This window comes from Tripterygium wilfordii, chromosome 22 (assembly GCF_013401445.1).
Source record: "Tripterygium wilfordii isolate XIE 37 chromosome 22, ASM1340144v1, whole genome shotgun sequence".
Taxonomy (NCBI): domain Eukaryota; kingdom Viridiplantae; phylum Streptophyta; class Magnoliopsida; order Celastrales; family Celastraceae; genus Tripterygium; species Tripterygium wilfordii.
This window is the reverse complement of record NC_052253.1, coordinates 3,090,629-3,334,421: the sequence shown is the minus strand read 5'-3', so window position 1 is coordinate 3,334,421 and position 243,793 is coordinate 3,090,629. Positions and strand designations below refer to the sequence as shown.

The 243,793-nt window shown below is 36.9% G+C and overlaps 35 protein-coding genes and 1 long non-coding RNA gene across 56 annotated transcripts in view; 18 read left to right on the top strand and 18 right to left on the bottom strand.

The window, feature by feature from the left end:
* Positions 1-527: 527 nt before the first annotated feature.
* LOC119991123 (YTH domain-containing protein ECT4) lies at positions 528-7,624 on the top strand. 4 transcript variants are annotated; one of them, XM_038837344.1, is made up of 8 exons: positions 528-680; positions 2,715-2,752; positions 2,838-3,018; positions 3,882-3,958; positions 4,047-4,565; positions 5,032-5,568; positions 6,343-6,555; positions 7,029-7,624. In XM_038837344.1, the coding sequence occupies exons 1-8, from the start codon at positions 641-643 to the stop codon at positions 7,362-7,364; spliced, it is 1,941 nt and encodes a 646-aa protein (XP_038693272.1). In that variant the 5' UTR covers positions 528-640; the 3' UTR covers positions 7,365-7,624. The 4 variants fall into 4 exon arrangements, with proteins under 4 accessions (XP_038693272.1, XP_038693273.1, XP_038693271.1 ...); XM_038837345.1 differs by having other exon boundaries at positions 530-680; positions 2,572-2,752; XM_038837343.1 differs by having other exon boundaries at positions 541-680; positions 2,676-2,752.
* Positions 7,625-13,234: 5,610 nt separating this feature from the next.
* Positions 13,235-18,842, top strand: LOC119991856 (beta-amyrin synthase). The gene is made up of 16 exons (XM_038838351.1): positions 13,235-13,445; positions 13,558-13,848; positions 14,824-15,009; positions 15,100-15,189; positions 15,447-15,644; positions 15,735-15,819; positions 16,282-16,448; positions 16,536-16,727; positions 16,825-16,938; positions 17,077-17,196; positions 17,288-17,410; positions 17,508-17,606; positions 17,698-17,754; positions 17,850-18,218; positions 18,306-18,386; positions 18,475-18,842. Exons 2-16 carry the CDS (start codon positions 13,642-13,644, stop codon positions 18,676-18,678), a joined length of 2,292 nt encoding a protein of 763 aa, XP_038694279.1. The 5' UTR covers positions 13,235-13,445; positions 13,558-13,641; the 3' UTR covers positions 18,679-18,842.
* A 604-nt stretch (positions 18,843-19,446) lies between these two features.
* On the bottom strand, positions 19,447-30,360 carry LOC119990993 (cycloartenol synthase-like). Of its 2 annotated transcripts, XM_038837156.1 has the most exons (18): positions 30,148-30,360; positions 29,223-29,408; positions 28,866-28,955; positions 28,234-28,428; positions 28,063-28,147; positions 27,497-27,663; positions 26,141-26,329; positions 25,795-25,908; positions 25,453-25,575; positions 25,214-25,336; positions 25,049-25,147; positions 24,827-24,883; positions 22,861-22,907; positions 22,625-22,768; positions 22,261-22,438; positions 20,776-20,856; positions 20,197-20,280; positions 19,447-19,815 (listed from the first exon to the last, which is right to left on the bottom strand). In XM_038837156.1, exons 1-18 carry the CDS (start codon positions 30,358-30,360, stop codon positions 19,702-19,704), a joined length of 2,289 nt encoding a protein of 762 aa, XP_038693084.1. In that variant the 3' UTR covers positions 19,447-19,701. The 2 variants fall into 2 exon arrangements, with proteins under 2 accessions (XP_038693084.1, XP_038693085.1); XM_038837157.1 differs by lacking the exon at positions 24,827-24,883.
* Positions 30,361-32,029: 1,669 nt separating this feature from the next.
* LOC119991383 (pollen receptor-like kinase 4) lies at positions 32,030-34,608 on the top strand. The gene is made up of 4 exons (XM_038837746.1): positions 32,030-32,074; positions 32,209-33,061; positions 33,160-33,759; positions 33,944-34,608. Exons 1-4 carry the CDS (start codon positions 32,030-32,032, stop codon positions 34,606-34,608), a joined length of 2,163 nt encoding a protein of 720 aa, XP_038693674.1.
* Positions 34,609-34,974: 366 nt separating this feature from the next.
* On the bottom strand, positions 34,975-35,551 carry LOC119990527. Its single transcript, XR_005466062.1, has 2 exons — positions 35,334-35,551; positions 34,975-35,218 (listed from the first exon to the last, which is right to left on the bottom strand). It is a non-coding gene; the product is annotated as an uncharacterized LOC119990527 (long non-coding RNA).
* LOC119990526 (putative pentatricopeptide repeat-containing protein At1g16830) lies at positions 35,548-39,393 on the bottom strand. Of its 2 annotated transcripts, XM_038836491.1 has the most exons (5): positions 36,474-39,393; positions 36,316-36,396; positions 35,949-36,086; positions 35,753-35,860; positions 35,548-35,636 (listed from the first exon to the last, which is right to left on the bottom strand). In XM_038836491.1, exon 1 carries the CDS (start codon positions 39,215-39,217, stop codon positions 37,382-37,384), a length of 1,836 nt encoding a protein of 611 aa, XP_038692419.1. In that variant the 5' UTR covers positions 39,218-39,393; the 3' UTR covers positions 35,548-35,636; positions 35,753-35,860; positions 35,949-36,086; positions 36,316-36,396; positions 36,474-37,381. The 2 variants fall into 2 exon arrangements, with proteins under 2 accessions (XP_038692419.1, XP_038692418.1); XM_038836490.1 differs by lacking the exon at positions 35,753-35,860 and having other exon boundaries at positions 35,556-35,636.
* Positions 39,394-40,091: 698 nt separating this feature from the next.
* LOC119990362 (V-type proton ATPase catalytic subunit A) lies at positions 40,092-48,456 on the bottom strand. Its single transcript, XM_038836236.1, has 21 exons — positions 48,336-48,456; positions 48,093-48,210; positions 46,746-46,872; positions 46,145-46,200; positions 46,005-46,061; positions 45,756-45,867; positions 45,617-45,654; positions 45,396-45,497; positions 45,117-45,173; positions 44,934-45,005; positions 44,669-44,770; positions 44,514-44,576; positions 44,301-44,433; positions 43,255-43,361; positions 42,860-43,054; positions 42,484-42,570; positions 41,898-42,002; positions 41,415-41,512; positions 41,220-41,298; positions 40,695-40,783; positions 40,092-40,560 (listed from the first exon to the last, which is right to left on the bottom strand). The coding sequence occupies exons 2-21, from the start codon at positions 48,168-48,170 to the stop codon at positions 40,446-40,448; spliced, it is 1,872 nt and encodes a 623-aa protein (XP_038692164.1). The 5' UTR covers positions 48,171-48,210; positions 48,336-48,456; the 3' UTR covers positions 40,092-40,445.
* A 692-nt stretch (positions 48,457-49,148) lies between these two features.
* Positions 49,149-51,838, bottom strand: LOC119990723 (ER membrane protein complex subunit 8/9 homolog). The gene is made up of 5 exons (XM_038836796.1): positions 51,493-51,838; positions 50,780-50,926; positions 50,619-50,678; positions 49,593-49,759; positions 49,149-49,490 (listed from the first exon to the last, which is right to left on the bottom strand). Exons 1-5 carry the CDS (start codon positions 51,697-51,699, stop codon positions 49,460-49,462), a joined length of 612 nt encoding a protein of 203 aa, XP_038692724.1. The 5' UTR covers positions 51,700-51,838; the 3' UTR covers positions 49,149-49,459.
* Positions 51,839-58,386: 6,548 nt separating this feature from the next.
* LOC119991075 (DNA-directed RNA polymerase I subunit 1) lies at positions 58,387-76,620 on the top strand. Its single transcript, XM_038837265.1, has 20 exons — positions 58,387-58,753; positions 58,917-59,076; positions 59,232-59,543; positions 60,764-61,039; positions 61,191-61,361; positions 62,606-62,762; positions 64,274-64,464; positions 65,921-66,184; positions 66,434-66,522; positions 66,646-66,793; positions 67,038-67,256; positions 67,438-67,848; positions 67,938-68,082; positions 69,437-69,645; positions 70,304-70,506; positions 71,876-72,074; positions 72,177-72,469; positions 73,442-73,582; positions 73,992-74,820; positions 75,733-76,620. Exons 1-20 carry the CDS (start codon positions 58,566-58,568, stop codon positions 76,327-76,329), a joined length of 5,202 nt encoding a protein of 1,733 aa, XP_038693193.1. The 5' UTR covers positions 58,387-58,565; the 3' UTR covers positions 76,330-76,620.
* Positions 76,621-77,667: 1,047 nt separating this feature from the next.
* Positions 77,668-78,483, top strand: LOC119991382 (transcription elongation factor TFIIS-like). Its single transcript, XM_038837745.1, has one exon. It carries the CDS (start codon positions 77,668-77,670, stop codon positions 78,481-78,483), a length of 816 nt encoding a protein of 271 aa, XP_038693673.1.
* Positions 78,484-78,981: 498 nt separating this feature from the next.
* LOC119991848 (60S ribosomal export protein NMD3-like) lies at positions 78,982-81,461 on the bottom strand. 4 transcript variants are annotated; one of them, XM_038838341.1, is made up of 2 exons: positions 81,346-81,461; positions 78,982-80,720 (listed from the first exon to the last, which is right to left on the bottom strand). In XM_038838341.1, the coding sequence occupies exon 2, from the start codon at positions 80,716-80,718 to the stop codon at positions 79,186-79,188; it is 1,533 nt and encodes a 510-aa protein (XP_038694269.1). In that variant the 5' UTR covers positions 80,719-80,720; positions 81,346-81,461; the 3' UTR covers positions 78,982-79,185. The 4 variants fall into 4 exon arrangements, with proteins under 4 accessions (XP_038694269.1, XP_038694270.1, XP_038694268.1 ...); XM_038838342.1 differs by having other exon boundaries at positions 78,982-80,723; positions 81,346-81,369; XM_038838340.1 differs by having other exon boundaries at positions 81,290-81,359.
* Positions 81,462-81,635: 174 nt separating this feature from the next.
* On the top strand, positions 81,636-92,602 carry LOC119991913 (pumilio homolog 5-like). Its single transcript, XM_038838451.1, has 11 exons — positions 81,636-81,823; positions 83,457-84,150; positions 84,592-84,736; positions 84,829-86,005; positions 86,114-86,255; positions 86,381-86,488; positions 87,308-87,520; positions 87,657-87,767; positions 88,882-89,076; positions 90,913-91,084; positions 92,237-92,602. Exons 2-11 carry the CDS (start codon positions 83,515-83,517, stop codon positions 92,260-92,262), a joined length of 2,925 nt encoding a protein of 974 aa, XP_038694379.1. The 5' UTR covers positions 81,636-81,823; positions 83,457-83,514; the 3' UTR covers positions 92,263-92,602.
* An 839-nt stretch (positions 92,603-93,441) lies between these two features.
* Positions 93,442-97,560, top strand: LOC119991915 (reticulon-like protein B22). Its single transcript, XM_038838456.1, has 4 exons — positions 93,442-93,704; positions 93,789-93,930; positions 96,297-96,366; positions 97,217-97,560. The coding sequence occupies exons 1-4, from the start codon at positions 93,475-93,477 to the stop codon at positions 97,330-97,332; spliced, it is 558 nt and encodes a 185-aa protein (XP_038694384.1). The 5' UTR covers positions 93,442-93,474; the 3' UTR covers positions 97,333-97,560.
* A 225-nt stretch (positions 97,561-97,785) lies between these two features.
* On the bottom strand, positions 97,786-102,179 carry LOC119991914 (probable mitochondrial adenine nucleotide transporter BTL1). Of its 3 annotated transcripts, none has more exons than XM_038838452.1 (6): positions 102,031-102,179; positions 101,695-101,826; positions 101,012-101,106; positions 99,506-99,839; positions 98,906-99,143; positions 97,786-98,535 (listed from the first exon to the last, which is right to left on the bottom strand). In XM_038838452.1, the coding sequence occupies exons 1-6, from the start codon at positions 102,052-102,054 to the stop codon at positions 98,285-98,287; spliced, it is 1,074 nt and encodes a 357-aa protein (XP_038694380.1). In that variant the 5' UTR covers positions 102,055-102,179; the 3' UTR covers positions 97,786-98,284. The 3 variants fall into 3 exon arrangements, with proteins under 3 accessions (XP_038694380.1, XP_038694382.1, XP_038694381.1); XM_038838454.1 differs by having other exon boundaries at positions 99,050-99,143; XM_038838453.1 differs by having other exon boundaries at positions 101,695-101,851; positions 102,031-102,168.
* A 3,360-nt stretch (positions 102,180-105,539) lies between these two features.
* On the top strand, positions 105,540-121,000 carry LOC119991046. 3 transcript variants are annotated; one of them, XM_038837229.1, is made up of 22 exons: positions 105,540-105,855; positions 107,308-107,692; positions 108,150-108,266; positions 108,355-108,434; positions 108,687-108,833; positions 108,912-109,060; positions 109,152-109,282; positions 109,389-109,511; positions 109,621-109,694; positions 110,271-110,861; positions 111,036-111,147; positions 111,957-112,094; positions 112,661-112,999; positions 113,479-113,752; positions 113,867-115,149; positions 115,669-116,071; positions 116,147-117,069; positions 117,190-117,255; positions 117,345-117,470; positions 118,506-118,750; positions 118,845-120,037; positions 120,560-121,000. In XM_038837229.1, exons 1-22 carry the CDS (start codon positions 105,737-105,739, stop codon positions 120,646-120,648), a joined length of 7,107 nt encoding a protein of 2,368 aa, XP_038693157.1. In that variant the 5' UTR covers positions 105,540-105,736; the 3' UTR covers positions 120,649-121,000. The 3 variants fall into 3 exon arrangements, with proteins under 3 accessions (XP_038693157.1, XP_038693159.1, XP_038693158.1); XM_038837230.1 differs by lacking the exons at positions 105,540-105,855; positions 107,308-107,692; positions 108,150-108,266; ... (2 more) ...; positions 108,912-109,060; positions 109,152-109,282 and having other exon boundaries at positions 109,403-109,511; positions 109,608-109,694; XM_038837231.1 differs by lacking the exons at positions 105,540-105,855; positions 107,308-107,692; positions 108,150-108,266; ... (3 more) ...; positions 109,152-109,282; positions 109,621-109,694 and having other exon boundaries at positions 109,390-109,511.
* Positions 121,001-121,894: 894 nt separating this feature from the next.
* Positions 121,895-126,477, bottom strand: LOC119990386 (mitochondrial outer membrane protein porin of 34 kDa-like). Its single transcript, XM_038836270.1, has 6 exons — positions 126,322-126,477; positions 126,135-126,202; positions 124,790-124,900; positions 123,685-123,771; positions 123,304-123,512; positions 121,895-122,482 (listed from the first exon to the last, which is right to left on the bottom strand). The coding sequence occupies exons 1-6, from the start codon at positions 126,368-126,370 to the stop codon at positions 122,176-122,178; spliced, it is 831 nt and encodes a 276-aa protein (XP_038692198.1). The 5' UTR covers positions 126,371-126,477; the 3' UTR covers positions 121,895-122,175.
* Positions 126,478-127,398: 921 nt separating this feature from the next.
* Positions 127,399-131,587, bottom strand: LOC119990385 (50S ribosomal protein L3-2, mitochondrial). The gene is made up of 6 exons (XM_038836269.1): positions 131,433-131,587; positions 130,812-131,104; positions 130,276-130,485; positions 129,764-129,868; positions 128,358-128,471; positions 127,399-127,928 (listed from the first exon to the last, which is right to left on the bottom strand). The coding sequence occupies exons 2-6, from the start codon at positions 131,100-131,102 to the stop codon at positions 127,755-127,757; spliced, it is 894 nt and encodes a 297-aa protein (XP_038692197.1). The 5' UTR covers positions 131,103-131,104; positions 131,433-131,587; the 3' UTR covers positions 127,399-127,754.
* A 712-nt stretch (positions 131,588-132,299) lies between these two features.
* Positions 132,300-136,904, bottom strand: LOC119990616 (uncharacterized membrane protein At1g16860-like). Of its 2 annotated transcripts, XM_038836616.1 has the most exons (6): positions 136,707-136,904; positions 136,433-136,477; positions 133,770-134,733; positions 133,521-133,676; positions 133,007-133,218; positions 132,300-132,827 (listed from the first exon to the last, which is right to left on the bottom strand). In XM_038836616.1, exons 3-6 carry the CDS (start codon positions 134,652-134,654, stop codon positions 132,635-132,637), a joined length of 1,446 nt encoding a protein of 481 aa, XP_038692544.1. In that variant the 5' UTR covers positions 134,655-134,733; positions 136,433-136,477; positions 136,707-136,904; the 3' UTR covers positions 132,300-132,634. The 2 variants fall into 2 exon arrangements, with proteins under 2 accessions (XP_038692544.1, XP_038692545.1); XM_038836617.1 differs by lacking the exon at positions 136,707-136,904 and having other exon boundaries at positions 136,433-136,636.
* Positions 136,905-137,790: 886 nt separating this feature from the next.
* LOC119992307 (uncharacterized membrane protein At1g16860-like) lies at positions 137,791-142,397 on the bottom strand. The gene is made up of 5 exons (XM_038839019.1): positions 142,208-142,397; positions 139,173-140,129; positions 138,917-139,072; positions 138,382-138,593; positions 137,791-138,218 (listed from the first exon to the last, which is right to left on the bottom strand). The coding sequence occupies exons 2-5, from the start codon at positions 140,055-140,057 to the stop codon at positions 138,026-138,028; spliced, it is 1,446 nt and encodes a 481-aa protein (XP_038694947.1). The 5' UTR covers positions 140,058-140,129; positions 142,208-142,397; the 3' UTR covers positions 137,791-138,025.
* A 1,407-nt stretch (positions 142,398-143,804) lies between these two features.
* Positions 143,805-147,369, bottom strand: LOC119991724 (dnaJ homolog subfamily C member 2-like). Its single transcript, XM_038838143.1, has 2 exons — positions 147,238-147,369; positions 143,805-146,284 (listed from the first exon to the last, which is right to left on the bottom strand). The coding sequence occupies exon 2, from the start codon at positions 146,177-146,179 to the stop codon at positions 144,233-144,235; it is 1,947 nt and encodes a 648-aa protein (XP_038694071.1). The 5' UTR covers positions 146,180-146,284; positions 147,238-147,369; the 3' UTR covers positions 143,805-144,232.
* A 1,560-nt stretch (positions 147,370-148,929) lies between these two features.
* Positions 148,930-152,286, top strand: LOC119992229. Its single transcript, XM_038838911.1, has 3 exons — positions 148,930-149,383; positions 151,327-151,435; positions 151,962-152,286. Exons 1-2 carry the CDS (start codon positions 149,011-149,013, stop codon positions 151,398-151,400), a joined length of 447 nt encoding a protein of 148 aa, XP_038694839.1. The 5' UTR covers positions 148,930-149,010; the 3' UTR covers positions 151,401-151,435; positions 151,962-152,286.
* A 791-nt stretch (positions 152,287-153,077) lies between these two features.
* Positions 153,078-159,339, top strand: LOC119991105 (protein NRT1/ PTR FAMILY 5.10-like). 2 transcript variants are annotated; one of them, XR_005466162.1, is made up of 5 exons: positions 153,078-153,489; positions 153,593-153,810; positions 155,776-156,311; positions 156,847-157,792; positions 158,869-159,339. XR_005466162.1 is itself a non-coding variant. In XM_038837315.1 (4 exons), the coding sequence occupies exons 1-4, from the start codon at positions 153,354-153,356 to the stop codon at positions 157,658-157,660; spliced, it is 1,704 nt and encodes a 567-aa protein (XP_038693243.1). In that variant the 5' UTR covers positions 153,078-153,353; the 3' UTR covers positions 157,661-158,176. The 2 variants fall into 2 exon arrangements, 1 of the variants encoding a protein (XP_038693243.1); XM_038837315.1 differs by lacking the exon at positions 158,869-159,339 and having other exon boundaries at positions 156,847-158,176.
* LOC119991107 (pectinesterase inhibitor 10-like) lies at positions 158,247-159,225 on the bottom strand. Its single transcript, XM_038837316.1, has 2 exons — positions 158,844-159,225; positions 158,247-158,385 (listed from the first exon to the last, which is right to left on the bottom strand). The coding sequence occupies exons 1-2, from the start codon at positions 159,188-159,190 to the stop codon at positions 158,289-158,291; spliced, it is 444 nt and encodes a 147-aa protein (XP_038693244.1). The 5' UTR covers positions 159,191-159,225; the 3' UTR covers positions 158,247-158,288.
* A 3,612-nt stretch (positions 159,340-162,951) lies between the features above and the next one.
* LOC119991929 (uncharacterized membrane protein At1g16860-like) lies at positions 162,952-168,994 on the top strand. 3 transcript variants are annotated; one of them, XM_038838474.1, is made up of 6 exons: positions 162,952-163,456; positions 164,640-164,836; positions 166,490-167,450; positions 167,560-167,715; positions 168,007-168,218; positions 168,416-168,994. In XM_038838474.1, the coding sequence occupies exons 3-6, from the start codon at positions 166,566-166,568 to the stop codon at positions 168,606-168,608; spliced, it is 1,446 nt and encodes a 481-aa protein (XP_038694402.1). In that variant the 5' UTR covers positions 162,952-163,456; positions 164,640-164,836; positions 166,490-166,565; the 3' UTR covers positions 168,609-168,994. The 3 variants fall into 3 exon arrangements, with proteins under 3 accessions (XP_038694402.1, XP_038694401.1, XP_038694400.1); XM_038838473.1 differs by lacking the exon at positions 164,640-164,836 and having other exon boundaries at positions 162,953-163,186; positions 163,323-163,456; XM_038838472.1 differs by lacking the exon at positions 164,640-164,836 and having other exon boundaries at positions 162,953-163,456.
* Positions 168,995-169,800: 806 nt separating this feature from the next.
* Positions 169,801-178,328, top strand: LOC119992109 (kelch repeat-containing protein At3g27220-like). Its single transcript, XM_038838739.1, has 7 exons — positions 169,801-170,537; positions 171,184-171,375; positions 172,189-172,418; positions 172,794-172,964; positions 175,235-175,340; positions 176,943-177,149; positions 177,908-178,328. The coding sequence occupies exons 1-7, from the start codon at positions 170,337-170,339 to the stop codon at positions 178,076-178,078; spliced, it is 1,278 nt and encodes a 425-aa protein (XP_038694667.1). The 5' UTR covers positions 169,801-170,336; the 3' UTR covers positions 178,079-178,328.
* Positions 178,329-178,546: 218 nt separating this feature from the next.
* LOC119992110 (angio-associated migratory cell protein-like) lies at positions 178,547-182,235 on the top strand. Its single transcript, XM_038838740.1, has 11 exons — positions 178,547-178,849; positions 179,262-179,309; positions 179,574-179,615; positions 179,792-179,911; positions 180,108-180,253; positions 180,352-180,499; positions 180,607-180,690; positions 180,827-180,942; positions 181,215-181,273; positions 181,529-181,619; positions 181,756-182,235. The coding sequence occupies exons 1-11, from the start codon at positions 178,756-178,758 to the stop codon at positions 181,981-181,983; spliced, it is 1,176 nt and encodes a 391-aa protein (XP_038694668.1). The 5' UTR covers positions 178,547-178,755; the 3' UTR covers positions 181,984-182,235.
* Positions 182,236-182,372: 137 nt separating this feature from the next.
* Positions 182,373-184,954, top strand: LOC119992113 (exocyst complex component EXO70I-like). Its single transcript, XM_038838745.1, has one exon. The coding sequence runs from the start codon at positions 182,873-182,875 to the stop codon at positions 184,928-184,930; it is 2,058 nt and encodes a 685-aa protein (XP_038694673.1). The 5' UTR covers positions 182,373-182,872; the 3' UTR covers positions 184,931-184,954.
* LOC119992111 (short-chain dehydrogenase TIC 32, chloroplastic-like) lies at positions 184,713-189,435 on the bottom strand. Of its 2 annotated transcripts, XM_038838742.1 has the most exons (9): positions 189,100-189,435; positions 188,008-188,239; positions 187,690-187,769; positions 187,157-187,310; positions 186,953-187,031; positions 186,032-186,116; positions 185,355-185,401; positions 185,019-185,217; positions 184,713-184,854 (listed from the first exon to the last, which is right to left on the bottom strand). In XM_038838742.1, exons 1-8 carry the CDS (start codon positions 189,203-189,205, stop codon positions 185,053-185,055), a joined length of 948 nt encoding a protein of 315 aa, XP_038694670.1. In that variant the 5' UTR covers positions 189,206-189,435; the 3' UTR covers positions 184,713-184,854; positions 185,019-185,052. The 2 variants fall into 2 exon arrangements, with proteins under 2 accessions (XP_038694670.1, XP_038694669.1); XM_038838741.1 differs by lacking the exon at positions 184,713-184,854 and having other exon boundaries at positions 184,867-185,217; positions 189,100-189,433.
* Positions 189,436-190,884: 1,449 nt separating this feature from the next.
* Positions 190,885-192,582, bottom strand: LOC119992112 (homeobox-leucine zipper protein ATHB-13-like). Of its 2 annotated transcripts, none has more exons than XM_038838744.1 (3): positions 192,429-192,582; positions 191,696-192,084; positions 190,885-191,418 (listed from the first exon to the last, which is right to left on the bottom strand). In XM_038838744.1, exons 2-3 carry the CDS (start codon positions 192,047-192,049, stop codon positions 191,041-191,043), a joined length of 732 nt encoding a protein of 243 aa, XP_038694672.1. In that variant the 5' UTR covers positions 192,050-192,084; positions 192,429-192,582; the 3' UTR covers positions 190,885-191,040. The 2 variants fall into 2 exon arrangements, with proteins under 2 accessions (XP_038694672.1, XP_038694671.1); XM_038838743.1 differs by having other exon boundaries at positions 192,170-192,557.
* Positions 192,583-199,236: 6,654 nt separating this feature from the next.
* Positions 199,237-200,033, top strand: LOC119992291 (transcription factor PRE6-like). The gene is made up of 2 exons (XM_038838997.1): positions 199,237-199,508; positions 199,760-200,033. The coding sequence occupies exons 1-2, from the start codon at positions 199,380-199,382 to the stop codon at positions 199,910-199,912; spliced, it is 282 nt and encodes a 93-aa protein (XP_038694925.1). The 5' UTR covers positions 199,237-199,379; the 3' UTR covers positions 199,913-200,033.
* Positions 200,034-201,299: 1,266 nt separating this feature from the next.
* On the bottom strand, positions 201,300-209,307 carry LOC119991381 (serine carboxypeptidase-like 20). Its single transcript, XM_038837744.1, has 15 exons — positions 209,189-209,307; positions 205,194-205,334; positions 204,663-204,802; positions 203,839-203,915; positions 203,643-203,765; positions 203,439-203,541; positions 203,331-203,368; positions 203,129-203,239; positions 202,958-203,029; positions 202,714-202,878; positions 202,361-202,426; positions 202,133-202,260; positions 201,728-201,841; positions 201,579-201,624; positions 201,300-201,383 (listed from the first exon to the last, which is right to left on the bottom strand). The coding sequence occupies exons 1-15, from the start codon at positions 209,305-209,307 to the stop codon at positions 201,300-201,302; spliced, it is 1,527 nt and encodes a 508-aa protein (XP_038693672.1).
* Positions 209,308-214,351: 5,044 nt separating this feature from the next.
* Positions 214,352-217,053, top strand: LOC119990372 (F-box/kelch-repeat protein SKIP11-like). 2 transcript variants are annotated; one of them, XM_038836247.1, is made up of 3 exons: positions 214,352-214,586; positions 214,698-214,805; positions 215,103-217,053. In XM_038836247.1, the coding sequence occupies exons 2-3, from the start codon at positions 214,725-214,727 to the stop codon at positions 216,510-216,512; spliced, it is 1,491 nt and encodes a 496-aa protein (XP_038692175.1). In that variant the 5' UTR covers positions 214,352-214,586; positions 214,698-214,724; the 3' UTR covers positions 216,513-217,053. The 2 variants fall into 2 exon arrangements, with proteins under 2 accessions (XP_038692175.1, XP_038692176.1); XM_038836248.1 differs by lacking the exon at positions 214,698-214,805.
* Positions 217,054-219,814: 2,761 nt separating this feature from the next.
* On the bottom strand, positions 219,815-224,387 carry LOC119990370 (probable methyltransferase PMT2). Its single transcript, XM_038836243.1, has 7 exons — positions 224,134-224,387; positions 222,967-223,621; positions 222,660-222,870; positions 222,182-222,476; positions 221,159-221,533; positions 220,741-220,818; positions 219,815-220,417 (listed from the first exon to the last, which is right to left on the bottom strand). The coding sequence occupies exons 2-7, from the start codon at positions 223,612-223,614 to the stop codon at positions 220,186-220,188; spliced, it is 1,839 nt and encodes a 612-aa protein (XP_038692171.1). The 5' UTR covers positions 223,615-223,621; positions 224,134-224,387; the 3' UTR covers positions 219,815-220,185.
* A 1,258-nt stretch (positions 224,388-225,645) lies between these two features.
* On the bottom strand, positions 225,646-231,580 carry LOC119990371 (O-fucosyltransferase 1). 2 transcript variants are annotated; one of them, XM_038836245.1, is made up of 10 exons: positions 231,386-231,580; positions 231,084-231,289; positions 230,855-230,999; positions 230,025-230,103; positions 229,836-229,906; positions 229,235-229,323; positions 227,680-227,803; positions 227,220-227,503; positions 226,887-227,016; positions 226,068-226,685 (listed from the first exon to the last, which is right to left on the bottom strand). In XM_038836245.1, exons 2-10 carry the CDS (start codon positions 231,089-231,091, stop codon positions 226,068-226,070), a joined length of 1,548 nt encoding a protein of 515 aa, XP_038692173.1. In that variant the 5' UTR covers positions 231,092-231,289; positions 231,386-231,580. The 2 variants fall into 2 exon arrangements, with proteins under 2 accessions (XP_038692172.1, XP_038692173.1); XM_038836244.1 differs by having other exon boundaries at positions 225,646-226,685; positions 231,084-231,579.
* A 194-nt stretch (positions 231,581-231,774) lies between these two features.
* Positions 231,775-234,366, top strand: LOC119990373. Its single transcript, XM_038836249.1, has 2 exons — positions 231,775-232,483; positions 234,142-234,366. Exon 1 carries the CDS (start codon positions 231,790-231,792, stop codon positions 232,447-232,449), a length of 660 nt encoding a protein of 219 aa, XP_038692177.1. The 5' UTR covers positions 231,775-231,789; the 3' UTR covers positions 232,450-232,483; positions 234,142-234,366.
* Positions 234,367-242,836: 8,470 nt separating this feature from the next.
* Positions 242,837-243,793, top strand: part of LOC119991255 (transcription factor MYB124) — a 6,008-nt gene continuing 5,051 nt past the window's right edge. Inside the window, exons 1-3 of the mRNA XM_038837555.1 lie at positions 242,837-243,372; positions 243,485-243,531; positions 243,675-243,731. Of these exons, the coding sequence (XP_038693483.1) occupies positions 243,286-243,372; positions 243,485-243,531; positions 243,675-243,731 (191 nt within the window). The 5' untranslated portion in view covers positions 242,837-243,285. The remainder of the gene's footprint in view (positions 243,373-243,484; positions 243,532-243,674; positions 243,732-243,793) is intronic.

The window sequence follows — 243,793 nt, the reverse complement described above, 5'->3', positions numbered from 1 at the left end:
AAAGCCCTTCATTGCTGATTTTTTAAGGCTCAAATCAAATGGGCTTTTGGATAGTCCACTCTATACTCTCTCTTTAAATTGGGTCTCACTCACATGTCACATACATACGCATTTTAACCATCTTCAAATTCTCTTAATAACCCTACTATAATCATTCTCCAAGTAATTTGCAAATGTGAATACTAACCTTAAATTAATAAATTAAATCAATTTACATTCCTCCCTTCTATCAATCCAATCCAATCACATCACGAGGGAGGAAAAAAAATTCTATATTTCTTTCTCTTCCGTATAATCAAAACACATTCTAAAAGAATAATAATAGAAATCCAAAAACCCAAATCAAGTTTGGGGTTTTCCATAATTCCATGTGTGAATTGTGATGATTCATATAATGTTCTTTTTCTTTCACTTTTTAATACTTTTTTCCTTTTGATCTTCCACAACAGGAGCCGTTGAAAGTTGTCGCAGATGTAGTCAATAATAAAAAACAAACAGTATTTTACAAGTAAGATAAGATTCATTCTTAAGTACGTGCTATGTACTTGTAGACAGTAGACGAAGGTAATACTCACTCCGTGGCAAGTGGCACTCGAGTTTAGTTTCTGTTGGCAGTTTCTGAGAGATCCTTCTCCGATTCATGGCGGCAACCCACTCGCACGCTCCAGATCCTGTTCCTGGTATCTCACCTACCCATGTCTCCCAATTCAATAAAGTATAAAAAAAATCTTCGAACTTTGATCTTGATTTTGCTTATCCATGGATCTTTTTTCATGTTTGGGCGTTTTGATCTGATGGGTATCAATCGTTTTGTCGAATCGAATTCTAAATATGTTGGGTTTTATCGTGTTATTCTGTGATGAAGCTCAAGTCCTCTTGTTGCGACTTTTTTATTTGTCTGCTTGGTCTTTTCTTTTTCGTCGCCTTTTGTGGATCGCCATTGTGTCTAATTCACTTCTGAAGGTGAATTGTTGAAAGCGGCGTTTTTCTTGTTGATCTGAACTAAGGGGAACCTTAATGGGGTGTCTTGTGTTGAGATCTATGATATTGGTGTTGTATGATTACTAGAATTATTGCATATATATTTGTTATAGCTGCAAGAGTACTATTTCAGTGATTTTTTTATGTACAGGAAAATTTCTCGGCCCTTGTGGCCACTGGCCAGAGCATAACTAGTTGCTGTCTGTAATGATCTACTGGACTATTAGAACGTTTTTTTTTTTTTTTATTGAATTCTGGCCATACCAAGACTTTTCATAATGGGTTCAAGATTAAATCTGCAGTTGACTGTAATTTTTTACTGATGTATTTTATGCTCATGAGTGTGTAGTTGTCACTCGAGATGGTTCGATAAGTAAATGTACTTGATAACATTCTTCGTGTCAATCACCAAATCTTAACCTTTTGACGTTAAATTAAATTCAGGATTAGATACCGTACCTCATCAATTTTGAAGTGAAAAGGAAATATTGTGTGTTAACAGATCCTACTAGGTGGTGTTTTTGACAACTATTCGTCATGTTGGCCTTTTCCCGTTTGTCTCTTTCATGAAGGGGGATATAAGGAGGATGATTTAAGTGAATTTGATGTGGCATTGTGGAAGAGGAGAATCAAAAGTGGCGTATTGTGTCATGGACCTCATAGTCTCTCTCTCTCTTTTTTTTACAGTATTCGATTTTAAGCACCTATATTTCTATAAACATAAATATGTTGTGCCATTATGGAATGGAGAATGAGGTAAACTTATTGGTTGCAAGAGTTATTAGCAATACAAGAGTTGGAAAAATGTTCTGCTAAGTTGCACCTGTAGCTTTTTTGCCTGGACTTGAAGGTGCTAAAAACAAACTTTTTAAGCCGTTTTCTCTTGAATTGGATGAATGAGGGACATTGCGGCCATGAGCAATATGAGGATTGCATGCCTGTAAATTTTTGTTTAGTATTTTATTTTCCGTTGTTCTGTTACAGCCATGTATACAGTTTATAAAATACTTCTTGAAATATTTATCGATTGTTTTGTTGTCATATTTCTTTTATGCTGTTAATAAGATTGTGGCTTTTGTCCAGTTGTCCTTCTCGGGGTCACCAAAGTCAATGGTTGAAGTGACGATAAAGAAGCTTTAATGATCTTTGAAAAAGAAAGAAAAGAATGAGGGGTTCATTAGATAAAAAGAAAGATGTCAATACTTCAGTAGTTAATGATGAAACTGATATCATTCTTAACTATTATTCATTTATGCTTGGCAATTCATTGACAAAATTGTGATTTGCTGCTGGTTATTTTGGTGGCTCAAACAGTTCCTTATGCCCAATTGAAATCCTTTTCGTACTTTTTAGCTAAAACTTGTTGATCGATCTTACTAATGCATTTTTGGGATCTTAGACTAGTCAAAACATGCATTCTGTATGGATTTTTACTAATACACTGTTATACTTTCAGTTTTCTTGTGGGATTCATTTCATATTTTGATTGAGTCTCAACCTATAAATAAATACTAAGCTTCTTTAACTAGAATAAATTTCTTTTTGTTTTAAAATATATTCATGTTTTTTCTATTTTGCATGCGTGCATAGGTGTGCATGTGTGGATTTGTGCACACATAATCATAGCTTCAAGTTTTCCTATCCCCAAATTTAGCTTTGGTTGGTCAATAATTTGTACTGCCTATGTTTCTGAGACTCTACTAAGTGTATGAGCATACTGATCATGGATGCAGAAGAGAAACCTGCTGAATCAGATAACATGATGGAGCAGGTAGTTGTTAAGACAGTTTGATTCCATTCCTTTTGACAAATATACAATGCTTTATTTTGTTTTCTCATAAGTTATCTCTTAACAGCCTATTTCAGCCCAAAATGAGAAGTTGGTTCCTCCTAAGTCTTCTCAGGATGCTGCTGCACCTGCAATAGCCCATCCAAGGGAGCCTGCCGGTCAATTAGGATCCATTGGTTCAGGCGGAGATCACAGGATCTTCCCATCCAATGTGTATGCCCCTCAGGCACAGTCCTTCTACTATAGAGGTTAGTGTCACATTCCATTGTGCCTGTTTTGAAGATGGCCCAACATTATGGTGTCCATTCGCAGAGTACATTTCCTTTTCCATTTAAACATATGGCTTTCTGGTCTTTTTGGGGTCAAAACTTGGCTACATTTTTAAGGGTATAAAAGATAAAAATAGTTGCCCTACAAGACCTAGGATTCATCTCTCGCGCAATTTTTATTAACAGTTGGTCTTTTGTATAGATTTATTTAAAGATGATTGTGTGTGATCTAGTAACTTGCTTTGGAATTTCTTTTTATTTTCTTTTTATTTTTGCCTCAACAAGTCATCTGAGAAATGAAAATGACCATAATTTCCATCAGCTTGAATTCTCGTATATTGTGTGATCTTGAGCCAAGCTTCTTCTTTTTCGTTTGCCTCAACTGTTATGTGAGATGCAAATTCCTATGATTTCCATTGGTTTGAATTTCTGAATCCTATAATAGCTTTTTATCTAGTAACCTTCAATGGAATTTCTTTTCTTTTTCCCCCCTTTCAATAAGCCATGTGAGACGTACAATTTACTAGTGTTTCCATAAGCTTGAATTCTTATAGTTTGAACATGTGTTGTTGATAAACTATTGTAATTTTTGTTACTGTTAAAAGAATATTTTTGAGGACTATCATAGTATGTCATAGTATGTCTTCTAGGGAAATGAAAGTTGGTATGTTGTTCATGAAAAGTGCTAGAGGTGCTCCAATAATCATCATAGGAGTTGGTGATTCAATCTCATTTTTAGCAGATTGTATTACTTTTTTTTTTTTTTTTTTTTATCTATACTTTTAATATTTACTAAACACAACCTTTTTTCTTTTATCAATAAATGTGTGATATAATGTTAGGTTATGAAAATGCTAATGGTGAATGGGATGAGTATCCCCCATATGCCAATGCTGAAGGTTTGGAAATGGGATCACCTGTGAGTGAATATTTTGACTGTCATCTCTTTATTTATGGTTTCGTATGCTGCAATTTTTATATTTGATTTAACTTTCAATTTTAACTAGGGTGTGTTCAATGAGAATCCTTCTCTCGTCTACCACCCTGGATATAGCTACAGTCCGCATCCGCAAATGCCTTATGGACCATATTCTCCAGTCACACCACCTTTGCCTTCTGTGGGTGGAGATGCACAGTTATACTCCCCACAGCAATTTCCAATCTCAGGACCACCTTTCTACCAGCAGCTGATGCATCCAAATATCCAATATTCACCAACACCTGCTTCGCAGCCTGAATTCTCCTCCTTAATGAGTGTTGATCAACAAGTTGATAATATGTTTCTTGGACCAAGGCCTGGTTATCCTCCTCAATTGGAATCTTTTGGCAGAGCCAGCTTTCCTGGAAATTCTGGTACTCTTGGTTTTCATGATCTGCAGCTAGGATTTGAAGGACCGAGATCTGGAGGAATATGGTCGGATTGGTCAAAGACCTCGGGCAGACAGAGGTCTTTAACTCCCTTATCACCAGCATTATCTCCACAGTCATTCAGCACAATTGGGTCATTTGGACAAAACGTTGGAATGGTTCGTCCACTTTCCTTTTACCTGTTTGTATCTTTAAATTTACAATTTGCAAAACATCAACCCCAACCTACCCTGAACTTACATTGTTTGACGTAGTTGTGGTGTTTTGGGCTTCTTTCTTCAAATTTTCTTCCTGTTACTGTTTTGGAAGGGATATCTTTAGTAGGAAACATACCTAAACCCTAAACCATATTCTTATTCTTATTATTCTTCTATAGTTTTTTTTCATGCCTGATAATTGTACATGGTTTTTGTTTTAGCAGAAAGGTAGTAGATGAAACATTAGATATGAACAAGAAAGATCAGTATAATAACAAAAATTGATGAGAGGACTCGGAATAAATTAATAAAACTTTTGGGTCATGACTGAAAAATGTTATATTATTATTTCATGTAAGCCATGTTCTTTTTAGTAATCGCTAAGAAAGATTCTTGGCCTTTTGTATTAATGCTCAACTTTCAACAGGCATCTCAACCACAAAGATCAATGTATGGCTTTGGATCTGGATCAAACACCAATGACAGGGCCTACATGAATGGTGGTTTCAATCAGAGCTCCAGCTTTGAAAGTGCACCGATTTCTAATTTTGGAACAAACAATCGGGCCTGGCTTTCTCTTGAAGCCAACAGGCGGCGTAGTAGGAGCAGTGGTTCTCTTTGTGGCTGCAATGCTCCTTTTGATATTCTTAATGAGCAAAATCGAGGACCTCGAGCATCGAAGCCTAAGAGTCAAATCTCTGCTGAACATAAGCCTGCTGTAGACAGTAAAAAGTACAGCAAATCTGACAGCAGGATACATGACGACTTGTACAACCGTCCAGATTTTGTCACGGACTGCAAAGATGCTAAATTCTTCGTCATCAAATCGTACAGTGAAGATAATGTTCACAAGAGTATCAAGTATGGTGTGTGGGCCAGCACGCCAAACGGGAACAAAAAATTAGATGCTGCTTATCATGAAGCTAAGAAGCGAGAGACATGTCCATTGTTTCTCTTGTTTTCGGTAAAGCCCTGCCTGATCTCAGGTCACCTAAGGACACTATCAACATGGAACTTTATGATGCAAATAGACTAATAGAGTACAATTACAACTGACAAAATATTGATTAAGCGGTGCTCTAACAAAGTAACAATGACTTGAGTTTGGGCCTTTTACATGAATTCTATATTCTTGGGATCTCAAGAAGAGTCATACTTGCAATGTGAAAGCGTAAACATGATTTTGACTTTTTGAAAGAATGAGCTGCCTTTTCTTTCTATGAATAGACTGTTTTTACGTGGATATCTGTCTGTCTCTATTCTCTTTATGATATGTGTTGTGCTAATAATTTTTCTTGAAAATTTGTAGTGCAAGTTAATGCTTAACCATTTGCCAATATTTTTTTGAATGGAACCATTTACTAATATCAGAAGTTGCAAGCTGTTGTGTCTGAATGTCCCTTTCCCCATAAAAGTGTTCCTGTAGGGTAAAATGGCTTCTGGATTGATGGGACTAGTCTTGGTCTTCAAACCAGATGAAGCTGCTTTAAGATAAAGTCTATGTTGAGGATGTTAGCTATTCTCTTGCATTTTCATTCAATTCCTTACACTATTCTTTCAGTAGAAGCCATTTATTCACTATTTTTCCTGACTTGGAGAAAATTGTAATTCTTTGTACCTTATTTTTAATTTTTTATATCACTATAGATTCTACCCTTTTTTTTCTTCTTCTTCTTCTTTGCCCTTTTCTGTCTCTATAACTCATCATGCTTATTTCATGTGTGCCAATCATCTGCAGGTGAATGCTAGTGCACAATTCTGTGGAGTGGCTGAAATGGTTGGACCTGTTGATTTTGACAAGAGTGTGGACTACTGGCAGCAAGATAAATGGAGTGGTCAGTTTCCTGTGAAGTGGCATATCATAAAAGATGTCCCTAACAGCCAGTTTCGTCACATAGTACTGGAAAATAATGACAACAAGCCTGTGACCAATAGCCGAGACACTCAGGAGGTAGAAACTTGCTGGAACTCGTGATACCCATGAAGGATTTTTTAGTCATCTAGAATTGCAAATTACTAACATGGAAAAAAAACTTTCATTAGTTTAAGATTTATGAATCACCAAGTCCCAGAACATTGCACTGGGGAATTAATATATTCCCAACCCAATTGCACAAAAACTGAAGATATTTTTCTGTGGTATGCTTAATCTGTCATAGTTGCTGATCTGTGTCAAACTTATCTACTTGTCCAGAGAATTCAGTCTGATTACTTCATAGAAATGAAATGATATGTCTAAGGTCTTGATAGAATTTTTCTTTGAAATTTGTCTATCTAGTTTACAAAAATTGATTTAAAAATTCGACATTTGTTTTCATGTTACTGTGTATCTAAACACCTGAGAAGTAAGAATCTTTATTTACTGGCTTAGTTGTGTACAATCATTATCCTGCTGTCCTTGAATATATTATTAAAATGTCGCAGGTGAAATTGGAGCAAGGCATTGAGATGTTGAACATTTTTAAGAATTATGAGACCGATACATCAATTGTAGATGATTTTGACTTCTATGAAGACCGACAGAGAACCATGCAAGAAAGAAAGAGGCAGCAAGCTAACTTGATGGCTGTAGGGGTTGTTGGGGATAACGATCATAGAAATCCTGTAGCATTATCCAGCGATCTCATCAAGCAGATGTCAAAAAGTTTTGCACAAGTTGTCCAATTGGACGAGGGAGGTAAAGAGGGCGCTGTTCCTGACAGAGCTAGCGCTCCGGCTGATACTATCACTGCAGGTGTCCCCACTGCACAGGGCAGCTAGAAAGACATATCAATACTTCCTGGCTTCCTGCTCTTGGAAGTTGGAAGTACTACTTCACTGTATGTGGCTTGAACTTGGCTTCTATTCCCTAGTTTCTTTATCATTTTGTGAAGAATCTTATTTATTGGGATTTGTTTGAGTGCTTAATAGATAGGAAGGATTTTTATAGGGCTCTTTGGCTTGGTGTATTATATCATATATGACATTCTGACTGCTGCTTTTTTTTTTTTTAAAAAAAATTGTCATTTGATTTTCTTTTCTGGGTGAGGATAGTAATGACAAGATATTGGCTGGTACCTTTGGCTGTAAAGTTCCAATCTTTGCTGGAAGTTTAATAATAAATTGAACTGATGAAAGAAGCTCGTCCATTTTCAATTTTTTGTCGCGGATCTTTTGTAGTTTATTCTCCCCGTTTGGGACGTTTTCAGTGATGTGAATTTCTGGGGAAAGCCAGAATGAATCTGCTTGGAACGGTATAATAAACGATATATATTTCTGAAGAACAAGCTTGTCCATCAATTTGATGGAGAAATTACAATCAATCTGCAAATGAACTTGTCAATGAGGTTGAGATTTGTCATTTTGTTGATGACCAAGCTTTTACCATGAATTGCAATATCAGTTCTCTATATATCAATGAAACTGTCATCATCACACGGAATTGTCAAACCACCCATTGGAGGATCAAATCCAAACTCTTCTTCAGCTTTACTTAGCAAATCTTGAAACAAAGGCTCATTCAAATAGGATACTGGAACCACAAATCTCTTCTCCTGGTCTCCAACCCAACATAAACTGCCAAGAACCCTTTAGGCACATCTAACTTTGTTGAAGACTGACGCAGAATTTGCTAAGCTAGAACACTTGGAAAGCGAATTCCCATGATTCTCTTGGTATAATATGTTTGCCAAAGTGAGATACGAGCAGGGGAAAACAGAGTTCTGATGCTCTGTTTTTTGAGAAAAACTTGTCAACAGAGAATGTTGTGAAGACTTGAATTGGTTGTGAGCCAAAGGATAAGGGTGTTAATATACATATATAGATGAATTTAATGGTGTATTATCTTCTTCAAAACGTTGATTGTTCTCTCACACTATTGACAGGTATCTCTGTCATGTATTGTGATTATAAAGCAGCTTTTATATAACTTGCTAGAATAATCGACAGCAAGTTAATTTTGAGAAACCAATCCAAGTATATGCTATTCATCCTCTTTCCTTGACTTATCAAAAGGTCCCAAAAACTCTGATTTTTGGAGGTATGCTTGGCCTTTAACAGATTCTTAGTGTTTTTTTTTTAAAATTTTGGGTCTATGCACAGGGGCTTTCAATTGTTCCAAACTCAGCCCAGCGTCAAACCTCAACTCTTTGAACACAAACGGGTGATCGATTCTCGGCTCTTTCAATCTGTGCTATGTCATTCTGAGCTCTCAAGCATTGATTAAAGGGTGTATAAGTTAGAGGGGGAGTATGGATGACTCTTGGGAGACTACTTAACAATGTAACAATGTGAACATGCTTAATTATACATGTAGAATCCTTGTATGGAGAAGAAGAATATCCATTAATATCCATTAATATTAATGAATATCTATTATAATAAAGAAGAAGAAGAAGATGTATATATACAAGAAGACCAAGAAAGTAATCTAAACTATTTTTTTCTTAGAATAGATGAAAGCTAAGCTACATTTGGCTGCATTGAGGAGACAAGTAATAAGTAATAGAAAAGGACAAGAATAATGACTCTGTCAACTGTGGCTTATTTATATAAATACTAGCAGCCGGCTAACATATGAAACCCTCTCCCTGCTAACTTCTAAAACTTGTCTCCTTCAACACGTCTTGATCTACTCAAATCGAACCACAAGCCGGCCTTCACTTCTCTTTTCTCTCCTATCCTCCATCTCTTTCTCTCTCTCTCTAATAATTCCTCTAGTACAACAGAATTAAACCCTTAATTTCTTGTGGGTTTTTTGTCTAGTATATTTATATAATTCAAATATGAGGAATTTGTTTTTGTTTTTCTAGTAAGGCAAGATGTCCATTATCATTAAAAGAGATACGAGAGAAATATATACATACACTGATGGATGCAGTTGCGAAGCCACGTTAGACCAAGGCCCTAAAAAAGAATACTAATTATATGTTAATTTCAATTTAGACCCCTCTTGTTGTAAAAAATCATGTTCATGGTTGAAATAATAAGATATGTGACAAATATTACTTATAATATTTTATAAAAATTTTATTTTTAGTGGTATTTTTTGTACTTTTGAATGTATAATTAATAGATAATCCTAAAAAAATTTCGAGGGCCTCTACCCCAAACCCCCGCTTAGCTTTGTCTACTATGACATAAAATCCTCTATCCATCACTGTGACACCTCTCATGTAAAGTCCTAGTTTCATCCCTGGATGGATGATTAATCCAAATCCAACCACTAACACATGTATTTTGAATAAACAACTCACAAGGAAATGCGACCCCTTTTACCAAACTCGCAGCGATTGGAAAACAAGAAGAAAAAAAGGATACACAAGCTATTTTTGGTCTAAGATTGAATATTATATCTAGTTGATGCGACATATATGTCCTAATCCAAAATTCAAAGGGAAAGCTTCAACCACACTCATTGCAAGTTTCTTCTTTTGTTTTTGTATGGAAATATATATATATATATATATATTGAGGCATTGCAAGTTACAAAAAGATAGCGTGTGAATTGAAATTCAAAAGTTTACTAGGTTGAATGTCATACAATGACGCAAACTTAGACTAGGAAATCACATCCAATAATAAGGATTAATAATAGTTAACATTAATTTGGTCCAAGTATGTTAGAATAGGAAAACACATCCAATTATAAGGATTAATAATAGTTAACATTAATTTGGTCCAAGTGTGTTAAAATCTCACATCCGTATATGTAAGGAGGATAATATCATTTATAAGAACAAGCTCACCCCTAACACAACAAGAAGCGCATTTTCCTAACCCAAGTGAGTTGGACTTTGACCCATGGGTTTTTATCCTTAGTACTTGGGTTAAGGAGAAACAAAGTCATGAGAACCCAATGTATTCTCGGGAACCGAAGAATCCAAAATGGACAATATTATTGGTGTGTGGATTTACAACAAAGTGTTGACACAAAGATATTAGATATGTAGGTAGAAAGCATGATAGTATAGTGCATGTAGTTAGGTATGGAGACTACTATAAAGCAAGGTAAAACAATTTAATTGTCAACCTATATGCCTATGTATATACATTGTTGGATGTGGACCAATACTTTGTTGAATTATGCATGGGCACAACATGTCCCTTGCATAGCCGGCTCTAAGGGGAGGCCAGACAGGTAGTCGTCTAGGGCCTCTCATGGGGGAGGGACCTCACTTTTCATTAAATTGTATATCTTTTTAGGTGTATATAGACAGTACAATATACTTGTCAATTGATATAAGAAAAAAATGGATTAGGAGGCTCCGCAATTAGTTTCAAATTGTAGAGTCTACAATTGGAATCCAATGGCTTGAGAGATGTGCCACATCACACTATATTTTTGTTTTTTCATTTTTAAAATTTGTATGTCTTTTTCTTCACCATTGAATATAAATTGTAGACTCTAAGGAATTGCGGAGCCCCCAAATCAGAAAAAAAAAATCCTAATATATTGTTATTTAAGAAAACAAGCCCATTAACCCAAACACAAAATGACACACCATCACATATATAAAAATTAAAAAGTGCAATTCATTGACCTATAACTTTGATTGTGGTAACAAATCAAATCCGAACTGTACAAGTGAGGCCCCTCCCCCATGAATTATTTGGTTTAGCGTTATTTGGTTTCATTTGATGTAATAAATTTATAAGTTTGAGTCGCTTAATTTATTGGATATTGGTGATAATTTATTTGTATTCAAGAACTAATTATATTGCATTTTGAATTTATTAGATATGCTGGATTTCATATTTATAAAAAAAAAAAATTATTTTAGGTAATGAGGGTCTCAGTTTCTTAACTTGTCTAGGGCCTCCAAAATGCTACAGACGGCCTTGGTCCCTTGATTGATGTGTAACAGGTTTTGTGGGTCTCTATACTTATATCAATTAATGGTCAAGGTTGATTACTGGAATAATTGGGATCCCTAACATTTTTGATAAATTAATCATATGTGAACGTCTAGCACTATTTTATTGACTTTGAAAAATCCTATGGAAGACAAACATTGTCAACTATATGAATCGATCGCATTCATAGAATTAAAAGCAAAGACTATTTTATTCTTGAAAATAACTAAAATAAATATTATTCCTACAATTAATTAAAGGTGGTAGAAATGAACACGTATGCTAAATAAAATTAATTCAAGCGGCATTCATTAATCAAGTCGCTTTCATAGTAGAAAATACTGAAATTGACACACAATTATTAAATGCTAAGCACTCCATGTTATATAAGTCTTTGTTGTCAATTACAGCTGTATGACTTTTTCAAACAAAACCAAAAATTAATCTTACCCCAATTACAGCTGCATGACACTCATATTTGTGGTATCTCATAAAGGTCTCAAGTTCGAGCCTCTCTTATACCCGTCCCCCTGTAATAAAAAAATACACTTTGACGGCTTACGTAGCGGTAAAACTAGTGGTATTCCCCTTGATAATCAGGGTTCAAATCTCATAAGTGTTAGAATTCCCCCACCCTCTTGACTTGTAACAACAAGACCTTATCTAAGGGGAAAAAAATATTCATTACAAGAATATTAACCAATGTAAGATTTTTCCATAATTTTTATGGAAAATAAATAAAATTAAAAAGAACAACAAAAATGATTTTATATTACGAAAGCATTACATGTTCATAATTGTTCATAATCTAGGTAACATGAGGAGAAGTGTGAGGGACCATTTTGTATTAAATGGTCCCCCACACTTCTCCTCATGTCACCTAGATTATGAACAATTATGGACACCAAAATTATAGACACACATCATTTTGGTTTATCTTATTGGCTAAGTTTATCTATATTTGAGGTAAATCTTCAAAACATTCCATACAAAAAACGAAAATCTTCAAAACATTGCTTGTACTTAGGGATGACAATTTGTGCTCGACCCAACCCGACCTGCACGGATTTTCCCCTATCCCAGGCTTGCACGGGGCGGGGACGGGCCAAAAAATCTCAACCCCCATGCAGGGTGGGGCGGGGGCGGGTTTGCCTCCCAACCCGACCCGCTATACATGTATATATATATATGTAGAAAATAATTATATATGTATATATACACACTCCACATACGTAAGATAGTTTTATTTTTAGATCTCATTTTAATAGTAATGGTTTTTTTAATACAATATATTGAATTATTATGTTTCTTCAATCAAAAAAACATTAAGTAGCTTAGTTGGTATGAGTACTAGTCATATATGTGAGAGCTGGATTTCATGTTCTATTCTTGATAAAGCAATTTTAAAAAATTCATAGGCAAAAAACATTTAAAGAAAAAATCATAGGCAAAAAACATTTTAAAAAATTCATAGGTAGAGATTTCCATAGGAATGGGGATCCGCGAGGATCCGTGGATTGTAAAGGGTTGGGGGAGGATCATGCCTACTTGTACTTTTTATTATTAAGTAGCATAAGTTAGGTTAAGTTGTACTTTTTATTATTAAGTATTATAAGTTAGGTTAAGTTACATATTGAGACATAGAGAGGTACACTTCCATTATATTCATATTATATATATAGAGAGAGAAAGAGAGAGAGAATGGTCAACTCAACTGGTGATAAATAAATCATAAATGGTAGTTGGAGCATCATAAAGTGTTTTTGTTTTCCTATAAAAGGATCTTCTTCTTTACTAATTACTATCAAAAAGCAATCTCAATACAACCATCTCTCTCTCTATCTCACACGCAACTCTAGCTTTCGTGACCTTAATTCACAAGAAGTGTGCAGGTACCCCAGCCTTTTCGTGCCAAAAACCATTACTTGCACCTACTAATTCTCCCGCAAACCTTTTCTCCTCTCCTTAATTCCATTCTCTCCTATCCTAAACAGCTAAAACTACCAGGTATATACATATACATATTCACACACACACACTCACACTCACACATACATACATATAGTTATATGATACGGCAGGCCAACTAAACTAGTATAATATATATCATCATTTTCAGGTCGACATCAACAACGTTATATATATATATATAGTTTGGTGTAAGTATATGTAATAGTGGCTGTTGTGAAAGAAAGAGAGAAGTATGTGGAGGCTAAAGATTGCAGAGGGAGGGAATGAGGCTGAGCCATACTTATACAGCACAAACAATTATGTTGGTAGACAAACATGGGAGTTTGATCCTAATTCTGGCACTCCTGAGGAGCGAGCTCTGGTCGAAAAAGCTCGCGACGATTTCTACCAGAATCGCTATCATGTCAAGCCTAGTAGCGATCTCCTCTGGCGAATGCAGGTATTTATAAAAATTTTCCCCCTAATACAACATTTCTATTCAGAAAGCAGACTCCTCATGTTTGGTCTTGTTACATAAACTGGTTTAGTTTATTAATTGAGACATTGTGTGTTATGCCAAAAACAAATTACAACGTGAAAATCGACAGTCAGTCAAATTAGCCAAATATACGACTTTTTTTATTTTTTGCATAGTGCATGTGTTAGGCAAATCATGGACTTTAAACATGTTGTGTATGCCAAATCTCAAAATTGACTGCCAAATATACTTTTGACGGAATCCGTTGTCACTACCTTTCGAGTGTGTAATTTCATGTACGAGTTTAGTAAGAATCAAGCCCACAATTCCTAAAGCGGGAAGACTAATTCCTAACTGATTAGGGTAGGAGTTGATTCCTCCAAATATACTTTGACTTTAATATTATTAGAAATTCACGCCTCAAACACATGCACGACTTTGTTCCTCCTTAGCTCATACAATTAATTACTACAGGCCGAAGCCTATGCGTCAAACCCTAACTCATTTTGGGTTAGGAAAAAGTCTTGTTACATGTTAAGAGTTAATTTTGCCTATATAAACCACTTGATTGACTTTGTCCCGTCCCTAACTGAAGTGGGACTTTTGAGTCATTAAAAACATCACGCTTAAAACGTGGAACCTTAAAACAATCATGTATTATTTTTGTTATTTTAACAATCCTATATACATGTACAATCTCCTCTTATAAGTGGTGTGTGATTACCGGGCCTCTCTAGACTTTTGGCCGGTGGTCCACCAAAACATGATTCTTGTTCTACAATTAATGAACTGGGCCAAGAGGGCCCATGACTTCCACCAGATTTTATAACAAGAAGGATCTGGGCGCGCGGTTAACAACCCACAGATACCACATGGACCATAATTTTTCATGGCCCACTGCTTTTATTACGAGGCTTTACTTTTATTTTTATTTTTATTTTCTTTATTTTTTTTCAGTTCCTGCAAGAAAAAAATTTCAAGCAAACAATACCAGCTGTCAAGGTAGAGGATGGTGAAGAAATCACACATGAAATAGCCACAACTGCCTTAAGAAGGGCTGTCCACTTCTTTGGGGCCTTGCAGGCCCACGATGGCCACTGGCCCGCTGAAAATGCCGGCCCATTGTTCTTCCTCCCTCCCCTGGTGAATTTTCCTTCCTTTTCTTTTTCTGATTTTTGTCTTTTTTTTTTTAGTACTTTAGTGTATATAACAGTTTTGTGAACCAAATTACAGGTGATGTGCATGTACATCACAGGACATCTTGATGCTGTATTTCCTGAAGAACATCGCACAGAAATCCTTCGTTACATATATAATCATCAGGTACCATGATAACAGTTGTGATGGGGATCCCAATAATTGATTTCTAAGTTATCTCAACTGTTGAGTTATATGCGAACAATTTCATGTGCATGATGTGAGATATGTGGAGCCCACGAATTCACTTGGATCATATGTGTCCAACTAAGTAATTGAGATATCAACTGTTGGGATCTTTATCATTTTCGAAATGATAATTCAATGAAATTAACCTTCAAATCATATATGATTGATTTCTGTTACAATCAAATTTTCTATAGAATGAAGATGGTGGATGGGGATTACACATAGAAGGTCACAGCACAATGTTCTGCACAGTTCTTAGCTATGTATGTATGCGTATTCTCGGCGAAGGACCGGACGGTGGCCGGAATAATGCCTGTGGTAGAGCAAGAAAATGGATTCATGACCATGGTGGTGTCACTTACATACCTTCTTGGGGGAAGACTTGGCTTTCAGTATGTACCTTAAACACATCTCATCTCTCCGATTAATTAATAATCTCATGATTAATTGTTTTTAATTGTATTTAATATTGGTTGGTTCAGATTATTGGGTTGTTTGATTGGTGTGGAACCAACCCAATGCCTCCAGAGTTTTGGATCCTCCCTTCATTTCTTCCTATGCATCCAGGTTGGTCAATTTTCCTGTTTCTCTAAAGCATTTATATTTAGGAAGTACTAATTAATTGCTTATAAACGATGCAAACCAAAGCTTAACTTGAAATATTGAATCTAGTTTTCCATAGAAAGGCATGCGAGGAGCTCTCAAAAGTTTAGGGTCCGATTGGTTTGTTTTCTGTTTTTTCTATTTCCCGTGTTTTATTTTTTATTTATTTTCAGAAAACATATATATATTTTTTTTCCATTTTCTGTTTTCACACTATTTTCCAATGAGTTTTTGTTTCCTGTATTTTCTAAAATGAACAATAAAACGTTCGTTTAGGGTTGTTTTCTATTTTCCGAATAATGCATGGAAAGCAAGCATACCAAACAAACCCTTAGACTCTCGACTTTGACACTTACTTGTTCAGTTCAAGTTTAGAGTCTGCTTAGGGTTTGACGTTTTAACTTCTTCATTTCCCTTTGAATGTAGCAAAAATGTGGTGTTATTGCCGGATGGTGTATATGCCAATGTCATATCTCTACGGCAAGAGATTTGTTGGTCCAATTACACCTCTCATCTTACAACTCAGAGATGAACTCCACACTCAACCCTACAACCAGATTAATTGGAAGAAAGTTCGCCATTTATGTGCTAAGGTACTACTGCATTCACTTAACTAGTTAAGCTTCCATTAATGTCATAACTTATGTTTCTCAATCAAACATCTGCACCACCAAATGCAGGAAGATCTGTACTATCCTCATCCTTTGATACAAGACTTGTTATGGGATAGTCTGTACATAGTTTCCGAGCCTCTTCTGACGCGCTGGCCGCTAAATAAGATGGTTAGAGAGCATGCTCTAAAAGTAACAATGGAGCACATCCATTATGAAGATGAGAACAGCAGATATATAACAATAGGATGTGTAGAGAAGGTAATGATTATTTCATTGTTAATCCAGTGTATTTTGAGCAATATATATGTATGTATCAGTACTAATTGATTATTGGTTTATGGTATGAAATGCACAGGTTCTATGTATGCTTGCTTGTTGGGTTGAAGACCCAAATGGGGATTATTTCAAAAAACATCTTGCTAGGATCCCAGATTACTTGTGGGTTGCTGAAGATGGAATGAAAATGCAAGTAAGTGTAATAATACAGATTACTCGTGGGTTCCAATTGCACACTTTTTTTTTGATATCCGAGAATTTTCCAGTCCAACATGTCCACCCGACAGCTGGGCCAACAAATTTCATATCACCGACCTTGATTTGTGTGCAGAGTTTTGGTAGCCAAGAGTGGGATGCTGGATTTGCCATTCAAGCTTTGCTTGCTTGCAATCTCGTAGATGAAATTGGAGATGTGCTTGCAAGAGGACATGACTTTATAAAGGCTTCTCAGGTTTAGTGTTTATTTCTTGAGAACTATATCTTGACTTGAATACTCAAATCATTATGTGAAATTTTATTTGGGTTCTTATCAATCAAATTAGATCAAAGACAATCCTTCTGGTGACTTCAAGAGCATGCACAGACATATTTCTAAGGGGTCTTGGACTTTCTCTGACCAAGACCATGGATGGCAAGTTTCAGATTGCACTGCTGAAGGTTTGAAGGTAACATATACATATACATATACATATATACTTCTGTTCATATGTAGTTTATTATATATTGTAGTGAGATCTCACCAAACTCTGTTTCTGTTTTCAGTGTTGTTTGCTTTTCTCAATGATGCCACCAGAAATTGTTGGTGAGAAAATGGAGCCTGAGAGATTATATGATGCTGTTAATATCTTGCTGTCTCTTCAAGTAAGGACTGAATCCCATTGTGAAAATGCATATAAAATCCATAAAATCTAAAACAAACCCTTAAAAAAATCTATATATTCTTGATTTCCAGAGTAAAAATGGAGGTTTAGCAGCTTGGGAACCTGCAGGGGCTCAAGAGTGGCTAGAAGTAAGTGTCCTTAACCTTTTTACTATACAGTTGGCTCTAACAAGTGTAATGTTGCCTAGAATTGGCATTCACTAGCCATCTTTTGCCCTAATTAGTTGCTGAATCCAACGGAGTTTTTCGCGGACATTGTTGTTGAACACGAATACGTTGAGTGCACCTCATCCGCCATTCAAGCTTTTGTATTGTTCAAGAAGTTGTACCCTGGATATAGGAAGAAAGAGATTGAAATCTCCATTGAAAATGCTGCAAAGTACCTTGAAAATGTGCAAATGCCTGATGGTTCATGGTATGGGAACTGGGGAGTTTGCTTCACATATGGGACCTGGTTTGCACTTGGAGGGCTGACAGCCACTGGTAGGACATACAACAACTGTGCTGCTACAAGAAAAGCTGTCGATTTTCTTATCAGAACACAGAGAGACGACGGGGGCTGGGGCGAGAGTTACCTTTCATGTCCAGAGAAGGTAAACTAAGGACTAATCATCTACATGATCATGTAAAACTATCTTAAATAGCACAAAACAGTAATGCCCTGTTTTCCGGTGATGCAGAGATACGTGCCCCTCGAAGGAGGCGGATCGAACCTGGTACATACAGCATGGGCTATGATGGGATTAATTCATGCTGACCAGGTTAGCTGTGAAGGTTTAATAATGTGCTATTATATGTGCAGCAACCCAGAATTGTGAACTCATCATCTACTTCTGTAATAATCTACAGGCAGAAAGAGACCCAATGCCTCTTCATCGTGCCGCAAAGTTGATAATCAATTCTCAACTGGAGAGTGGTGATTTCCCACAACAGGAAATCACAGGTGTTTTCATGAAGAACTGCATGTTACACTATGCAGCATACAGAAACATTTATCCACTGTGGGCATTAGCAGAGTATCGGAGGAGAGTAACATTATCTTCCAAAGTCTAGCAGAAACTACTAAATAAGTTCAGCTCAATCAACAAGATGTAATATAAAGCAATAAGTCAATCATTACTTTACATTATGTATATTGCAAGTATAATTTGATGTTGATTACTGTCCAGAAACGTTTCGATGAAATAAGTGTACAAGTTAATTCCTTCCTTGGGTAATCCTCTGCCTTCTTATGAACTGATTTGCGACGTCTACTTTCATATAATAGGGTATGAATGCTTCCAATTAGAATCGTCCAAGTACGCTAAATACACATTATGAAAGTACCTAATAATAGTTTACAGTTCGCTGTACCAAGCTTGTCAGCCTCCAACCGAGGCAAACTAAGCGGTGATAAAATTAGGATATATCTTACACTAAGGGCACTTGCAATGGTACACAATTATTGGGCCAACAAAGATGTTGTCTTTTGCTGATGTGGTTGTATTGTAAAACGTGTTTTACTCATGTGACTGTATTGAGAGAAGTGTTTTGTTGATGTGGATGTATTGATATTTGGTGTAGTTTTGTTGTGGATAATATGAAGAAATGAAATGTTGTTGGATTTGGTGGAAAGAGAAAGTGTGTGGAAAGAGAAAGTGTATAGAAATTTGTGTTCTGCTGATGTGATTATATTAGAATACGTGTTTGACTTAACTTTTTGTGTAATAGAGGTGAAACCCAACATTAATTTTGTTGGGGACATTTCCCCCTAAACCATTGCAACTACCCTAATCAGAAGCTTCTTTGGAAACCATTGTGACATCGTCACTTTCATGTATGTAAACTAGAAAGGCCAGAGCGGCTTACTGAGAATAACTTCAAATCCATGAACGAGCATTACACCATGGGATAAATCCATATGACAAATTTCAAATATTCTAACCTTTGAAAACCATAAATGAGAGATTTGAACAACTAAAACAAATTTTATAGGGGATTTATAATTACCGGTTTGGCACTATCAGCATCAATACATGATCGATATTTCATTATCCGGAGAGAAGTCTTGAAAGAAATAGTAACTCTTGACATAATTCAAAGAGATCGTAATACCCGGTGACGATATTCTCCAAGAGCCCATATGGGGAAAATGTTGCGATATGCAGAATAACTAATCATACAATTTTTGTTAAAGACACCCATGATCTCCTGTAAAGAAGAGGGAATCATCAGTGGACCACAAACTCTCTCTCTCATATATATATGAAAATTCTCAAGTGAGGGATCCCTCACCTTATTTAAAATGAGGGATTCATCTAACACCATTCATTATGTGTAAGTATGACCCCCACACGTGATGGAGTCCGCGCGAATGGTGTTAGATGGATCCCGCATTTTAAATAAAGCGTGGGATCCCGCACCTGAGAAGCCCTATATATATATAACCTTGATAAGCATAAACTTTTCTGCTTCATCAAGGCAATGGTTGAACAACAATGATACGATGGTAAACCCAACAAAAGTGGATATTCAAGACAACAAATGAACATCCAAACTGAAGAAAATATGAACTAAAATCCAATAACTCACCTCTTGAGGAAAATCTCCATTTTCCATCTGAGAATTCACTAATATCTTCGCTGCACGGTGCAAAGGTGTTGGATCTCTTTCGGCCTTTCATAAAATAAAAAATAAAATATTATCAAGGAAAAAACACAGCTAGTTCAGCTCTAGTTATATAATATAATTAAGAATGTACGTAATTTTTGAAGAGTTCAAGGGCTTTAGGTAAGACATTGTAACTTCGATCAAACAATAGCATCCTGACAGCAAGCTTTTTTCTCAGGAATCATTTTTAATACAGGCGTGCTCCAAGTGATAGGATGGTAAATGCCAACTGAGACCCCAGCTTTCTTTATTTAGCTTTCCTTTTTTTTCTTGAATTTACCTTACACAGATTGATATTTTTCCAAAGCAAGGGGAGAAGGGAACAAATAAAAGAAAAGATCTTTCCATTATTATCCTCTAGTATTTCCGGGTATTAAACAGAACTAGATGCATTTTTAATCACAATGTAGGTCAAACGTTTCAGGACTCTATCCCATGTTTACAAGTGTTTTTTTTTTCCCTGAAAAGAAAAAAAGAAAAAGAATTTATCCAAAATTTTACCTGCCCAGCTTCAATGAGGGCCAACATAGCCCACCCAGTATTGACAATATGTGGCTTGTCACCCTTCAGATTTGTATACACCTGTTTTAAAAGACATCGTCCTGTTATTAAAAGAAGAGAAAACATACAAATTGCCACAACTGAAAAATCCCATACCTAATTCAATTTCCTCTCACCGAGACACCGACTCATAAGACAGGCCTCATCGACGGAACTTTATATTGAAACCTTCTTCCAAAAGACTGTTTTGGAAGAATAATATGTGATAAATAAGTAATTTTTAGCTTCTGTTAGATGTTTGTTAAGTGCAAGCCCTTGCCCAGAGGTAAGGTAACTCATTAAAAGTTAAAACCAAGGCACAATGTGTCAAACCAAGGAGACAACCTCCCTGTAATAAATATACAAGGTTGCTTACATTTGCCCCAGTTAGATGAACACAAGCAGCCTTTTGCATTAAGTGCTACATTTGTTTCCCCTCTAGAAGTTTATTAGAGCATATGAACAAGATCTTTGATGGATAATGCTATAGATGTTCTTGAGTCCAAAAATCAATCACAGTATATGTTAGTGTTTGCAAAGCATGTGAGAGAACAACAATGAGTAGCCATTTGGCTATAATGTTGGGGCCAAGCATCCATCACAGTACATGTAAGATTTTACGTTTTCAAGGCATGTGATGGAACAATAATGAGACAACCCGTTCTAGTGATGAAGACAAGGCTTACGATTCTATTGAGAGTATCTAGCAATATAGAAAAGTCTTTAAGTAGGATGTCTCATTAAAAATTCAGTTTGCAGTGGAGCTATGACGCCATTTTCTTTTTACTCTCCTGTTGTGGGTTTTTGTGCATAATCATTTGAGGTCAGGTGTTGATTTCCTTACGTATTCTGCACATAAATTATTGTTGGACTTGGGCATATGGCATTAAGGGCATTCACATTATTGATGCCCCGTACAATCAACCTTTTTCTATTTAACCAAAACCTTCCATCACGACCAGCCAGATAATCTCTTCAGTTCATGATTCTCTAGGTGCATGTTATAACACTAATAGTTTAGTGAGGATAGAAAGACCATCTATATACAGATTTCCTTTATGGTCAAGGGGCTACAAGTTATAATCTTTAGCTTTTCGTATCAATTGATCAAGTCAAAACGGTAACACCTAGGAAAGTGAGCAAAAGTCAGTTCTCTTCCTTTGATATCCTCATGCATGCCTTAAGTGGGATTGACTTCATGCTCCAGAGTCGCAAGACTTTGTAATTTCAGAGGAATGTTCAAGAAGCATAAATTCCTTTATCTAACTTAGTGGTAATGTTTTCATGATTAGAATATTTTTATGTATTATTAAGTGATTGGGAACAAAGTGACCAAGTGATTTTCACCGAAATACATATCAAAACACGAAGTAAGCAAAGCATTCAACAAGACAGTTACAGATCGGAAGAAATGGAAGGGTGTTCAAAGTAGGAAGGATGACAGACCTTGTTTTGACATGATAGGTAACTCTCTCCCCAGCCACCTGTTCTAAGCTCTTTGGACAACAGATATGCACAAGCCTTACGAAGGCTGTGGCAATTAGTATAAGTCTTCCCAGCTGCTACAAGCCCCTTTATTCCAAACCAACCACCATAAGTGAAGCAGACTCCCCAGGATCCATACCTATTGAGAAGATCCACAATAATCAAGTGCAATGAATTTCATGATAACTGCTCCTAGTTCCTAAAGAGATAAAGTACCCAGGCTACGATGAGTCAATCTTACAAAATCAGGCTAGAAAAAGATGTGTGGAACAATTAATTGGAAGGAAGTGAAAAAATACATAGAAAAAATAATGCACAAACAAACCAAGAGCCGTTTTCTTCTTGGATCCTTTCAATGAATTCGCCAGCTTTAGCTATACAATTATCTACTTCTTCCCTCCTATGTGTAGGATAGAACCTTTTGAATGAGCTTAAAGCTTGAATTGCTGCCGAAGTACATTCAACATATCTATGCAGTCACTCAAGCAGGAAATCAGAACTTGTCATCAGTATAATAAAAACATGTTTTAACACATAATTTATAGCACACTGAGATCTTACGGGTAGTCAATCACAATGTCACCAAATGTTTCAGCGGGGTTGATAAACTGAAAAGATATGACAGAAACACCAATAGAGTGATTAAGTCATGGTAACATTAATATTAATATAAAATTGTCATGTCTGGGCTGATATCCAAATATAGTATACAAGATACTCAGTTAGAGACAGAAGATGCTGTAAAAGTTTACCATTACTATTGTTTCTAATGCGAAAAGGATTATCATTCTCATCAGAAAGAAGAACCCTACTGTAACGTTTGCCCAGTGAGGAAGAGGGGCACAATACCAAGAGTAACCCCTTGTCAAATCATATTCAAATACACTGATTTAATTATTCAAATACACTGATTCAACTACGAACAGTTTCTCACCAAATATTTTTATTGATGGGCACCTTTGAACAATTATATGGTACAATGTCCTATACGTTTCTCTCTCTTCCTAACCAATGGTTAAACATCCTCATTCCACAACATGTTTTCTCATCACTTTCATGATGCAAACCATTGTACACAGTGAATTTCTATCCTCATCGTCTAAGTCTCACCTACCTATCTTAATCTCCCTCGTAAACCTTTCAAGTTCCACCATTTATACTAGAATTTTTAAATAATTTGTTTCTTCTAGGAGGCCCACTTTAATATCAACTTCTACTACAATTAAGCTATATTATACAGCATGATTGAAGACTGTCACCCAGGATCTCTCTGCAGTACATGTAACATATCTGGTCTGTCTTTTGTATAATAGTAAAATCTGATCCGACTAGCACGAAGATCATTACATATCATCAAGTTTCAACCTGTCTTTCTGAACAAAGGTTAGTTGATCACAAATGACAAGACATACTAAACTGTAACATGGCTTCTCCTCTTACATTCTTATCTCCAAACCAAAACAAGACGCCTCACGCACACAACATGGACGCTCTTGCTTTGTTCGATCTATCCATGAAAGTGTGCCCTTTTGCAAATGTCTCCATATGGTTTCCTCTGCACATTTCGCTTTGGTATACGAAGAAAATTAACTTTTTTTTGATATTCGAGAACGACACTATACAAGCTTGCCCTTTGATATCCGATATGGGCCCAAACTCGGGCCATCAGGCATACGCCAAAGAAGTTTCCCACCTCAGGTCAGTTGGGCCAAAGCCCAATGTGTTGCCACAAGGGTATTGCTCCTAGTCCACCCTACAAACCGTAAGACCCTTTGAAGCATTCACATCCAATTCTATGCCTAAAGAAATCATTTCAGTCCATTGGAAATACCTTAAGACAAAAGACTGCTTCGCAGCAAAAGACAACACATTCAGATGAATAATATACTGCGTTTCTGCCCCACATGAATAATCCAAAGATAGAATGTGGGAAATTCACTTTCCAATAACCTTCTACAACCCTCTCTCCACCATCTACACCAACATTTTGCTTAAGACTTCCAGCCAAAAAGAATAAAACCAGGTGAAATGACAAAGACCCATGGAGATTGGCAAAAACTGACATAGTTTAGATATCATATCTCCAAAAAAAACTAGCACGGTCCATCTTATGAGCCTGGAAAAAAGGGCAAAAATGGGGGAAGGCATTATTACAGCAGAAATAAAGAAGACGCCAGCTTTCCCCATGATATGTATGAATCTTCCGCACAAGCACAAATTGCAAGAGGTTCAAGGACTTCAAAATTGATAAATTTATGTAATGCATCTAGAAAAGGGGATTATCAGAGATCTATATACATATTTAAAAGAACTCATCTTTCTGAATAGCACACATCACAGCAGATAAAAAGCAGAAATAACTATTGAGGTGAATGTTGCCAACATGTTAAGGTCCTCTTATCTTAGAAACTTAAAGATTCTTCTTAAATAGTGAAAAAGTGTAGATATTATTACAGGTATCTATAGGGAGACCTCCATGATAAAGGTATAGGGGTTTAAAGGTAAGAAAACGAATATTACTCTTTACCTCCAACCACTGGTAGGATCTTGTCAATTCATATGTTGCAAACCCACCATCAGCATTCTGCAGTGAACCCAAGAGAAAAAAAAAAAAAAGAAAAAGAACAGCAGACTTGGCTTGTTGACTTACTTAAAAATGAAATGCTTTGCCCCATTAATATATCTAATCTTTCAAGTTTTCTTTCACTAATCAAAATCTAGATGAAGTCCAAACTGACATCAATAGTACCTGTAATGACAGGATAACATTGACAGAGTCATATACCCGCTCCGCATCCAAAGGTTCCCCAACTATTTCTGATGGAAAAGTTGATAATAACAGAGCAGCCTGGAGAAAAATATACGTCACTTACATTGGTCAGATAAAACCTCCTAACATTCATTTACCATTTACCTTCAATCCTTCTGCTGTGCAATCAGAAATGGGCCATCCATGATCTGCAGTTGAGAATGGCCAGGCACCTTTAGAGATGTGACGATACCAGAAACTAAGGTCCCCAGGACAGTCTTCTAAAACCTTTGAGAAAGCACAAATGGTAAAGGAAACGAGCAAAATAACTGTACCCCGGTAGATGAGAACCTGGGAAACTTTAATGTACTTGTCAAGATGATTGTATTCCAGTAGATGAGAACCTGAGAATCTTTTAAGTACTTGTGTGCTCTTTTCAGACTAAGACCGTACTCTTCAACAAGGTCTGTTGAAATAATTGCTTGAACAGCAAATGCAGAATCCCATAATTGACTTCCATTATAACCCTTCAGGAAAATTACTATAACATTAGGTAAATATAAAAATTGTAACATGATTTTTTTTCGCCTCTCATGACATGCCATTAATATAATGGACTCCACAAGATATTACCATGTTTTCCTCAGAGGTGAGAAATAAGAGAGGAGGGAAGGATAGAAGGGGAGGTGAGAAATAAGAGAGGAGGGAAGGAGGGCAAATAAGACTCTCTAATGTTATATTTACACCTGCATTTTCATGCCATCCTCAGCAAGCCACAAATAATCATATATTCTTGGAATATGCAGTTTGAATGCCTCCGATTGTGGATCTTCCACCCAGCAACAGAGCATATTCAACACCTGCATAATTTAGTGAAAGGCAGTCAACTACTCTGAGTATGACAGGATTGGCAAAAGAGCTTAGTTTCAAAAGCGATATAAGTTCTGATTCCATGAGTAAAGCACACCATGTTTAAAATAATTATACAGTAGATTTCTAGTGACTGATTTAACTTTGTTTTCTGAAAAACTGCACTCTGCTGCTATACGCAAACAAAAATTGAGAGCACCATCAGAAATTTTCCATGTATACCTTGTTAACAGGGCCTATGCATATATAACGTGTATTCTCATCTTCATAGTGGATATGCTGCATTACAGTCCGCAGAGCTTTCTCTCTTAACCTTCTAGCAGGCCAACGCATAAATGTAGGCTCATATGCATAGTAAAGAGATGACCAGAGAACATCTTGAACCAGTGGATGTGGGTAGTACAGATCTTCCTAGCAAGATCAGTGGAATCACATATCAGTTTAAGACACTGAAGGATGATAACAGATACAACAATTATAAAAGAAAGGACAGAGAAAAGAAAGAATTTGTTGACAACAATTGTACAAAAAATGCAGCAACTATAATTACTGATGATTACATAGAAACTATAACAGTGAAGTGCATTCCTCTGAGCACTTCTTGACAACAATCTACCAGAGATTGCAAGGAAAATAATGAAAATAGAACAGAAAAGGCACACCTTCCGACTCCAAAAATGCTCATCATATACACAAAGCACATATTTTGCCAAACGCATGACATACTAGCACAGGCAATGAAATCATTATCATTTTATTTCAGAAAGAGACTTGTACCATAAAATTTTTTAATGACTTGTTCATAATGCTAGAGAGTCGTGACTTGTGACCCCACATATAAAAGATACAGTTTATGATAGATTCCAGTTCTTCATTTGATGAATTGCTTCAAACTGTGAAAGAGTGTCTAGTCCTGTTAAGATAGAATCTCTGGATTCTTAGCACAATCAGTAACATAAAAGCCAATACCAACAGCATACACTACACCAAGCCAACAAAATGATCAACAAGTCAAGTAAAACAATAATAATAGGTAAACAACTCTCGTGCACAAGGCTGCCGCAGTAGGTGGGCTCGGGGCCAGGCATGATGTACCTAGACCTTACCCCCCACATAATATGTGGAGAGACTGTTTTTCAAAAAATGAACCTGTGACCTATAGGTTGCACCGCTGCAACTCTACCACTGACCACATGTTCGTCCGTAAGTAAAACAATAATAATAATAAAGAAAAAATCCATTCCCCATAATATTATCAAAAAAATTATCATGTGTACACAATTTATGCTCTTCTTTTGTGGTGTATAGAGAAAACTGCAAGAAAACCTTGTCACGGAGCAAGACATGACAACAAAAAAAAAAAAAAAAAACCCTCTAAAATGCTGGTTTTAAAATCTTCAATTCAATTACATTTGTGATAATTTAAAACCTCTGGCCATGTGAAATGTAGTGACACTGCATCACCATTCACCAAGAAAATTTGGACCAAACAAAAATTATATTGTGCAATGCACATGATCATGCTAGAACAACAAAACAAAGTGAACAGCCAAAGAACATACTAAGTCTCTTACCAACCTTGGCACATGTACTGCGAGCTTTGTTCCAATCTACTTCATGGTAAGGAACTGTATAAAGCTCCTTTCTCAAAGATAGAACTGTGGGTGTGATCGGACCAACAAACCTCCTCCCATATAAATATGACATAGGCAGATACACCATTCGGCAATGACACCACATTCTTCCTATGTATAGAAAATTGCATAGTTGTTATAAAAGGAAAAAAAAATACAACCAAATGCAGATTTTGAAACAAGAGACAATTGTGGTTCACTCCAGCCCTTAAGGAACTGACTAACAATTCAATTATTGTTTAGTCTCCAGCACTTGCAGACAAGACTAAACTAGAAGCTCATAAAATGTGCCCACACTAACATAGTTGTACAGAGCAAAAAACTAGGAGATATGCAAAAACATATACAAATTAACACAACCCCTGCGCTTTTCTCATAGATTTTTTTTATCTTATGTAATGAGTGCAAAGATATGATGATTTCATATTACAAAAGAAAACATTCTTTTCCCCAATTTTGTTGACTAAACATGTAGAATTAACGAACAAAAATAGAGAATCAATTTGGGACCTGGATGCATAGGCAGAAGGTAAGGACATAGCCATACTTCTGGAGGCAGTGGATTATTCCCAGTCCATTCATACACTCCAAGTACCTGATGAATAAGAAAAAGGGATGTTACTGGTATTTTACTATAATTTCATTTCTCAAAAATGAATTGAACAAAGACATGACCCATACCGAAAGCCACATTTTCCCCCATGAAGTAATTGCAGTAGCACCACCATGGTCCAAGATCCATTTCCTTCCATTTTCTATTGCACCCTCTCCACCCTCAATTCCTTCACCAAGCAACCTCAAAGTGACATAGTTCAGGGCAGTACCAAACATGGTGCTTGGGCCCTCAATATGAAGACCCCATCCACCATCTCTATTCTGCAGCAAAATGAGGCACAAAACCAAAAATATAATTTTTTATCTTCATAAACAGTGCTGATGCTAGTGAAACTCAAGCAGCTTAAAAATTCCCCGCCGGGCCTACTTGTTTATCTCTCATCAATGATTATAACATGATTCCGGAGTTTGAAGATAGCTATTGAAGAGAGAATGCATTTTCCTTCAAAATAAGCCAAAACGTGTATGCTTATATGTCTGTAATACTGCCAATTTTTCATATCTTCAAGAAATGGATGCTGGAAATGCAAAAAGAAGAAACAGCAGAAGGGCAGAAATAGCATTTTCGTATTGAAAAGCCAAAATAAACATATTTACATGTATATAATACTAAAAAATTCATATCTACAAGACATTGACATAGAGCTGCAAAAGGCAGAACATATAGAAAGGCCACCATTACAGGAAAATATTCTTGCCTGGTGGTTGTAAAGATATCTGCACATCTCATGTTGATGTTCTCTTGATAAGACAGCATTGAGAGCTCCAGTAATATGCAGAGTTATAATCTGAAACAGATGAAAAAAAAGACTGAATTATGTTTCATCTAGCTCATTGTGAAAGAATGCTAATAACTATTGAGAATTTGAGACAATAAATCAGCAAAAAAGAAAAAGAAAAAAATTATTAACTTGACAGCTCCAGCGCCAAGAAGAAAAGGGCTTCTAAGGCATCTTGTAACACTTAATTCTTAAATTCCTTCCTCTTTTCTTATGAAAATATTTAACGGCCTTTTGTATAAAGAAAAAAAAAATGAATACAGGTTCAGTTCTTACCAAACCAGGAAGCAGAAACAAAGGACCCCCATAATCTCCTGGCCAATGTCCATCGTCTGCCTGGATTGTTGAGTAGAAATTAACAGCCCTTTGTAATGTGGTAGTCACTACCTCATCTGTCACATCTTCAGATGCTTTAACTTTAATTTGTGGTAGATTCACAGAATACAGGTTCTCTTTTGCAAACTACATTTTAGAATGATAAATATTAGTAAATAATGTACACACAGATAATTTCTAAATTACAGGACACGGTTAATGAAACACCCAAAACAACGAAAAACTTCCCATCTCTAGTAATGTTTTACTCAAACAGAAATCAATGAAATCCTCCCTCCCGCTAGAAAGCATTAGAACTACAAATTTATCCCACTGATTATATGAACAACGTAGAGGTACCTCTGAACAGAGTACAAGAAATGGTAAAAAGAACGCCCCACTGGTTACATGACCAAAAAATAAAAACAGTTGACTAGACCTCCCCAAATATTTGGAACGAAGACTCAGAAGATCATGATGAGAACGCAAACAACTTTCCCATTCACCACAGCTCACAGCATGAAATCAGCAGAAAATGAAGTAACATATGATACAAGTAATAAATCACACTGCATCATTTCTTCAAACTTGTTCCATGCCCGATAACTTGTTCCATATAAATTTAATATTATAACTTAAGCAAATATATTGAAAAAATGGGGGAAGTCAATCGAATCACTAAATACATACGTCAACAACCCAAAAAAAAATCCAAGAATTGCACAGATTCCAAAAGAAATAGACAATAATGAATAATCCCTTATAACAACACGAAATTGTATTGTTCATCAGTATTTAGTCAGAATGAAAAAAAAAAACAAAAAACAAAAGAAGCAAGCAAGATTAGCGGAAATGATGGAGACAGGTTTGACTGAGAAGTCCTCACCTGGATTCTCATCAAGCGATCTGCACTGTGCTTCTTCTCAAAGCGATGATTGGTGAACTCCCGACGAGCATTCTCCACCAGAGAGAGCTCTTCAGGTGACCCTAACTCCGGGCAGAACTCCCATACCTGGCGGCCGACGTGACCGTTCACGCTCCTCATCCATGCCCCATCGCCGTCCCCCACCGTCTCTGCTCCAATCTTGAGCCTCCACATTGTTAGAAATCTGAAAAACTAAAATCAAATCACTTCAAAATGATATATAACGTCCGGCTTCATTGCATTCACTGATTCACCCTATTCATTGAAACGTGACCTTTTCGAACACCAAAAAATAATACTAATAATAAAAATATTTTTTAAAAAAATGTCAACAATCTTTATTACAGTGGTGATAGGAATCTCATATCCCAGTCATCCCATTAATCAATTATATCCTTTGATTGATGTAAATCAAATTTCATGGACTCCTATTTTATATTAATTAATGATCAAAATTGATTACTGAGATTTCATTTACTTGGGATCTCTAATATTTTTGTCTTTATTATTCATCAATGAACTTAGTAGGAGTGAAAAATCACGAGTAATTTAGATTAGATGGTATTTATATGTGTGATATTTTATAAAAATATCGAGTTCGAGTTTTATACTCTCTATATATATAAAAAAAACCTATTAGGAATGGCTTCATTTTTAATGCACAAAAATTATTAATTTTTATTTTATAAACAACTACTCCGTAGATGGGATCTAGTAGGGGATTATTGATGGTCCACGTCATTGATAATGTTGACGTTCCTTTAATTCCTTTTCAACGAATAAAGACAATTTAGCGTGACTTTTGCTAGTAAAACTGCCGGCAAAGCCGCTTTGCAGTCCGCTCCACCAAGCGGGTGGTTTTTGCTCACGAAACCATTGGCATATTCTATTCTGGAGCTTCTGAAATTGTCGTGGAACCAACAAATCAATTTAATCGCTCTAACCAAATGGAACATTGTTAATTGGCTCCATCCTTTGCATATTGAATATTTAAGTATACATAATTAAAGATACGCACGAGTTTCAAAAAAAAAAAAATACACACGAGTTTAATATCTTAACATGTTAGATTTAGATGAAACCATATGTTTGATAGTCTATTCGGTGAATCTTTCTATAATCAAATCATATGGATTCGAAAAATCAAAAGTTTGATTTTCATTGGGAGAAATACTTTTATGATCATACGTTAAGCTTTAGTCTAACTTATCGTGTCGTCATATGATAAATTTATGTATGCGCGACCCTGACAACCGAGTTTAAGGTCATATCGAATATCTAAAGATAAAATTTTTTATGCTTATATGATAGACTATATTTCCTTGCTTCTAATATTGCATCAAATATTATATTATTTATGTGAAAGTGGGACCCATTGCTTATAATAGAACCCCACAGCATGTGACCCTTACGTGTGTTTTTGTCTGTATGATTCTATATATATATATATATATATCCAAATCACATTCATTAATTTAAAAAGATTTAACCAATTCCTCTTTGACATCTCATTACTGAGTTTCCCGTCAAACAAAATATCATTAACATCACAAGTTTTATCTCAAAAAAATTTGGAACCGTCTACATGAGTGTATGAGCAAATAATATGTTAGAAAAATTCATTTGGTGTTTGATTCAATCGATTGATTTGGTGCTTAGTCTGTGAATATTAGTGATTTTAGCACTACGTTTTAAGTGTTTAACTCTTTGACATGTGTACTATTTGAGTGGGGTTGAATATAGAGGTAAACGAGTTTATACCGAATGTTATTTTTTAAAAGAAAAAACAAAGTTAAAAAACAAAGATTATCAATCTAAGATCTCTATAATTGGAAATGTCAATATGACTTACCATATTTTTACAACCCAAAACCATCAAAATTCAAAGGCAATCCATACATATCTCTCCCCCTCCACCTAAACAACAAATGAACCAACCAACTTAGCCTGGCATACAACCCAAACTCTAACCCCAAAACCTTATTCTTAACCATCTTTCATCATCTCCCTTACTATTCTTAGCATTTGACTCCACCCCCTACCTTCCTCCTCCTCTTCCACCACATTCTCTCTCCCCCCATTTCTCAAAAGAAACACAGAAAGAAAAGTCACAAGAAAACTCATGCAAACAAAACCCTTAAAAATCCAATCTTTTTCTCGTCACTTGGGCACCATTTTTGTGTTGTTTCAATACTAATGGGAGCCCTTGTAGCCAAACTTTTGAGGAAAACATCCCATTCATCATTGGTTCTTGTTTTTGCATTATCTTTGGTGGTTGTTTGTTGTTTTGGTGTTTCAGAGTCTGACTTCTTATTGAAGTTCAAGGAGGGATTAACCAATTCGACGTCTCTTACCAATTGGAATCCCTCCTCAACAGGACCATGCGATTGGAATCGTGGGAATTGGATTGGTGTTCTTTGTTTGAATGGGAGTGTTTGGGGTTTGCAGCTTGAAAATATGGGATTAAAGGGTGTGATTGATGTGGAAACATTGTCGTCGTTGCCTAATTTTCGAACGATAAGCCTAATGAACAACAATTTTGAGGGTACATGGCCTGCTTTAGGGAGGATAAGTAAGCTAAGGTCGATTTATTTGTCGAATAATCAGTTTTCCGGTGAGATTCCTGATGATGCATTCCAAGGTATGGGGTCTTTGAAGAAGGTTTTGTTGTCTAACAATCAATTTACGGGGCAAATTCCTTCGTCGCTTGTTGATTTGCCTAAGCTTTTGGAGTTAAGGCTTGATGGCAACCATTTTCATGGCCAGATTCCTGGTTTTAAAGAACATAGTTTGAGGAGTCTAAACCTAGCCAACAACAATCTAGAGGGTGCAATCCCTACAAGCCTAAGCAAAATGGATGGCACCTCCTTTAAAGGTAGAAGCCATCACAAATTCATTTTCTGCATATATTTCCACATTTGAATTCTCACATTAATAATCATCTTCATAATCTGAATATGGGATTATTTCCAGGCAACAAAAATCTATGCGGACCGCCTCTACGGCCTTGCAATGCACCCAATGCAGCCAAGAGTGTGAATCTTCTTAAAATTGCAATTACTTTGCTGGTTATAGGGATTATACTTGCCATCATTGCTGCAACATGTATCATAATCCAATGCAAGAGACAAAATACAATACAACTCGGACGAGCCACGTCGAACGACTCAAACATGATTGCATCTTCGTTCCGAGGGGAGCATGAGAAACTGCCATTAAGAGGTGGTGGTCATCACATAAGGAGGCCTGACCAAGGGAAGTTGTCATTTGTTAGGGATGATATAGAGAGGTTTGATCTGCAGGACTTACTTCGGGCATCAGCCGAAGTATTGGGGAGCGGGATGTTTGGGTCCTCATACAAAGCTGTGATCATGAGTGGTCAAGCATTGGTTGCAAAGAGGTACAAACAGATGAATAATGTGGGGAGAGGAGAGTTCCATGAGCACATGAGAAGGTTAGGGAGGTTGCGACATCCGAACTTGCAGCCTCTCGCTGCATATTATTACAGGAAAGAAGAGAAGTTGTTGGTTTCAGAGTTTGTAGAGAATGGCAGCTTGGCTAGTCTTCTTCATGGTGAGTTTTTCCAAAACAAATTCATCAAAATATGCATGTATTTTCATCAAAACAGAGTGCTCTGTTTTTCTTTAATAAAAACAGGGTGCTCTGTTTTTGAATATATTTTTTTGATGCTGCTGTTTTGGTGGTAATGGTGATGCAAGAAGTGGGATTATGTCCATAATGATTCTGTTTTCTTCAGGCAACCGTCGTCTAGACAAGCCAGGGCTTGATTGGCAGACTCGATTGAAGATCGTTAAAGGCGTGGCGAGGGGTTTGGATTATCTCTACAAGGAGCTGCCCATAGTTGTACCTCATGGTCACCTAAAATCTTCAAATGTGCTTATAGATGATCTGTACGAGCCTCTCTTGACAGATTATGCATTAAGGCCAGTGATCAACCCCGAACACGCTCACACGATAATGATTGCTTATAAATCACCGGAGTATGCACGCGAAGGCCGTACGAGTGGTAAAACCGACATATGGAGTCTCGGAATACTGATCTTGGAAATCCTGACCGGAAAGTACCCGGAGAACTACCTGACACAGTTTTATGACAGCAATGCAGACTTAGCAACTTGGGTGAACACAATGGTTAAGGAAAAAAGAACGAGCGAGGTGTTCGATAAGGAAATGATAGGGACAAAGAATAGCAAAGCAGAGATGATCAATCTTTTGAAGATTGGATTGTGCTGTTGTGAAGAGGATGTTGATAGAAGATTGGGAATTAGACAAGCCGTGGAAAAGATAAACGAGATTAAAGTTGGTGGCGATGCTGATGAAGATCTTATCTCGAGTGTAAGTGAAGGATATGCATGGAGCTCAAGAGGGACTGAGGATGATTTCTCCTACTTGAATGGATAGAGGCAAAGATTAGGGAATTCTTGAACGTAAGATATGCCTCGGGCTTGTGTGCATTGATCTAAGATGAATGTGAAGATGGAGGAGGTTCTTGTATGGAGATTGGTTTTTGTAATTGATTTCCATGTGGAAGGAAATGCTGCACATGCATGTGTAAAGTAAATAGGCTATAGCTGAGAGAGTCCTGTGTTTGGTTTGGAGAAAATGTTAAAAGAGAGGAATTTCTTGCCTTTTCTTTTTCCATCAAACCCATATCTTTCCCGGAAAATGTAACATCCCATAATGCATAAAAGTTGACAACATAATAACCATGCTACGTAAAACTATTCGCTCTCATATTGGACAAATAAAGCTATGGCTGAAACCAATCAGTCTAAAACCTTTTGAAATGTTTCTCTGTACTTTGATCTTCCATGCAGGCTACTCTCAGGTTTCTGATGTCAGCTCAGCTGAATCACCACACAGGCAGCATCTAGAGAGGTTAACAAAGGATATATTCCTTACCTTCCGTTGCTCTTGTACTCGTAAAGATGTACGTACTCAATGTCTCTTCTTCCTTGACGCAGTGAAGATACGTACTCTGTCTTAGTGCGCTCCTGGGCGCGTTAAATGTCTGAAACAAATAAGAGGAAAAGAAAGAGATGCACAAGTAAATATAAGTTATGTACTTGTATGCTTTTTTTTGTTCTTTAATTATGTATTTGTATGTTTCTCCATTAATGTTTCACCTGATAAAATGTGAAGTACCGAGTACGCCTCCAAATTGCAGTTTTTCTTCCTCTGAAATCATTTTAGGGAAAAAGAAGCCTTCATTGTTGTTCATGAATCAACCTCATTTCCTTCTAATTCTTTCTAATGGCATAAGCATGCAAATTTCCCTATCAGGATTTATCGGGCTTTCCCCTCTCTGACTTCGCCTCCAAAAAACCAAATAAAATGACCTTTGAAGGATTCAAACTTCGAGGCCAATCCAACATATTCTGATTTTTCTTGATAACAAGCAGAGAAAAACCTCAAGTTCATATGAATCTCTGAACGGACAAAAAACATTGTCACAAACATGTGCATACATTTTAAAAGTAAAGGAAATGAAATAAGAAAAATAGTGCCAGTTTTCAATCCTAACATACAGTATAATAAAAAAAACCTGTTTTAGTATTTTTCAGCACAGAGATTCAAATTCCAACCCACTGAAATTATGAACAGATAAAAACGACAATTCATTTCTTGAGTGCAACTGCTCAGGATTCGAGATCTACAACATACGAAACAAACAGATTCCAAAATTGAAATTTTGCACATTAAAAACTTCATTAGCAATCAAATGAGACTGGTCTACTAACCATGATCTAAAGGAACCAAAACTTGAAGACCAATCTCCATGGAATACCACCCAATGGATCTGTGGTTCCCTGTGCCCTTTCCACCCAACTGATCAAAAGTCAGTTTGGGTCTTGAAAATTTAGAGCCCACTTCACTACCTGGATTATAAAACGAAAACAGGGGATCATAACTATTGGTTCTGGGGTGTTGGGTGGAGGGAACCAGTGGGGCATATATGCATAACAAAACCTGATATCACTTCTAAAGAAAAATAATGTTAAGAGTTACATCTTATTATCGTGATGTGCGCAAATTCTTTTTTGTACATTGTAATTTCCTGAACCAAATTCATTCAAGGAGACTGCACTCAAGAAGAAAATCAATTACCTCCATCGACCTGCTTCATTACTGGAAGGCCGGAATTCGAAGTCTGTTGCACCAAGAAACATCTATCACGTATTTCTAAATCTATAACGAGACAGAGTCACCAACAATCAGCCATCAATAAAGTTGGTCAAACTGAAATAAGACATGCCTAAACAGACCTTCAGTCACCTTCACATTGCTTCTGCACTTCATTCTCGCTTAATCATCTGCCCGAAGAAGTATTGATTTAAGCATGCAGTTTGGGAATGGGACAAATTAAGAACTATAACCAATTGAGATGAACGAAACATATATGCCTATAATTTATAAACATCTGAATAAAATGTAGCTAGAAAACCATGCAGACTAAGTTTATGAGGCTGATGATGCTCAAAATACTCAAGTGAAACTTAGAAGTAATTCCAAAATTGGCTAATTTCTTTTCATAGGATATTATTATAGCATGTATGATAAAAAAAATTGACCTCCACTTGGCTATAGAAAAAATGGTGCCCTAGACAGAAAAAAGAAACACTCGACAAATGTAATTTAGAACGAAGTGAAAAGGTGGCTCTAGCGTCTAGCATTGCTGAATTGACTGAGGCCATGATTAATACTCATTTTAACCCTTGTCTTGTATAAGACAAATGCAAGTCTAACTCCAAAAGCAGGTAGCAAGGGCCAAATATAGAATGAAAATTTTCACAACTTCATAATTGGAGATTCAATCACCAGAAGAAGCCATTGAAATACTAATCCAATAATTTTATGCACAAGCTCGCAGATGCAATTATATAGGCAAAATCAATCATACCTTTATAATACTAGAGTTCAAATGTGTTGTAGAGCTCCAGAAAATGAAATTGTTTCAGTCCAGGTACATGAGAATTTCTTCTGGAAGATTCATGTCAAGACATGGAAGCAGTCAAAGGTCACCAGAAAATCGGATGATTCCACAAAAGGATAATCTTCCAATTACCCTTTAAATATTGAATGGTTTGGATCACTTTGTTTTACAACATGGACAGATCCTCCAGACAACATAGTATCTACTGCTTGATCAGCCATCAGCCCGAAATTCCACATTTCAATCAGTTGAGGGCCGAAGAATTCGGAATTTTGGATGATATTTACATAAAAATTTAGAAACCCTGGCCAGTGTTTTGTTTTCTAGCTCAATACCTGCCTGAGTGATATCTTCCAACAACTGCTCAACCATTTGAGTATTCCTTTCCTCACAGAAAAATGACAACAGTACGCTATATGTATGTGCATTGGGATACATATCTAACTCCTTCATTTGGTTATAAAAACTAGAAGCTTCGCCACTTTTTTTACCCTTGATAAGTCCAATGATACCAACCATGTATGATACAGCATCCAGCGGGTAGTTCTCATCGATGGCTCTCCTAAAGAGTTTGATAGCTCTATGATACTTACCTTCTTTGATGAGCCCACCCATGATTACAGTATGAACATGGGGACCAAGATTGGAATGATTCTTGCCAATGTGAAGGTATACACTGACTGCTTCATCGATTCTTCTTGCTCCACATAGTCCATTAATGAATCCAACAAAGCTATATTCATCAAGTGTAAAACCTCTGTTGAGCATCTCAACACATAACTCCACAGCAAGAGAAGGGAATCCAGCCTTACAATAATAACTTAAAAGTGAATTCAAGACCATAATGTCAGCATTTCCCACAAACCTTGCAACTAACTTTGGAAGAAGAGTAAACCTCCTGGACAAGCATATTGCAGATAATAAAGAACAAAATGTGTATGAATCAGGTACCAACTTCTGTTCTGACAAGCTTATAAAAACATCAAGGGCATCATCATACCTCCCAGCCTTAGACAAGCAATATATTAATACATTGTAAAGGACCAAGTCAGGGGTTTTCCCTTCAGCTAGCATTTTAGATAAAATGTTAAACGCATCAGTAACCATTTGGGATTCTATGTATCCCTTTATTAAAACTGTATAAGTTACAACATTAGGAGAACAACCAGTATCAACCATCTTCCGCAATAAAGATCCTGCAGTGCCAAGTTGATGCAATTTACAGAACAAATTTATCACCATACTCCAAGCAGCCTCAGAGAAAGAAATTCCCAGAGTAATCATTACACCTAATACATGCTGCGCTTCAGGCAACCTATCCATCTTACAAAAGCACTTCAAAATCTTCTCAAAGGAAATAACATTAGGATAATAACCATGCTGCAGCATATCTCTAACAACCCACCTAATATTAAACAAATCGTTTAACATGCATAAATTACGCAAGGCAAGGTCAAAACTCAAGAAATTTGGGAACCGGGTCTCTTCCAAAACCGTCAAACCTGCATCCACAGAAACTCTTTTGAAACATGCGTCCATAAACATATTGCATGCTTTTGTGTTAGGCGGAAAATCAAAACTCTCCATTACAAAAAATACCTCAAAAACCATGTCGTACATTCCTCCACGCCAACAAATCTCCAAAAGTAGTAAAAAAGTTTGAGCCTTTATGACACAACAAACACTATACAGTTGCCCCAAAATCCCTTTCACAGATTTGTATCGACTTTTCAAGCGAGTAACAACTGGAACCATGTGTGCAAACCCTTGACTATCGTGAAAGTAATTTGGTCTTTTAGCACACCACAAGAAGAAGCTCAAAGCAATCAAGTCAGATGGGCAATTCAGCAAAGTAGAGTGCACAATCTCAGGAGTCAAAGTGAATTTAAATTCCTTGAGCAAATATGAATCTTGGCCAAGATACTCTGGAGGATGTTTGTGGGTTTTATGGGTTTTGTCAGATATAGGTGCAGGTATCATCGCTGGTGATGATGATGTGAAGCGAAGGGAGCAACTTCTGAAGATTTTCCGTATCTGTGTCGCATAAAACAAGCTCCGGTTGTGTTGCCATAGCATATTGAGCTTCCTGGAAGAATGGGCATCAGAGGCAACTATAACACGAAAGAGCTTCGATTCGATCTATATTGAAACCATTACTACTACCCCAGAAAACCAAAGTAGTCAAAAGCCAGGACAGACAGTCGTAGGGTTTTTCCAAAAACCCTGCTGGCTGCAGAAGAGCAAACTCTTCAGCGCCGAAGCAGTATAATACTATAATTAACTTTAACCTTTTAATTAAGGCCGATTTAAACTTGGTTGGCATTAGTATTTTTTTGGGTTAGACTAATCATGGGCCAAGAGGCCCGTGTCGGTGTAGCCCGGTCCGCCAGTCTGCTTTTCTTATTATGTTACGAGCCGAGTCGTAATTGAACAATTTATGTACGTATCACAGAAAGATACGCCATTTCTAAGCCAGAATTGGCTGAGTCTGTATGTTTATGTACAGAACACAACACATTGATTAACAAAAAAAAGTACCAAAATAATTGAAAAAATTAATATTTTAAGTTATAAATGTCGATTCTGAGGAGCTAATGTAAAATGATATCAAATTGTAGAACCGTAAAATGAAACGTAGAAGTCAAATCCATGGCTTGAGTTATATTTACTTAAGCATACGCTATCAATCATCTTTGTGGGAAGAAAGTCCATAACAGGAATAGTCTCAGTTGTCAAGTGCATGTTTATAACTACAAAAACATTCCTCTTTATTTCAAAGCTTTAAGAGATTTTGGTATCTGCCCTGTCATGACCCAATCGAGCCCAAGACTCCAAGAAGCTAGGATGATGGACCAATTTGCAACTGCAAGCAAATTTTCCCATTTGCAACTCTGCAAGCAATGTTGTAGCAGAGAGACCAAATGTCATTGCAACCAAACAAATGCGGCCATAGGATGTAAAACTTGATAAATTTATTGCACAACTAAAGGGCAAGAAAATCTTGTTTAAATAATGAATACAATCATACAAATGGGGACCAACCATTACATACTTTATTGCATAATAAATGCATAAATAGCAATGATCCAGTCTGTTGCCATGACAGTTGATGGGACTGAAGATATTATTGAAATATAGCCAACACACCTCAACTGATGTAAAGGCCCCAAGCAATGACCCATTCCGCGGCAAATCTACGGACAAATTCCAGTTTTTACATGCACTGAGATGGAAACCAAGTGCCACTACCCCATGGCTCAGTACTGCAAAAAAATTACTGTGAAAAAAGCATCACAACTTCAAATTATCGGGTCTCATCCTCCAGAGCACGGAAACCAGCAGTCAAGTCCTCATGCAACTTATTGAATTTTTCGACAAGAGCTTCTTCCCCTTCCGCTGGATCCTCAAATTTCTGAGACCTGCAATACCAGTGAAGCAGAAGATTTGTGACATTAATCATCAAATGCATGAGATTGGAGTGGACAAGTGCCCGTGTGTTGTATAATGCCGTTTGGCAAGTACACTATACGTTAAGACCATGATTTTTACTTACACCAAACGATAAAAGAGATCTCCAAGGCGATGCTTGATAAGGGTGTAAGTTATCTTCTGACCATCCATACCAGCTGCTCTCTCAGTTGCCTGCACATAACAGTACATAACTTGTTAAATCCACTATCCACGACCACAAAAGGCTCTTGCTTGTCAAATTCTATCTTACTGATAATGACAAGACATTCTTTTCAAGTCAACAAGCGTAAAGCTCTCTATGCCCCCATAAAACACTAGGAAGACAATGTCAGGTCTTAACAAAGATTACACACACACACGTACTCTGCTACAAAAATATTATTGAACTCTTATGATAAGTATTATCAAATCTCATAACTGATGATTAAATCATGGTCATGAAAACCCATAGTGATCCTGTTATCTGTTACCAGTGAATAATAAAACAGGCTCTTTTTCAGGCATGAATTCCAGGAGACAATGAGCACCTCTCCAAACTCATAAAAGAATGCACATCGTGAAAGATTGAAAAGAGTAAAGAATGAAGGGCGGGAAAGTTATGACCTACCTGGTTGGCCAAATTATAGAAATGGATTATGTTGCGCATCATCCACACAGACTTGTAGAAAGGGCAAAACTTGTCATATCTGAGCAGCCATGCAACCAAAACCAAGAGGAGATTATAACCCAAAAACCCATAAATTGATTGGCGATTTGCACAATGTTAACTTCTAAAGAGACTAAAACTGAAACTGGGACTCACGGGGTAAATGCATTCTGAGCAAGATAGTCCTCCCTTAAAAGTTTTGCTGTTTCCAGTGTGATCTTATCCTGTTCAGCTAAAGCGTCCTTTCCAACAAGCTGCAGTATCCAAACAGCAGATAAAATTAACCATTTAAATTAAAATTCCTCTTGATATTGTCAAAACAATATAAAAGCCCCTTTATACTAAATTACTAATTGCTGTGATTTTAGCATAAAATAGTAAAATGTAACAGCTTACTATTGTACACGTGAAATATATCAAAGTAAAGAAGATGAGAAATCAATAGTCAAGTATATTGCCTCACAAAAAAAAAGCTTTCTAACCCCTCCAACCCTGCTGCTTGTGTAAAATTCACTTTGACCCAAGTGATTGAAGCAGCAGAGCATTGAAGAAACAGTAACAGTTTTTTCATCTTTCTTACACATCTAACACAGGTATTGTCTATAAATATCGAACCAGTATGAGCAAAAGGCGCCATACTTGGACAATTTCATTCAGGTCATCCTCTCTCTGCAGCACCTCACGGGCCTTTGTCCTAATGTTGATAAAATCTGGATCAAATTGCTCATAGAAAGATTCCAAAGCCTGGAAACAGAAGAAAATCAAATATAAGACATTAAAAAAGGCACCATCCCTCCTCCCCTACCCATGGGGAGGGGGAGATTAGAGACAGGAGGGGCTCAAAGATTTAAACTTCGAACGAAGCACCTACAGCCGGCTCCCTACTAAGTCATACTGTTATATGAAATTTAAATCCAAATTGCCAGTGAAAACAGTGGAGGCATTGGCCCTCGTACAAGGGCATTTAGTTTGTGTGCAACATTTGTAACCGGAATTTGACAGTTTGATCTGTTTTCATTATTTTCACTCTGCTATGTGAGTTTGAACCTGAATGAATGAGTCATGTTTGGGCTAGCCTTTTCTTGTTCCATGATAACCAGGCTTGAGGCCTCGGGATCATGGTGTCAATGGCGGTACTTGGATAACTTTCTAATAATGTGGAATTATTTGTGGGTTATCAACTTATCATACACAGATGAGATGAATTAACAGACTAAGAGCATACCCCTGAGTACTTTGAGTAAGAGATAAGCCAGTTCACAGAAGGAAAATGTTTCCTCTGAGCAAGTTTCTTGTCCAGACCCCAGAAGACCTGCAATATTATCAACATAATATTCAATGCACAAGCATCTCTAAAGCATTAAAAAAAACATCCAGTAATTTGGTCGGTGAGCTTTGTTTCTATTTTTTCTATCAAGAGAAATATATCAGTGACCTAATCAAATTGTGGAACCTTGATTAGGGCAAACCACACAGGAAGGAAATGATAAACTAGATATGAAAGTGATCCATGCTGTGGCCCTAAAGCATTAGGGGAAAAATAAAAACCATCTGAGTTGCCTCAAAACAGAAATGATATATAAACAATAATTCATATTTACCTGAACAATGCTGAGGGTGGCAGATGTCACAGGATCGGAAAAATCTCCGCCAGGAGGAGAAACAGCACCAACAATTGTGACACTACCAGTACGTTCTGGTCCACCAAGACATTTTACTTTACCAGCACGTTCGTAAAATGAGGCTAAACGTGCTGCCAGATAAGCAGGGTATCCACTATCAGCAGGCATTTCTGCCTGCAAGAAATATTAAGAAAAATGGCCTCAGAGTCGTACAATCATACCTTTCAACTAAACTATTTAGATGAAATGTTGCTAGCAGGAAAAAAAATCATCTTCTAACTGAGTAACATATTTAGCATTTGAAACGCCATTTTGAATGTCAAAATAATTTTTTGGTGTTACAGTCACAAACTAAAACTAGAAGATATACTAACCAGCCGTCCCGAAATTTCACGCAGTGCTTCAGCCCAACGGGATGTTGAATCTGCCATCATGCTCACATTGTAGCCCATGTCTCTAAAGTATTCAGCAATAGTGATTCCTGAAAATAGACGTCACATCAATTGAAGAGCACGAGTACAAGTCCTTCACAATAACACAACTCACTTCACAGTTCATAATATGAGTGGAACATATATTAATTGGCCAAAAAAACATTAAATATGAAAATAGTTATTCCCAGGAAAAACATTAATGCACACTAAATATATAGATATGTGGCAAAGTTTCAAGAACTTCCAAAAGATAAATCATGAATGCCTAAAAAATAATTTCCACATTATGATCCTCATCCCCAAGCAACAAAAGCCAATTGAAGTTTCACAAGGATATAAGTACAAATGGGACATTAATTCCTTTCACATCCAGAAACCTAAATGAACTTCTGAGAAATGGCCTACTTCCATAAAACTCACTAAGTGTATATTTTTCTTTGCTTATGTAAAACACCATGTTCATATTATTATTGACTGTAGTTGATTATTGAAAATGAACTCTGCATAACAGCAGGAAACAAGAATAGTTGTCAACAAAAAACTCCTTTTCAACATTATATATAATGACAAGGTGTTAATATCAAATTATTGATAACGGAAGGAAAGAAGAATAATTGTCAACAAAAAACTCCTTTTCAACATTATAAATAATGGCAACGTGTTACTATCAAATTATAATTATTCCAAACTGAAATACTAAAGCTGTTATCCCTCATACACAAACAAGACCTTTATGGATATTAGCATAAGCCAGCCAAATTACCAACGAGAAAAATCAAGCTAAGGATACAATGAACTTCATTATAAAATTACTCATCAGCAAAATATTAACCTTCGTTATAAAAATTCTCGTCAGCCAAATATTAAACCTTCGTTATAAAAATTCTCGTCAGCCAAATATTAAACCTTCGTTATAAAATTACTCGTCAGCCAAATATTCAATAAATTAATAAACCACAAATCAAAAAGAGTGCTATATGATTCACCTGTATAAATTGATGCCTCACGAGCAGCCACAGGCATATTAGAGGTGTTTGCAACAAGTGTCGTTCGCTTCATGACAGATTCTTCACGGCCATCAGGTAGTGTCATTGTCAGTTGAGGAAAATCCATAAGCACCTGAATTGTTTATTACCAATAATGAGACTTTTGTATTAAATAAAAATTACAGGTAACAATGAACATAGAGAAATGCAAACCTCTGCCATTTCATTTCCTCGCTCCCCACAGCCAACATAAACAACAGTATCTGAATTAGAGTACTGCACAAGTAAAACATAACATAAATAATCGTAAGTCGTAACACAACCAGAAGAAACTAATTGAAGGAAACCCACAAGGAAGACAAATCCACCTTGGAAAGAGCTTGACTAATGACAGTTTTTCCACAACCAAACGCACCAGGTATGGCACAAGTCCCACCAAGAACAGAGGGAAAAAGAGCATCAAGGACACGCTGAGACCAAATGAAGATGTCAAAACTCACAATAAAGAAACTTCTAAATGTAATATATCAACAAGTGTCTCGACGGGACAGCTTCTTTCATGTGGAAAACTGTACTTTTGGTTTCACAAACTCTCTCCAGATACTCAAAAAAAAAAAGGCACAGCGAAATTACCTGCCCAGTAAGCAGTGGGGTATCAGCAGCAAGCTTGGCTGCGACGGGCCTAGGTGTACGGACAGGCCAAGTCTGCAAAAATAGAAACACATCGAAAAATTTAGTACCCGACAGTTCTAGCCACCAAGTACACGCTGAAATGCTCAAAATGATATGAATGCAAGAGAACGAAAAAAAACAAACCTGAAGCATCGTAAACTGTTTTTTGACGCCTTGAAACTCAAGCTCTAACACAGTATCCTGAAGTTATGAAAAACATGAATGCATGAGTTCCAACAAAATTCATACACAAATCAAAAGAAAAACAAATGTATTACGATGCTGGATCATCTCTAAGAGCTAATGCAATACCAACAACTCCAGTTTCAGAGATTAGTTTTTGCACTAATCATATTTGACATAACAAAGAGATATACATCTCAGGATCATCCAAATGGAATAAAGTTTGTTAGAAAGACACACCTTCAATGAATATTGACCAGCCGGAGCAATGTAAGTGATTTTTCCCATGGAATCAGGGGGGAGGGCAACATGGTGTTGCATTAGACTGTTCTCAAACACAGTCTGCATAGAAATTCATTCAAGAGCTTAGATAAGACCCAGAGTCACAGAATGAGCAGATTCAACCATACTACCATTTTCAATCAATCTTTAACCAAAATGACATCAGCTAACAAACTTACAGCATACAAATCTCCACCAGTCACTAGATCTCCTTCACCTGCAACCAAAATTAATCGACTTGGAATCAACATAAAAAATAAACAGAACAACCATTATAGATTATTGCCACACAATTGTCTCTAAATTTCCACAAATTACCTAATTTCTTAGGCTGAAACTCCCAGAGCATATCTTTGTCAAGGGCTGGAACTGAGACACCACGAGGGATGTAAACATCACCAGATCTTCTTGCAATAGTTTTCAAAGGCCTCTATTTTTTGGAAGTGCAAAAAAAAACAACAAAACATGGACAAGCATTAGATTTCAGTTCTAACATGCATCAAATCAAACAATATAAAGATTAAAGATATCAAAAGGGCAACATTTTTCTTGAAAGTTCAAGCAAACCTGTATGCCATCAAAAATATTCCCCAGTATTCCTGGTCCCAACTCCACTGATAAAGGCTGCATCAAGAGCACACAACTGTTTAGCAGCCACAGTAAACATGTCATTGTAGAAGCAAGAAATGTGAAAATAGTATTGTAACCTTGTGTGTCCGTAAAACGGGATCATTAACCATTAAACCAGCTGTTTCCTCATAAACTGAAACAAAAAAAAAAATTGATGTCAATTCCATGTTTTATTATTATTATTATTATTTTGAACGAAAAAGAGAGCGTATTAAAAGATCCAGGGGTGTGACCCATATACAATCATTTATAAGTTACATGGGATGAGTTCTATTGCAACAAACAGAGTGTTTTCTATTTTTGCTAGATTAACTATACCAAGAACAAAAAGATGTATATCCACCAATCCTTTAAAAAATTGCATTTCTAGGTTTTCAAGGTCCTTTTGTTCCGCTTTTTCCATCAATTTCACTGTAGTGGGTGCAATTGAAGTGGTTTATTATTCTAAAAACTCAATATCTTTCTTTCTAACTGGGGTAGACATTTCCTGTCAGGAGCCAGAATAACATAAAATGTGCCAATGGTCCTCCAGCTTTACAGCATCTTCTCCACCCAAAAATGATGAATGACGGAGACTGCCCGCAACTTCAAAGACAAAATAACTATGCAAGAAAGACAGGATCCAAGAACCTCAAAAAAGTATTGTGGAAGGCTAATAGTTAACATTAGTAATCTGACCTTGGATTGTGGCAGAATCTCCCTCCAGTCGAATAATTTCACCAATCAGGTTATCATGCCCAACTCGGACAAGTTCATACATTGCAGCACCAGCCATGCCATCTGCAACGACGACTGGTCCAGACACCTGGCAAAACACATCTCATAAGTGCATATATGGTTGATATGAAATAAATTTATTTAAGCTCCCATCTTTACCTTAATAAATAATACAGACGAGTTACCATAAAAGTTTCCAAGTTTCAAAATCAGTTTAAGTGATCAAATCTGATAATATGTTAGCTCAACGAACAACCTTTAAAGGAAACTGAACCAAACAAATGTTAACAGTCGAACTCACATTCACAATTTTTTACTCACGCTATAGCACACAGAAGTCATCCATGATAAAACAATGACATGAAAACCAAGTCTACATACTGACAGCAGCGTAAAATTGATGACCAATCAACTCCAGCTCACTATATGTTTTTCTTGGAGGAGGGGAGGGGTTGTTAAGAATATCAAAATCCAGAGTGGCGTAAGAACTATATGCCTTGGCAATATAGTAGTTCCAGAGTATAAACTACTAGTCGAAACGAAATATGTAATTCACCTCAGAGCTAACATCTAATCCGGGACAACTGAATCCCAAGTTTATGTTGCCAAACACGTCATGTCCTGAAAACAGTAACTTAGCTCCAACACCAAATCAAAAAATCTCACAAAATTGACGTGAATCTCTACCAGGAGCTTGGCTGCACCATTTTGCAAACCACAGTACCACAGACACTCGGTGACAATGAGATCACGGAAATACTAACAATTGACTGCTATATTCCAGTTAAAAACCTCACTTGAAAATGACAGTTCAAACGCAAAAACCACTAAACAAAGATTTCCAGACTCCCAAATCTCATAAACCTCGAGGAAGAACAATTATGTATCACCACCAATTTTAATCAAATCCATCAAATCACTTGCGATTCAGTATATAAAAAGAAACAAAGCTTCGGGCCGAAGCATGGTAAATCATTTAAAAATATCCACGAAAACATTTTCAACACTCTCAATAAAAAGTTCAATCCCTTTTCCCAAAAAATTAATCGATCACTTACTCCTAATTCAACTGTAATAGCACTCAAAATGGGAGGAAAAAAAGAAGAAGAAAAGGATCCATACCCCAAATTCAATCTGAACCAATTTCAAATAAAAAACTATACGATCCTGATCTGATCAGTCCAAATTTAACCATCAAAAATTTCAGACAAAGATCACTTCGCTCCAAAATGAACTTACGAAGCACAAAATTCATCTAAAGAGATCCACGAAACTTATCCAATTACTCAAATGTAACAATTAAAATACCTTGCGAACATAACCATACTCGCTCTCCTTCTCAGCATCCTCGAATGTGGTCAATCGAGCTCCATAGACTGACGGCATTTTCACCAGGCAGCGAACAATGCAGCCGAATATTCAAGATCTGATTGACAAACCAATGAGTGAAATATCAGTTGCAAGTCAATTTCGATTGATAAATATCGATTAAACCCTAGGGTTCCAATCGAAGGACACAATTCAAAGATCCAAGGAAGAACAAACACAGACCAGAGCGAGAGGTTTCAATGAAAACTGAGTTACTGGTGTAGGTGACAAGATCTTGTGAACGCCTCTGTATAATAGTACAATGGTCGCCTTCGATCAGATCTAGCCACGTATTTAATTGTGACTTCATTGGCCTTGGCAAATTGGTAGCACCGCTGATATTGAGGCGCAGTATAATGAATCATGGAAATGATTTCAGGCTAATTAATTAACACGTGGTGAGATTTGGGCGGATTTCTTTGGGCCCAGACTGTGTTTGCTGGCTGGGTATCCGACTATCCGTCCACGGTATACGAGGACGAATTGAACAACGGGCTACCATTCTTGGGCCTGGGCCTGGGCCTTGGCCTCCTGATTTCAATCTATCTTCTCTATGTAAAAAATCTCTCTCTATTATATTTATACAATTGAACTTTTTGAGTGTGTAAATAATTTTAAAAACAGTTTCATTATATTATTAACATGTTTCAATGTTTCATTCAATGAAATAAAAAATAGTTGATAAATATAACAAATTCGAAAATAACTAGAATCGTAATGTAACTAAAATAGAATTTTTTAATTTCTTGACACGTCCTATGAAATGCCAAAAGGTGTTAGATAGCTTAAGGGTATGTATATACCTTAATATAATATTTATACGGTTTAGTTGATGAAGGGATAAGAGAGAGGAGAGATATTCGCATAAAAGAGAGAGGAGAGAGACGATAACAAAAAAATAAGAGTGGTTACCTGAATGTAGGGAACGTAACCCATCCTGTTTTACCCCAGTGTTCCACAAGCATGTTTAGGTAATCGGATGTAGGATGTTCGGAAAAACGTAAATGCCTTATAATGTTTTTGCCAACACCTTGAATTCTCAGCTCAAATATTAACTTAATGAAATGAGTCCTTTGATTTCCCTACTTAAGGGAAGTCTATTACTTGAACAAAAAAGCAAGAAAATTTTTAAGTGGGAGATTCGGGCCCCAACATTCCCACTTGAGTTAGTTCATCACAAGCATTTCTCACAAGCTGCTAAGAAACCCACCGGCTATTCCATCGGTTGCCAGGACCAGTCATGCCCGTCATGCCCCGATATCAACCTCTACAGTCCTTGCAAAATTGCTAACAACCGATCTTCCAACTTATTTGAAGAGCTCTGGATTCAGCCAGTCCCTGTGATTAGAAGATAGCAAGGCCATTAATACAGGTGACATGTACAAAGACACACCTGCACATAGAAGAAGTAGGTAGAAGACATAATTTTTTAGTACTTACTTGCTAACGTCATCAAGGTGATCATCGAAATCTACAACTTCCAGCCACTTCTCAGATGAAATATGATCCAGTAAAAGTATATTTGCAGATGGCTCTTTGATTGTCAATCTGCTGTTTCCATCTGATCCAACTAGCTTCCAATTTTTGGATGCATCCCTCACATAGAACTAGTTAACCAAGAGAAAAAGGAGAAAATTTCTGAGGACTAAAAGATTGAAACTGTGAATAACAGAAAGAATAATGACAGGGAAGTGGCATCAAACACAGCAGCAATGTCCACATTCTTTAAAATTTACAAAACATTATCATAGAGATAGCAGTTGAAGGCTTATGGAAGAACTAGGCACAGACAGCCTAAAACACAAAAAAGATAATCACTCCACAATAAACCACCTAATAAATGCCTTTACTGGGGGTTTAAGCTTGAAGAACAGTAGCTATGACACTTCATCAGTCCAATCAACTAATAAAATACCCACAAATGAGACTATAACTTTGCTCGTTTGAATCTGACTAATAAACCCAACCCCAGGTCGCTTACCACGTACTTCGGGATGTACAACAACCCAAAGCAACCGAATGAGGTCCTCACTTTGGATGAAAATGCAAAACATAAAAGAGTTCCAAAAGAGTGACCCCAAAAACATTAAGAGAAGGAATCTACATGAATAACTTAACTTAGAAGAGGAAAGAATCATCATACTCTTTCATGCTAACTCAATTAAAAACTCTTCGTATGATCCACCCTGACTTTGGAGGTGTCATATCAGCCTCTTTCACTTCCATCAGCGAATAGAACCTTAAGCGTATTAATTCCACAAATTTCTTTGAAGGATAATCAATTTCAAGCTCCACAACTAAATAGACATTATTCACATCTCAACCACGTATTTATTGAATTCCAATTCTTATCGCTATAGTAGTGTAACTAATCAAGTTATAGCTGCCATACTCCATAGTAGTGTAAGTAATCAAGTTATAGCTGCCTTACTTTAGAAAAATAATAACAGGAATAATAACACTAACCTGCATGACAGGGCTCCGGTCTTTCGCTTTAGGTAAAGCTTCAAGTTTTTTGTTATCTAACTGAAGGGTAAGAAAAAATGGAAAAAAAATAAGGAAAATAGAAAACCCAGGAAAATCACAAGTACAATAAACAATGGAAACACTCAATTAGCTACACATACCAGGAGGATGGGAGATTGGGGAAAGTAGCGACAAATGTGATCTCCAATGTTCTTGGCCACATTGCCAAGCTCCAGATCATCAAACCTCTCATTCGCATGAAAATAACCCACTATACCCAGCCCTTGAGCAGCATAATGTTCCTCTATCTGAGAAAAAACCAATCAATAAGAACAACTAATACGACATACTCTCAAACCTAGTAGACAATAATTCCAAAACAAAAGAAACTAGTTTTACGCTCTGTTTGAGTGTTTGTTACATGAAGTGTATGTAGTTTTTAAAATCAACAATATAGACTTCCTTGAAAAATATCATAAGAACTGAACAGAAAACTTTCAACCTTCAGGCCAACAATCATGTAATGCAAAGTTGGAGGAAAAGCAAGGAAAAAGGCCTACTTTTCAATCCAGTTTTCTCTCAATAACGGGAAAAATTCGCAATCCACGTCAAAAACAATAGTTCCATGATGTATAGCTTTTCAATCAAATCTCAATTTCCTTGGGAAATCAAACAATAAATGAAGAGAAAGCACTCAATTTCCAAAATAATCAAGTACTTCACACAGAATGGGGAGAAAAGCAGCTAAAGAAAGCATAGCCAAACACAAAATCTCTTCAATTTTTACATTAAAAAAATGCAATTCCTGCTCAATTTACAAAAACCCTAAACCAAGAAACTGCCTCCAATTACCAAAAATTTGTCCGTAACGTACCATGATGAGGGCGATCTCGAGGTTAGGTAGAAGGGTAAGATGGGAGTGGAAGAGAGGGACGGAGTCGGAGATCTCAACAACGTCATCGTTTTGAGGGGAGACACGGCCCACGAGGACCCCGTTGACCGCCGCAATCTTATGCTTCAGAGCATGAAGAACCAGCTTCATGTACGCTTCTTGCGAGATCTCGTACTTCAACTCACCCATCTCTCTCGATTGGTGTCTCTCTGAGTTCAAAATTACCCGACTCTGCGCCTCGTCTAATGGACAAGACTCGATAAGATTGAGAACCACTCTGCTCGTACAAAGTAGAAGGAACCGAGTGGAGCGGAGCCGGACCGGTACCAAAACGATGTCGTTTTAGTGTTTTGGTTTGATGACTATAAAACGACATAGTTTTATTTTACCAACAAAATTGTGAGGGCATCTTGGGAATGCAATTTAAATTTTACATCCATGAATAGTTGTGCTTTGGGGTTGAAATTTTTTTTGATTGCAATGGAAAATTTTATAATGGTGGGAAAATTTAATTTATACACCACTAATATATTATCTCTACACCACTCTTTACACATGATACGTTTACACCATAAATTTATAAGTGTACACACAAATTTGTAGTGAAAATACCAAATTACCCTAGTTTAATACAATATTAGAAGTATTAGTGTTAAGTTTACACACATTCAAACTTAAAGTCTCTTACCGATTTCCCTATTTTGGGACTCTAGCTGCCACCGATTTCCCACACCTGAATCGACATTCAAAACCATCCGAGTAGACGATCAAAAATTTCTCATTATCAACATCAAAAGGCTTTAGAGGATAGGTAAGGTCTTGTGGTTCTCTCTTAAATATTTCTATATCTAATGAAATCTCTCAAATTGAACATGTGGGTTTGCCGATTTCTGTATATAGTATGAGTGAGTGTGTGTAGTTGTTAAACTTTGGGCGATTTCTGGTTAGAATATGACTTAAATAAAAATTGGCACATCAAGTCCATTTCTAGGGTTATAAAACGGTAACATCGTGTTGTTTATCTGTTAAAAAAATGACATCATCCGTCGTTTTTATTCGCAAAAAACGACAACTTCTGTCGATTTGTAATCTCTCCAGAAATTGATAGGGTCGTGTTGTTTTTATTCCAGAAAAAAAGACATGCCATTGTGTTTTTTTTTTCCTTTCAAAAATTTTGGTGTAAACTTAGTAGTCTCTAATTAAAAATGTAAAAATTATTTATTTTAAATTTTTAGTTTAAGGGTTAATATGTCATTGTATACAAGGATGTTTTTGTAAACTATAAAAATTTAAAAAATGATGTAAAGATAAGAGATTAGTGGTGTGTAGATAAAATTTCTCCTAACGGTGATGCAAATAAATATTTAAGACTAAAGCCCAAATTGAAGGCCAATTGTAATTTTGGCTTAAAATGATATGTGTCCATAATCTAGGTGGCATGAGGAGAAGTGTGGAGGACCATTATGATATCAAAATTATGGATATGTAGTGCTTATATGAATTGTCTAAAAAAATAATATCAAGAAATAGAAGACGATTAAACAGAGAAAACTTGAAATCCATATCGAAATCTACGCAAACAAACCTAGAATGGAAGCTTGACCATGGTGACGGCATATTTGTGTTGGGAGGAGAAGAGACGAAAATTTGTCGAAGACAACCCGCATTTTTTCCCATCCCAGGGCAAAGATGTGCAAATTTGGATTCTGAAGCCCAAGGCTTGCATGATGCAACCCTATTTAGCACCTGGGTTAGGGCCTTATGTTTTGGGTTTGGGTTTGTATAATGGCAGTTGGGCCTTTTACATACCCATTTGCAACCTAGGTTGGAGATGGTCTGAGGGCTAGTTGCACTCCACATTTTCTCATTATTGACAAATCATAGGCTAAACACCCCAAGGCGCCAATCTCTTCTCATTCCTTCCCTTTCTCCTTTTCTTTCCTCCCCTCTCTATTTCGTCTCTATCCCATTATCATTGACGAAGAGATCACTAACGAGGACATCCATCATTGACTCTGGTTGCTTCGCCTTCACCGACGTTTAGTTTTGGAAAGTGATAGCCACACAACCTTCTGGCAGCATCGTCGTAATCCATGGCAGCTTCTTCAGCAGTAGCAAAAAGAACCCAACCATAGCCTAGTTCTCTTCTTAGGCTCTTTGATCTCAGCAACGCATTTACCCCAAGTTCTTTGCCGAACGCCTCGATACTTGCACAAATTCTTCACATGCTCGGCATGAACAAAGGTGTTTGCAATAAAGGAACAAAACGCACGAATTCCTATACTTGTATCTGATAGGTATGATAATACCTATTGTTTTTGGTAGAAATATTCCCCTCTTAAGCTTTCTTTTGATAAATAATGAGTGTATTTATGTGTTGATTTGTATTTTGATAGGTTGATTGCGGTTTGGATGAAAAACGACGGAAAATGGGCTGAATTGAAGAAAATGTCTACCGACCTTCATGTGTTCAAATAGTCATAACTTTCTGTCACGTTATTGTAATCGAGCGCAACAAAAGGCATTGGAAACTAGACATCTCAAGCTTTCCGTAGAAGCTAAAATCATGCAAATCTGAGGTCATATGGAGAAGTTATGGTCATTTGAATCATGCACCTAGGGGTAACGCGCCTAGGCGTGGCGCGCCTAGGCGCACCATTTGTGCACGCCCAGAACCATTTCTGCACGCCCAGTCTAGAGAGAATTGAGTTGAAGTTGAGTGGTACCACGCCTAGGATTGCGCCTAGGCGTGGTACGCCTAGGCGTGAATTCAACACGCCTAGGCGCACAAAACAGCTTTTCTGGGATGTTTTAATTCGCGATTTGCCCGAGCTGCAGAGAACTTCAGAGAACTTTTAGACCTAGAACTGATTTTCTGGAGAGCGAAACCAGAGGGGGAAGGTGATTCTTGGAGCTAGGAGGAGAGATTCTTCAGCTCAACTTGGATCTACTCAACTAATTGGGTTTATTCATGATTTTCTCATCTCTCCTTTTGTGTTTTTCTCTCATTATGTGTAACTAAATCACTTGTGCCAAGGCTAGGATGAAGCCTTGGGTTTGATGACTTTGTTTATGACTTGATTTACATACATATGAGTTGATTTGGGTATAAATCTTGTGTTTCTATGTTTGATTGCAATTTCTTCATGCTTGTGGTGTTTGGCCAACACTTTAGGTTTTTGGATGAAATTGTTTGGAGAATTTGCTTAGACAATAATATGTCAAGTAGATTATGCTTCTTGAAACACTTGATTATGAATGTGTCTCCCTTTAATTAGGTGACAATTTGTATGAATTCTAATCTCCATAGAACTCCATGAATTCGTATGCATGTTTAAACCAATAAGATGGCTAGAATGTATTTAGGAATATCCGACCTAGACCAATAAGATGGCTAGTAATCGATTTTAGGGAGATTTGGCTTAAGTGCGCTAAAACCGACTTAGGTACGGATTCGTTATGCCCGAATTAGCAAATATGTGTGTGAATTTGTATCATTGCAAGTCATTTCCCAAGGGGGATTCCAAAGCCTTGGTGTTCATCTCATTCATCTCATTTGCATTAGTTGCATCTTTATTCTAAGAAAATACCAAAAACACTTTGCTATTTGCTTGTCTTAGTTTAATTACCCAACCAAACAATCTTGAGTTGAACTTTACTTTTGTTTGCATTGTCCATACGTACATACAAATATACATTTGGATTAGATATAACACCGTCCCTGTGGATTCGACCCTTGCTTATCATTGTGCTGTAGTCGCCGACTAGTACACTTGCTAGTAAGGTTAATTTAGACCCAACAGTATCCTCTGCATAACATATTTGTCTGATCCTCTGTTCACCTTTGTTTTCTTCTCTTCATCCACATCACAACATCTTTATCTGGCACAGTTGGTTCTCCATCTCAAAGCTTGTTGTTTCGTCTCTCTCAATTGTTGTTTCATTTTGTTGTTGTTGAAGATCAAAGAATGATTGATTAACTCAACCATTCTCCATCAAATCCCGTATACCCAACAATGGAGACTGGGCTTGTATAGCCATCCTGATCACGAAAACCAAATCTTTTTAGATGGGTTTTGCTTCAAATAAAAAATCTCACTCGGTTTTGTCTATGACAAATACAAAACAACCTCAGAGAATGATTTGATTTATATATAGGGGGAGAGAGAACATTAAGAAAGATAATAGAAAGGGTGTATTTGTTTTTTTTTTTTAAAAGCCATAGAAATTGGGTGTATTCAGAGAAACATGTAACTTTTAATGGATTTTTCTAGTAATTAGGTGTAAATGGAAAAATGTGTAGTGCAACTAGTCCTTATCTAGTAAGATTTGTAGACAAACAGAAACGACGTCGTTTTAGTATTTAGGTTTGATGGCGGTAAAACGACGTAGTTTTATATTACTATAAAGACTCAGAAACCGACGAACAAAACTCCTCTCAAATAGGGATGGCAACTGGCCGAGTTGAGTAGGGTTTTGAAGTCCCAACCCTGCTCGGGTCTCTTAAAATCCTACCCGAACCCGCCCCATAGACATGGGGCAGGTAGGGATATTTTGTCCCGTCCTTGTCCCGGACGGGTCACAGGTATACCCGTAGACCTAGTGAACTAGTAAGAAAATCAGCCAAATTAAATTATTATACCTTTGATAATTTAAAAGAAACACAAAAGTCCAACAAATTATCATTTTCGATTTAAAACAAACTCATTGAACTAGCAATAAAACAAACACAACAATGAAAACAAACAACCCTTTCAATTTGTCATTATAGTCACAACACAATCAATGTGTCATCTCCTCCTCCTCCACATCAGAATCATCATTAATAGTTGGAAGAATGTCAGAGTGAGTTTTAATCTTTTATTTTTTAAGTTATAACTTTATAACTTATTTTTTTTTGGAAGACAAACTTTAGGACTTATTAGTTATTACGTATTTGGGAATTACAGTATTACTTATAATTAATATATGTGTGTATATATATATATATATATATATCTAATTATATTTTAAAATATATATATACCCTGGGTTGGGGCGGGTTACCCTTGTCCCAACCCACCCCTAGATCCTGTCTATTTTTGACTGGATCCCGGATAGACCCGCCCTAATGATCCAATGGATAGGGTTTTTTTTAGATCTGATAGGGATGGGTCGACCGGGTTTCGCCTCACAACCCGGTTCGTTGCCATCCCTACTCTCAAATGTCCATTAAACCATTCCTATACCCTAAACTCAACCTCTCCCACCCTCACCGTCTCACTTTGATCATCTTAATCGTCGGTAGTAGTGTTCCCCAGTTTATCCAACTAAATTCTTTTCGCATCATCTTTCCAGTCAAATCTTTGACTTCTACTTTGATTTAGTCTCAGAGATCTTCTTGAAATGGCTCAAACCTCCGACGTAGTCAATGAAGCAATTGGTGGAGTTGTCTTCAGCTTCATGACCGATGAAGACATTCATAAGCATAACCTCGTGAGGATAACAAGTGATAGACTAGTTTTATTTTTTACCATCAATATGCAGAAACCAACGCAACGACGTCGTTTTAGTGTTTTGGTTTGATGGCAGTAAAACACAAGGTTTTGAAAACCATACCAGTTATCGAACCGAAAAATTTATTGGTTCAAGGTTCAATCAGGGTTTGAACCGGGTTCAAACCGGTTCAATATAATTAATTATAAAATATATATTTATTTAAATATAAATAATAATTACAAATTTTTCATACTATTAGAAATGTTTGAATAAATGTAATAATATAAATTTTGATACATAGAATTAATGTATTCCTTTAAACAAATAAAATATTGTAACGTAATTAGTTAAAACATTAGTGTTATGAATGAGAGTATATGAGTTTGAACCCCATCAATAAGAAGTTTTTTTAAAAAATTCACATTTAATCTAATGAGTAATGAGTTAATTAATGTATTTATTAAATATATCATATTTTTAATCAGACACAATGAATATATTATATTTTCCAATAAGATAAAGGTCATAATTCAATATATTATATTGAATTCACTTCGTTTCCTAAACAAAAAATGTGAAGTAGCCTAGTTGGTAAGAGATTTTAGATTTTCATAAAGGTTATGAGTTCTATTCTTACCAAAAACGTTATTTTTTCCATTTATTCAAGGTTAACCGGTTCATACAAACCGGTTGGCTCGATTGGTTTAACCAGAAACCGCCAATTCTTACCAAAAATGTTATTTTCTAAGGTTAATTGGTTCATGCAAACCGGCCGGCTCAATCGGTTTAACCGGAAACTGCCTATTCTTACCAAAAAAATACCGGGTGGTTCAATCCGTTTAACCGGAAACCGGCCGGTTTCCATGAAAAACCGCCTGTTTCAAAATTCACCGGTTTTACATGTGCTGACCGGACCGGATGCATGCCCGGTCACCGGTTGGACCGGCCATACCGGCCGATCCGATCCGTTTTCAAAACACTTATTTTTTCCATTTATTCAAGGTTAACCGGTTCATACAAACCGGTTGGCTCAATTGGTTTAACCAGAAACCGCCAATTCTTAACCAGAAACCGCCAATTCTTACCAAAAATGTTATTTTCTAAGGTTAATTGGTTCATGCAAACCGGCCGGCTCAATCGGTTTAACCGGAAACTGCCTATTCTTACCAAAAAAATACCGGGTGGTTCAATCCGTTTAACCGGAAACCGGCCGGTTTCCATGAAAAACCGCCTGTTTCAAAATTCACCGGTTTTACATGTGCTGACCGGACCGGATGCATGCCCGGTCACCGGTTGGACAGGCCATACCGGCCGATCCGATCCGTTTTCAAAACACTAAAACGACATAGTTTAATCTTACTATCAACACTAGGAAACCGACGAACAGAACTGCTTTTAGATGTCCATTAAACCATCCCTAAACCCTAATCTCACCCTCTCCCACCCTCACCGTCTCACTCTGATCATCTCAATCGGTAGTACTGTTCCCTAGTTTCCCCTCCTAAATTCTTTTCGCATCATCTTTTCGGTCAACTCTTCAACTTCTACTTTGATTTAGTCTCAGAGATATTCCTGCAATGGCTCAAACCTCCGATGTAGTCACTGAAGAAATTGGTGGAGTTGTCTTCAGCTTTATGACCGATGAAGACATTCAGAAGCATAGCCTCGTGAGGATAACAAGTGACAGGCTTGTTGATACTGTGAACCAACCTGTTCCTGGAGGACTTTATGATCCTGCGTTGGGGCCGCTTGATGAGAGAACTCCGTGAGTCGTCGTAGTTGATTTTGTATCTATGTTTTGGAATACAATACTGTTTGTTTGTTTGTGCTTGATATTGATATCCGTCTTCTCTTTGTGCTGCAATTTGTTTTGGAATTTTGACGTATGTGGTTTACTGATGTTAGCAGTATTTTTTTCGGTGATGCAGTTGTAAGTCATGTGGGCAGGGGGCGTTTAATTGTCCAGGACATTGTGGTCATATTGACCTTCTTGTTCCTGTTTATAATCCCTTGCTATTCCATACTCTTTATACTCTTCTGCGAGAGGTGTGCTTCTTTTGCCATCATTTTAAGGCCAACAGAAGCCAGGTAATTTCAATTTTCTGCTATGAGGTTAAAGTAGTGTCGTTGGCCTTGCAGTTATGGTATTTCTACTCTTTTATTGTTTCTGTTGGATTACGTTTGCTGATTTGTTTGTCTTGCTTCTTCTTTTTCCCGTTTGGTGAACTTTATGTGAATTTAAGGTCAAGAAGTGTGTTTCTCAATTGGAACTCATCATAAAAGGTGATATTATTGGAGCTAAAAGGTTGGACTCATCCTCACTGGATGAATATCCAGAGGACAGCAGTGGAAGCCACGAATCAAGTTCCACAGTTCACTCTGGTGCACAATGCACTGATGATGATGCTTTGAAGCAGCAGGAATGGACTTCTATGCAGTTTACTGAAGCGAAATTTGTTTTGAATACCTTTCTGAACCTGAAAATTAAAAAATGTGAGAACTGCAATGCTAAAAGCCCTACGATCAGCAAACCCTTCTTTGGGTGGTTTCAAAAGGTATGTCTTTTCTGCTTCTTTTCCTGTTGGGGTTTTTCCAAGAATTTTCTTAGCGAGTGTACTACTTACGGATTCCTATTGACAACCAAAATTTAATCTCATGTTGAGAGATTGCACTATATTAATTCGTATTTATCCTGTATGCTTATCATTTTGTCTGAGTGATGAGGTGCTGGGTTGTTGTGCTTGTGTGGATTTTTGAACTTTGCTTATGAGTAAAAATCTCTGGTGTTTAATTTCAAGAAGATAAAAGTGAAGTAATACTAGAAGCTTTTTCATATGTTTCTTTCGAATGCAAAAGGATTTTTATTCAGGGCCACCATGGAGGTGAAATCAAAAGAAGAAGGATACAACAAGAATTACAAAGCCTGGCAAAAGGAAATACATATACTTGAAAGACATTTGGAATCTTTAAGAAAGACCTTGATACTTTTGACCTAATCCTTCAGTCCTGAAATCTTTAAGAAAGGCCTTGATACTTTAACCACTACTAACCCTTCAGAGTGATGCCTCTTGTATTGTGTCTTTATCATCACGGCATCCGTATTATTTCTTTTTGAGTTATTGGACCTTAATTTACTTAACCAAGTATATGATCGTGATCCGTAATCCATGAGTCTCGAGTTCGATGGAATATTATATTTTTGAGGACATAATTTGTTTCAGTATTTTGCTTTTGCAACCCTGCCTTAACTTTCAGTCATTATTAATAAAACACTTTTGACATGTACAACATAGAAATAGTGGCACGGTAGATTGTAGGCTTGACCACATTCAAGTAGGAAACACTAAAAAGAGAAGTGGGTGACCGAAAGAGGGCATGGTTGGAAGTGATAAGAAAGGACATGGTTTCACAAGATTGAGTGCTTATGGTTTCACCATTTGCTCTTTTGGGTTCAATGCAAAGGTTAAGACATATGAGAGCATAAGAAAGACTGTCTTTAATCTAATGTAATCGTGTGCGTTTCTTGGCACCTCCTGGGTGCCGTCTTCTATAAACTATCATTTTTCCATTAAAAGGAAAGGACATGGACACGATTGAACTAGTGGTGAACATAGTTTTTGACAGGAATAAATGGCGGAGCAGAATCCATGTGATGGATTCCTACTAACGTCTCTTGTGGATTCATGTATTAGCTATGTACTGTAATGCCTTTCCTGTTGAAATTGCTTTTTTACCTGCCCGTCTCTCTTCTCCTGTCTAAATTGATTTGCTGCAGGGTGGTGTTTCAGATGCACTTGCTGCAGCAAATGTTCTTAGGGGGTTCAGTGTGAAAGGGGCAATCACTGGTGGAGATGGAGCAACAACTGAGCTGGATGACGGTACTGATGCTTCGGGAGTGTTCTCAGTAAACAGTGGTGATGAAGCTGAAACACATTCCTCTCATGGGACTCCAGATAGTGGTAAAGGAAAGCATAGACGAAAAGGGAGAGAAGTACTCACAGCGTTCATTGAACAGAAGAATTTCTTCAAGGGATCCTTGCTACCTTCAGAAGTATGTATTCTGTCAGATTTGAGTTGGTGATTGGTACTTGCTTGATGTTTGGAAGTCTTGTTATGGTCATGGATGTAAGCAATTTAATCTCCTTTGAAACAACAACAGTTGTGATAAATACGATTTCTGCTCTTTTTTCTTTCAATTGCAGGTTAAGAATATCTTAAAGCTGTTATGGGAAAATGAAGCTCAACTCTGCTCATTTATTGGTGATATTCAGCAGAAGGGATTCGGTAAGCAAGTGGGTCCCTCGATGTTCTTTTTGGAGAAAATTCTTGTTCCTCCAATCAAATTCCGCCCCCTTGCGAGAGCAGGTGATTCTGTAAGTACTCAATTAAATTACACCACCTGCTATGAGATGATTTTCAATTATTTCATCTTCAAAGTTGGACAACTAATAGCAATCTCAAGTCAAGAAGAGCAATGAAACTCTCCTCTTCTTGAAATTCTATCTTAGCGCTTAATATTAATGATTGCTACTGTGATGGACCAATTGCAAGTCACTAACTGAATGGACAAATAATTACATTCTAAGTCCAGAAGAGTAATAAAAACTGTCCTCTTCTTGAAATTCTGTCTTAGCGCTTAATATAGATGATTCTATACTTTGATGGACCAACTTACAATCGTTAATATGATGTGATTGTAAGATACTAACTGTTACAAATTTAATGTTCTTGATACATATCAATTTAAACTTCAATAATGAGAGTTGTCCAAAGTCTCGCTGGAATTTGCCTCATTAGGATATTGATCTTTTGCAGCAGGGGATTTCCCTGTAGTATTACTGAATCCCTAGATAGGGTAATATTACTTGATTTAAAGGTTCCTATTTGCTCTAAGGGGAAGCACTCTTTTACTTTTGTCCTCGTTTAGCATATGCTTCTTCCTGTTTTGTGCTTTGCCACCATCAATATGCTCTAATTAGTTTGTACCTTCCTAAATTTGTTTAGTAGCTTCTGTTGTACTTTCTCACTAAAATAAATGAAACAAAAAAAGAACAGCTTCCTAGTGCACTAAAGCATCCTGTATATGACATCTGCTCCTGTGGTTTCATGGTTCAGAGTAATTGTGCATACCATGATTGGGAATATAGACTACTATACTTTATGCATATATGATGCTGATGCATTATGTAATCTATTAGGAGAGAGATATTACTTATTAAGTAGAATGGTTTAAATTAAAGAGAATTAGGATTTATATTGACGGCAGAGTCGGCAGACGCAGATCATGGTCACAAATTGAGTCTGGTAGTATCTGAACTCTATTTGTTTCTGAATGTACTTTACTTCTGAAGTAGAAGTTGGATGAGGATTATGAATTTAGTTCTGTTGGTCTGCTGTCTTTTTTTCTTTATCCCGAAAGCAAAAGAAGAATTTTATGATGAGTACTAAGTAAGTGCATCCCAAGAGCATAACATGGGAAAGAAATTGGCCGAAAATGAAACAAAACAAGAAAAGATTCATAATCAAGCTATTTGTAGTCTGAAGATTTTGGCTATCCTAAAAGATTTTGCCCATCCTTTTGATAATAGCATTATGCTTTGCTGTTTGGTGTCTACAGGTGATGGAGCATCCACATACTAATTTATTAGTTAAGGTGCTGAAGTCCAATATATTATTGGGAAATGCCATTGCTAACAGCGTAGACAAGTCTATGGAACGAAGGTGGATGGAACTTCAGCAATCTGTTAATATCTTGTTCGACAGTAAAAAGGCGGGTAAGTACAATTGTGGTATTACATTTCCTTGTATATTTCCGTTTGTTTTGTGTATAAGTTTTGATTGTGATTGAGTGCAATTTTACACACTTTAATTTTGCCAACAAAATTATATCCGAGGTTACGTCTCTAAATTGAGTTTGATACCTATGTTTTACAGTTTTCGCATAATAGGATATGCTTTTTATTACTTCTAGAAGATGTAAAGAAGAATCAAAGTTAAATAGAAGTTTTGTATAAACAGTGCCTTAGTGAATGACTTTAATTCACAATCTGTACACATGATGTGGGAAAAAATTTGACGCAAGAACAAAAATATTGATCTGGAGAAAAATAAGCCAAGTTAAAGAAAAATTAAGCTAAGAGAACAAAGCAGAGGAGCAAAGAGGGAGGAAGAAACAACACCGTGCTCCCTAAGGATCTTTGCTTGGTAAAGCATAGGTAAACAAGCTTTTTGCTTACATAATCTGATTATGTAAATAATAGTTCTCTAGTCTATACCAGAAGAAAATGAAGAACAAATATGCTGTTGTTATTTGTTGATTTTCGTTCTTGGGCAATTTTAGTTGAGTGCCTCATGACCCATATTATGATCTCAGCGAATGGTGGGTCAAGCCTATGTTGTGTGACAACATGGCATATGAGGAGAAGAAGTTTTTGAGATGTGTTGAGACTGTAAGGGTGGTGTTGTTCTTTCTGATGTGATTTATGGTTGCGGCTTGAAGACGGGAGTGGATGACTTCGTAAGGTGTGATCGATGAATTACATTGGAGAGATTCATTTGGTAGAGGGATTGGTAAAACAAGGCTCTGCTTAGTGCTTACCACTAACCCCATTTGAGTTTGTCACTTGCTTTTTTCTTTTGGGAGCCTAGCCATTTCATAGACAGTCTGCTTGTCTCCCTCATTAGTGGTGGGATCTGAGAAGAATGCTTCACAGGTCCAACCCATGACAACCTGTGATGTGTGGGTTGCAATGAACAATGAGCAAATTTATGCTTTATCTGAAAGAGCCGGTGTGTGTGTGGAATTGATCGTTGAATCAGGTGTAGTTCAATCCATCCTCACACACATGCATGCAAAAGTTTTTCAAAAGCATTGGAAAATAGAAAAAATTAGTTGTCCAACAGTCAATGCAACGCGATTTTTCAAAGCCTAATTTAATTGATCTACAAAAACCTCTGATGATGTTTGCCTCTTTGCTGATTGACCCGAAGTTATGTTTGACTCCATGGAAAATTGTATGTTATGGCTTTTCAGCTGAAATAAATGCATTGAAAAATGAAAACTGGAGATAAAATCCTCGTGGATACTTGAGTGTCCATAGAAATCCATTGATATTTTTGTAAAGGATATATACATTTCACATTATGCGCAGGTGAATAGTATGATGCTATTTTCTGTTTTTTGTCATTTATGATCAATTTCTGTCTAAATGTTTTTGTCGACTACACACACTCTCATATATTATATATGGCAGTGTGCTAAATTATCATATTCTTGACATGGTAGGTCAAGGTCAAAGAGATGTGCCTTCTGGGATATGTCAGTTGCTGGAGAAGAAGGAGGGCATGTTCAGGCAGAAAATGATGGGAAAGAGGGTTAATTATGCATGCCGTTCTGTCATATCCCCAGATCCTTATTTAGCAGTTAATGAAATTGGAATTCCTCCATATTTTGCATTGAGGTTAACTTATCCTGAGGTGAGTATGGATGGAAACGCTTCCGGTATAGATAATATCTTTTGGTTTGATTTCTATATTTTGTTCTGTGATAGTTTCATGTGTTCTGAATATGAGTGAATGATGCTAGAGCCAAAGTAGGACTGTAGCGGCTGTTGCTGTATTCTTTTGGTTTAAATGATTTGGTACGGCAGAGGTTTTTTAGTTTGCTATCTTTTATTCTATTATTTAAGGCTAGGATTATTTTAAATTATGAAAGGAGACAGGAAGAGGTACAACTAAGCTTTTTCTGTATGAGAAGTTGCAATAAAATGCTGGAGGAAGAGGATTTTTTGTTGTCTTGCAGACTGATACTAAGCTGCTTAAATGTTGTTGAAGCTTGTCTCACCTAACCTTTATTACTTCAATTTGCATTGACATTCGATGCACCTTCCCTTGTTGCAAATGCTTGCTGGCTCTTACATAGGGGGTACTGTGGATGTCAAAACAATGGTCAATTATTGCCTCCCCTTCCTTCTCACCCTCTCTCCTTTTCTGGATCAGCCCATGCACAATGTTGAAGTACTGTTCTTATCAAGTGGTAGCTTGTAGGTACAAGCTGTTGTATTGGCGTGATATGTTGTGGAGCAAGATTATTGCAGTTTTGTTTTTTTGTTGAATGTTTACTACACAAATTTCATGAGTTGCGTGGTTGAATACTCAATTTCTTTTTAACTAGGGGCGGAATTGAGACTTTGAAAAGTATTCATTATCCTGTTTAACACATTATGTGTATCTTCTTAGCAATTCATGCATGGCATATATAATTAAAATATATGAGAGACTTATAGGGGGGCAGGCCAGATGAGGATGTCATTCACTAAGAAGGAAAGAGGGAATTTTCTGGGAAATGGTGGTGGAGATTTGCATGGAGACTGTTTGTGGCTAGTAGTTGCTTGGAAACTTTGGGGAGTGGGTGTACTTCTTGACACCTTAGAAGTTTAATTAGATTCCTACAATTAGGAGAGTTAGTTTTTTTTGGGAATCGAAAAGAAGATTATTCAAGCACCAAGGATGACAAATAATTGTGAATGGGCTGATTCCGAAAGCAGGTTGTGCATAAGAGTTGAAATGCTATTAGGATTTTTTGCCTCTTTTGTAGATAGACTTGGAGTACTTTCCAAGATTTTATTTTATGATAAATGATAATTGTATTTTCTACGACATCGTCTTTACTTCACAGTACTTATTTTTAAAGCTCTTGAATAGATTACCACTGCGGTGCCAAACTGGCCTCTCATAACTCTTATTTCTGGTTCCTTTTACGGGGTGGTGAATTTTTGACAGCCAAGAAAATTATACTTGTAACAATTATATTTATCTATCATACTCTTGATCATGTTTTGCTTATCTTTATGAAGAAAATTGTTAATAGTTGAATGCCTTGATCTGAATCTTTACGTTTTACATTTTGCCTTTTGATTTACAATCTTTGTAGAGAGTGACTCCCTGGAATGTTGGGAAGTTGAGGGACGCTGTAATCAATGGATCAGAAATTCATCCCGGAGCCACACATTATGTTGATAAATTGTCCACTGTGAAATTACCAGCAAGCCGTAAGATGCGTATTTCTATATCAAGGAAATTACCTTCTTCGAGAGGAGCAGTGTTGGAACCTGGAAATGGTTGTGATCATGAATTTGAAAGAAAACTTGTGTATCGCCACTTGCAAGATGGGGATGTTGTGCTTGTTAATCGACAGGTATGACCAGTTAAATCTATATAGCCTGAATGTTATAGAGGCTTGATGATAGACTCAAGTTCTTTTGCTATTTGTCCGTGCTTATCATAATTAGAGGAATATGTCGGATGAGAACTTTCACTGCTGCAAAATGGGTCACTTACAATACATTTTTCCTTTTGATTCATGTAACTTGAATAACTACTTATAATTGCAATCATTCGCCGCCTTTGTTTTTGCTTTGATTTGGCTCATATTTTTGCATGTCAGCCCACGCTTCACAAGCCCAGTATAATGGCACACGTGGTTCGTGTCTTGAAGGGAGAGAAGACAATTCGGATGCACTATGCCAACTGCAGGTGTTTAAGTTGTATACTTCTATCATTTCTGCGTGTATATATGTGTATTTTCTATATTCTTTTCGGATATTTTACTTGCAAGTGCATGGCCAATGATGATTTTGAATAACTTGTCTTTTCCAGCACGTACAATGCTGATTTTGATGGTGATGAAATGAATGTTCATTTCCCCCAAGATGAAGTCTCACGTGCAGAAGCTTATAACATTGTTAACGCCAACGATCAATATATCAGGCCATCCTCTGGTGATCCAATTAGATCCTTAATTCAGGTTTTATTCACAATTTAACAATATCCATCTTTGGTTTTCTTTACTGAAGGATATTATGGCAATGTATATCTTCTCATTATTTTCTTTTGTAGCATGGATTTTTCCAGTGTCATATTAATTTGTTCAGCCCTTTTTGGTTTATGGTTGACAAATATTTTATTCTCTACAGTTTTTATTTTGTGTTTTCCTTGTTCATCAGCAAAGTTATGTGTAATTATTTTCTTTTGCCTTCTAAATTCATCAGGATCACATCATAAGTGCTGTACTTCTCACGAAGAGGGATACCTTCTTAAGTCGTGATGAATTTAATCAGCTTCTTTATAGTTCTGGTGTGGGTACTGGTGGATCAGTTTCATTTGCTGGAAAACCTGGAAATAAAGTTCTGATCTCTAGTTTTGAGAATGAGATGGAGTCTCTTTTGCCTACTATATGGAAGCCGGAGCCATTATGGACTGGTAAACAGGTTAGAACCGCATTGAAATTGATTTTGAGATATGTAGATGACTTGTTGGTTTTAAAGTGTGAGAGATCTGTTTTCCAGTATTCCCCCACTAATCTGATCTCTGTAGTGCTTAGTTGAATGTAAACAGATGCATGTGAGATAAATCAGTTGGACTTTCTGTTGCTAATTAATATTTTTGTAGGTCATTTCTGCTGTGCTGAATCATATTACTCGTGGTAGACCTCCATTTACAGTTGAGAAAGGAGGGAAAATCTCTCATGACTTTTTTAAGAGTAGAAGTAATGAAGAGAAACTGAACACTGAAAAGGATGTTGACTTAAAGAAACTGAGTGGTAAGAAAGACAATGGTGAAGACTATTTAAGCAAAGAAAAAATAGTTGGTGGAGATAAAATGCACAAAGGGAAAAAGGATGATAAGGAGCCTGATGAAGATAAGTTGTTGATCTATAAAAATGAGTTGGTTCGTGGCGTGATTGACAAGGCGCAGTTTGCTGATTATGGTTTGGTTCATACAGTACATGAGCTATATGGCTCAAGTACTGCAGGCCTTTTGCTTTCTGCATTGAGTCGATTGTTTACTGTATTTTTGCAGGTCAGAATGCTTTGGGTCTATATTATTTGTTTTAAGCATTTTGATATCTTTTTTTATTGTAGTTTGATCAATTATTGTTTCTCGTCCAGATGCATGGTTTCACATGTGGAGTGAATGACCTTTTAATAATTAAAGCCAAAGATGAAGAAAGGAAGAGTCAACTTGAAAGTTGTGAAGAAATCGGTGAAAAAGTTCATCGTGAATTTATTAAGGTTCCCGAAAATGTTGTAATAGGTATGCTGATTTTTGAAGAGTTTTTTTCTCACTGAAAATGTTTGATACAGCATTAATGGTTAGTAATTTAGAATGATGCATTTATGTGGAAGTATTGAGGTTTTTCCTGTCTTTTTAAAAAATTTTAAGCTATGAATCTAACTTTTATTTTCCACTAAGCAGTATATACTATTCTACTGTGTCTGTGAATTGGTTTATTAATATTTGCAAATCCAGTAGACTTGATTTTTCAAGTTTGATTAGGGTTGATCTGGTAGATGAAGCTTATATGGGTCCATGAATTTTATATTGACCATATATTTAACTGAATTGATAAGACATGATTGTCTTCTGGTTAATCACAGAAACATACTGTTGAGGATTACTTTATATACTTTCTTCATCCTTTTTAAGAACTAATGTTAATAAGTAATCATATTGGAGCTTCTAATCACGTGGTTATTTCAACTAATATTTCTTACAAATTAAGGTCATTGCCCCAAGATGTTGGGGCATGATGCTTTGATGATGATGATGATGATGATAGCCAAGTAATATAAAGCTATTTAGGAACCAAGCAAATCTTTAAGGACATATAAGATGAGGTATCATCTAAAAATAGGGAAATATAATATCTTAGGACATATAAGAATGAACTACAGTCTACATAATATATTAGTATAATTTATTTATGTGTAATATAGTAGGGTACACGATTCCCATTCCATTCCCACTCCCTTTGTTGTACATACATTTTGCAGTGATCATTTCCATTCACCTCCTTGTTTCTACTACCAGACATGATTACTTCATCTACATACCCATACCATCCCCTTTCCTCTCCCATTACTATTCCTTTTCTTATTTCCCATGATACAAAATGTGATGTTAGATGGATCAGAGCAAGTACTAAGAAGGTTTAAATTAGAATAAGCCGGGTAAAGAACTAGAGAACTCCTCAGACTCTGTCTTTCATAAGATTTTTTTCTAACCTTCCAGCCAAAACCCTGCAAAATGCTAGGCACTGTAAGACAACACCCTAACATTCTCTTGAAACTCAGTTAGGCATCGCAAAGTGGTATGCCACTTGAAAGCATCTAGGTAGTTGCTAGCATACATAACTATTATTGAGGCGAAAAAGAAAATGACGTCTTCCTACTTGTTCAATGCTAACCACTAGTATGAAATAGAAGTGATGCCCTTGTCACCATAGTACATTTGATCAATCAATATCTCCTCTGGAATATTTCTTGTTGAGTGTGTAACTTGTATTTTGTTTAACTTTCTTGGTTTTTGGTTGTTCTTTGCTTTTTATTATTCAATGTAGCTGATGATGGTCATTGACTTATGATAGCTTGATTCATCTGACTTCCAGATCCACTAGACCTCCAGTTTGATATTGAGAAAACCATACGCAGAGATGGGGAGCCAGCCATGACCTTTTTGGACAGGAAGATGACTAGTGGTCTTAATGCAAAAACCAGCTCTGGGGCTTTAAGTGAGCTATTATCTGAGGGTTTGTTAAGACCATCTGGAAAGAACTGTATTTCTCTAATGACTACCTCTGGGGCGAAAGGTAGTAAGGTTGGTTTTTGCCCGTCTTTTCACACTCTCTTCAGCTTATTCACGTTATGTTGGTGTGTCGGTCATTGCGTACATGGCATCATAAAGAGATTGTGATATAGGGAAAACCCCGGCTAGAAAATTTTTTGATTGGAAAATTCTCTGTTTTTGTCTTAGAAACAAGATGGATATTAAATCTGGATTGATACTGAAGCATGATATAAAAAAGACTTTTCTTATCAAATTTATCAATTATTTGATAATTATTAGAGAGAGTCTTCTTTTTATTACCTTTTGTTCCGGGTCTCAAAGGGGCGTGGAAACACATAAGAACTCTTGAATGGAAATGGAAAGAAAACAGCTTCTAAATTCGCAGTAAAAAGAATCTTTTAATCAATTAGTTTTAGAAATACATGCATGCCCCCCGGTGCATGTCAGTGTCCCTGTTTTCATGTCAATGTTACCAAGGAGGTTTACTGACTGCAGAGTTTTTTGTTATCAAGGTCATTGATAAGTCTTGTATGTGCACAATGTGTTGGTGTATATGCCAAACGTGGCATAAACAACTCCATCGGAACTAGTTTCTTCCTGATACCATCAAATCTAGTTTGTTAATAAGATTCTTGTTTGGACATAAATAATTATTGTCTCTTTCGTTTGTTGTCATTTTCTTGAGTAGGTGAATTTCCAACAAATATCTTCCCATTTGGGTCAACAAGAATTAGAAGGCAAACGAGTCCCCCGTATGGTGTCTGGAAAGACATTACCGTGCTTTCATTCATGGGATTGGACTTCTCGAGCTGGAGGTTTTATAACTGATCGATTTCTTAGTGGACTTCGTCCTCAAGAGTACTACTTCCATTGCATGGCTGGTCGTGAAGGGTAAATCAAATTTCAGCCTTTAGATTCTGTCACGATACATTAAGAAATTGTACCTCCTTATTAAAGCTGTAAATTGTAGGATAGTTTAATGCAATAGATATGTTGTCATTTCAACGCTCTGTGAAGTCATTTCATCGCATTAGTTAGAGCTAATACCTGAAGTCATGCAGATGCATAGCATCATATCTCTTGTGCATTTTGCGAGGAAGTAGTTTTAGAATTGAGGTAGCTTGTAACTCTTATGTCACACTAGATGGGTGACATGCCCTTAATGTGTTGTTACTTTTAGATTGATTCCTTGTTTTGCGCGGGGTTAGTTGACTCATTTTTTAAAGAGGAATGGAATAGATCAATCCTTGACAACGCTCCAAGGGCAGCCCTGCCCTTTTAGCTCTTAGGTAAGTAAGCTCCTTGCTCTTTCTCCGGAAGCTAATCCACCCCAATACAACCTGTCTGGCCTTTCACAAATCTTGCCTTTCTACCTTCCCTATTTACTCCATGAATTAGTAGTGTCGACCTGTCTTTTCAGCGTAGAAACTTAAAGGTTCAGGAGCTGAATCATCATAGACAAAAAAAAAAAAAAGAAGAAGAAGAAGAAAGAAGAAATGCTCATTATTTGCATGGGAAGAATACCTTTATCAAAACTGGAAGGAAGGGGACCAGCTTTAGAGTCAGAGGTGAGGTGAGGTGACAGAGAAAAGCTTGGATGTCTGTGATCCCCCTTTCTAGGCAAGCAAAACTCCGTGAATTGGCAGAAAGGGTGTTCAAACCGGGTGTTATTATGTTGGGGGGTAAGGTCAGGAGGGTATGAGGATGACTGCAAATAAAATAGAGAAGATCAGATGCATTGTGTTTATTTATGTGTGTTCTTATTAACCCTGAGCTTGTAATTTTTCTCAATGTGGCTTCTTTTATTTTTTGAAATAGAGACTCCATGTATGCCAACAAGATAACATCTGGTAAATATGCTAGTCCAGCATTCACAACTATCTATTATTAATTTTGGAATGGCTGGTGCTGGATCTGTGTACTGGTTTTGCATTATGCAAGTATCTGTTTATTTATAGTTTGCGAATCTTCTTTATCATTGCTTATCTATTTCTTTTCTTTTCTTCTTTGTGCATCTCAAAGTTTTCGGTCGTTTTTTCAGGTTCATCAAAATATTGCAGAAGATGCTTTTTACAGTTACTCCATTATTGACTACTTTTTATTCTTTTTTGCTGTCTATAATATCGTTGTGGTTTTGAGTGCCATTAATGATTATAGATATAGAGTGTTTTAAATGATTTATGTACTCAAATGGCATAGTGTAGGCTTCCCATATTGGTTGTCATTTCCTTACTTACATTTATGTCTTTATATATCATAGGTTAGTAGATACGGCAGTCAAAACATCTCGCAGTGGATACCTCCAAAGATGCCTAATAAAAAATCTGGAGTGCTTGAAAGTCGGTTACGATCATACTGTCCGTGATGTTGATGGTTCCATTGTTCAATTTCAATATGGAGAAGATGGTGTGGATGTCCATCGAACAAGTTTTATTGGAAAATTTGAAGCACTGGCAGCAGTGAGATCTTGTTCTCATCTTTTTGAACGTGAATTGGAAATACTCATTGATTGTCAGTTTGTCACCATAACTCTCTTTTGTTTTTCCCCCCTATTTTTGCAGAATCAGGAATTGCTTTACAAAAAATGTGGACAACAAAAGGACAATGGAAGTTTGGATATTCAGCTTGATCCATCTAATAACTACATTACAAAGTTGCCTGTTGCACTTCAAGAAAAAGCTGAAAAATTCATGGGCGGTTTATCCTTGAATGAGCGGGTTTCTTCTAATTTAGTAAAACAAGATGACCTAATAAAGTTATTGAAGCTCAAATTCTTGCTAAGTCTCGCCCAGCCTGGGGAACCAGTAGGTGTGCTTGCTGCTCAGTCTGTAGGAGAACCATCAACACAGATGACGTGAGTTTTTCTTGACTTCATTAGTTCATCTCTGAATAAATGCTTCTGTTAATGATACATAGTTTGATGTTTGATATACGTTACTGGTTTCTAGTAGAGATGGATGTGTTGTTCTCAAAAACCAAATGCAACACATACATTCTCAAGAATGTTTCATGTAGACTCAGGCGTAACAACAAATATTTGACATTTGTCTGTTGAGCTTATTTATGAAAATCCCATTTTAATAGTAATATAATTACTCAGCCAAAATTTATCAACTGTCAACATGTTCCTGTATACTGTAGTTGTTTTGTAAAAGAAAGTTACATATTACACCTATATAAGGTAACAGCTTCCCTTGACATGCATATAGCTGTTTAAAAATGTGGGTATTCATATTCTAATGCCTAAGTACTTTATTGCTCGTGTATAGTGATGTACGCATTATTTCAAATACATCTTATTGTGTTTTATGCTTGTCCATAATTTTAACTCCTTATATTTCCTTATAGACACATCAATACTTGAATTGGCAGTAACAATTAACGCACCTTTTTTCCTATGATGATTTGCTCATTTTGTGGAGCAATATTTTTCCAAAAGCATGTTTTCTACATATATGAAAGTACCTATGACTGGCCTTCTTCCTTCAGGACTAATTGAAAATCATTGATTGGTATGCGGTACAAGGCCGTTGTCTTTTTATTGCTTGGATTCAGTTGTTTAGGTGCGAGATGATGATCTGATATGGAATACGATGATAAACAACAGCTTCACTTTAACCTTCTACTTTGCAATGATATAAAAAATGCTAGGAGATATAAGGGGATATGACTTATGAGTTATAACCCATTATAGAGACAGCATATCATCTGCTAATATAGAATAAATGCTCCCCATTTATCCAATATCCTATTTTATATATTTTGCTACTTCGGTCTTATTTTGTTTATCTACTGTATGTGATTATGTGGATATGATAACTTGCAGGTTGAATACTTTTCATCTGGCTGGCCGAGGTGAAATGAATGTGACTCTTGGAATTCCTCGTCTACAAGAAATATTTATGACTGCTTCAGCTCAAATTAAAACTCCAGTGATGACATGCCCCTTGCAAGAAGGGAAAACAGAGTGAGTTCTATAAAATTCATAATGGACTTTTGGTAAAGTACATTCATTCTTCCCCTTGTAGGAATCAGTATGTATGTCGTTGAAATCTTCCAAGAAAAAGGCTTTGTGCAAACAAGGAGATATTGGCTGATCTAGAAATTGAATGTCGACAATCTGGATATTTGGACTGTTTCTTCGTCGAAATATAACTAATTTATCAACAAAATATTTAGAAAAAGAAGTCAATAGATAAGGAAATTGTCTTATGGATCTGGCGCAATTGAAAGGATGCTTGATAGATGATATCACTGTTCCAAAATTATAAAAAATAAAAAGTAAAACCAGAAAGAAAAATAAAAACATGATGCTTCTTCCTTCCTCCTTTTTACTTATATTCTTCATTCAAAATTATGCTTATATTCATTTGCAGGAATGATGCTAACCGTCTTGCTGATAAATTGAAGAAGATAACTGTTGCAGATATAATAGAGAATATGGAAGTTTCCGTTCTGCCATCGGCTGTGGAGAACAATCAAATTTGTCGTATTTACAAGCTTAAGATGAAGCTTTACAAATCTGAGCACTATCCCAAAAACACTGATATTACGGTAGAAGATTGGGAGGAGACCCTAGAAGTTGTATTTGTAAGGGAATTGGAGGACGCGATAGAGAATCATCTTTCTTTGCTGTCCAAAATCAGTGGCATTAAAATTTTTGGGCAAGCAAAAGCTTCAGGTGCGAAAGATGAAGATGGGTCTGTCAATGAAGCGCGTCATGGGGAAAACGATGACAATGATGATGATGGCGATGAGGATGATGCTGGTGGTGAGGCTGAGGATCTTGGTTCCTATGCTCAAAGGCAAAAGTTGCAAGCAAGTGATGAAATGAATTATGATGATGGTTCTGAAGAGGAAGGTGAAACAGATCAGGATGATGTGGAGCTGTCATCCAGATCTGAAGGTGAAACTAATTGTGTTGAGAATGAGACTGAGATTAGCAAGGATAAAGAGATGAGCACACATGATGATGAAGGTGAGATGATTGAAAGTCAAATTCTTAGACGCTCCACTAAGCATGAATCGAAGCTCAAGAAGAAGCATGAGTCAAAGGACAAGACCAAATCAAGAACCAAAAGAAAGAAGTCCAGAGCAGCATTAGTCAAAAAGGAAACTGATCGAGCAATCTTTATTGAAGCTAGTGGATTTCATTTTGAGGTTCATTTTCAATTTACGAATGAACCTCATCTTTTGCTGGCGCAGGTACTTTGACTTCTGTATCCTCATATTTCCTCAAATTCCATATCATGCTCACATTTCTATTTTTTCCGCTTGTGCACAAAATTTCTGACTCCTGCTAATATCTGCATTTTTATCATCTGTTGTAATCTGTTTAATGCACTTTTGAGAGACAATGAATTGTGTTACTCGAGGAAGTAGACAAAGCTACTTTAAATATAAAATGTTTCTTAAGCTTTCAACAATCTTAAGGTAAATTATATGACTCATGAGAGGTACTTTTTATCCTGAGTAGCTGGGGCAATCCTGAGGAACAAGGACTTACCATATATGTGTGTCTAGTAAACAATACCTATGCACAAGGCTCCTGCAGTTGGGGGTGGGGGGTGGGGGATGGACAAGATGTATGCAAACCTTACCTCCTATATTATATATGTGTGTCTATGTGAATATATATATATATATATATATATATAGCCAGTTTACTTTCTTTATAATATTTAGGGAGAGCAACAGTAAATGGATGCACAACATCAATAGCTAGTGCTCCTCTTTTGGCTGAACTTTCAAGATTTTCTCTGTAGTGATGCTAGAGGTGTTATAAAGAAGGTGATAACACAATCCATGAAGCATGTGGCCTTTTAGATTGCATTATTTCTTGAAAATTCCAACACGTCTACATAAATATCATAGTGTATCTTCACTCCATAAAGTAAGCGACCTTTCAACTATCTTTTGGTCAGAAAGCGCAAATTTTGAATCAATTGAAACTTCAGAAAAATAGAAAGCTCATGGACTGCCTTTTATAAAGGATGAGTATAGTTTAGCATGACGATAATGTTGTTTTAACGCGTGGCATCTTTTCCATCTTCATTATTTTGTTTATCATATCTTATCGTCATCACTACATGTAGTCCCTTGTTTTGTATTTTGTAGATAGCTGAGCGGACAGCTGAAAGGGTTTACATTCAAAGATACGGAAAGATTGACAAGTGTAGAGTGACGAATTGCAAAGAAAATCAAGTGATTTACTATGGTAAAAATCCCAAGAGAAGGAATGATGTCTCATCTGAAGAGAAAGAGAAAATCCCTGCTCTGCATACGACTGGAGTGGATTTCAAGGCACTTTGGCAAATGCAGGATCACCTTGATGTCAGGTATCTGTATTCAAACAGTATTCATGCAATGCTAAATACTTATGGAGTGGAAGCTGCCAGGGAGACCATCATCAGGGAGGTAATGCATGTTTTTGGTTCGTATGGGATATCTGTCAATATCAGGCACCTAACACTTATTGCCGACTACATGACCCACTCTGGGGGGTATCGGCCAATGAATCGACATGGGGCCATAAAAGACTCTATATCTCCTTTTATTAAAATGTCTTTTGAGACAGCGTCCAAGTTCTTTGTTGAGGCCGCATATCTTGGGGAAAGGGACAATTTGGACACCCCATCTGCTAGGATCTGTCTTGGTTTACCGGTGAAATTGGGAACTGGATCTTTTGAATTGATGCAGAAAGTTGAAATTTGATATATGGTGAAATATATATTTGTTCCTTTGTCAATCTATTGCTCGAGTGTTATATATAATGATTAATGAATTAAGTTTTTCCTCATCGTTAATGAGTCAGCGTGCTCAGTTTTGTATTACGATGGGTGGTTTATGTTAAATTCAACCTATGTCATATGTCTACAAGGGAGAAAGAAGAGAGATGTAATGTTTTAGAACAATCAAAGTAGTATTGTGAGTGTACTGATGTATACCGTGTCCCTTGCACATATATAAGATTCAAATCCCCTATTATTTAATTTATTTTTCTATGACTATTGTAGCTGAAATTCATGCCCCTTCATTTTTTTTTCCCTTCTGCAATTATGTGTGTGTATATATATATTTGGAGTACTTTGTTCTCCATCCATCTGATTCCCTTGCCTCAATCAACACAATTATTGGAATATTCATGCGATTCAGGCTCTGCTGGACTCCGACGACTGAACGGGCGCGCTGTGTGATCTTGTTTATGTTTCTTCTGTTGGAAACTTAAGGGCACATTCAACTGGGAAATCACGAGTGATATTGTGGTCCAAAGACATCATATCGTCATCGACTAAACATTCGCTGAAGCACACATTGAGGTGGGGTTCTAACTTCTACGCATTTGCAACAACACTTGAAAATGCAAAAATCCAAACTGTCAGTTACCCCACAAATTTAGAAGAAAGTATCTGAACTGCTGAACAAACCCTTTACTGCTATCCCACATTGAAAAGATGGGACTCATTGAAGAAGTGTCACCATATAATATTGGACAATCCTAACATTAATAAACCGGTTTTTCAATTGTTATGGGCCTAACTAATCATTGGAAAACCGATTTATCAATGCTAGGATTGTCTAATATTATATAGTAACACTTCATTGAGCCTTTTTTTTTGATGTGGGATGTATGACAGGCTGCTACTACTCTCAGGCGCTCTAACCACACAAAAATTGGCGGGAAATACTGGATTCTGGCATCTGGGTTCGGCTGGGGAAATTAAATAGACACGAAATAGTGTCCGAGAAGGGGGCAAAAACATATCGAGTCGGGTCGGGTTACGACAACTCAGTACGGCGCGACTCTAAACGAACCAAAACTTGCCGCGTTAAATTAACGGCAACCAACACCGACTTGTGTTAGGAAACTGAAACTAGGATTCCTAAATCCAAAACCTAATCATGGAAGAATTAGTAATACAGATCAATATGTATATACACATATCGGCTTTTTCTACATTCATTGAATCCCTATCTTGCTCTCTGTTTTTCTGGCAATCTCTTGTTCTCTTCTTCATCATCTGGAGACACCATCACTGATTACTGCGATCAATGGAAAGGGAGTTGCTGCGTTTGATTGACGTCGCTAGGAGGACTGCCATGGCTGCTTCCGCAATCAACAATGTCTCCCATTGTGAAGCCGAAGTCTTTCGTTGTTTGGATGCCCTGAAAAGGCTCCAAGACTTCCCGATGACACCCAGTCTTATTGAGTCCACTCAAGGGGAACTCTTCCCTCTCACGAAGCATCCCATCGTCAAAATTCGAACTGCCACCGTCTCTTTGATTTCGAAATTGAAGAACACAGTCTCTGATGCCAAACAGGACAAGAAAATCATCGATGATACCAGAGAAACCAAGACTATCGTCAGAGGAAACCTGGTTATCCGTCTCAAGCTTCATCGAAAACCAACTGCACCAACCTGCGATTCCGCGACGATGTCTCCGACTCAAAAGAAAGCCTCGCCTACCAATCCAGGCAATATCGATATCTCACGAGACAAAGTGAGAGAAGTTGTTCAGGATTCTCTCTCTAAAGCTGTCGCTGAGAATGGCAGAGTGAGTGAAATCAACCCAAGTGTTTTGGCAACCAAGATTGAGTCGGTTATGTACAAGATGATGGGTTCCTTCAATGGCCCAAAAAAACTCAGGTACAGATCAATATTGTTCAATCTCAAGGATCCCAAAAACCCTGACTTGAGGAGGAAGGTTCTCCATGGGAAGGTTACACCAGAGGCTCTCGTAAGCATGACCACGGAGGAGATGGCTAGTCGTCAGAGGCGGAAGGAGTACAAGCAGATTAGGAAGAATGCTCTAGCTAAGAAACACATCGAAGCTAAAAATCCAGAACAACAAGAGATGGAGCTCTGACATGTTGTGAGTTCTTTCTGCTCAAAACTAATTGTCTTCTTTATGTATTCATTGAACTCTTTTAGAACTTTTTTGTAAATTGTTATTATTAATGATATATTCACAAATTGTTTATACGTCTACTGGTCTACAGTGCAATATGTTCATGAGTCTGTTTCTGGGTGTGTGGGTTTTACATCCCACAGCAATTTTGTCTGGTTTTTCAGTTGGATTTTTTCCCAGAAAACTGTAGACATTCTGAATATAATCGTTCAGGGGCTTTGATCTCAGCAACAATATGTACAAATGTACATATTCAATAAAAAAAAAAAAAAAGTGACTGTTCACTCCTATCCGCTTAACACGAGCTTTTGTTTGAAGCCAAATCTCCAAAATAAAAATGAAACTGTAATAAGCCTGGTATTCCACACAAACTAAAAGACAAGGTATCACCAAAACAACTAGAAAACAAGGTAACATAGTAAAACAACCTTGGTGGCTGCAGTTGCAACTATGAGGTACCCACAAAACAATGTGAAAGAAATGTAGTATGACCACATAGATCTTGTGACAGGAACAAAATTGTTTTCCAATCATATGGAAACATTTATTGCTTTTCGAATAACGAAAGTAAAAATCATAAAATAAGTAACAGTACAAATTAACTAATGTTATAAAGACAGAGCTCACAAAACGACACAGTTAAGCAGGCCAAAATTCTTGTCACTCTCTCATGCTCTCGTCTCCATCTTCCTCATCACTTATCTCGAGATCAGCAAGCAACTCTTCCAGAGGAACAGAAGGTAGATCTTCTCCATCAGTCATGGATGCAACCTCAGAGGGCTGATATTCTTTATTACGGTACAATGATATATTGAACCTCATCTCAGGGTTCTCCTCCAAATCTCTCAAGAACTGTTCATACTCAGAGCTCATTTTCTCTTGATCGGCTCTACTCTGGGATTCATCAACTTCCATGTTGAGAGACCTCAGTTTATATGGACGTGCCTTCCCACGCTTCCTATGGCGCTTCTCTTCATAGCTCTTCTTCATCAAGATTGCTTCAGGAATGTTGAGACGCTTGTGCTTGTCCAACTCAATATCATTACTATTAGCGCCATATAAGTCATAACCAAGAGCATAATCCCCAGGTCTCAATAGATAACCTAGGTGTGTTCTTATATTGAAAATTGTATCATTCTTCCCAAAATCTGACACACGAGCCACTTGGCAATCAGCTAGAACATACTTAGATCCACCAATATTAACTTCAGAAGAAATAGGCTCCAAGTCCAATATAATGTATTCCACAAGCTGCCTGCTAGTGAGTAGGGACTTAAAAGATACCCTCCAATACTGGTCCGCATCCAAGAAACAGTGCCTAAGAGTGAATGGATCTAGCAAAGCAATGGCGTTTGTCACTTTTGTGCAGATCACAAGAGGACCAATATTTCCTAAACTACTAGCAAGCTTTGGTGGAAGACAGATCAAATCCTCACGGCAGATTGGGGATATTTCAACAGAGAAAGTGTACTTGTAATTATAGTTATTGCTCTTAGAATCATGTGAGACGAGCTGTTTGTCATGGCGACTCCGAATGGGAGCAACTTTACCCACAAATTCCACAAATTTCACAGCATGACTGCGATTAGAGAAGAAAAAATCAATACCTTGATCCATCTGCTTGATTTTAATGGCACGAACAGCAGCATCATGCTTCAGAATCAGCTGCTCCAGATAAAAAAAAGTCCTTCTGTGAGACACATGTTGACGGAGTTGCACAGCAGCAACCCACTGATCAGGATTGGCCTGAACCCTTGTGCAAGATTCACACATGTTCTCCTGCTGAACATACTCGACAATGTATGCTTGTTCAAGTATCGCACCATTTAAAACCTCTTTCTGAACTCTCAGCCTAATTTTGATCCTCTTAGAGTGGGGTTCAGTCCAAACAAATTCTGCATGCACTAACCTGACCTTATTCAAATTCTTCAGCCTCTTAACACAAAAGGTCAACAGCTCTTTTGACTCTAACTGGGCTTTAATCCAAGTTCTCGGCGGCTGCAGGTAGTTATCACACTCAGGGCAATGCAGAATGATCACATTCTTCTGTAAACCTTCTGTGATATCAACTTCTGATCGTAAACATTTCACGCACATATTGGCAGCATTTGGCTCCATTGGGACACCACATTTGCAACACAAAACACTACCAATGGTTTGAGGAACCGTAAACATCCCCGCTTCTTCGGCCATGGCTGCTGATTGCAAAATCGAGAATAGTAAATTTCAAAGAAAACCGAACTAGAAAATAAAATCGGGTTAAGAAGAAAACAGCAAGCAAGCCACCCTTTACGTTTTTGCAATTAAAAGTTCAATTCATGAACTATACTCTGCTTCTCTCCCCATCCAAAATCTCAGAGCAATCAAAATACCCAAAACCTAGCATGTTAGACATTAAAGTGAAACCTTTGCAGCCACCATTCCTCAGACTATACTGTAATTAAGCAATAAACATAAAATGAATATACGGCATATTAAAAATATCAATAAGACTATTTAAAACCACACACACACACACATATATAATTTCCTACCCTCCTATGAAAGCCAAAACGGAATACAGAACATTCGGGAAACCCAAAAGAAGAGAAAAGCGAAGTGACACTCAGTGCATCAACCTCTGTTTTTTTTCTCATTGCATACCATTCAAAGATTGAATTTTTGCAGTCAAGAATCAAACACATCATTTCATTACAAAAAAAAAAAAACCACAAAATATAGACTACGATTAAGAAGAAGGAAAACAATATGTGTTTGTCACTACCAGATTGATATGCCGCAAGACAGAAAGTGAACATATAAATTGAAAGGAAAGCTTGCCTTCGTGATTTAGTTCGGGCGTGGGCGTGGGCGTGGGCGTGGGCGTGGGCGCGGAGGCTTCGTGGTCCTTCTATAATCGCAGACGGAAGGCGAGATTAGGGTTTTAGACTTCAATTGCGATTTTGCTTCAGCCTTCAGGCGTTAAATGTATTCATATTTTACTCCATTTTTCTTTTAAGCTACAATAATGGGCCGACAAATTGGCCCAGAGGGTAATGGGCCGACAAATTGGCCCAGTAGGTTACACACAAAAACCCCGTGAGTCATGTTCGGCCTCGTGTCTGGTTTTTTAATTAAAAAGAAGTGTTATTTCTTGGTCCCCTCCCCTGTTCGCGCTGAAGGGTTTCTCCAAAGCAAGAACACGCAAATTCTCTCTTTTGTCTCTCACTGACTTCTTAGTATTTGCAGACCCGTGGATTTTGTCTCTTTCAACAGACTCGTGGATTTTGTCTCAAACTCCGAGGATTTCCTTTGTCAGGTTAGAGTTTCAAGACTTCTTTTTTTTATACCGTTATACAAATAATACTTTTGTATGTATTTTAATACCGATGATCATATGCGGGTACGATTGTGATTGAGTTGATGTTGGAAATGTCTATTGGGATGGTGTAGTTTCTGTGGCTTTTTGGTTCAATGGATTACTTGGGTTTTCCAATATTTGGTGGCTTTTATGTGGGGGTTTATTACTTAGAAAAAACAGGGCTTAGCTGTTTGTGATGGGGTTTTGTAGTTTGTGCTAAAGATATTGGCTTTTTTTGGTTGGGAAGCAGGAAACATTTGCTGGTCTTATTTGTTTTCTTGTGTTTGAGAGATAAGGACAGTGAAATCTGATTACTCTAAATTGTCTCGATGTCGGAATTTTTTTGTTTCTGTATTTGCGGAATATGATTGTGTGATTTGTTTGAATTGATCCTATTGATAGTACAGAGAACAAGTCTGTCATCTTGATCGAGATGCTTTCCCTCTTCAGTTATTCATTCTAGTATCTGGAGCACGAAATATATGAAATAGATTAAGTCATCATCATGGGGACTTTTGCTTATGGAGCTATCTTTTTTATTAGAGATTACAATCCGGAGCAGAATGAGGATAATGTATTGGCAAACAATGGAGCAGTCACGAATGTAAATAGAATATGGGGTGTGGCCCAAGTGGTAAGGCAATGGGTTTTGGTCCCGCTATTCATAGGTCTGGAGTAGCCAATTTGAAATAATTTGAATGTTTCTTTGAGTATGCGCATTTGCTGGTTATTGAGTAGGCACTGTCTCCATGTGTTGTATCTGAGACCTTCAGTGAGACTGCTTTTATCAATTTTGACATAACCATAGGTACAGTGCTTGCATTCTCCATGTGTTTCAAACCTTCAGGTGCCATCAATGGAGGATTGAGTGGCTCATACCAAGAATGTGATGGGGGTCCTCCAAGTAATGGAATTTGCTGATGTGTATTAATGAAAGCTCACAATGCTATGAAACGTTTTAAAAATGTGAATCATTGTTTGATGTTTCTTTGTTTACATTTGTTTGATAGAGCTGCAAGTAAATATAAATGCACAATAGCATGGGATTTTTATGTTACCTAATACTTTGCTCTAGGTGCCATCTTGTTCTAGTAAAGGCATTTGCATCTCAGCAATTTCTAGATGGTTCTTCTCATTATAATGAAAGGAATTATCTGGTAGTTTCTCTAACAATATGCTTGCTAAGGTATGGTGTCTCATAATGTAATTTTTATTTGTTTATGCTATCCTTTATCTATCAATATGAAGTATCACTTAAATGCAATAATCACTGATCCATCGATGACATATTTTTTAGACTGCGAAGGTGATACATTCTTTTCAGTTCATCTCTTAATAGAATGTCACTATTCATACTCATTTTGGACAGAACTTGTGCAACAAATTTGGCTAAATATGATTGCTGGTTTATTATGATGCTATGTTCTAGGAGAGACAAAATTGGGGACACAAGCCTTATCTTGTGAATGGCTTCTAAGACGGTCAATTGGGGGCACAAGTCTTATCTTATGATGCTATATTATAGGTTTATTGACTTTAGGTTGGTTAATGTAGCTAGGAGCTACTAAGATCGCTTAGATCTGTTTTGCAGAAAATAATGTGAATTCCATCGTTCTCTGCAAAGAGTTGCTTATCTTTGGTTAACTGGCATGGCAACTGAGAGCCCTATGAGGATGGTGGAAAGTGGCAGATCTGGAAAGTGGTCCTCAAACAATGATGCTGCAATTTTTGGAGTACCGTTGAAAGATTCAGTAGCAAAGGATTTGGGATTGCTTTTGAAGGGGCATAGACTCCATGCAGATCGAATGTGCATGCTTCCTAATCGAAGTGGTAGTGCCCCACCAAGTATGGAGGGAGCATATGCTGCTATAGCGAACCTTTTAGCTCAGCAAAACACTGATATGAATTCTGGCTTGGCAAATATAACTAGTACTATCCAAAAGTATGATTCAGAGGAACAACTGCGCTCAGACCTGGCTTATCTTGCATATTACTCTTCCAATGTCAACTTAAACCCTAGGCTCCCTCAGCCTCTTATCCCACGGGAGAATAAGTTCCTAGTGCACCATGTAAGAAGTAATTGGAGGTCATGTGCTGTAGATGATAGTGGGAATGAATCCTTAAAACTGTCTAGGGTCGTCCTTTCAACTCATAAGGAGGAGCCTGAGGATGATCAATCCCCCAGACAAGCTTTGGACAGTTGCTCAGAGAACGGTCATGTTCTTATGCATGGACAGAACACAATTTTAGCGGATCTTCATAAAAGTTTGGTTGACCTCATACAGGTATGAATTTTCTTTCCTCTCCCCTTCCCTCTGTAAGGTAAAATATACCGTGTTAGTACAACACCAATGCGACAAAGTTCATTAGCTGGGTGATTGCAATCTTTTTGAAATGGGCAGTGAACTACTGAACTTTTAGGTTTGTATGTAGTTTTTGTCCCACATAATAGCTTTAAATTTTAGTTCTAGTCTGGGTTTCTGTGTGTGTTGGGGGGGGGGGGGCATAATTTTTCTTTAATTCCATTTATTGCTCGTGATAGTTTGTTGCAGTCTTATCTTAAATCGGTTGATTCAATCTCAGAAGGGTTGCATTACTCTCTGGCAAGGAGTTGAGTCTTGGTTTTCTTATTTCTGAGAGTTGATTAGTCCTTTTCGAATCACTTAGAGTTTTGAATATTATATGTTTCTTTGTCTTGTCATACTTTCTTTTCGTTCAATTTATAGGAAGACTTCCCTCGTACCCCTTCTCCTGTTTACAGTCAGTCACGTCCTTCAAGCCATGCAACAGAAGAAGTGATTGATCATGATCTCCAAGCAATTTCATTGAATGCTTCTTCTGACACATCAAGAGTTTCGGAGTCAAATTCAGGTTCAGATGATGCATCTATAGACTCTTATGATCTGGATTCACATGCTATTTAGTTGAGATTCAATAATGATCCTATTGGAACCTCTTTCCAGGCTCAACATGTATTAACGGGGCGTCAATGCCACAAGAGGATGATCCAAATACTACGGATGGTGGTTTGAAGGGCATTGCATCAAGTAGAGGGGGAGCTCAATCAGATTTGGTTACTAGAAATAAAGAACAAGAGCAGCAATCTCATGAGAGGAATATGTCGCCTTACCATCAGTCTCAACAACAGGGAAATTCTTATCAGGCCCAGGGAGTCCCAGCTGAATTGATTTCTCAAGAAATGAATTATTCACACAGTCAAGAGGAACAAAATCCCAATTCCAGTTCTCAATTTTCTCAAATTGAGGTACAACCATCATTACATTCTTCTGGATTCACTCCCCCTATGTATGAGTCACCAACACCCTATATGACGTTAGGAAGCCCAGTTTACCCAAATTTTCATCAGTCTGCCTTTTATGCTCCACAATACACAGTGGGCAGTTATGCTCTAAATTCTGCATACCTTCCCCCATTTATGGCTGGATACACTTCACATGGTGCAATTCCTACGTCATTTGATGCTAATTCTGGTCAAAATTTTAATGGTCAAATTGCTGGTATTTCAAGTGGAGAAAGTTTCCCACGTGTTGGTGATTTACAGCATCTAGGCAAGTTCTATGGACAGCAGGGATTTACACTACAGCCTTCTTTTGCCCACCCTTTGCATATGAATTGCTTTCAACGTCCATTTGGGGATGCGCATGGTGCTTCAATTCAGCGGGGTTGCCTGGCTTCAGGTGGTGTAACTGGATGTCTGATTGATCCTTTTTTCCTCCAGAACGAGTCAGCTGTTCCTCATATGAATGATCAGAAACTTCAGCCTCAAGCAAATGGAAGTCCGAGCATTTATAACTCAGGAAAAATGGGAACTACTGTTAGTAGTTATTATGGTAGTCCACCAAGCATGGGTGTCATGACACAGTTCCCAGCCTCGCCTATTTCTAGCCCTGTACTACCATCATCTCCTATTGGTGGAATAAATCATTTAGGTTGGCGAAATGAAATAAGGTTTCCTCGAGTTTCAGCCAGAACTTCTGGACCGTACCCAGGATATCATGTACAGAGAGGAGCAAACACTTTTCAAGACCCAAAAAGGCATTCTTTTCTTGAAGAACTGAAATCAAGCAGTGCTGGAAAATTTGAACTCTCTGACATAGCAGGGCGAATAGTTGAATTCAGGCAATGTTGTATTTGAGTTTTTTTCTATTGCATTTACGTGATGTGGTTACAATGCCTGCCCTTCACTAGCATGACTATTTATAACTTGAAGTATACATTTACCTGCAGTGTTGATCAACATGGAAGTAGATTTATTCAGCAGAAGTTGGAACACTGCAGTGTTGAAGAAGAGATTTCTGTTCTTAAAGAAGTTGTTCCACATGCTTCCAAATTAATTACAGATGTTTTTGGGAATTATGTTATTCAAAAGGTAAAATGCTTTTACGAGTTGTCTTCTTTAAATTATTTATTTTTGTGCTCAGTAGATTCTTTGTGCTAGATTTGTGAATTGCCTCATTGGGTTGTTACTGAGTGTGGTCGATGTTTTCGTTACAGTTGTTTGAACATGGAAGTCTTACCCAAAAAGAGGAGCTTGCCAATCAACTTACTGGACAGATGTTGCCTTTAAGTTTACAGATGTATGGTTGTCGTGTGATACAGAAGGTACAGTTTGAAACTTCATGGTAAATGCATTCATATAATTTCTTTTACGGAAGAGTTGAAGATTGTATTTACCAATTCTAGAAATGCATTTTGTGCGGTGAGGAGAGGAAGGATAGACTATTGTGCTTTATCTCAAAACTTTGGGATTGGTTACATGAGTTTGTGACAAATCAACAGGAATCCACTACGTGTATTCGTTTCCGCCATTCATTTCTATTTAGGATCATACTTTCATCAATTTTTGTTGAATCCATATTCTTTCTTACTACTTCAAGTCATGTTTTTTTTAGATCTTCCTCTTCGCTTCCTACTCTCTTCTATAAAAATTCTCTCGATTCTCCTCACCACTACACCGCTATCTCTATGTTGTACATGTTTATACCATGTTAAATGGTTTTCTCACAACCATTGTTGTTAAAGGCGTAAGGCGCACGACCTTTCAAACACCCGAGGCGCAAGGCGTTTATTTTTGTACATACTTGGTTGAGTCCTTGGAGAGGCTAGATTTTTCCACATGCATGCGCATGCATAATTATTTTTGTATAATTTTTACTTCCATGATTTTTGTATAATTTTTACTTCCATGATCGAGCACTTTTCATGAGCATGTGCATACATTCTTTTATTCACCCAGTTTACTGAACCAGGACGTTTCACGAGCATTTGAATGGTGACATTGTTATCAATAATCTACTTTGTTGGGTTTACTTTAAATTATTCTGGAAAAAGCTGCTGCATTTATTTAGTCCAGTTTCCCATATGAGTTGCCTATTTTCCACGCCTGTTTCTTCACCTTTTAACTTTCACTGCTTGTATTAGGCCCTTGAAGTTATTGAACTTGATCAGAAGATAAAACTTGTCCGTGAGCTTGATGGGCATATTGTGAGATGTGTGCGTGATCAGAATGGAAATCATGTTATACAAAAGTGCATAGAATGTGTACCTTCAGAAAATATTGGATTTATTATTTATGCTTTTAGAGGTCAAGTTGCAACACTTTCGAGTCATCCTTATGGCTGCCGCGTCATTCAGGTAAAAGACATGGTTTTCTTGGTGTACAGGGACCGACACTAATCTAGTGTTGTCGCCCAATTTCTTTGTTACATCAGAGCAACATTTGTATTGTTTATTATATTGCTGAAGCTATTATACCTTTGACTTCTCTTAGAGAATCTTGGAGCATTGTTCAGATAAACAACAAACTCAATGTATAATTGATGAGATTTTGGAATCTGCTTTACTTCTAGCTCAAGACCAGTATGGCAACTATGTCACACAGGTTGGTGTTTTTTGCTTTGTTCTGCTCAGTTATACCTATCACTAATCAACTTATACTCAGTATAGAATTTGTGTTTTGATTCTCGATGTTAGATTTATTGGCTTCTCCCTCTCCATACTCCTCTCTCTGTATGTTTTTACATGTGTTCTTTACATATGCCAATGGGGATAGTCCAGGTTGTCTAAAGTTATGACAACCATGTAATATGTTTCCAGTCAAAGCCATTCACTTCTGAACTTCAGTGATTCTTGTTGTAGTGAGGTTAGTCAGTAAAAAAGGTCAATTGTAGTGTTGGATCGGTAGAAACTTCCTTCTTAGACCATGCTTTGTATTTTACATGATCCTATGCCTCTTTAGATTGCCAGCACTTAGAAGTTTTGCAATGGGTGTATACAGCATGGTGATAAGCATGATGGAACTCCTGATTATATCTATTGAAATCAAGTGAAATATGCAAAAAAAAAATAGAGAAGTTGGGGGAATAAATCGTATAGGGAGGAAAAGCGATGGGCAGAATAATTAATGAGGTCTGCGAGACCTAATTCTGTGGTCAAAGTAATTAATGAGGTTTGCATCATGTGGTCAAAGTAAATTGAAAAAGGAAACGACATTCACTTTGCAGTGGTGGGGGTTTGAGAAGGGCAATATATGCAATTTTACCCTTCACATTGCGGACCTAATTCTGTAGTTGGACATGTTAAGCATAGGTCGCAATGAAGCAACTTCTTACTGGTTTTTGTGGCCAAACTATGGCATTGTAATTTATTATCAAATATAATTTACCTTTCAACAGGAGAACATATGGCCCATATCAGGAGCGTTGTACACGAGAGTTGTTTGCCTTTATATTACTCTCCCTAGAAATAACTTTAGTTGAGCTTTGCTTATGTATGTGTTTGCATTCTTTGTGAATTGTTGCTGGCCCAGGTCACTTGCTTTGCGTATTATCTACCATTTCTCCATCTGTTACATCCATTTTTATGGATGTTAGTGAAATATTGTAAAATTCCTAGTGCTATATCTTTTTGGGTGTTTTCTTGGTTTTCTTCTCACTTTATCCTTTCCCTTCTGTTTACTCCGACCTTCTTCTTAAGATTGTTTGTCCTTCCTACAGCATGTTTTGGAGAGAGGAAAGCCCCATGAAAGGAGATTAATTGTCAGAAAATTGACTGGAAAAGTTGTACAGATGAGTCAGCACAAATATGCATCAAACGTTGTTGAAAAATGTCTTGAGTACGGTGATGCAGCTGAACGTGAACTTTTGATCAAGGAGATAATTGGGCAGTCTGAGGAGAATGACAATTTATTGGTAAGTGAAACATGGCTGCTATCACCTTATGGTTAAGCCATGGTGTTTATGATATTTAGGTTAGCACAAGATTTTGCATTCAGATGCTTCTCAGGCTTGATTTGGTTACAAACGAATATGTGGCTCAGTGGTAGAGTTGCAGGGGTGCAACACTACAACCTAGTGGTGACAAGTTCAATTCCTAGCAACATCTTGCTTGTCCCAGACCCCGCCCATTGCAGGAGCCTTGTGCACAGGTGTTGGTTACCTTATGCTCTCGGGCTTGATTTGTTCGAGGTTAAGCCAAGTCAAATCTGTATATTTTTTGTCTAGTCTTGGTCTGGGTTAGATTTAGATTAAACTAGTTTGACATGCACCCGGTTGTCTATGCCATAGATATGGGCATTGTCCTCCTGCCTCCACCCCGATAAAAGAATCAACCAATGTGGCCTATAGCTATGTTACTGGCCAATACTTATTTTCACACCTGTCGATATACTTCAGTCCAAATATATTATTAGACCATTACTTTGTTTGCAATCCACTGAGGGAAAAAAATCAGTTTTGAGTAAACCACTTGCGTCTTTAATTAGGTCTTTTCCCCAGTTTTATCTCTCATGGACAATACCCCTCCCCCCACCCCATGAGCTAGTATTTTTAAATGCATTCGAGTACATAGCAATGCCATTAGGCTATTAAGCCTATGGCAGAAATTTTAAAAAAAATACATTTAAAAAGAGTTCATTCTACCAAGCCAATGACATGTAAAAGAAGTTTTGGAATTCAGATTATGAGTGGAACTGTTTTTTTTTTTTTTTCCTGTTGGTGCACGCTTTTGCCATCGAAAGGTTAAAGGACCTGGCTCATTAACCTCATAAAGGTTCTGGGAACGTTGGGCATAACTCGCCACTCATAGAGCCTCTCTCTTGCAACACGGAGGTGGGGTTGGTGAATGAGAATCTGGGGTTTTTTATATTTGCGAGTGTGGGATATAAAATGATCAAGCCGAATGAATGTATTGTGAAATCAAGGAAAGAATGGATGGTGACTGAAATCACATAGGATACAGGAACAATCTTTAAACCAGGAACTTTCTGACATAAATATTATGTTGTTCTAAGAGTCTTATCTCTGGAGTAACCTTTTTTCTTTTGACACCAAAATAAATTTACTGAAGGCCACCCAGTATGTGAACTGAAAAGAAGAGTACTAGAGTCTAGAGGTAAAGTTCTTATAGTGACATTTTGCCGAAGGTAAAGCACCCTTGCAAAAACCCATGTTTTCTGTCTCGTTTTATTTAATCATTGCACGAGGGTTGAGTTCTTTAAAATGGTATCCTTGATATGCGAAATTTAGTGATTAACTGGATGGATTTGATTTACATGCCTGAATGGTATTCTCAAGAAGCTGGCTACCATTTATTTATTTGTCTTTATGCTTTATCTTCCAAATATGTTTTCCATGGCTTTTCTAGAAGGGTTTAAGAAGTTCTTCGTAAGTATCTAGAGTTTATAGTCCCTTTGGATTTCAAGATGCATGTATGTGGTTTGGTCCTTAGAGTAAAAGCTTATGGTCTTGACAATTATGCTTGACATAATAGTAGTGTAAAATTCCTTCAGTTACTTAATGCAGTGAGTAAAATCTCCAATATTATAGATTTTGACGTGTCACGGAGATATGGCCTGGAGTGATCCAAATGATTTTATATGTCCTCCTGGTGAATTTCATCTTTTTTAAAGCAAACTGTACTTTGTGAAGTTTGTGATAATTGCTTGTTTTGGAAATAGTTGATAGTAGAAGATTCTCTCTATGTTCTTCTGCTTACTGTATCATCGTTGGTTGACTTGAATGCTGTAGGTAATGATGAAGGACCAGTTTGCAAATTATGTTGTTCAGAAGATTCTTGAAATAAGCAACGACAAACAGCGGGAGATATTGCTTGATCGTATAAGAGATCATCTTAATGCTTTGAGAAAATATACTTATGGGAAGCACATAGTAGCTCGTTTTGAACAAATATGTGGTGAAGGTATGTTAACGTGCTATATAAAGCTTGGCCAAATTTTATGAAAGTTCCCTTGCTTTTAGATTATTTTCCGCGTTGTCTTATGATTTTCTCTAATCATTTTAGTAACCATCTTTGGGACTGTCACTTTTTTGTTTCTTGAAAAACTTATATTTGATGAAAGTTTTGAATTTGTACACCGAGTGTGTGCCTGTTCATATATGTTGATCCTTTCAACTTTATGGTTCCTGTTTATCACTTCTCTCAAGTATGGTTCTTGACATGTGATCTATTCAATGCAGCAATTCCTTATATAGTTATATAATTCCATCTTCTTTTAAATTGAACTCGCATGTTGTAATATTTTATATCCTTAGCATGATTTAATTTTCATACTTTTTCTTTGTTAATGTATTACGTTTATAGTCTCGGTTGCTCTGTCCATAATTTTAGTGAGCTCACCATAAAACCAATAATTTAGCTTCAGTTTCTCTTGCAGTTCCTTTTTTCACTATTGAAAACCTTTATTTTGATTGGTTCTATGTCTCTGGAATTTCTTACAAAAGTTGCTTTAATTCATACGTTCAACCAGTTCCCTAACTTCTCTTTTTGCACCTAGCCGTATGCTGCCCTTTGAGAGATATATATATATATATATATATTTATATATATATATATATTTTATCATATATATATATGTGTATATATTCATTGGATTTCAATCTTTTTTCTCCCTCAAGTCATCAAACACCATTTTTGCTTACTGTCCCTGAGGAAAGAAATTCCAGGGTGTTCGACAGGTTTGAGGATTCGGTTAATGTGATTGCTTGTTTATTTATTTTACTTTTTCTAATAAAAGGTTTAATGCTCAAGTGTGTCTGCAGAGGCTCGGTACCCTTTCATCTCAACATCATCTTTTAGATTTTCATTTATCCCGGCATTTACACTCTTATTTTTGCGATCTTGTCCGTGTCCGTGTTCTTTATATTAGATTAGGGGGCATTGTCTGAAATCTTTTAGGCTGAATCTTGTAATCGTGCTTGCAAGATTCCAACTTCTTGTATTGTACATTCTAACTGCCGCAGCAGGTGTTAAAGAAGATGAGTAGCTCTGCGTGGTCGCTATAAATTTGAACATCACTGTAAATGATATGGATTGTTGATCGATTATGTGCAGGGAGTGAAGTAGTAGCAGAATCTTAAGGGCTCTTCACGGAGAGGCAGCTTCCCACACTTGCCAGCTTCGTTCATGGAAGACGGGAACATCATGAGAAGTTGAGAACACTTCACTCTGTAAGCAAAACGTATGATCTAACTTGGTTCGAAGAATTATGCCAATGTAGTGCAGGATGGTGTCTGGTTGATAGTATATATCAATAGTAGGTGAATATATGATTTATATAATCCTCAAGTGTATCTATATGTACATGTATGTATAGCATTAGATAAAGTGTGATTGCTTATGATTTCTTAATTTTATCTATCTTGGGATGTTCTTCTGATAGAACAAGTTTAATCTACTTTTACTGCGATTCGGTTGAAATATTTATGTTCTGTTTATAGACAGCGATTTTTCATTGCTTTGAATTGGGGAAAAAATGTTCAGGACAACCAAACTGTTTAATTACGAGTGGAAGGTCACCTTTTTTATCAATATATATATATATATATATATATAAAGAAAAATGATGATAAAGTTGAAGAAAGTTGCGCAAAATATGGTAGTACTTTAACTTGATCACCCTTGGATAATAGATATTTTTTGTTTTTTTTTTTTTTTTTTGACAAATCCACAAACACAATATTAGTATGTTATATACCATCGCTGTAAGAAATTATTTGAAAAATTGAATTGAAACTAAAGGGTTAATCGATTGAATATTCAATTAATCAATCGAAATAATTGTCGTTAACTGATCGATCGTTGAAATAATCAAAATAATGGTTGTTAGCTAATCGATCAATTAAATTTTTGTAAAAGAAAATGACCATTTACACCCCCATCATAGACAATGATATACAATAATTTATTTATTGTTACAAGTAATTTAACAATTATGTAAATGTAGAGTTGAACTTGAATCTCTCAACTAAACTAACCATCTAGAATAATTTATTTCGAACAAAATTTATGTGTTTATTAATCTTTAACCAAGGATTACTTATAATTTTTTATGTATAATGTAAATTTTCTAAGCATATATACCATATGAAACAATATAATTAAAATTTATTGCCTTTATAAAAATAAAAAATATATAATTAAAACTTCAATTAAAAAATAATTAAATTTTATGAAAAAACTCAAAAAAGAAAATGGACTCAAATCTGCGGCGACCTGTGTGCCCTCCATAAAGCCGAGAGAACTCAAAATTCAATTAACGTATTCAATTAATTATCGTTTCGGGGGAGGTGATGGAGGAGAGAGAAAGTAAGATTGAAGTGGAGAGGAACAAGACTACTGACAGAGGAGGAGGCGGAGGAGGAGTAGGGAAGGCGGTGGCCATGGCGATATGCGGTACTTTGGTGTATTACCACTGCGCCTTCGGCAATTCCAGCCTTCTATCATTGATCGCCGACGTCCTCATCGTCCTTCTCTGCTCTCTCGCCATCCTCGGTCTCCTCTTCCGCCAACTCAACATCTCGTTCGTTACTATTCCTCTCTGTTTCTGTGTGTGAATTACCGATCCTTGTATCTAATGGTGCTCTCTTTCTCTCTTGTGCTCTAGGGTACCTGTGGATCCGCTTGAGTGGCAGATTTCCCAGGACGCTGCGAATACGATGGTTGCTGGTTTGGCTAATACTATTGGGGCTGCCGAGTCTGTTCTGAGGGTTGCAGCTACTGGTCACGACAAGAGGCTTTTCGTTAAGGTACAATTTCGCATAGTTTCTGTTGATGTGATGTGAATGATGGATTAATGCTTGTAGGAAGGGTTAGGAGTTGATAAAATTTTGGAATGTTCAAGGAATCATATATCTTAGGCTAAACAGAGATTGGAAATAAATTTCAATGTCTCATGAGTTTACTCGCCAGAAAAAATTAAAACAATGAGGCTTCTAATTGTGTATTGCTGAGTTACTGATGCCTTGGTGGAAATAAGTTAATTCAAGGACAATGATAATGTAGAAATTTAGGAAAATGTTAGAAACGAACAATAAGCAACTGGGAATTCCAATTTCTCCTGTCACTGGGTAGATTTTTGAACTGAATTGCTGATGCCTTGGTGGAAATAAGTTAATTCAAGGACAATGATAATGTAGAAAGGAAAATGTTAGAAAAGAACAATAAGCAACTGGAAATTTCTCCTGTCACCGGCTAGATTTATGAACTTCGAAAAGATTCAAAATCATTAAATCCTAGTTTACTAGTTTACTATCATATTGTTAGTTTGGGTGATCTTTCTATTTCATCAACTGGTTTAATAGTTACTATTGAAATCTTATAATTTGTTAAAGTAGATCATAGCATTAATGTGTGAAACCATATGTCTCAAGTGGGACCGAGGTTACAAATATGCTACAGTCAAGGGCAAGGTAAAGGGGATAACTATATCTGGAGTTTTTCTTAATCACTATATATAAACTATTAAAGCCTTCTTCCTGAACTTTTTCGGGGTTGGCTACATGTATTCATGAGAAAAATGTGTTGGTTGTCTCTTTTGGATTCATAGTCATAGGGCCTGAAAGAATTTTATACCAGCTGCCACCTAAACAACCCTCCTCCTTTTCGGTATTTGGGATTTTATATTGGAATGGTTTTTTGAGCACTGAGGTTAGAACTTAGAGGAATAGTGAACACTTACCATGTAACCCAAGGCTTAGTTACCACCTCATGTAGACTGACTATTGGTAACTATTAAGTGTGGTTCACTGATTAACTGAAGTTCATTCTTAAGAGATGTTCCTATTTTCTGGTTCACTGAAATTCCAAGTGTATCTCTTTCTTTTAATTAGAGCTTGGATATCTAGTAACAGTGATTTTTACTTCTATTTTCATATTGATGTTGAAAGACTTTGATCAGAAAGTCACTTGCAGTGCCATTATGTGGTTCTAAAACTTAGTGGCAATTGTAGTTGTTATCATGTAATTTTAAAGACATACTGTTACCATAATTAAGGCGTCTACCTTACGTAAGTCCATCTTTCTTTGTCTGGATGTTTTTATTTGTTTACACTTTACAGTAGATCTTAATAAAAGCTCCTAGATAAGGATTTGTATCGTCTTTGTGCTATGATTCTTGAACGATACTTGCAAACTAGTTAGACCATCTGATGTGTATTACCTAACTAAAGAGAATAATTTTTCAACCTAGTACAATCAACTATGATATTTTTCAAGTTTCGCAGAATTTAACCAACTTGAGTAAACCCGTAAACCCATTTTGAGGCTATTATGTAATACTTAATAGGTTAAAAGTGGCTGAATGGATTCTGAATACTCATCATAAAGTGACTGGTAATTCTTCAGAAGGTTAATTGTTAAATTATTTTGGTAGTTAGGAACATTCTGGCGATTTTGATGGGCCTCTCTATGGGCTTATTGGTTAAAAATCTCTTGTTTGGAAGACATTGGAAGGTCTTCCAGATGGTAGGATATGCTGAATGAATGTAACTATCTGAGGCCATGTGAGGCCTTGGGTGGGAATTTTGCAGGCCTCTAGTGGCCTCATTTGGACATTGTAGGCTTGTGTATGAGTGGATAGCTTTAACTGCATATATTTCATTCAATTTTCATTGCATAACTTTGTCAATTGATGAAATTGAAGAACTAGCTAGCATTGAGTAAGAGAGCCTTTAAGAAATATTCAGACAGGATTCGGGTAATGAAGAGCAAGTAGAATTTCAGCTACCCCCATGGCTGTAGACCTGTAGTTGCTGTCATTGTCAAACTTGTCATCATGGTCTTCATTATCTCCTCTTCTGTCCTTCACATGTAGAATAGTATCTTCCTAAATTTTTTCAAGAAAGAAGCTATATAGTCTTCATTCAACTAAAATTAAGCTCATAACTGAGAACTGAAAACATCAAACACAAAAAATCTCTGCTGAGCCGCCCTTGAAGCTCCAATTTCATGTTAGTTTCCTCATGTGATGCAAAAAGAGAGGAGTGATGAATTTTATTTGATTTGACTATCACAATCAATCTACTTGTTAACTATTTTTTAAGCTCTAAACAATGCTTTCTAGAATAAAAGCACATTGAAGAGGAAGAGTAATCTCATGTGTATTTCTTCTCAGGTTGTCATCTGTCTGTACATACTATCAGCTTTGGGGCGTTTGGTATCGGGTATTACAGTTGCTTATGCAGGTATGTACCAAATGAAAAAAAAATTCCCTGAAACTGAGTTTTTGGTGAGCTTGGTTCTTGCAATTAGAAGCATAACAAAAAATTGAATTGGATGGATTAAGTTCCTTTTGGTGGTAGCTAAACATGCTGATGACTTATACTTAAAGGGGACATGCATAAAATTCAGAAAAGAAGGAAAAGAGAGAAGGCGTTTGGGAGTAAAGAAATTCCTAAAATTAGGGGTGTTATAGGTGTATTTCTTGCTTGAAATTGCTCATCTGTTCAGCTGGTTTGCCTTTTTTCATTCTTTCTATCTCTGCCCATGTGCTGGTTACCCAATGTTATAAGGGAAGTATCAGTCATCCACGTATTCTGGAGGTTGCTTCTGCTGTTTATCTTTATTATGACATATCCATGATTCATACAGTCCATTGGCTTAAATAACGTGAAGAACTAGGAAAATGAGAGGACAGACCAGTTATACATAAATTACATTCAAGATTTTACATCACTTCTCAATACCTCATGGAATTCGATGCTTCCATATCTTCCACTTGCTATGATTTGGGTTGATTTTTACAAAGACTTGCATGAAACTTCATACTGATATGAAACAACGGTAAATGTGTTGGCATTGGAAGAATTCATTTGACTAGTTATGTAATATGCGAAAAGCTCATCCATTCAAAAGAATTATGCAGGCATAAGAATAAGTAAATGTAGTTTGTTGGCCAAATGTTCCATCTCATGTGGCTCTTCTTATGCTTTTACCGTCAAGCTGGATAACGTGTTCGATTTCAATATTTGGATAGCTATTACATTTGTTTTTGTCATGATAGATATGTGACCTTTATTTCACTCCTTGAAACAGGATTATGCTTGCTCTGTCTTTACATGCTTGCTGAGAACTCACAATCAATCGGCACTTGTCTCTCTTGGTTTCTAAGTCTTAGAAATGCCGCTTCAGTAGATGCTGATAACATGTGATGTGAGTCCAACCGGTACTTGCACCTTTTTTTTTTATTGGCAGCTGCTTTTGCTCTTTCCGTTGTGTAAATACAAAAGGAGAAAGTCCTGCTCTTCGTGGTTTTATGGATAGATAATAGATTCATTCAAATAAGCCAGCGTGGTGGTAGCCACTCCTTATGATTTTGAACAGGTTGAAGTTCGAATTCTTCCACACGTTAAAATTATCAAACACTCAAATTAATATTATTATTATGTTTATAGCATAGTTTAATGAGCCATTTTGGCTCCAGAAAGCTGGAATGGCAGATCTGCTGCCTTTTGTTACTTAGTAAAATACAAACTTTCCTTCAAAAAAAGAAAATAAGCAACTCAAGTTGGTGTCTCGCCCTTTCCTCATCTTTCCTCCTTAAAGATTAAACGGTGCACCATTCTAAAAGATCACACTAAGATATATTAATAAGGATGTAAAAATCAAACCGAAAAAATTTGTCAATTCATAGATAACCGATGTTAGATCGAATTCGAACGATTACATATAATAATTTTGAACAGGACCAAACGGTCCGTCCATGATCCGAACGGTCAAGCAGACTGGCCGGCTCTCAAAACAGTACGGGAATCAATTACAAGCTCTCTGTCATATCTGACTACATTTCGACCCTTGCAACGATAGAGGATAAGCTCATGATTTGTGTAGGCTATATAATGGAGTTCATCTCTCCAATTAACTTATCCATATAATATGCCATCCATCTCAAGGACCAGAAGAGACATCAGATAGAAACCGATAGATTATTCTAGAAGGCACCAAAATTGTAACTCATCTAACCAATATTAGCTAGGAATCGCAAGGGCCCATCAAAAAAATTACCAGCCCTCCTCTGTATTGATAAACTACACCATGGAGACTTGCACTGGTGAGCTAACTAGTATATTTCACCTCAATCTTTATAATGGCAGATCACAGATTTCACAGGAGCCGTTTCTCACCGTTCAGTATATCCTTCCAAGCTTCATAAAACATCCAGGTGATACCAGATGCGGGCATGACTTTTAAACAGCTCGCGCCCCACCCTCTGTAAAGTCCCATAAAACCTCTCTCCCTGACAACTTCCGAAAGTGCAGCTGCCATGTGAGGTGGACATTTACCTTGTAAAGCTCCCACCATGAGTCGCTTCCTAGCAACTTCCAAAGGAAAGCTAATGGTACTAGCCACAAAACCTGGACAGGTAAAGCAAAATCCAATATAGCTGTGAGGCAGTCATGTATATCACTACAAATAAGATAACATCAATCAAGATACTAGTCTAAGTAGTCTTTTTCAACTATGTAAGGTCTAGTAAATAAATTAAAGAGATCATAAGGTTTCTAAGGTCCTCATGACATGTGTCAACATCTTTACATTGATGAAATGATGATAAAACAATAGATCCCGAAACTGTAGATCTTGGTCTGCAAGAGAGGAAAAATCTTAAAACTCCGAAATCCCAATCTTGTTCACTATTCGAAAGATCCTACAAGGGAAAGTTTTTAAAGAATCTTAACATTATTCAACATATGCATAAGTTAATAAGGAGGCCAAGTTTCTCACCTGCGAAAGCTCCGATTAGAAGCATCTCTCGACGGTTTAATGATTTTTTCTTCTTTGATTGACAGTAAGAAGTCTTGATTGTATCATACATAAAATAGTAACAAGTACTATAAGGAAGCATGCCAATCAGAGTGGGTGACAAACCAGCATAGAAGGCACCGAATCCACCATCCTTGTAAATTTTGCTAACCGCAATGCTTAAACTAGGGTACACGTCACGACTTACAGTCAACCTATCCTGTAAGAAATTACAAAGAAAACAACCAGTCTCACATCGACGAACAGTGGCACAGAGAAAATACAACAGTCTTTGATATCTTCAATCCAATTAAACAGTAAAACCAGAAGGGAATAAAGTCGCAAATGAAATTTATCTTCAATACTAACCAAGAACAAATAAGCCACATCAATGTGGCAGTTCTGCTAAAATAGGATTTTAGAAGAGATGTGAAGTAAGAATGGTCACCATGTACGTTTGGGAAAAGAATAAATGGCTAAATAATGTGTAACAGACACCCATAACATAAATCGAAAAGCAAAAAAATTCAAACGTGATACTTCAATCTCCGGTAAAAAGGGCAGAACGTGCGCTGAAATTACCTTTAAAACTTCAAGAGGATGGCATACAAGTGTGCTAAGAACTCCAGCAGCTGCACCAGCTACGGCAACAGGGGAAATCCAGGATAAAGAAAAATCTAGACTGATATGACCAATTTGTAGCTTCAAGCATTCACTCTGCTTCCATTTCTCTTGTGCTACTGTCATAGCCCGCTTGACGCACTCAAAAGTTCCAAGCTCAATTGCTTGCGTAGGGACAATGCGGAGCATATTAATTCCATTACCAGCCCACAATCCTTGCCAACCCTGTTGCTCAATTACCTCTAGGAAACTACCCGAAATGTTTTTGGATCCTACACCAACCACCATTCTTGTTCTGCATTGCACAGGTTATGAATCAAGAAATACATTCCGATGCTTCATTAAATGGCTGTATACTTTACACAAAAACAGTAGTAGCATACAGTTGATAATGATTCCTAAGACTACAAATACCCGATTGGGCAATATTGATATTCAAATCAGCGAGAAAGTAGCATGACGAAAACCTACATGCTGATTCACGCCCAAAACAATGTTTGACTTGATGTGATTCTTTGTTTAAATATAATTTCTAAGGAAGAAAAAAAAGTTCAAACCGTAGACAGAAAGCTGACCACTTTGTTGTCAGAAACCCAATAATATTATTGAACTACTCAAAGAATAAAATAAAATTGAATTCCAATTCTAACAAGAAATGACTTCAACCAAAGTTCTAAATTAAGCTTTCGAACAATTGGCTTTTCCAATCCCTCTACATGCCCTAGTTGACTGGTGTTACTCTAAACATAGTTACCCTGTACCAATTGAACATATCTATGCAACAAGTTAATTTAAACCCTGGAATTTAATATGAAAGAGAAAGTGTATAATTTGACTTTGGAACAGAAAAACTGCAAAAACTTTCTCAGCATTTAGCACAATCCCTCATAGCATGTAATTTCAAAATTTAAACTTCCAAGCAAAAGGGAAGTGAGGTGACCATCTGCAACTCACAAGTTACATCACAACTATTTAGTTCATGTTGAAGTGAAAATAAGTCAAGACCAGCTAACTAATCATACTCGTGGCCTTTGTTATTTGTTTCTAGGAATTTAATTAATCATTAGAAAATCAAGTGAGAAAACCTTAAATTTTACTAATGTTTATTAAGTATTTATTCTCCAACTCACGTGTCCAGTAATACACATGGGTACACAAAGAAGAAACTAAATAAAATAAATGAAAACAGACTTTCGGCCAGTTTTCATATTTGGTAATGAAATTGATTGAGATAATAAAATCACGTCCCTAATACTTTAATGGAAGAATGATCTTTCAAAATTGCTTTGGCATTTCCTATTTTCTGTAAGTTAGTAAATAGAACATCTATGGTCATAGAATTAACTCAGCTGTCAACTGATGTGCATAGCAAAGATCTTCCTGAGGAAATTAAACTCATATGCTATGACATTTTCAGTCACTAATTGAAGCTATTTATATAATAAAATACAACAAGTACAAGCCAACCTGATGGTCTCTAGAGGAGCAAGAACAGCTTTGGTCATAGCCCCGGCTAAAGCCCCACTCAAGAACTCACGGAATTCTCTAGTCTGAAAGAAATCCTAAAATATACATCAAACAATGCCTTTTAGTAATGCAGATAACAAATAACAATTCAATATATTTGAATTACAATAACTCAGGAAGTCAGGATTGTTGGTGCTAGCCAAACAGAAAAAGATTTACATGATCATCCAGCCAACGGACTCTTATTCCAGCTGTTCTAGCAGTTTTTTGTCTTCAGAGCAACCAAAGGAAATGAAAAATAAAACAATACCACAAGTTCCTCTCATGATATATTTCCTTAATATTCTCTCGCCCATTACAAACAACAAAATCACTAACTGGGCAACTCTGTTTTTTTCCTCTCGACATTTAACTCGCCTGAGAAAAGGAGAGACTTTTGAATTGATTTAAAGTAGAGGGGTGGGAAACCAACCTAGCCATTCAGTACTGTCTCCCTCTAAAAGATGATTCCCTTTTTCTTTTCAAACACACACCAAGGTTCAGGAAATTTCTTTAATTAGGCGTTCCATTTTGTCAATTATGTTTTCCACTTTCTCAGCAACCAAACAGCAAACCCCAATCAATCCAAGAAACCCACAAACACGGTAGTTTAAAAAAAGAAAAAAAAAGGGAAACTGAATCACCTTTACAGCAGGCCTGAAATCTGGGACTTGAAATCGAAGCTCAAAAGGAGGATCCTTTTCGATCTCAAGCTCTTTAGGTAGCATTACCACACCGCCCATGTCTCCAAAAAACCATCCACCATACTTCTTCTTCTGCGATTCCATTTGTTTTCCTTCACTGTTACTTTCTTAAACCTCAATCATATCTCACACACGCATATAATAAATACTTGTACTCAAATTTATCAAGAACAAAAAAGAAATTTAAAAAAATAAAATAAAACATGTATAAAACATGAGTTTATATGTATATTCGCTGTCTGCACAAACAGACATCGAGAAGGAAGAGGGACGTGCCTGAGGAGGGCCCTTTTGGGACATGGACTGATGTTTAGAGAGAGAGGGAGAGACTTTGCTCCCTCTGTGTTAGATTTTGGAGATTTTTCTTCTCGCTGTTAGTCTTTGTTCATTGATTGGTTTGTTTTGGTTATTGCACACTTTATATACTGCTTGCTAGGGCTTTTCGTTTTCGAAGTGCTCAATTTGGGCGCTTTCTTGGTGTGCCCCGCCCCGCTCGTATATTCTTACATATTTATTTTACCTAAAAGTTTTAAAATTAAAAAAAAAAAACGAACGAGGGAGTGATTCGAACCATGATGATCGATCCAGGTTAAACACTTTACCCATCCGGTGCACTAAAAGATTTTTTAAAAAAATTATAAATGTGTAGAATTTTTCATGACAAAAATACCTTAATATTTCGGAATTGTAAATTTATCCTCAACGATATTTTTTTTTTAGCTAAACAAATAAAGAAGAAAATTTCCAAAGCCTGGCCAATACGTTTAACAAGTTGACTAGCATAGTCTATCCAAATGGTAGAGAAAGTAAGACTAAAATTAAAAAAAAAAACAAATGTTGAAAATGAAAGCATAATTAATATCTAGAATTGGGGGTCACACACACATTCATATAGCCATAGAGAGACTTCTAGTAGGTCGTCCATCCATGTATGGGTCGTCGAATATGGGGACCAAAATTCAAAAGAAGCTTGACAGCTTGTGGACAATTGGACCTATGTCTATCATATAAAAGTGGTAATTAATTGACTTTGGAATTATTATGAATCCCCTTTACAACAATCTTTTAGTTATGTATATATTTAAGTCATATAAATTTCGATTACATAACTTATTTCACACTCTCTTAGTATTTCGTAAGTTAGCAGCGCGTTAATCTGGATTTGAATTATTGAGATCGATTGCTTCATTCTTGACCAATTCGGCCACCTCTCGGTGGCTTCTAATGATTTGTTATTGCATGTATTGTGGATTTTTTTTTCAAATTTGTATACGTTTACAAAAAAAAAATCATCATGGAGCCCCTTTATATGTCATGGTCAATGAGAATGCTTTGAAAACAATAACCAGACAATAATACATTATTATTTGGATCAAGTGAGTTGTTTTTTCTTTGGATAAAGAGAGTTGGGTGAGACTTTTTGCAACACTTTTTTACCATTTTTTATTTTTATTTTATAATACCATAATGGGCCTAATGGCCACATTGACCAAGTTTTATATATATATATATATATATATATATAATTTCAAATCTATGTAACCAGGTGGAGAGACTTTGTTCTGGACAAAATATGCCTGCCAAGGACAAGGATTAACAGTGAACTTCTTGTTTATTTTATTTTATTCCTCTAGGAGAAAATGATCATGAAGCCTGGACAATTAGGGCGGCGATATTTTGACCCCACAAATTCGAAACCTTACCCCCTTTGAATTATTTAATATTTATTTTACATAAAAATAAATGTTTTAATATAATCTTTTACAAAATTTTACCTTTTACATTAAATAAATATTGTATCATGCTTAATACACTCACGTGATTGACTTGACAGAAGCTCACTTTTATGCATCAGATTTTGGAACAAATACATTGAGATGTATGATAGTTATGACCGTGCAGTGTCAATTTATAATTCACTATCCTTCTTCGAATCAAATAGATCAACATCATTTGAGTATTGGATGACGATGTCAGATTTGGGACACTTAATTGCATGTAAGTACAATGTCATCTTACACGTTCTTAGCCCAAAACAGTGTCACACATATTTGCCTCTACGTTCCATTCCTCCACCGACAGATGAACGTGTATCTATGACTATTGGATTTGTCAATGACAATCACTATGTACAACTGTCATTGGCAAATAGCTACCCAATGCCTCCTGTCGTGATCCAATGATTTAGATACATGTATGAATGCGCAGTTGACTGGGTCATTCCGTACAATGAACAACTAGCCTTATTCGTCCAATCTACTCGTAATATGAATCCACCATAATTTTTTATACTATAAAGTAGCATTTGTAATTATTAAATTATTGTATATCGTCATTTGATTAATAATAGTTAAGTAAAAAATTAATCAATTGATGCATAGATACAACTATATGCGGGCAGATATCTCATTCTCATCTATCAAATCACACACATGAAATGTCAAAGTTTATTGAAAAAGTACATATTGGACGAAAAAAGAAAGAAATGAATATAAAAAATATTTATTTAATGTAAAAGGTACAAGTTTATAAAAAAACACCGATTTTCATGTAAAATAAATATTAAACAATTCAAAAGGGGGTAAGGTTATCAATTTGTGGGAGTCAAAATACCATAACTCGAACAATTATATTCAGAATGTCTGCAGTTTTCTGGGAAAAGAAAAGATCTGCAGAGTTCTACTGAAAAACCAGACAAAATTGCTGTGGATCCAGTAAGGAAAAATCAAAACACCTCTGTTCATGCCGGAAATCTTTGTGGCGATCAGGGACCATATTCTTAAATTTCGTAATCAGAGAAGCAGCGGCATCCCCAATCTTTATGATGGGATGCTTTGTGAGAGGGAAGAGCTTCTTGACAAGCTCAGTGGACTCAATAAGACTGGGCGTCAACGGGACTTCATGGAGCCGTTTCATGGCATCCAAACAACGGAAGACTTGAGGTCCACAACTGTTGATTGCAGAAGCAGCCAGGGCAGTCCTCCTTGTGACATCAAGCAAACCCAACAACTCTTTTTCCATCGCACGAATCTGTGAACGTGAGATCTCCATGAAAACAGAGAGCAAGAGAGTTCTTCAATCAATGTACGCAGAAAGAGACTTAAGGAGTAATCAGGAGTGAATGTACGTGTATGTATATATCTATAAGGCAGAATTAGGAATCCTTTAATCTATAAGGCGGTGGGTGCTGATCAATTTAACGCTGCAATTTGTGATCCCTATTAAAAAGAGACGTTAAAATAACGCGGCAAATTTTGGTTTTTTTTAGTCCGACTAGGGTACAGTGGACATGACCCGACCCGATGTGATTCAGAAATTCAATTTCCCCAACAAAACCCAGATGCCAAAATCCCTTATTTCCTTCCGATTTGTATTTTAATGTTGAGACTTGAGAGTAGTAGCAACGGTGTCTCTAGATTATGAAGAAGAGAACGAGAGATTGCCAGAAAAACAGAGAGCAAGATAGGGATTCAATGTATGTATATATACATATTGATCAGGATTGCCAATCCTTCCATGATTAGGTTTTGGATATAGGAATCCTAGTGTCAGTTTCGTAACACAAGGCAGCCCTGGTTGCCGTTAATTTAACGCGGCAAGTTTTGGCTCGTTTGACCCGTACTGAGTGATCGTGCCCCGACCCGACCTAATATGTTTTGGCTTTGAATTTTGCCTTTTCAATAATGGGCTTTACCTTTCTATTTACGATGGGCCAAAAGTCCATGTAAAACCCGATGTTTTCTCGCCTTTGTCCAAGTTCGTCTAATAGCGCAGCCAAACGGGCGTTCTGAATTATATTTTGGCGCGCCGTGTCTGTGTTAAGCTCTCTAATAACCCGCAAAATTTCCATCGCCGAAAGCTCTGTCGCTCGCTAAAACCCTAGTTTTGATTCTCACTCGATAGAATTTTCGATTCAATGCTTCTGAACCTTTGATCCTTACAAATCAGTCTCTTACTATATTGATTGGGAATCGATTCTGTAATGGCGAAGAAGGTTGTATCGAGAAGAGAGCTCTTGGATCGGTGGAGGGACATCGAAGATGAGGCAGATACTGATAGTAATGATAATGAATCTCGTCTTCACCAACTCAAAGAGCAATGGTTCCTGTTCTCTCTCTCACTTCTCTTAGATTACCCCTAATTTTACAAAGCATGTCATCAGTTTCTATTATCATCCTATATGACGCACGAAATCCGTAATGATTTGCCGTGTCTCTTTGGTTTGATCTGAAAATCTTGATATACCTATAATTTTGATTCGAAGAAGTGAATGAGACTTTTTTCAATAATTGGAGGCATTGTACGTTGGGTAGTTTATTAATGTCAGTTTTTCTTTTGTTTTTTGTGTGATTGCTCATGGTTTCCCTTATTTAGGTTGAGAAGTTCAAGTTCAATGAGTATTGAAGGATTATCTCAAATTTATACATATTTTGATTCGATAATCACAGAGAGACATGCCTTGCCTATATTATTTGTGTTCGATGGGAACTGAAAATGTTCAGTGTGAATTTAATTCCAGATCAAGAAAGGAGGGGACACTTTTTATTTCTTTTAGAAAAATAAAAGAAAGTGGTACTGTATATTGACAACAATGATATTTTTGGGTTTTTTTTTATGTTTTTTCTTTGTGTCTGGATATTATTTGCTTTATATCATTGTTTAGCTTTCATGTGATAAATTGCATGTCATGCTTTGTTTATCTGCAGAACTAACATATTGCTGCAGAAACCACAGTTCTACTGACTCTCTAAGAACTTTGCATCCTTTGGTTTTATATATTTTCCTTTCAAATTCATTCAAAAAAAAATATTTTCCTTGCAAATTGCTAAAAATATAGAAAGTCTATTTTTCACATGTACTTGTGATAGTCAAAACAAATGAAACCGTTTTGATAGTTTCAGTAAAGTGACAAAATGGTAAGTTGATTCCAGATTTCCACATTGCTTGTGAATTTGGAATCGGGGGTAGACATTAGTATCATCTCCTTGTTGCTATTATGATATGACAAACTTTTCAAGTTCCATCGAGTTTTCTTCTCCAGTTTCTTCTGTACTAGCGATCTCCAAGATGCCTCAGTGATGGAATTTTGTGTGTATGTGTATATTTTTTGAGGAATATGCAGTTATAGTATGAGTATATTTGAATTCAATTCTCAATATGAAGCCCAGAAAATTCTCTCGCGACTTATTTAAATTATTATCACCTTGGTTATGTATCTCCCTTTCTGCTTCTTTATTTGGTAACAGAATTCTACGACGTCTTGAAATTTATAATATTTAACTGTAATGTTTGACTTGTGTCAGTCTCACTTATGTTCTCTTTTATGTGTTACTACTTACTATAGTAGTTTTCTTTGCTTTTCTTTTTGCTCAATGAAACACTAATAATTGATAGTTATCTTCCAATCAAAAAAATGGAAAGTTATCTTCCAATCAATTTTTTTTTTACCAATAAAAAAAATGATAGTTATCTTATTCTGTTATGCGGCTTTTTTTTCCTGCTGAAAAATGATATTGTGGTGTGATAATTAGTCGTTCCTTTTGCCTGTGCCAGGTTTGCGGATGCCTTTAATTTCTTGATATGCTTGCCAAACGAATCACATATTTGGTGTAGTGCTTGGGAAATAATGGGCCCTCTTTTGGAGACATTCTATAATTACTTTAAAGACGAACGTCAAGACTCTCCTCTCAGGATCCTATGGAAGAGGATCTCAGATGAGATGCGAGAGTGCGTCCAGTGTGTATCTCAGCACCACCAAGCGCAGGAGATGTATAATATGGAGTATGAGTTGAGTTCCGTTGGTCCGCTTCTTGAAGTTTTGCGGAATCTTGATGAGGAAAGGGTAACTCAACATTTGAGAGAGATTACGTCCCGAATAAAAAAGGATGAATATGATCCTTTGCGTGATAATGCTGGAGTTGTTAGTTTGATGTATGAGGTAGTATGTTGCTTTTGGTTTTTATTTCAGATATTCATAATAGTGATACTACTGATGTATGCCTTTCATTACCACTGGTACAATGGCTTCTGTTTAAGATTTGCTTCTGTGAGATGCACTATCATACTTTATTAAATTATGTTGGCTTCTGTTCTCTGAGACTGTTTTTGCTGAAATAGGTTCGTGAGATCTTATGTGAAGCTATGGCATAAAAAAATAGCATGTAGCTTCAACATATGTGTTCTGCAATCACTGATCGTTTTGCTTTCGTGGTTTGAATCACTCTATTTATACTTCTTTGTTCTTATGCATCTCTCTTCACTTGGTATTGTTCATAAAAACTGTAAGACTATGCTACCTTCTTGTATGTGCAGTCTTTCAACCTCCCTATTCTTTCCTGCTTCTATTGCTCAGATATATTCTCACAGTCTGACATTTGGTGATTATTGGTTTACAGGTTTTGATGTTTCCCATCTTGCTGGATGATCGGTCCTTGTTTACAGAATTCGAGATATTTATTGAAGTAGTTGATAACATGCACGATCTGGCGTTGGCTGGGCACCAACAGTTTCCGGTATTTATTTGGACAATTCATTTATATTTTGTGTATTAGCTTGTGGATTTATGTTTATTTCCTCCTAAACTCGTAACTAATTTGTCAGGGTGTTTATGCATTGCTTTTCTTCAATAGAAGGGTACGTTCTGTTGGTCGCCGTTTAGCTCGTTCAATGAAAAAATTGAGGTATATTTAGCTCTTTTATGGTTAAGAGTTGGAGGGGGGTTTTGGTATCACAAGGTTTGAATGATGTGAAAAATCTCATTGGTTGAGAACGATATGCATTTATTCTGTAATCATTGAATAATCATGCCAGTCACAGTTCTTTAGTTAGTTAAACACAGATTCTGTCTTTAGAGAATTTTAGTTTTCTTGCAATGTTTGCTTAGTATATTCGGGGTTTCTCTGTTTGCGTTATATTAATCTCTTCCTTTGCAGGAGAGCAACAGATTTGGAACCTGTGCAGCCTTTGTTTAAGAAATATATTGGTCTTTTGGAGATGGAAGCACTCCCATCAGCTTCTAAAGTCTTAAAACCAAGAGTTCAGCTGGACCGACAATCTATATGGCTGGGAATCACTTCATTGTATGTAGTAATGACCAAGCAGGTTTATGCATAACAGCTAAATCGCCTACTAATATATATTTGTATTGTTTTATGAAGGCTTGAGTTCTTAGAACCTTCAGCCTTCGAAGAAGGGATACTGGAGCAATATCCATTTTTTTTCGACATTGTCCTCAACCATATTAGTGGTGATTCAGCTGAATTTTCTCATGCAGTTTGTTGTTTGAGAGAACTCTTCAAAATGCTTGGTATTTTCCATTTCTTGATTTTATTTACTTGAGCCAATATGTATATTGAATTTGCAGTGAAATTCTTTCCCATGTTTTTCCATGTTACTAGGGTGTAAGCTTTGGCTGAGGTCTCCTCTATCTCCAAATGTGATGCGCAACACATTGTTGGGTCAGTGTTTTCATACTCAGAATGAGAAAGTTCATAAAGACATTTTTGATCTTTTTCAGCCTTTCTTGCAGGCATGTATTGGTTTCATTTCATCTCAAGCTCCTCTGTTTGGTTTTTTTTTTTTTGAGATAATGTTCTTGATGTTAATATGTGTGTATTTTTTTTTTGTCTATCTAGTCTCTTGAAGCTTTGCAAGATGGAGAACATGAGAGGCAACGTAGACATTTTCTCTTCTTTCTTCTCCATCAAGTTCCAGTGAGCAGTAACTTCAGTAGTTTAACGAGAAAAACAGCTTGCAAGGTTCATATACTTTTTTTTTTCCGCTTTTTCTTGTGTGCTGTATGGCTCCCACCCGTAGTTCTGTCATTGTGGTTCACATGCATTGCTATTTGCAAGATTGTGTTTCCAGATAGCACTTCTAATTATACATCGAGGTTACAAGATGAATCCACCATGCCCTCCTTTTGAATGTGCACATATGTGGTAGGTGTTACTTGCTCCTCATTGATATTATAATATATGTGATGCCTATGTTCTTCCCTTGAATGTGCACTGGCTTTTATTTGGTAATTTGATTGGAAGTTCTCTTTATTTGCAATTGACTTTCCAACATCTTTGCAGGAGTTGGGGCTTGGAAGAACAAATTACTTGATATACATTTTGGGTTTCTTTTGAGTGTATGCAAATAATTAAAGACATGTAAAGAGAAACTTAGGACCTTTAAATTTGACTTTCATATCAAATGAACATCTCTGCTATAACTGAAGCATTATTAATTGTGTTATTTTATCTCTATTTGTGATGAGAATAATTAAAATCCCATTCTCTGCTGTAATTTTCTTCATTCTATTTGTGAAAAAAGCCAAAGTAAAGTTGTGTGATATTTTCCTTCAAACTCTTTTCTCTTGTTTACTTCTCTTTTTCTTCATTCTAGAATTTTCTATTTACGGAGTTGTGTGCCATATTATTTTGTTTTGAACTCAACGGTTGCTTTATTTGCCATTTCTTTGTGTATGTAGTTACTTGCATTTTACAGATTTGAGCAATTTTGTTGGACAGGGGCCCTTCTCTTGTTTTCTGTCTGAAGGATTCTTCACTTCACAGTTCTTTGCGACAACCCGCCTTTGATCTCATGCAAACGATTATTGTTTCTGATGCCAGTGCTTTGATAACTTCAGTCTTGAATTGCCATACAACTTCAATTATTGACAGAACCACTCCTGATGAGTGGAATGATGACGAGGAAGCTAGCGGGCTTGCATTTGCTTCGGGTCTTGAAGAGAAGGAATACAGTTGTTGGAGTGAATTTAGTGAACAAAGTAAAATGACTTCTTCGGAGTACAAGGGGTGGATGTGCATTCCTATGCTATGGGTTGATGTTTTAGTTGAAATTAATCCTTCAGTCTTTCCGTTGTCATTTTCGAAGGCTGTTTTTTGGGCTCGATCTAAGTTAACTATGGTTGAACCTGAAACTAGTGGGGAAATGGCTCTTGCAGTTAGAAATTGGCTTTCATCTTCAGCTACAGAAATTTCCTTTTCATTTGGTTGGAAGGTTCCAACTGGTGCAGACGATGGTGGTGGTGGGAGGGAGTCCAAAAATCCAATAGAAGTATCAACAATGTGCTTTCCTCTTGTAAGAGTTTTCAACAGGTTCTCATCATTCTCTCATCTCTAGCTATCTTCCCTTTTATTTCATGTAGACGAGTGTTATATCTTCTGTAATTGGTTTTTGCATGACGAAGTCTCCGCTTTTGTAGAAAAATTGTATGGTAAGTTAGTCTGGCATTTGATTCTTTGTGTACCAACTCTGAATCTGTTTTGCAGATTAACTGCACATTTTGTGGTTCAAATGGCGCAAGTAGAACTCAGAAAGCAGTGGACTTGGGATGCAAGGATGAGCGAGAGCTTGATTCTTTCCCTTGTTGATCCTAATGATGTGAGTATGCCAGATTTTTTTCCCTAAGTTTTCATTACAGAAATAAAGCTACAGACAGTACACAAATACAACCAACAAAATGTAAAAGACCTCATTACAGAACGGTAATCCAAATCCAACATACAAGGAATGCAGTTCATAATGAGTGTGCCCCTTTGATCTACATATAGATCTAACCTTGAAAGGGTTTAAGAAACTAACTAGCGGTTGAAAGAAATCCAACCGAACAGCTAGCAGTATATGAAAGAGAAAAGGTCCAGAAAAGGTTGTATTGACTTGAACACTCCGAGAAGTAACGGAAGCATCTCATATGAGGGAGATTGTTGTACCAACTGCCATACCTTCCACCAATAAGGATCCTGACACTGACAAGATCTAGAGATAGAGACATCCAAAGCTCTCCTGGAAGCACCCAACTCCGTAGATCTGTTGTAGAAAGAAGCCCATAAGGAGAACTTGCCAATCAGCCATAGGAGCAATCGTAAGATCTCACGATAAGACAAGAGGTATAAACCCATTGAAAATTTATTGAAATAAGTAGGGAAAAAAAACATAAAAACAAGGTGGAAATAGGCTAGGAGGAGGAGTTTATCACTCCTTCCCCTCCTCTGGATTTGAAAACAGGTTTGAAAGCTATAGAGAGAAGGGAGATGTGTAACAGCGGCAACTTTCTACGATTATTGTGCATTATTTAATAAAACGTCTATGATTTATTTCAATTATAAAGCAATCTCTCTCTCTTCTTTTGTTTTTCCTGTTATTGTTGTTTTTATCAAGTGTTCAATGGAAATTGGGTCTTCTTCTTGCAGAACATGAGGCAATTTGGCAAATGCATTTTGGAGCAATTTTCCAAGAGTAGAGGTCTTGCTTCCGGTTTGAAGTTTCTATGCTCTTCCAGATCTTCGTTGTCTGCAACCTTTCTGGGCTTGAGACATGCATTGAAAGTGGTGAGTGATGCTACTTTTCAATAATTGAACAAGTAATACTTGGTTAGGGAAATCCATGCTGTAGTTAATGGGTTGTCCCTTGCCACCTAGGGTGTTGTGGGCTCAAACCTCCGATCAGTTTCCCCCCAATGCATTTGTGGGAGCCCGGTGCAGTGGGGTTACCTGTACTAGCTTGTAACCATTCAGGTCTACTTCGTCATTGTATAGTTGAAATACATCTGTTCCAACAAATATAGTTTTCTGGAAATGCTTATATTGTTAATAGGCATTTTAGCTTCTAAGTTGTCCGAATGCCCATTCTCCCTAATATTTTGGATTCATTTCTCTTAGCTCCCTTTAGGCTCGTCTTTTTGGCTAGTTTACAAAACTTGATTTTAAATTGCTAGTGATATCATCACTAGCTCGTTTTGAAAAAAGTATTATTATCCTTTATACGAAAAGCGTTGTGAATGTCAAATTGATTTGACAGTGATATTATTTCTTTAGAATAACAGAAATTGCTTCCACAGCTAAGCTTACCCTTGTTCATTTCTTCTGCTGTTTTGTTTCTGTTTATATTTTTATAGGCCCAACTGGATTCAGTGCTATCGAAATTTCACATACTGCAACATTTCTTCTTTGTTCTGCGCAAACTAATCAGTGAAGGGGATTCAACCATTCCAGATTTTTCAGAAGAGGTTCCAGATACCTCTTCTGATTGCTACATCACGAAATTTTCTTCCCAAGGTGGATTCCTGAAGCAGCCACTCTTTGAATCCCAGACTGCACAAGGGAATGTAAATATGTCAACTATTGACTTAAAATCACAGGAGAAGTTTTGTCACTTGCTATCGGAAATTGCATGGCCTTCAATTCGGAAGTGCCTAGTGGAAGGGAAGGTGTTCATGAACTACTCTCTTTGTCAGGTACATATGGTTTACACTCTCCTTTTCCAAACAGTTCTACTTTCTTCAATTCAGAAGCGCCTCTGATTTATTTGGGGCATCAATCATGCATCTCTTTCTTCTAAGGAGGAATGACTTTGGGAACTGTTATTACTGCCTAAAATCCATATATGTCGTTTCCCACATGCATTCCTGTGTTCACTCATGCATCCATTTTGGACATATGCAATTTTGGTGGGATGACACAATGCACTTGTGCATTGTTCAGGTACTGGTTGGGGACATTACATTGTTTACAATGTGGACTGCCATCTTTCTTAATATTATTTGACAGAAGCTTTCAAAATTCCAGGTTGCCATTTTGAAAAATAAGTTCCAGTTGGTTGGTGTGATTGAATTGATTGTAGTAGTGATCTTGGCTTCGCTCTCATGCTTCGTCTCTGTTGCTTCATGCTTTGGTTTAATTCATAATGTGTTAATCTCATTTCATATTGCTTCAGATGACTTGTGTTCGCTTGCTGGAGATCCTCCCTGTCACTTTAGAAAGACTTGGCTACCCTTTTTTGGTTAAACGGTCTGGGAGTTCTGGGATGGTGGATAATGTATTTAACCTCGCCTGGCTGCATGATCTCATGGACTGGGGAAAGTCATCACTTAAAGTTGTCATTGTGTATTGGAAACGAACAGTAACTTCGATTCTGAATTTTCTCAAGAGATCATGCAATGATACTTCAGCACTGACAGTGAGGGTCATTGAAAATATTATTTCATGTGGTGAGTCTTTTTAGATGTTCCACTGTTACTGTTTGGTTATTATGTATCTTTGTGTACTTTTACTAGTTTGATGCCTGTATTTTCTTATTCATGTTTTGTACCTTCTCAATATAGAAACTTTTAACATCGATGATTTGGCGGAACAAGTTTCGCGCCTCTGTGTTTCACTATCAAAAGAAGTTTCTTGTGATGTTGGAAAGGCTACATTGGACCAAGGAAATTTATCTTCTGACGTTCTGTCCTTTTTGAGAAAAAGCCCAGTCTCAAAGGTGCAACCCATCTATGTGGAAGAAAGAAATGCACAAATGCCATTATCAATGCCGATGACTAACAGAACAGATAAATGTAATGTGGTGGTTCTTTCAGATGATGAAGTAGAACCACAAATTTCATCCGATGATGTCCATTTACCTTGTGGTGAGTCTAGTCCTGATTTGTTGGTTGCTAAGCAGTTGGTCTCTTCTGTTGACAAAAGCATTTCACCAGCTGACCCTGGAGAGAATATTTCTTCAACTGCGACTCAAAAAGATCTGTTGGAGGCCATTCAGAAAAGATATTCTGCAGATAGATTTGATCTTGCTGTTGCAAAGCGGGGTTTTGATCAGTCGAACGAAAAACCTCTGGCTTCTCTCAAATCAAGAGCTGCGGATGAAAAGATAAAAGAAATAAACTCGAACCGCAATGTACTTGATTGTCATTTTTCCCAGTCCAGAATTGATCTGAGGAAGGCATCCGATGAATCTGTCAATTTGAAAAGTGTGCATCATATCAGTCCAGAAACAAGTGCTCTAGTATTGAAAGAGTTGGTACGTGATTCTGATGATGATCCTTGGGACTCAGCTCTTAATTCTGCAAGACATCGACAGACTTCTCTTGCAAAGTCAAGTGCTTCTGGCTCTAAGCGTCAAGTTATTCAACTCAGATCACCTGCTGAAAACAGATCTGCTCATTTACATAGGCTGGGTGCTGGAGCTAAAAGGTTCAAGGCACTGAGGCTTGATGACTGGTATAGACCAATTCTGGAAATAAATTATTTTGCAACAGTAGGATTGACATCTGCTTGTCAAGATGAGAATCATACTGCTGGGAGATTGAAGGAGGTTCCAGTGTGCTTTAAATCGCCTGAGCAATATCTGAACATTTTCCGACCATTGGTCTTGGAGGAGTTCAAAGCACAGTTACATAGCTCCTTTCTGGAGATGTCTTCATGGGAGGAAATATATTATGGCTGTCTATCTGTAATATCAGTTGAGAGAGTTGATGACTTCCATCTTGTTCGGTTTGCACATGATGATGACAATTCTTCAGCATCCAGAAGCTTTTTTGAAAATGACCTTGTTTTGTTAACGAAGGAGCCTCTGGAGAGTACTTCCCATGATTTTCACATGGTTGGAAAGGTAGTTTACCGCAAACTACACAAATGATGTTTTATCCTAGCACCTCTTCAATGCTTCAGATTATTTGTAATGATGTCTTCTGCTAGTTATTTCTTAGTTCAAATCATCTTGCAGATAATTAACTCACCAAGTTAAAATTCTTTTCCCATATTAACCTTTAAAGGCTACCTTCATTTTCCCCCATAGAAGTTACTTGAGTACATAAAGTTTGAACCCTTATCCAAGTATGTTTCCTTTATTTTTTGATGCTGCCCAAACAAAAGGTTGTATGAAGATTAGTAATTTTAGATTAAGCCCATTGCAGGATCTTTGTGCACGGGAGTTGTTTACCTTTATAGATTAAGGTTGAATCAAATTCTAAATCCTCTTCACAAACTTCATCTACTCATGTCTTTTTGTGGAATATAAGTTTTTTCATTGATAAATACCTATTTCATACAAAATTGTCACGGTGTGATATTCTCAGGATTTCTTAGAATTTTTTTGCTTTGGAACTAAAGTAGTAGACTACTTTCACAGGTGGAGAGGCGCGAGAGAGATGGCAAAAGAAGGTTAAGTATACTTCTCATCAGGTTCTATTTTCTAAATGGTTCTTCACGCTTAAATCAAAGCAGGAGGAACCTTTTGGAACGTAGCAAATGGCACGCATGTCGCATTATGAACATTACGCCCCAACTTCGAGAATTCCAGGCACTAACAGCGATCAAAGATATCCCCATGTTTCCAGTTATTTTAAAACCTGTCAATAATTCCCGTTGTTCTGCGGCAGAAAATGAATTTGCTCTGGGCAAACTTTCCCAGCCCTTGCAGCAAAAACTGAAGTCGTCCTTTAATGACACTCAACTTCTAGCTATTAGTGTAGCCATTGGATCGTGTAATTTAAATGAAGAGTTTGAATTGTCTCTCATTCAGGGCCCTCCTGGTATGATTATTTTATCATTCTCCACTTATGTTTTCCTATATATTGCATAATTTAACTTGGGCTTTTGTTTGACAGGGACGGGCAAGACACGGACCATCATGGCCATCGTTAGTGCTTTGCTTGCTTCCCCTCTACAGGGCAGTAACACAAAAGATTCATTGAATGGAAATTCAAAAATTAATAATAATTCGCGTGCTAGTTCCAGGACACATGTTAGCCAGTCTGTTGCAATTGCAAGGGCATGGCAGGATGCAGCCTTTGCAAGACAACTGAGTGAGGATACTCAAAGTAATGCTAAATCAACAGAAAGTTCTGTCAGACGAAGGGTCCTCATTTGTGCTCAATCAAATGCTGCAGTTGATGAGTTGGTATCAAGAATATCGAATGGAGGCCTTTATGGCAGTGATGGTAAGGTGTACAAGCCATATCTCGTAAGGGTTGGAAATCCTAAAACAATTCATCCAAATTCGCTACCCTTCTTTATAGATACCCTTGTTGATCATCATTTAGCAGAAAAGCAATTGAGTGATGCTAAGAATGATTTGGGTGCAAAATCTTCTACAGCCCTACGTACCAATCTAGAAAAGTTAGTCGACCAAATTAGGTTTTTCGAAGCCAAGCGTGCTAACTTGAGGGATGCAAATTCAGAGCTGAAAAATACATTGGAAGATGAAAGTCAGAAAGGGGTTGATGTAAAGGAAATGACCGATGCTGAATTAGAGGTGAAGCTACGAAAATTATATGAACAAAAAAAGCAAACATATAAAGATCTTAGTGCTGTTCAGGCACGTGAGAAGAAGTCAAATGAAGAAACCAAAGCACTGAGGCATAAGCTGCGGAAGTCTATATTAAGGGAAGCAGAAATTGTGGTGACTACACTTAGTGGCTGTGGTGGAGATCTTTATGGGACGTGTTCTGAATCTATTTCAAGTTTTAAGTCTGGCAATCCATCTGAGCAGACTCTGTTTGATGCTGTTGTGATTGATGAAGCAGCTCAAGTAAAAAATTCTTCTCTTCTCTAATTGCTTGATCTGTCGAACTTTCTCTTTATTTTATCAGCATTAGTTGCTGTGCTCTTTTGTTTTTTCAGCTTTGTGCTTTTGAATATTTCACTGCAGGCTCTGGAACCTGCGACTTTAATTCCACTTCAACTTTTGAAGTCAAATAGGACAAAGTGTATTATGGTAAAGACTAGACTAAACCCTGAACCCTAAATACCTTATGTACAATAAAATTAATACTGAAATCTGGATTCTTAAATATGTGGTGTAAGGTTGGTGATCCAAAGCAGCTTCCTGCAACAGTTCTCTCTAATGTCGCAAGCAAATATCTTTACCAGTGCAGCATGTTTGAGCGTTTACAAAAGGCTGGTCATCCTGTTACAATGCTCACCAAACAGGTGAAAATTTGCGATGTTCTTTTTAATGTTTTTTTTTAATTGAAGTTTCAATAAGAAGAATGGATTCATGTTCATAATTTAGAGCCGGACATGCCATCTCTATAAAAGATAGATAGCCTCCCAGGTGAAGGATATGTTCCATAATGAATGTTATATAACCTGTCGAAAGGTTCAAAGGTTTACTATTCTTGTGCTTTTAAATGATGGTGTAAATTCTTGGCACCTCCTTGGTGCTTTTTCCTTAATATGTTACATTTTCCATTAAAAAATGGTGTAAATTCCTTAATTTATAAGTTTTTAAATGTGGAAAGGTCTTTACATTTGAAATCTGAATTTCGCCGGGTGTTCATATTATATCTGACCTGTTGTAGAATTTGTTGCCCTAGAAGTTATTGCATCACTAGAGCTTAATGCCCTTGACTATCATGTTTGTCATGATTTCATAAACTCAAGAGCGTGAAATTTTAATAGTTACAGAAAGTTTATTTAATAGTGGTTCCTCCTCGGTTGGATTAAACAATATAAATTAAACTAAATCAATGGTTCTTACTGAGGTAACATATATATATTTTCTTTTCTGCTCTCTTTTTGCTCCTTTGAAACAACACTATTCAGCCTAGACTAAATTAAAGCTAGAGAAATGTAAAACGTAATGAAACAAAACAGAAATTTTGGCTACATTAGCCTGAACAGTAACTTATGCTCATGCATCAATCCCTCCAGATTGGGGAAAAACTTGTTTCTGACTAGACAACTTTGATGAAATTATGATTATTTAAGGAAAAAAAAATAGACAGCCTTGATCTTCAGCATGGTAGATTGGAAAAAAGCTTGTCTAATACAAGAAAATCTCAATCTTTAGCTTAGAAATCTGAACTCTTTTGATTTCTTATTTTTCTTCTTGTTATCTGCATGAATAACTGTCAGTTTCCAACTCCTTTCACTAAATTGCGTAAAGACTGTCTTTTGACCAGTTCTGCCTACAAGCTTTTGAAATATTGTTCTTATGAATTATTACTATTGGCAATTTGGCAGTATCGGATGCACCCAGAGATATGTCGGTTTCCTTCTTTCCATTTTTACGATAGTAAGTTGTTGAATGGGGATCAGATGTCAAGCAAATCTGCACCATTCCACGAGACCATGGGTCTTGGGCCTTATGTGTTCTATGACATTATTGATGGCCGGGAGCTCCGCGGTAAAAATTCTGGTGCATTTTCCCTTTACAATGAGCATGAGGCTGATGCTGTGGTTGAAACACTTAGGTATTTCAGGAAAAGGTATGTTCATTTTGCTAAATAGATAATTTTTTCTATTGTTGGTCTTCTGGTCGTGTATAGTTACTTCTTTCTTAATTTTTCTCTATGGGCGTAGGTACCCTTCGGAATTTATTGGTGGGCAAATTGGCATCATAACGCCATACAAGTGCCAGCTTTCGCTTCTGCGTTCTCGTTTTTCTGGTGCATTTGGATCCTCAGAGATAGCGAATATGGAGTTCAATACTGTGGATGGTTTTCAAGGACGGGAGGTTGATATATTGATGCTCTCCACAGTTAGAGCATCAGATTCACACTCTACTGCCACTGGGATTGGTTCTAGCAGTATTGGGTTTGTTTCTGATGTAAGGCGGATGAATGTTGCTCTGACAAGAGCAAAGCTCTCCCTTTGGATTTTCGGGAATGCAGAGACCTTGGAGGCAAACCAGAACTGGGGAGCTCTTGTGAAGAATGCTAGAGACAGGAATTTGCTTATATCAGTGAAAAAACCATATGAGTCAATGTTCAGAAGTCCTTCAGAAGGTGATCATCCAAGACCGCTGAAGCATGTCAAAAAGATTGTAGAAGGTAGCCATCCTGCCAAAGGAAAAGATCGTGAGCTGAAGGCTGCAGTGGAAAGGAATGTAAAGTACGATGGCTTTGTAGCTCAGCATAAAAGACCAGTACCTGAGGATGATGACAGGGTTTTATTAAGAAGGGAAGAATTGCCTGGTAGCCACAAACGTTCCAGAGATAAACATGAATTTGCAGTGAAGAAGGATCCTTTTATACCTGCAAATGGTGAGGATGAAATGTCAAAGATTATAAGGCCAGCCAAGCTGGGAGAACATGATACTGATGGTGAAGGTAAAGGCAAAGAGAGAAGTGATGAGAAGTTCACATTGGGTAATACTCATGTCTGTAAAAGTAAAGGTGAACGTGAAAATTCGAGGAGTAAGTTATGTCGGAAAGGAGTTGATGATCATAGAAAGTTGAATATGTTGAAAGGACCTAAGAAATCTTTTGAGCATGATAGAAGCAAGAAGAAATTAGAAGTTTCTACTGCCATAGTTGAAGGCAGCCTTAAGGAGGGCAAGGCACATGATGGAGATAAGGCTCCTGATAAACAAGGTTCTAAAGAAGGATTCATTGCAAAACGAAAACAGCAACGTGAAGCTGTTGATGCTATTCTCTATTCTGCCCTCATTCCCTCGAAGTCCGTGGGATCATCCAAGCCCTTGCCTACCAAAAGACCTCGTTCTCCTGCTTCAAGCGGAACTGCTGGCATTGAACCGCCAAAGACGGAAAAAGGTAAAACCTTTGGCTTTCTTCCATTGCTATGCCTTGATCCACTCAACCTTCTCTGCCACTTTCCTATTTTGTTCTTTCTTTTGATGAGTACCTAAGTTCTACGAGATTGTGTCCCAGAAACTGAGTGGAATTCTGAGTCATACGTTTTTGATTTCTGGAGAAGTACTTGAAACAATTTCTATTATGGAAAAAAGTTCTTCATCAAAGAAAGACCCAGATTTCCGAGATTGGCAATGTATATCTCGGTGAAAGTATTTTCAACAAAAAAACAAGAAAAAAAATAATTTTACTATGTTTGCATTTTGGATTTATACATGTGCTGCTTATAGCTTTCTATTGCTACCATTCGTAATCATCTGGTACTTTTATCTCGGATTATCGTGCTTTATGAATGCCAATTTCACTCAGTTTTCTAGAATGTTGAAGCTAGTTGACAAGAGATACGAAAAGCATGTGTTTTTTCGATTCTCTTTTGAAAAGAATTGATGCTTTCAATGTCTCACCTTTATTACACCTTGACAGTTAAACAGGAATCCTCAACGAGCGCATTGCATGATCAGACCCGTCGGCATCGCAGTAGAAAAGACAAATCTACTAACAACTTCAGATGAACAAGTCGAATTTTTTCTTCCAATTTTTAGTCTCTGGCAACAAGATTGGGGAGATTAATGGCTCAGATGTACTGATGGTGGGGTAATTATCTAGCCTTTAATAGTCATCTTGAAAACTGATAATTGAATAGGTGACTAATTTATTTTAGATTTGTGGTTTGCAGTCGCATACCTCTAGCATATACATACATACATATATATGTATATGTATATGTATATACCAGATGGTCTTCCCCCTTTTGTTGCCTTTGAAATGTGTATATATTAGCTTATATAAGTTCTTGTAATTTTTAATATGGTTAGTGCAAAATTTTTCTTTGATTAATTCATGTATGTGTTCTTTGTCTCCAAAGATGTCCATCGTTTTGTTCTTCTGTGAAGAACTGCAAATTACACAAATCTTTCTTTTTCGTTTTTTACTTCAATGATTGAATTATGATTAGTTGGTTAGCTAGGGCAAAAAATTATCCAAAATCCTACTTTAGTGTTCCAATCATAAGCCTGATTCTGACAGACCCGCCGAGCACCATCAGTTCATCACAGGACAGTGATTGATGATTATTGTGTATTTAGGTGGGCCAGGGAAAATGATGTAAGTTCCCATGTTTTAAAAATCGGACCGGACTGTGGATTGACCCTTGATTTGATCCGGTTGGTGACCGGCATCTTTGTTTGAATTGGTCGGTTCTTGGTTGAACAGATTGAACCAACCAGTTTAAACTCGAGCTCCCAATCTAGGATACCTATAATGGTTTGTGGATGGCCAAACATGGAAAATATGGCCAACCTACCATTCTTGAGCTCAGAGAATACATCACCAACACCTTCAAAGACATTTATGAAAAATTCCATTCACAGATGAGTTCTACTTCATTTTCAGATCTCAACTGTTATTGTACTCCTAAAACAAAAGTTTCCTGCAGCTTATCCTACACTTGAACCAATCTGATAAGAGAAAAAAAAACAGCTGAAGAACTGAGATCAACATCTCTACCGTCACTAGTTTGTCGACATAATACCTGATAATCAATAAGTCCTATGGTGTACTTTGCACAGGATGAACTAGATCCCCAGGCATTAGTCTCTGCAATATCACCATTAGAACAAACCAGCTTCCACTTTCATGTGAGATTTATGACAAACAAGTCAAGCACATCAAATCAGTCAGGCGTCAACATGACCACGAAACCTGCGAGAAACGTAATATACCAAAAACAAAATGGAATGGGGAAATTGCTACAGAAACTGGAACAAAATCCTCAAGTTGAGCCCCTCAAAATACCGTATTCAACTTCAGTTTAAGAGGTGACTAGAGATCATGGGGAGCGAAAAAAGTACACAAGTGTATCCCCATAAAATTTTATTTTTACAGCGCAAAAATAACTAAAATAGAAATATTTAATGGTAACATCCTGTCCAAAAGGTAACTACCAACTGTCGAGATAAGAAAGCTGAATAGAAAAACAGACTGCGATCCCAAGCCCTCCCATACAGCTCTGAGAGCTCTCCACCAAAATTACTAAAAACTCATGGCTTAAGAACCAGAGCCAATCCAACCTTGGCACTCTTCTCGATAACCCTTGTGTCTACCTCTCCAGATAAGCTGAAGAATGATTTGGGGTGCCATTCATGCTGGATGAGCGCACTTGCCTTGCCAAAATTGTTAACACGCGCCTTCACAGTGGTCAATGGATCCAAAGCATGTTGAGTGCCAAGAGTGATAGTATTCTCGTTGGTTGAGAAGCTATGGGAAATCTCAGCACCAACAGCCGTGCTAGTCAATGGGTTCACAATATGGTAGTAGGATGCATTAATTGAGTCTCCCTTGTCATTCCTGTATCACATATATATAAATTATTAGATAAGCTGGGGAAACTTCAATCAATTTATCCAGAACAAACAGCACTCAAGCCCGCAAATATTCTATGAAGAACTTCCAGTCATCAATTCCATATCAAGGCATAGACCTTATATGATATATCATATACCAATACATTCCAGAAGAGGAGCACTAAAACCAGTATAAAGCCAAAATTAACATTCAAGATTCTAATATAGAGATTCCAGTCAAAATTTCTGTACCATCATCATAGAAGTTCCAACAAAAAACATTCATCATTTAAACCGAAAGTTGCATTGAACTCAGCATGGAACTGCACACTCTATAAGCAAGAGGGTTCAGTAAAGAAGACACAGTCTAAAGCTTGATACTCAATGAGCAAGCATTTTCAGTCACTATACACAAGGTATATCATTTGAAAACCATTAAACTTTCTAGAATTAGAAAATAAAAAAGGAAGAAGCCAATCAAAGTCATTGTGGATAAGGGGTGAAATACACCTCCCGATCACCCGCAAGACATTTAAAACAAGAATGCATAAATGAGTCAATATCTTAAACCACACACCGCACAAATATTCACATCAGAGTTGAGTTGCAGAAATTTGAAGAAATAATGATGATGATGATGGCATGTCAAACATGAGAAACAAAAGCAGATGCAGAGGAGATTCCATCAAGAAGAAAATATATGCCTGTTCAATAAAAATGAGGTTTACATAATTACATGTACTTCACAGCCCACACACACACATATATGTGCATCAACTGAACAAAGACTCCAGGATCATCAAAAGAAGAAAAGTAACCACTCACAGAGTCAATGAAGCAATCAGATCTTCATTTGAAAAGCTCAAACCAGTATTGCATCTGGTGAAATTGCCAGTTTTGGTGTCAAACGAGAGATCAGTACCAAATCCAACAACATTAGTACCGATAACACCAGAGAAGTTAATTACAGGGTTTGCTGTCAACCCAATGCTTGAGCTTATCCCCACATGGTCATGCAGGTATTGAAGTTCCACCTGTCACAAAATCATGGACACCCAGACAACCTTCACACTTGCCTTTTTTGGAAGCATATGAAAATTTTCAAGCAAAAGAGGAAGATCATCCTTATCTCAATATCATAAGAAAGCAATTGTTAAAAACTAACCTAGATCAATTGACTATGAAACCTTATATTAAATTGCTTACCTTTCCTGACCTTTGATCAGGAACTCGGAAGGAAAAAATTGTCTTCAGGCCAGGAGCAGGTTCATCAACTGTGATAGTTGTAAGCAACTGACAAAAATATAGCGATCAGTCAGAAAATAATATTAAAGGACACAAAAGGATGCAAAGAACACTGTTGAAGCTCTCATTTAGAAGCAACGAAACAAATGAAAAAATAAGCTGGAAAAGACACATTCATGGGCATCACTTAAAGATAATCCACAAAGCATGCTTCTATTTCTCACGATTGTAACATTTCCAGTTCCTAACAATGTACTGCAAAGTGGAGGCAGGAAAAAAAGAAACCAAATCAAGAAACCCACTCATATTAAATGGCGTGTAAACGTTTGTGACAGCCTGACAGAATTCAGTATCAGTACTAAGCTTGAAATATTTTTTAATCACTACAATTCCTTGTACACATGAACCAAAGAGAAACTCAGTACATAAAGTATTGTGATGCTGGTAATGCATTTATGGAATCACAAGCATGCATGTTTCCTAAAAATACTGTCTTGCATGTGTGCAATACAAATGCAGTGTAGATAGTTCAAGCAACTACTACACTTCATAAGTCTGCTCCAACACCAAACTGATCAGTGTGTAAGAAGTCACACCATTCTATAAAGCTCTATGTTCATCGGCATAGCATTACCCCACATTTAAAGTCGTAATTTTATGGTCTACAACTGACATGTCGGGGGAAGCAATGGATCAGATATCACCGAGCCATTGAAGGCAACAAATGCAAGGTTTAGGAAATATAAACATGTGTACTCTTATTCCCTGCATGTCAGAGAGGTTTCTATAGTTTGAATCTATGGCTATTACATAGCAAAACCACTGTACTAAAAAATCAAAGTATGCAAACAAACAATGATCAAGTTCCATTAAATAGCATAATGGTGACAGACATCTTTAAGACAGAGAATATGAAGTTGTGTGGTATGCAAGGAAAAAGGAATATTAATAAATGACTGGATGAATCAACCACTATCAGGTTTTATGTATTAATGTATTTACGTATAGAAGATAGACCAAAAAGAAAAATATCATGCAAATGAGTAGGAAGATATAAGGCACTCACATTTGAGCTTGTGTCCACTTTAATATCAGTGGTTACATTTTTGTTCTTCAGCTGGGTATTGACGTCAGCAACAAACAGCTCTCCTTTCTTTACTCCTGATGAAGTTATAGCCTGCATAATGAAAAACAGAGTCCATGTCGGGTTTTTCTGTAGTGATTTTGCATGGGTTGGGAATTTTTTTCCGTTTTTGGGGTGGGGTAGGTAACCCGGTAAAAAGGCTTAATCTGGCTCAAACCAATATGATGAAACTCTAATCATAACTTCCCAAAGACAAACCAGGCTTAGTCCGTGGCTGCAAACATTGTTGTAATGGTATTGATATTGTTAATTATTGTACATCCAGAAAACAAAATATTTGCACACAGTAACAGCATGTATAGTAGATCAACTGAAATGTTCATCCAAAAATGTCACAAAGAGAATGCAAACAGTATCATAAGAATAACAGCCGAAAAAGTCTTGGCATTAGCGCAGAGTATCAACATTTCCCAAAATTGTCAAATGAGTTGATGTGCATGCAAAAAGTATTTAAGATTGACAACCCAAAACCTTAGAATTAGCCCAGAGTATCAACAATTCCCAAAAACATCAGGATATGAGCATGCAAACAATATCATAAGACTAATAACCCAAAATCAAAATTTCTAAATCTTATTCCAATCTGAATTTACTACAAAGTGCAATTTAGGCAATCCAATTAAGATTTCATGAGAAGCCATTGTGTAATATAGATGCAGCAACTGAGTATCCCATGGAAAGTCAGAAAGGCCAAGCATATTGTGACACAGATAGTTTGACATTTCCTTGTTCGCATAACCATTCCACCAAATCAGTGAAATTTCCATTGAGGAAAAAAGAAAAGAAAAGAAAAAAGAGAATAAATTGGATTCACAATAAAACGCTTGAATTAGTAACTCTTTGTTGCACTTGCAGGATTCAATCAATCCAAAAATGCATGTTATAATAACTTCAAAAGTGGACTAGTTTGAGAGTAAGAAACCAACATGCAAACAGTGCAACCTGTGATGTAACAGGTGACAGACTACGCAAACTTCTAGACACTCGTCATATAGAAAACTTAATTGCATCACTAATTCTATTCCAAGTTTAGTAAACTAACGCAACCAAAAATTGTAATAAACTTGCATAAATCAAAAGAAATTTACATCAAATGAAAAAGAAGACCCTGTACTCTCGCTTAGAAGACTGCAATAGTTAGAGACATCGCAATTCCATTACCAATATCCAAACACAAATAAAAACACAGACAGAAATTCGGATAAACCCTAGAATAAAAGAAGGAGAAAGATCTTGCAAGAACGAATCCGGAAGTAGAAAAACTTACAACTCCAAGGGGAGAGTAGGTGGTGATACTGAACTTCTGGTCAGTCTGGTAATCCTTGTAGAGAAGGTCTATCACACACAATATGTAAAAAAAAATCAATAATATCACAAAAAAAATCCAAATATGAGTATAAGTGTATAACCACTCAATCTCGTCTACATTTACGAATTTAGAGAGAGAGACAAACCCCTGACTTTCTTGCCGATGTCAGAGTAGAGACCAGGGCCCTTCGCCATGATCCCTCGCAAAAATGGAGATCCAAACAAACTTGAAGAGCAAGAGAGAGAAATGGAGCGCTGAACTGAAATTCTGGAGCTTGAATATATATATATATATATATATATAGTGAGAAATGCGGAGCTTGAAAAATTGGGAGGTCTGTAAATATGAATATACGAAACTGTGGGGTGATTAGATTTTAATTAAAAAAAACCCTAAAATCTTCATTTATTACCATCGGCGTGGGTTTCTCGCTCTTTTATTTTCGTTTTGGTCCTTTTGTCAGGAGAAACGTGGACCGTTGGATCTGGTTGTTTGTTGGTTCCTGGAATAAAAAGGAGAAGATGCTCATATTCCTTTACGGAGAACTAATATTTTTCCTGTTGGATGAAAGTGACTGTGCTACAAGCTTATACAAATCTTTTTGGGTGATCAAAGTATGACAAAGACATTTATAGCTCAGTTGCATATATATAGCCAATACATGATTTCTACCAATAGCAAATGCAACACCACCAAAATGTGTTGAACACTTCATCTTCACTTCATATTGACATAATTCAATCGAATAGCATATAAATAAAAATTTCATCCGTCTCACACGATGAACAATTTTTTTGGGCCTAAGAACCAAAAAGGATGGCCCAAAAATAATAAAAAGTTGTACAAGTCTTTGATTCAAAACTGACGATATTGTTTGTGGTGTTTGCGTTGGAAAACAATATCTCTAACCGGCGAAAACACATCTTTACATCCTCTACAATAAAATAAAAAAGAAAAAGAAAAAAAATGCATCTAAGCCCTTACCCCTTGACCTAAACACCAATCAAATCGACCTGTGACAATAAACACCAGTCAAATCTTCCAATTTTCAAATAAAAAAACGCAAAAATCAACCCGCAACCAGGGACGTAGTCAGGATTTGCATAAATTTGTCCATTCGCTCAACCCTCCTTCACCTCCAGCTCTACAAGGGCTCAAAAATGCTGCAAAAGTATCAATTTGCCTCATCATTTGGCAACAGGACATCCGAACTAAAAACCAGTATGAAATAGCTGGACTGAAGCATATATTCGACTTGCCAATTCTCAAATGATTTGAATCCAAAATATTCATAAAGTTACATGCACTGAGCTACAGACGGCATCAATTTCTTGCCAAAGCTTCGCGTTTCTATACTTAGAAACATGGTTCCAAAATTTAAGAAAAATAATGGTCAAGCTACTTTGAAACGAAACCTTCTACAAGTTTGAGCAATCCTGCAAGCATAAAAGGCTGAAGTAGCAGCTTTATCTGATTCTTAGAATGAAAATCCTCCAAGATCTTTGTATCCACCAAATTTAAATCACACGAGGCATTATCGAGACAACCAGCAAACAGCTTCAATAAATAAAACCCTGCTTAATCTGCCACCATGAAGGGATCAATTTCTCCAAGATCAGCAACTAGAGGTTCCAACTCTGCTAGCTCATCATCTTCCGGCAAAAAGTAGGTTGGGAATGGAAGTATTGAATTATCAGGCTTTTTGTAAACCGAATCTTTTATAAAAACAAAGTTCCCCTCTGCACCTGGTACCTGTAAAAATAGAAAATCCAAGAAGATCAGAAAGAAGGATTCAAGGAAGGTTTATAAAAATGAACTTGCCGAATTGGCTAGGCCATCATCTATGTAATTGACTATGCCTTTCTTCTTGCTCTCTGTAAACATTAGATGTCACTGAAAAGTTAGCATGAAAACAAATGATGAGAGAGAGCGCTGCCACTCTCTCTCCTCCATCTAGAAAGCAAACCCAGGGAAGGAAGCTGAAGAAAAACCTAACTGTCTCTTTAACAAACAAAAATGAATGCTGAACTTAGGGCCTAATGGCACTTCCATGAGACAAATATCATGGCAGTGTCATCTTCATTTATCATAACCAGCAAGCAAACACTTTTGAAGAGGGAACCTGCACTTCAGTTTTTAGGCACTTATATTAGAGAAAAGAATTTGGTAAGAGAACCATACTTGGCCTTTCACCCACATTAAATTCCTCGCTGGATCTATTTTGTAAACCCATACATTTTTAACCGTTCTCTGCTGCCCACCCATGCGCCCAGGCATCTTTTTTCCTTTAAACACCTGTTCAAAAAGATGTAGATTGTCAATTACAACCCAAGGGCAATCCCATGATGCACATATTCACACTAATCAATTAAAAAAGACCACAACAATGAGATGCATTCATTCAACATATGGGAAAATTAGAAAAAAGATGTTTGATTTGTCAGTCATTAGAAAAATGACATAATCCTTGTCCTCTGATGTTTGCCTTCTCTCCATTCACCTCACCCTCCATATTGGAAGCTAAAAATATATATATATATATATATATATATATATTTGAGTGATGGACACATAACGAATCAACTATATATTAACCAGTAACTACAAGAGGTAGGCATGATCAACACTAAAACCAAGACCAATGCCTTACAGCTTCCACTAATTAGAGACAGGGTCAAGCCTCAAAACAAATCAAAGGAAAATGTCCCTAAGAACTTCCAAAACAAAATTTAAAGTTCTACCAGCTTCATGCAAATGTCTGCCTCGTGACTAAAAAATAGCCTATCCGCAATAATCTATCCCAAAACACATTCCGCTCATAAAAACTTAACCCAAATCTGAAACTACTAAAGGTCAGCTAAAAGATGGGCAGCCCCTAGCAAGTTAAATCCTTTTTATCTATCGTTTTAGAATCACCTCGAAGGGGAGGACCTGATTTCCATTGAAAGCAAATTTTAAAGAACAAAGTCAATACCAAGATTGCTTTCTATGCTTGGCAGAATACTTGGAAAGGATTCCAACCATTGACAACCTTCACAATGGCTAGTAGTTGCTTCTTTTGCAAATCCAGTAATGAGTCAGTCACACAATTAATCCTCAAGTGGGCCAGTCACAGAATAACCATCATTCTCAGCTTGATGGGGATAAGCTGATGGGTGGTTTCTAGCTTGGTAAAAGTATAACTTAAACATTGGAGCTATGGAAAGGAAGCTAAGGGAGGCACAAGACTCATCCGTCTATGCCTTGTGATCAGATACATAACTCCATGAAACAAAAATGAGGAGCTCTGGTAGTTCAGTAGTTGGCTCCTTAACACCATGCCTTCAAGCCAGAGTTTTAAATTCTCACATATCCATTGAACAACCAAAAATTCAATAGAAAATTAGTTGGTTACCACTTGAGGATTCTCATATATTTCAGTTGCTCTTGCAATAAACAAATCAAACTTTACTTTTCAAACTTTAAAAAATAAAATCAAGTAAATAAAGCAAAAATTCTGTGATACTAGCATGGATTTCATTTCCATAACCACAATCCCTAGTTCAAAAACCACTAATTGATTCACCAAACTAAGGAAGCACACATACCCTGCCAGGAGTATCCCTCTGACCAGTGGAGCCAAGACTTCGATGCGATTTCGATGCACCATGACTTGCAGGCATTCCACTAAATCCATATTTTTTCATAACTCCCTGACCAAAAAGAAAAAGAAATTCAATTCAGATACAAATATTTTCATTTTTCAACCATAAACATAAAATGCAAAAACAAAAAACAAAACAAAAGGGAAAAAAGAAATTTCCCACCTCCCTAGATGGTGCAAGGAGTACAACAAACACTTCAAAGCAATATCAAAACAAAACAAGAAGAATATGACGAATAACTTTTTTCGGGAGTGGAATAAACACAACAAAATATCATCTGAAACCTAAAAACAAAGTCTTGGTGTTGTGGACTTTACAATCTGCAAGAGAAATTATTACAATAAACAACAAGGTGCTTGTGAGCGTGCAACTTATAAGCACCTCTATACAAAAATTCAAAACCAAAAGTAAATGATTCAGCAACAGACATTATTGAACTTGAGAAAAAGAGTCACCTGAAAACCTTTTCCTTTAGTAATTCCTATGACGTCAACAAACTGACCCGGGACAAAATGGCGAACACTGAGGGAGGTGCCAACAGGGAGAAGCGCATCTTCTGTAACAGGAAATTCTTTCAACTTCCTCTTGAGAGTAACTCCTTGCGCTCTGAAATGACCCACTTCAGGCTTCCTCAAATGTTTTTCCTTCTTCTGCCCGCAACCAATCTAGCTAGGACCATAAAATAAAACCAACTGCACATTTAAATAAAGACCCACGAAAATACCTCACACACAAATCGAGACCATCATCTGTTCAACTTCAAAACTCTCAAGAAATCTAAAACAACTTAAACTTTAATTCGTATGCAAAATGCGTATCCCAAATTTCAACCGTAAGTAGCTAGAGGCAGCGGGCAAAATTTGTGAAAAAGTTTTGCATTTTTATGCAACAAATGCAGGAGCGGAACTTTAAAGTTCTACTATTCTCTAATTGGAAAATCAATGAAAAAGATTGGAAAATGAAAAACGAAATTCTAATAGTGCTAAGGTACCTGCAATGCAAAAAAGCCCTCTTTCTCCACTGTCTTGACTTGAGACACTATATTATCATCAACCCATAGCATGGTGATCGGAACCCTGGCTCCCCATTTATCCCAAAGAGCAGACATCCCACACTTGACAGCAATAAGCCCAGTACGCTTGGAGTTAGGAGACATGACCCCAGGCTTCGGCTTGATAATCCGAGAAGGTACTTCATCAATGATGGAGCCTTCAGTGCTGAATCTCCTGAGGTACTGATACGGCGCCAGACGAGAAATGAGGCCTCTCGATAAGGCCAGCATGGCTGAATTATAAGGCTATCTTAGCGATGGAAGAGAAGAAGGCAAAGGTATGTACAGGCTTTCAAAATCAAGCTTTCCAATCCATATACAAAACCAAGCATTCAAGCATAAACAAAATAAATACTTCAAACACCAGTATCTGGCTCCCAATTCATTTCTTTTTACACAAATAAAAGAGGAAAAAGAGGAACGAAACATCAAATTTTCTTATTACTAAACTTTTTTGTTTTTGAATAGATGGAAATGGAACAAGATTCAAGCATAAGAAAAACAAACATCAGAATGATTCACTAGAAAGAGGAATAGCAGTTAGCAGAGGAGGTGAAGCACCTGCTGATTTGGCGGAGGCTGGCCGAGACGGGCGGAGGTAGTCGGCAGCTATCAGTCACTCTGTGTCTGTATTGCGACTCTGGCTCTTGCAAATTTTGTAACCCTACCTGATACGCCAACGTTTTGCATACTGACACTATTTGTCTATTTGAATCTTTCTTTTTTGGTAGCGCTTGGGTGGGGATGGGGACTGCAATCCATTTACCTAAAATTACCCACAATGTTATTAATCCCAACCCTCTATTCCATGTAATGGAGGTAAAAATGACAATTCCAAATTCTAACGATGTATTTTTATTAGAAAAATGTACGATAATTCTGAATATATAAATAAAAAAATATTATGTACATTTTTCATGTTAATTTTAATTTACATTTTAAAAAAAATTTATATCGTTCAATTTGTAAAACTGATCACAATATAATATATTTTTAAAATATTTTTGAGCCCTTTTACTGATTTAAGAGTGAACTAAATTATAGTAGAGCTCTGACACCCCTATCAAATACCCATCAAACCCTATAGTAACCCACATTATACAAGTAAGGCACATTTACACAAAAAACTCGAGAGTAAACAGTCGGTTTCGATCGATTTTTTGCCAAAAATTTGACCAACCAATCGTTCTGTTAGTTCGGTTAATCATTCGATTCTCACTGAATAGGGTTTGAAAATTGATCGATTTAACTGAATAATTTGATTTTGTCGTAAATTTTTACAGCCCTAAAACAGGTGTAAGTTTGCCCCAAGATTAAAATCTGGCAGGAGGGCATGGCGGCATGCCTAACATATTCCCTTAAGTAACCAGCCAGTCCATCCCCAGGAGTAAGTCCATTGGCAACTCTAAAGTGTTTGAGAAACGGAAATAGTGAAATCCAGCTTAAACAGATGACATTTTCAGATACAACATTCCAAGTAAAAACTTTTTACAATTATACTTCCATAACCGCTATCTGCTCAAACAACAACAGAAATCCCCCAATACATGGAGCCAACCCAAACCTTAAAACAATACCACGTCCTTCAAAACCTATACAGAAAATTTGGAAAGACAAAGAATGTTAAAAAAAAAAAAAAACAACCATAGTTGGAACTTTTATCACTGCAAAACCATCACCACAGCTGCCATCACCATCAACAATACTCGAGGGAGCAAAAATATTTCGAGCAAAGGGAAATGCAGGAAGTTTCCAGTCACTAACTACACCGGTATAACATCACCAATTGACGAATCTTCCCATCTCAATACAATTCCATCAAGGCTAGCTGGAAAGATACATCTGGTCCATTGCCATCCAGTTGCCAACGGCTCAGGTGGAGGAACAATCATAAGCACATTTTCATCTCTCTGAACAACTCCCATCATACTAACTGTACTGCCTTCCCTGATGTACCTATAAACAGCATCACAGTTGAATATTACCTATCCAAATTGTTTAAGACGCAGTGTCCCAACTACACACTGATTTATAAGGCAGTATCACTTTAGGTTACAACATAAAACTGATACACACAGTGAACAGCAAATATGGCCATGGTAATCTTTAATCTTAAGCAGGAGTTAGTTTCTTACCCTTCTTTTAAAGACATTAAACGATCATCACTTGAGAGATTTTTGTGTCCCAACCATCGCATGAACTCTGGAGATGAGTCTTTGTTCTCGGGATTGACATCAATAACAAAAGAGTCATCTACAAAAGGAGTCACCCTTGCCCCATTGCCAGACTTAACCAATGCTCTCAGTCCAGACTGGAAATCAGAGATGTAGAAGTCGACAACATGCCTCTGTCAAACAAAATAAACAGAAGTTACAAAACAATTTAAGTCCAATAAGTGAAATCTCTAGTCTCAAAATAAGAACTGTCAGAACATTTTGCCTACATCTAAGAAAATAAAAAATTTCACAACAAATAACAAATAGTGAGAAGGGTACTGCAAATTCCCAAGGGGTGCGCAATGTAAGAGTGAATTGATAAAATGACTGAAGAAAGGAGGAAGTAGGAAGCATTGGTCATAGGAAAATGCAAAAAATTCCGAGTAGAGAAGTTGAAATGTCAATCTGAAAAATGAGGCCAAATTTCAGTTACCTCTGATGATCTCAACCCCCATGTAAAATGACGATGTGTAGGGTTGGCAGGTTTTGAACCACATCCTCGATACTCGTATAGCCTGGTAGACGTATAGACACATCTAGGAACTCTTTGGAAGGATGATTCTAGGGGAACATTACCACAGGTGACCACCTTCAACAATTTCAGAAAAACAAATACTAGTTAAGTAATAAGTACAAGCAATATATAAGGGTGACTTTTTTTTTTTTCTCTTTTTCCACATACCCCAGAGATCTTCACATATTGTCCAGTTTTCGCAGTTCTGAGATCAGTATCAGGATAATTAGCAATAAAATTTATTATAGCCCTTTCCCCCCAACAAATATTCCAAATGAATATTGCAGCAACTGCACTGAAAAGAATCACAACTACAATGAGGAGGATGGCATTGTGGACAGCTCCGAGAATAAAACCACCAGCAATGAACCCCATCAAAAATATCAGAATCACCAACCACAATATGGGCTTCGGGAAGTTTCTAGTGAAAGAACAGTCATCATCTTGACTAATAGTAGTCACAGCAGGGTTGTGAGCAATAGATGAGCCGTGTTTTTGGACAGACCCAGTAGAGTCTAAAGAACCAGATACCTTCCGAGGGGCCCCAGATGAATTCAGGGGTCCTGAAGAAATAGGCCCAGACGTAATGAGACCAGTTGCAGGTAAAACAGGTGGAATACTGCCAGAGTTTTGCCTAGTCACTCCACCAGATTGAGGACCAGATGACTTCTTTAAGGGCTCCCCATGCTTATTCAATGGCCCAGAATTTGACTTCTTCAGTGAGCCAGTTGGCAAGCCTCCAGATGATAAAGGTCCTGATGTATAGCCACCACGAGGAGCAGCATTAGGCATCATCGATCCCGACTGGGAACCTGCCCCTCCAAAAGATCCAGTTCTTGAAGGAGCGCTAGTAAGTGGCCCAGATTTCCTAGACTTAGAGCCATCAGTAGGAATATCAAACATTTTCCCCAGTTCTCCAGACTTCTTGATATCCCCGCCTGTGTAGGGCATGGCTGTTGAGCTCATTGTTGGAGTCCTTTCTTTTGGCTGCTCAGGACGGCCAGAAACAAAAAGCCCATTGCTGAGCTGATGGGATGTGTATCTTGAACCCATCACGCTTCTTGAAGACAAACTCAATAGACCACAGGCTACCAACAACTAGTAGGATGTCGAAACGATTCACAGAGTCCTCCTATAAAAAGAAAGCATATCCATACTAAACTTGAAACAAAAAAATTGTTCAAAATGATGACAAATTCACTTTAAACACTTTAAAATTATTTAAATTAAGCTTGTCTATCATAGATGTGCACAAAGGAAACAGGCAAAAACAGAAAAATATGCAACTCGCAATCACATAAACACAAAACAAACACAACAGAAAGAGCCAAAATAAATATATCCTAAAACTTTTCAACTGAGCTAAGATGTAAGTGATTTCCAAATTAGGCCTAATAAATTTCGTAAAATTTATGGTAAAGTATACTTTGAGTGACTGAAAGATAGGATCAATTAAGTTGAATCACCAATTGACTTTTGAAGTCACTTTGTGGCTGGCATTTCAAAAACGATGCAATTTACTAATTCTGTATGGTAGTCTTACAATAAATTTCCATGACAATCTTTTACAATCCAAAAGAAGTGGTACAAGCTGGCTTTCCTCGGAAGCAAATTTGGAGAAACAAGAGTTCCCACCAGAGTGGCTTTCGTAACTTGTGAACTGGTATCCTAGAGAATTTTAGTCATTGATAACCTTCGAAGGAGAGGTTCTTTCACATGGTCAATGGGTATTTCTTTTGTAAGGGGGCTGAAGAAATGGAAGGAATGTACTTCTCCACAAATTTAGCAGATAAAATTTGCTGGAACTCCCTAAGACAGGGCATCATACAATCAAATCCTGTTACAATGAGCTTCTCAAAGAAAAGCATCATCTAGGCAACTGTCTTGTCTCCTTGACTCCAATGCATGCATCTAGATTCTATAACATTCAAATCTTTCCAAAGGTTACTTTCTTTAGCTAGGAAGATACTTGGGACAAAATCTTGATAACTGACAAGCTAAGAAAAAAGGTCATGCCATAGTCAATACGCAGCCTTTGAGACTAGACTTAGAAGGCCTGGAGAATCGCATGAACTTGATGGGCATTGATAGGGCTACAGCCAACAGGCAGATATCAGGCCACTAGGTTGCATGCTTGGAGGATTTTGGACAACTGTAAGGGCAAGTGCTTTGGCAGTTTGGCCCATCCCTTGGACTACTTGTTGGTTAATATGGATGAAGAGAAACAATAAGATAAACAAGATAGAGAATGAGAATCATTCTTCAATCAGTTTATTGAAAGTATATTATCATAGTGAAATGTTGGCTTACCAAATTGTGATATATGTTCTAAATTTTTTTTTTTTACAGCATTAGTGTAGCTGACTTCTAGTTCTCTGTGATGCTTCTCCTTGTAGCCCTCTTTTGCACTCGAGAAAAGCCAGCTGAAAATTAAGGGATATTGGGCTAAAAAAGTAACAGCATAGACTCCTTTTAGCTAATTCAAAACTGATTAAACATCGCTATCTCATCTTTCAGACATTTATAGCATCCAATAACACAAAACATTGTATCACAAATGCAAGAACAAAAAACCCCAGGATTAAACAACATACAATGTACAAGTATAAGTTGCAGGATCTCGTATGATTAAACAATATAGAACAAGTACCAGAATCAAATTTACGAATTTAGCTGACCTCAAACTCTCAAAAGACTAGACAATGTACAATAAGTATAAATAGCAGGGGATCTCAGATTTCAAGTACTTCACTAAGATGTCATTTTCTATACCTTTGTTGACAGATCTGCAAGAAAATAGCGAAAATTGAAAACCAAGACAACACACATACCTGTCTTGTAGCAGTGGCTGCGAGTGCACTGTAACTGTTCTTCTTCTGGAGATTGACAGAAAATATATGGATTAGGGTTAGAGTAGCCGTGTATGTAGCAAAGCTGAAGCCGAACTAGATAGAGAGAAGAAGAAGATCTGTATGTCTTGGAGAAGGAGAAAGCAATATTCACAAACAAATGGGGAAAGTGCACAGATACAAAGAGGACAAAAGCGTAATGGAGGTGAAAAAGCAGGGTCAAAAACGGTAACAAAATAGGATCTGCCATACATACCCGAAAACAGCAATGTAGAAGGTGGTGCTAGATGAATGAGTATAAGAACTGAAAGCAGTAGCAATGGAGGTGGTGGTGGTGGTGGTTGTGGTAGCGGCGGTGTTGAGACTGAAATCCCATCTCCAGGGGAGTCGCCATCTCTGTGTCTCTCTTTCTCTCTCTTTCTCTCTCTTACACTCGAAACAAAACAAAAAAACAAATTTCTCTCCTGAAGGACCCGCAACAACGGTGGTTGTCTCCCTCTCTTAACTAAAAGAAAAAAAAAATACAAATTAGAATTAAAAATTAATAAAATAATTTAAGTTTTTCTATTTTCTTGAAGAAGTGCGTACTCGCGCTGTTTGAAAAGACGCAACAGCTCATTTTAATAAACGGAAAACTGAAAATGACATCACCTTATTCAGTTATTCCAGGATTTACTTTCTTTTTTTCTTGCCGGTAATTTTTCGACACAAATACGGTAAAAAAAGGTAAATAATCTTTTGCACAAGATAATCGCAGTAGGCGGAATCAGACAGACATAATGTATGCAGATTTATATTTTCCATTGATAGGTGGAGATGTTATTTTTAGGAATTGAACCTGAAATCTCTAAATTTTAGCCCGACAACTCTATTAGTATTTCTTGCCCACACATTGTCTATAGCATAAATATATAATAATTCCAAATGAGTCGAAAATTATCGTATAATCAACTTATTTTAGACTTTGTTTTTAATGATTTGCTAAGAATCGAGCCAAAATCTAATGATCATGCGATAGTCCATTCTGCTTATTACGTCCAAGTTCAAATCTTTAAAAAAAATTTAAAAATATTGATGCATGGGACTCTAACCCCTTAGCTTGAGTGATGATTCCATCAAACTTGTTTAGGAAAAATGAGATATAATGCTTGAAAATTACATGATATCTAACGTTTGGTAACATATATATATATATATATATATATATATATATATATATATATATCCATCATTGCTCGTTCTGTTAAGCGATGGCAACTGCTACTATGACTTCATTCTCACTCAAAGCTTTGCAAATTCATCCTCATCTCTGAATTTTTTACCACTGGTATGGAAGAGAATGAAACAAAAATAAATAATAATAATAATAAAGCATTTTTAGAACTATACACTAAGTTGAGTTAAGACTTAAGAAGACAAAGAATATAACAAAAATAATTAACAAAAAAACCATCCATCAATGGTAATATGATCACTAAAAAAAACCACGACCATAGCCTCTATCACCATCAACAGTACTCCGCGGAACACAATATACTTCCATGAAGGAAAATGCCAGGATTTTCCCGTCACTAACTACACAGGTATAACTTCATCATTTGATGCATCTTCACATCTCAACACAATGCCATCAAGCCTTGTTGGAAAGAGACATCTGCTCCACTGCCATCCAGTCGCTAACGGCTCGGGTGGAGGAACAATCATAAGCACATTTTCATTTCTCTGAACGACTCCCATAACAGTAATTGTACTGCCTTCCTTAATGTACCTAGAAAGGCAACAATCACAGTTCAATATTACCGATCCAACTTCTCATAAAAGGCACTGTAACCTAACTTTTTCAAAGAAATAATGATAAACACACAACACAACACACAGACTATACATATGGCTAGAGAACCTTTAACCTTAAGCGAGAGTTTGTTTCTTACCCTTCTTTCAACCGCATTATACGATCATCACTTGAAAGACTTTTCTGTCCCAACCACCTCATGAACTCAGGAGATGATTCTTTGTTCTCTGGCTTGATATTAACAACAAAGGAGTCGTCTACAAAAGGAGTTACTGTTCCCCCATTGCCAGACTTAACCAATGCTCTCAATCCAGATTGGAAATCCGAAATATAGAAATCGACGACATGCCTCTGTTAACAAAATAAACAGAAAACTCCAGTCAGAATTTTGAAATCGTATGTCTCTAAAAAAAAAAAAAACATTTATCTTACTTTTAAAAATAGAAGCATGAATAAAAAGACTAGTAAGAATGGCATTGTGCATTCCCAAGGGATGCACAAGCACAAGCAGTTTTGGTTACCATGTGAATCCTCCAACTAATGGTCTGGAAAATTGAAAAGAAAAACGACCAGAGAAAGTGGGAGTCAAACAAGCCTTTATAAGAGAACAAAAATTTCTCCAAGTAGATACGATGAACTGTCAATCAGAAACATGCAGTCAACATTTCACTTACCTCTGATGATCTCAACCCCCATGTAAAATGACGATGAGCAGGATTGGCAGGTTTTGAACCCCATCCTCGATACTCGAACAACCAGGTAGATGTATAGACGCATCTAGGAACTCTTTGGAAGGATGATTCAAGGGGAACATTACCACATGTGACCACCTTTGACAATTACAGAAAAACATAAAAATAAACCCTTTCGACATAAGTAGCTTAAGTATAAGCAAAAGATAATGATGAACTTCTCTTTTTCTTCACATACCCCAGAGACCTTCACATATTGTCCATTTTTTGCCGTTCTGAGATCAACATCTGAATAACGATCAATAAAATTTATTATTGCCCTCTCCCCCCGACATGCATTCCATATGAATATTGAAGCAACTGCGCCGAAAAGAACCACAACTACAATGAGGAGGATGGCGTTGTGGACAGCTACAATAATAAAACCACTAGCAACGAACCCCATCAGAAATATCAGAATGACAGACCAGAATACTGGCTTTGGGAAGTTTCTCCAGAAAGAATAGTCATCATCTTGACTAATAGTAGTCACAGCTGCGTTTTGAGCAATAGATGACCCCTTAATTTTGAATGACGTCGTTGAATCAAAAGAACCAGATATCTTCCGAGGGGCCCCAGATGAATTCAAGGGCCCTGACGTAACAGGCCCAGATGTAATGAGACCAGTTCCAGCTAAAACACGTAGCAGATTGCCAGAGTTTTGCTGACTCACTCCACCAGATTGAGGGCCAGATGTCTTCTTTATGGGCTCCCCATGTTTATTCAGTGGCCCAGAATTTGACTTCTTCAATGAGGCAGTTGGCAAGCCTCCAGATGATAAAGAACCCGATGTATAGCCAGCACGGGGAGCAGCATTAGGCATCATTGACCCTGACTGTGAACCAGCACCTCCAAAAGATCCGGTTCTTGAAGGCGCACCAGTTAGAGGACCAGATTTCCTAGACCTAGAGCCATCAGTGGGAATATCGAACATTTTTCCAAGTTCTCCGGACTTCTTAATATCCCCACCAGTGTAAGGCATGACGGTTGAGCTCATTGTTGGAGTCTTTTCTTTTGGCTGCTCAGGGCGGCCAGATACAAAAAGGCCATTACTGAGCTGATGGGATGGGTATCTTGAACCCATCAAGCTTCTTGAAGAAAGACAAGAGAGACCACACACCGACAACCACTCACAGTAAGTGAAAGAGATTCAAAACTGGAAAAAAAAAAAGCATAGATATTAAGCACGAAACAGAATCGTACAAAATGATGAAAAATAAACTTGAAACACTTCTATCATACTGAAAATAAGCTTATTAATAGGAGACATGGGAAAAAAAATAAAACAGGCACTAACAGAATTACATGCAAGTGGGAATCAACTTTGAAACAGCTAAACAAAAAAAAAACAAAAGAAACTACCAACATAAGCACATCATAAAAATTCAACTGAGCTAAGATAGAGGTTTCCAGGCAATACATATTCTACTATAAAAACAGCATGGATTCAGAAAAGACAAGATATCACAAATGCTTCCAACTCAAAAGGCAGAACCAAACATAGTCATTAAATGAGGAAATAAAGGGAGAAGTATTAGTTGCAATGCTGCAAAAAGAAATGCTACAAAGAGTCCAAGATTAAAGCACCTAAGACATTGTCACAAAGAAAAGTACGCCATTGCTTCAAGTTGCTAAGCCATCTACACGAAATTAGTACCCTTCGAAATGACAGAAGAAAACACTAACAGTATCATACTTTGCACGACATTTTCACTGTTAGACCTCATAAAGTGAAATCGAAAATGCTCACGTTACCAGTAATGAAAACCAAACATGTGCAGATTTTGCCTATTCTTATGTTCTGAAGCTGTTACAGACCTAAAGGTCAGAAAACAGAACTGAGTTGATTCCAAGAGGGAATGAAGTACAATTGGATTTATTAGCTTCAATCATGCTTTTTTGGATCATTTTGGAACAGCCACAAATGCCAAGGATTGGAAGTGGCGGTTAAGGAATGTAGCGTTTTTAGCAGCCGTAACCATGTTTGGAACAATGCGTTTAGTAGAAATGCCATGGATTGGGAGTTTGGCATTTTCAGCAGGTTTGTGGAGGCTATTTATGGAATCTCCATCAATTATATGAGAGAGGATTCCCTTATTTGGAGGGAATCCAAGGATAGTGGGTTCACAGTGAAAAGCTTCTATGAAGTAATTGCTCGAGTGACCAGTTGTAGACTTGTAAAAAGGGGTTCCCTTGGAAGTTTTTGTGGAAGCCAAAATTTCCAGTAAAAGTTGCCTTCTTTGTTTGGGAAACAGTTAGAGGTATATTCTCACTCTTGGCAACTTGAATAAAAGAAGTTGGCAATTGGCAAATAGATGTTTCCTTTACAAACAAGATTCCAAAACCATCAACTATCTCCTACTTCACTACAATCATTCAAGACCATAGTTGTTAATATGGGACGAATGGATGATACCAAATATGATAACATCAAATAACTGTTTCACTACAGGAAAATTAAATTTTCATATAAAAGAAACTAATCAATACTTTTTACACAGATGGAGAATGAGCCTCTGAAACAGTAGCTAGCAACTACTGCCATATATACCACTAAATTTCCCAAGCAAGGTCGAATAGCAAATAAGCAAGGTGATTGAGCAGATTATCAAGCAAGCAAATAGAGAGGACTGGCTGTCCTCTAACTCTATTATTACTTAAGTCTATAGAAATTCTGAATTGTAGCCCTAATGGGAGTTTAACAGGCCACCTAAGCATGTCGCCGAGCTGAAATTCATAGATCCGTATGAAATGGTCATATAAAAAGTTGTCAATACATAACAAAGATTGTTTCAGACCTTTCGGTGAGTAAGCATTATGAAATTCAAGATCCAAGCGATGCAGAACTCAACTTCAACATTAAAACAGTGCTCAAATTCAAAAGTGTCGGTAGATTACTTATAACAGAACACACGGAATAGTAAACTAATAACAATTCTCTCAGCAAGAACGAGCGTAGTTTCTTATAAACACATATTTCTCGTATTTCAGATATTTTTCAATAAGATTAAAAAAAATGGTACCACAAATGCAAGAAAAAACTCATACGAGGGAAAACTAGATTAAACAACGTAAAATCATGTATAAAATTGCATGATCTCACAGATTCAACTACTTAAAGCAGATTCCGTTTTGTGTTTCTATTTGAATTCCAATATATTCTAAGTCACAAAGCTGCTGACTGTTGGCAGATCTGCAAATAAATCGCACAAATTGAAGCGAAGGATATCATACCGGTCTTTGTACGAGTGACTGTGAGTGGCCTGAAAGTGCTGTATCCTCGATTATGGATGAGTGGCTGTGTACGTCGTCGCGAAGCTATGGAAGAACTACAGAGAGTGAGTGAAGAAGATCTGTAAGTAGCAGAGAAAGTTAAAAGCAAAAGCACCTATCAAAACGACGCATGATTTGATTTTTTGCTGTAGTTACCATGCCTCTCTTCGTTTAAATATATATCTCTGAAAAAACGAATCACGACAAAAAAAAAAAAAAAAAAAATTTAAAAAAAGTGATCTCTTACTTATATTTTCCTTAGAACACAAATTAGGTTGATTTGTAATTAAAATCAAGGTTTTTTTTTAAATATCATTGAAAAATATGTTTTTTATTGGAATTGAACATTGGACATATATATATCTAACCCAATCAATTAACAACCGAGCCACATTTCGTTGGTAAAATGAAGGTATTTAATTAGCTTGATTTATGTAAAAAATAAATGAAGTTAACATTAATAAACACAGATCAACTATCCAAAGGTACAAGTTTCATCCTAGACTAATCATGATTTGTAAATTTTGACAAATGTCAACATTATGTCCCTAAACTATTAATGTGTAACACTTCTCATCTTTAAATTATACAAGCAAAATGGATAATTTGTTCCTAGATAACAATGTATACCTACGGATAGTCGAACTTAGTAAGTAATACTTATTCTGTGAATAGTATTAAGATATTGTCCTGATTAAGAAATTTGATTAGTTTAGATAGCAACAAATGGAAGGCAAATTGATTTCAATCCTCATTGAGTTGGACTATATTGCATTAACTTACAAGCAAGTGTATGTCATCATTTCTATTACAAGTATTTGGTGGTCTACTTGTGTATTTTGCTCTAACAAGCTATTGGATGTTTATCTTATTACTTTCTTACTGAAGAAATGCTACCCTATTCCTTTGCTAATTTGAGTAGTTTATATCACAAGTGAAGCAAACTCTCAAGTCTTAATGACCACCATCACCACCACAAACTGCATCCTCCTTCTAAATCTGCAATCACCACAAGTAGGCATGAGCTTGAATTCACTAAAGCCTTTGCATGTTTAATATGGAGAGTTTCTGTGGTTGATCATCCATGCCCTCTCTTCCTCTTATCATATCCATTATCCAAAACCAGTACTGGAGGTGTTGATGAATGAATGAAAGAGAAGAAACCACTTGGGAGATGGGGTGGTTACGAAGGCTGATACAACCATCAAAAGCCGCGCCTTGAAGCCACTTCTTCAATGAGATTCACACGTCTCAACAGCCGAACATTGAGCAGTCTATATATACAAACAGTCATGGATTCTCAACGAAGCACGGCTGCGAACTTTGATTTCAATTATCATCTAGTTCCACTACCTTTCAGGGTTTGTCCCAAGCAAGCCAACCCTAGTGATTTATGTTTGTAAATGCATGCCCGATGTATATACATATACACGCACAATTAGTCATTGTTCCTCCTAAACCATAACTGTGAACATGGCTGCCCAAAAATCACAGAACAAAGTAGGAGAATCCAGGCCACCCATGGAGCAAACAAGATTTGCGCACAACACCAAGAAAAGAAAAATAGTGAAGTTTCGCACAATAATATATTTATCATCAAGAATGATTTCCAAAGATTAAAGGGCGCCTCGACAGATGAATAAATTTGACCCTTTTTAGGCGTTAATGTCATACTACCACTACTACTACTAGGTTTCGGACAGCACAATAAATCTTAAAAATCAAGCATCGTCTGTAAAAGCAAAACTGGGATGCTCTCTCTCAAAATGATGCCCCTTCAATGGTCAATCAATAACATCTCTGAGAGTATTTCCATTCTAAGGGGCTTACAGTTCAAAAAATACTACCAATAAAGTCTATATTATGGCTAAGCAAAGGGTATATCAGAGAAATGACTCTTTCCCAAGAGCGAAGGCGAAAGAATTTAAATCAAATGGGACTCATGCATATGTATGTATAGCCTATATCGTCACGTGAAGAGTCATCCTAAGATGCAGTTTTCTTGTTCCTGAAGTTCTCTTTCAATGAAGCAAATTTTTTCTTGCACTGGTTCACACTCTTACCTGGTACAGCAGCCGCAGCTCGCTCCCACCTCTGATTGGTTTCCTTTGGGAAGGTCTTTAGAGCCTGAACCAGTGCTCTTTCTTGCACAGCCGACCATACATCTTCATCCACATTCGAAGAAACTCCATTTGCGGAAGTTGCACCATCTGGCTTCTTGCTGGATTCATTTCCACTGGCAGACTTTTCTGGACTACCCGTCTTGACAGTACTGCTATCAGGCCCCTGAGGAGTTGACTTGCCTTCCACATCATCCCTAGTTGTAAGTGGAGAAACAATGGTCGGAGCAGGTTTCCTCTTCTCAAGAAAAGAATCAAAAGCTTTAGCATCATCAGGCTTCTGGAGGAGGACTGTTTTTGTTGCCTTAAGAATTTCTTCCACAGATCTTCCAGTGCCAATGTATTCCGAAATGACCTCCCACCTCCGAGATGTTCCTTTTGGATATTTTTGCACCCCCTTTCTTAAAAGCTCAATCTCTTCTTTCCCCCAAGGTTTATCCTTCCTCTCAGAGCTGCTTAGTGGGCCTTTTCCATTAACCTCCACAGAACCGTTCTGATGTGTATTCTTTTCATCTTGTTTCCTACCCCCAGAATCTTGATTATATTCACAAGCACCTCCGAGAACTTTAGCTAGCTCCATTCCTTCTTTTCCCTCCATCTTGTCACATATACCCCTCAGATGCGCCATATCAAGTGACATACAAAGATTTTCCACATCATCATCAGAAAGACCAAGTAAATGCTGGGACAAAACAGGGGATGAAAGTGTTCGAAGACGAGTTCTCTCTTTCCGCAGCAGCTTCTTCTCTTTTTCCTTCACCTTCTTTTGCTGCTGAGCAGCTTCCACTGCTTGTCTTTCCTCCTCCTCTTTCCGGCGTTTCTCCTCCTCAGCAGCCCTCGCCGACTCTTCTTCCTGTAACTTCTTTGCCAAAAACCTAGCCTCCTTTTTTCTCTTCTTTTCAGCTTTCTCTTCTTCCTTTCTCCTCAGTATTCTTGGGTCCCTTTTATAGGCATTATCCACAAGAGTGCGGACCCGTATATACTCTTCCTTCCTGGCCTTTTCTCTAAGTTTTGCATTCTGCCTCTCCATCCACCTTTTGTGGTCACGAGACTCGGCTTCTTCAAGCTCAAACTCGTCTGCATGAGGGAACTCTCTCCAACTTTTAAAGCTATACCAAAATTCATAAAAACTATCTACTTCACTTAATGAAGTGTTCTCATCTCCTAAAACCAGTATTGGTTGATTAACTGACCACCGACCATTCCTCATAAAAGCTGGACCAAACACTTTGAAGAAGTCTTGTGGTGCACAGTCAACGGGAATTTCATCATCAAATTCATCTGTAGAATCATATACTCTTCTCTTCACAGGATCTATCAAAACTTCATAAGCTTCCTGGATGGACTTAAAGTGGTTCTCTATTTCCTCCTTTTTTGCTTGTTTGGCATCCTCAGTTTCCTGAGCAAGAAGAAGGGCACCCTGCTTGTCAGGATGATACTTCAGTGCAAACTCACGATAGTTCTTTCTGATCTGATCCTCACTGGCAAGGTATCTCAAATGGCTCAAACCCAACAATGCATAGTGATCTTGTTGCTTCCCCTCGGAACCGGATTTCTTTTTACCTTTGCTGCTGAATGAATCAAATGATGGCACAGACGACTGTTCCTTGCCATTGGACATCTCTTGCTCATCGCTTTCCACATCTTCCTCTTTACAACCAATAAGCTTACGAGCAGCATAATGGAAAGCATGCCCAGCAGGTTCAAGCTTTAAAGCCTTAATGGGATGGCAATTTGACGAAATATATATAGGCTGTCCATCTACAATCTCTTGGGAATATGAGATAAGTCGACAAATTTCCTGGATAGCCATGGTTTATTATGAAGCTAAGCTTATATGATAACCCAATGTCAATATTAAAACTGTTTCACTCCAGTCCAGAACCGTTGGCAATATTGAATTTTGGCAGTCTCCAAACTGTAACAGTAAGCAAGCAAACTTCGATGAGTAAATTGTCAGATAAAAGCAAGTAAGCAACTATATATGAATACTTGTTACAGTGATATTAGAATGAAGAATATAAAATATTTGAATTAGTGATACAAAAGATGACTCTGACACAGTACCTAGCAACTAGACACCACTGAATCTCCCACACAAGGTTACCTATGTGGCTATGTCCACAGAAGTTCTGAAATGTAGATCATATGGGTGTTTAACACGTTGCACAGACTTTCAGGCATTAATAATGACAGAATAGCTGAAGCTAACAGAAATTAACAAAAAATGATAGTTTAAAGCTGTTAAGACAATCACAACTACGAAATTGTGTAAAGAAGTAGTGAGAGATTGTCAGATTCCATTCAGAAACGAAACATGGCATACAATTACAGTTAAACACCACCGAATTTCTGAAGCAAGATAGAACAAGAAATACCCACGGTTATCTTGCAAATAGCAGATGGCTGCCTTCTTAACTGCACAGACCTAAGTTTATAGAAGAAGTAAATTGTAGTTCTAATGGGTTTTAGTATGATGCACTGACTATAAGGTATTAGCAAAAACAATAATTCAGAGACAACTCGTAACATAAATTGCATCAAAGCACTTCACATAATTGTTCTGATATTCAAGATCCAAATAGATTCAAGCAACCATTTAAACACGCAAGTCTCAGTACTGCAGCTGGAACTTGAATTCATTAGTGTCAGTAGATTACATACAGGAAGGTAATATAAAGATTCTCTGATCAAATAAAGATACATACATATCGAGATATTCTTAATTTCATTCGTGCCGCGAAAGATGAAAAAATCGTGCACTACCATTAGAGAAATAAAGTAAATACTTACAAAGCTAAAGGCATATGGTGTAAATAGATCTGCAAGCAAACCTTGGAAAATAAAATACGAAGAATATAAGAATCATACCTCTGCAAGTGCGGATTGCAACTACAGGTCTTCTGGAGCAGGAAGAAAGAATGAGTCTTGTGTATTATTAGGGTTCGGAGTTCCGGCTTATGTCGCAGAGATGGAGAAAATATTTGTAATATTGCTCGCAAACGAACGACCCACCAAAAAACGACAATTAAATTTGCGTTTTGATAAAACATCAGATGACGACAAAATTTGGACCAATGAGATTTGACTACGTGGGCTACGTCTGTCTAATGGGCCGGAAGCATCCCAGTTAACTCTGAAGTCTGAACTATCGAAATAGGAAAATATTTGGGCCAGTTGACTTGACCCACCTTGCATGTTTTTTCAAAAGCTTGTGACTTGACTTGTGAGCCACCACCTATTTTGGCGATTGTCTTTATTTTGCTTGTCCGAAAAAATAAAGAAATTAATAAAATAATCAAAGGAAGTTCACGTATCAAAATTTAGAAGGCAATTTTTGACCAGCTTGGGTACCTGGAATGGGACTGCAGGCAGTTTCCTATCACACAGTTCAATCTATTTTTTAAATTTAAAAAAAAAACAACGTGAATATCATACTGTTGAACATATCTGACGGTGATGTGGAAAACTGCAAGGACTTCTAACTCAATTTTGACATGTCAAAGATTTGAATGTTTGTAATTGGGTGAAGTGTGCATAATACACTATAAAATATGGCAAATTACGGATAGTACATTGTAAATTACGGTAACTTATGCATAGGACGTTGAAAAGATATGGGTATTTTCAATTAGGTCACTAAATATTCTAAATTTAACAAATAGATCAGTACGGTTCAATTTCAATAAATTTCTTATCCAAAATTGTTGATCTATAAAGATGTGCCACAATGTAAAATAAAATGCCTCTATCTTGGGCTCTAGTCCACCAAACCCACTTACCATATATAATAAATATGTAAGAGAGACGAAAGACATTGACCAAGGACTTATGAGTTGGTAAACACGTTACATAACACAATCCCATGATCCCATTGGACCAATAAATTACATACTAAGAAAACAAAAATAATGAAATTCTAAAATTTCGTATTCCAGTTATCCCAACTATCGAATTGAATATATAATATCCAAGTGAATTTATAGACTTCACATGTCCCACATGATGGATATAAAATCATGTGTGTACAACTTAACAAGGTAGATACGATGCATGTGAAAGGGAGCGTTCCCTTGTCCCACGTCGGAAGAGTGGGAGCAAGTTTCATGTCATATATGCGTGAGGCTTGCCTTAAACTAATAACCAAGGTTTTCGGGCCATCCCAGAGATTGGGTTTGATCCTGAGCCTTGGTTACAGCAGGCCCATGCGTGTGTGGGTGTCGGTTGGGCCTGGGTTGTTAGTTTGCATCAAGATAACTATGATATTAGCTGCTCGGATCCTTATCATTACACCTAACAAAATACTTCCAATTTAAGCCTCTCTTTTTTGTCCTATTTTGGTTATGTTGGGATAGATCCTGCATTCGGTTAAACCTAAATTGAATTGATTTTGGACAAACTATTATTTTTAAAAAAAAAAAATGATAACAAAAAGTTTTTGAAGGAAAAATAAAGAAGCAATCAACGTAATATACAAGAAACGATGACGTGTCAAGATAATGGAGGCATCGAGAATATGCGATGGTCGCCTCACTATAAATACAGGACACTGCCACTCTTTCAAGGCCTAAAATCACGCCGTTTTCTCTCTCTAAAGCAATCCTATCACGCCCCAACCAAACCAAAGTACCAAACCCCAACCATATGGCTCGGGCCCTTTCATGCCAAAGCCTGATGCGGTTAACCACCGTGAAGCCACCGTCGCGTCTGGTGACCTTGCGCGCCCAATCTAACCAACCCTCCATTTACCACGAGGACCTCTCGTCGGAGGGGGCGTCAAGCTCGGATCCACTGTTGCAGAGACTGGAGGATGCAATCCACCGCATCATGGTGAAGCGGTCTGCGCCCGATTGGCTTCCTTTCCTTCCTGGGTCATCGTACTGGGTCCCTCCTCCGCGATCCCAATCCCACGGGATTGCTCAGTTGGTCGAGAAGCTCGCCAATCCGATGACCGATGAGGAGACCATGTCCACGACCACCGTCAGAGGCTGCCCCTCCGCGGATTATTTTATTAAGGGTATTTTTTTAAGTAATTAATTTCTCTTAATGGGATTTGTACTTTAGTTGATTGGATTTTTATGTCAGCTTCGTAGGGAAGTTGTTTTCTTTTTGTTGTGAATTTTATTTTGGAGATGGATGTGATTGGATTGAGGAGGAACTTGGAAGTTTGGGGGAAGGATAGTTGAAATAGAATGAGGAAAAAATTGATTGTTAGTTGATCAATTGCCTGATGTTTACATAAGTTCGTGAGATTTATTTTACTTGTGGCTTGGTTTTTTGGGACTGAAAGTAATCAAATTGATGGTTAGTTGATGAATTCTTGGATTTAATATCGCCAATTCCTTATTATTAATTATTTGAATTGAATTGTTTTGTATTGATGTGGGCAATTTAATCGTGCTAGATTTCCATGACAGTCTTGTGATTTGAATATGGCATGATGTTTTCAAGTCAACTCACCCATCTGTTATTTAATATAGATGGATAACCTGTAAGTTCGTGGATGCAATTGGTTCTCGTTTGCCTTTTTCTTGCAGTCTCTGTCAGTGGTTGTCTAGCATCTGCAAGCAGTCTTGTCTATTATGAATTCTTGTTTTGGATAGTTGGAATAGAATGTGGGAAAAATGGATTGTTAGTTGATCAATTGCCTGGTGTTTACATAAGTTTGTGAGACTTATACCTGTGGCTTGGTTTTTTGGGATTGAAAGTAATCAAATTGATGGTAAGTTGATGAATTCCTTGATTTAATATCGTCAATTCCATATTACTAATACTTTGAATTGAATTGTTTTATGCGGCCAATTTAATCGTGATAGACTGATAGTGTTCCATGGCAGTCTTCTGATATGAATATGACATGATGTTTTCAAGTTGACTCGCCCATCTGTTATTTAATATAGTTGGATAACCTGTAAGTTCATGGATGCAATTGGTTCTTGCAGTCTCTGTCAGTGATTGTCTAGCATCTGCAAGCAGTCTTGTCTATCATATACATGCAAACTATAACACAGTAGGAGCACAAAAAATTTTGATTTCCGAAATAGATACATCTGCTCATCTGTCAATTTCCTGTTGAATTAACTTTCTTCACCTCTAGCATTGGAGACAGGCGAACATGTGGCTCAGTGGTAGAGTTATAGGAGTGGAACCTAGAGGTCACATGTTCAATTCATGGAAACAGCCTCTCAACATATTATGTGGGGGTAAGGTCTGCGTGCATCTTGTATGTCTCCGACCCCGTCCATTGCGGAAGCCTTGTGCACGGGTGTTGTTTACCCTTGTTTTATACCTTTATAGGATTTGAGTTTTCTTTTAGAAAGCTGTTTCATTCTTGTCTACTCATAATGTATACAATTTTTAGGGTGCTTTTTGATTTGGAAAGAATATTGGGTTCTCAATAAGGGGGAGGGGGGGGGAGAGATAGAGAGAGATCCATTATTTTGTACTTTTTCATGATATAATGAAGCTATATATCTTGCACGAGTGAAGTTATATGTCAATTTTGAAAAAATATGTCTCATCAGATGGTTCTTGTTTGATGTACGATAGAACTTGTAATCAGATGATATGGAAACTTAAAAGGTGTTTCAGTGTGAAAATTTGAGAAAGTTTATTACAAGATTCTAAGAAGAGGAGGGAGTAGCGTCAAGACATTGATGGAAGTGATAAAAATGAAATGGATGAGAAATTAGTGGAAGAATGGGAAGAAGAAGCTTTTGATGAGATTGTTTGCAAAGCTTAAGTTGTTTAGAGGAGATGTATAAGGTGCTTTGTTTAATTTAGTTGGTTCAGGGTCCTGGCACTTCTTCAATGCAATTCTTTTGCTTTGTTTGATGTTAAATTATTAAAAGATGCATCATTTTGCCTTCTTTTGTTACTGTTTTATTATGTGATATGTTGTTGTTTTTGCATTCAAAAAGGTATGAATGTATGATTGATTTTGAATTGCTTTGGCTGTAGGGGCACCAGTGCATTCTGTTCATTCTGAGATGACTTCCAAGAATGTTTCTCAGTCTGAAGATGAGGAAGGATGAACCATGTCTTCCAAAAAAAAAATCAGTCAGATATGGTAAGTGAATCTTTGTTCCTTATGGGCGACGTAGAATTCGCCAACACTCCACCCCCAACCAAAAAGAAGAAGAAAAACTATGTTCAAGAGCCAATGAAAGAAATATGCCCAATAATATATTTAGTAGCAAAAATCAATGGCCGTGACATCACCCACTTTGGATGTTTACCCTTAAGGATTTGGGATATGTTGTGGTGTCAGCATTTTTTAAAGTTGCTGAATAGCTATAGTTGGAGGAGAAGTGTAACCTAGGGTTTGTAGTTTTCTGATATGCTTGATAAATATTAATTTTAATTGGACATTTTTTTAAAAAAATTCTGACAACTTAATGGCTCCATGGAAGTAGAATAACTCCTGAAACACTTGGTTGAAAAATGCCTTGCATGTCTATGTCTTTGCTAGTGTGTGTAAAAGAGAGAGGAAGAGTTAAGTGTGACATATAGAATTCAATGGGGGATGTTTGCTTTCCAACTTAAAGAATTTTAGTTTTTTTCAACTGTTGTTGACTAGTTATTCTGGTATGCAGGCTTATTTAACGTTGTAGAACTTTGTAGAAGATCTAGCAAGACAACTTGGCCTTCTCGAGGAGCTGTATAGATGCAAACTTGTTTGCCATACGAATAATTTCTCTGAATGCTGGTCTCTTGAAAAAAGAAAGACTTGTATCATTTTATAAACTTGTTGAAGTCGCTAGGAGATGTTTTTTTAGGTTGGACTGCATGTTTCCTGTACCTTTGACCATCAAGGTAATCATCTTTGTTGTGATTTCAGAGCATTTAGCCTGTTTAGTTCACATGTAAATATGCTTCGTAAAAACATGAGGAATGCAACTGTATTTTGTTTTTCTTTTACCATGTTCTAGAGTCTGTGCTCTGTAGATGTCCAAGAGTTCAGGCCAAGTTATTGGATTGGATCTGTTGTCCTGCTTGAAAATGTTCTCTCTGCCATAATATTGGTGCAATTGCATCTCTCATATATGAACTTACATTGGCTTTATGCCCTCATCCCAATAAATTGAAAGGTTTTTGGCCTGATTGGGAGAATATGGTGAGGGTTGGGGGCCAATTTTTGTTTGGCAGTCATGATGTGTGGGAGGTTGGGGAGATTTGGCAAAAAAAGTTCTTGAACTTTGAAGTTGAAGGATTTGTTACTGATTTTTGTAGAGACCCAACTGAATTTTGAACTTGATGGGTTGGCGAGATGGAGGAGTGGGGATGAGAGCGAGCTTAGAATTAGATTGCTAGTGTGCTGATAGGTGGTCTTGATAAGTTATCGGTTACCAAAAAAAATATAATCAACCAAGGAAAGTGAATTTTCTGCATATTTCATTATTTTGGGTATTTTGGTATGTGTGGTGGCACAGTGGTTATTTGTATTGAAAGAAAGGCAAACTCCTTTTTGTAGAACCTTTTGGCGTACAAACTTGTTCTTTCGACATTTATCATGGGTCTCATTTGTTATAAATCTATATTCTATACTTGAGCAATTATACTCGAGTGTACATAAATTTTTATTCGAAAGTTTGATCAAAATTTAACGCATCTCCACAATAATGTTATTGAGAATCAAACCTAATACCTTTAAAATTTGTAGGGTTTGACTGCTATACCAACTTGCTATCAGAGAGGTGGTTTAATTTTTTTTTTCCCCACACTGCAACGGCAACTGATTTACCTTTGCTTAGAAAAATGTTCGGTCAACAAAAAAAAACCCAATCAGCATATTCCTTGACGTGCTTTCTAATGTCGACAGTTCGTTTTTTCCTGCAATAATTGAGCAGGTCTTTGTAGTTTATAGCCGAGTGAGTGACGAGTGCATAGTATCCATTTGAAGAATCTGTTTGGCTTCAAGTAGTTGGTGGCAGGGACTGAGAGGTGAGGTGGCCAACTGTTACCTGGTGGAGATTGTAGGTAGAAGAATGGTCCTCTCCGGCCACTCCGACGCTGAATCGCCGCTTCTGGAAGCCACAACCGTCAATGGCTCCGCCGATTATAATGGCCGTCCCGCCCTTAGATCTTCCTCCGGCGGTTGGAGATCGGCCTCTTTCATCATCGGTAAACGAAGAGGCGGAATACTTACTCTCAGAATCAATTTATGTTTATCAATATGGATAAGTAACTTCTAATCTGTTGAATTTTATGCACTATTTCTGTGAAGGTGTCGAAATTGCGGAGAGGTTCGCCTACTATGGGATATCGTCGAATCTCGTAACGTACCTGACAGGGCCGCTCGGTCAATCCAACGCGGCAGCAGCAGAGAACGTCAACGCTTGGTCCGGCGCCGCGTCGTTGCTACCACTTCTTGGGGCTTTCATCGCCGATTCTTTCCTGGGCCGATTCCGCACCATCATTATCTCTTCTGTTATATACATCTTGGTATTCCATTGACACTCTCATCCTATTCTCTATTCAATTTCTGTTTCTGTTCGTCACTTTAACTTCTGCTCTAGTATGGAAAGACTATTTCCATTTTTCCAGGATTTGGACCTACTACCTCTAGGTTATTGTGAGACACTGTTAACACTAAACGGACATGATCTGGAAGAGATTTCTGTATTTATGATTTCAAATTATTAGACCCAGGCTGAACCCTGGCACCCCTGAACAAAATGAATTAAAATCATATGATAGATGTGTAGTGTCAGGAAAAATTATTAATTCTACTTGTGTGCAGATTATATGAGGTTTCTGGTCACTGGAATGAGTAAGCTTATATACAAATAATTTGAGGTACTCCAATCCAGCAATCTAGTGACTTGGTTGGTGTAATAAATTCCATATTTGTAGATGGGGATTCATTTATTGGAATCCAACTCCAACTAACTTCTCCCATTATTCAAGTAGCTACACCCCAATTTTGGGATAAAGGCTTCCATAATGATGATGATGATGTATTTATAAGTGAAAAAGGTGGGCGTGAGAGATCCCTATGGTTGACTACTTTCAACAAGGCTCTTCTTGGGAAGTGGTTGCGGAGGTTCGCCACCAACCAAGATCTCTTGTGGCGGAAAGTTATAGCTTGTAAGTATGGCACAGATAATAAGGGTTGGTCTACCAAACCTCATAGCGATCCCTATGATTGCAGTTTATGGAAGTCCATTATGAATGGGTGGGATGTTTGGTTTGCTCAAACTCAATTTCATGCTGGTAGGGGAAGTTCCATTAGCTTCTAGGATGATGTTTGGACAGGAGAAACATCTCTTAAAGCCTCTTTTCCTAATTTATACAGTTTAGCCTCTAGAAAAGAAGCTTTCATCGAGCAGCTTTACCACATTTCTCCTGGAGGTATCTCTTGGAAAGCTTCAATCAGGATGCTCAGGATTGGGAAGTTGAGTTGTTTACTAGCTTCTGGAGGTTCATGTACAACACTAAAATTAACCCCACAGTTGAGGACAAACTATGGTGGAAGGCAGCAAACAATAAGCTCTTCTCTGTGAGTTCTTTTTACAGGGAGCTCCTAAAGGATAAGCTTCACCTTGGTAACTTGCAATATCCTTGGCTATGGATATGGAAATCCAAAGCTCCTCTTAAAGTAGTGTTCTTCTGTTGGGAGACTATTTGGGGGAGAATATTAACTTTGGATAACTTGCAAAGGAGACGATTACATCTGGTGAATAGATGTTGCTTATGTAAGGAAGTATCAGAATCAATTAGTCATCTTCTCCTACATTGTCCTTGGTCCACCAAAGCTTGGACAAATGCCTTGGTGATGTTGGGCATTTGTTGGGTCACAAATTCTACAGTGGATAAGGAGTCCATAGCCTGGCACTCTCTCGGCGGGGACAAGAGTCAAAGAAGTTTCATTCAATTGGTTCCTATGTCCATGATGTGGCTGCTATGGCTTGAGAGGAACAACAGAGTATTCAACAACAAAGAATCATCCATTGACAGTTTCATAGATAATTGGTTTAATTGTCTTAAGTTTTGGAGTTTGTCCTTCTCTGGGAATATTTTCGATCATTTGAATCTTGCTCCCCTGTAATTTCTGTTGGGTTGCACCCCCTTGGTGCTTGAATAAATTTCTTTTCCAATCAAAAAAAAAAAAAAAGGTGGGCGTGAGAGAGAATTAAGTTGTGGTTGACTTGACTTTGGTTTCTATTTGAAGTCTATGTTTCTTTAACACATTTGAGTGGATAAAATAACGTTCTATTTCAACTGATAGGACAGGAGGTTCTTTGCAGCTAAAACGAAGGACAGAAGATGATACTTATCCCTGAAAACTTTTCAATTTGAATAGGAAATGAACCATTTTTTTTTTAAATCATTGCATTCACTGGTAATGATTATGTATTTGTTGTTTGTTTTGTGTCTAAAGATCTTGCCTTGTGAAATAAATGGCAGGGACTGGGATTATTGACTCTGTCAGCAGTGCTTCCTTCGCATAGCAGTTCTGACTGTCAAAGCACATCATGTTCTCCATATCAGCTTCAAGTTTTGTTATTCTTCTTCTCTTTATACCTAGTGGCGGTCGCGCAAAGTGGACACAAGCCTTGTGTTCAGGCATTTGGAGCAGATCAGTTTGATGGAAAAGACCCAGAGGAGACCAAAGCCAAAAGTTCATTCTTCAATTGGTGGTATTTTGGTATGTGTGGTGGCACAGTGGTGACTTTAGTCGTCTTAAACTATATCCAAGACAATCTTAATTGGGCCCTTGGATTCGGAATACCCTGTATTGCAATGGTTTTTGCCCTGATTGTTTTCTTACTTGGAACAAAGACTTACCGATATAGCATCAAAGGGGATCAAAAAAACCCATTTTTAAGGATCGGTAAAGTATATGTTACAGCATTTAGGAACTGGCGGACTAGTCCTTCGGCAATAACTACTGAACATGAAGCTCTGAGAGTCTTACCCTATCATGGTTCTCAGCAGTTCAAGTAAGAAAATTAATTTCCTGCATATTTTTAGTATATAAAAATTGGAGAAGGTTAAAAAGATTAAAGATTGTTGATTTGAAAAGAATTGCATTATAGTATGGATGAAATTTGGAGCATCTAAATTTCTTTTTTAATTTTCCTAGGCCTTGTGTTGTCTGATTTTATTTGTATGTTGTCGTGCATTGCATCTCAAAACTTGTAAAAGTTTTCATTATCTTGTTTGCTGGCTTTCAATTTCAGTAAGTATGCACGTTACTATCCAGGGATGTATCATTTGCTTCAAATGTAACATTCTCGTACCATGGGACTATGCAAACAATGCTGCACTGCAGCTGTCTTGTCTGATTTAACTCGTACAGAACAACTGATCATGTGTCATGATACCCTAACACGAACAACATTGAACAAAGGAGTGCTCACTTCTGAAACAGTCTTTTCGCTGCTTCAACTTATCAAAGTTCTATTTGCTATATCCTTTTTCATTGCTTCACTATACCATAGCTATTCTGAATTTCACAATTTTGCTCAAATTCAGGTTCCTCAACAAAGCCTTTCTTGCGCCAGATGGCTCAAAAAAGTTGGGAATGGTGTGTAGCCTTAGTGAGGTCGAAGAAGCAAAAGCAGTACTCAGGCTTGTTCCGATATGGACTACAAGTTTGGTATATGCTGTTGTATTTGCACAATCCTCGACTTTTTTCACCAAACAAGGAGTTACCCTGAACAGAACAGTTACACCTGGCTTTGACATATCTGCTGCTTCCCTACAATCCTTCATTAGTCTCACCATTGTGATCTTTCTTCCTATCTACGACCGCATTTTTGTTCCCATCGCAAGAGGTATGACCAGGAAACCTTCTGGTATATCAATGCTACAGAGAATTGGAACTGGGATGTTTTTCTCTGCTCTCTCGATGGCAGTTGCAGCTCTAGTTGAGATTAAAAGGCTCAAAACTGCTCAAGAATACGGGCTGGTTGACAAGCCAAATGTGACGATTCCAATGAGTGTGTGGTGGTTGGTTCCCCAATATGTGTTGTTTGGAGCTGCTGACGTGTTCACCATGGTTGGTCTACAAGAGTTCTTCTATGATCAGGTCCCACATGAGTTAAGGAGCGTGGGTATGTCCCTTTACCTCAGTATCTTTGGTGTTGGAAGCTTTTTAAGCAGCTTTCTAATATCCATAATTGAGAAAGCTACTGATGGGGATGGTCGATATAGCTGGTTTTCGAATAATCTGAACCGTGCTCATCTCGACTACTTCTATTGGCTTCTTGCTGGACTTAGTGCAGTAGAATTGGCAGCCTACTTGTATTTCTCCAAATCGTACATTTATAATCAGAGAATTGTATGAATACGTATTTTGTTCCACATGCTGCATTTTACATGCAAGGAAAGAAGGGAAGAGATGTAGACTTCCCAGGCTCGGTGCTGTTGAGAACCGGCGTCTACTTGTATTTCTCCAAATCTTACAATTTGTGAAGGGGTAAGTAAATCTGTTTGTTGTTTGATGGACACATCTATTATATGACAAAGCAAGCAAAGAAGGAAAATCAAAACAAGGAGAGGTAAAAGATTTGAGTTTTAAGCCTTGAAAGTTTGATATGTTGTAATAAAAGTGGAATTAATGGAAGGACTGCGTCTTCTGGTCATGATCTCAACAATCTATAGTCAATGATCAAAACCTTGGAGCATGTCGCGTCAAAATTGCAGGCATACAATATGTCCCTGCAATTTGTTCTTCAGAACTATGATGTTGTAAGTTATAAGCAGATTCTCTATTCCTGATTTTGAGAAATCTGGAATGTCTTGTATTCTCACTAGAGGCAACTTTAGGTTATATATGATCTTACTATTACACAGATTGGATACATTTGTTAGAAAACAAGAATGAATTGTTAGGCAGCAGGACTGCACACACATGTTAAGAACTGTGATAGAAAAATCTTGAACAGAAAAATGATGAGAAACGGCTGCACCAGCTAATATTTCTTGCGAATCAAGAATTCAAGATCTGTATCTCCCTTCAATGAATGTTGGACACAACAATTGCAGCATTTTTGTAAAAGCCACAACAACCTGTATGTTCCATGTGGTAAATATATTAGTTAAAAATTGCTGCTATGCTTTTAGTATCCTTTCTGTTTTTCCTTTTTCTTTGAATCCTAAAGAATTTTTTGTTAAGCAGGTGAGGAGGTGCTTATTTGAACCTGCAATCAGCTGCAGGTCAAATGGTGTGTGGATGGTCTTAGACCTAGACAGCTTGATTGTAGTTAGGTTTTGCAATTTGCATGCTTTTGACTGGTTGCTGGTGTAAAACACACCCTAGTGAACCCTGGTGGTAACCTAACAGTCAAAGTTTTCTAAAACCTCATACTCTCGAGGCAGCAGGGTCCCGGTAGGTTACATTCAAAGTTTTATGTGATCATACTGACAAGCAAGATATCTAATTCCAAAATCATTACTGTGATTTTTATAATGCACTCATTTTATTTTCAAGTAAAAAAATTTGCTGATATGAAGAAGGAATTGCTTACAGATCTTTTAGGCATGAACTTTCAGGTTCTAATCCATCCGGGTCTTTGCGATCCACCGAAAATGCAGATGGAGAATGGGCAACAGCGGCTGCAGAGTGAGACAAATTTTCTTGCAAGAGAGGGAGTTTCTCCGAGGACGGATGGGTGGAAGGAGATGGCGAAAAGGGCGGTGATGAAGAGGGAGATGGTGAGAATAAGTACTTTTGGTTTCCAGGTCCTATACTAACTGGAAGGGGTGATGGTGGTGTTGGTGGTGATGATGATGATGATGGGGAGACATATTCAACCCTCTTACCTTCCATAGATGTTCTGGACAATGCTATCTGCCTTTCTTGAGACATAGCCATCCCTCGTATCCTCCATTAAAGTTACAGAAAATGCATCTGTCTATCTGTTTTGAGTTTTTGACTACTACTACTACTACTACTACTACAGATATTCAGATGCTATTTTCTTGTTTTGAATTGTTGGTATCAACCTAACAGTCATGTGCTAATTGCTGCTTCATTTATCTTATCTATTTCAAATTACCATACTATTTTTTTCTTTGTTGTCTGAAGTAGGATTTTCAGTCTTCATGTTGTGGATGCGTGATAGTAATATTTCGGGGGCTCATTGGTCAGCAAGCAGAATCTCAATAATACCGGTAAGTTGGGCAAAGAATTGGGCTCCGAATTTCCTTGAATTTACAATTTACATCTAATGGTGAATAAGAAGTCGTAAGTTTTAAAAATGAAAAAACAAAGTATGGTGTGATGTGGCATACCTCCCAAACGATTGGATTCAAATTGTATATTTTTTTACAATTTTAAATGAATCGCAAAGGTTGAACTAATAAGCTAGCCGCTCTAGGATTGAAGTCTGGAAGCACGCACTCGAAGTTTGCAACACAGGTTGCTAATTGGTAACCACGTCCGACCTCTTCTCTATTTCAATTAGATCCTGGTCAAGCCCATCATGGATGGCCCAGGCCCAAACCTAATTTTCAACATCTTCCATTCGCCCATTTTGGGGCTGGACTCCGTAAAAGACGTTTGTGCAAACCCGTCATTGCCAATCCCAAGACCCATTTATAACTACTTCAGTCAACAATCCTACAAAAGACATCTGGAGTTGTGGTCATGGTCCTCTCCTTGGAAAGCGCTGCGGATTTCAATTATTAAAAATTAGGCATTTTTCTTTCGAAAATGATACGTGTCCCTAATTTTTCCATCCCTAAACTTCCCTAATCTATGTGGCTGTATAACTCAGCATGCCACATAGATATCCAATTAAATAACCAATTAAATAAAAGATATAATTAATTCTGGAATTCCCATTTCTCTCTCATCTAGGAATTTTTTTGTCGTTTACTCCTAGTATATTCGTCCATTCTCTTTCTATTCATCTAGGGATTTTTTTAATATCTCTTTCTTCTCTCTTCACCAACTTCTCCCTCTTTCTTTTCTCTCTCTTCTCCATCTTCTCCCTCTTTCTTTTTTCTTTCTTCTCCAAGAAAAAAATAGAGCATCGATTTCTTTAAATTTTGTGAGGTTCGTTTAAGGTTTCATGTTGGTGATTAGTGTGAAAGACATTGTTTTCGGGATGGAGTGAACATGTGGAGAACACCCCGGAAGTTGATGATCAAGAAGTAGCAATATGCCGGTTGGAGCGTCCACAACAAATGATTTTTAGAATGTTCAGAAAATAGGTGAACTTTTAAGAACTAAGTAACCATGAAAAACGCAGATTTTATGTTTGAAATATGGAAAAGGACGAAGGAAGCACCAGTGGCTTATTACATTGACATTGTAATTAGTTACACTGACAGTGTAACTAATTATTTTGACAATGTAATAAGCCACTGTAAGGTTTGTTTGCGTTGTCCAAAATAAAGAAAGTGTCTTAGTGCGATATGTCTTTTGGAAAATGATGATTAGTCATGTTGTTTGCAACTAGACAATGTAATAAGGCAATATCCTATTGGGATGCTTTGGCTTAAATTGATACAGTTTTTTATTACGTTGTCCATTGGACAGTGTAACTAATTATATTGACAGCGTAATTAATTCAATTCAATGTGTAACAATGAGTTAGAGCATAAAATCCCATAAAAATTCCATCCAAAATAATTTCAATTCATTTTCTATGAAACTAAAACGCAAACAAATGAACTCAAAACCTTTTTTACACTGTCCAGATTGGACAGTGTAATAAGACACCATTCCCTTTCAGAATAATGTAATAAGGCTCTGTATCATTCAATCATTAAAATAAGGTCAAATCAACAACATGAATGGATGAAACAACAAGAATTAGTAAGCGATCTTGTAGATCTTGGATGTTGAAGATGAAGATGTTGAACAAGAAACATCATCGCCTTTTCTTCTTCTTGGTAGGTCTCCAGATCTCCCTAGACAGCATCGTTGGAGGCTCAGATTTGCTGGTGGACGCCATTAACACAAGGGATGGAGAAAAATAGGTGGAAACCCGAATCGAAAGGAAGAGCTTGAGAAGGAGGCCATCGATGGAAACCCGAGTCACAATGTTGATGCCATGAATCTTGAGTAGAAGGTCGCTGATGCCATGGATCTTGAGGAAGAGGGGGAGAGATGGAGAGAGTAGAGAGAGAATGAGGGGATGGGAAGAGAGGTAAGAGAGAGACGGAGAGAGAGAAATAGTTTTTAAAATTTTTATTTTGTTTTTATTCTAGTTTTTCTTTTGCAGGTAAACTATTTAAATTTTTTTAAAATTGCTTTGTCATCATGTCTAGGTGGCATGCCACCTAGTTATGTAAGTTTAGGGATGTATATTTTAGGGATGTGTAGTACTACCGTTTTTCTTTTATGGTTTTTTTTTTCTTCCTGATTTTACAGAATGTCTATTGATTGAGGGGTTATGGAAATAGAAAGTCTTTAATTTGTGGGGAGTTTTGTTGGAGTAAAATTATTTTTTTTTTTGAAGAAAGTAAAATTTCTTTTAGTTGGCCTTTGTTTGAAAATTAAATAAAGTCTTGATGGAAACTTAAGAGGATAAAATAGTACGATGATGATGATGATGATGATGACGACGATGACGATGATGATGATTTTGCAAGGCTTTGAGTGAGAATGAAGTTATAGTAGCACTTGCCATCGCCTAACAGAATGAGCAATGATGGATATATATATATATATATATATATATATTACCAAGCATTAAAAACAAAAGTTAATTCATAAATTGGATAAAATTATTGAATGCCATACATCAATATTATTATTTTTTTTTCAATTTTTTCCCAATTGATGTATATAAATAAAAGAAAAAGAAAAGAAAAGAGTTTGATTCATAAATATAACTTTTAGCATGATTCCAGTCAATTATTTTTAGCCCAGGTTTATTTTCATTTAAGCCTCCGTGGTTGTTATGTTGTTTTATTTACCATACAGTCCAACAATGTTTCCTCAATAAAAACTTCAGTAATTATTCCAGCGATATATTGTTTTCAGCATTTCAATAGGAGTTGTTTCATTCCAATATTTGTCTTCTATTTTCTGTTTTTCTCGAGTGCCGCTTAATAAATTTTAAGTCCTTTTAAGAAATGCACCATCTAACCAACAATTTTTGTTCTCAAGTTGCACATAGTTCGTCTGTTGTCAAATCTGATTGGCGCACAACCCCCTATCAATTCTTTAGATTGACAATAAATCTTGACACGCTCGAACCCTCTATAGACTCATTACATCCGTCACTTCTGCCTCAAAGCGTCAGAAGCGGTTGATCTCCTACACATACACAAAAGAGGCCAACATATATATTTATGTGATAGACAAACGTGTGGCCCAATAATAGAATTATCGGAATGCAACTTAGATTACAAGTTAAATTTTTGAAGAATAACCTCTTCACATTATATGTGTATAAGATTTACGTACGTCCTGTCACCGTAAGAAGAAAGTAAATTCTAAAATAAGGTGATTATAAAATGATTTTTTTTCCCCATCATTGAGATGGTGAGGGTGTTATATGAGCTGTTGCGTCTTTTCAAACACGCAGTTCTTCCAGAAAATAGAAAAAAATAAAAATTATTTTAAATTATAATTTGCATTTTATTTTATTTTTAAATTTTATTTTCTTTCGTTAAGCTTTCTTTCTCTGGAACCACCACCGTTGCAGTTGCTGCGGGTCCTCCTTCTAGAGAGAGAAAAAAGATTTTTGTTCTGTTTCGAGTGTTAGAGAGAGAAAAAAGAGAAGCACAGAGATGGCGACTCCCCTGGAGATGGGATTTCAGTCTCAACACCGCCACCACCACCGCCATAGCTACTGCTTTCAGTTCTTCTACTCACTCATCTAGCAGCACCCTCCTACATTGCTGTTTTTGGGTATGTACGGCAGATCCTATTTTGTTCCCGTTTTGACCCTGCTTTTTCACCTTTATTACCCTCTTGTCCACTTTGTATCTGTTCACTTTCCCCTTTTGTTTGTGAATATTGCATTCTCCTTCTCTGCAACATACAGATCTTCTTCTCTCTATCTAGTTCGGCCTCAGCTTTGCTACATAGAAGGCAACTCTGACCCTAATCCACATATTTTCTGTCAATCTCAACAAGAAGAACAGTTACAGTGCACTCACAGTTAGTGATACGAGAGAGGTATGTGTGTTGTCTTGGTTTTCAATTTTAGCTATTTTCTTGCAGATCTGTCAACAAAGGTATAAAATATGACATCTTAGTAAAGTACTTGGAATCTGAGATCCTGCTATTTAGAATTATTGTGCATTGTTTAGTCGTATGAACGGTTGAGGTCAGTTAAATTCGTAAGTTGGATTCCTGTACTTGTTTTACATTGTTTAATCATATGAGATCCTTCAATTTATACTTACTGTACATTGTATGCTGTTTAATCGTAGGGTTTTTTGTTCTTGCATCTGTGATGCCCTGTTTTGTGTTATTAGGTGCTATAAATGTCTGAAAGATGGGATTGAGATGTTATCAGTTTTGAATTAGCTAAAAGAGCCTATGCTGTTACATTCCTTCCGTTTCTTCAGCCCCCTTACAAAAGAAATACCCATTGACCATGTGAAAGAACCTCTCCTTTGAAGGTTATCTACGGCTAAATTTCTCTAGGATACCAGTTTACAAGTTAAGAAAGCCACTCTAGTGGGAACTCTTGTTTCTCCGAATTTGCTTCCGAGGAAAGCCACCTGTACCACTTCTTTCGGATTGTAAAAGATTGTCATGGAAATTTTTGACTAGATAATCGCCTCCTTTTGGTTCAAGCAATCCTCTAGATTAAATATGTTCTAAACGAATGGTGAAATAATCTCAATTCATCGATTCATTGCCTTCCTATATAGTAAAATATTACAAGCAACCCCATCATCCGTTATCAATTTATTTTCACCCACTTTTTGCATTTTAGTTTTTTCCCCAAAGAATAAAAGTAGGAAATTATGGCTTTAGAAGAGTTGAACAGAACCATAATTTTGACTTAATAGTTTTTCTCCACAAGTTGTCCCTTTCCTCAGCAAGCCTCCAGGTATACCTTGCTGAAAAGACACAGATTTTAGCCCTTGTCGTTCCATTTGTTTGGGATGCTCCACTTTCTCCCAATTAACCAAATTTATGTCCCAGTCTCTCTCGTTACCTTAAGAAATCTTTTATGAATGTCTTTCAATGTTGTGCTAACAGTGTCTGGTATAGCAAATAAAGAAATGTAATAAACTGGTCAATTCGAAAGAGTGCTTTTGATTGGTTATTCTTCAACCTTCAGATAGGAAACTTATTTTTTCTAACAAGGCATTTTTTCCCCTATATTTATTGTTTCATTGAACAGATCCCTATTTTGCACTCTCAAGCATTTGTCCCAAGAAGAAGGCCTAGGTTAAAGAATTGGAAGAGAGTCAACCTTGTACTTTATGATTGAAAACCAACAAATTTACTTGCAAATTGCAATTCATACCCTATTGGAATCAACTCACTTATGTGTATTGTAGCTTGGAAACAAAGTAGGCAAATCATGCGGCTGCAAGTGTTAGTTTTTTCATTTCATTCCCTCAAGTGTTTATGATTTTACTTTATTAGGCCCAACGTAGTGTGATTGTAGCAACTTATATTTACTTAATGTTTTAGAGTTGACTGTTGACTTCACCATATGATGAAGCAAACAGGGACTGTTTACTTAATGTTTTAGAGTTGACTGTTGACTTCACCATATGTGTGGTTTCTTTTTGGTTGACATTTGTACTTCATTAAGGTACTATAATTTTAAGTTTAATGCACCGATGCTAACTCGTTTCGCATGAGTTTTCTCTGGCTTTCTTGGTATAGCTTTCAATGGCATGCAAATGCTATCCCTTTTTAATGTACTTGTTTTGTCGGAATTCAACATTTCAATGAAAAATATAATTTCTTACCTGCGGTATTACCAGAATCCTGATAGAGGGAGGGTTTATATTTCTTGGTGACTGTGAGTGAATAATGCCTGAAGTTAAATCTTTGGTGTTGAAGCTTTAATTAACTCAAGTGGTATCTATGTTGCATAATCTCAATAGTGCATTTCATCTGAAATGAGGATATTCAGTTGCTTTCTTCGCTTGGTTTGTGCTTCATTATCTTTTAGTTTGTGATTGTGGTTCTCTTTTCCTCCCCCCCCCCCAACTTTTTCTTGTTTTTGAATCTCTCTCGTGCCCCGATCCTTAATTTTTCTTCCCTGTGCATTTGGGTTGGGTTCTGAGTTATACTCCTTGTGAGAGACAATTATGATTTCTGAGTTGGAGTTCTTTGAGTTGCAATTAGGGTAAAGTGTACTCTTAGTCCCTGAAATATAGGTCAATTTCAATTGGATAACCTACTAATTTTAGAGTCAATTTTATCACAAATGGCCCAAAACGAGAGTATTTGATCGTTAGACACTAAGACTACGATACAAAATGAGTCAATTGCATCGTTTTTGAAATGTCAGCCACCCAGTGACTTCAAAAGTCAATTGGTGATTCAACTGAATTGATGCTATCTTTCGGTCACTCAAAGTATACTTTACCCTTAGTTTTATGAAATTTTTTAGGCCTAAGAAAGTGCATCACTGCTGGGCCTTGTCTTACACCATGTGCGATGTTGAAAGAATAATTCTTCTTCGTCATGTTTTCAGGTCTCCTGTCTCTCAGCCTTCTGTGTGATTTGGATATTATGTTTTGATACGTTAGTTGGCTTGTTAATTATTATTTTTCCTTCTGTTTTGAGTCTATGGGAGGGATGGGAAGATTTAAAATCGTAATTATAAATTATAATGAAATTTCTAATGTTTACTTTATGCAACATTGCAATCAATGCTTCTTTCTTTACTTCCTCATTTGATAACCTTTGCATTTACCTTTTGAGTTACAAACATTTGTGATATTTTCTGCATTAATCAGCCTTTTGTTTTGGTAGTAGATCTCTGTTTCCTGGAATTTGGAAAGCACATCTCTTAGCTCAGTTGAAAAGTTTTAGGATATGTTTATTTCGTCTCTTTCTGTTGTGTTTATTTGATTGCAAGTTGCATATTTTCTATTTGTGTCTGCTTCCTTTGTGCACATCTACCATAGACAAGCTTAATTTTAATAATTTAAACATGTTTAAAGTGAATTTGTCATCATTTTTAACAATTTGTTTTGAGTTTAATATGTATGTGCTTTCTTTTTATAGGACTCTGTGGATTGCTTCGACATCCTATTAGTTGCTGGTAGCCCGTGGTCTATTGTGTTTGTCTTCAAGAAGCGTGATGGGTTCAAGATACACATCCCATCAGCTCAGCAATGGCCTTTTTGTTTCTGGCCGTCCTGAGCAGCCAAAAGAAAGGACTCCAACAATGAGCTCAACTGCCATGCCCTACACTGGTGGGGATATCAAGAAGTCTGGAGAACTGGGAAAAATGTTTGATATTCCCACTGATGGCTCTAAGTCTAGGAAATCTGGGCCACTTACTAGTGCTCCTTCAAGAACCGGATCTTTTGGAGGGGCAGGTTCCCAGTCGGGGTCGATGATGCCTAATGTGGCTCCTCGTGCTGGCTATACATCAGGACCTTTATCATCTGGAGGCCTGCCAACGGGCCCATTGAAGAAGTCAAATTCTGGGCCATTGAATAAGCATGGGGAGCCCTTAAAGAAGTCATCTGGTCCTCAATCTGGTGGAGTGACTAGGCAAAACTCTGGCAGTATTCCCCCTGTTTTACCCGCAACTGGTCTAATTACATCTGGACCTATATCTTCAGGACCGCTGAATTCATCTGGGGCTCCTCGGAAGGTATCTGGTTCTTTAGACTCTACTGGGTCTGTTCCAAATCACAGTTCATCTATTGCTCACAACCCTGCTGTGACTACTATTAGTCAAGACGACGACGGTTCTTTCAGGAGAAACTTCCCGAAGCCAGTATTGTGGTTGGTGATTATGATATTTGTGATGGGGTTCATTGCTGGTGGTTTTATTCTTGGAGCTGTCCACAACGCCATCCTCCTCATTGTAGTTGTGGTTCTTTTCAGTGCAGTTGCTGCAATATTCATTTGGAATATTTGTTGGGGGGAGAGGGCTATAATAAATTTTATTGCTAATTATCCTGATACTGATCTCAGAACAGCAAAAACTGGACAATATGTGAAGATCTCTGGGGTATGTGGAAAAAGAGAAGGGAAAAAAAGTCGCGCTTATATTTTGCTTTTACTGTATCGGTATCAACTTATTTATTATTTGTTTTTATGTTTTTCTGTAATCGTTGAAGGTGGTCACCTGTGGTAATGTTCCCCTAGAATCATCCTTCCAAAGAGTTCCTAGATGTGTCTATACGTCTACCAGGTTATACGAGTATCGAGGATGGGGTTCAAAACCTGCCAACCCTACACATCGTCATTTTACATGGGGGTTGAGATCATCAGAGGTAACTGAAATGTTGGCCTCATTTTTCAGATTGACATTTCAACTTCTCTACTGGGAATTTTTTGCGTTTTCCTATGACCAATGCTTCCTACTTTCTCCTTTCTTCAGTCATTTTATCATTTCACTCTTATGTTGCACACCCCTTGGAATGTGCAGTACCCTTCTCACTATTTGTTATTTGCTGTGAAATTTTTTTTTCTGACATTTTCTTAGAAGTAGGCAAAATGTTCTTTATTTTGAGACGAGATTTCAAATATTGGACTTAAATTGTTCTGTTTATTTTGTTTGACAGAGGCATGTTGTCGACTTCTACATCTCTGATTTTCAGTCTGGACTGAGAGCATTGGTTAAGTCTGGCAATGGGGCAAGGGTGACTCCTTTTGTGGATGACTCCTTTGTTATTGATATTAATCCAGAGAATAAAGACTCATCTCCAGAGTTCATGCGATGGTTGGGACACAAAAATCTCTCAAGTGATGATCGTTTAATGTGTTTAAAAGAAGGGTAAGAAACTAAACTAACTCCTGCGTAAGATTAAAGATTACTGTTGCCATATATATAAATATTTGCCGTTCACTGTGTGTATCAGTTTTATGTTGTAACCTAAAGTGATACTGCATTATAAATCAGTCGTGTGAAGTTAGAACACCGTGTCTTAAACAATTTGGATAGGTAATATTCAACCGTGATGCTGTTTCTAGGTACATCAAGGAAGGCAGTACAGTTAGTATGATGGGAGTTGTTCAGAGAGATGAAAATGTGCTTATGATTGTTCCTCCACCTGAGCCGTTGGCAACTGGATGGCAATGGACCAGATGTATCTTTCCAGCTAGCCTTGATGGAATTGTATTGAGATGGGAAGATACGTCAACTGGTGACGTTATACCGGTGTAGTTAGCGACTTGAAACTTCCTGCGTTTCCCTTTGCTCAAAATATTTTGCTCCCTCGGGTATTATTGATGGTGATGGCAGCTGTAGCGATGGTTTTGCAGTGATAAAAGTCCCAATTGTTGGTGGTTTCTGTGGTTATTATTATTATTATTATTATTTTTTTAACATTCTTTGTCTTTCTCAATTTTATGTACAGGTTTGGACATTATTATATTGTTTTAAGGTTTGGGTTGGCTTCAATGTGTCGTTGTTTGAGAAGATAACGGTTGTGGAAGTAGAATTGTAAAGAGTTTTTACTTGGAAAGTTGTATCTGAAGATGTCATCTGTTTAAGCTGGATTTCACTATTTCTGTTTCTCAGCCACTTAAGAGTTGCTCGTTCTCTTGCTATGCTGTTATTCTTTCATTTTGGCTATTCTAATTGATAGCTTTCATTTTTCTCGTGAATTGCCTAAATCAGTTTGAGAGGATTTGCAAAGCTTTGATTAAGAATGAAGTCATTGTACCACCTACTATTGCCTGCCTGCCTAATTGAATTGGGCAACAGACTCTGTGATATGAACTGTTGAACCCATCTTTTCTCTCATTGCTGAACTTTTTTTTTTTTTTTTGTCGACACAAATTCATTTTCTATCATTAATGGGTTTTGCCTGAAAGTGATTTGGGATAAAATCATACAATTGAGTTGAATAAATTTGGAAAAAGAAAACCTTCATAGTAGATATTTGAGTAACCCAAAATGAGAAAAAAAGTAGTAGATAAACTTCAATCTTAAGAAAACATCATTGCTGCTACTGGCATGATGTAAAAAAATAATTGAAAATTTTACAAGGTTACCATGATGAAGGATCAACATACAAAGGATAAGAAGAGAAACATAAGATATCAATGATGAATACCAATAATTACTAGCAAAAATCGAAGAAATGTCGATGCATACTGTTTGAGAACATAAAAGTCTCACCTTAGCAATGGGTTTATGTGGGACAAAACCCACCTCTAATAAATAAGTAGACATTTTTCTTAAGCTTAGTGTTTAGCCCACTTGTTGGATTAAAGAGAATAAATTTGTGAAGATAATCTAATGTATTTACGAGAATCTAAAATTAAAAACGGATAATATTATTAATTTTAGAAGTTCTTAGAAAAGTAATTAAAGAAGTAATCAAATAAACCCTAAAAACATGAATAGCGCGTTATTACATCAAATTATAGCGTACTCAGAGGGAAACAACAATCATTGAACCCAACGAATTAAAAAATGGTAGGGATTCATCAAAAGAACGCACCAAAATCAGAAAAAGTATGAGAATAGAGGACAAAGATTTCATGTCGATGAAGAAGACCAGGCTCGGAATCGCTATAACAAACCCTAAACGAGGAGCTGCCACTGTATGAGGACGAAAACGAAACTCTCTAAAGTTGCGACTGTACATTATGATCAGTCACATGTGAAGATGAGGATATATTGGGCATGGAAATTCATTGTCTTGAGAACTATTTTGGTAAAAATTCCAAAATGGTTCTGAAATCGTAATAGGGATTATTGGGCAAAAACTACCATATTAATTGAAGGCATGGGAGACTATTAGCAGTGGGGAACCGACCTTTAATGTGGTTGACGCTGCTATAGATCCGTCGACTCAACCCAACTGCTCGCAAACCGCATTAGATTGCCCATTCGCTTCTGTGTGCAACTGAGACTTGATCTTTGAAATTGATGTGATTTGAGATGGTGCGTGCATCGTGGAAGCCGCAGCACCACCACGGCGGTTCAGTGGCTCGATTGGTGGTGGTTGCGTGCGTGGGTCTCCTGGGATTCGCTCTTGTTGCCGATTACCTGTGGGCTTCCTCTTCGCGTTTCTCTTCTTTTTCGCGTCTCGGTAGTTGGAACAAGCCCCCAACACCCATAATTTTACACCCACCTCACAAGGTCCTACTTTATGCTAAGCTCTGTTTCTTCTCTTCTCTTTGATTTCTTGGTATTGAAGTATTCTCTGTTAATAGATCACATAGTTCATTGTTGTTGGTTTTAATTGCTGAAACGTCAGACATTAGTCTCTGTGTTGTTGGTATGCTTGTGGGTGTATGAGTTTTGCTTGGGTGCAATTGGTAGCAACTGATGAGAATTACTTGAGGTCATGGGTAACAGTTTAGCTTCTGAGTGTTTAACATGGACTTCTATGACTACTGACAAAGAAAAGAAAGACTCTAATCAAACTCTGGAAATTTGTTGGCTGGTGCGGATTGAAAGAAATAACAGAGTCTTCCGGGACAAAGAAAACTCTCTTGAGTCTTTCTTAGACAATTGGCTAAGTACTGTAAATATGTGGCTTCATGGTTCTTGTGTCAACTTTTTTAACAGCATTAGCATATCTGCCTGGTAACTTTTTGGTTGCACCCCCTTTGTGCTCTCTAATAAAATCTTTTTTCTTTCAGGAAAATAAGGTTTTGTCTATGAATGTTATTCTCATAAAACCTATTCCTCTAATTTATCCTTGGTGTTTGAGCTCCATAATACGAGTGTACTAACTAAGATTTTTAATTGACAAAAAATAACTGATAGGCATTTGGTGTAGGGCGAAGCTGGTAAAGATAAGAAGAAGGATGCTGTTCCTGAGAGATTCTTATCAGCAACATTTGCTGATTTGCCTGCGCCAGAAATTAAGTGGGAAATGATGGCTGCTGCGCCTGTACCTCGTCTAGATGGGGCTGCATTACAGATTGAGAATCTTTTGTATGTCTTTGCTGGATATGGCACAATTGATTATGTGAGAGCCTTGTCTAGCTTCTGCGGTAGTTCATTTCCTCTGATTTCTTCTTGTTATGCAGATAATTTTTTAGTTGCTCTGAATGAACAAACACATGCACTCACTCTACTAATAGAGGGAGAACACTTGTTTGTTTCCTGATCCACAAAATTTTATTAAAACACACCTATTTCTCAATTTGCTAAAATTTTTCCTAATGCTTTCTCAAAATCTCTCTTTTTTTAAGTTTCTTGTTGCATAAGTGTTTAGAAGAAGATTATTACTCTATTTTAATATCTATTGACATATAATAATTAAGAAATAGCAAAAAATAATAATCTAAAGGCCATCTAAGATATGCCCATTTTTTGCCTTTCCTGAGCCGTAGATTCCATTTAAATTAGTTCAATTTTGTTGCAGATAATATACTATGGTAACGTTGTCCTTATTTGTGTCCCAAGTATCTTCCATACATGCATAGATACTTGCATATATGTCATCTAAAGAGTGCATGGCTGCATGTTCTACCCTTCTCGAAGATTTGAGTTTGAAATCGAAAGCAGCTTTTAATTTTCCTCTAACATAGTAACGTTTTAAAAAAATGAGGTGGTTTCCTAACTACTCGGGGTTAGCATCACGAACTGTGCACAGCTGACGAAACTAAAATGTAAGAATGCTTGCATGGGTTGGAAGCTCTCCATTTTGGTTGGAGTTTAATTATGTTTTTTGTTTATGCTACTCTATTTATTCATTCCATGCGCAATTCATGGATTAAATCAGTGAGCATATATAGCTCAACTGATATGTTGTTGCTCTTTATCTTTGTTTGAAAAGGTGCATTCACATGTCGATATTTACAATTTTACGGATAACACATGGGGAGGAAGGTTTGATATGCCTAAAGAAATGGCACATTCGCATTTAGGGATGGTGACAGATGGGAGATACATTTATGTAGTTACTGGACAATATGGCCCACAATGCAGAGGGCCTACAGCTCACACATTTGTGCTTGATACTGAAACGAAGCAATGGCGGGACATGCCATCTTTACCAGTCCCTAGGTATGTTTATAATTACTTTCTGATCAATAATACTATTCTTCGTTGAAGGGAGCCTGAGAAACGGCTTGTTACTTTAAAGTTATTTGAAACCAGCAATACAGCTTGTTTCATAATTTTGGTTTGTGATAAATTTTGTGGGTCAGTTTTTTGAGCGAGTGCATGAAAAAGTAGCTAATGTTTCATGCCACACGAATGAGTTGAGCAATAGTGTTCGTTCTTGTTTTTATTCACCGGTCTCCACCTTTGTTCTATAAACAGGTATTTGCGGAACTGTAGTTCCAGTTTTCTGTGGTTGCCTTAGTTGTTTTGAAATTCTTTTTGTGGATGATACACAGTTCAACATTTGACGTATTGTTTAGATGCAATTGTTGTCAGGTATGCTCCTGCTACGCAACTTTGGAAGGGTAGACTTCATGTGATGGGTGGCAGCAAGGAGAATCGATACGACCCTGCATTCGAGCATTGGAGTCTTGCCGTAAAGGATGGAAAACCATTAGAAAAGGAATGGAGGTCGGAAATACCCATTCCACGTGGAGGACCTCACAGGTTTTGTAGATTGCCTTGTATGCTGAAAAAAATCTAATGTTGCTTTTCTGCGATGCTGTTTATTTTTTCTTGACCATAAGAAAATGATTTGTTTTCCTAATTGGAAAATTATTAGGCTGAGTGTCACCGCTAGACTTAATCCTTATCATTTTGAACCTTAATAATTGGTTTATCAGTAAGAATGTGTATTTTTTGAGGTTGCTTGTAATGATATATGTTTAGGTGCTTTTTTTTCCCTATTAGTTTGAATCCTAATAATTAGTTTATCAGTAAGACTAAGAATTCATATTTTTGTGATGTATCTTGTCAACGATATATGTAGGACGGTAGGAGCCTTTTCTATTGAGTATTCTTTAATTGGTTTACAGTTCACATTTTTTGCTCTTTATTTCTGTTAAGTGGGATTTCAACTTCTTACAGTTTCTCAGAAATTTGATCTTCTGTAAGTCGCATAGCTATGAAGTTTCTGCTTGAGTTAGTATGTATATTGACGCTTTCATAACAGAACGAAGTGGCTATGATTTGCCAATTTTGAATGAAATTCAGTTCAAAGGTATATTTCTTTTCTCAAGACCTGAAATCTGGTTTGGTTTAGTAATGGGATAGGATGATGAGGAGAGGATAAGGATGATAGATTGTGGGAGGAGTCCACCTCCTTGGACGTATTTGATGAATCAGAATCTCGTCCAAGCTGGAAAGGATTTACCTTTAAAAGTCATCGAAATGAACCAGAGAATGAGTGGGACAACAAAGAGTATAGTACTTCACTTAAATGATTACAAAGGCCCCCTTTCTGTTGGCTGTTCTGCGTCCTCAAATATTATTTTCGTTATTGGTGCCTTTAGATTGCTGTTTCGACTTCTCATTATTTGCTCTTATGTTGGAACTCAAAAGGTGAAAACACTAGAACTTTAACTAACATAGATTGAATTCTGTCTTAGTAATGGTTAGTCAAACCGTTTTTCAGAAAACTTGTAATGTCTACCAGAATATCGGATGTAAATGGCTATCTTCCTGAAAAATATGGTGGGATAATTATGGTTGATTATCTGCAAAAATCTTTCTTTTAATGATTCTTTGTTTCAATTAGGCTGACTGTTTGAGTTCCTCCTTTTCTTCTTGCAACTTGGTCTTAGTTATTGATATCATCATTGAGTCAATTACATTAGGCTTAGGGCATTCTTGACTGGGTTTTTGATAGCTTGATGGCTTCTTGATATTGAGTCATTTGGAGGAAAGCTAGAATATGAAATTCTGTAATTCTTTGCCCAAGTGTTTGGATACAAGTCCAACAATCTTATCAATTCTTGTGTTTTTGTGCTTGAATCAACTATGAAAATAATATACTAAAACAATGGTGCTCCTACTTATACTAGTTTCTTTTGTTCCCTAACACATACGGATGCATATTTAGTTTCTCTCATCTAAATAATCGAACCATATACTCTTTTTTGACTGCTTTTGAAAAATAATGCTCCATTTGTTTCAAGGAAAATCAAGTTTTAGGAAAACTCATAATTTTCTGGTGATTGTATCAAGGAGTTTTCCTTTTACATATTGTTATAAAACATATGTTGAAAAACTAACTATTTTACGTTAGCAAATTTATGGATTTTCCAAAAGCTTGATTTTTCTTAAAACAAGTGGAGCCTGAGCGTGTACCTATTACAAATTTTCTTACATCCTTTTGAATTGGTGTTGTGCATTCCCTAACCATGCGACAAGTGTTCTTAGAAGTATTTGGCACTCTAGATTGATATGGGTATGCTTGGATTCAATTAAGTTTCTGCCTTTTTTTATTGATAAACAAAAAAGCAAGATTTTAGTAAGGCACCGAAGGAGGGATACCACCCATTTACAGCAATTACAAGATTCAAGATATATTATATCTTGAATTTTCTGCTCTATTAGCTCATAGGAACATGGTAGAGTTACTTTCAGAATTAAGGGTGGTCTATTGCAAATTTGTTTTTCTGCTTATGAACTTGTAAAGGATTTTGCTTAGATGATACTTAAGGATGCATTGCTGCTGTTCTTATGTACACTGATTATTGCTCTAACATGTTTTTAAGGGAGCAAAATGATTTCTAAGTTATAAGTACAACCGTAGGAGCTAAATATATTCCAGTTTTTCATGATTGTCTTATTGTGAATTTCATTTTGCTATGCAATCGACTTTTCAAACGTCCACCTATAATATACCAAATTAGATGTCCACTACACCACATAGATTTATATGTTTTCTTTCTTCTTTTTTCCACTTTATGCAGGGCTTGTGTTGTTTATGATGATAGACTTTATTTGATTGGTGGTCAAGAAGGTGATTTTATGGCCAAACCCGGATCTCCTATTTTCAAGTGCTCTCGCAGGAATGAGGTAAGCTTTCTTTCTTGGTATGAATCATAAACCATGTACTATATATTCAATGAAAAAGATACCTTGGATGGCTGTGAAGAGAATTGTATTTCCTTTTTCTCTTAATTGATAGATTTGTGGTGTTCAGAGTCTCATGGTAGGCAGTAACTTGATCATTCTCTATAGTCTATATGCACACACATACATATATGAATGGAAAGAACTTAAATTAAGAACCCAAATAGAAGACATTAGATTAAGTGTATCCAGAAGCTCAGTTCTCACTCAGATTACTGTGACCTAAATGTCATAAATAGAATATTTAGCAAGCTATCGATAACTTGCTTAAGTCTCCAAAGTGCATCAGACATGATACCACCTCAAAATAGACTTGTTCTCGCTTCAATTAAGAACTTGCTCTCCCTCCACCCCATAAAATTCAATAGTATCATCCGCCAAAAGTAGGTGAAAGTTAATGATCTCTTTAAACCCCTAAATGATCCAAAACGGGGAAAACAGATCTTCTCAGGACAAGTTTTGAAGAGTGAAAGAATTTTAAAGCACATATGACATATCTATAATGATCAAAATGGAAGTACATTTTGATTTTAGAGCGCCAACGATCATTAAGGCCCTTTGTCTCTCCTCAAAATTTGTAGGATAAAATCTTCATTTAACTAGTACTTTCCATATCTAGCTTGCTTATTTCATTTTTACTTCTTGCGGTATGATTATCAACCACCTCATTACCAACCGACCAGGCATTACAATCAACAGGATCTTTATCACTTTTGCCCATAATTTTATATTATTAGATGGATGTGCTAATGGGGTGTTCAACTAGATTACCTTGTCAGTCTACTATAATATCAAAATAACTAAAAGGGAAATGCTGTGCATGATTGTCAACAATTTCATCTGACACGGCTGCCTCTGTTCCTATCAAGGCTATATTTATTGCTGTTACCGACAAGTCAACATTATTTTGAAAAATGATAACCTCATGCGAAGATGTCGTTGTTCTCAATTGTTGTCACCAACACCACCGTGCTACTGTTATTTCCACAAACATTGCTACTGCCACTGTCAATTTTCAAACTGTATAGCATGTTTCTGATTTTCAAATGTGTAAAATCTTTATAAGAATAAATGTTATTTTTGGTACTTGGAAAAGCTGATGACTGGCAATTCAACTGAATTGTACTTTAGATATTAATAATTTCTGTGGAGTTTTTGAAATCTCTATGGGTGATTTTAAAGAAAATACATCCTTCATTCTTGTTAGGCCTAAAAGTAGTTACTAGAAGTTATTGTTGGTTTACTAGTAACCATCTTTAGGTTGGGGGTATTCTTTTAGTTTGTTAACATGTATTTGTTGCAGTCTTGAATTGTGGTTAGACTCCTATGCTAAAGGAACTGAAAACAAGATTTTCTTTTACTCAATTCCTGGATTTATCATAGTCAAGTCCTAGCGTATTAAATTTCTTTTTTATCTTCCTTTCCTCCTGTTCCTTTTTTCCTCTGTTGTTCTCCATAAAATTTTGGCTAAAATATGATTTTACATCCTTTTATTTATTTATTTATTCTTTTGCTTCATATTGTGTTTATTTGTACTCTTCCTAGGTGGTATTCGGTGATGTATACATGCTAGATGATGAAATGAAGTGGAAAGTATTACCTTCCATGCCCAAGCCAGATTCTCATATTGAATTTGCTTGGGCAATTATTAACAACTCTCTTGTTCTCGTCGGAGGCACAACAGAGAAACATCCAGTTACTAAAAAGATGGTTCTGGTTGGAGAAATCTTTCAATTTAATTTTGATACTCAGGTATATGCATTTTCTATCCTTTTATAAGATTATCTGAAAGTTAAAAGTTAGCATTTGAAATGTTCATGTAGAAATATGTAAGAGACACAAGCGTGTTAGCTTTGAAGACACGGGTTAGAGTGTGAGCTTTCATTGTTGTCTGAAATTGAATCTCAAAAACTTGTGGGTTAAAAGTTAAACAAAACGTCCATTCCACTGGAAGCCTGCAGATTTTGTTGCATCAAATTTTCAACATGAATAGCCCCATTGCTTTTGCCAGATCTCACCGTCTTGAAACTTTTGTGTTATCATCTGAAGAGTTGGTGCTTTATTTTTGTTTTTTTGGATATAAATGATTAGTTATTTGTGTGATTGGAAAACAAAGTGTTTTCCAACTCATAGATGGTCATTCCATTTTTTTTTTTCAGAGCTTTATGCCGTTTGTTTAAGTTCCTAGCTAATTAACTTGAATTTTCTTTGTTCATCTCATAAGTTGCAATACTGATATGTATGGATACCGTGAGTGCTTCGGCTTCCCACATAAAAAAGAGAGTAGTACTTTAGTAGGTATTTTTGGCTGCCAAATTTCTTTCCTACGGATGTCCTTTCCCTTCACTTGTATTTGTTGCATCTGGAAGTAGTTCTTGTAATATTGTTTATAAAGTATGTTCATTTGTGGGTTGGAGGTGTTTATGCAATTTATCTTGTGGGAATTGTTGCATTCATCTTGGAGTCTTTTGGCCTTCATTATGTGATTATGATCATCTGATTGCTAACAGAAATGGTCAGTCATTGGAAAACTTCCTTACCGTGTGAAAACCACACTTGTGGGATACTGGAATGGATGGTTGTACTTTACCTCAGGACAGCGGGACAGGGGACCAGATGACCCAGCACCAAAGAAGGTTATTGGAGAGGTGTGGAGAACCAAATTGAAATTGAGCTCCTGACACTTTTCAATGATTATTTTTGGTAGGGAAATTCCATTCTAACCAGTTCTCACCTTGTCAAAGGATCAAGCATCTTGTTTTCTGTAGACACTACAATAAGCTCCTGTTTCTAATTCTATTCTATCAAGATTCATTGTACACTCTTTGTGTAGTGATATTCACCAAACAAATCGATAGAACATAAGAACTCAAACAACTATAGCAGCAAAATAGTGAAGCTTAAATCATATTTTATGCTCTTGAAGATTTACCGTTTTCTCGTTTTTGTTTTGAAAGCTTAAAATTTCTCGTTTCTATCCTCAATCGGACTGTACCTTTGACACATGGCAATCTGAGAACTCATTTTGACAGAGTGGCATGACACGTGTAATTTAAGACATTGAAAAAATCCACTGAAAATGAACATTGTTTAAAATTTTGTCAAATAAATATTAAATTAATGAATTTTCACTTTTTTAGAAGTCAAATCCTCAAACATGGTCAAAATCCAAGTCCTAATTGCCTTCTCTTTGTTCCGTACTACCGCCGGCCTCTTCTGGCCGACCTTACCGTCAGCAACTCCATCGTCCTCAGCTTCGACCAAACTCTCTTTCGATTTCTCTTTCACCGGCAAGTCTGAACTCGTCAATTCAATCAAAAGTTAGCCCCTTTCGCATCTCTGGACCGAAGAAAAGACTATGAACAATCCAGGTCACCACGACGAAGACGATGAAGGCGACCTCTTCCTCGACGATTCCGATATCATCCACGAAGTTACTGTCGATGAAGAAGGTCCCCTGCTCTTGCTATCTCTCCTATGTGAATACAACACACATGTACAATTTTGTATTTTCTAGCAAGTGAAGAAAGTCTTTTCCTTTTGTTTTCTTGTTGACTGAACTCTGGGTCAGAGACCGGAAGAGTTTTCTGTTTTTGTTATGGAGGATTGGATCCTTCGTTAAGTCCAATTAACGCAATTTAAGGTTTTGATTAACTATATTGACACCTGATCCAGCGTTCTTGGCTGTGTATGAAGTTATTTACCTAGCACTAGTTTGTGATATGTTGTATGTTGGCAACATGAATGTCGCTATGTGGCTTTCTTGTTTGTTATGTAAACTCTTGCCGCAGTGCAAATGTCAACTTCTTTTATATTTGTTACACTGACTTTTGTTATCATTTTCTTGCCACCATATGGTTGCAGATCTTCCTGACGTAGATGACGACGGTGGCTTTGATGCTGAAGATTTGGGTTTGTATCTATGCCAATTCATTTTTACATGTATGTTAAATAGTTCTAGTAAGAACAGGATGCTACTGTATAAACAGCGTCCTGGGAAAGAGTGCTCTGTTAACGACCTTTTCGTTCAGAATATTTGCCTAAGCTTCTTCTTGAAAGACCCAATGTCGTGACTGTTGCTCGTGTTTGAGTATTGTTTCTAATGGAGACAAATGTGTTATATGTGTAGTTGCTTATTTTTGTGTATGACAAATTGTTATATGTATTTGGTTGCAGAGGAAGCTGATGATTCAATGCACATATTCACTGGCCATACTGGTAGGCTTTTGTCGCCTTTATTCGTATTCTTGACCATATGCTTTCTTGATTCTGAGAAGTTGATTCAATTGAGAAAAGGTTAAACATCAGAAAATATAAAAACTTACCTAAAGTTGACTTCTGCGAAACCTAAATTTAATAGTGATTAAAACTCTTGCCTGCTCTTTTCTTCATAGGTGAAGTCTATACAGTTGTCTGCAGCCCAACAGATGCCACATTAGTGGCAACGGGTGGTGGGGATGACCTAGGCTTTCTCTGGAGAATTGGTGAAGGAAATTGGGCTTCAGAGCTTCAAGGTATGTGCATTAGAGATTAGTTAAGCTGGGTATTGGCCGCCTTGTTTTTATTATTAGCTCAAGCTTCTTCTTTTTTTGATATTTTTTAACACGTAGATCACTGTATCTATCCTTCTCATCTAAAATGGATGCAAAATGTTGATTGTATCTTTTCATCTTTGATCAATCAAATGATGCTCCTAACTTTGGTCGGCAGGCCATAAGGATTCTGTCTCCAGTTTGGCCTTTAGCACTGATGGGCTGTTGCTTGCATCTGGAGGGTTGGATGGGCTTATTCAAGTTTGGGACACAGGGTCAGGAAATGTCAAATGTGCCCTTGAAGGTCCTCAAGGGGGCATTGAGGTGATAAATATTTAGTGTTCTGTTTTTTCTTACAAAAATTATACAGTTATCATGTTGGTATTTTGTTGTCATAACATCTTAACTATGTTGTTCCACAGTGGGTGAGGTGGCATCCAAGGGGACATCTAGTCTTGGCCGGTTCTGAAGATTCCACTGTGTGGATGTGGAATGCTGATAATGGTGCTTATCTTAATATGTTTTCTGGTCATGCTAGTAGTGTGACTTGTGGTGACTTTACCCCTGATGGTACTATTCTATGCTTGATTTTGCTATCCAGTTTTCATGTATTAAAATTTTATCAGAAGACAAATTTTTTATACTAATTTTTTTTTTCATTTTCCGGCTTGCGTAAGGTAAAATAATTTGTACTGGTTCGGATGATGCATCTTTGAGAATATGGAATCCAAAAACTGCCGAAAGCATTCATATTGTAAGAGGTAGGATGCAATAGACTTTCAGACGAACTTTTTCTTCCTTTTCAATTTATGAAAGTCTTAGGTCTAGCTTTCCCACTTCGATGTAAGCTTGTTGGTTTTTTTTTTTTTGGTGTGACTGTTTTTATTTCTTCTGTAGGTCATCCCTATCACACTGAAGGTGTGACATGTGTAGAAGTAAGCTCTGATTCAGCACTAGCTATTACTGGTTCAAAGGATGGTTCTGTCCACATTGTGAATATAACGAGTGGGAAGGTTTGTACTATTTTTGCATTAGGTTATTTTAAGTTGTGTTTTATGTATAATCATCATTACTTTGGCTGGGAGATGAAGATTCGTATACTAGAGGATTTTTGTCTCCTTTTAGTATGCTTTGACTTTCTTATTTTCTTTGATAATGATGAAATTGTTCTATTTTCACATTTCTACAGCACTGGGTTTTGTTGCATGATTGCTTGTGCTAGCCTGATAAACCAAATTCTGGGTGTTACTCTATATGTGTGCCTTAATCAACTTGTTCTCTATAGGTTGTTGGATCTCTTGCTTCTCACTCAGATTCAATTGAATGTGTTGGGCTTGCCCCAAGGTATGAACAATATTGTGAAAGCTTTTATCCCCTGCTCCCTCTCTGTTTTCTGCATGAGTTGACAATCTAAGACTGGAAGACTGATTTTTTAGGCAAACAGAACTGGAAAAAGAACAAAAAGGAATGTTTCTTTCTTAGCGTGTTAAATTTGATGGTTTCTCCTTCCAAATGAGGAAAGCAGGCATTTAGTTTTGAAACTTACATTATGACGGACCTGACTGATTGTTATTCTTTGATTTCAAACTTCCGATGCAGTTCACCGTGGGCAGCAACTGGAAGTATGGATCAGAAGCTTATAATATGGGATTTGCATCATTCATTACCTCGCTGTACTTGTGACCACAAGGTCTGTTGGCATTCCAACGCACATTAACTCCATATGCATTATCATTATTTATTGATATTATTATAATGTTTCTGAGGGCTGCTGTAATTTATGCGACGTTATTGACTGACAAAATCTGATTTTTCCTTGTTTGCAGGATGGTGTGACATGCTTGACATGGCTTGGTGCATCTAGGTACCTGGCTACAGGTTGTGCGGATGGGAAAGTGAGGTTATGGGATAGTCTCTCGGGCGATTGTGTGAAAACTTTTCATGGGCATTCTGATGCCATTCTGTCTCTCTCCATGTCTTCTAATCGTGATTTCCTCGTCTCCGTTTCAGCCGATGGAACTTCTCGTGTGTTTGAGATTGTCGAGTTTCGGTAAAACAATGTGTCATGAATTGCATTTTTGAAGGGCTAGAATGCAACTTTTTTGTGAATATAACGGCTTTGATAGGGGCCAAGTGGAAGCCATGTAAATTAAAAAATGTTAGATTTGAGTACAATTAGAATTTGTCTCTGTCTGTCTATGTTAATTGCGTGCCTTGCTTCTCCCTATGAATTAGAATTGTAGTTGTCTTTCTGTTTATGAAGATTAGAATAATAATTACACTTATAAACATAGCGTTTCCTTTTCTGTCTTAGACCATGTTTGTGTCATGATATATATTATCAATTTATTGGGTAGTCATATGTCTAAATTAATTTGCCTTTTCACGCGTCTTCTTACCTATTTGTCTTTCGTCTTTGCTAACAGTTTGCCCACTTTTGCTAGTGTTTTTAATAATGTTGGAAAAAAGACAAACAGAATTAGAATGGATTGCCTGTTAATTACTTGTTTAGACTTGCTGGTTGTTGTACTGGTTAGACTGGCAGACTTTCAACAATAAATTGCAGATATAAAGCCAAAGCACTGTTTTAAAATATAATGCATTTATCTATGTTTTCTTGCTTGTGTCTATAAGGTGTTTGTGTTTATGCGTGAGTGGGTGAGTGAACTATTTAGTGGCTGGTGGTTGAGGTTTGAGATGTCTGGTTTGCAAGTGAGGTTTGGTTTGAATATGGTTCGTCTTCTTTTTACTTGATTTGCTGGGTTTGGTGGAGAAAAGTAAACGAGTGACATTGAAGAAACCAATGGAAAGCATGCACTACTTAGTTTTTTGTACAAAAACAATCTTCTTGTGCCTTTACGGCTGAGTATAAAAGGCCACAAACAGTAGTGGTTCAATCATTTTCTGGAAGTCTGACAATCATTAGGATTTCTTGCTTTTGTAATGGCTGATGTTGACACCATTGATGACCTTGTATCAGCTAGAAACTTGCTGAGTATTGGGTTAGAAAAATCAAGGGCAATTGCCTCTGCTCTTCAAAATACTGGATCGAGGTTGGATGTCATGAACCAAAGATTGCCATCTTTGGAAGCTGCATTTAGGCCAAACCCAGTGGCAAAATGTGCATTTGCTTCTCTCAGAGACCGTTTGGATGGAGCAATTGACGCTGCGGCTGCTGTTCTTAAGGTCTATGGGGTCATTTGTGAGCTTCGAAACTCGATCCTGTCAGACGCTTGTTCTGATCTATCTAGCTACCTTGATGTTGTGCAACAGATTGAAGGAGCACTGAGATTTCTCACGGATAATTGCAGGCTAGCGATTCAGTGGTTGCAGGGCATTCTTGAATTCTTAGAATGTAATGCCATCGCCAATAATCATTTCATCTTGACTGTGAAGAAGTCCTTAGAAATCCTGGAGGAATTAGAGATGGCAGAGGAGCATGCCCATCTCGAGGATGGTATTCTCTTTGATGCATTTGACAAGCTTGTATTAGAATTTAAGAAACTTCTTACAGAAAACAGCAACTCTCTTGCTTTGGTTTCTCTATCCTCCTCCACTGCTCCACCTATTTTTCCAGCGGCTGCTACACAGAAATTGCAGGCCGTCGTTGACAGGTTAAACGCTGGTAACTGGCTTCAGAATTGCCTATCTCTACATGCTAAAGTCCGGAGTCTCGTCGTTAGAAGAAGTTTGGAAGCTTTTGATTTGAACTACCTGGCAAAAACTATTACAGAATTTGACAATGTGGAGGAGATTGAGAGTGATGTGGATCAATGGTGCAAGGATCTGGTGGTATTGGTGAAGAATGTGTTGGGGATTGAGTACAAGCTATGCAAGGATATTTTTGGCCGGAGCGGATCAAACGCCTGGGTGGGTTGCTTTGCAGAGATTGCCAGACAATCAGGATTTCTTGCTTTCCTTGAATTTGGAAAGCATGTTAGTGAGAGTAATAAGGGTCCAGTCAAGCTATTGAAGCTACTAGACATTTTTGGTGTTCTGGACAATCTGAGAGTAGATATGAACAATCTTTTTGGAGGAGAAGCCTGTGTTGAAATCCAAACCATGACAAGGGACCTCATCAAAGGAATAATCAATGGTGCTTGTGAGATATTCTGGGAACTCCCAGTTCAAGTGGAGCTACAAAGGTTTTCTCCTCCACCCACCGACGGGAGCATTCCGAAATTGGTATGCTTCCTAACCGGCTACTGCAACCAGTTGCTCGGAAACGAGTACGAGCCGGTATTGACACAAGTCCTGATAATCAATCACAGCTGGAGACATGAGAAGTATCAAGAAGGACTTGTGATTAGCCAGATTTACAACATTATAAAGCAAGTAGCTTTGAACCTGGATTCATGGTCGAAGGCCTACGAAGACGTCGCGCTATCCTGCTTGTTCATGATGAATAATCATTTCCATTTTGGCAGTCTTGGAGGAACAAAAGTTGGTGACATGATGGGAGAGTCATGGCTGAAAGCTCATAAGCAGTATATGGAATACTACGCGACAGTCTACCTGAAAGAGACCTGGGGAAAGCTCATGGCAACACTAAACCCCCAAGACAGTCCAGTTTTGACATCTCCAAGCAGAATGACTCCATTTTGGCTCTCCCCAATCAGAATCCCTGCAGGCTGTGCAGTCAAGAAGAGTCTCAAGAAATTCAACAAGGCTTTTGAGGACCTGTACAAGAAGCAATCCAAATGGGTTGTGTCTGATGAAAGCTTGAGGGAGAAGATGTGTGAGGTTACAGTGAAGGCTTTTGTACCTGTTTATGCTAGCTACTTGCACAACTATGGTGTTTTGATCAAACAGGAGGCTGAGGGTGGTGAGTATGTCAAGTACACTACAGAGAGTGTGGAGAGGGCTTTGAACACTCTGTTTCAGCCTAAGGTTATAAGCATTTGTAGCAACAACAAACCTGTCCCCTTGATTGATAGAGTCAAAACCATTGTAAAGATTGCAAGTGTTAAAAGACACTGGAAGAACCAATTCTTCGTCTAAATTCAAACAAGAGAATTTCAGAAACAGTTGCAAGCATAATGATATCGTCATTTCACAATTTACGCACAAAATGAAATCTCAAGCATACCCTATAACTTGAAGTAGGGCAAATCTGCATCCAACTACTTTGGAGAAGTCAAGCTCAAGCTGAAATCCCATAGCTTTTTGGCCAATGTTGCATCTTTGGCCTTGGAACTTGGCTTGGTTATGTTACTGTCCATAAAATATTCTCCGCTTACTCCCTTCACTTGCGGATGCAATGCCACATAACAGGTAGTTGCCGCTCCCTAAACCCGTATCAAAGAAACGATAAATTGGTTGGTAATTTACTTAAGAGAGGTTATCATACGATTCTCCTGAATGCAGACACCTAGCGTGCTCAAATAATTACGGAAATGCATGTCCGACGAGAAAAGTAACTTGCCTGCTGAACATTTTTTAGCACAAATCTACCAATCATATTAGCAATGCCTGCATCAAAACCGAGGAAGTGTTAATCTATAACCAGATAATTCACAAACAATCAATAAAAGAACATTTTCAACTAAAAAAAGGAAACGGTTATGACAAATGACCAAACCTATCTCATACAAATCGAGCCAATAATACCTAACTTCTACTATGACATATTACTGGAAAACGATCCAGTATTTCGAAAAACCCATGAGAATATTTCTTGAAAAAAACTATTTTCAGGGAAATCATACAATGTCAGATGGATCCCTGCCAATCATACTCCGTGAGTTAGAATCATATAAAGAATGTCATTGCTTGAAATATGTCATTGCTTGAAGCATTATTGTGGAGCAAACTCTTTCAGGCGCACTAGGTACTGTAATTTGCAGGGGAAACCTAGTTTGACAGACTCTAGCGTTTATTGAGCCTGTTGTTACCTCTTTCAGTACATGAGATGGAGCTGGTGTTACAAAATCTTATAAGTTGGTAAGTATAGGGAAACTAAGCACACATTTGTATCAATATATCACCTCTCATATTGCAATAAACACATAATCGCTGTTGCAAAATGGACTTCAACTTCAGCTAAAACAATTCAACCGAACATCTCTCAACTTGACAAAATTAAAAACAACCAAGGATTACCGTTAATATAACTGTGGTAACGGAGAAGATTGGTATTAATTGATCCAGGATGAAGTGAATTAGCAGTGATCTCCATCCCATCTTCCTATATAAATAAAGAAAAAGCAGATAGTCTGAATTAGAATCCAGCTGCACTAGAGGCCATCATGAAATTTTAGGAGCAGAAAAGTCTTGCGGCAGATCAACAAGTAGCCACTGCCATCACTTATGATATTATATATGATGCAACCTCGTATGAATTCTGTATATGAAGCAAATGGTGCAAAAATCTAACAACAATGACGTGGCAACTCAAAAGGATAACTCATTCATACTTTCCACCAATATAATGTCCAGTTCAGAGGTAGAGGTAACTTGTTGCAAACAGCTTATAGAAGTTCTCATTAAACATACATGAAAATCCATGCAGTTTCTCGTGGCATGCAAGACTAACTAGCACAAACATCTTGAAATTAACAAAATTGAGAAAATTATCGACAAGTGGGGAATTTGTAGCTCTAATTACATGTTCAGGATTGCTTGTTATCTTCATGTTGAGGTAGCAAATAAAGTAACAAAAAATTGATGAGGAATATAGCCTATCTAGGCATCACTAATAGTTTTAACAACTTTACTGCCTGGTCTAACTTTTCAATATGGAAAATGGAATGGTCAAAGACAGACACGGAAGGCCTTTCTAACTTACAAGTATTGTACATTTCTAAAAATATCACTAAAATGGTATACTTTTCATTCCTATAGAGTCCACAACCACCTGGCTCGTCCTTTGGTAAATAAGGAAAGCAACATTTAACAATTAACACACATCCAAATGCTTTCAAATGTGTCAACAAGGCATGCATTTGCCGAATGAACATATTTCTATAAACATCAAACAATTTTCTGAAGATAGGTATCAGTAGCATGCAAAATATTAAGTACCTTCAGGCGCCTTGTCAGCTCATTAGCATGCAAAATATTAGAAAGCTTTGATTGTCCATAAGCATAGAGAGTGTTGTAGCTGCGCAAGAACAAAAAGTAAAGTGAAGATAAAAACACAAGGCTGGCTAAAAGGAAAGTTCTCATAAAGTGGTTCTATTAGAATCTTATCTCATTCATCAATTGAAGAAAATCCCAAAAACTTGCCTCGATTGATCATTAATTTTATCAAATCGAATGCCTTCACTATATGTAAGTCGGTGAGCCTCTGATGACACATTAATGATCCTACCCTCTCTATTGCTTTGATAAGCTGTATTTTTCATGGTCTCCAACAGTAGATTTGTCAAAAGAAAATGACCTGCAAAATGGTCTCACAAGGCTTAGTCCACTGCGATAGGTGTGCTGTGTGCATCTTGATACCATTTTTAGAAGAGATTCAATTCTTCGTAAAGTAAACCCAAAATATTTTAGAGCCATTTTGTTGGCGAAAACAGACTTTAGCATTGCAGCCTCATCATATTAGGCTCAACATATGAATTTGAACAAATAGTTCATTATATCTGACAGGTATACGGATTACTAAATTGCATACAGCTACATGATTTTCAGCTTATATGCAGATTTAGTACGATCTGAGCTGCAGATTCCTGTAGAGGCTATACTCATTGAACTACAATCAATCCTGTACACAAGTTTTCTGCTTCCTATGGGCAAATGCCAAATCAAGCTCAGCATACCTAAATGATTTGTTGCAAATTGCAATTCTATTCCGTCTTGGGAAAGCGTATATGGAGTTGCCATTACTCCTGCATTGTTTCTTCAAACAATAAAAGGAGAAATTAGAATTCACCACTTCATAATTTTTTTGAATGGACTGGTTGATATGCATAAAGTAAGGGGGAGCGACATATGTATAAATCCAGAGAAACGAAAGGTGGATCAAAGAGGAAGCAACAACCATATCTACAGTCTTATTTTCACACCTAAAGAAGCATGAAGTATCCATAATAAATTGAAGTTTAGGCAATACAATAGCTGCAATATAGTTGTCTTACATGAGGAGATTCAGAGGAAGTCCAGTGGAATTGTACCCTGATGCAAATTTTCTGACTGACTCCGTTGAGCTAAGATCTAATTCCATCACATCAATCTTAGCAGAAGAGTTTTCCTTAAGTAATGTTTCTCTTACATTCTTACCAGCCTCCACATTTCTTACCGCCACGACTACATGCACACCACGCAATGCAAGAACACGAGTTGTCTCAACGCCTATACCACTGGATGCTCCTGAAGTTAAACCAACACAAGCACCAGTCACAACGAAAAAACACAATTAAAAAAAGAGAGAGAAAAAGTGATATATTAAAGGTACAAGAAAGCTTAAAACTAAATCTGCTAAAAGAATACATAAAATTAGTCAATATGCCAACATAAACAAAATAGGGCAAGCCTCCCATTTGATAATCATGACAAAGGCATCATTAAAAGAAACATTCTCATCAGAAAAATAATCAAGATTTAAGTCGGAACCGTAGAACAAAAATTCGTTTATGAGAAAATCTTTCATTCATAATCCAGTATTAAACTACACAACTAGTGGGAAAAATCTTAATCAAGAAGACAAGAACCATATACTTCAAGCTCTCAATTTAATTTTGTAAGCTCGAGAATTCTATTGAACTTGACTCAATATACAGAACTCTAGAACTGATTTCAATACATATCGGTAGCAGAATACTACTTCCTAAGAGGATTGATAATCAATAGATGGCAAATGATGGTATAAGCCTGAACTGAAAAAGCTTGAGCCATAGCTCTCATAATAACTTGATACCACCCAACTAAAGATATCAAACACAGTATGCTGAGTCTAAGCAAGTTTAATTGAAATTCGTTGAATAGAGAACTGAACTGAAAATTCCCAATCAATTCAACACTGACCAGATTGTTGTACTAGGTCAGATGAATACCATGCATATATTTGGCTAATTAGTAATCAGAACAGTAAAATACAAAAAAGAACTAAACTTCATATAATTTACTTGGCTCTGTATCTCTCTTCATCATCCATAAGAGACCGACAGAACTGAAAATAAAAGAAATTAAATACGGTAAACCCAGATAGATAAAAAAATAATAAAAAAAACCTGTAACAATGGCAGTAAGCCCAGTTCCATCGATTCCCCGGGTAACCTCCTCTGCAGTGGAAGAGGCAGAGAACCCAGATGGCCCCTTCCAACCAAAAATCCACATCTTTGCTAATCCACACCCAAAGACAATTCACCAACTCCAAACAAGAAAGCCCTTCAACTCTGCAAAATGTATCATGCCAGGACACAAAGGGACATTTATTGAAAGGTCCCTCGGTATATTTTAGTGACAATCGATAGCGGACTGGCCACACCACACCAATCATCAGAATTGAATAGTTTATACGTGGATATTAACGATTTATTGATTTATATGGAAAATTCTATGACAAATTTTGTTCCTTTTTTTTCAAATTCTTTTTCTTACATCTTATTTTCTTGCTTTTTCAGTGAAAACCCATCTCTTCGGGATTCCATCCCGCAGCAGCGTATGTGCTGCTGACATGGCTCATTAGAGTCCTTTGAATTAGCAAATAACTACTCAATCCGATGGTCAGGAACAAAATATATAAATTTAATTTTTTGTTTGTTGCATTCTCTCTCTTCAATGTTATGCAAGTTTGAGAGAGTATACGCTCCTCTATATGATGTTAATTCATAGTATACGCTATGAATCTCGATTTGTAGCTAACAAATTGCTTTAAAATAGAATAAATAGCTCTAAAAATAAATTCCTAAATTTTAACATTTCAGACAAAATCCTTTTATAGTAGTATTTATACCATACTAATTTCCAGCAATTGACATGTTAAGTGACTAGAGATCACTTTTGGTACAAATAGAAACATATATCTATTATTTAAACACTCAGAATGATATTTGTCAAAATATTAGTGTCTCTTAGATTGTTATGATAAAATGTGTTTTTTCACATATATTAAAATTTATGAGTGTTTTAATAACATAAAATGCTGAGATTTTACCAAAAAAAAAACCTCAAATATCTTGCAAAGGCGTCCTTGGGATGGGGCGACACGGACTGACGTCCAAGGCCCCCAAAACCCCTTCTTTAAAAAAAAAAAACACTAGTATTATAGCAGTCTCTAACCCATGAGAGACCTACTAATTAGTAAATTTGCATATCAAAATGTTAGAAAAATCATATTTAAGTAATATATGATATTTAATTCTTTTTAAGAGGGTCAATTTTTTAGAATTTACCCAGAACTCCCGAAGACTCAGCTACACCAGAGATATCTTGCAAAGAGTGATGCAACTGGCAATAACTATTTAGGCTTTTGCAATCATGTTGATAAAGATAGGGAGAGAAGTAGTACTAGTGAAGCAAAATTTTCAACAACTAATCCTCTAATTCAAAGTTTTAAGAAGACGACAGAAAAAGAAAGAAAGAGAGAAAGAAAGAAAGAAAGAGATTTGTGGTGAAAAGGAGATGTGTAGTGCATGAAAGTGGGTATACAGAAGAAGACTAAAACGGACATTTGTTGGATATTATAGGGAGTGAGTGGACAGTGGGTCACATGAATTTCTTCCTTCTGTGATAAGCAAAAAAGAAAGAGGCAATAATTTGCCAAAAAAAAAAACCCAAAAGGTGGACACATATATACATAATTAGATACACATTCATGGCCCTTTTCTATCCTTTTCTTCTCTTCTTTGTCAGCACAAGATTTCCCATTCACGAGAATCACCATTTCCAACTCTCATGACTCCTTGTTTTGTTCTACTCTTCCATCTGCTTGTCCTCTTCCTCTCTCTTGGAATGTGTGTTTGATACTCTCTCTCTCTCTATTTTCTCTCTCTAAACTTCATGAATTCAGCAGCAAAGAAAACAAACTCCAGCATTTTATTTGTTATCATAAAAACTCAAAAAAAAAGTACATAAACAAAACATGGACTCATATAAGAAAGTCATGAAAATAAGGTAATTTTTTCAAACTGCAAAATGGGTATTATGTATGGAGTACTAGAGTTGGAACTTCAGTGGAAATGTTGTTGTTGCTCAAGCCATGGCCAACACCCAGATTGGTGGTCATCCATGGTGCAGAACATGTTTGTGAGGCTTTCTTCTTTGACAATTTGATCAACCTTTTGGCATTGGATTTCTGGCCTTGAAGAGATTTGGAAAAGCTGTTCACCACCTCCTCCACCCGTAGGCCTCATTAATGATGGTGGAAGGAGAGGTCTGCTTGTAATAATTGGATGATGAAATATTGATGGACTGTCAATAGCTGCTGGTGTTCTTGATATATCCAACTTGATTTCTGAACTGTTCTCACTTCTGTTGCTGCAAGAACCCTCTGTTTCTTTATTCAGGTTGATGGGCTCTGTTAGCTCCCTACCTTTAAGTGCCAATATCTGCACCCATTAATCAATTCACCAATCAAGTTCAAATATCTATGGATATAAAACATAATGATGAAAGGAAGAAAAAAAAAACACAACCCTTTTAGCTTCAACACAGTGGTTCAGAGATAGAATTATATGTACAACCTACAGGTCACGAGTTCAATTTCTCAAAACAATCTCTTCACATATTATGTGGAACGTAAATTCTACATCGTACACACGGGTGTTGTTTACCTTCCTTTTTAGCTTCAACACATTATAAACACTATTATGATCTTTTCCTTACCTCGGCATGGAGTTTGTGGTTTTGAGCTTGGAGTGCATCATTGTCAGCTTTGATAGATTCAAATTGTCTCTTGAGGAGATCATAGTCTTTCTCAAGCTGCTTAGTCTTCCACCTAGCTCTTCTGTTTTGGAACCAGATAGCAATCTGTCTAGGCTGGAGTCCAAGTGCCCTTGCAAGCTGAATTTTTCTTTCAGGCTCAAGCTTGGTACCCAACTCAAAGTTCTTCTCAAGTGTCTTAACTTGTTCCATGTTAAGCCTTCTCTTCTTCTCCCCTAGTTGTGACCCATCATCAGACAAATCATCCTCCCCACCACCATTTGCCTCTTCACACAAATCCACTCCTGAAAATGACATTGATGATGTTCTCTTCCCTAGAAATGATCCAACCCCTAAATATAACAACAACAAAACTAGTTAAAATCATTGTAAGAATAAAAGTTAACCAAAACAGAGTAAAACAGAGAGACTATATACCATGAAAATCTTGGGGTGGACAAGAGGAGAGAATTTGATTAAGAGAACTAGTGTGAGATTGATGATGTTCATCTTCATGAGGATGAGTTTGGAGCATGAAATTTGTTGCTGGGAAGAAGGCCATCCCATTTGCAAATCATAAACAATAAGCTACTTAGCTAGCTAGCCTCGAGCCACTGCTGTAAGACTCTGGTGGTGTTCATCCCACAATCACGATCAATAGGCAGACTTTGTGAAACAGAGAGCTATGATTAAATACCTTATCACCATCAATTTCATCAGCTCCTATAAAGACTTCATTTTCTTTTTCACATAAGTTTTTCCAGAGAAAAAAGTGGGGGTGGGGGAGAGAGAGAGAAAGAGAGGGGAGGGAGGACGATCCTTTAGTTTGGAGTCTCTTTATATGATAAAAAAGGACTGAAACTTTTTCTTGTATTTCTTTACTATGATTTCACTGCTAAAGGAAACAGGTTTTTTTATACTTATTTTACTACAAAATAAATAGCAGAACAAGGAACCCAATCATCTAATGTTACTGTAACACCACTCATGTAATAAAAAATCTTTAATGAACCATGAATAATAATATTGATCTAAGGACTGCACACGAGTATTCCTTTGTAATAATAATATTTACTAGTCACTATTGAGAGACAAATATGAAATATAGGTTGCTTGATAGAGAAGAGAAATGAGTTGGCCATGCATCTTTTGAAGGTCTAGAGAGAGAGAGAGGAATCTAAGTGATGGGTCCAATGGAGAGGGGCAGGGTTTGCTACCAAACCCACCAGCAAGTATCGTGCATTAGGACGAAGCTCTTTCCCATCCATTATCCTTTCATCAGGTTCGGTTCACTCTCTGTGGGGGGTCTCTGTGTGTGTGCGGTCGAAAGGGAGAGGTTCTGAAGAAGTCCGGCCAAAACAATCACTTTCTCTGTTACTGCCACACCAACACTAATGGCCAACTTTGTGTCCTCTTCTCTTTCTCCTCATATTAGACGGACGACCTTTTTGACCAATTTACATACAGGTTGACCGGTTAGACCGTATACCAGACCCATTATAAAAATGATAGGGATCCCAATAAAAAATATCTCAATCATTCCAGTAATGGATGTGTCACTCTCTGATTCAATCACATGGTTTTGTGAACCCCTACACTTACATTAATCAATGAACAAGATCCACTATTGAGATAACTGAGATGTTTTTTACTGGAATCCTTAGCATTTTTGAACCCATTATCAATACGATTCAATTTTTAAAATATCATGTTGAATCGTACTGGTTAAATATCGGTCAAAATCCAATTGATCCAGCTGATTTTATCGATATTGAACCGGTTTTACACTTACTTAAAAAAAAAGAAATTAAAATTTACCTTTAAGTTTATAGATAACTAAAAATAAAAATTGAACTAATATCCAAAGTCTTTAAAAAGAGTTCTCAAGTGGATCTTTTAATAAGGATTTTTACGATAACCTAAAACACCCAAAGTCTCCAAAAGGATTTCTCAAGTGGATTTTCTAATAAAGACTTTTACGATAACCTAAAACTTTATTTATAAGAATTGTGGTTGTAAAATTCTTTCCCTTTTTAGATGTGAAATGTTTGTTGCATGCATTAAATACGTTAAAAATATCATTAGTGAGCATAAGGACTTTTACAATAACCTAAAACATTATTTTATAAGAATTATGGTTGTAAAATTCTTTCAATTTTTAGATGTGGGATGTTTGTTATATAAAATATGTTAAAAATATCATTAGTGAGAATTGAACTTTGATACTCAAATAGTAAATCATAAGCCTTAACTACCAAACCAACATGATTTTTATTACCCTTATCCTCTGCAATATATATATTGTATTTGTGTTGAACCAATTATATTGCATAACAATTACCTAACTGATATGATTTTGGTACCGGTATTTAAAACATTAACCTCAACTACTCCATAATATATGTATTTGCAAATCTAGATCTCCTTGTATACTATAAGTTGAAATAACCAAATCTTTTCAGAATTACTCCAATTTACACTCATTAGGGTGTAAAGTTGAATACAATTGAAAAGAAATTTATGTATGAAATAAATGCGTAATGTTACAGTCCCAAATATTATCCCTCATTTTAATTCTCAATTCATATGGCATGTGAGATAAGATTGATTATAAACACAGATGTAGAGCCCCATAAACATCCAACGCATACCATACCGAGCTAATGGAGTTTAAAATAGACGTAAAAAATTGAAGGACGTAAAACTTTTTGAAATAAATAGAAGAGCACCTTCAACTATTCAAGGTTAATTACTTTGACACCTTATGTAAAAGTGTTATGTTGGTCAGGCTAAAACCCCAAAAGGTACTAGCTGTGACTAAAAGTGGAGTGGAATTTCTTTACTAAACGTGCCTTGGAAGTTCAGAAGATAAAAGCATCCAAAGACAGATCCGGTGGGGGTTCCTTTTTTAAAAACAAAAGGCCTGTCCGTTTTATTCAATTTTTGTAAGGAAAACATATACTCACATTATCAATACTTGACATATATTTTAAAATTTATAACCACAACATCAATCAAAATTTGGGTATTTTGATTACTCGTAATAGGATTCCTACTACAATTGCACTACATCGAAACCAAACCGCTACTAAATATTTACATACAGAAACTTGTACAAAATTTTGGCTTTGGGGGAGTATACTACTGGATCTGCTGCTCCTTTTTTTTATTTTTCACTAGTGTCCTTATTTGTTTTCATTCTTCTCCACTCTATCATACGTCAAAGCATGGAAAGAAAACAGAAGGCATTCGGACCCACCAATGTAGAATTAAATATCCAACATAGGGTCCCAATATGTGGTCAACTTGGCTACATCAAATTCCTAATTAGTCTTTTCAGTTGATTTATTGTTAAGATTTTGACACCCCTAAATGACCCCAAAAAATAATAATAAATTATAAATATCAATGATTTTGTATTGAATATTTTATTTTTTGTTTGAAAAAAAAAAACATGAATAATTCTCAAGCGTTGGATGTAAAATGCGTAACATGTCACTTTTTTTTTTAAAAAAAAAATAGATGATTGAATACATGATCAAACGGTCAAAATCTTACATATTTTACGGTTACAGCTATCAATGTGGTGTTTCTTGTGACCCGGCCGGATGTGTGGAGAATTGTTAATTGTGATCACAACTTCAATTATTAATGTTTGACGTTGAGGAATATAGAGGAGTGTTGAAAGCATTAGATTAAGTTCTTTATACATATTTTGAGAAGAGTTACTTTATTAGTTGGAAGCTCCACTGGCATGGGGTGGATCATGTTCCTTCCATGTATATCCCTATATATATGTTCAATTTGATTTTATTAATTTTATAAATACAGCTGCTGAATCTTCTGCTCCACATGCCCTCATGCTTCTGCTGCCTTCGGCGGACCCGGGGGTCGTCCGGTCCTTATCATCCGGTGCTAAAGACCGGTACTTGTTTCAGCCGTTGGATTTGTACAATTAAATCCAACGGCTGAATCTCACTTGACCCACTTTCAGAGTAAAAATCTCAAATTCAGATATCCATCTCTCTCACGCACACAGCTCTCGTCATTCGACCCACTTTCTCAAACACCTCCTTCTCAAACCAGATCTCCTCTCAAGTCAGATCTCCTCTCAAGTTTGTTGAATAGAAGACCAAATCGGTGAAGCAAGAAGACTCCACCTTCGTCGGAGACTCTGCGTCGTCGAAGACAGCGTATGCTCATCTGCATCTCTATTTTTATGGCCAGATCTTCTCTCAAGTTTGATAATCTTGGTCTTGCATGATGTATTTGATTTTGGGTTATTTATATTCTAGTCTTGAATGATGTATTTGATTCTCTGATTGTTTTGCCTTGAATTGGGAGATCCAAAACACTTTTTTCTCCATAATTTCGTTTCATCTTCCTCTATCTTCACGCATTCCTCTCAAAATTAGTCTATCTCTTAGACACAAATAAGAGATCAAGAATCAGAGTCTCAGAACCCAAGTGAAATACAAAGATTGAATCCCATCTGGAGTGAAAAACTTATTTTCTACATAAAAAGATACTGCAGTTGTTCACTCTTGGCATAATAACAATTAGTCTATTTTGGAGAACAAAAAAGTAGTTGACCATTTGGATATATATCTATTATTCACATACCCATACGAGTTTTGTTTATGTTTGCCCTGGTGGTGATCACTGTTCATACCAATCAAAGTATCCAATGTTGGGTTATGCTCCTGGTACTGTTGACGACGACGACAAGATGAAGATGGTGACGAGCTGCTGCCTCAATCGACGACGAGGAGAAGGATAGAGATGGGTTGCCGCCTCGGTGGCTGCCTCTGACGAGAGCTGCGTGAGAGAGATGGATATCTGAATTTGAGATTTTTACCCTAAAAGTGGGTCAAGTGACATTCAGCCATTGGATTTAATTGTACAAATCCAACGGCTGAAACAAGTACCGGTCTTTAGCACCGGATGATAAGGACCGGACGACCCCCGGGTCCGCCTTCAGCTTGCTCTGATCCCATGTGCCTTTCTCTGCTTGACGTCACTTCCCCTTTTTTTTTTTGTTATTTTGTAATTATTATTATATGCATTGGTCGTGATTTGTCCACTGCTGGATTTAAGGATTTCACAATTTCTTAAAGTCTACAATTTACATCATTAATGAAGAAAAAAATTAAAAAATGAAAAAAACTTAAAAAAATGAAAAAACAAAAATATGGTGTGATGTGATACACCTCTCAAATGATTAGATTCAAATTGTAAACTCTATAATTTTAAATGAATTTTGAAACCCCCATATCCCACAGCTGGACCTGTTGTGCTATTGTTTCTTTGCTCGTGGTCATGTTCACCTGGTAGCCCGTCTCTCTTAACTGGCTGTGGCTGGACCTGGTTGGGTGTCGATGGGCCCCTTTTATTTGCTTCTGGAGCTGATCTTTGCTGCTTTTTGGTGGGCCGTTTCATGATTCTTGGCCTCCTCGCGCTTCCTCTTGCTCTCCTTTGGGCTTCGGTCTCCTCAGCTTGGTGCAGCGCTCTTTGTTAGCTAGTTAGCTGCTCTCGTAGCTGGGCTTTCTTGGGCCTCTCCCTTGTTGGTTTGGGGGTTCTTTTGTTTTCCTTGGACCCTGTGCGGCCCGTTTTGTTCTGGCCTTCCGCTTTGTTATTTCTTGACCGCACAATAAGCGGCGCATCAAAGTATTTGGCTTTAATAGGAACATGAATCATGCTTATGATTTTAAATGATGTGCGTCTCTTGTGTGTTTCCCCTTCTTCTACGTAAAACCCCAACTTTCGGTGTGAGGACACAAGTGACAACCGAGCTAAGTGAGGAAAAACAATATAATTATGCAATAAATTCCTAGTTCAAAACAGTGTGAAAAAAACTTTTAAAACGATCTGGAATTTTTCAAAAATATTTGCATTGAATTTTAACACATAAAATCATGCATTCTTCGTCCAAAAATACACTTAAAAATCGTTACAGAGCTCGGGTCTAACCCGGTTAGAGGACAGCTGGTTAACCCAAACCCGTAACTCGACCCGAGTTTGACCCGATCAGGGCTGAAGTCAGCAACTAAACAGGCGCATGTAAGCCACGCATCGCCTTCAAAGGCGTATTTTAGGTTTTGATCATCACGACCATAACCGCGTTCCTCTCTCGAAGCCAACTCTGACATCCCAATCACCAAATAGTGGCTCGATAGTGGGGCGTGTATCACACACTCCACAAGTGTGGGGAGTGTTAAAGTATCACATCGGTAAGATGTGGGAATACCTTACACTTAATGAGGACAAACCCTCCCTCATTACATCAACAAGACATTTTCCTAACCCAATTGAGTTGAGTTTTGACTCATGGGCTTTGGCCCTTAGTAGCTGGACTAAGGATGAATAGAACCTCGTGGACTCAATGTATCATTGGGAACCGGATAACCTAAAACATACTAGTTAAAATGAGAATAAGAAATTAGGAGTACCAAACATTTTTTATCCACAAAAGGTGTTGGATGTCAATGGTTTTGAAATTCCCAAGCGGTAGTGAAAATTAAACCGACTTTTCTACCAGGAATCTAGCCGGAAATACGACTGTGACATCTCCTTCAGTTCATCATGACATATATATATATTTCAATTTTTTTTCTTAATAACATACAATTTTAGGGAAAAAATTATTATAATAATCTTAAAAGAGGACAAAGCCCGAATCACTTATATATTATTTTTATAATAATGACGCCTAAAAATATATATAATTTTTTTGGGGCTAATTAATATATAATAGCATTAACAAAAGTTTAATTGAATCTGCAAATAAAACTCAACTAAAATAATCAACAAGTGGACAAAATGAATATTAGCGATCACGAGAAGACACGTGCCATGTCGTGACCCGAAATCTGGAAACAGCATGGGGTGTTTTGTATAATACCACTGCTCTGGTCAACAATATCACTCTACCCTCCTCCAGTCCACCATTCATGCTGATCCTCTCAGACAACATATCTTATTATATGAGTATAAAAAAAAAAAGAATATATTAGAGTAGCAAAAATGATAAACCTCCAAGATCTTAGTTATTCTAGTTATACACAGTATTTCAGTGAATTTGTGGATTCCACGGGTCTCACATGATACACATAAAATTCTGTACGTATAATTCAGTATGTTGAGATAATTGGGATACCAGTTACTAGTTACTGTGAGTCTGGAATTCCTGTCATTAATGTATAGAGGAGAGGAGGGTGGGGAGAGGTTAATAATAAAATTAAAATGACAGAGAAGTAGTGAGATAACATGGGCATGCGTGGTTAGACTGACACAACGAGGCCCGCATAGTTGTGTGATAAACAAACACATATCTCTGAACCCACTTGAACACTAACCCCAGTTTGGGAACATTGAGAGAAGGACAGTTATGGCGTCTCTTCACAACTTGATTCCCTCCCTATATAATAAAACCCCCCCATTTAATAACCCACAGCTTTAACCCATGCACAACTTGTCTCTTACTACTACTTCTTCTTCTTCATCCCCTTCAATAACCTTAATTTCTTCTCTTTCTCTCTTCTTGCGGTATAGCTATATATACACATATATATATACATCGTCTGACAAAACCATACCTCCATAATTGTTGTTAGCTCCTCTCTCTGACATTTCTGTATCAATTCCAACAATGTCTAGCAGACGATCACGTTCCAGGCAGTCTTCAGGTACTTCTAGAATAAGTGATGACCAGATCGCCGATCTGGTTTCCAAGTTACAACAACTTATCCCCGAACTTCGCGCAAGGCGATTGGACAAGGTATTTACTCTCTTTTCTTTTCATTGAATTTGTGTGGCTTTTGTTGGCTTTACTTGATGACAAGTCATTGTCACACTCATCATCATAAATTTCAACCCGCTCAAATTAACAAATATTGTTCGTTTTGGGTTTACCAATTCACTCTAGATACATCGAATCTGCATGACTTTGTTTCTCTGAATCATCTCACTTAATAGTATTTGAACTAGAAAAAGCTTTTTGTTGATTGATATATTATTGTTTGTGTTCAGGTGTCGGCCTCCAAAGTCTTGCAGGAGACGTGCAACTACATAAAGAACTTACACAGAGAAGTGGACGATCTCAGTGATCGCTTATCTGAGCTCTTGGCATCAACAGACTCGGACAGTGCTCAAGCAGCCATAATTAGGAGTTTACTTATGTAATATTATTACTCATTAGGGGGCTTCTTCTACATTTATATATACATGTAGGCCAAGAGAAGGGTTAATTAAGCTGAGCTTATATGCTCCACCTGTAACCCATAGCAAGGGATTATATAAGTACTTGTAGTAATGTGAGTTATATATTAATTAATGTAATTGTATTTTCCGAGTTTCAGATTTTGAGTCAAGCTTCACGTGGTCGTTTTTCAGAGTTGAGACTGTGTGTTTGTATATATGCGTTACAGTAACATTTTCGTCTTTGTTGAACCTTTTCCTATTGTAGAAAACCAAGAGTAGGACACCAAAAAGGTCAGCATTTGACACTGACAGTCTCTCTATTGCTTGGCTAATACGTGTAGGATAAACAGAAACTAAACTAAACCTAATTTTCTATATTGGTTACAGCAGTGGCTAGTGTGGCATTGGACATGTCATGGGCATTACTTTACTCTTTTTGTGGCATTAGACATGTTAAAAGAGTCCGACAGCCATGGATAAGAAGACAAGCTAGTGACCCACAAGTAACAATTACACCCGTAGTATCCCACCCATTCAAAGAAAAAAATCCCGCTCTTTCCACTGAATCCCAAGACATAGGGCTATATATATATATATCCCAAGACATAGGGCTATATATATATATATATATATATATATATATCCCTGAATCCCCGAGTCAAGCTAGTCAGGGACTTGGTTGGAGATTCTTATATAAAGGTGAGCATGGCATGTTCCTCAAGTTGAGTTTTTCTTCATCGTTTTCCTCATTTCCTGTCCAATATTAATTGATGTCGCCATTCTACGCTTCTAGCTAGCTCTTCTTCTTTCTTTTTTTTTTTTGTCTTGACACCCGCCATGCATAAGGACAAGTCGTGATCAGTGGAAATTATAGGCAAGACATGTGAATCAAATTGACTAATTAATGCCAAATGGTTGACCATGATAATTTCCATGTCATAGCTTCTCGAAATTTGGCAGAGCAGATAGTCCATTTCATAGCATAAGAAACCCTAACAGCTCCCTTGGATGATGCAATGGGCCGGGTTCTAGGAACCCTAGACATGACCCAAGCCCAACAAAGTAGACCTCTCTACCACTCCTACTACTACTAACCACTAGGAAAAGTTTTAACCAACTCGACTATCCCATTATTGGTAAATTGAATTGGTTTGAGCTGGGGATGATTATCTTGTAGTTACTTACTAGTTAACCTTGCAAATGGTAACACTTGTTTGTTTATTTTTTTCTTGACAGATTTTTATTAAAAAACCAAACAGAAAAGTACATCTTTAGGAGTAGATCGAGGCTAAACAAAGATTTCTATCTCTATACTTCATTAAAAAGGAAACATAGATTAGAGATAAATTTTCGTCATGTCCGATCATGTTCATATGGGCTCTCCGTCCAACCAACGGCTATAGAAATGCAATGCCTCTTGTGGCTTGCTGTTAGGGACTCTATGCCCGGCACCCTGTGAATGATGGTAAAGAACAAAAAATTATTTAATATTTAACAATTTGTTCAATAATAAAAATCAAAATATTCATCATTCTAGTAAATTTAAATATTATTATTTTTTAATTTAAATAGTTTTTCGCTCTCGAGTTGATTAACCCTTATTTATTTCTTGGAACTCTAATTAAATAAATCATAAACATGAACTAACCTTAATGGTGAGAAATGTGAGTTCATGGTTATATCCTTGTATAATTCTGCGTACACAACACACACAAAGATATATGTATATGTATATGTATATAATTAAGTTACTTATAACATATATATACGATAATTTAAATAGTATTTGTAATTTACCCGGCAACTTGGTCATTCACTAACCATGGCCTCCATTCATCAACGATCTCATATCCAAGTGATTTAATCCATCTTTGGGTTCCAGTAAATGGAACAATCATATCATGGTCTCCACTGGAGTTATGAAAAACCAGTCATTAACACCATACATACATACATACATACATACATACATACATATATATATATACATATATATATATACATATATATATATATATATATTGTCTCTTTACACAGTTAACAGTTAATTATCGTATTATATATTATTTTTATTATTATGTAGACTTTTTTTGAATACAAAGGAAGGGGATGGGAGAGATTTGAACTCAAAATCTCTATGAAATATCATACACATAAGTGTCATATGAACGACTCGTCATTCTCATTATTATGAAAATTTACCTATATATAAGTGCGCGATACCCTGCCGTTGTTAGCTCTCTATGGTACGGAATCATGCTCCCGAGATCTTTTTCATAACTATTAAGAATGTTTTCTGAGACAATGACCCAATGTCCGATCATATCAACCTTTAACGTAACCATAAATTGCATAATTAATTAGATTAAACAACATTAACTGTATATATATATGTATGTATCCATACGATATGCTTCATACACCATTTACCGGCTCTGCGTGGATTGCTTTCCTCACTAATGCATTATTTAGCCATGTAGTTGCAACTTCATCATTCTGTAAAAATTGGCCGAAAACAATGAATATTACATAGCATGTGAGAATGAATGAATTGTCAATATAAGAAATTTGCAGGGGTGAGAACCACGAGTAGATCAAATATAATTTCCTAGTGTAGTCCGGTATTTGTAATTTCCTAGTGTAATCCGGTATTATCCGACGTTTATAAATTCCTAAACTGTTTTCATGGAGATAGATTTAACGTTTGTTACCTTCGAATAAAATACAAAGATTTCAACCCTTTTCAGAAGGGGGAAAAAAAGAAATTTGTAAGTGTAACTTACAAAGCAATCATCAATTCCTTTACTATTAGTCCATAAGCCCGCAAAATTGTTAAGATCGATCGTTCGATTCCTCACCAGAAGAGGCATTGATGTCGAATTTCCATTTTCTTTTGGTGGATGGTAACAGGGTTCTAGGATATTATACTTGTTCATACCATCAATTATCTACAAATTAATCACCAATTTATCAGATTGTGGTAATTTATGGTAAATCAAGTGACAACAAAGTCAATATTTAAATTACCTTGGCAGCTTTACTAAGGTAATAGTTACACTGGTCTTTGTCATTATCCATTTTACAAGCAACTTGAATATCCTGCAAAAAAAAAAAAAGTTTAGATTATGCTAGCAATTTTTATTTTTTTGGGAGGGGTTTAGTGAAATCAATTAAAATCTTATTTTTATATTTACCCACCTCAAAAAGATCATCTGAGATCAGTCCCATACCATTCATAAATTGAATTTTAACATCAGTATGAAATGCTATGTCAGTGACATCAATCACCCCATTTCCCACCATATAGCCCTGCTTATATAAATATTATTGAAAGTTCATTTTTTTATTGTCACAAATATATATATATATATATGGAATTATTTGAAAGATATTGGCATACCTTGAAATTAATTTTGGTTTCAATACCATCTTTGATACCTATAAGAGAACTAATTTTAATTAGTATAGAAAAAATAATGTAAACATGTAAGAACATACAAGACAATACCTTGTATTATTTCTACAGCAAGAGTTGGTATATAAACACCAGCATACGATTCTCCAGCAATATAAAATGAGTTATTCACAAATTCTGGGTATAGCTTAAACCACTAACTTGTCAAGAATATCGAGATGTTAATATATATATATATGTATGTAAATATATTTAAAACCAAAGTCATGTTGAAAAATCTCAAACGTATATACTTACCTTTACCAAGAATGTATGTGTATCAATAGCAGTCTTACGATCTCCAGTCACGTATTTGGTTTTGCCTTTAGAGTAAGAGAACCCAACACCAACGGGAGAATCCAAATAAATAATATTTGAAACCTAATAAGAAAAATTTATACTTTAGAAGTAAATATAAGCGCCTATAAAAAGAATAAATTAAAATATTTTTAACCTTGGACCAACTATATGGATTGAGACGCAATGTTGGTAGGCTTCCATGTGGCTTTCCAGTTTCAAAATTAAATGGACCTAAATGAAATTAAAATTATAACAATTGAAATTTAGATTTTTATACCAAACAAAAAAATGAAAAATCTTTGAGTGGATTTATTTTTGTCTTTTTCTGGCCCAATCGAGAAATTCCAACTCATTGGGCCTTTTGATACAATTAAGAAAATAGAAAACCTCAATAGCGCCATATTCTAGGAGTCCAAACTATGTGATGGAATAAATTCTCCTTTCTTTGTTGCGGGTTGTTGACTCCTTCTCCTTCTTCAAACGCCGATTCATATTTTTTTATAGATAAATCTCTTATCAACGATAGAACAAATTTCATTTTGCATCATATCTAAGAGATTTCTTGGTTCAGGTCGAGAAGTAATGTCACTCGATCATTATCAAATTGACGGTACTCTTTTTCTAGTCTCGAGAATCTCACCATAGTGCCTTCTACTTCTAATATATCATGAACTAGATCAGAATCATTCTCAACTAATCCATAATAAGTGATCCCATTTTTTTTATCGGATCTAGGTAGAGACCAAAGGTCTTGAGCGACCGATTCGGCATATCAAATTTTTTTTTTTGAGTGTTGGCATATATTCCACTTTGAGATATATCAAAAACTAAGCAGTACCCTTTCATGAATTGAATCCCACATAAAATTGAACTGGAACTTGAACTTAAATTTTTTGTATTAGATAACCCTTTTTTTAAAAAAAAAGAAAGAAAGAAAAAAACATTGATATATAAGAGTAGAAGCATGCAAGCATATACCATGTTCATAGACAAATCCATCAAAACTAGAACATCCAGGTCCTCCATTGAGCCATAAAACAATAGGATCATTCTTCGGTTCTCTCTCAGAAACGACAAAGTAGTAGAATAGATACCTTTCATTGTCTATTTCTATGTACCTTAAAAAGACAGGAAATTCAGTTACTAAATTATTTTTCCTTCAAAACATCAAATAATTCATTCCCATGGACAAGGGATGGGCAAATATTGGCCCAGCTCATATTTTCCAAGAGAGCATAAAGAACAATGGATGTGATTACTAAACCTAAAATTTTTTTAAAAAAATGTCCAGTGCTACTTCTGCCCCTGCCCATGGGTTATTATACCAACGAAAAAAAGTAATTGTAGTAGTTAACTCTTGATATTAATTTAGAAAAGGAAGCATCAAGCCCAGAACAATAAGAAAAATACATATTTTCTTTAGGATTAAAATGAAATATTAAAAAAAAAAGACATACATTTGCAAAACTATCCACAAACTAAAAATGATCCAAAAAAGAGAGAAATTACCCTGAATAGTGTTTTGATGGGAAGGCGTCTTTGAAACCAGGAAGATGTGTTACAAGAACATCTTCAAGAATCGCTTCAATGGATGTAAACCTCATAAAAGTGAAGCAAATGACTAAACCCAAAAAGAGATACAACTCTCTCCTGGTTGTTATGATATTCATAGTTGGAAATGATCAAATTTCGTCAAAGGTCTTTGTATTATATACTAAATTTACGTAGCAATTATTATTTTAATATTTTCAATGACGATGAAAACAAGAGAGAAAAAAAAAAGCATAGAAAACACATTCGGTTAATAGGTGTCCAATTTAAATATTATAAAATTTATAATTGATTATAGAGGTAGGGGTGGCAAAAATTCGATTTCAGGTCGGTTCCAGGTTGGACAAGAGCATGTGCTTACAAAATATTTATATGTCCAGACCCTAATACGGATTGGATTTTGGACGTACTTAATTAACCAAACCCATATTGGTTTAAATTCGGACAATTAAATCGGATAATAATCTAATCCGGATTAGGGTCCGAACAAGTAAATCGGACAAGATTACTATGTTCGGACCCTAACCCTAACCCTAACCCTGTTTTAAACCGGACAAAGATTTTTTATTTGGACCCAGATTTTGGACATATAACTTTTGTCAAAGCTTGATTTAATCCGAGTCAGACAAATTCTATCATCCGGACCGGATAGAGTTTTGCCGCCCCTATAGAGAGGGGCTGAAAAATCTAGAATGTATTTTGGCCAACTCATACACAGTGTGTGTAAATCTCTTTATCATTTTCTCTAATGCCCAATTTTTTTTATGACAAATCCAAGAGATTCGCGAATGAGTGGCCTCTTGTCGTGCATATATGCTTTATGTAAGATTGACTTGGGATATTATTAATACTAATCCAGGTAAGTCATTGGAGGTTGCGAATTGGGATGAGGACGGCCTTATCTGTCATATAACTTTATCCGTGAAAATGAGATAATAGGCAAATAAATTTATTTCCCTTTTTGTCTGAAAAAAATAATTAGATGAGAACTATATGCGCTCCATTTTTAACTAAGTACCACCACTAGAGTGGTGGCGGTACTTAGTTAAAAATGGAGTGCATATAGTGCTCATCAAAATATAAATTCAACATAAAAATGATATTACAATTCTCTACTATTGGATATGATACCCAAAACATTCTATGCCCCTCTCATAATGAATTTTATTTTTATTTTGGACAAATAAGGATGTGCACGCTCTACTATTGGAACATAATTGATGAGCCTAACTAGGTATAACGATATCCTTTGATGATTTGGTGTGGCTGAACTCATTCCATGAACAAAATTCTTACTCTTCTGTCCAATTTCGGACAAATTTGGTATTTTGGAATCATTTTGGTATAAAACATTCTACGGCTATGTTCTCCATTGAGCCATAAAACAATAGGATCATTCTTCAGTTTTCTCTCAAAAACAATGAAGTAGTAGAATAGATACCTATGATGGCCTATTTCTACATAAACTTTAAAAAAAGGAACAAGTTCAATTATTAATTCCCATGGGCCAGGGAAACGCCACGAAGTTAAGTTGGGGTGGGTTAATATTAAAACAACAAACATCAAAATACAAATACGACTTTAAAAAATTCTTGTGCCCCAAAATTAAAGTTGATCATGGGTCGGGCTTGGGCTGAATTTTGCCTTAGCTCTCTACGTGTTTTAATCTTGTCCAAGCCCGGCCCGTCTATTAACAAATGCACACACCCTATCCCACCACCCATGAAGCCCAACACATATTTATAAAAACAAAAAAAATAATACTTATTAAACACATATTTTAGGTTATTGTTCCACCACCCTCCGGACCACTTGGTTCGGGTTCTCTTCTAGCCTATTGAGCAAAATATATATATATATATATATATATATCATAAGCCCACAATCCATGCATTTGGGTTTAGGGCTTCCTAAAGTCCATGATCCATGCATTTGTATTCCTATATATTTTTTTTAACGGTCGAGGGGGGATTCGAACCTTAATCATCAGAGTGATACACATCATTCTTACCACTCCAATTAGTGACTCGGGTGTGCATTTGTATTCCTATTTTTAGGTTTATTTAAATAATTAATGTATATAATCCAAAATCTCAACTCAGAAAGTTAAGATTAGACCAAAATTAGATGGTCTTAAGTGGTGAATTGGCCCCAATTTTGATTTGAGTTGAGTTGGTAGGCCATCAACATCTGAAGTCAATGCCTTTAATTTTACTTTTCATTGCAAAAGTTAACACACTAATCCAATATGTGGCCTAGTTAATTAACCCAATAGAGGTTCTAGAGGGAGAATGGGATAGAAATTCCCAAAAAGCTAGTAATCAAATCAAAATTTTCAAACTCCCTACAGGATTTAATTATGATGATAGATTGTTTAGACAAGCACCTTTGATTTGGACTTTGGAGGGCCACTTTATCAGGAAACTCACCCAATCTAATTAAATAACCCATTTCATAACGAATTTTTTTTTCAGCCCAAACAATTCCAGATTGTTTCACTCTTCCCAAGGTTAATTTGAAAAGAGTCTCATCAACTTTAATTATACAAGTATAGATTTTTTTTTTCCGGTTTCGTTTGGGAATGTCCATTAATAAAAGTGATCTTTCATCTTTATTGTGACACTAGTGTTTATGGGTCTCAATTACTTAATTTATTGAGTATCTTAATATAATCAAGTCTATAACCTTTTTTTTAAAAAAAAAAGTATGCCATTTAGAGTCTTAGACATTATGATTTGATGCTTTATAAAGAATCATTATTTAGTAGTAATTAACAATTCTAATTAATTAAAAATCGAAAGACCGAATCAGTTACAAAAAGAAGTGATTAACAGTTTAAAAATCAAATGAAATTGGTAGCATAGGCTTTTACAAGCTTGTACATGCTAGATTCCCATTTTGGGTAATTTTTATTTTTTCCCCCAAACTCCAACCATGGCATTTACATAAATAATTACATATTAAGCACTAATTATGTTCTTTTAGGATAATAAAATAATACCCAAAAAAAAAAGAAAAAAATGAAGGAAGGGAAAATAATAACCTAAGGCATATAATTAAACTAAAGTTAGCCATAAAAAGTACAATTTACATTATATTAAAATATAATCGCTAAAGAGAGGGGCCCACCCTAACATGGGTTGTCAAAAAAAACACTAATAAAATATAAAACTCCAAAATATTAAAAAAAATTGTTTTAATTAATTAATTAATGGTCTACTCACTTTGATTAATATTCTCTACTACATCTTGTCTAACAATAATGCCAAAATAAATGCTTGTACGACCATAATTGCGCCACGCATCCATCGGAATACCTTTGATAAAAAATTTAATCGACTTTTGTGGTTGGGTTGACAAAAGTTAGGGTGTATATATATATATATATATATATGGAGAGAGAGAGATGAACATGGAGTGTCGTCTAAAATATGATATTCCCCAATCCACCAAGCCTTTGAGGAATAATACAACAAAAAATCAAAATAGAACAAGAGATTCTCCACTTATAATTGTTTTTCTCTCAAACCCATTAATTTTCTACCCATAAAAATATTACTCATTAATTTTTTCTTTCTCTAAGACCCGGTTTGGAACTATGTAAAACAAGTTGGATTTTTTTTACGTATTCCTAGGTGAGATTTTTCGGGAACGATGCACCATGACCCCCACAGAGCTTTGCCCTCGGGATTGAAATTCTGTGTCTGCCCTTGCTCCTTGGTTTGGTTTAACAGGCATAGCCTCATAAATTTCAGGTGACCAAAACACCTTAGGATATCAAAAATCTCACCCGCAATCAGGAATAATTAGTAATTCAAAGTTCATATAAAATGAAACGTCCACTTAGGTAAATCGCTTTCATTATAGCTAAAGAGAGAGTGGTAAATACCGAGTTGTCTCACTAGCGTTCATCTGAGGTACACTTCACAGACCCGAAAACTTACGTTTTCTACCTGTGCAGAGATAGAAAAACAACATCTTGATCCCTAGTCTGATCAACTGAGATGTTTGCAGAATCGAACAGCCGATTATCGAGCAGCTGAGAAGTCTCTCCAATTTTGCACGTGATCATGATCAATTCATGAATGTAGAATTTAATTTCAATTTATTTCTCCCTAAGCAAAGTAAGTCTACAATATTCAACTTAGCGGCTAATGGAAACTATTCTGCCTAACTTGAGATGTGGTTGTGTGCTAATTAGGACTACTTTTGACGGGTCATGAATCACATGATAAATCGTGTAAGAGTCATATTAATGTGACAAGTCATGTCAATAAATAGTGGGCAAAAAAAAGCATCTAATCGTTGGCTTTATACAAGTGAAAGCAAACAAAGAAAATTAAATGGGAGGGTTTACAATAAATAATAATAAAAAAAAACATTATTATGCTTTACAAATCAATGAATTATATTCAAGGGCGAAGCCAATAGTTAACATGAGGGGAGTCACAGTAACGAATCTAAGATTTTATGTCAAGGTAAACAAAACCAAGTGGGGATTCGGGTACAGCACCCCGAAAAAATGGAAGGGTTTAGAAGGGGGAAAAGAGAAAAAGAAACATTATTATGCCTTACAAACAATGACTTATATTCTTTTTAATTAGTAGTAGTGGGATAAGGAATTCATATTGTCAAATGAATAATGATTAGTTTCAAATTTATTTTATTTATTTTTTCCTTCAAAGTCGGTCGATGGTTTGTTGCTTTGGGTTGGCGAAATTCACGGATTTCTTATTCCCCGTCTTTTATTATTGTTTTTGTGAAGATGACATAAAGACAACATTATCATCATCCTACTATTACTACGACTACTACTTGACCTCAGCTGAGGAGGAGTGAATATTGTGTGCTTGCGTATCAAAAATTTATTGTGAGAGATGAGAAAAAAAGATGCTTGTGTTGAAGGTGACGTTTGCCTAATAATGCTCTAATGCATGTATATATATATATACACGTCTCTTCTTCTTCTGACCTTTGTAGGAGAATTTTCCGCAAATTCACTTGGTCAACCTATGTTGGTCAAGTGATTATTTGGAGCTTGCCTGTAACCGAAGACAAGGCGGCCTTTCGTGGTCCGGGGACTTTCAATTGTTATGAGATTTGTTTCCATTCACCTCATTCTAGTTATTGTGTTACACAGGAGCTTGGATTTGTACCAAATAGATGTTAAGATGGTATTTCTCGAATTGGATGAAGAAATCTATATTTCTAAACCTATAGGTTTAGAAATAAAAGACCAAGAGCGCAAAGTTTGGAAGCTTAAAGGTCTATCTACGATCTAAAACAACCTTCCAAACAATGGAACCTCAAGTTTCAACCAACAAATGAATGAGGATTACTCCACCATAAAAATGTATTTCATACTGCATGTGCTTGATGACCTAAAAAAAGTGAGTGAGCTGTGTGAGTCCTACACATAAAAAAATTGGTCTCCCATATTGGCCTTTGCCCCTTTGGTGGGTTTCTATGTGAGTTGTTGTAATTAGTGAATAAGACACCTTTCTCACCCTCCAATACTCCTTCACATGACCACTTATCCTTTGTATTAAGTGGTTAACACGTGTTGGGACACTATTGGACGAGAGGTGCCTCGTTTCCTGATATATGAGGTTTATTATACTAAGGATGAGTGGTTAGTGCACGCCAGAATCTCTTTTGTGGGTTGGAGATTGTTGAGTTGCTTGGTTTTGAAGTTTGTTTTATCATTTTGTGGGGATGCACACTACACAGTACGCACACATATAAATATATATATACATACGAATTCTCCTATACACGTGTTATTAGTGAAATGAAATGACAAATTCAGTCCATTGCGCTAGATCTTATATGTTTCAAATCAATGATGAGATTGAGGTGTATAAAATAATATAATTTACGAGTATCTACATAAGATAAGCTTTGATATATATATATATATATATAATATACTGTAACATATATTATATATGTCCATTAATTATTACTCTATATATCTCCCAAGGTCATGTAAAAGGAGCTCTATGATGGACGCATATTCCTTCAATTATGTCATTCAAATAAAGAGCGAGTGCCACAAGTTTTAGACATAGCGTGAAAGGGGAAAAAGGTATTATTGTGAGGTCGGCATGCTAAAATATGAAATCAACACGTAAACAAAAAAAAAACAACAAAAAAAGATACTAATTTATAAATATCATCGTGTAATTTTTTAAGAAAATATGCCTAAAATAATATACGTTTATTGTATCGATCAAGACTAATACCCGAATCGGGATTGACATGATTCTCCCAAGTGGTACATAAATAAATTTCTTACTCTTTTCACACAAACGTATTTTTGGGCCTAAAAATCATTAACGATGACTCAAGAGGAACAAATTCATACGGGTTTGTGGTTCATAGCAGACAATATCCTTGATGTGTTAGAAATCCTAAATCGATAAAGCAAATGCTAACTAATCTCGTTACGAACAAAAATTATTGGAATAAATCTATGCTATGCTAAGAGATTCAGATGCAATACAAATCAATGGAAGAGAATTGATTAGAACAATATGATTATTTTAATTAACAAAGTACATGAATATTAATCATCCTTAAATATAAAAATGGAGACAAAACCCGGCACAGACGGACATTCTCCCATGTGTACTATTGCTCACATTTCCGGCTTTTCTATGCAATTAATTAACTAAAGCATAGAGAATCACAAATAATTTAGATGACATTCATGTGTATGATATCTCATAAAGTCTCGTGTTCGAGCCTCCCCATCCCTTCACTTGCCTTCAAAAAAATAACTAAAGCATAAACAGAGGCGGCCGTATAAAAATACTTTGTTTAATGATTAATCAATCCTTAATAAATTACCTGGAAAAAAAAGAAGAAGCATTGGGGCTTTTTCAAATTCAACAGCTCCCTCCTCACGTGTGCCGACACGTGCCTCGCAATCCCAGGCTGGTGTCTTTGCATCCTTAGTGGTCCCTGCCTTATCTGCAAATCTCGGTTTGACACGCGTAAAGGCCGATCAACTTGCCCACAACATCGAAGTTCTTTTAGTCACGTGCGCCGCACGAGCCAATTAAGATAGAATTTATAAACGTTGTAAAGTCGGACCATTTAAATATGTCATGATTTGGTGTGTCACGGACCCTGTCAATCAACTTCATCTCATGTGAGGGAAGGACCTGTGCAACCACCAAATTTTTTTTTTAATAAATTTTTGAAAAAAATCATAAACTTGTATTATTTCGTATAATGAATTCGACTGTCTACTTTTTGTTTGAAACAAAAGGAAAATTCATTGTGATCGGACATGTCAATTCTGTATTTTTGAATATAAACTTAAAACACTTGATATTTCTCTTTCGAATAAAAATATATTATTGAATTCATTATGATAAATACTAGTATATTTTTATGTCTTCTAAAAATTTATGAAAAATTTTGGTGCACCGAAATAGTATACTGGTCATAGGACATGTGCATAATGCTTAGATACTCGCCAGATCCTTCTTGAGGATAAAACAATCGTTGTATCTTGGGATTAAAGCACACTTTGTTTTTTGTTTTTTATTTTTTCCTTTTCTCTTAAAATAGTACTCTTTTTTTGAGAATAAGAAAAACTAGGATTAAAACAAACCAACACAAGTTATTCAATAGAGATAGAAGGATGCTCCTCCAAAAACATTACAATAAAATAAAACTCTTATGTCAAGAATAAAGAAAATACCCAATACAATATCGTCTGCAACAACTTGCATAGCAGAGAAATACGAGTCATACGACTCTTTCTTAAAAGCAGTAAACTTTACAATGTGATGAATTGTCATGAAAACATAATAAGATTGGGAGAGCATACGTTGAAGTCTTGAGATATTTTCTTTCACAATCTTAGTTAGAGCTACCATAAGACGGAGTATCATATAATCAATTTTGTTTACATCACATAATCCATTGTGTAGAATGAAAGCCATCATGTTTGAACTACTTTATAAAAAAAGATTGACTCGGGGGTGGAAACACAGTAATTACAAAATATGGGCGGCGTGAGAGGAGTAGGAAAGCAAAGGTGGATGGAGGAGTAGGCTGGATTTGTCTTTTTGTTGCCTTGTTAAAAATGCGTGGTCACTTTCCTTATCTGAAAATCTTATGGCAAATTCACCGTCCATAACAGAATTAAGAGATAAGACGTAAATTAATTTAATTAACGGTTTGACCGGTTCTTTAAAACGCGGCGCTCGCACAAACAGATGATTAGACATTCCATTGTTATCCAATTCCCACTTGGTCAAAACCCCAAGTTTATGTGATTTTTGTTTTGTTTGGGGTTTGTGGTGTGATGATGGATGGGTTTTTTTAAAGTGTTATGATTACGAAGAATCTAAGCACAGCACAGTGTAATTAGTTGACACGTTGTGTCTAAATACGTGTTCCACCGATGGCATGGCATTATTTGTTGTCTTCCTTTTCTTTGATAGGTCTCCCAGTATCCTACTCTTTCCTAGTCTCCTACGCGTCGGTATTAATTACACATGTTTTTGTCCTTGACAATTCAGCTTAGCACTGTGGTTTTTGTACATATTCAGGTTAGCCACGATTGCTATACTTCATTTTTTTAAAAATATTAATTTTGGAAAATAAATTAATTTATAAGCAATAAATTAAATGATGAAATGTTTAATTACACTATAAATTTATGTCGTCAGACCACATCAGAAAATAAATGATCAAGAAACCACGAAAAATGAAGGAGATCTAGTTCGAAACCAACGAAGAAATCTAACAGCAAACCTTATACATCACAAAATAAAATTAAAAAAAAGATAGATTTACATCTAGCGAGGAAGAGAAAGAAGTGCCAAATCTCTACTCTTTCCCATGCCGAAGAGAAGACGTAGGGGGAACGAAGTCGTCACGAAAAGAACAGTTCGTGTCCTCCCCGTCAACACGTGTACACGTCGGCTAGTTCATCCGCCGTCGATCATAAAACCAGCTAATCTATTCTCTCTTTCCTTACTGAGTTACTGCCGGCCCCACCACCACCTCCAACTCCTTGGCTGTCTCTATTTATGCCGTTTTAATTTTATAAATGAGAAAAAAATTAACAAATTAATGATATCTATTTTACACGTAATATCGTTATTTATTTCAGAGAACAGAGAGAGAGAGGGGGGACCTCTATACAAAAGATTTTGCTGTGAGAGCTAAAACCAAAAGACTGCTTCTGATTTGCAGAGAACATCGAAAGGACACTAATAACGCGAAGAACAGAAACAGCAAAGCCAATAGAGAGAGAGGAAAGAGAGATCGGTTGTTAATTTTTTTGTTTTCTAAAAATACCAATCAAGTCCTTCTCTTATCCAATCCGTAAGTCCCTCTCCCTGTGCATTATTTTTTTATGCTCCACTCTTATTACTTCATTCTTCCGTTTCTATTTTCTCGAGAAAATTGTCTGGACTTGATTTTTTTTCATTATAGAAAGGAACTTCAAGCAGATCTAACTTCATGAGCTTCTTCTGCGGTTTCATGGTTTCTGATGAGTTTTGCGATGTGGGTTTTGATTTTTTTATCCCAAGAGATCTGAAGGTTTATTATTTTTCTTTTCTTCCAAATCTAATTCGTGTCCAGTTGGAGCTCGAGAGGTTGTTGAATTTATGATTCCTCTTTAATTCTTGGTATTAAGATCGATGAGCGTTTTCTTGATTCACAAAGAAAAAACTTGAGACCTTATCGATACAGTCTTCATTTCCGTTTCTGATTTCATTGATTTCAAGGAAGTAATTGCAAACCACAGAGCGTTTTTTTATTTATTATTCTTCTATGCTTTAAATTTGAAACTCCAAGTTACTTTGAATGAAACGTAGTCTTAATTCTTCTGGATAGGTTCACCAGCCATCACTGACGGCGTTTCGGGAGGTCTTCCTGGTTTGGATTCCTGCAAATAAAGCATTTTTGTTACTCGGAGCGAATTTGGTGCGTTGTGAAGTTGGCTTAAGCCACAGAGACATGTTGGAGGGTCGGTCCTGTCTGGTTTCAAGGTTGTTCACAAGCTCTTACCAGCCAGAATCCCAGTGGGCTTTCATGCCTTATAGTGGAAGTGGGAAGCGCCCATTGGATCTTGATGAAGATGAGGATGGTAGCCATAGTCGGCAGCTCAATTTTCAAAGGCAACGGGGTTCCCGCGAAAGAGTACGTGAGCAACCCGGTGACAGAGCCACGGACTCCACTGACTCGGATTCCCTTATCCACGCCATCGGCCGGGACATGTCTATTAACTGTCTAATTCGTTGTTCGCGTTCTGATTACGGCTCTATTGCGTCCCTCAACAAGAGTTTTCGCTCCTTAGTAAGCAGTGGTGACATATATAAGTTGAGGAAGAGGAATGGTATAATTGAACACTGGGTTTACTTCTCTTGTCAGCTGCTTGAGTGGGAGGCCTTTGATCCTATTAGTCGCAGGTGGATGCATTTGCCGAGAATGACTTCCAATGATTGTTTTATGTGTTCGGATAAAGAATCATTGGCTGTGGGCACTGATCTGCTTGTATTTGGAATGGAGGTCGTTTCCCATGTCATATATAGATATAGTCTTTTGACAAATTCTTGGTCTTCTGGGATGAGAATGAATACTCCCAGACGCTTGTTTGGCTCTGCTAGTCATGGTGAGATTGCAATATTGGCGGGTGGGTGTGATTATCAGGGAACTATTCTTAGCTCAGCAGAGATGTATAATTCTGAAACTCAAACCTGGGTGACACTACCGAACATGAAGAAACCAAGGAAGATGTGCTCAGGAGTGTTTATGGATGGGAAGTTTTATGTGATAGGGGGAATTGGGGGTAGAGAGTCAAAGGTCCTTACATGTGGAGAGGAGTATGATTTAGAGACGAAAACATGGACTGAGATTCCTAATATGTCCCCTGGTCGGAGTGATGCTGCGGGGGATACTGAGGTGTCTCCGGCAGGTGGGGCTCCTCCCTTGGTTGCAGTGGTAAACAATGACCTCTATGCGGCTGATTATGCTGACATGGAGGTCAAAAAGTATGATAAAGAGAGGAAATTGTGGTTCACTGTGGGAAGATTGCCTGAACGAGCAGCCTCAATGAATGGTTGGGGTCTTGCCTTCAGGGCTTGTGGAGATCGGCTTATTGTTATTGGTGGTCCTAGGTCAATGGGTGAAGGTTATATAGAGCTTAATGCCTGGTGTCCAAGTGAAGGCCCTCCACAGTGGAACTTACTTGCCAGGAAGCGATCTGGTAGCTTTGTTTATAATTGCACTGTGATGGGATGCTGAAAAGCAGGATCTTTGTTTCATCATGTGCACCATGGTGGCGCTTGCCCCCGATGGTACGTACAACATTGCTTTCATCTTTGACACAGGAATCATGCTAATGAGTAATCTCTCCCTTCTTTCTTTTCTCATTTCTTTCCATTTCAGTGGGGGAGGGAGGGGGATGAGTTTTACATTTAACTCGAGATTCAATAGAATGTTTTTCTAAAGGTCTTGAGTGATAATTTTTTTTCCCTTCTCTTCCTTAAATTTGTCCTCCCCATTTTTAGTGACATGAGAAATTTCAAAAGTTCCCATCATGTAGTACAGGAATAGATTAAATAATTTGAAGCAAGAACACATTGGTAGCTTGTCATTGCCCCTTGCTGAAGCTTTTTTAAGAGCACGCAATTCGTTATATGGCTCTTAGAATTCTTAAATTTCGTGGCATTTTTTTCAAGAGAAATAAGTACCCGGACATTGTTGGCTTGGATGATGGCTTATGTACTGATGATTACATTACCTTTGCAGTTGATGGGATATAAAGCTATAAGTTATGAGCACATGAGATTGTTTTGTGCTTTCTTTCAAATTTTTGCTTCACAAAATCTACAGTCTGTAAGTTAATCTGTTGGCTCTGACATATTTAATGTTTTTGTGGCTCATTCGTTCTTCTTGCAAATGCTATTGGTTTGTTATGGTCGAAAGATTAGAGATGGCTGCCAATCTGATTGTCATTCGATTTCCATCTAATCTTTGCTAATTTATGTCATCACTGATGATTTGGAAGCTGAGAACATCTGGCCCATGGACTATTTAGTCCAGTGGGGTTACCTTTTTTGTCACCTTTTTGTTGCATGTTTCTGGAATTGATGTTGATCATACTTCCTTAATTACGCAATGAAGTTATAGAGCATATTAGTTGTTGACTTATAATGCAAGGAACTGGTTCTTTACTTGGGCATGTCATGCAAATACATGATTGCTGCTTTTAGTGTTAATAATTGCAAAATGTGGGTGGATTTATGCTTGGGGTTTGATTTGTCCCATTGAGTTATGTTTCAAAGTGCATCAAAAATGAGAACCCAGGAGGTAACATATGCTAAAGAGACTGGGTATGTACTTGCACTACTGAACATGATAACTTCTATGTTACTAAAGTTTTTAATGAGATCATTTCCAACAATGGCTAATTTTGTCCTCGATTCTTATGGAACTCTCTCTGCACCAAAACTTTACCTGCATTTGCAAGCACTTTTAAGAACTGGCTGCCAATTGCTTTTCTGGGTTTTGTGATCACACTTTTAGCTAAAAGTGCCTTTGAATGTCATATTTATTTCAAAACTGGGCCTAAGAGGTTTCGTTACTTCTGTTCTGACCATGTTAAGGCAAAGTGTTTTTGTAAGCATCATATCAAAACCAAATTTGCTTTGGAAGGAGATCTTTTCATAATGTTTCTGTGTTGGTACCAGTTTTTCTTTTGTTCTCATGGCAGATTTTTATTGTATATGAAGTCAATTATATGATAGATTATTCTGTCTTCAATTATTTTAGCATTTGACATCTTCATAGGAGGTTCGCATATGAGTTTAATGCCTCTGGTAGGTAGTCTGGATGGATTTGAATGAATTCTTTGGTGTTATTATTTGCTTTTTCCTGGAATATTAGTTGTAAGCCAAGAAATCAATTTGTCCAGCTGTGGTATCTAATAGATGTCAAAGTTTTCTTGCTCTAGGCATGTGTGGGATCCTTTTTGGTGCAGAATATTTGTTAGGGGCAATCAGAGTTTGACCTGTCTTATTTGGTTCTTTCATGTAAACTTATTTGTTCAATATTTTTCTTATCAAACCATCAGTTAAACACTTGTTGAACCCAGTTGACGTGCACACAGATAACAGAAAATTTGAAGGTTTCAATTTTTCTCCCTGCTGTTGGTCGTTTTAGTTTTACCTTTCCATATTCCATTCCATGCTATATCTAGCTCTCACGTTTCATGAACTACTGTGACTCAGTGCCTTATCACATGGATTGACGGTGTCGATAAATGGCAGTTGTCTGGAATCCTTGATGTAATGGTTATACTGCTTATGTGTTCAAGTCTGCTTCCATTGTTGTAATCCATCTTGACGCTGGTACTGAGCGCTTATGTGTTAAAGTCTGCTTCCATTGTTGTAATCCATCTTCTTGACGCTGGTACTGAGCAGACTATGATCTTAGTGTTTGAGCTACGTATTGTTACTTTCCTAGCAATAAACTACGTACATTTCAAGCTTGTGAAGCTTACGTCTGTTCTCATGGAGTGATGAATTGTTATGAGCAATGTGGTTCAAGGGCCTTAACCGAAGTTTACCAACAGTTATGGATTTTTTTTGGTACCCACTAGGATTAGGTTTGCTTACTAGTTTTCTTTTACGGTTCCCACCTTCCATTAGAACATCTTCGTGCGTGTGTTAGCTCGGACAATGAAGGAACCTTTCAGGCACATCTGGCAAGATGAACAGAAGAAAATCAGAAGCTCAGTTTTCTAGGGTCCGTGATATAAAAAGAAAGAACAGGGGAATGGAGGAGCTAACACACGAATCCATCATCAGTGAAATAATTTGGGCCTCCCATATTCTCTCCCCAAAAGGTCTTATTGAAGGGAGGAGAGAACCCAACTTATATGCAAGTTATTCTTGCATCATTAACCGATGTGGGACTTTGTCCAACACCCCTCCGCACTCGTGAGTTGGGTATCTCTATCCAAGGCCCAACTAGTGGATTTCTTATCGAGGACGAGTGCACACCGACCTATTCCGATACCATGAAATAATTTGGGCCTCCCATGTTCTCCCCTCAAAAGGCCTTATTGAAGGGAGGAGAGAACCCAATTTATATGCAAATTATCCTTGCATCATTTAACCGATGTAGGACTTTGTCCAACAATCAGGAATATGTCCATCTGAAGACACTGTTTGCTCATCAACGAACATAACAAAACAAACATTTTTCTTGGAAAATTCTCTCATCTGAAACAAGCAAGAAACTTAAAATGTTACTGAAATCAGGTTCCATAGATCAGAGGGAAGATCTCTCAAGGAGGAGATAATTGAGTCGGAGGGGAATGACGGCATGAATTGCAACACACATGATCCAAACGACCACGAGATCTCTCACAGCTATGGCGGGGAGCTCGCTGGAATCTCAACGCCTATTCGACTCACCAACTTTGAAACGACCCCTCTTGAAAAATATTATTGATTTGAGCGTCAAAGTGTTCCCAAGCCGTCAATGATAGGAACACAGATCATTTACATGTAAGCTTCCATTCAATAATGCTCATTTGATGCGAAATACATAGTATGCACACAGATCTTCTGGCCATACTCTTAATTAAAATGATAACTGTTCTATAATCATGTAAACACTGATCTAACAAAAACTTCCAAGTTCAAGAACACAGCTACTAGGCAACTTCCTGATTAAATCAATAATATTTTCATTTGATGCCAGAAGACAAATACAGGCCTCTCCAAAGCATACAAGGTATGTAACAGTCGAGCTTAATTCATTCATGTATTAAGTAGTGGAACCCTCCTTCGTATGCCAAGCAATCGTGTCGAGGAAATGCTCAAGCTGCGAAAAGTTAAGAGTTCTACAATGAATTGCCAGCTTACCAGCGCACCGGGACTTCGAGTTTTCCATTCTATCATTCATGTCACTGTGTGGATGTGGAGTTGCCACCAGCAACCCAATACTGCTTGACGGCAACCAGTATCTTCTCAGCGACCAAAGGACCGTCTTCATGATCAACCATTTTAGTATCCCACCGCATTCCTCCAACTATCTTCTTCACCTTAATCAGAACATCCACTTCATCACGGAATATGACTGCACCTTCTGGCCGCAAAATTCGGTCCATCTCCAGAAGAATGTCCTCGAAATCACATCTGCATACAGTTTATTACCCAAATGGAGTCAAATTATGATAGCTCGTATAAATAACAGACAGCAAGTCTTGTGCTGGACTGTACAAAACTATTTCCATTTTTAGAATAGCCGCTCGTAGGTGAAATAGTGCAGCTGCAATGATGTGTCCTCGATTATTGCTAGGAAGTTTGTAATTTGACTGGAAACATCATCTTCATGCTTTTACCGGATGTTTACTTGTTGAGCATAGATTTTGCTCATAGGAAACTGTGATATAAACATACAACAGCCTTGATAGCAAGGATAAAGGGTTCAAACAGGCATTCAGCAAAGTATTACTTACTTGTCCTTGTACAAACTAAAAACGCCATTGGCATGAATAAGGTCATACGTCCGCGGGTAAGTGGAGAATGCTTCACACCTACATCAGAATGACATCCATCAGCATAAATTATAGGACATGCGGGAAAAAGGAATAGAATAAACTTATATAATTGGATGAATGCATCAGATGACCCAATGCAAGATGAGTTCCTCAGATTCGTTACTGGAAAACAGGTATATAAGAATATTTCTAAAACCACGTCAACGATGGGAATCAATACGTAGTTTGGGATACTTCTAATAAGACTTCAACAAGAGGAGCATACTATTCATATATATATATTTTTCATTTATTAATGAGTATTGTTGTTCATTTTGTTAAGAATGCTTCAAAGCACCACATAAATAAAGCATATCAAAGGCAGATAAAGTTGTACCAGTCATGATAAATGCCGATTAATCCACGCTCATATATGACACCCAAAGTATTTTTCTCGGCTATGGTTGGCATAACATTCATGACCCACAATTTGGGAGATTGAATTGCGGCAGCAAATCCTCCCAAACCAGCATTCATGTCCATAATGTTGCGGTACCTCCCTGAATCAATAAGCTTATTGATCTTCCTGTAAGCATTCACATGCTTCTTCCATATTTTGCTGTCCTCCATGAAAGTCTCAACAGAAATTCCAGGTATAGAACCACTGGAAATTCTTGGAGGGACTGCATAAAGCCTTTCAGGAAATGCCTTGAGCTTCCCACCAGCAACTTCATCAGGATAAGGAGTTATGCATGCCTCCATTTTCTTGTACCTAACAAACAAAACAAAAAATCTATAAGAGAGCAGGAAGAAACGGTAGTATTGGCAGGGCATTCATACGGCCGTAATTATATTTTTGTTGAATTCAATATCAAGAATTGTTAAAATGGCTCAGCATCCACATAATAGTTTCAGAATGCAAACTATACGCAAGCTAACCAGTAGTCCTAAAATATCTCTTCAATAATGAAAACAACTCAAAAACCTTAAATATATAGCTTGGGCTTTACTACAGCTCAACAGAAACAAGAATCTGCAGCTCACCAGAAGACAATGATGGGGCAAACAGGACAAGCAGACGATTTGATTTTCTTAAGAATTTTCCCTTAAGACAGACAAATTAAGTCCTTTCCAAAAATTATGCTCAACAATATTCCACGTCCCAGTATGAGCACTGTCAAAATGACAAAAACTTCCTTTACTACCGTTTCTCAAATCTTACAGCTAATTTCTGAACCTGTTATTTCTTGGCATTTAATCTAGTATTGCCAATTCATATCATCCTATATCAGAAAATACTTTCAAATATCAAGTGGAAACAACACTTTCAACAAAATTGCTAAAGAAACAGAAATGCACAACATGCAGATGAATCAAGCCCTTTCTAAAATAAAATGAAATTTAAAGTACAGCACCATACCAGACGTTATCTGCATCTGCAGAGTTACAAAAAGTAGCTTGCAAATCCTCTCGATGTGTACTGCATGAATCACCATTTGCACTCTTTTGCCAAATAGCAATCTCACCCTTCTCAGACTTCTTTTCCCAACATAGAAGTTTTGCAGTTTCTTCAATCTTTCTCTGTTCCTCCTGAAGTTCATCTTTGGGACGCTGCCATGCTTTGTAATTATTCTTCCAATTGATAGGTGGACCAGAAAGAACCCAGTAACCACCAGGTCTAAGAACTCGGTCAACTTCAAACATGTAAAGCCCATCTGCAGTGTGTACAATTCATGAAGCAATCACCTCAACTGCTGCTATCAGATCTCAGGAAAAAGAGAGAAGGGAAAAAAAGCACGAAGGATGCTTGAAGAAAGACAATAATTGCAAGCATAACCCTTTCCAATTATCTTATTTTCCTTAATATATAACATTGATTACAGATGTGAAATTCTCACCATTTGCTCCCCATGGAATTAAGCAACGAGAACAATGGGCCATGTCAAATGCATTAGATGGATATGGTGTCCTAATAGAACCAAGAACACCAATTACAGCCGGAACACCCCGTTCAAGAGCAAACTGCACCTGTGCTTCATGTGAGTCTCTTGGTGCAAATGACATTGCAATAACATTTCTACTCCAAAGGTATGCACCCCAACTTGCAACCTATATTTGTCAGATGAAAAAAGCAAGTCAAGTTTGCTGCTTCTGAGAGACACTCAAAAACAAGATTATGGTAAAAGAACTTAAATAATATCTTACCCCACAGCCAGTGTCAAGTGCAGTTCTTACTGTCCCATTCTTAATTGGAATGACTGAAGCAAGCTGATCTATATACTTATCAGCCCCTTGAGGAAATTGTGTTCCTCCACCTGGGAACCTAAATACATTACCTTCATATTGAATCCAATTCTGAATAGCCTTCTCAACTGTCAGGCTCTTATATGGGGCATTTGCATAGGGAACATAATCACGACTCTTAGGCCAAGAAAATGGAGTTACATAACCTTTCGGAGCAGGTATCAGACAATGTAGCTTCTCCTCTTCAGGAGGACAATGCCTCTCTCGATATATCATGTTATCTCTAGGGAAAGTCATTGCCCGCTTCTGATCTTGGCAAGGAGTGTAATCGATGTAACGGGGATGACATGGTTCAATCACTCTGGGTTTTGATTCAGATTCATCGACGGTCACAGCTTCACCGCCATGATGAGTCTCAAAGTTTAGACTTGACACTATATTGCAATCTGCAGTGTTTTTGGTTATTTCCAGAGCTAGACTATCTCCCTTGCCGAATCCACTTCTCTGCCAAGCACCCAATATGTAGAAGAAACAACACAACCCAACTACAATAAAAATTTGTACTGAACTCCTAGTCCTACCATCAGCTGAATTTGGCTTCAATGCCATAATGAACCTGAATCAAAACCAGGATAATTAAGCATCTGGGAAATTACCCATAAAATCATAAAGCAAATTAAACTCACCCTTCAAGATTCAGTTTAACTAAAGCAAGCAACTTGATTGATCCGTAAGAATATATTTAAGAAACTAGAAATTAAAGCTTAAGATCTACCTAGATGCTTGGCCTACAACCACAGACAACCCAACATCAGATAAGAACATTATAAGCCATTTGCGATCCACTGATTTGAAGATCCAAACTGAACAAACAAAACTGTCTGTTCAGTTTTAGTCAACAATGTTGGAGTATCAAATCTAATGCAAGCTAAAAAAAGCAAACGATCTATATTGCAACTGAAATCCCCAAACCCAAAAAAAAAACCCCAAAAGAAGACATGATCTAAATATCTAATCAGAAGAAAAAAAAAAACAAAAACTTGGAGTCCAAACTGATCCCACAATAAGAAACCCAAAAAGAAAACATAATGAAACAATGACATGTATAGGGAATCAGATAAAGCTTACAGATCGCATGAAGAGAAGCGACTGGTGCTTGAAGATTTCCCCCACTCCCAGTCCAATCAGAGAGAGAGAGAGACAGAGAGATTTCCTGTAAAGATGCAATCTTTTTCGGTGACCAGCAATGATTTGTCAGTAAATCTTCTCAAAACCCAAAAAAAATAATCAAACAAGTATGTAGGGAGGAGCAAAACTAATATAGATCGTAGAAGAACAGGCACTCTCTTTCTAGATATCTTTTTTGTTTTTCCTGTTTTTCACAAATAATAATAATAATAATAATAAACAGAGGTAAGTTTGTCTTAGTAAAAAATAAAAATACACAGAGGGAAAGTTCCGCGTTTGTTGAATTGTGGGTCCCACATCCCGTGTTGGATACTTCGATTGGATCTGAATTGTTAAGGGATTGGGATTGGGATTGGGATTGGGATTGGGATCCGTTCACGATGATCGTGATCATCATAAATGCGGCCGAGTGGAGTGAACCGACGGGTCATGATCGTCGTGATGGAAATCGATTGATCATTCTATGGCCATAAAAAAGGAAAGAAAAGTTGATCATTAGATGTTGTTTGGTGCATGTGGGGTCGGGTGAGGAGAAAGAAAATTTCTTTTTTTGTAATATATGACAATTATGTGTGATTTAATGTTCAAGGAAGACCATTTCTTTGGCAAATGTTTGTACCAAAAATGACTGGATGACATGTGACAGCGTAGGACCTATCTTTGGACACTTTCATTAAATCACCAAAAGATACGCAGAGGTTTTATAGCTCACCATTTGTTCAGCTTCCAGAGAACCTAATTTCATTTGAATTGAAATCTAAGAATTTGTTGTCGAAAATAAGCATTGTGTGAAAGAGTTTTGTCCGAAATGCTAAAATCTCAGGATTTAATTGTTGAAGTTGTTTTGTTATATTTAAAAGCAATTCGTTAGCTAATGGCTGCGAATTTAGCTACATAAGCTTAGAAGAGACTCGAGATTTTGGAGTTTGTATCTACACGTTCCTAAATTGTCTTAGGAACATCCCTAGCAATTGCACAACGAACAGAGTTCAAACTTGGCCCTCTCCCACACTTTGAGGATCAAGTCATTTTCCCACATTCATCAAACAAAAGAAACTAAGAATGCCAACCATCAACCTCTAAACTTATTTTCTTACAAGTACCAGAATCAACTAAAGTCGCCCAAGTAAGAGAATGTTGGAACCTATTGTTTGTCCAAGGTCCAGAGAAGGAGTGAAAGACCTTGTTTACTTCCTCAAGCATGCTGTTGATCAAAGAGATCCATGACCAAATGATTTATATACTGGTATAAAAGAAAGTAATTTAAAATCTATAAGAACGCCAAACATTTCACACTTGATCCCAACCTTTGCTTCGGCTGCCCTCTAAAAGCACATAGATTACAGCTACTAACATACAGTCCTCCCCTGAAATTATCTGAACATAACTTCCTATGGTATTTACCTAATTTTTTTGACTCCATTGCCATGTCTGCAGAATGAGTAACAAAAATTTGATTACAAGCATTTTCTTCTTCTGTTATTATGCATCTCCACACTGTTCATCTTCTACAAATATAATAGAGGCCAACAAACTTTAGCTTAAAACATTTTCCAGCAATTCTGGTAAAACTTTTGCACTGACGCGCCAAATTATGAAAGCTAAAAGCAGATTTCTAACATTGATGAAGATCAATTCCAAACTATGACTATCAGTGAACCCAGAAGCAAACCAAAAATTAGGAAGAGCAGGAGGCACAGCTAAAGAAATAGGAATTATGTGTCTCAATAATGCTACACCAGACAGGACACTTCAAATATAAAGGTTACCTGAAAGGCTAAACATGGTCGGAAAACCGGTTCCTTGAATTTGGTGCATGAGATTAATTACGAGGAAAGATAGGATAAACACTGACTTAAGTATAAGGCAACTTCTTATCTTCCTGCCACAGATGTTGAATGTGTTTGATTTAAGGATTCCAAGTCAGAGTTCACTTTACTTTCCAACTTGCTATTTAAAAGCTCGAGGACATTCTGTGGAGGGCATCTGTGCGCAGGATTATTTGTTTCCATCTGGCAAAAACATTCAGGCCAAGAATTTGTATAAAATGATTCAGGAGAGACGCGCTTGTGGGGACTGCCAAAGTCTGTTTTTAGCATGACACGCCTGACAGCTTCTTCAAAACCAGCTACGTGTCCATTCTCTCGATCAATAAAAATAGGGGCAAGAGCTTTCCTATCAGGCCTAATTGTAGTTCGGAAGCCATAGTAGAGGCGGTGGCCCAAGAGGTTGTTAGCAAAGTTGCTTGGTCCATCATATGTTGGCATGAAAACGTCAGCAAGGAGACAAACCATATAATCAACAGCAGACCCCAACAAACCTCTAGTGTTTGTGGCTAGCTCCTCCGTAGGGTCCACCGAACTATGGTTGTCAAGTCGAGGAAACAGGGCTCTAAATGGTTTCATGAATCTCTCCCCACCAAATAAATCACCAGCTGCTATATATATCCTAGTCGAATTGTCAAACCCCATTGCTCTTAAGATTAGACCAACCTGCAGCGAAAAAGAGGCATTGTAATATCATGTATTTATTTATCTGTTGCCTGCTACTGATGGCAATGAACTAACAGTCAACACGGCCAAGTAACTTTCATAAACTCAACTAATGGTAAAAATGAAGGAATCAGAAAAAACTAAACATCAAAAAAAATAATTTGAAAAGCAATCATGAACATTACTTACAAGAAAAATTACCTCTTCTGGAGTTAATGGGCATTTTCCAATGGCCCTTCTTTCACTATAAACAAGATCCTTGTCCGCAAAATTTTCCTTCCGATACTTGCTCAATATTTTTTGCTCTTCAGGTGTAAAAATGTCTAAGCACCTGCAAATAAGTCATGCCAGTGTTAAAGGTTTTCCGATAAAAACATTGTTTTCCATCAATATTCAAAATAGTATATTCTTCCGACAATATAAAGAAAATCTACACACTGTAAACAGATTAAAGGTACTAAAGGAAATATATATTAAAAATGACTTGGCAAAATAAGTACGCAGAATAGTCTAAGTTAATTGGGAGGAACATACCCAGCAAATGCCAACATATCCATCTCAAAACGAAGATGTATCGCCATAAAGTGACCTTGCGAACGAAGTTTATCAACTATTGACTCGCTTAACTTCATAATATGTGGCTTGAATGTTAAAGCATGATAGTTAACTCTGCACCTCAGTCTCTGGTATTCGGGATTGTCTATCTCTTCTGCCAAACGATGTGAAAAGGGTGTCAAATAAATTGCACCATGTTCCTTCATTTTTTGTAGAGCAACTGTTGTATACCAACTAATAGGAGCGTCTCTTGGAGGACGCAGCTATACCACAAGAGAAAAAAAGTAGTGTCAAACTTGTACTGATAAAAAATTCAAGATTGTTAATTAACGGACTTTGTGGTGTAAGATGTAAATATTGAAATTTACTTAGCACCAAGAAGGTGCACAAGAAAAATTGCAAGGAAAAAGAATATTAAATAAACATTCAGTAGTAATACCTGATGAGCTTTTATCTTCTTGGTTTTTCCATTTTTGCGAATTTCCGGTATGCTTTCTACAATCCGCACATCGTATCTCAATGAATGGATAAAATGCTCAACATCATAGACACCATGGAAACCACTGCACAGGCAGAGGAAGCATTATTGAATTTAAACCATGGCACATACTAGAATAACTTTTGATCCTCTCTAAAGGAAGTGAAAAACTAATAACAATACATCAGGAACCACTTTCATATGAAGTACCAAAAAAAATGGGTACAAGTAAGACTTCAATTTCAGTTTCAAGTCACTGCATATCAAGGACACAAGCAATGATGCAAGTTATCTGTTAAAAAATAAAAACAGTTAAAAGGGAAAAAAATGCCTCAGAGAATTATGTAGTGTCTACAAGTGGGCATATAATTTTGCATTCACAAATCATCTAAATTATCGTAAGTAAAAAAGCTGGTGTATTTCAAACCATAATGTAAGTTTGGCATATTTCGGATGAATAAGGCCTCAGAGCTGAGCCTACCCTTAAGAAAATGCTGAATGTATTCGCATTATCTTCATTCCCATTCTGTGAGAGCCTTGTGCACCGGCTAGGTTGCCATTTTTATTAATGTTAATAAATATTAATAATTTGTTTTACATTCAGAAATTGTAATCTACATGGTCTGCTTGGGATAAATGGTTCAATAATCTCATTCAGGGAATGCAAACAGCATTTCCTTTGCTTGGAGGGTAGATGAGTAGCAAACCAAGTTTTAAGAATGCTCAACACCACGAGGTTGATTCAATAAATTCAGCAATGTCGTCCTCTGTTGGTATCTCTTGGAACATCGCTTTTAATAGGACATTCTTGCAATTCTGAATTACCATCTTTAATTCTAATATTAATCCTGTTCTTGAGGATGGGATTCAGTGGAAGCTCTCCAATGACAAGGTGTTTACTGTAAATTCTTACTACCGGAAGCTCCTAAAGGCCAATTTCCATCTTGGCAATTCTCAATTTCACTGGAACTAATCTGGAAGTCAATAGCTCCTAGAGTTGTTTTCTTTTGCAGAGAAGCTCTGTGGGGAAAAATTCAGGCATTGGATAATAAGCAGAAAAGAGATTTCAACCCAACTAACAGAGGCTGTCTTTGCAAAGAGAATCAACACTCCATAGTCAAGGAGGGTTTGGTTCACCGCAATTAACCTCATAGGCTTAAAGTGGGTGAGCATTTCCAAGGTTGATTCAGAATTGCCATCCCGGAGATGTTACTCTACACGATAGATAAGAAAAAAATTGAAGATAATCTTGTTTATTCCTTCACCCGTCATTTGGTGATTTGACAGGAGATAAATTGCAGGATTTATTAGTCCGGGAAACCTCTTTTGATGTTTTTATTGATAATTGGCTAGCTTGTATCAAATTTCGGTTTTGTTTGCTCTGTAGGCTGTAGCAACTTTGTTGAGAACATTAGCTTAGCCTCATAATTTCTGTTCAGCGCTCTTTGCTGCCTTAAAAAGTTTCTTAAAAATAAAAAATAAAATAGTTTTAAGAATAACCAAACTAAAGGAATACCTGGTGTCATGCCAGAAGGAGTTGGCATCCAGCTCAGGGAGCACAAGTGTAGCATTCATGATTCGTGCAGCAAGAACCGCATTACAAATCTAGAACATCAGAAGTGTGCACATTAACTAATTCCATATAAAATTTACATGTAGCATTACAAATCTAGAACATCAAAAGGATGCAGCATCTCAATATCATTCATTAGCTTCATTTGCTCATTTAAGCAATTCACAGAATCTAGTTTAATTATAGAAATTTAAAGTACACAACTCTCGCGCACAAGGCAATTGTAGTGGGTAGAGTCGGGGACAAACAGAATGTATGCAGACCTTACCACCCACATAACATGTGGAGGGCTGTTTTCAGCAATTGAACATGTAACCTCTAGGTTGCACCATTGCAAATCTATCACTTGGCCACATGTTCTTTTGCTGTGAGAGAAATTTAAAGAAACAAAAAAAAAAGAAAAAAAGAAGCCCTTCTCTTGTGAAAAAATCAATGGAACTGGTACAGAACTTAACATTTTTTCTGGCAAACACTGCAATTTGGTGAAAGTTAAGTCCAATGAGAGACAATATAAGAAACTAATTTATTCGAAAGAGATACAAACTGCACTGCGCTGCTGATTCAGACCACCATTACAACGAACTCGCAGATAGCCATTGCTTTCTCTTGGAGGAGCTGTTGCAAATAAAAATAACATAATATTTTTAAGAAATACCCAAGACTTTATATTTTTAGGATCTAAACCATTCTATATCATAAGAGAGTCTTCTTATAAAACATGGAAACTACATACGGGGCCAATCAGATCTTGGAGCAGACAACGGCCTCCAGCCATCAGAATTAGCATTTGCCCAGAGTTCTTCCACCTTGATCTGTTTGGACATGGGAAGAAAAAAATTGTCATATTCCAAGAACAATTGATACATTTGATAGGAATGATCAATGCCTTTTTCAACTCCATTTACAAAATTAGATCAAGCATCAATAGTGGAGACTGCTTTATTATTGAAAAAGTGTGTATCCATGCATTGCTCTCAAAAATAATTTGAGAATTCTCGGGTTCTAAGAAAAAATTGACACCAAAGGAGAAGTAAAAAGGAAAACAAGTGAGCGTGCACGTATCCCTCTCTACATACCAAATCCAGTTACAACATGAGCACGTCTTGAAGTCACTGAATAACTAATGATAACTTTGGAATTCATCCGCAAAAGGATTACTTTTAGACTTAAAGTTAAGTGTTTCATTGACAATAGAATTTAAGTTTGTCGGTAAACCCTATAATTTAAATTAAATAGTAGAAGTACTTATAAATGTAAGGATAATTACTACGGTCATAGGTGGGTGAGAGATGAATAATTCAAAAAGGTAACACAATAAAACACCACCCAGCTTTGTCAAGACAATATGAAGCATGCCAAAAACAACATAGGGGCAAGTAAATGAAGCCAATCTTCACAAGAGAGGGTATTATTATGGCAAGCCAAGTAGAGAGAGTTGATGTTCTCAATTATAAATATATTATTGTTGAAGTGGAAACATCAAGCTCATACTTGGAAATCTGTAACACAAATTGGGATGATAACTGCTTTGGAACCCAGAAAAGACAAGTTGATTAACCTAACCTCGGAGGGATAGCCATTACTGCCGCTAGTGGTGGCCGAGAACAAGAGGGAAAACGTGCAAATTAAAAGAACGACGACGGCAATAGACAGCTTCACCAGCATTCCCTTCATTCCTTGCTTTCCGTGCGGCCGGTGGTGCCCAGGCCTGCAAATCCACAGTTCAATCGAACAACCCATTAGTCAACAAGCAATTAACCTCTGTTTGCTTCCATGGAGTTTATATAGGTACCTTCTCATTGTTTCGGATCTGAATTTTGTTGTTGGCAAGACAACTTCGTATGACCACAGAATGTGAGTGTGGCGGTGCAAACCTTCGGGACTACTCACTTTGTTTGTTAAGGATGCCAAACTCGATCCCAAGCATCGGGAGAAACCGGTGCTCAATTGTGCCTCACTTTGTGCAATTGCAGGAGCGTCTCTTCCTCAATTTCTTTACTGCCGTCAGTATTTGAATAACAATAGAACTCAAAAAATAGAGGTCTACCACACTGGCTAAAGAGTTAGATAATTGGTTTTAAGCAATCATTTTACCGGTGAGGCCATCGGCAACTGAGAGATCGGGCTGAGAATGAGAGACTAGAGATCGGGGGAGAGAGTAGACACTACACTAGGAAAGACTCTTGAGGCTTGAGAGGGAGCCAGGGAGGCCGCAGAGAGGGAGATCGTCGGTGTCGGGCAAGCTGCGGCGGAGAGGTAGGCCGCGTGAGCCGTGAGGAAGAATTGAATCCTAAATAAGTACATTAAACCGAACAACCGGGTATACCGCGGGCTAAACCAGTATTTACCGGTTCAGTAAATCAATCGTATTTAATTAAATCAGACCGGTGACCCTCCGATTTTCGATTCAACCGGCCGATCCAAACCGGTTTTAAGTAGAAAAGCTGTTGATTGCAAATTGCAATGTTTCATGGCCCACCTCCCTCTCAAAGCAGCCAATGGAAACGATCTTCCACCTTCAATTTCAAGTAACCACCACCCAACACTCTCTAACGGATAAACCACAGATGGCCTCCACTCCCATTCTCTCACCCTACACCACTACCACCACCACCAACCCCGCCGCCGCGACCCCCTCTTTAACTCTCCAATCTCACAATTTCTGCTCCAAACTCGGACTCCCTGTAAAACACAGACGACAAATCACTAAGCTTCAGGTGTCTTCCCCCACGAACAATCCCGTCACCAAGCCCTCCTCCCCAAAACCCACCCAAGAAATCGTATTCTTCGACGGTGGGGCCCACTACGGTGACCTTTTAGCGAACCTGCTCCTGGGTTTTACTATTCTGTGGCTTCCATTGACTCTGGCAGCTGTTTCAAGGGCATTTTATCTCAGATACAGGTTCACGAACCTGCGTGTGACGGTGATATCGGGACTGACGGGTCAGGACAGGAGTGACTTCTCTTACAAAGTTATTAAGGACGTCCAGGTTGTGCCTCGTTTTGTGGGTGAGTGGGGTGACATTGTCATTACCTTGAAGGATGGTACCAAGGTTGATCTTAGAAGTGTGCCTAAATTTAGGGAGATTGCCAAGTATTGTCTATCTATGGCTGAGGAGCCTGCAGCTTTGAAGGAATCTGGGCCTAAAGGGTTTTAGAGGTGATGGTTTTTTCCAGATCATGTTACTTGAGGTATGTAAAAAAACAAATCATATTTCAATTTGTCAAGATTATACAATGGCAATCTGCTCATATTTTTGATTTTTTTATTTTAATTTGTGGAGTTATGAGTGCTGTTAGAGAATAATTTTTGTTATAGTTTAATGTTTTAGGGATTTGAGTCTCATAATGGTAGATGAGTAGAGGTAATTGCCAATTAAAATCATGAATGATAAGATTCCTAAAGCAGAACTGCTATATAACTAAGCATGAGAGAGATATCAGTAATTGTATATTCAGGAATTACGAGTTTGTGCTGGGCCTGTGACCGTATTATCTGTAATTGTAGACTTGTAGTAAAACTGAAGGGTGAGATTGCACAGCCCCTGTAAATCTGTAATAGTGTAATGTAATCCATTGACCTTGTGATTTTTTATTATGAAAGCAAGACCAACTTCAGATTGCTACAGCTGCATGCTTTTTCAATCTTCAACTGAAGTGAGTCAATTTAAGTGAATGCTCAATTCCTGTACTTTATAAGTGACTCTAAGTTCATGCATTGAATTAGGTTAATACATTGAAACGTATGATTCAGTGACTTAATAAATTTCATTAGTTTCAATGCCTTTGTATGGAAAGAGTAGGCATGATTGGTTTACATGGGAGGTGGAAGTGGCATTGGTTAATAGATTGGAGACTGCAGTAACCTTTTATGGAAAACAGAAGCTTGCAATTTTGATGGAAAGTTGTCCACTTGTCCTAAAGGTTTTAGACGGAGTTTAAATCAATAAATGTTTCATCTATTTTGCTTGATTTTAGGTTGGTAAAAAAAAGTTTCCGCCTTTTTTTGAACACACGGAGCCTTGATGATTAGAAAAGCAAGAAACACTTCAAATTGTATGTTTTTTGGATCTGGAAGTGAAATGAACTGACTAGAGTAATTGGAAGTGAATGCTCAAGTTCTCTGCTTTTTCAGATTGTTATGACTCTCTAAGTTTGTATATTGAATTTATCTTTGGGGTTTGATCATAGTGTATATAAAAAGTGCACAATTCTGGAGACAGTGACCTGAGTAAGTATTCTTGATTACACGGGAGGTGGAAGTGACATTGGTAAGTAGATTGGAGATCCGCAGCAATCTTTCTATGGAAAACTGTCTTGAACAGAATTGCAGGTGGTAGAAAATGGAGAATATTTAACTTTTCAAAAGTGTTTTTCTGAGTTCTATGACTAGGGGGAGGTTTTAGAATTTAGATGAAGGGATCCTTTCATCTATGAAATCAGGACAGAAAAATATACATGTCAGGGATATTGGTCTCATGTTTTTCAGAGCTTTAAGATTGTCTTTGCAATTCATGTAACCCACCATTTGCTGATCTCCATCACCTAACATACTTGACTGGATCCTCATATTGAGTACCAGGAGAATATTATAGCATCATTTTGGGGCTAAAAAACCAGAATTTCTATGGTTCATGGGAGATTATGGTTTTTAACATGGTAGAAAACCATAATCAGGAAACCAGACTAGCGGACTTGCTCGATACCCACTTCGTGTAGGCTTGCCTTGGACTGGTGATGCTAAAAGATCAAGCCCAGAACCTACAATATTATCTGGATTATCTTCACTGATCGTTCTATTTTGCTATTGTTCTCACTTCACTTGTTTTCCATGTTGTTTTTACTGGCAGACCCAGTTTAATCTGGTATTTTTGTGGGAGACCACTGACTCTTAAATTGGCCATCTCCGTCCGTCCGAATATATCTATGAAGAACTTTGACACTTTCTTTTGGGCAATTTTTGACATTTCGGGTGCACAATTTGTAATGAAAAGATGATATGAACAATGCAAGTTGTTGGTTCTGATTAAACAAACGAAACGGGTGGATAAACTCGGGTTTCACCATCGTCAGGATCGTCGTTTTTCGATCTGTGTCATGTGTTCTCTAATCCAACCTAATGACCTATTCTATAATTCGTGAAGAGAGGGTTACTTGGGTCGGGCCCGTCATGGACCCAAGCTCAAACCCAATTTCCAACAGTGTTATTGCACTCCCAACCACCCTTGAACTTAGGGTGTCAAAAAACCGGTTCCGGGTCAGACGGCAACAATACATATTTACGAAATATTTACATGTCTAGATCCTAATTTGGATTAGATTTCAGATGTATTTAATTGACCAAATTTGAACAGGTAAATCGAACAATAACCTAGTCCGGGTTAGGGTTTGGACAAGTAAATCGGATAATATTTATGTGTTTACATCCTGACCCGGTTTTAAACTTGACAAAATTTTGGTGTTTGGATCCGAATTTTGGATATATAACTTATGTCAAAACTTGATTAATCAGGGTCGGACAATAACCTAGAGTTTCGCCACACCTACCCGAACCCTCCCTTGTATACCATTAGTTTCAACAGTGGCAGCATGCCATGGCCAGCGGCAAGCAATTGTAGAATGATGATGCAGGGCAACGTACAAGCGCTCGATCAGTCCTGTGGGGCTTGAACGAGAAGACAAAGTCTTGATCATATCCTAGCTAGATAACTAGTGAGCGTGAAGTTTCGCAGAAATTTCTTTTGCCAAAATCCAAATGATATACTGTGTTGTACTGGTTGAGAAAATCATAACTTAACTTGGAATAAAAAAAATAAAAAAAATAAAAATTTATGAGTCTATCTGTCTATGGGGTCCAGTTCAGGACATGGAACTTGGATTGAACCAGTCTAATATAAACAATTGGTATCAGAGAGCTAGGTCCCACATACTACTGTGTTCGATGGACTCGTGTATGTGGAGAAACCGGGGCATCCCATATGGAAGGAACTGACACAAATAATGTCCAGCTCGCATTCTAAGTCCCATACTTTGATAACCAAGCATGTTGCAGAGGAAAATAAAAGGGAGAATCTTCATGGACAACCAAGTCCAGTACTCGCAAAAGAAAAGCTGAAGCCATGGGGTTAGCCCAATTGATTGTCATTTTTGTTTTCTATTTATTAACAAAAATCACAAGAAGTAGCGAAGGAGGGATACATAATCAGGCATATATATATATATATATATATATATATACATACATAGGACTATAGGAGGTGGTGTCAAGTCATGGGCTCTGGCAGAGAGGAGCTCTCTCTCTCTCTCTTTCTCTCTGTGTTTTAATTAGTGATCTCTCTGGTGAGCCCTTCCTCTTTATTGAAACATGCTAAAGAGGAAAACGAAGTTCCCATTCTCTGATTGCCAGAACCCACTTTGCAGGTTCTCTCCGCTGTAAAATTGTTTGCTTTTGGGTGCTACTCAAGGTTTTGGTACCAATACACAATTATATATGTATATATATATGTCACATTCAAGCAGTACTATACCTTCTCTTTGTATCCCTACACAAAGAATTTAGCTTTACTTACTTAGAGATCCTAAGGTTGAGACTAGAATGCCTGATTTAATCAAATTATCAAGTACAAATTTTCTGGTTTATCCAGAGCGAGCTAGCTCCATTTGCGCACACAAGACTTTTCTCGTGACTCAACCACAAACCATTGGGCACCACCACCTTATTTAGTTAAGCATATATACACCTCATCAACCATGAGCATGTATCCGATCGAGTAGTAGAGTTGCATGGGTACAACTTAACGGTCACAGATTCAATTCATGGAAATAGTTTTTTACATATTATGTGAAATAAAGTTTACGTAGATCTTACATGTTCTTGATCTCGACTCCGTTCATTCCAAAAACCTTTTACACTATTCTAGCTAATCAATGAGTCCATGACATTGACAATTTACATATATATATGTGCACTTGCATTACAAAATATAAAAAGGGCGGGAAAATAGGTATAGTATTTACACGTCTCATTCTAGCTAGCTTTGATCGGAAAATGACATAAAATTAAAGAAAATTTTAAAATATAAATACCTAAGTTAGGTTGGGTCGACCTTTGAATTATCAATTGAAGATTGTTGTATACTATATATTATCTAGCTAGGCAGGCATGTCATGGCCCTAAAATGAAGAAAAAGCAATTAGACCACTCAATAATATCACTATAAATTAACTATAATTTTAACAACAACAAAACACGGTTGAGCAACTCAATATAATATATGATGTAGAATTAATATCTATTTAATTCCTCGGTAGCATTTTTTATTGACTAAGTTCAATTATATCTTTGACCAAATTGTCACTAAATTAAGCGGGCAATGTATAGTGGCGGCAAGTGCCACATTCGCTAACCCTAATCCACATTTTCTTTTGCAATAGAGAAGCTTCTATACGCCTCTACCATATAATTAGTGAAGGAGTTTTTATCTCTCCCGGGCCGCCAAATCATATGGATTCTAAATATCCTAAGTTCGATTCTCAATAGAAGTAATATTAAGGTGGTCATGTGCTAGGTTTTGCTCAACTTATATTGTCGTCAGGTGAAAAACTTCTGAATACGTGGATTTGATGACCTGAGTTTAGCTAGGTACATATCAAAACCTTGTATGGTATGTATATATGAAGAGGTATATATACAAGGGGAGGGCATAGGATTCCCAAATTCGTTTTTTTTCTTTATAATATGAGGGAGCGTGCCTTGTAGAAAAGATGGGACGAGAAAGCTTAAAAAGGGTGGCTCTAGTATCAAAAGAGAGAGCTCACATTAGTTGTAGGAATCCCAAGCAAAGTGAGCCCCAACATTCACACACACATATATATATAAAGTTACATTTACATTAAAAAGTTTAAGAAAAAAACAAACAAATATACATATGCCACAATGCTTTTGGTTCCACACGTGGGGCCTTTATTCCTCTATTTCCCTTTTTTATTTTTACATTTGTTGAAGGAATATTTTCCCACTCAATCAGAATAAACTTTCTCATTTCATAAAAGAGAAAATAAAAAGGAAAATTGAAAGACCAACATTGTATTGTATGCTTAGTTATAATTCTAACTCAACTACTATGCACATTGAATCACTAGTTGGAGTGATAGGGATGGTATATAACTATGTATCACCTTAGTGATCAGGGTTTGAACCCGCCTCTCCCGTTTCGAGAAAAAAAAAACTCAACTACCATGTAAGGCTCCGTTTATTTCAAGGAAAAAAAAAGTTATATTTTAAAAAATGCTCATGATTTTAGTTGCTTGTTAGACTAAAAAAATTGTACTTATATTACTTTTGAAAAAGTGGGAGGAAATGCAACCCTAATTTTAAAGATGAAAGTGCAAGGAAATAGTAAGAATAACCAAAAGACAAGATGAAAAAGTGTAATGTACTATTTCCTTTAAATTTGTTGATTAATTTTTATTTTTTTTCTTCAACATCACACTTTATTTGTAGGGTAAAACAATCTCTCTTTTTCAGTCTTCTTTTTTTCGACCTTCTTTGTCTTCTTTTATGATAATTTTCCAACTCAATTTCGCTTAAAAGAGATAATCATAAATTGAATTTGGGTCCCTTGGAACGAAAAGTAGGGATTGCTTTTCTCCCAAAACATGGCCTATCAAGTTAAAAAACAAAAAATCAAAAGGGGAGATTGCACAAACAACAAGACAAATTAATACGTGCTTAGGAAGAAAATTTAACCAAATATATAGGGTTTGCATTGTATTCTATTGAAAAGCTAGTTCACCAGATAAAGTTGGTTCCAGACAAATTGCTTTCCTTTCCGAAAAATAGTAAAGCCGGTTGATCGGTAAAACTCGTCATATGTGTGTATCTTTACGAATAGTTTATAAATAGAAGAATAATGCTTGAGGCCTTCAAAATACGAAAAAAGATAAACGTCGGTGATCTCAATTTCTGAGGTGTATGGACGAAAATTAAAGTGTATGTGATGAGCTCCACATGTGTTGTTATTTTATTTGGGATTAAGATTCTGGGCATGATTATTCCGTGATAATCCTATCAACATGTACTTTAAATACTGTCCATACACATTAACAACTGACATCTTAGTTGCTGAGTTGTCTACCACTACTGTTAAAAATATGACCCTCATTTGATCCTCAGTCAATGTACTCTAGTTTAAGAAAAGAATAATAACTCGAGGAACATAGTGTATTAGCTCATTCAAAATCAAAGTAACTTTCAACTCATAAATGGAAAAAAATGAAATAGGAGAAGTACCAGGCTTAAATTAAGGATACACGTGGCTTAAAGTAACAAAACAAATTCGGATTTTTTGATAGATTGGACGGTGTTAGAATGTCAATAGGCTTTGAATTTATTAATCTTTCTCTCTTTTTCTTTACATGTTAGGTTTTGCTTTGACTATTAATTCCTTTATACATGCATTTGCAATTCTCTTATCCCACACATATCAGAAAATTACTAGGTATATCATGGGTGGCTTGATTTAAAGATGATTAATTGAGATTTTCATGATTATAGGCCAATAATCAAAACCAACTTTATAAATGTCATAAATCCATACTTCCATACAATTAATTATATTGTCCGCTTTGGGTTGTCCGGTTCCCACGGATACATTAGGCCCCGTACGATTTTGTTTCTCACAAACTCATCAAGTGGGTCAAGACCTAATTCACTTAAACTTGAAAAAATGCCTAGGTAATTATAAAGGGATGGACTTATCCTTATAAGAAGGAATAAACCACGTATCACTTCCGAGGTGGGATAACAATAATAATAAACCAAATTAATCAGATAGTTAACATCCTCGCAACAATCAAAATGAGCTAGAGCATACCAATAAGCAATCCAAAGATAAGACTAAAAGCACAAGGCGTGTTATGATAAGGTCATTGAATATTTAGTGTCTAACCATCATTCTTATACTCCCTTTTTGTTGATAATGGGAGCGCAAATAAAAGGCTACCCCGCGTCTTCTTTATTTTTCCCTACTAGAATTTCTCAGAGAGAGTTAAAACAAAAAAGAAAGAAAATTAAAGATAAAGAGGAAGAGGGAGAGCCTTTGTTTTAGACACACTTGCTCGTTTGTAATTGATAGATGGGGGTGGCCGCTCTTGTGGCATGATGAGTTTGTGACTTGAAAAATAAAAGATGGTGATGAAGGGAAAAATTAATAAGACCCACCACCCCCACCACTATATAATCAAAAATATCAATCTCTTTGGGAACTTGGGCCACTACTTCACCAACATTATCATACCTAACACCTTTGCATTCCACTCATGAATATATAAATTCTTGATTTTAATTAATCCCCCCCCCCTCCTCTCTAGTATAGCTCTAGTATTATTGCATGTTTTGGGCACTGTTGCATTACTCATCATTTGGAAGAAGGTTTCATTCTCTAGGCTTGGCTCATTTAACGATTGTTAAGCTACTCTTCTTAGTGTAACATCTCTCAACACCTCTCAACAGTCAACCTTGTCAGAAAATGCATGCACACCCCAAACAACTAATTATATTATCCGCTTTAGGTTTACCGATTCTCGTGAGTCCTTCTTATAAAGAAGGAAGAACCCTCATATCTTTTTGATGTGAGATTTGTTTCCAACCCAATTCTCAAGAGGTATTACAAGAAACAAGAAATATTTAATCAAAGGCAATTCATTCTTAAGCTTATTTGAATTGATTGTGCGTGGCAAATGTTGTGAGGCCAGCCAGTCAAAATATTCTCGCAAAGTACATGTACATAAGGCTGCTCATTGGAGAATATATATATATCAATCAAGGTTACTCCTTTTTTGTTAGGGACCCGTTAGCAGGAACCTATAGCTTCTATCTTTGGATTTACAATATCTGCAAACTTCTTCAAATGCCTCCTCGATCCTATCGAGTTGTATTAAAACATTGTCCACTTGCACTAACATATATAATATATAATATATATATATATTTGTATCCCCTACGTGGATTTAACCTTAGTGATGGACTATTTTTTAGATCTTAAATCAAATCAAAGTAAATCGTTATATTTTGAAATGAAAAATATCACATATAAATTTAGTCCAGATAAATTTATCTATAGTGCATAAAATCTATTTATCTACAAAACATATAATTTATCTGCAATGTTTATAATTTATTTACAGAATATATAATTTATGTGCATAGTATATAATTTATGTGCATAAAACTAATTATCTACAGAGCATATAATTTATCTGCGTTGTATATAATTTATTTACATTATAAATTTAGTGTAGATAAATTTTAGTACATACTAACTATAACAAAACTATAATGCAATCACACCGACTGAGGTCAAAAAATATTTAATTGTTGAAATTTAGGAGTAAAACGATGGGTTGGGATGATATGATCAATAAAAAAGATATTTTAAATAATCCATTCTTAACGGCAAAAATCTTATCCACTGGATCTTAAAAACTCGGGACTTATTGGAATAAAAATTTAATTTAAGAAATCTATTGCTAATTAACCCATATTTATTTAATGTTATTGAAAGTCTAATTTTGAAGAGACTTAAAGAAAGGAGGAGCCTTTTGCTCGGGGTCGGACTTTATAGGGGTCCTCTTGCTCTTTGATGGCTGCTTGTGGGACAAATATCACCGACCCTCCCTCTTTATATTATAGTCTAATCCTGTCTGTCCTTACTCTTTTTTACAATTCCACATTTTTTTTATTCCCGGCCGCATCATCTCCAAAAAAAAATGTGCTTCTCTACATCTATCTATCTGTATGTGTGTATATAAATATATATGTGTGTTTGTGTGTGTGTGTGTATATATATATATATTCTTGTCTTAAGATAGGATCACATCAATCATGAATTGATTGATCTATGTTGCATACACGTACGTATACTCTCATGAGTGTACGTACTTAATTTACATGTTTGAAATATATCAGGTATATTAATCGCTATCCTTTGGGTGCGGACAATAGTTACAAACTATGTGTATAACACAGTCTCTGAAAAATTCATATGCAGTGAAATCAACAATTAATACTCAAGGACAATTCATACTTTCCTTTGTTTTTATTGGTTATGATACATCGTTTGTACATTAATTACTACAATGTTTAAAATTTTAAATTCGAAATTAACCATTTTTTTTTAATTACGATGATATATATATATATATATATATATATATATATATATATATGTATGTTCCGCTAGAAACCAAAGAAAAGAGAAGTGAAAAATGTGTGAAAGCAATAAAACCAGTTTATAAGAAGAGTGCAAGCATGTAGCACCATCCATGCCAAAACAAAAAAACTTTCAAAAAATTTCAAAGAATGAGATGATCTCTCACTTGCACGCACTAGCAAATACGCGTGACATGTCAGAATTGCCCCACGACATTTGATCCAATTGGGATGGAGCCGCCTCTACATTCACAAACATACATGCATATATATATATATAAGAAAAAATGAAGCAGCTCAAATTGCATGATTGGCTGAAACGAAGAAATTGAAGACAAACGCATTGAATCGAAATGCAGAAAATATGAGTCTTGAGGCGTTAGGTCACGTACATCGTCATGCCCCTTTTTATAACAGTAATGTTTGAAAAAAAAACAACCAGAAACCCATCAACCAAAATGGGTGGTAATAATCAATCAAGCATGCCATTTTTGAATTTTTTTGTCATTTAAATACTTACACGCACGTGTCAACGTTTGTATCACCTAGTTGGTTACTGGTTTACAGAATAAATCTTCTCAATAATGCCTGTATATCATTTTTTTTTGGTTATAGAATAACTACCGAAGTTTTTCCTCTGTCAACAGGGTAAGTATCAGGTTGTGCCCCAATACTCGAAGACCCACTAGTAAACCACAACCCACTAGTAAGTCCTTACACGCATGTCGAACCCCACATGTAGGAGACCAACAAAAAATACGATGCTAGTTTGAATCAAACCTTTGGTGCAATCGGTTACCAACGAAGCTTCCTCTCAGTGGTTTGATAGAGAGATTGGTTGGTGTTTGTAGATCGTTCTTACCATTTGGATTTGCTACCAACTATTGTCTATTATGTATGTTTACAAAGTGATCCTACTATACTCCCAACTATCATCATTGTCACCAATGAGGGATGACTTGGTTGATAAGCGATTAAGTTAATCACATATGTGCTCAAAGTTTGATTCTTATTAAAAAATATTTCTGAATGTTATTTAAAAAAAAAACTATCATCATTGTCAATTTATTTTTTCAAGTGAGTCATTCATTAATACCACCACCACCCATATGTCATGGGTTTCAGCGTTATTTTTCAAACTCCCCTTCATACCCGCGCACTAAAGCAAGAATCCGTTGGTTTAAATTAATAATCTATTTATTTTTTTTCCTTATTTATAAAAAAAAAATACACAATAAAAACAAAGAGAGAGAAATAAAATAAATATATGTCATTCAAAAAAGTTGTAGAGAGAGAGAGACAACAGTAATAAGACAGATCATCATTCATCAACTACAACATATCTCCACAAGTTCCAATCTTTACACAAGTCTCTCTCTCTACCCCTTCTTCCCTTTAGATCTACGCTTTCTTTCTTTTTCTTCAATCGTATACATAGATATACATACAGGCTAATTTCCCGAATATCGAGATTGAAAGGGGGTGTCAAAGCATTGCCGTTTCAATCCAAAAATGGTATGGTCGAGCATTCATTCATCGTGATTCCCATTTGGGTCTCCTTCTCTCCCCTTTCATTGTGACTTTGAATAAGGGATCAAAGTTGCCTCTCAAAAGGTCAGAATCCAAAGCGATTGTAGCTGTTTACGGCGATAGAGTATTTGTGTAAAAATTAATTCAAAAGAGAGAGGGAACGAGTTTGGGGGTTCCTTTTTGGGATGATTTTTTTTGGTCTTATAAAGGGGAGGAGGAGCGGCTAAGAAAGACAGTTAGAAAGCAAATACAAATGCAGGAAACAAAGAATAAGAAGAATATTAGCAACGATGAATCAAACAAGAAGAAGGAGAGACACATAGTCACATGGACTCAGCAGGTGCCTACTCTTTCAACTCTCTGTTCTGTTCTCTGTTCTTGTTAACTTAATGGACTTGAAAGATCGTTATCTGAGGTGGGTTTTGTTCTTTCTTTCTTTCTGTTTATTGCAGGAGGATGATATACTGCGTGAGCAAATTAGCTTACATGGGACTGAAAAGTAAGAATTTTTTCTCTGTATTCATCTTTGGTTGCTGCTTTTTTCCTTCTTTTTTTCACTCTATTTGTTAAAGCACCAACTATGCTGCACTATATTGGATAAAATTGGGGTTTTTGATTCAAATCTTTTTGCACACTGCACAGTTGGACAATCATTGCCTCGAAATTCAAGGATAAGACAACAAGGCAGTGCAGGAGAAGGTAAATAGAAGGATAACTAGAATTGGTTTCATTTGCGGATTGTCAATAGGTTTTCTATACTT

Excerpts from the sequence above, each read along its gene's own strand:
- LOC119991123 (XM_038837343.1), top strand. The coding sequence starts at position 641 with ATGGCGGCAACCCACTCGCACGCTCCAGATCCTGTTCCTG. Across the intron at positions 2,753-2,837 it reads CAGATAACATGATGGAGCAG|CCTATTTCAGCCCAAAATGA; the intron begins GTAGTTGTTAAG and ends ATCTCTTAACAG. Across the intron at positions 3,959-4,046 it reads GTTTGGAAATGGGATCACCT|GGTGTGTTCAATGAGAATCC; the intron begins GTGAGTGAATAT and ends AATTTTAACTAG.
- LOC119991856 (XM_038838351.1), top strand. The coding sequence starts at position 13,642 with ATGTGGAGGCTAAAGATTGCAGAGGGAGGGAATGAGGCTGAGCCATAC. Across the intron at positions 17,411-17,507 it reads GCACTGCTGAAGGTTTGAAG|TGTTGTTTGCTTTTCTCAAT; the intron begins GTAACATATACA and ends TTCTGTTTTCAG. Across the intron at positions 17,755-17,849 it reads GGGCTCAAGAGTGGCTAGAA|TTGCTGAATCCAACGGAGTT; the intron begins GTAAGTGTCCTT and ends TGCCCTAATTAG.
- LOC119990993 (XM_038837156.1), bottom strand. The coding sequence starts at position 30,360 with ATGTGGAGGCTCAAGATTGGAGCAGAGACGGTGGGGGACGGCGATGGG. Across the intron at positions 25,909-26,140 it reads GCATAGGCCCTGTTAACAAG|GTGTTGAATATGCTCTGTTG; the intron begins GTATACATGGAA and ends TAAATTATGCAG. Across the intron at positions 24,884-25,048 it reads ATGTTATCCTGTCATTACAG|AATGCTGATGGTGGGTTTGC; the intron begins GTACTATTGATG and ends GGTTCACTGCAG.
- LOC119991383 (XM_038837746.1), top strand. The coding sequence starts at position 32,030 with ATGACTTACCATATTTTTACAACCCAAAACCATCAAAATTCAAAG. Across the intron at positions 32,075-32,208 it reads AAAACCATCAAAATTCAAAG|CATTTGACTCCACCCCCTAC; the intron begins GCAATCCATACA and ends TACTATTCTTAG. Across the intron at positions 33,062-33,159 it reads GGATGGCACCTCCTTTAAAG|GCAACAAAAATCTATGCGGA; the intron begins GTAGAAGCCATC and ends GATTATTTCCAG.
- LOC119990526 (XM_038836491.1), bottom strand. The coding sequence starts at position 39,217 with ATGCTATGGCAACACAACCGGAGCTTGTTTTATGCGACACAGATACGG.
- LOC119990362 (XM_038836236.1), bottom strand. The coding sequence starts at position 48,170 with ATGCCGTCAGTCTATGGAGCTCGATTGACCACATTCGAGGATGCTGAG. Across the intron at positions 45,655-45,755 it reads GTTTCAGCCTAAGAAATTAG|GTGAAGGAGATCTAGTGACT; the intron begins GTAATTTGTGGA and ends TTTTGGTTGCAG. Across the intron at positions 42,571-42,859 it reads CCACCCTCAGCATTGTTCAG|GTCTTCTGGGGTCTGGACAA; the intron begins GTAAATATGAAT and ends ATAATATTGCAG.
- LOC119990723 (XM_038836796.1), bottom strand. The coding sequence starts at position 51,699 with ATGGGTGAGTTGAAGTACGAGATCTCGCAAGAAGCGTACATGAAGCTG. Across the intron at positions 50,679-50,779 it reads CCCAATCTCCCATCCTCCTG|TTAGATAACAAAAAACTTGA; the intron begins GTATGTGTAGCT and ends CTTACCCTTCAG. Across the intron at positions 49,760-50,618 it reads ACCGGAGCCCTGTCATGCAG|TTCTATGTGAGGGATGCATC; the intron begins GTTAGTGTTATT and ends TTGGTTAACTAG.
- LOC119991075 (XM_038837265.1), top strand. The coding sequence starts at position 58,566 with ATGGCTCAAACCTCCGATGTAGTCACTGAAGAAATTGGTGGAGTTGTC. Across the intron at positions 64,465-65,920 it reads TGAGGTTAACTTATCCTGAG|AGAGTGACTCCCTGGAATGT; the intron begins GTGAGTATGGAT and ends CAATCTTTGTAG. Across the intron at positions 72,470-73,441 it reads GAACCATCAACACAGATGAC|GTTGAATACTTTTCATCTGG; the intron begins GTGAGTTTTTCT and ends GATAACTTGCAG.
- LOC119991382 (XM_038837745.1), top strand. The coding sequence starts at position 77,668 with ATGGAAAGGGAGTTGCTGCGTTTGATTGACGTCGCTAGGAGGACTGCC.
- LOC119991848 (XM_038838339.1), bottom strand. The coding sequence starts at position 81,323 with ATGTTCACTTTCTGTCTTGCGGCATATCAATCTG. Across the intron at positions 80,724-81,289 it reads TCTTGCGGCATATCAATCTG|CAGCCATGGCCGAAGAAGCG; the intron begins GTAGTGACAAAC and ends TTTTGCAATCAG.
- LOC119991913 (XM_038838451.1), top strand. The coding sequence starts at position 83,515 with ATGGCAACTGAGAGCCCTATGAGGATGGTGGAAAGTGGCAGATCTGGA. Across the intron at positions 86,489-87,307 it reads GTTGTCGTGTGATACAGAAG|GCCCTTGAAGTTATTGAACT; the intron begins GTACAGTTTGAA and ends TGCTTGTATTAG. Across the intron at positions 87,768-88,881 it reads ATGGCAACTATGTCACACAG|CATGTTTTGGAGAGAGGAAA; the intron begins GTTGGTGTTTTT and ends TCCTTCCTACAG.
- LOC119991915 (XM_038838456.1), top strand. The coding sequence starts at position 93,475 with ATGGAGGAGAGAGAAAGTAAGATTGAAGTGGAGAGGAACAAGACTACT. Across the intron at positions 93,705-93,788 it reads TTCCGCCAACTCAACATCTC|GGTACCTGTGGATCCGCTTG; the intron begins GTTCGTTACTAT and ends CTTGTGCTCTAG. Across the intron at positions 93,931-96,296 it reads ACAAGAGGCTTTTCGTTAAG|GTTGTCATCTGTCTGTACAT; the intron begins GTACAATTTCGC and ends ATTTCTTCTCAG.
- LOC119991914 (XM_038838452.1), bottom strand. The coding sequence starts at position 102,054 with ATGTCCCAAAAGGGCCCTCCTCAG. Across the intron at positions 101,107-101,694 it reads ATTTCAGGCCTGCTGTAAAG|GATTTCTTTCAGACTAGAGA; the intron begins GTGATTCAGTTT and ends TGTATATTTTAG. Across the intron at positions 98,536-98,905 it reads TCTAATCGGAGCTTTCGCAG|GTTTTGTGGCTAGTACCATT; the intron begins GTGAGAAACTTG and ends TTACCTGTCCAG.
- LOC119991046 (XM_038837229.1), top strand. The coding sequence starts at position 105,737 with ATGGCGAAGAAGGTTGTATCGAGAAGAGAGCTCTTGGATCGGTGGAGG. Across the intron at positions 105,856-107,307 it reads CACCAACTCAAAGAGCAATG|GTTTGCGGATGCCTTTAATT; the intron begins GTTCCTGTTCTC and ends TGCCTGTGCCAG. Across the intron at positions 117,471-118,505 it reads TTACAATGCTCACCAAACAG|TATCGGATGCACCCAGAGAT; the intron begins GTGAAAATTTGC and ends GCAATTTGGCAG.
- LOC119990386 (XM_038836270.1), bottom strand. The coding sequence starts at position 126,370 with ATGGCGAAGGGCCCTGGTCTCTACTCTGACATCGGCAAGAAAGTCAGG. Across the intron at positions 123,772-124,789 it reads AAGTGGACACAAGCTCAAAT|TTGCTTACAACTATCACAGT; the intron begins GTGAGTGCCTTA and ends TATTTTTGTCAG. Across the intron at positions 122,483-123,303 it reads CTGATTGCTTCATTGACTCT|GAATGACAAGGGAGACTCAA; the intron begins GTGAGTGGTTAC and ends TATGTGATACAG.
- LOC119990385 (XM_038836269.1), bottom strand. The coding sequence starts at position 131,102 with ATGCTGGCCTTATCGAGAGGCCTCATTTCTCGTCTGGCGCCGTATCAG. Across the intron at positions 130,486-130,811 it reads AGGGCTTTTTTGCATTGCAG|ATTGGTTGCGGGCAGAAGAA; the intron begins GTACCTTAGCAC and ends GGTCCTAGCTAG. Across the intron at positions 127,929-128,357 it reads TAATGTGGGTGAAAGGCCAA|GTACCAGGTGCAGAGGGGAA; the intron begins GTATGGTTCTCT and ends CTATTTTTACAG.
- LOC119990616 (XM_038836616.1), bottom strand. The coding sequence starts at position 134,654 with ATGGGTTCAAGATACACATCCCATCAGCTCAGCAATGGGCTTTTTGTT. Across the intron at positions 133,677-133,769 it reads AATATGTGAAGATCTCTGGG|GTGGTCACCTGTGGTAATGT; the intron begins GTATGTGGAAAA and ends AAATTGTTGAAG. Across the intron at positions 132,828-133,006 it reads TTAATGTCTTTAAAAGAAGG|GTACATCAGGGAAGGCAGTA; the intron begins GTAAGAAACTAA and ends TGCTGTTTATAG.
- LOC119992307 (XM_038839019.1), bottom strand. The coding sequence starts at position 140,057 with ATGGGTTCAAGATACCCATCCCATCAGCTCAGTAATGGCCTTTTTGTA. Across the intron at positions 139,073-139,172 it reads AATATGTGAAGGTCTCTGGG|GTGGTCACATGTGGTAATGT; the intron begins GTATGTGAAGAA and ends TAATTGTCAAAG. Across the intron at positions 138,594-138,916 it reads GGGGGTTGAGATCATCAGAG|AGGCATGTCGTCGATTTCTA; the intron begins GTAAGTGAAATG and ends TTTTGTTAACAG.
- LOC119991724 (XM_038838143.1), bottom strand. The coding sequence starts at position 146,179 with ATGGCTATCCAGGAAATTTGTCGACTTATCTCATATTCCCAAGAGATT.
- LOC119992229 (XM_038838911.1), top strand. The coding sequence starts at position 149,011 with ATGGCTCGGGCCCTTTCATGCCAAAGCCTGATGCGGTTAACCACCGTG. Across the intron at positions 149,384-151,326 it reads CGCGGATTATTTTATTAAGG|GGGCACCAGTGCATTCTGTT; the intron begins GTATTTTTTTAA and ends CTTTGGCTGTAG.
- LOC119991105 (XM_038837315.1), top strand. The coding sequence starts at position 153,354 with ATGGTCCTCTCCGGCCACTCCGACGCTGAATCGCCGCTTCTGGAAGCC. Across the intron at positions 153,490-153,592 it reads ATCGGCCTCTTTCATCATCG|GTGTCGAAATTGCGGAGAGG; the intron begins GTAAACGAAGAG and ends ATTTCTGTGAAG. Across the intron at positions 153,811-155,775 it reads CTTCTGTTATATACATCTTG|GGACTGGGATTATTGACTCT; the intron begins GTATTCCATTGA and ends AATAAATGGCAG.
- LOC119991107 (XM_038837316.1), bottom strand. The coding sequence starts at position 159,190 with ATGGCTATGTCTCAAGAAAGGCAGATAGCATTGTCCAGAACATCTATG. Across the intron at positions 158,386-158,843 it reads AGTTCATGCCTAAAAGATCT|GTTGTTGTGGCTTTTACAAA; the intron begins GTAAGCAATTCC and ends TGGAACATACAG.
- LOC119991929 (XM_038838474.1), top strand. The coding sequence starts at position 166,566 with ATGGGTTCAAGATACACATCCCATCAGCTCAGCAATGGCCTTTTTGTT. Across the intron at positions 167,451-167,559 it reads AATATGTGAAGATCTCTGGG|GTGGTCACCTGTGGTAATGT; the intron begins GTATGTGGAAAA and ends TAATCGTTGAAG. Across the intron at positions 168,219-168,415 it reads TTAATGTGTTTAAAAGAAGG|GTACATCAAGGAAGGCAGTA; the intron begins GTAAGAAACTAA and ends TGCTGTTTCTAG.
- LOC119992109 (XM_038838739.1), top strand. The coding sequence starts at position 170,337 with ATGGTGCGTGCATCGTGGAAGCCGCAGCACCACCACGGCGGTTCAGTG. Across the intron at positions 172,965-175,234 it reads CCACGTGGAGGACCTCACAG|GGCTTGTGTTGTTTATGATG; the intron begins GTTTTGTAGATT and ends CACTTTATGCAG. Across the intron at positions 177,150-177,907 it reads AATTTAATTTTGATACTCAG|AAATGGTCAGTCATTGGAAA; the intron begins GTATATGCATTT and ends GATTGCTAACAG.
- LOC119992110 (XM_038838740.1), top strand. The coding sequence starts at position 178,756 with ATGAACAATCCAGGTCACCACGACGAAGACGATGAAGGCGACCTCTTC. Across the intron at positions 178,850-179,261 it reads AGTTACTGTCGATGAAGAAG|ATCTTCCTGACGTAGATGAC; the intron begins GTCCCCTGCTCT and ends ATATGGTTGCAG. Across the intron at positions 180,254-180,351 it reads GTCCTCAAGGGGGCATTGAG|TGGGTGAGGTGGCATCCAAG; the intron begins GTGATAAATATT and ends GTTGTTCCACAG.
- LOC119992113 (XM_038838745.1), top strand. The coding sequence starts at position 182,873 with ATGGCTGATGTTGACACCATTGATGACCTTGTATCAGCTAGAAACTTG.
- LOC119992111 (XM_038838742.1), bottom strand. The coding sequence starts at position 189,205 with ATGTGGATTTTTGGTTGGAAGGGGCCATCTGGGTTCTCTGCCTCTTCC. Across the intron at positions 188,240-189,099 it reads GCTTACTGCCATTGTTACAG|GAGCATCCAGTGGTATAGGC; the intron begins GTTTTTTTTATT and ends GTTTAACTTCAG. Across the intron at positions 187,032-187,156 it reads AAAATTAATGATCAATCGAG|CTACAACACTCTCTATGCTT; the intron begins GCAAGTTTTTGG and ends GTTCTTGCGCAG.
- LOC119992112 (XM_038838743.1), bottom strand. The coding sequence starts at position 192,293 with ATGGCCTTCTTCCCAGCAACAAATTTCATGCTCCAAACTCATCCTCAT. Across the intron at positions 192,085-192,169 it reads TCCACCCCAAGATTTTCATG|GGGTTGGATCATTTCTAGGG; the intron begins GTATATAGTCTC and ends TGTTATATTTAG. Across the intron at positions 191,419-191,695 it reads ACCACAAACTCCATGCCGAG|ATATTGGCACTTAAAGGTAG; the intron begins GTAAGGAAAAGA and ends TAATGGGTGCAG.
- LOC119992291 (XM_038838997.1), top strand. The coding sequence starts at position 199,380 with ATGTCTAGCAGACGATCACGTTCCAGGCAGTCTTCAGGTACTTCTAGA. Across the intron at positions 199,509-199,759 it reads GCGCAAGGCGATTGGACAAG|GTGTCGGCCTCCAAAGTCTT; the intron begins GTATTTACTCTC and ends GTTTGTGTTCAG.
- LOC119991381 (XM_038837744.1), bottom strand. The coding sequence starts at position 209,307 with ATGATCACGTGCAAAATTGGAGAGACTTCTCAGCTGCTCGATAATCGG. Across the intron at positions 203,916-204,662 it reads TGGATTTGTCTATGAACATG|GTCCATTTAATTTTGAAACT; the intron begins GTATATGCTTGC and ends AATTTCATTTAG. Across the intron at positions 203,030-203,128 it reads TCTCAGATGATCTTTTTGAG|GATATTCAAGTTGCTTGTAA; the intron begins GTGGGTAAATAT and ends TTTTTTTTGCAG.
- LOC119990372 (XM_038836247.1), top strand. The coding sequence starts at position 214,725 with ATGAGCTTCTTCTGCGGTTTCATGGTTTCTGATGAGTTTTGCGATGTG. Across the intron at positions 214,806-215,102 it reads TTATCCCAAGAGATCTGAAG|GTTCACCAGCCATCACTGAC; the intron begins GTTTATTATTTT and ends TCTTCTGGATAG.
- LOC119990370 (XM_038836243.1), bottom strand. The coding sequence starts at position 223,614 with ATGGCATTGAAGCCAAATTCAGCTGATGGTAGGACTAGGAGTTCAGTA. Across the intron at positions 222,871-222,966 it reads CACTTGACACTGGCTGTGGG|GTTGCAAGTTGGGGTGCATA; the intron begins GTAAGATATTAT and ends TGACAAATATAG. Across the intron at positions 220,418-220,740 it reads TTTAGTTTGTACAAGGACAA|ATGTGATTTCGAGGACATTC; the intron begins GTAAGTAATACT and ends AACTGTATGCAG.
- LOC119990371 (XM_038836245.1), bottom strand. Across the intron at positions 229,907-230,024 it reads TCCAAGATCTGATTGGCCCC|CTCCTCCAAGAGAAAGCAAT; the intron begins GTATGTAGTTTC and ends TATTTGCAACAG. Across the intron at positions 227,504-227,679 it reads AGAAGATAAAAGCTCATCAG|CTGCGTCCTCCAAGAGACGC; the intron begins GTATTACTACTG and ends CTTGTGGTATAG.
- LOC119990373 (XM_038836249.1), top strand. The coding sequence starts at position 231,790 with ATGGAAACGATCTTCCACCTTCAATTTCAAGTAACCACCACCCAACAC.